At 42.4% G+C, this 288,358-nt stretch overlaps 1 protein-coding gene across 1 annotated transcript; it reads right to left on the bottom strand.

The window, feature by feature from the left end:
* Positions 1-51,797: 51,797 nt before the first annotated feature.
* CABP7 (calcium binding protein 7) lies at positions 51,798-225,803 on the bottom strand. The gene is made up of 5 exons (XM_073630715.1): positions 225,157-225,803; positions 116,920-117,063; positions 59,862-59,974; positions 59,496-59,649; positions 51,798-54,232 (listed from the first exon to the last, which is right to left on the bottom strand). The coding sequence occupies exons 1-5, from the start codon at positions 225,263-225,265 to the stop codon at positions 54,105-54,107; spliced, it is 648 nt and encodes a 215-aa protein (XP_073486816.1). The 5' UTR covers positions 225,266-225,803; the 3' UTR covers positions 51,798-54,104.
* Between the last annotated feature and the right edge of the window lie 62,555 nt (positions 225,804-288,358).

The raw sequence follows: 288,358 nt of genomic DNA, 5'->3' as shown, positions 1-288,358 counted from the left end.
TGGATGTCCGCTTACCAGATGGAGTTGACCAATTTAATTAAAAAAAGGTCAAATAGGCTTTAGCAAGATATTGCTTGCTGCAATGGAGAAAAATATACCAAACTCTTGTCCTCACATCACAGGGTCTCACGCATGGGATATAAAATAGATGGAGAGGAACCGAACATAGTGTAATACCATTTATTAAGAATAAAAGTAAAAACAGAACATAGCCAAATGGCTACTCACATAGAAGGTGCCATCGCCCGGCACTGAGGCTGGAAAGCGTATCTAAGGATGGAGAAATCCGATCTGTGGGAGAAGTTTCCCGGATAATCACGGCAGCAGCGTGCGTTCCACCCTCGACGGACAGACAAACCACGGAGGCCGGAAGTGATGTAATTGCGTGACCAAGTACCGCCTCGACGTACGTTTCGTTTTACACGTCTTCAGGAAGCGTACTTGGTCACTATGGAGACAGTTTAAATAGAGTATAAAATTTGCATAAAGAGGAGGGGTTGAATGCTTCACAGCCTCAGTGCCGTTCATAGAACACTGGTTGTACGGTGTTCTATGAACGGCACTGAGGCTGTGAAGCATTCAACCCCTCCTCTTTATGCAAATTTTATACTCTATTTAAACTGTCTCCATAGTGACCAAGTACGCTTCCTGAAGACGTGTAAAACGAAACGTACGTCGAGGCGGTACTTGGTCACGCAATTACATCACTTCCGGCCTCCGTGGTTTGTTTGTCCGTCGAGGGTGGAACGCACGCTGCTGCCGTGATTATCCGGGAAACTTCTCCCACAGATCGGATTTCTCCATCCTTAGATACGCTTTCCAGCCTCAGTGCCGGGCGATGGCACCTTCTATGTGAGTAGCCATTTGGCTATGTTCTGTTTTTACTTTTATTCTTAATAAATGGTATTACACTATGTTCGGTTCCTCTCCATCTATTTTATATCCCATGCGTGAGACCCTGTGATGTGAGGACAAGAGTTTGGTATATTTTTCTCCATTGCAGCAAGCAATATCTTGCTAAAGCCTATTTGACCTTTTTTTAATTAAATTGGTCAACTCCATCTGGTAAGCGGACATCCATTTCTATGAGCACATTGGTGAATCTTTTTCAGTGATGGTGAAGGGATTTTGCTGCTCACGTTTTTGTTATCAAAGATTTACATCAGGATCTTGCACCAATTCTGGATGGACTTTGTTATTGATGCTAATTTATATTTGATATATAATTATTTTATAATATATTTTTTTGACATCACATGTCACGATTGCACAATTATTATTGTTCACTGGTATTCAGTTTTATGAATTTTGTTCACTCAAGTTTATTTTTATGGGCAGGCTGGTATTTTTTCATTTGAATTTACTCACATTTTAAGGATTCCTTTGGTATATATATATTTAATTTTTTGGTCACTTATTTAGCGCTCCCCAACCCCTCTTGTTTCACATTACGCAGGAGGAAAGTGAAGCTTTATCTCAGCCACTATCGGCCGAAGAATTTGCATTGGCCATTGCGGCCACTCAGCCTGGGAAAGCACCAGGACTGGACAGCTTTACGCTTTCATACTATAGAACATTCCAATCGATACTCACGCCACACTTCTTCGCCTTTAACGCAATCACAGATGGCCATAATACCCCTCACGAGTTACTCAGTGCTAACATCTCTGTCATTCCGAAACCAGGCAAAGATCCACTACACTGCGCCAACTACCGTCCCATTTCGCTTTTGAACTGCGATGGTAAATTATTTACCAAAATCATTGCAACCAGACTAAATGTCATCATGCAGCGTATTGTACCCCTCGATCAGGTAGGGTTCATCCAATCCAGGGAAGCTAGGGACAATACTATTAGAACCCTAGACATCATTGCATCAGCCGAGAAACGTAATTCTCCTCTGTTCCTTCTATCTACGGATGCCGAAAAGGCCTTTGACAGAGTTGACTGGGCCTTTCTTTTTGAAACCCTCAAATGCTTTGAGATGCCCACCCCAATCTTGTCCTGAGTAGCTGCAATTTATGCTAACCCAATGGCCACTATTAGAGTCAACGGCTACAACTCTGACTCCCTCGCGATCTCTAATGGCACCAGACAGGGATGTCCCCTATCCCCACTCCTCTTTATACTCACACTAGAACCATTTCTTCAACACATACATAACAACCAAAATGTGAAGGGAGTACAAACCACGACACCCCACCACAAGGTAGCGGCATATGCCAATGACCTCTTTTTTTATATCACAAGACCCCTAACATCTCTGCCCTCCCTACTACGAGAACTGAGAACCTATGGTGCCTTATCCAACTTCAAGGTAAACCTCCAAACGTCAGAGGCACCTAATGTCTCTCTCCCAGACCCTATACTGAAGAGCCTACAGCCTAACTTCCCCTTTAGATGGGCGACTCACAGTATCCAGTACTTAGGGACGAAAATACCAGCGCATCTAAATTCCATATTTAAACTCAATTTTCAGCCACTATTGTCTTCTTTGTCCACAGACATGGCAAGATGGAATGGTCTAGCCCTATCGTGGTTCGGCCGATGTAACGTACTCAAAATGAATGTGATGCCCAGACTTTTATATTTGTTAGAAGGCCTGCCCATCAAGATACCCCAAGCGTACTGTCACTCAGTAAGAGCTGCCTTTGCTAACTTTGTTTGGCAGGGCAAACCCCCCCCGACTTGCTAGAGCACTTTTGCTCCGGCCTAAACTTAGGGAGGGATAGGGTTCCCAGATCCGGCTCTATACTATACAGCCGTCCATATGAACAGGGTAGTAGACTGGTGTAGGCATAGCGCCACCAAACTGTGGGTCGGTTTGGAACAAGATGCTGCACAGGTACCCACTATGAGCGAATCTGAGAGGTTCTATAAACTTTCTTCGCTCAACAGTTTTCTGTCCCCAATGACACCGTTAATAGGACATCCTGAGTTCGAACTGGGATTGTTAGACCCAGCATTTTCCACACACTCACCACAGAAGATCCTACGTGCATTCTATTTCCTCTGCAATGGCTGGATTCCGGGCAGAACTTTGTTCACAGGCTCGGGATCACAGTTTCTGAACCAATGGCGGGTACACCAATTATCACACTTTCTGAATCATTGCCCAAGCCACACCTCTTTCAGAGGCCCATTCGAGGAACTCTGTTTGGGGGATGGTCTGATACGGAAATCCCTGTCCCTTTCCTACGAAGCTCCCTTTCTTTCCAAATGGGAAAAAGACCTGCAGGTCACTTTTACGAACCAACAAAAAGATAGGATACTCTACTTCACTCATAAATCATCGTTATGTAGTAAGTATCAGGAAACCACTTACAAAATTATGACACGTTGGTATAGAACCCCATCCGTACTAGCCAAACTATTCCCACAATTGAGTGATCAATGCTGGAAATGTGATTCCCACAGGGGCACACTTTTACACATCTTCTGGGAATGCCCCTGCATCCAACCATTGTGGCAGTAAGTCCTCCAACTGATCCACAAATTTACGGATATCTCAGTGTCTGGAGACCCTGCAGCAGTTCTTCTTAACCTGACCCCTCTTTCCCGGAAAAAATAAAACAAATCATTACTTAAACATTTACTCAATGCAGCGAGAGCATGCATACCAGCCATGTGGAAACAACCGTCTCCTCCTACTATCGCCCAATGGTTCGCCAGAGTGAAAGATATAGAAAGAATGGAGCATCTGACCTCTGCTCTTCGGGACAAATCACAAGAACACAAAACCAGATGGTTCTACTGGGATCAGTTCCGCTTCTCTGGTGAATATACTCAATACTTATGTGAACCAATTTTTTTTTTTTTTAACAACAAGGTTGGTCTTTATTTGAAAAAATTAAGTTGCAGTACATTAAAAGACCTGAAAGCATTGCAGTGAACACAACAATGGAACCAAACAGTACATATGCAGTACGCGATGGGGGGGGGGGGGGGGGGGCAGGGGGAAGGGAGCACCAAATAATACAGCGCAGTCAAATACATGAACCAATTTTTTGCCTATAAAGGACGGTATGGTGTGTGGCTGGCAGGACACTGTTCACGTCCTCTCCCCCCCCCTTTTTTTGCTCTCTTCTCTTTCTCTTACCTTCTTCCACCCTTTCCTTCCCTTCTCTTCTCCATTTCTCTCTTTTTTTTAAAAAAAAAACCAAAATTTGATGCACTCTGTTATGGCCGAATTCCGTTTGCGATATAGGCCAACATCATTAGTTGATATTTTCTCATAGGTATCAAACTCCTTATTGTTGGTACAAAACTGCCTTGTTTAAGTCTCATGAGCAGATATTGTCAGATTGTGGTATTTACGCTGAATGTTATTACCCTTACTGTGATATAGCATGGCCGCTTAACTATCTACATGTAATTGTCATCTCGTGTGCTGTCAATAAAAAGATAATTAAAAAGAAAAAAAAAAAAAAGAATAAGTGGAGTGGTAGTTATGAGCCACCCAATGTTTTTTCAGAGCCCAAATCTTGGAGCCCATGAGATGAGTTTCCTGGAGGCACAGGACATATGGTTTATGCTGTTTCAGGGCTTCAAAGACAGAGGCTCTTTTAAATTTGGAATTCAGTCCGCGAACATTCCACGAAGAAATATTTACTGTGGACATAGGGTAGACATTAAAACCCATAGGGCAGGAGGGAAGAGAGGAAGGGGAGAACAAACATAAGCCTCCCAAACTCCAGTCACAGCTACAGAGCATCTAGAGGGTCTCGGTGGCGCACAAGCATACAACCACACATACAACATACACACAACCGCAAAACTATGTACAGTAACATAACAATTACCCAGAAAGGGTAGCAGAACCCCTGCCCAGATCTGAAAAAGGGGAGTGGGCTTATACCTTGAACTTGTACCATGCATGGGGCGCATGGGCGATAACAGAAAATGAAAGTATCAGAAAAACAAAATTGTTAGTGTTCAACAAAAAATAGGGGGTAGATTAGTACGCCCCACAGCAGCTCAGGCCAGCTCAGTAGGTGAAGGCCCGTTGCTCTCCCAGTGGAGAGATGTAGGGTCGACCAGACTTAACGGAGCCCATGGTAAGGAGCAAAGAAGGACAAGGGGAAAGAGCAGAAAAAAGAAAAACAATTCAGCTTTTCCAGCTTAGTGGGTGGACATCCATCAGGCAGGTGGCATAGGTGGGGTGAGGTAGTGATTCCGACCAAGATAAGGCATCCTGGGGGGACTGGAAGAAGTGTACCCTCCCTTGATGAGTAACCCAGAGGGTAGCAGGGAACAGCTTGGAGTATTGGATACCATGCTCCCAAAGTTTCTGCTTGACATGCTGATAACTGGCTCTTCTATTGCAAACTGTTGCAGAATAATCAGGAAACAGAGACACCAGAGGGTTGTTGATCCAGAGCCTTCCTTTCTTCCGGGCTGCCCCCAGGATGAAGTCACGATCCCTGTAGTTGAGGAGACGAATCACCATCGTACGTGGAGGGTGACCCTCAGGGAGAGGATGCCCAGGGACTCAGTGGCCCCTCTCAATCACAAAGCAAGAGAGAGCTGATTGCGGCCAAATTCTTCTTCGAGCCAGCTTTCTAGGAAGGCTACAGGATCAGATCCCTCCACCCGCTTCGGGAGACCAAACAGGCGCAGTTTATTCCTGCGGAGATGGTTCTCTAGGTAATCCACCTTATCCTCTAACGTTGCAATCTTCCCCCATAGGTATTACGTTTGGGAAGGATGGGGGTAATGGTGTCCTCCACGTCGCTCAGTCTCAGTAAACCGGCCACCGATATTTTGCATATCCTGCATGATCGTTAAGTCAATCTTTAGGCCATCCACCTTCCCATAAAGTCTGCGTGGTTTACCTTAATAATGGCGAGGACCTCTGACAGCGTAGGTCCCTTTCCGTCATCCATGCTATCCTCGCCCAGGGCTGCCTGCGAGGACGTGCCCAGGGGGTCCAGGATCTCAGGGGAAGGTGGCGGGCAAGCGTCCTGGCCATCCCCAAAGAGATCAGGAGTGGAGGCTGGCGATGTACTAGGCCCATCTTGGCAGGAGCGGGTGGTGATGCTCATTGTGGCCAGAGGTTGCGTTTTCCGCCGCTTTCCCATCTACCAAAATGACTCCCTAGGGTGTGAAAATCGTCCTTGCCAGGATAGGAGTAGTTAGAGTCGAGTTTAACTCATGGACAACCAGGATGGTGCAGGATTGTAGAAGGAGAGACCAGAGCTGCACAGGAACACGTCTGATCACATCCCGCGATAGGCCACGCCCCATCGCTCCTTTATCTCTAGGAAAAAGGCAGACTCAACATCTCTGGGAAAATACATTTACACAGTGAGTTAACAGAAAATGGCCGCTGTAATACATTACAATAGGAGGCCACGAGAAAATGGCCACCACTACACATATCCCTCTATCCTTATGGCCGCCACTACACATATCCACACTATTTAAGGACATCTTTTATGCCAGTCGTTATCCCCTGATGAAGTCACGTGGGCGTGTCAGGATTGAGTGACAGGCAAACCGGAAGTGAAGCGAAAGTGCAAGCTCGTGGAGTATTTGTTTGTTTTTAAAATGTGAGTAAAACTAGCTGTTTTTATTAATAAATCTTGGTAAAACAATATCACACTATTGTCAACTTTTTCTTTACACACTACCATCACGGAGAATATTGGGAAGGACCCCCATGATCACCATAGAGGAGGCATTACCCACCATAGATTTCCCTCAGCTGGGTTACCCAAACAAGGACCCCTAGAGGCAAGTGGAAACACACGGACCTCCAGAGAAAGCCATCTATTAAATACTGTTACCTTACAGCAGTAAGGTGAGAGGCTTGAGAGCACTGAGGTGTCTTGACAAGAGTAGGCACCATTCAGTTAAAATCACCGCCGAGATTTAGGAAGGGATAGATCACCCAATTGAATATATCACATTAAGCATTACTTGTACCTGGACTTTTATGCATTTATTATTCACACTAGTCACTTATATGTATTCCATTGGCACTGATAGTTGTGTTGTCACATTGTATACAGGAACTGGTTTGTTTTACCAGTTATCACTTATTGTGTGCATTGATCTGTTTACTACTTACTGTGTACATTGATACAGATATTCATACTCACATACTTCATCAATTAATTGTTGATTTATTTAGATTTGGATCTATTGATTTGTAGTGGCACACAGCCACATGTTTTAATTTTTCCAAGGTGCTAGCCCTTGTGCTTGCACTGGTATGCTCACAGAGCATTCTTATTGTGGGATATCTGAAAAATCCCTTATTGAGGGAATAGTCGGTTCCGACCCTGACGGCCATTGTCCAAAGGACTCCTCAGACTGTTCTATTTAAATCATGAACCTTCAGAAGTAAGCACTGTAACCTATGCATCGCTTGGAGTGTTTAAGTCTTTTCCTAGATACTACTCAGTCCAAAGTTTTTCTTTGGCTGAGCAAACTCCTGGATCTTTGTCCCATGCTTGGACTCCTTCAAGGCAATGCCATATGCCAAATTCTGCACCAGACCATTGCAACTCAACATTCTGGCTGCATGAAGGTACAGTATCTGGATTCACTGTTTCACCTGACAACCAGGACCAGGTTATCTCTAGCCTGATGGCTCATGAATCCAGCTCTGGAGCCAGGGGAGTCCTTTCCTTTGGTCTGGAAGATTATTTTGATGGATGCTAGTCTAACCGCCTGGGGTTGAGTCCTGGACACCCTATTGGTGCAGTGGACTTAGTTGCTGGAGGAATCTAATCTCCCATAAGTATACTGGAGCTACTAGTGATTCTGTTGGCTCCTATAATGCCAGACATCTAGACCTCTAAGTCATCCGACCCAGATTCAGTTGGACAATGCCACAACAGTGACATTTATCAATCATCAGGAAGGAAACAGAAATCTCAAACCTCAAGTACCATGAAGGGAACTTGTTAGCATTTTGTTTTCTGCGTTGCCCACCCCTCATCTGGACTGCTTTTGTGCACCTCATATGTCTCAGAAACCGTCTGACCCTGTGTCCCTTAATGAATGATTAAAAAAAGGACTTGCTGTAAAATAATTTTCTTGGCGTTCATTAAGCAATACAGGTCTCTTTACGGTAAGTAAAAAATATGTTTTTTTTTTTAACCCAGTGCACCACCACACAAGGCATGCATCATATGGTATGCTATAGTGTGAGTGTAATGCCACTACTGTATTGGTTCTTTGGAGTACCAATAGTGCGGTAGCAGTTACAGACCAAAAGCTGTATCGTTTGACTGATGTCATAAAGTGTCTGTCAAACCAGGTTTTTTGGATAAAGCAGGGAAGCATTCAGTGGCGGCTGGTGCTCTTTTTTGTTGGGGGGTGTGGCAAACGAACCCCCCCCGCCCACCAGGTCCACATTCACCCCATCCAGGTTGTGGCTTCCCCGGCTTCACCTCCCGGTCAATCCAGTCTTAAGACCCGCTTCCTGCCCTGATTGGCTGGGAGGAGAAGCCGGAAGACAATAGCGAATATTAATTCGGAGTGGGTGGACTCGGGGAGCAAAAAAATGTTTATTTTTGTCTGTGTTGCTGTTGGAGAGTCCTTATCACTTCCTGTCTTGTCAATCTAACCATTCTCCTATGCTATTCAAAGCCAAAAAGTAGTATAGCTTAACATACACTTGAAAGAAAAACTTCCAAACAGATATAAAAGACACAAGTTAACGCAGCTCTCAAATTATTAATGCATCATTTAATGTATTTTTTAAATGCAAGCAGTTTAAGTACCTGAATTTGACCTAGTATCAGCCTTCTGCAGTTCCTGTTCAGCAGGGCTGGAGTTTGAGAGAAAGGAAGGAGCAACATAAGAATCAGTACTGTCAATTAATATTCTACTAGGAGGAGAAATCAGAGGGACAGAGAGATGAGCTCATCACTGTGCTGCGTCTCTTTACACTGACCAGGCCAGTACTGGGCTCAAAAGAAGTGGTTTTAATACTGCTGTTGATCAGAATGAGATCATCTTGTTGGTGGAAAAGAAGTACTGAAGGAGAGAACTTCAAATTGAAAATTAAAATTGCAACTAAAGCTACAGTTTTTTTATTTTTATCTGAAGCATCAGCATGTACCAATCAGAGAAACAGAATATCTGCGTAAAAAGTCTCAGATAAAAGCTTCTGTTTTCTTACTCCGGAGTTGCATGCTAAGTTTAGGAAAATGACATTTCTTGAATTGGAATAGGTTTTGTTTTTCTTAAAAAGGGGGGAATTTGGGACTTCGAGTGAGATGTGTGTTTGGACAAAAATAAATATAATAGATAAATTGCACAATAAGGGGGAAATATAAATGCACATGGGACATGTTACATAGCAGATACGACGAGCTGATGGGCATATAATAGACATAAAATAAAAATTCAATTATTGCACATGATACATGAAATAAAAAAACAGTATGATGTAAACGCATGACTGAATGAAAAAACTGCATTTAAAATCTTGACGTGTTTCGTGGATGAAGTTCAACTTCTTCAGAAGCAAGTGCAGAGTGCGTATCTATAAAAGATATTCAAAAATTACTCAAATTAAATTAAATAGGGATGTTAGGGGAGGAGAACACCAAACACCCCAGAGTTACTTACATATCAGCTCTAAAATTGGTCCTAGAAGGCTAAAACCTGATGGTTGAGGAAAGCTGGGAAATATCCCTGCCGGGAGCTGTGGGGGCAAATAACTGCGGACAGCCAAGGCGGAAAACACCACAATCGAGGGGAGAGATGGGAGGTGTCCATGGTGAGTTGCATAAAGATGCCTGCGAACAGTTCCAATCTGTATGAATGTGAAATTTAGGTGGTCAATGGAAAGTGTAAGGTTTGACTTACACTTTCCATTGACCACCTAAATTTCACATTCACACAGATTGGAACTGTTCGCAGGCATCTTTATCAGGGACGTGTGGTGAGGTCAGTGGCTGGTGAGGCACTGGCTAGTATTGTTAGAACGAGAGCAATAATTCTAGCACTAGACCTTCTCTGTAACTCTAAACATGTAACCTGTAAAAATTTTTAAAGTGTCTCCTATGGAGATTTATAAGTACTGAAGTTTGGCGCCATTCCACAAGTGTGTGCAATTTTAAAGCGCAACATGTTAAGTATCTATTTACTCGGCGTAACATCATCTTTCACATCATACAAAAAAAATCGGGCTAACGTTAGTGTTGTTTTTTTTTATTCACGAAAAAGCTTGTTTTTCAAAAAAAAAGACGCGTTTAAAGAAATTGCTGCGCAAATACCGTGTGACATAAAAAGATGCAACGACCACCATTTTATTCCATAGGGTGTCTGCTAAAACAATATATATATACATATATATGTAGCACTAACTCTCGGTGGAGCTGCTGGTTTAAGCGGGCTTGTTACCTTCACTGTCGACACCCCTGTTTCACTGGCACCGGGTCTAGAGTTCCGTTGAGTTTACCTCTGGACGATAAAAGCGCCAACACTTGAGTACTTTTTCAATGCTTTATTGAACCAAGTAACGAAGGAAGTAGCAGGAAAGAGGCAGGAGGGAAACTGCAGGGAAGCTCAAATACCTTTTTTTAGGATTCTTGAGAACTTCCTTTAAAGTTGAATATTGTAATCAGATGCAATCCCCTTGTGGGACACAATCTTTGCTCGCCTGGATAGGCCTCTCTCACTTGCCTAGCAGCCAGTACGTAGCACGAACAAAAGTCTCTGCCACAGACTTGATTGAAATAAACCCGTATGATCCTCTGCCGTAGGATGTATTGGTTTAGCGGTGAAGGTCAGACACAGTACTTGGACCTCTAAGCCAACCCAGCAGTACTATGCTGTAGAATTACTTTAGGATACGTCCTCCAACCGAGTCACCAGGCCCCTCTCCAGACCAGCACTCTGCATGATCCTTCCATGGCGGGTCCTCCCCTGGGATCTTCTCGGTTGTCCAGCTTCTTTACTCTGGATAGACAGCTCAGGACCATTCCTCGGCTGCTGTGGTAGGCCTCAGACAGACTTCTGGGCCCACCCATGCGCCGCAGCGACACGGGCCCCCGGAACGGAGGACCACGAGGTATCACTCTAATGCATACCTGTCAGCCAGGAGGGCCAGCAGGTGGCTGTAAAACGAACCCCAAAACATGGCGTCTGTCCCATAAATACCCTCTCCCAGAATGCAACTCGGAGGACCACCTCCACCGAGTTGTCTCTGGGACAGAGGAGCACCCATACGCTTCGGCACGTTGCCCTTCCAACACCAGCCAATGGTAACAGCAACACCGACCGGCTCAATGTGGAACCACATGCAACGTCAGCCAAGCTGGAAAAGAGGCAAATCTAACTCCCCTAACGAGAAATTCACTAAATTTACCTATAAGATGGTAGATTACAAATCTACCAGCGCTACATACTCCCCCCACTACAATAGATGTTGTCCCCAACTGTTGTCTGTCCAAAAATAATGATAATAACTCCCAAGCCTGGGAGTAGGTATATGAGCTTAAAACTTGGATTAGATAGAGAAGAAGGAAAGACAGTGGAAAGACATTAGGAGATTAACATCTATAAAACAATATGTTCACGTCTGTAAACAAAACCATCCTATGACTGTACACAACCTCACTATCTATCTAGCTGAAAAGCCTCACAGCTTGATAGGAGATCCAATGGTTCCTGAAAAGGAAAACATATTATACACACATATATCCTGTACAACTTCAGGAGCAAAGCCTCATTTAAAAATGAGACTCTCTTCCCATAATCTATTATCAAAAATAATCTTTAGGAGTCCATCCATGTATACATTTTTTTCACATGAAAGAAATCCGGCTAACAAAAAGAAGTCCTTGAATTTAAAACACTGAGATGAATATCCAGACCTTGACCACGAAGATCTCTTTAAACTGACACTAACTAACTAACTTCAAAGTTCTTTTGTCCATAGTTACCAATAAAACCGGGGATCTGGCAAGGTCAGTGTCTTTCCCAGTTTATCCACTGTGGTAATGAAATATACAGCGTCATCTTTTCCGGGCCTGCAGATGACCACTTTGTCAGCATAGATGTGCCGACCGAAGTTCCAGTGCATAAAACATCCACTAAAACGTTCATCCATTTTAACAGAACATCCAGTCTTTCGGAAAGGCTTAGGCACAGACAAATAGTCCCAAACAGCTTCACTGTACCAAAGTTCCCGGTTAACTTCAATCACTTGCATTACGTCCTGAGGGACATAGGGGAACTCCAAGCCATACTCCACAACTACACGCTTGTTTAACATTCTCTGCAAACGTGCAAGCTTGGGCAAGGATCTGTTCTTTCCCATGCCAGGAGGCACACAGCAATCCAAGGATTTGCTCACCATAGACCCAGCCGGTGTCTGCAGTGAACTAACAACTTTTGACAAAGTCTCATTTACAGTGCTGTGTGGCTCCACACAGGGTGACGTCTTCCCCGAACTCAGGGCTGTCCATTCAGGGAAAGTCATAGCAGAGGCGATGTCTTCGCCTTGTGACCATAACAGCTCTTGTGACAAACAGGTCATCATCACCGGAAAGATCCGACATGGATTCTATTTCCGAATCTCCCAACTCTTCCACTGGCAGATACTTATTTACAGTCCCAGATACAATCCCCACCAGCTGCTTACCCGTTCCTGTCATGGACTTTGCTGGATACGGTTCGGGTAGCCTCGGGGGTAGGCCTCGGCCACGGCCGCGGGAAGCCTCCACATATCCCACTTTCCTCTGTACAGGTACAACAGAGACAGGCGTGGTGGACTCAGAATTCAAAGCAATGTCCGCTGATGAGACGGCAACAGCAGTGTCTCTCTCCGGGAACATTTTCGGCAACAACAGGCGAGGTGATGGCCTACCGTTCTCTCTCCGTAGTAATAGCAGCTTCTACTGTGGCGATACTTGTTGCCCAATCCATCCGATAAGCACGGGGCGACATGGTAGGTTGCTCCACCACAAACAAATACTCTCCACACTGTGGACATCGGCCAAATGGACGGAGATGTACGGCCAGTCCTTCACATTTATGGCAAATCATGCCCAGTCCCTCAATATCTCCTGAGGTATACAGAACAAACCTCCTCTGCGGCTTCAGACAAACACCAGTATCTGTAAGCAGGGTTCCGGTCAGCACAGTATTCAACACGGTGCTTGCAGGGAACATTCTTGGTCCCATAATTGGCTGCATCGCCGGAAAAGACATGGCCACACTCTGATCTTCTCAGCACGATTACGAGGCCTCGCTTCTTCTCTGGCGCCAAACACATACACGCATCCCACGCGGTATCAAGTAGGGTAGACTCCTCCCACTTGTTCTTCTGATCACGTAGCTCCCGGGCTTTCACTGGCGCCCGCCGCCTACGCACTCAGAAATAAAGTCCTGCAACTTTTAACCTCTTCTCTTCCTGAAAAATTTATAAAGTCCAGCTCTCACCGTAAACTCCCGGTAAAACACCTCACTGGGTTGCGAGAATCGTTGGTCAACAAATCCCGGACGACGCCCCCACGTGTAGCACTAACTCTCGGTGGAGCTGCTGGTTTAAGTGGGCTTGTTACCTTCACTCTCGACACCCCTGTTTCACCGGCACCGGGTCTAGGGTTCCGTTGAGTTTACCTCTGGACGATAAAAGCACCAACACTTGAGTACGTTTTCAATGCTTTATTGAACCAAGTAACGAAGGAAGTAACAGGAAAGAGGCAGGAGGGAAACTGCAGGGAAGCTCAAATACCTTTCTTTAGGATTCTTGAGAACGTCCTTTAAGTTGAATATTGTAATCAGATGCAATCCCCTTGTGGGACACAATCTTTGCTCGCCTGGATAGGCCTCTCTTACTTGCCTAGCAGCCAGTACGTAGCACGAACAAAAGTCTCTGCCACAGACTTGATTGAAATAAACCCGTACGATCCTCTGCCACAGGATGTATTGGTTTAGCTTGGACCTTTAAGCCAACCCGGCAGTACAATGCTGTAGAATTACTTTAGGATACGTCCTCCAACCGAGTCACCAGGCCGCTCTCCAGACCAGCACTCTGCATGATCCTTCCATGACGGGTCCTCCCTGGGATCTTCTCGGTTGTCCAGCTTCTTCACTCTGGATAGACAGCTCAGGACCATTCCTCGGCTGCTGTGGTAGGCCCCAGACAGACTTCTGGGTCCACCCATGTGCCGCAGTGACGGGGGCCTCCGGAACGGAGGACCACGAGGTAGCACTCTAACGCATACCTGTCGGCCAGGAAGGCCAGCAGGTGGCTGTAAAATGAACCCCAAAACATGGCGTCTGTTCCATAAATACCCTCTCCCAGAATGCAACTCGGAGGACCACCTCCACCGAGTTGTCTCCGGGACAGAGGAGCACCCATAAGCTTTCCACACGTTGCCCTTCCAACACCAGCCAATGGTAACAGCGACACCCACCAGCTCAATGTGGAACCACACGCAACGTCAGCCAAGCTGGAACAGAGGCAAATCTATCTCCTCTAACGAGCAATTCACTAAATTTACCTATAAGATGGTAGATCACAAATCTACCAGCGCTTTTTTTTTTTTTCAAAATCTGTACTCAAGCAGGTTGCTTAACGGACAAATTACTGAAGATTGAAGTAATAAATTCCAACCAGTAATTTCACAATAAATAGATAAATAATAAATTATGTTAGAACATATAGCATATACATATATGATTTGGGTTGAATATAACAGTACCTTTTCAGCAGGCAGCAGGTTCTCATTCTCCCTTTTAACTGTGTGAGAAAAACATGAGATTGTGAGTAAATCTTATACACATAAACACATTTTTTTCCTTGTAGTTAAGAGGGCTGGGATGGAAGGGAGCATTTGTCTTTTAGACACATGCCCCTTCTATGGCACTGCAGTGAGAGGCGTGCCTCCACTGCAGCATTTTTATTGGACAGCTGGGACCAATGGTACTTTACTATTGGTCCAAGACTCCAAGCTGTTTATTGAGCGCAGCGCCTCTGACAAGAAGTGAGAAGCACTGTGAGCTGAAACTCTCAGTCTGCTGCAAACAGTGTGTGTCAGCTTGTATTTAACTGCTTGCCGACCGCCGCACACAGATGTACGTCGGCAAAATGGCACAGGCAGGCAAATGGGCGTACCTGTACGTCCCTTTGAATTTGCCGCCTATCCGGAGCGCGGGTCCCCGGAGCTTGATGTTCACCGGCGGCCCGTGATTGTGGTGAGGAGAGGCAGAACGGGGAGATGCCTTTGTAAACAAGGCATTTCCCTGTTCTGGCTAGTGACATGACAGAGATCCACTGCTCCCTGTCATCGGGATCAGTGATTGCTGTCATGTCAGTGGTAGCCCATCCCCCCTACAGTTAGAACACCTCCCTAGGACACACTTAACACCTTGATCGCCCCCTTGTTTAACCCCTTCCCTGCCAGTGTCATTTACATAGTAATCAGTGCATTTTTATAGCACGGATATCTGTATAAATGACAATGGTCCCAAAATAGTGTCAAAAGTGTCCGATGTATCCGCCATAATGTTGCATGAAAAAACAAATTGGATGCCTGGATCAACCATACAAAAAGTATTAATAAATAGATTAAAAAATTTGTTATCAATCACTCAATACTAGGAGTTATCCCCCAGAGATGCAGTCCTAGCGACCTTGAAGTCGCATATATCAAAACAGAGAGAAAAAGAGTTCTCCCAAGAGGGCCAATTAGGACACTGGAATTTATTAAGTAATTTATTGAATAGAAAAAACACACAACAACAATTCAAAAAAACAGAGTGTACCGATTGTGTACCTCACAGACATATTAAAAGATACAACGTTGTCAAATTAAAACTGGAGGACGCAGCTGCGCATGCACCATATACATACAAACCCACATACATACGCATAAAATGATCATCAAACAAATCTCCAGTAATGAGTAATACAGGAAGAAACAGTCCTCTGGATAAATTAATCATTCCTTAGCCCAAGCAGCTTCTAACTACTATTTGGGTGTAGATGATCATATGGCGAGGTTGGGTATTTTGTAATGTTTCGGCAAGGTGATGAACACTTGGCCATCCTGAAATCTTAAACAGGGTAAATAAAGGTACAGTCCAGAGTGGAATGATGAAGGCTATAAGTCCTTTTAGTAAAGATTAATGACTGGCCTGGTCAATCAGCTGAGTCACGGAGTGTAGGTTTTGGATACAGGGATAATCAGGGAACACTCTCACACAAAGTCATTCCTTCCTAAGGTCAATGCACATATATTTCTCCATAGTAGAACGAGGGAAAGAGGATGGGGAGGAAAAGCAGGGGTAAGGTGTCACAGCTGATTTAAATAGGTTAAAGGAACTCTCACCGTGTCTTCTGCTTTAGCCACTTTTCTCTGCCTTTACCCATCAATACAGATCAGACCTCGTTCAGATTATATCAGAGTCCAATTGCCAGAAATACAGTATCGCTGCGCAAGTAGTTACTGTTATAGCAATGTGAATGCTGTGCATATAAATGTGCTTGAGTGGAGCAGTCCAGATAAGTTCCCTGTACATTGAATATCTCACCCGTTCAGACTCTGTCACACAGACCTCGCTCCTGCTGCAAGCTAACACCCCCCAGGCGACGTGCTGACGTCACGCCATAATATCACAGTCACGATTAAAATCGCAGATCGCCGCCATTACTAATAAAAAAAAATAAATAATAAAAATGCCATAAATCTATCCCCTATTTTGTAGATGCTATAACTTTTGCGCAAACCAATCAATTTACGCTTATTGCAATTTTTTTTACCAAAAATATGTAAAAGAATACATATCTCTAAACTGAGAAAGAAATTTGTTTTTTTTTATATATTGCTTTTTTTTCAAAATTGTTGCTCTTTTTTGTTTATAGCGCAAAAAATAAAAACCTCAGAGGTGATCAAATGCCAATAAAAGAAAGCTCTATTTGTGGGAAAAAAAGGACGTCAATTTTGTTTGGGTACAATGTGGCACAACCGCGCAATTGTCAGCTAAAGCGATGCAGTGCCGAATCGCAAAAATGCCCTGGTCAGGAAGGGGGTAAAATCTTCCAGGGCTGAAGTGGTTAAAGTGGCCGCTCTGTATTTAGTTTCTGCCAGGCTGCACAAGGAGCCCCAAATCTCTGGAACTGTAGGTCATAGGGGCCCATTTTTACCAGTGGTGGGGTAGCACTTAGGCTACATACCCCCCAAATTTGGGGTCTCTATGACCCCAGGTCACCGAGCTACGACCCTTGAAGCTTGATTTTTTTTAAATATTTTTTTTAAATGTTCGTGGCAGGTGAGGCCCTGCCTCCCCTGACTGCACTTCCCTGATCTTTATGCAACTCACCATGGACACCTCCCATTTCTCCCCTCGATTGTGGTGTTTTCCGCCTTGGCTGTCCGCATTTATACGCTCCCACCGCTCTGGCAGGGATATTTCCCAGCTTTCCTCAACCATCAGGTTTTAGCATTCTAGGACCAACTTTAGAGCTGATATGTAACTCTGGGGTGGTTGCTGTTCTCCTCCCCTTACATCCCTATTTAATTTCATTTGAGTAATTTGGAATATTTTTTATAGATACGCACTCTGCACTTGCTTCTGAAGAAGTGGAACTTCATCCATGAAACAGATGCATTTTTTTCATTCAATCATGTGTTAACATCATACTCTGTTTTTTTATTTTATGTATCATGTGCAATAATGGCAATTTTATTTTATGTCTATTATATGCCCATCAGCTCGTCATATCTGCTATATAACATGTCCCATGTGCATTTATATGAATAAACTTCCTCCTTATTGTGCAATTTATCTATTATATTTATTTTTGTCCAAACACACATCTCACTCAAAGTCCCAAATTCCCCCCTTTTTCTTAACAATGAATAGGGATGGAGGTGTATGCTTGTTTGACCATATACCTTATTTAAAGTCCCAAACAATTCCCCCCCTTTTTATAATAGGTTTTGTTTTTCTATCCTGGAACTAAAGTGTGGACCGAAAAGTCAGAATAGCAGCTTTTTATCTATAGCCTTTCACACAAGTATTTTGCTTTATGCCAGGTTTCCTTTACCGCTACGTTCCGAGGGCTGCCAGTATACTTTGGAAAAAGGTACTGTGTGGAGACTGCAGTGGGAATCAGAACCTGACCATATTGTTGCACTGAGCACAAGCTTTCTACTGGACAATAAAGACCTAAAATATACTTGGCATGGGATCTACTACCTGGGCTACACACCAAGATGTGCTTTCAACAATACATTTATTTACTCAAAAGTATTAACACTTTCAGCTCAATTCACAAATCTAAAACTTTAGGATGCAGCTTGCTTTCAGGTCCATTTAGTCTTAGCTGTCAGCTGTGTACAATGTGATTTGAACAATACAGTCACATGCTAGAAAACAAAGAGCCTTTTTGTTGTGTTAAGCTTTGTGAATTGAGTATTATTTCTTTAATGCCGCGTACACACGGTCGGAATTTCTGACAGAAAAAGTCCGATGGGAGCTTTTGGTCGGATATTCCAATGGTGTGTATGCCCCATTGGACTTTCTCTGTCGGAATTTCCGACGGACTTAGATATAGAACATGTTCTAAATTTTTCCATCGGAAATGCTGATGGAGGTTATCTCGTTGGCAAGTCCGACCGTGTGTACGTGGCATAAGTTGCACCACTACACTACTGCTGCATTTAAAAAAAAAAACAGCAGAGTGATGGACATCTATTTGTGGAAGGCAGTTTATAGCCGTCACTTCAGAAATAGCCCTGGGTAGCTATATTCACAGGCAGTGTGTGCAGAGCTGATTGATCATAGAAAGGCCAATCACAGGGATCAAATTATGTAAACAGTGTGTGTTTATATTTGTGAGCCTGCCTCTTCCTCTTACATCAGAGGAATAGAGCAGAGAAGGAAGTGATGGAGTCACCAGGAGTCAAAATTGTGATAAAAATTTGATCACCTTGCTGTGTCTACTTTCCAGAAAGGCATCATTTTGGGGGTTGTTGTGCTGTCCTGGCTTTTTTTTTCTTTTTTTAACAATAAGTTAGGGAAACAGTTTTTTTTATACAAAATCTTTGTATATTAAAAATAAAAGAACAATGGTTAATAAATACCACCAAAAGAAAAGTCTGTTTAAAAAACAATTAATTTGGGCACAGTTTTGCATGACAGAGTACTACAGCACAGGAAACCGAACAGTGGCAATTAAGGGGTATTAAAGGCTGGCACTTAAGTAATCATTTAAATTGGACAGCAGATATTTCTACCCCTGTAGAGTTACTCCTCCTAGAGTTACTCCTCCACACCACAGCCTGCACCCCCCCTCCCATTGTTATAAAATGCAGGCCTTGGTATGGAGCCTGCGCGCAGTATTCTATACCTAATACAGCAAAGAACTGTGCTTTATAAATGTGCATTTTTTTTAAAAGCAGCTTAATGGCTGCATTACGACCATGCTGATTTATAAATTGTGCCCTAAGTATCCTTTTTGCATTTATACATTATTCCCACTGCTTATTTACTGTCCCTTCAGCTTGCAGTCTCTATACATCTTTGTTTGCAGCAGCTGTTTCACACAGCTGCCACTAGAGGGAGATGATGGGGAGAAGAACAAACTGCTCATTTATTCAATTTTCCAATCACTCTTTATTCTTCTCTTCAGTGCACTTATTCTAAGCCCAATCACTAAAATAACATAAAAAGTTTTAATATGTTAATGTTAGATTTCTAAATTTCAATCTTTTTAAAACTGCAGTTTTCATTAAAATGAAAATAAAATAATACTTGGTGATCCTGCCATGAAGGTTCTTTTTCAGACACTTTCTGCTATAGGGTACAACACCATAGCTGCCAACTGTCCCGGATTTCCCGGGACATTCCCGGGACTTGGACTTCATTCCCGGATTTGTGGTGTCCCGGGAAATGTCCCAAAAAATCCGGTTCCCGTTTTTGAATCCGCTGCCGCCGCTAGAGGTCGTTTAAGAAGACGGCTGGGGGGGGCTAGACGAAGCTTCTGCGTCGCCGCCCACCCCCTGCCCCGCTCCGCCTCGGCCCGCCCCGCTCCGCCTCGCCCTGCTCCGCCTCGGCCCACCCCGCTCCGCCTCGCCCCGCTCCACCTCGGCCCGCCTACCCCCCGCCCCGCTGCCAGTCTGATATGGAAAGGGGCGGGGGTTCTAGGTGGGGGGGAGCGCGCGCACCGCTGTGGGACACCTGAGGTGAGTGGGGGGGGCACTGGGGACACCTGATGTGAGTGGGGGGGGCACTGGGGACACCTGATGTGTGGGGGGGGCACTGGGGACACCTGATGTGAGGTGGGGGGCACTGGGGACACCTGATGTGAGTGGGGGGGGCACTGGGGACACCTGATGTGAGTGGGGGGGCACTGGGGACTCCTGATGTGAGTGGGGGGGCACTGGGGACACCTGATGTGAGTGGGGGGGGCACTGGGGACACCTGATGTGAGTGGGGGGGCACTGGGGACTCCTGATGTGAGTGGGGGGGGCACTGGGGACACCTGATGTGAGGGGGGGGCACTGGGGACACCTGATGTGAGGGGGGGGCACTGGGGTCACCTGATGTGAGGGGGGGGCACTGGGGACACCTGATGTGAGGGGGGGGCACTGGGGACACCTGATGTGAGGGTGGGCACTGGGGACTCCTAATGTGAGGGGGAGCTCCGCCGGGGACACCTGATGTGAGGGGGAGCTCCGCCGGGGACACCTGATGTGAGGGGGGGCTCCGCCGGGGACTCCTGATTGTGAGGGGGGCTCCGCCAGGGACTCCTGATGTGAGGGGGGGCTCCGCCGGGGACTCCTGATGTGAGGGGGGGCTCCGCCGGGGACTCCTGATGTGAGGGGGGCTCCGCCGGGGACTCCTGATGTGAGGGGGGGCTCCGCCGGGGACTCCTGATGTGAGGGGGGGGCTCCGCCGGGGACACCTGATGTGAGGGGGAGCTCCACCGGGGACACCTGATGTGAGGGGGGGCTCCGCCGGGGACACCTGATGTGAGGGGGAGCTCCGCCGGGGACACCTGATGTGAGGGGGAGCTCCGCCGGGGACACCTGATGTGAGGGGGGGGCTCCGCCGGGGACTCCTGATTGTGAGGGGGGGCTCCGCCGGGGACTCCTGATGTGAGGGGGGGCTCCGCCGGGGACTCCTGATGTGAGGGGGGGCTCCGCCGGGGACTCCTGATGTGAGGGGGGGCTCCGCTGGGGACATCTGATGCAAGGACGGACTCTGCTCGGACATCTGAAGCAAGGACGGACGGCTGGTGGCAGGCGACGTGGCTGGTGACACGCTCAGGGATCCCACTGATTCTGCATTATGGTGAGTTGAATGATTTCATTTTATATTACAATATAATAATAGAAATAATGCGCTTCAATCATCCTGACACCATAACAACCATGGTGCCGGGATGATTGAAGTGCTAACACCAGGTGTTTGGAGTATCTTTATCTGCTGATTGTTAAACTTTCTAGAATACACATATTTCTATTGTGTAGGATCTAGGGCTGCTGTCCCGTCATTTCCCTCTCTCTCCCCCTCTCTCCCCCTCTCTCCCCCTCTCCATCCCTCATTCATTTCAGACTCTAACCACACCCTCTAGAGCCACGCCCATTTAAGCCACGCCCACAATTTCACTTAAACCACGCCCATTTTTCGCCGCAGCACGCTTCGCGCGCCGCACTTGTCTGTTTTTGCTAGGCCACGCCTGCTGACGAATGCCCCGCCCCCTAATTATTGGACAGCTCCGCCTACAGCCACAAAAGTGTCCCACATTTTTTTTTTACAATGTTGGCAACTATGCAACACTGTCCTTATCTCCCAAATCCGGCATTGTCAAATGAGCATCCAGCGGAGTCTGTAGATAGCCATGCTGATATTCATTACATGAATGTCCCGTCATTGCGACCATTAGGAAGTCTTCCCCAAGCAATGACATGCAGCTGCTGCTGGAGCACATGCATGCATATGGTAAGTGGCTGCAAAAAGAAGCTGAAGGATATCAGCACATGTACATAAAAAAAAAAAAAACAGTGTGCCTGAGAAAATATTTTTCTTAAAGTGACCCTCTATGCCTTGAAGTGACAGTTTAAAAAAAGCTGAACGAGCAGCAGCTATTGAAAGCAGGCACCCAGAAGTAATCTACAAATTAAACAAAAAAAGGGAAGGTACACCAATCTACTGCAATGAAATTATAAACATTTATTAGTTGTAATACAAATTTATTAAACTAACAAAGGTTGCAAGGTCTTGACCTGGCATATGACAGACTTGAGAAAGAAGAAGGGCCCAAAACCACACTTACCAACTGTCCTATATTTTCCAGGATAGTCACGCTCTTTTTTTCAGTTGTCCCATGACAGCTGTGTCCTAGAATAATAGCGTGAGGCTTGTTGAGCCTGTCTGTTCTTACCTCTGTCCATCAGTTTTGGCCTATTAGATTGTGTCCATAGCTCATTCATATGCAAACCCCATAGTGTGTACCCAAGCAGACACCTGGCACTGGGGATCCTCTGTGGGGGGAGGCAAAGAGGATCTAACATTTAAGGATAGGGGTGGGGGGGGGGGTCTATTACTCCACTTCTTATACCAGTTTGGGGCATATTCTCTCCTACAGTCAGCAGTAATGGTCACAGTATTACTGACCACTGGACTCTGTACACAGTGCTGTACAGTATTGCTGCACTGTATATACTTATACATTACACTCCTTACCCCTGCAGTGTATATGCTATGCTGTATGATATACCCCTGACCCCCACACTGCATGTGCTATGTTGTACATTATACTTCTGACCACTGCACTGTATATGCTATTTTGTATGATTATATTAAGACAGGTGACAGAGTCCTAACTAGTTTGATTACACAGAATTTTTTCCACAAGGTTTTGACAAAAACCTTTGTAGCCCTCTTTTGGGATGAGGGTATGAGAAATGGTCCTCGCCAAACAGGATATTGTGCTAAACCTGTAGATAGAGAACCAGAACCTTTGCTAAGTGGAAGAGAACAGGGCCTCTCTGAACAGAGGGGATTCCTTTTCTAGGAAATTAACCAGTAATCTAATCAAAGTAATTAGGTGCAGAGGAACTAAGGCAACCAGAATATAACATTAACCATAAGTATATAGATGCACACCAGTATGGAAATAATACAGGCTTTATATAAGAAAAGATTAATAAGGTTATTAACAGTTATTATCGGCAAAGGGCACAACAGGGGTTCTGGTGGAAATTTGTACATATTCCCGGGCATATACTAATAATATGAATGTTACAGCAAAGTTTATTTGTAGGAGCCCCTGAGGAAGATCGCAATGTGACATTCATCTTGGTGTCAAGGACCTGAAGACAAGATCTGTCACGATGTGGAGACCCTCCAGCCGTTATCCAACTGGCCTGGAATGTAGCTTCCCACACACATAAACTTTGGTGTGGCACTGGAACTCAGAGTCCACCTATGTATTCTGGGCTTTAGTCCCTAGTAGTTTCTAATCTGTCATGCAACCAGACCTCTAACTATCAAAAGAGGCTGTTGGATGCCTTACATGGCTCTAGCATATGCTAATTATCGAACCCTAAGCTAAAACCAGCTATAGAATCCCAGACCAGAAGGCACCAGGTTAACTAAAATAACCAGAGCTTTATATAAACTCTATTGCAATAAACGAGTTCACCTACTAATATACCAGTTAGTGACCACTACATACATACAGTAGCACAGACCTATCTGGCAGTGTGCCTGTCAGATAATAACAATAGAAAAGAAATTACAGATTAGTCCCTTCTGGTCTGGATTCAGCAGCCACTTCCTATTTCTGGGGTTTCGAATCCAACCTCCTAGAGACATGAAGTGCTAATACATAATTATACATAACACTGTGACATTAGCAGCTGACAGTAGAGAGCAGCAGATCCCTACACATTCAACCCATCAGCAACCACAACAGGTGTTGCAGTACTCAGCAGAACAGTCAGTGCCAAATTATGTTTTCCAAATATTTTATGACAAATTTGTTTTCAGTGTAATATTAAAGGGGGGCACAAATTCGGGGCCCACCTGCATGAGATTGTGGCCAGCACACATGCGTTTATATTCAATTAGGTTAGGTAGTGGTTAAGGTAGGCAGGAATTGGGTTACTGTCTCTTTAAAATTTGTGGTTACAGGTAACAAATGTCCAATTGGATCCATGGGAAGGTTCTGGAAGCCTGGAGGTGTCTATAAAAGGAACCTGCAGTGGGGCTTATTTCCTTTTCCCATTTGGACCGGAGCAGCAGCAGAAGAACGGAAGAACAAGCTGGTCATGCAGTTCATGGAGAGAGCAGGGAGCGAAGTGGGACAAGCATGGATTTGCTGCTGTCTGGCATTGTTTGATGAGAACAATGCTGAAGAAGAGGAGCTGGCGGGCAATGTCTCGGCGCAGTAGGAGCGTCCACAGCAGAGGAGCGCGGGCCAGTGGGTGGATGAGCCTGTCACCAGGGAGAGACAGCGTCGCTGCATGCCACCGGTTTGCTAAAGCAGTAGGGGGAGCCGTGTTGCAAGAATGCAGGAAGGAGGCGGCGGAAGATGGCGGCGGCGGGACGGGTCGCGGCCGCCGCATGAATAAGAAGAGGCGGACTGGGTATCGGTTTCCGGGGACCAGCAGACGGCGGGGCACAGCCACACAGCCTGCAGCACGGAAGACAAGGGGGCGGGCGTCCTCCCCACAGACGCCCCTCATACAGGATGTCAGGCAGGAGCAGCTGCAGCAGGTAGAATGCCTGGAAGAGGAGAGACAGGATAGCATGCTGCATAAGAGAGCACAGGGCTCTGTGCCTGGTATGCTGCTTGAAGGCATGGCTCAGCAGAGAGCAGGGCAGCCCCCAGTGTCTGGTGAGTTTCAACAGTTTCAAACTTTGTCTGTATTAGTTGATTCTCTGTCTTCCTTGATAAAATCTTTCTCTCCTGTGGTTAACCCTGTCCCTGCTGCTACTTCTACTGGTTTACCCAACCCAGCCCCTGCTGCTGTTTCTAGCTGTGTTTCTGTTCCCAATTCTTCTCCAATAGTTTCTCCTCTGGTCAGGACATTGCAGAATAGTGAACACACTTATCACACAGCTCAGGGAGAAAGGGATAGGAATTGTATACCAGAAGCCTGTATGAAAGATGTTATGCCAAAATATGGCGGGGAGATTTTGTGGCTATTTTGTCACTTCTCCCCTTCCATAAAGATTTCATGTTTAAATCAGACAGAAGGGGGTTGGAAAAGCAGGAGGAGGACGGGCGTAGACCTGTACCTAGATCCTTTCACAACTGGCTGCAAGCATATTGCATTTATGCGTATGTGTATTGGCGGAAAAGCGCCCAGAATTGTATGGGGGTCTTTTCCAGCATCTGGACCACATTTTGGAGGCCTACAAAAATTTTGGGGGCTTGGAGTGGTATTTTTATGACAAGCCCTTTCGTCAGAAGCTGGCTATTCACCCGTCGCTCTGGTGGGGCATGAAAGATGTGGGCCTATGGCTGAACCTAATTTTGCCCCAGAAACAGGTTGCTCCGAGAATTAGTGCGGCTACCCCTGCTCAAGCAGCGTATAGAAAAGGCTGTTGCTTTGCATTCATTGAGCATCAGTGCCAGTTTAACACTTCATGCAAGTATAGGCATGAATGCGCCTTTTGTGCCGGAGCGCACCCGGTGACTAAAAGTTTTAGGAAATCCGCTTCCTCAGGTGCGGGCCACACACAGAAAGATATTTTTCCAAAGAGCCTGCACTCCAGTGAGGCTGGAAAAAATGCGATTGTGGCTGGCCAAATATCCAGACAGGGCGAAAGCTTGATTGCTCATTGAGGGATTTTCACAGGGCTTTCCGTTACCCCCCCTTTTTGTGGCTAGGTGTGAGGTGATGGATAACCTGAAGTAGGTTGAAAGTTTTCCGGATGTGGTTAGGGATGAGTTGTGGAAGGAGATTTCCGGAGAGGGCCCTTTCAGGGATCCGCCTTTTCGGAACTTTCGCATCTCCCCGCTGGGGGTGGTTCCCAAGAAATAGCCCCATGAGTTCTGCCTGATTCATCACCTGTCATTCCCGAAGGGTAAATCGTTAAATGATGAAATTAATGAGTCGTTGTGTTCGGGGGAAATATGCAACGTTTGATGAGGCCATCGAGAAAATCAGGGCTTGTGGACAGCGGGCTTTGATGGCCAAAGCCGACATACAATCAGCCTTTCGACTACTGCCAATTTCTCTGGTTGCTTTTAGTTCTCTGGGTATGCATTTTGATGATTGTTATTTTTTCAAAAAATGTCTTCCGATGGGTTGCTCGTTGTCGTGTTCATACTTTGAAGTTTTCTCTACTTTCCTTCATTGGGTGGTCTGTTTTCAGTCAGGTGATGACAGCATAGTGCACTACCTTGATGATTTTTTGTTTGTGGGTCCGGCGGATGGGACGCTTTGTGCGGAGTTGCTGCAGACGTTTCGGTCTCGCAGGATTTTGGAGTTCCGTTGGCGGAGGAGAAGACGTGTCATCAGCCTTGGAGTTCCTGGGGATTCATATTGATACTGTTAGAATGGAATTTAGTTTGCCTGTGGCAAAGTTGGAAAAATTTAGATTTTTGTTGGCCCGTTTTTTGCAGAAGAAAAAAGTTATTTTGAAGGAATTACAGTCCCTCTTGGGGAATTTGACTTTTGCGTGTAGAATCGGGGACGTATTTTTTCTCAGCGGCTTTATCTTGCTTGTCCTGGCCTGAAGTCTCCGTTTGCCCATATCAGGTTGACTAACTCCCTGAAAGAGGATTTGCGAGTTTGGGCAAGGTTTTTTGAGTCATATAACATGCGGTCTTTCTTTCAGCAGGATTTTGTGTTTGCGCCGGATTTTCGTTTATTTACTGATGCAGCTGGCTCAAAAGGTTTTGCGGCTATCTGGGAATCGCATTGGTGTTGTGCGGCTTGGCTGGATTCTTGGATAAGTCGGAATGCCACTAGAAACATTGTGCTTTTGGAATTGTTCCCAGTCTTGGTATCAATTGAACTGTGGGGTGCATATTTTGTGAATAGAAGGATTTTGGTCGAAACGGACAATAAAGGGGTTTTTTTCGCAGTGAATTGCCTTTCTTCCAGCTCATTGGGGGTCATTAAGGTGCTGCATCGTCTAGTTTTCTTGTGTCTTCAATACAATATTTGGTTGAAGGCTGAATATACACTTGGGAAGTTGAATGTGATAGCTGATTCCTTGTCCCGGTTTCAGATGGACCGTTTTCGGCAATTGATGCCAGAGGCAGACGAGGAAGGCAGCAGGTGTCCGGAGCACATGTGGACATTAATTTGACGTTGGCATCTGAGGCTATCCAGGGATCGGTGGCGCCTAGGACTTGGGCTGGCTACTCGGCAGCATGGCGGAATTGGTTATCCTTTGCAAGCTCAGCAGGCGTGAATGGCAACAGGCCGTCGGAAGTAGGGATTCTGGCTTTCGTGTCTTCCCTAATGCAGCAAGGTTTTTCAGGCAGTCATTTGTGGAAGTCCTTAGCCAGGATTTCCTTTTTCTGTCATTTGAAGGGTCTGCCGTCCTGCATGTCATATTTTTTGGTGAAGCAGGCAATTAAAGGGTACAAGAGGAAGTCTTTTGTTTTGGGCAGCAGAAGGCCAATTCCGCTATCCATGCTTAGTGGCCTTTGTGCAGCTACCTCAACAGTCTGCTATTCTGAGTATGAAGCATTGCTTTTCAGAACAGCTTTTGTGTTGGGATTTTTTGATGCTTTTCACATCTCGGAGCTTGTGCCAGGCTTGAAATTTGGCAGCTCGGGCCTCCTTTATGAGCAAGTGCATTTGGAGCAATCAGCGATTCACATATGGCTGCAGCGTTCTAAAACGGATCAATGTGGGAGGGGTACCTGGATTACCTTACGGAAGCATGGTGACAAGTCAGTGTGCCCGGTCTCTGTGGTACGACAATTCGTTGGGGTCAGGCCCCGGGCAGCTAGACATTTCCTCATTCATTGTAACTTAGTACCAATGTCACAATATCAGTTTAATTTTGTGTTTAAAAACTGTTTGGGCATAATGGGTTTCCATGGCTTCAGGTTCTCTTCCCATTGTTTTAGAATAGGCGCAGCCTCAGAAGCTCTCAGAAGGGGTATGGATGAATCGGCCATTAAAGAATTGGGGAGGTGGAAATCTAAGTGTTTCAAACTGTATGTAAGACCTAATTTGTTCATTTGATTTTCCAGACTTACATCGCACAGTATGGATTCTGGGACACTTTTTTGTACACTGGGCGCGGAAAAGAGCGGAACAACGTAAATATTCCACAATCTTGTCATTACCGCCTGAATCCTTTGAGTTGTTTTGGAAGGGTGTGTGAGGCCTTCAATGGCATTAGTTATATTTTCAGTTAACCAGATTATTTCAGGTGTGGCCCCCGCCATCCATTTTAGTGCTTCATGAAGGGGGTAATGATTTAGGTAACGTTCGAACATTAGATTTGTTATTTATGATAAGAAAGGGATCTTCACCGATTTATTATTACTTCTCCAGGCACGACTATCGTGTTTTCAGAAATAATTCCACGTCTTTCTTGCCTGTCTTCGCCTCAGAAGAAAGTGATGGAAGGAATGGGAAAAAGGGTGAACAGAGCCTTGGAAAAATTCATGCCTAGTATTGGCAGTTTGTCATATAGGCATATAGCTTTGGAGGGAGGGATCCCAGGGCCGATAGGGTTCATCTCTCAGATGTGGGTGTTGATTTATTTAATTTAGGCCTGCAGTCTGGGATTGAGATGGCCACGGTGGTGGGGGTGGGCCGGTCTTGATTTCAAGCCCGGCTGGTGGGGATTTTTGTTATATGAAGACTGTTGATTACTTGCTGCTCGAGTTCTGATAAACGGACAATGAATTTTTTTGGTGTGAATTAAAGTTATGATAAGGTTCATTTTTGAATAAAAGAAAGAATTTGATGTTTAATAATTAAACCAATAAATGTGCCGCGGCCAATTATTTGCCAAAATGGTGTATGGTGTCATTGTGTTTAGCAGAACTGGGAGTTGGTTATATTAAAGGGAAGGGTGTGTGGCCTACAATCTCATATAAAAGGGGGGCACAAATTTGGGGCCCACATGCATGAGATTGTGGCCAGTACACATGTGTTTATATTCAATTAGGTTAGGTAGTGGTTAAGGTAGGCAGGAATTGGGTTACTGTCTCTTTAAAATTTGTGGTTACAGGTAACAGGGGTCCAACTGGATCACTGGGAAGGTTTTGGAAGCCTGGAGGTGTCTATAAAAGGAACCTGCAGTGGGGCTTATTTCCTTTTCCCCTTCGGACCAGAGCAGCAGAAGAAGAACTCCCTCCCTCCGCGTGCACCTCTTATGTGGTAGGGTCACCCTGGATCTCAGGGGGGACTTTTTGTTATGGTATTGGTAGGGTCACCCTGGATCTCAGGGGGGACTTTTTGTTATATGAAGACTGTTAATCACTTGCTGCTCGAGTTCTGATAACTGGGCAGTGTATTTATTTGGTGTGAATTAAAGTTATGATAAGGTTCATTTTTGAATAAAAGAAAGAATTTGATGTTTAATAATTAAACCAATAAAGGCGCCGCGGCCAATTATTTGCCAAAATGGTGTATGGTGTCATTGTGTTTAGCAGAACTGGGAGTTGGTTATATTAAAGGGAAGGGTGTGTGGCCTACAATCTCATTTGTGTTTAATTATGTATTTTCTACAAGAGCTATTGTATTGCTGCACTTAAAATTTATGCCCCGTACACACGGTCGGACATTGTTCGGACATTCCGACAACAAAATCCTAGGATTTTTTCCGACGGATGTTGGCTCAAACTTGTCTTGCACACACACGGTCACACAAAGTTGTTGGAAAATCCGATCATTCTGAACGCGGTGATGTAAAACACTTACGTCGGGACTATAAACGGGGCAGTAGCCAATAGCTTTCATCTCTTTATTTATTCTGAGCATGCGTGGCAGTTTGTGCGTCGGATTTGTGTACACACGATCGGAAATTCCAACAACGGATTTTGTTGTCGGAAAATTTTATAGCCTGCTCTCAAACTTTGTGTGTCGGAAAATCCGATGGAAAATGTGTGATGGAGCCTACACACGGTCGGAATTTCCGACAACAAGGTCCTATCACACATTTTCCAATGGAAAATCCGACCGTGTGTACGGGGCATAACAGTTGTAGCTAGCTTAAAGTGTTTCTAAACTCATTTTTTTATTAAAATAATAAATATCTTATATTTACCTGCTCTGTGCAATGGTATTGCACAAAGCTGCCCCAAACCTCCTCTTCTGGGGTCCCCGCCAGTGCTGCCCACTCCTTTACTTCTGTGTCTTCCCCCTTAGCAAACCGCTTGCTACGGGAGCAGACTTATAGGCTCGATCCTGAACTGGTCTGTGTACGTCCATAGGCACACATAGTGTGGGCTCCTGCTGAGCAGAGGCAGAGGGGAAAAGAGAGATGCAGCCAGGCACAGCACTAAATTACTGAGGACTCAGCTAAGTAATAAGGTGGGATGGGGCATACAGCAGGTTTAAAGATTTTTACCTTAATGCTGGAAATGCATTAAGGTAAAAAACATTTTAGCTTTAACAACCACTTTAACAAATACACACATATATAGATTATTGAGCACCTTCTTGGCTGTGTTTTTGTCCTTATGATAATTTTTCCTGTATAAGCAACATTTAAAATTAAATTGTACAATAAGTTAACACATATTAACCTTGTAGAACCATGTCCATTTTAAACGAAAGCCGGTGTTCTGCCGAGAAAGTTCCTCTCGGCGGACAAGGACCCCCCTCCACTGCGCAGGCGCAGCGCCTGCGCAGTAGGAGCCGGCGGAAATAGCCGAAGCAAAATAGACTAGAAATCAGCTGTACATGGCGCCTGTAAGAGGGCCCCTTGCGGGCTTGCTTCGCTCACCACGCTTCGGGCACGGCTTCGCTGCGCTCTGCACTTTTTTATTCTCCCTCTAGGTCCACTTGGATGGTGGGGCTTGAACCTGGACCTAGGGCGCAGGCGCCGTGTAGAGCTGATTGAAGTTTTTCAGCTTCGGCTATTTTCGGCGACTCCTAGTCATTGGTACTGCGCAAGAGCAGCACCTGTGCAGTACAAGGGGGTCCTTATCCGCCGGGGGAACTTTCTCGGCAAGACACCGGGAAACTAGGTAAAGTACATCTCCACCTTCAGTTACTTTCTGGATGTACAGCAAAAAAAAAGGTGTCCTTGTTGACAGCTATACCTAAAACACTTTGTCTAGTTACCACTGAAATCCTGAAACTTCTGATGTTTCTCTGAGCAGCAGGAACGCTGCTCTGTTACCTTCTTGAAGCAGGACTTTTGCTGATTGTTCCACTGCAGCAATTGGACTTTTTGACATCTAGCCCTGCCACTGGCTACGGTGTAGGGGCTACTTAGACCAGGGGTAGACAGCCTCTGCACACCAGCTGTTGTGGAACTGCAAGTCCCATGAGACATTGCAAGGCTGGCAGCCACAAGCATGACTCCCAGAAGCAGAGGCATGACTGGATTTGTAGTTTCACCACAGCTGGCATCCTGCGGTTGTCTATTCCTGTTTTAGACTGTGTTGTGGGCCATTTACAAGACTTTCTTTTGCACAGCTTCCTAAGTGCAATAAGTTTTCATTAACACTAATACATGTATGTAATTTTGAATAAATAGTGATGTTGCGCTGTGAACCTTCTAAAATTACTGTAATAAAGTGCTGGTGCAATAATCGAAACACAAAGGTGTATATCTATACAATCGTAAACTTGCTGAGTGCTAAAGTGCAAAGTGAAACAAATTTTCTACAAACAGTAATCACCAATACCTGATGGTGGCAACTTGGAACCAATCACATAATGATAAAACAGTGAAATATTACTAACGTGCAGTCTTTAAATAGTTGATAGCATTGAGCAATAATGAACATAAATATAAATGAAAAAGTCCAATGCACACTTTAGATTAGAGTATCTTAATCATTAAGCATTAGACTTTTTCATTTATATTTACAGTGCCTTGAATTCCATTTATATTCGCCCCTTGGCTTTTTACCTATTTTGTTACATTATATCCTTTAGTTCAGTGTTTTTTAATCTGAATTATATGTGATGGATCACAACACAATAGTCTAAGTTGGTGAAGTAAAATTAGAAAAATATATACATAAAACTATTTTTCAGAAATAAAAAACTGATAATTGGCATGTGTGTATGTAAAATGATATCCACCCATGTGCAATCTAAGTGTCACATGATCTGTCATTACATATACACCACTTTTTGAAAGGCCCCAGAGGCTGCAACACCTAAGCAGGTAGAGGCACCACTAACCAAACACTGCCTTGAAGACCAAGGAGCTCTCCAAACAAGGGACAATGTTACTGAGAAGTACAAGTCAGGGTTAGGTTATAAAAAAATATCCGAATCTTTGATGATCCCTAGGAGCACCATCAAATCTATCATAACCAAATGGAAAGAACATGGCACACAGCAAACCTGCCAAGAGACGGCCGCACACCAAAACTCACGGACCGGGCAAGGAAGGCATTAATCAGAGAGGCAGCACAGAGACCTAAGGTAACCCTGGAGGAGCTGCAGAGTTCCACAGCAGAGACTGGAGTATCTGTACACTGGAGGACAATAAGCCGTACGCTCCATAGAGTTAAGCTTTATGGCAGAGTGGCCAGAAGAAAGCCATTACTTTCAGCAAAAAACAAAATGGCACATTTTGAGTTTGCAAAAAGGCATGTGGGACTCCCAAAATGTATGGAGGAAGGCGCTCTGGTATGATGAGACTAAAATTGAACTTTTTGGCCAAAGAAAACGCTATGTCTGGCGCAAACCCAACACATCACATCACCCAAAGAACACCATCTCCACAGTGAAACATGGTGGTGGCAGTATCATGCTGCGTGGATGTTTTTCAGCAGTCGGGACTGGGAAACTGGTCAGAGTTGAGGGAAAGATGGATGGTGCTAAATACAGGGATATTCTTGAGCAAAACCTATACCATTCTGTGTGTGATGTGAGGCTAGGACGGAGGTTCACCTTCCAGCAGGACAATGACCCCAAACACACTGCTAAAGCAACACTTGAGTGGTTTAAGGGGAAACAATGTAAATGTGTTGGAATGGCCTAGTCAAAGCCCAGACCTCAATCCAATAGAAAATCTGTGGTCAGACTTAAAGATTGCTGTTCACAAGTGCAAACCATCCAACTTGAAGGAGCTGGAGCAGTTTTGCAAGGAGGAATGGGCAAAAATCCCAGTGGTAAGATGTGGCAAGCTTGTAGAGACTTATCCAAAGCGACTTGGAGCTGTGATAGCCGCAAGAGGTGGCTCTACAAAGTATTGACTTTAGGGGGGTGAATAGTTATGCACATTGACTTTTTCTGTTATTTTGTCCTATTTGTTGTTTGTTTCACAATAAAAAAAAAATCTTCAAAGTTGTGGGCATGTTCTATAAATTAAATGATGCAAATCTTCAAACAATCCATGTTAATTCTAGATTGTGAGGAAACAAAACACGAAAAATGCCAAGGGGGGTGAATACTTTTGCAAGGCGATGTATGTTCATTATTGCTATATGCTATCAACTATTTCAAGACTGCACGTTAGTAATATTTCACTGTTTTACCATTATGTGATTGGTTCCAAGTTGCCACCATCAGGTATTGATGATTACTGTTTGTAGAAAATTTGTTTCACTTTGCACTTTAGCACTCAGCAAGTTTACGATTGTGGTTTGTAGCAAGAGATATACAAATAAATCGCCCCTGAATCTCTCTTACTCCACTGCGCCAAAGAAAAAAGCTGCCACTTAAATAAATACGTAAACTGATCAGCATCCCAAAACTATACCTCTCACACGTGTACAGATAGAGATAGCGGCGCTAATATAAATTGTGTAAAATAATAGGTCAGAGCAGCATAATGCCTATGACCCTCTACTTTTACATAAAAATATTAATAATAATAGTGTCATGAAAAATATTATTTTTATTATAAAAAGAAATTTCTTTAACACCCAGTGAAAAGTGTCACTATAAATAATAAATCACAAGAAATGAATGATCGAGCTTAACAGTTGTTTTTCAATCTTCTTGTGTGAAAAATCTTCTACTCTTCCATCACACCACCGTGATAGTGACACCACTCCATCTGAAGAGCGCACTCACCAGATTGTATAGCCTCCCACTCTCGTGTTCGGCAAAACAGCAATTGAACCACACCTGGGTTGCATGTGATGAACCGTGAATCCAATTAAGCCAGCTCCATATGTGAAAAAATGAATAAAGTGCTCCACATAGCGTGATACCATTTTGACAGATTTATAAAAATCACTTCAAACACACTTCAATGGTTACACTCACTTTTAAACTGAAACATAAAAGCCTTTAAAAAAATCCACAGCAAGCACAGCAAGCAACAGGATCAGTGATCCAACGGTGCACCGTGGTCACAGCGGACCTGAAGTATTAACTGGTGTATCTCTCACCCAACCTTCTAAGGCCCAGCCATCCGATCGGTGTAGTCCTCCTCAGACAGCGGCATCTAATGTCAGTGCGATGGAATGCCGTGTAACCATGCCCAAATTATTTTACACAATTTATATTAGCGCCGCTATCTCTATCTGTACACGTGTGAGAGGTATAGTTTTGGGTTTCTGATAAGTTTACGATTGTATAGATATACACCTTTGTGTTTCGATTATTGCACCAGCACTTTATTATAGTAATTTTAGAAGGTTCACAGCGCAACATCACTATTTATTCATTTACCTCTCTATCTGTCAAGGATCAGCTAATCAGGTGTCTGCTGCAGTGTACCCTTAATTCTTAATTTGACAGCGCGTAAGACCTGTGCTTTGCATTTATCCTGCTCTTTACCAATTTATTTGCTACAGATTCTACGCGGTGTGGACCAGAACAATTCTTGTGAACTCTATATGTAGCACTCCTCCTCCTGTTTTGTTGCGGAATGACCATCTCAGAGACTTATGCCGCGTACACACGAGCGGACTTTACGGCAGACTTGGTCCGGCGTACCGGATTTCGTCGGACAATTCGATCGTGTGTGGGCTCCAGCGGACTTTGTTTTCTCAAAAGTTGGATGGACTTAGATTTGAAACATGTTTCAAATCTATCCGACAGACTCGAGTCCGGTCGAAAAGTCCGCTCGTCTGTATGCTAGTTCGACGGACAAAAAGCCACGCTAGGGCAGCTAATGGCTACTGGCTATGAACTTCCTTATTTAAGTCCGGTCGTACGTCATCACGTACGAATTTGTCGGACTTTGGTTGATTGTGTGTAGGCTAGTCTGTTTATTCAGAAAGTCTGTCGTAAAGTCCGTTGAAAAGTCCGCCGGGCAAAGTCTGCCTAATGCCATGTACACACGAGCGGACTTTCCGGCATATTTGGTCCGGCGGACCAGAGTCTGCCGGACAATCCAATCGTGTGTAGGCTTCGGCTGACTTTTTTTCCCCAAAAGTCCGCCGGACCTAGATTTGAAACATGTTTTAAATCTTTCCGTCGGACTCAGTTCCTGACGGAACGTCCGTTCGTCTGTATGCTGGTCCGACAGAGAGCCCGCTCGTCTGTATGCTGGTCCGATGGACCAGATATGACGCAAGGGCAGGGTATTGCATCTCGCGCTCGCTGCAATAGGAAAAACAAATTTTCCTATTGCGGCGAGCGCGGGGCATACCAGGCCCTTAGGTCTGGTATGGATTTTAAAGGGAACCCCCTACGCCGAAAAAACAGCGTGGGGTCCCCCCTAAAATCCATACCAGACCCCGATCCGAGCACGCAGCCCGGCCGGTCAGGAAAGGGGGTGGGGACGAGCGAGCGCCCCCCCCCCCCCTTCCTGGACCGTACCAGGCCGCATGCCCTCAACATGAGGGGGTTGGGTGCTTTGGGGGACGGGGGCGCCCTGCGGGGCCCCCCCACCCCAAAGCACCTTGTCCCCATGTTGATGAGGACAAGGGCCTCTTCCCGACAACCCTGGCCGTTGGTTGTTGGGGTCTGCGGGCGGGGGGCTTACCGGAATCCGGGAGCCCCCTATAATAAGAGGGCCCCCAGATCCCGGCCCCCCACCCTATGTGAATGAGTATGGGGTACATGGTACCCCTACCCATTCACCTAGGGAAAAAGTGTCAATAATAAAACTCTCTACACAGGTTTTTAAAATAATTTATTGGACAGCTCCGGGGGGGGTCTTCCTCCGGCTTCGGGGGTCTTCCTCCGGCTTCGGGGGTCTTCTTCCGGCTTCGGGGGTCTTCTTCCAGCTTCGGGGGTCCCTCCGGTTCCTCTTCTCCCGGTGTCCGGTTGGTTCTTCTCTGCTCTCTCTGGCCTCTTCTCCCGGTGTTCCAGTTCTTCTGCCGGCTCCACCGCTGTCTTCATGCCGCTCTTTTGCCAGCGGAGGCCCGGACTTCTGGCTTCTTGTCTTCTTCCCTCTTCTCTTCTCCAGATGTTGACACGACGGTCTCTCCGGCTGGACTGCTCTCTGAGCGCTCCGCTGTGACTTATATAGGTGGAGACCCCGCCCCCTTATGCCGTCACAGTCCCTGGGCATGCTGGGACTGTGACGTTTTAGGGGGCATGGTCAACATCACCCAGCCGGGCTGCGTGCTCGAATCGAGGTCTGGTATGGATTTTAGGGGGACCCTACGCCGTTTTTTCAGCATAGGGGGTTCCCTTTATAATCCATACCAGACCTAAGGGCCTGGTATGCCCTGCGACGGGGCTCGCAAGGTGTCAATCTTGCCGATAAAAGCGGAGAGATTGACTTCCTTTTCTAGTCCCGTCGTACCCGAGTCACGCTCAAAATGAACGGACTTGTCCGTGTGTGGGCAAGTCCGTTCATTTGGAAAGTCCGCTGTAACTCCGGCGAAAGTCCGTTGGAAAGACGGGTGGACTTAGCCTGCCGGAAAGTCCGGTCGTGTGTAGGCAAGTCCGTCCGTTCAGGTAGTCCGGCGGAAAGACCGTCGGACCAAGTCTGCTGGAAATTCCGCTCGTGTGTATGCGGCATAATGCTTTATGTGGTGGAGTGATAAATTAGCCACTTTAGTATCTTTACTTTTGATTGTTGAACTCAATTCTAGAAGAAAGGGTTTAGGGGTGCAGGACACCCAAAATTATCACAAAAGCAGGACAAGTATTCTGAAGTTGCAGTAGGCCCTTTATAGGCAGCCTCTTGGTGATTGCTGGCTTTGTGAGAGCAGCCAGACAGATATATGACTGTCCTAAATCTGCAGTAATGTTTTTTGCTCTGACTATCTGCTTACCTCTCAGGTCTGTATCTCAGCTTTAGAGAGCATGCCCCCACACCTGGGTGTTTAAGTATGAACTCTCAGCATGGCTCCACCCCAGCTCGTCAACCGGAAACATTATTTAACCCCGCGCACTTCAAGCCAGCCTTGCCGAACAAAGTTGTGATTAGGCTTCTGGTGTGCCGTCCTGCTGTACGTATATCTCTGACTTCCGTGTACCAACCTTGGCGTCCTTCTGACCATTCCTGTCTGCTAGTGACCCCAACCCTGGCGTGCCTTCCTGACTATCCCTGTTTGCTAGTTGCCCTGACCATGGCTTGTTCTCCGGACTATCCTGTGTTTAACCCTAAACTGCTGCTTCTGCTCTGTCCACCAGAGCCAGTCCATGAGCATGAGTTGAGAGACCCTGGAGTCAGCTGCAGCCAGATCCATCCTCACCATCAGAGGCTCAGGTAAAAACTTGCTGGCTCTTAGATTCCACACACTGGGGAATCTTACGCTCTAGCTTCCTGTTTGGTTTGTGTCGGTGTTCAGGTGGAGCTGCTTTCCTGAACCACCCAGAGCTCCATCCACAGCAGTCAGCCGAAGAGTCCACAACTTTGGCAGTGCACTCCTAACCCCAGCGGTGTGCATCTGTCACCTGGCCTAAGGTGACCTAACAATGACTCTGTAAGAGCATGCACAGTGTTTCTTGAGTTGTAGTGAGTTGTCCCTTGACCCTCAAACAGTCAAGATACCTTGACTGAAGGGCAATCAATTCTTACAATATCCAGAAGTAGCTTCTACCCAGCTTTTCTGTGACTCTCTTGAACAAAGGGAATCTTTCCAGCCTACCTCCAGATCTCTACTCCATTCACTGGGCCTCTGCCACAAGCCCTGAACTGAAGCTAGGCCCAAATGGAAAGACAAGCTAAACATACATCCTCTTCAGGCAAAAGCCCAGGAGGTTGAAAACTCTATAGAAAGGTTACCTAAATGTTTATCATCTCCCACACCATACCCCTGAACAAGGATCTCAGGGATTGGTTGGGTCAGATACATATTTATGGACCAGAATATAGGGCATACTGTAATAGCAGTGCAGACAATCAACAGTCCCTAGCATCCCTTCTATCTCTATTTACCCCCTGGAATATGTCCTCTGTCTCCCTCTCCCCAATGACCATGGCAGGGCGCGATCCTCTATCAATAAGCACTTGTAGCATTGTCTTAAGGTTTTCTAGGACTATCCTCCCATTAATAATGCCAGAGGCCTCACCTTCCAGTAGATATGTGGTTTCAGAACAGCTGGAAGGTCTGGGTCTTCTCAGTTTCTTAGTCAAGGCTCCTATAGTGCAACTGTGCAAGTAGCTGACTATCCCCTGGGTCAAGACAAGAGCCTTTAATCCTTCAATCCCAGATTCAGCTATTTTAGATGTCGTGGATCTCAGGTCAGTCTGTGGCAACAAAGTAAGTTCACAGTTCAGGTTAATCTGCAGCCACAAGGCTGGAGCACAGATCAAACAGAAGCTAAGATGCCAGCTTCAGTGTTTAAATCTGCTTTAACTACCTAACCATAGCCATACTGCCGCTTAAAAAAAGCCGCAACATTATGCTTTACAAATGTAGATAGCAACTTGCTTGTTTCAGGACAAAGTAAACAAAGCTCCTTCATTTTTATAAATATAAACTTTATTAGCTGTACTTTAGCTATCAGTCATGATTGGATCTACACAGACACAGCATGGCTCTTCGTGACTGCCAGTGAATTTAGTGCAAGGTTTGTGCAAACAGCAAATAATTATAGGTGCCTGATTTTTTTAGATCATTTCATTTGTATGCCAGTAGTCTTCTAAGCATTGGAATTTAACACACAAAATGACACAGAATAAATTTCAATTGCCATTAGAAATTATGGGAGCTTTTGTTTAGATTTTTTTAAGCTTTGCATATTTGTTGGGCTGTCAGTATAGATTTTGGAGAGTTATGAATAGGTTGCAAAGCTGGCCAGCCACAAGCCAATCCTGCCAACAGCAGAATGAACATCCTCATTTGTTTGGTCAGATCCAAGATTTGGTGTTAGAAATGATTGGCTGGATAACACAAGGCCCTGTAAATACTGGTGGCAAGTGGCCAAACACACGGGCTAAGTGGCTAGATTCTGAACCATGCACAACAATAATAAGTAGACTTTTAATTGAAATCATTCTGACACTTGCAACATAATGTGCAGCACACGCAAAGATGTTGGCACACATTAAATGAGAACAGGGGTGTTGCTAGGTGGCAAAAAGACCAGGGGCTTCAGCCCAAAGTCCAAGGCCGGCACGGGGGGGGTACGGCGGTAGTGGCGCTGGGTTTGTTGGCTTGGCGGTGGGGTTGTTTGGCAGGGGGTAAGCTCACTTGCTGGTTGCTGCCTGGCTTACCAGTGCCCATCAATGCTGACCACTAAACTCACCTGCCTGACACACTGACCATTACACTGACCTACCTGACATACATACACTGACCTACCAGACACACATATACTGACAGTAGTAACATACACTGACCTACCTGACATACCTACACTGACGGTATTGACACTGACCTACCTGACATACATAAACTGATTGTAGTGACATACACTGACCTACCTGACATACATACACTGACCTACCTACCTGACATACATACACTGACCTACCTGACATACATACACTGACCTACCTACCTGACATACATACACTGACAGTAGTGACATACATACACTGACCTACCTACCTGACATACATACACTGACGGTAGTGGCATACATACATTGAGCTACCTGACATACATACACTGACGGTAGTGACATATATATACTGACCTACCTGACATACATACACTGACCTACCTACCTGACATACATACACTGATGGTAGTGACATACATACACTGACCTACCTGACATACATACACTGACCTACCTGACATACATACACTGACGGTAGAGACATACATACACTGACCTACCTGACATACACTGACCTACCTGACAAACATACACTGACCTACCTACTTGACATACACTGACATACCTACCTGACATACACTGACCTACCTGACATACATACACTGACCTACCTACTTGACATACACTGACCTACCTGACATACACACACTGACGGTAGTGACATACATACACTGACCTACCTGGCCAGGAGACAGACTTCATGTGTCCTGCAGCAGCTCAGCTCAGCCATGGTGTATGGTGTGCGGTGTGCCCACCATCATCACAGCAGGCGGCCAGAGGAGGAGAGGAAAGCCGCCCACCTGAGCTCCGAGCGGGGATCTCACGGTGATGTGGCGCGGCGGCCGCATTGTAATTCCCACCTGCTGGAGCCTGCAGCGCCTATGATGAACGTCACACGTCCCGCGGTCCCCGCATTGGACCAGTGGGACGTCCATCATAGGCGCTGCAGGCTCCAGAAGGCGGGACCTGCTATGTCACTCGGCCGCACTTGGCGGCGCTTGGGATCAGATAGGAATGGTGCATGCGGGGACCCATTCGGGGCTCCAGCCCCCCCCCCCCCCCCGGGGCTCCAGCCCCCCCCCCCCCCCCGACGCCACTGAATGAGAACCTTATTGCTACAGGTGCAAAAGCTAATATTTATCAGTGGGTTAATACCTACTTCTGACAATCATATACTTTTTATTATTTGTAACACCATTTGTTTGATAGTCTGCGAAAGTGGAGCAAAAAAAGAGTTGTAGCCTGTAATCAGTTTCCAGCTGTGATTTCTTAAATGCTCTTCTGTTGCTATTATTATTATTATTATTATAATACGCGATTTAAATAGCACCAACAGTTTACGCAGCCCTTTACAATGTATGGGGGGACAACACAATTACAGTACAGTTCAATACAAAAGGTACAGGAGGGCCCTGCTCGTAGAGCTTACATTCTAAAGGGAGGGGGTGGTGGTACAAAAGGCAATAGCTGCAGAGAATGATTTGATGGGGGTTTTTTGCTATCTTCTAGTGTATAAAATATCCCTGGTTTTAATGTTTTTTTTTTCTGTGAATGAGAGAAAAAATGCCCATGTCTTTAACACAAGCATTATAGAATGGTTACTTTCATATGATCCCCAAAAAATTAAATGATCTTTTAAAATATGTCCTCAACTATGGACCAAATGGTCCAAGTTTATCTAATATTAATAACAAGAATCCAAGAGTTGTCATTCAGTGACATTAACAATATCAATGTTATGGTAATAATTTGAAAATACAGATGTTATGCATATACTATACAGAGTGCATAATATAAATGCATTATATAAATGCATTAGAGAAAACACACATTCATTTCTTATAATGAAATGGACTAATAATGCTGTTTTTCTTGCTTTTTATGGAGATTGTTTAGCCTATTTCTGCTAAGAAAATCAATATAACCAGTCACACTTATTATTGTGAATAATGACTTGCAGTTACTTTGTCCGAGGGAGCAAAGACATCTAGATTACCATGTGATACAATATGTTGAGCAGAAGGAATGCTTATGAAGGACATGTCCCATCTTCAGTTCAGCAGATGGTCAGTAAATGAAGTCCTAATCTGAAGGAACAGTGGACATTAGCTACTTGTGTCTCTGTGGAATTTACGACATAGATGCCATTTTAGAAAGAATCTAATGAAACACAAGATTCACTACAATCATGTATACTTGCTGTAAAGAGGTATCAGGTTCAACACTTTTAAAAAGGGTAAAACATTTCCTATCAGAGTTTACAGTAAAGGAATGACTTTATTCAATATGCTACAAGAGCATTGCTGGTTGGTTTGGAAAGTTTAGTAACCTGTAACAACCAGATTTCACAATTCTGCATATAGACCAATTAGGCAATGATTCATAATTGCGTACTGTGAGTCACTACATTTTCACTGTCTTGCTGAATAAGTCCATTTAGCTATATGATCCAACTAGCAAGAAGAAGAAGCTGTTGAAGTCTGTCAGCCTCATGGTATCAATGAAAAATATATCATTACTAGCAGGAAGTATTTCTCCACAGCTGCCAATCAGATTCTTATTTTCTGGGCATGTCAAAATATGAAGGGCAGCTGTGTGGAAGCAACTTCAGGTCATTCAGGGATTTTCTATTAAACAGCTTATTCACTATCAAAAGTCTGTTGGATCTTTTGCTGTATATTTTAAATGGATTTTAAGGCCAGATTCCTCCACTTTTGCTGGATTGAGTAGCAATCACTACTGTTTACCTAACATCGGGATTTACCATTCTTAAATGGGAAACATAGGTCTAAGTAGCAAATGCTCTATTTATAATTTTTTTTATTTAATCCAAGAACACCAATCAGTGTTTAACGGTCATTGTTTTCAGATGATAAATAATTCATTTTGCCCGTGATTCACCACTAATGAGAAATAACTACCATAGAGCTACTGCATTTTCTGCAACTATGAAGGTCTTTAAATAAGGAAGAATGGGCAATTATACATTTTGGAAAACAGGGGGTTCAAGTTCAGTGCTAATGCACTTCAGGTGTGTTATTTTTCGATTTTATCTCCTGTTTGGTATATCTAATGGCTATAACAAGCTAATTTAATTCTAGCCCTGGTAAATATTGTCCGTTGTCCATTGACTGTGGTTTAAAGGATCATGGGGGTCTTCAGCAGACTTTGAAATCACCATTTGTTTTACCCATAAAACCAGTTGGTTACCATTACTCTGTGCCATAGCCAGGTTTCTAGCAAGATAGAAATGCACCAGCTAAGAAAGTCAGTCCCTAAGTACATGAGTTCTTGTAATCTAGGTTGATACAAAGAGGTTTGCTAATATACACCTCTGGTAATGAGCTTTATTCCGCATACTTTCTATCTCTTTAAATGCATTAAACTTTAGATACACTTTATACCTTCTGTGCAGTAATTTCTTACACATTGGATGAAGTACACTTTATACTGCAGCAATGATATTGCATTTGAAAATGTTTCATTCACATAATTTATGCACTGCAGAAACAGTTATCAAAATATACATATTTCACAATAAAAGTTTTATTTTTTGTTTTAACATGTTTATTTGCAACATATATAAATAACCCAGCATGTGTGGATGGACATCAACAGGACAGACTGAGGAGACATCTTATATAGCCAACATTTGATTTCTGTATATCTTTCTTTCATGGACAGGTCTCATCTGTGCTTCACGTGTATAGACTGCCTACACATAGTAGAAATAGCTATGATGTGTTCCGGAGCAATAATCATGACAATGCACCCTATCAGTTCTCCATGGTAGAGTGCTCAAGAATACTAAGTCATGAGATCACGGCAGCACCTCATGACTGGGTTTTTATTAGACACTGGTGGCCCGTGAACTGATAAGCTGTGCTTTTATGAATGTTGATTACACACACAAAAATCGCTGCCTTTTCTGAATGTATGCATAGTCTATGTGCTACAGGCACTCATCCTAAATGACTATTTGTATAACATAACCTTTAAAATTATATATAAGAAACATATACATATAGTTTGTTGAAGTGCAACCTTAGATTCGGGAATAGCTTCCTGATGAAGAGCATCTTTCATGAGTGGTAGTCCATGACAGACTCTTGTTGGTGTCCTATTCAGTGACTTGTAGATGGGCTGGTTTCAGAATATGGAGCTAGCATGCCTATTTCATCATACATTAGCCCAGGTCAGCCAATATTTCCAACCTGGGGAAAATAAGTACTCAGCCAGGAGGGCATAAACAACTGCTAAGGTCTGAGTAAATTGGTTGGTTTCAAATTGCAGTGTAGCTGGTGAACATTTTAAGTATGTATTAGCCACAGGGGAGGACTAGGAACTTTTGGCCTGGGAGGCAAACACGACCTACTGACATTTTCATAATTAGATCTGTGCCTTTTGGGCTAAGGGCTCATGCACACTTGTCCACTTTGGTGCACTGCATTAATGCATGGGAATTATTGGGCATTATGCTGTAGCATTGCGTTAAGGTAGCCCTTTCATGTTAAGGGGCTGCCAATGCACCAAAACAGACAAAAATATACCTACACCTTTGGGGACATTGTAAAGAATGAAAAAAGGGGTATTCCTACAGCACAAGAAAGAGGAAAAAGAACTCTAAAAGCAAAGTTGCAGCAGTTGAACTGAATTAGGCAAATCCTCCATAAGTAATAAGTAAAAAAAATGTGATCAGTGCTTGCACAAATGCATAAAAGTCACCCACTATCCCAAAAGCATAAGAAATCTAACTTCTATTGCAATAATATATGCAGGTAGATGTTAAAACACTGCAACGACTACAAAAGTATCTGGTAGTGCTGCACAGGAATAAATGTAATAAACTCACTCACTTGCTGCTGTCCATTTCTTGATCAAGTAGCATCCAGTTTTGCAGCTGAGTAGACAATGGTTCTAGTAATCTTCCTTGCAGAGCCAAGTGGGATTCATTTAGGTTGTTGCAGGGTAGAAATCACTGGGGGAAAGAGCACTCCAAACCTACCAGAACCCCATCCGCTGGTGTTCTGACAGGTGGGAGATAAAATTAGGAGATGACTATTGACAATGCAAAGCTGCTCTGAGTGACGTCACAGTGTTCCCCAGCTTCCGTTCTGACTAGTTTTGATTGAACCGTCAACCATTCTCAAGGAAAGATTCATTGAGAAAGATTGGCAGTCCAATTGAAACTAGTCAAAAGTGAAGCTTGGGATCAGATCAGCAGTTCTGATTAGGAAGCAAACAGCTATATTATGCTGAGTATCTGTCACTGACTGCGCCATGCTGATTGAAGTCTCAGTGGAGAGAATCTTCACTTAAAGCCAACAGTCCAACATATATTATTACTAATATATGTTATACTACTAGCCCAAGAGGTAAATATTCTCCTACTCCCCAGCCTAATCCTCTCCTGGTCAGCCACAATCCCAGAGACTGATATGTTTTAGTATACAGGTGAAATGCACATTAAAAAAACATCCACAGTATTAAGGAAAAATAATACATCACCTTTCCAGTTTGCATAGATTATACATATTTTTCAGGGAAAAAAAATCCCATGCATATAGTGGTGAATGCAATGCATCTATGGTTGTAAGCAAAAGGAAAAAAATATTTCAACACAAATAAATATTTCAGCAACAATAATTAAATGCACTGACAAAACATCGATCTAATATTGATTAACATTCAAAGGCGAATTCTTAGACTTGTATAGTTTTCTCAAGAAAACCCATGCAATATTTCAGCAGTAGTCACATAAAGGTTGGTTGCAGTAAAATTGCTAAACCATGGGTAAAATGCATGGACAAATAATATCTAGTGCTTTAAATCATAAATCATTGAAGCATTTAGCAGTGCACATCCAATGTAATCCACACTGAGTGCTTTAAACCAGTTCAATAGTGTTCTACCATTGTGGATTACACCATCATAACACCTCGTGGGTTTCCCTCCCTTCAGATATTACAGTCACCAGATCTCCAATATAATACGTCTTATATTAGACTTCTCCATCCACGATAAGTCACACTATAGATAGGAATCTCCACCAAATGCCATGCATCTCACATAAGGAAAGAAACACACTCCATAGCGTAATCCCATCTTAGATTTACTGATAATAAACCCCCCACATTAAAAACACAATTACAAAGATAATAAAAAGTCAGCATTGATAAAATAGCGAGTAACGAGTCCCCTGAGGAAGCTCACGCACTAGGTGGGTGAAACGTGTTGGTGCAAGGACCCCCGCACACCCAGAGCCTCATCTGCATCTTGAGGATGACCATCCCTTGCTACCTAATCGTCCATCCGTCTTTTGGTCCTGCACTGTGAGGCGACCATTCCAACGATCAGAGCAGCACCATGCCACTCTTGAGTGACACCTAGGAAGCACCAGCGTACCTTGACCGGCAGAGACATTTGCCGGACGTTCATTTATCAAGTGAGCCCTGACAAGCTCTTGACCCAGGCATCCAGCTGAACCGGTGACTGGCGTGACTACACGGCTACCCAGAGTGACGCCAGTACGCCGATTGGTTCGGGAATCACCGCGATCGTGGAGACATCAATGTGTGGTGAGAGAGAGCATGCAGGCTGAATGTTACTCGCTATTTTATCAATGCTGACTTTTATATTATCTTTGTAAGTGTGTTTTTAAAGGGGGGGTTATTATCAATAAATCTAAAACTGAATTAAGCATGGAGTGTGTTTCTTTCCTTGTGTGTGATGCACGGCGCTTGGAGGAAATGCCTATCTATAGTGTGGCTTATAGTGGATGGAGAAGTCTAATGATATAAGGCATGTTATATTGGGGATCTGGTGAGTTTAATATCTGAAGGGAGTCAAACCTACGAGGTGTGGTGATGGTGTTTATGAACTCACAATAGTGGAACACTATTGAACTGTTTTAAAGCACGCAGTATGGATTACACTGGATGAGCACTGCTAAATGCTTCAATAATTTATGATTTACGCACTAGATGTAGAATGATGGACTGAATTTATAGCAGCAACTATTTGTGCAAAGAATTCTGTCTGGAGTATCTGTTTTAGCTGTTTTTACATGTGCACTTGGAGTAGTGATTTATTAGCTTTTTTCCCTGCTTTAAATGGACAAATAACAGTCCATTTTTTCTACAGAGCTTGTTCCCATTACTACGCTCTGTTTCGTCATGTTGGGAAAAAAACAATATGCTGCATTTTCCTATATTGCCCTGCTTGGGCAATCTATTGAATGACACATCCCTGTACAACAAGGGTATTGAGTTTGAAGCTGTCCAAAGGAACATATCATTTGGAATTTCACATTTTTTCATTCAAAATGCAAGGGAGCATCTCAATGGTTATCAGAACCAGTTTTCATAGGCTCTATAGGTAAATGGATTTTTGGGATCTTTTTTTTGACGGTTAAAAAGATGAACAGAAACACTGTTTGCCATTTACTCCATTTTTGGACTGTCTGGTTGCCAGATCTTTCAAAGTTTTTGTCATATAAGGCCTCTAGCATCAGTCTAAATGAGTCTCCCAGAGATTCGTTAAAGTAACTGGAGCATAAAAGTCTCGGACATTCCCACATTCTGGTTCATATGCTGTCAATCCTGATAACTTCATTAACTCTATAAAAAAACATTGCTTATACAATCATTCAAAAATAATTACTTATTTCTCTAACATAATGATAAATTGGCTTGTTTCTGTATTAAAAATAAAGTTGTTTTAAAAACCTTGTACATTTTGTTCCCTATTTTTTGGTGGGTGAGTAGGTAAGGAGTTCCCTGGTAGCAGATTGATATTAGGGGAGGAGCTAGCCCATTTTCCTTGAGCTTTCCTCTTTAAGAACTATTTTACTGATGCATTATGGGCTGGTATGATTTTGCGAAGGGCTACACGCTGAAGGCTCCTTTATTATGCAAATATTAACCTATGTACCTGGTGTGCCAGGCTGGTATAATTTACAGAGGAAAGGATGTACTGGGTCTTAAATAAAGATTTAGAACAACATGCACATACAGGAAAAAATTACAGCAAAAAATAATGGAAGATCTGTGCATATGCATCCATCAAAGTGGATCATATGCAAAGAACCAGCGAAACACCAGCTGGGCAGATTTTAAGATGTTTGCTCATCTGTTAGCAACTGAGTTTTAAAACTTGTTTAGTCAGTCTTTAAAGTGAAACTCTGCTCAAACTATTTTTATTTTTTTCAGAAGAGTGAAACAGAGTTTGATCTGCTGTTTATGACCCTTAAAAGTACATCTCCCTACTCTCTGGCAGGGCTATAACAGTTCAGCTTTGTTTCAAGCTGAAATAGATCCTCTATCAACTGCATTTTACTAATAGGCAAGCAAAATTAGAATCAAACACCCCTAGTAGGTTTTTCATAGGACTCCAGATCCCTGGTTGTCACAGAATGACAGTGGATATCATATACATCACACAATCAGCAGAAGAAACCAGTCTCACTTCACCGAAAACAATAAAACCTTTAGAGAGCTAAACACAACCAGATTAAAAGCAATTTGAGCTTCATTTATGACAGTTGGGCCTCATATGGGTTAACTACCAAGTAATAATGAACACTTGCTAGTATCTCTGTGCTCATTATCATGCACAGATATTTTCCCACATGATGGAAAATCTCTTTGTCACTCAAAGATTGAATAGGTAAATCACCAAACCTAGGAAAAATGGCTCCCAGTATAGGAATTCAAGCAAGGAATGAATAGTACAGAAAATAAATCATACACTAAGTATGCATACATCTATTTTGTACATTGCAGTTACCTACCCACTACCACTGAAAAAACTTATAATAATAGTAATAAAAGTAATAGTAAAGCTTTATTTTTTTTCCGTTAAAATAATAAACATGTTATACTTACCTGCTCTGTGTAATGGTTTTGCACAGAGCAGCCCCGATCCTTCTCTTTGTGGGACCCTCACCTGCGCTTCTGGCTCCTCCCTCTCGCCAAGTGCCCCATAGGAACTTGCTTCCTATGGCCACTTGTGTATGATTGATCCTGAGCCAGGCTGTTTGCATCTATGCAGACACACAGCCCGGCTCGACCCCCCCCCCCTGCTCTCTGCTCACAAGTTTTGATTGATAGCAGCAGGAGCTAATGGCTCCCACTGCTCTCAGCCAAGCCTGTGGAAGCTGCGAGAGGGGAGGAGAGCTACTGTGGACGTATACAGCGCTGGACTGAGATCAGGCTCAGCTGAGTATTCACGGGGGCTGCAGGGGGAGCAGCACTTAAAAGGTTTTTTACCTTAATGCAGAGAATGCATAAAGGTAAAAAAAACTTTTACCTTTACAACCACTTAAAAACCTTGCTTATACTAAAGAAAACAGATCCACCTGTCAGTTTTTTGGACAGACTTGATTGGAAGGTCCATATTGCCCTATGAACAGGCAGGTTTAAATAGGCTTGTGTTCATTTACACCTGCCTACCTCCAGGTCTAGTAGAAAACAAAACAGAAAAGGACTGCATCCTTTTCTGTTTTGGTGAACTGGATTGCAGATAGCCTGATGTAAACAGACGGTGGACTCTGTTTACACCTGTCTGTCCATGGAGCTCAGCGGGGTCCGCCATATATGCATAAACTGCATGGACCAGATGTGACATGCACCCTGCTATTCTTCGATCAGCAGAGGATCTATTCACAGGTCTCCTGTTGACTGAAACAGACTCCACTCCGTGGGGAAGAGCACTTCCCAGATAGCAAGCAATTGTGCTGCAAGTTTGAAATTGATTTGTTAAGCTATTGCTAGACTCACCAGGCTTCACAAGTTTGTTGCACAATTGCAGCAAGTCCACATTGCATGACTCCAGATCAACTTTCTTTGCAAACATTCTGCAAATCTGCAGCAAGTTCTGGTTCAGTTATGTTGTGAAATAGTCATCCCACCAAAGGGGTCACTGTGGCTGAATCTTCAAACTGTAGACTTGCAGAGCTCTTGCTGTAGACACACCACTGCAACTTTGCTCTTGCTAGATACTTGCCAAGCAAATTTGCCACAATTTGGAAAAGTGTCAACCAGAACTTGTGCTTCAAGTGCTCTGCAAGTGTACAAGTGCCAGTGAAAATGTGCAGCAAGTCAACAGACTTTCAATTCAACACTGCAACAAATTTGTTAAAAGTTATCCTTGCTATCTGAGTTACTGAAGATGTCTAGGACATGATTACTCCCAAGCTTCTTGGAAATTAATTATGGTATTACACTAGCACTGATTTACCAACACTGGAGAACAAATGTCTCACTGTGCTAAGGTGTCCATAGATATTAGATGAAAACCTTCCAATCTGGCCATTTTTGTCCAGATGGGAATATGATCTAATGTTTGTGGGGTCCCAAAAGATTCTCGCAGATAAGGCTTGTCAGGGAAGAAGCAGTCAGACAGGTTGGAAACCCAACAGTTGTTTACTGCCTGCTTAGCCAGAACTGGAGGTGTCTGCAGTGAACCTTCTCTCACTCCCTGTAGGCCTAAACACATACAGTTGCACATGGTACACTTTTATTTTCATTTCATTCAGCCCTCTAATGTCTATGGTGCCCTCTGCTCATAGCTTTAGAATTCAGGTGCAGTATTTTAGTATGGTAAATGGAAACCCCAGTGTCTACCATGCCATTTTCTAACAATACAGAAATGCCATGTGTCCTGTATAAGCTATTAAGCAAATGGAGTCATAAGGAAGCACAACATAAATTACATACAAGGGACACATTTGTATTGCTATGTGCTTTTTAAAGCTCATAAGAAAGCTTCTAGGTGAACAAATAACACTTTCCAAAAAAACAACAGACTGAATTTTGCACCTGGGAGATGAAGGTGAGATGCTGAATTGGTTGAGCTTCCCACCTACACCTTTACATGTAAGCACTGCAGGTGGGATCAGCTGCAGGGAGGGTATAGCAGGAGAAGTTACATTCTGCAGAATGTGAAACTTTTATATATTAATCAACTTTGAGTGGTGATTCGATAGATCCACAGGAAAAATAAAATCTCCAGTAACACTTGGGTGGTTACTATAGGTACCAAGCCAGTTCCTTACCCCTTTTTATGCAACATTTAATAAAACAGTGCAAAGAGGAGTGCAGTTATCCACAGCAGCCAATAAGATTCTAATGTTCATTTGCAGGCTCATAAAAAAGGATTTCCAGTTGGTTGTTACTACATTTTGGACACTGCTCTTTGTCTTGCAAATGTGCTACAGGCCAATGTTAACATCTTAAACTAGTACTCAATGTTAGCATTCTCTTTCCGTCTCTTTTAGTACATCCTTAGACATTCCTTTGGTATAATGTCAACAGCTATGGCCAATGCAGCATCGTACTATTACAAATGTAGAAATTGTGTTGCTGTAGAATGAATGTAAAAAGCAAATAAAGGCTGACTATGACAAAAATAAAGACTGCGGAACCAAAAGCAATGAGTGATTCAGAAACTACAACAGAAAAGAAGGTGTTTAAGATATTGAGAGTAAGTGTTGCTGTTTAATATGTGTTCTCTTCATGATGTCTCTTATGACAGACATGAAAATGAGATTTGCATCATCCTGTGACTTTGCTATGGAAATATTTAAGAAAAAAAATGGGAGTGAGAAGGACAAATGGGGAAGCAAGAACTAAGAGGACAGGAGGTGTGGTAATGAAAAAGACAGGTGGTGAGAGCAGAGGTGAGCCAGGGCTGTGGGATGAATGCAACATTAGCTGATTATTGCAGGCTGTCACTCCAAGAGCTCATTATCCCGTCTCTCATTGTGATGATACAATAACTTCCGCCAGGAAGAGAGCGTGAAGGGAGCAGATTAGTCTTATGTGCGGGGAATCAGAATGGCTCATAGCTGCTGGAGAGGCTGGGCAATCTGCAATGTCACATAACATGCAATGAAATATAAACTTTAAACCCCTGAAGTGAGACATAACCACTGAAGTGCCTTGCACAAAAAGGAACATCAAACTGCAATTCTTCAACTAACCAACTGCTTGTCAAGCTGTCATCTCCTGCAGTGCAATATCATTCTGCAGTATGCATATTCATCCTCAAGCATTCCACTCATTTCCTCTGTACTCTTTCACCACACAGTTAGAAGAGTAATACTGGCAAATGATTAGATTTATTAGAAATTGAAATATCCACAAAATGGTATATGAGAATGGAACATCAAATAACTGATATACAAATTACATGAGTTGGGGGGTGCCTAGTAACACAGGGTGTTAGAGAAAGTACAGCCAAAAAGCAAAGGCGGTAAGAGCACAGAATAGATCCGATGGAGAGCTGAAGACACTCCATTGGAAAGGAAGTTCAGCAGACAGAAAAGTGAAGGGGTGGAGCATGCATATTTAGGCGAGTGATGAAACAAGGGAAGTGAAATAGAAGACCCATACTGCATAACATGAAATAATGGTAAAAGTGCCATAAAAAGGGCTGAAAGGAAAGAAACATATTAGGAATAGAATAGCAGCAATATTTCTATTAGTTTGGCTATCTGATCAGACACAAAAGGACAAAAGAGAGTACAGTTAAGGCTGCCTGTCTCTTATTCATGCAGACACATACAGTATGTCAGTCACAGGCAGAAACATCAAAACACTCTGTACTGTCCAGTCTTTCTAACCAGGAAGGTAAGGAGCAAGGTGATAAAGACATGGAGTTCTATAATGGGCCTGCTTAGCCCAGAGGCCCCATAGTGGGCCCACAGTCTGGACTCTGGAAACAAATAATAAGTATAGGACAGGCCACTGTTGCATTAATGAAAACAAAATGATGAAGGAGAAGTGCAGTTGCAAACAAATAATGCCATGCATCAAGAAAAAAACAAGCTAAAAGTAAAGCTCATACAAAAATGGAGTGTCATATATAGCTCTTAATGGCCTGGGCTCATGAACAGCCCAAATATGCCGTCCAATAGATTTATTGCTTGCACAGCCTGGACACCAAAGTGCCATTACAATTATTTAGTACAAGCCATTGCTTGCATTGTAAAGAAATGCTTTAGTAACAAACTCAATTTTTACCAGTGAAAACCCTGTTTGGCAGACATATTTAGCCCCACCCCACCTCAAGCATCTCAGTTTAATGCCTTTGTGTACAAGGTCTAAGAAGACTATCAGATAAAACTAGAGATGCAACATGCATGAATAAGGATGTATGAAATTTGAAGAAGAATTTCCAAAACCCAAAGCTTACCTCCACATTTCTGGGCAATTTCCAGGACAGTGAATTAAAAATCTCTGCAAATAGCATCTATTACATCTTGTTGAATATTATTCCTCCACAGGCTTCTGAAATATCTGCTGTGTCCAATGAGACATGATCAGATTTTACTAGTTGCCTAGGTACATGGCTGTCTACACCTGTCATTAGTTGTCTACAGCATACCTGCCTGGCACCTATTTGAACATTTTCCAGTGGGAATAATGAATATTTCAACAACCTAAAAAAAGGTAAGTAAAGAATTGATACATGCCATTTACAAAGTTTATAATTTTTGCTCTTTTGCCATACAATATGACATTTGCCAGAAAAGTGGAACTAAACTTTAATATATGAAAAACATGCCAATAATTAGTCAATTATTTAAAAAAAAAAAAAAGGACTAGAAAAAATGAACAAGCTAGGAAAATAAGTATGGCAACAATAGGGAAATTGAATGACTATTCTGTATACATACATACATTATTTTAATTAGAGACATTCCTATATTGCAAAAATAACATCAATGTTTTTTCCTGCCAAAATAGACCTTGTACTTTACGGGAAACAGACCACTTTTTCCAGGAAGTGGATGACTATACAATAATCCTCCATATTATAAGTGATAATGTCCAAAAGAGTATGGGCCAATTATACTTCAAACATGTGTTTCAATAGAGAGACAGATAGAAGAAAAAACAGGGAGAGCTACGTTTAACATTAACCTATTCAGCATTTTAGGGGTTAAGGCGAATGAATATCGCGGGAAGGGAAGACAGTTTAACCTTCGAGCTCCCTCTATTCACGCAGTGTAGAAAAGTTCACACCACAGGAGCTCAGTAACCCAATTGACCCTGTGCCCAAAGACCAGAGTTAACCCTTTATCAACCAAAAGTGTTATTGCTCATAAATATAGAGTTGTACATCCGTATACATATATACACCTATTATATATAGAGGGAGAGAGTAAAAGTCCTTTCGTGTCACAGATTTTGAAAGCACAGATGGTCACCTGACAATTTAAATGCCCATGCATTTTCCATGCAAATCCTCCCATGCACATTCAGACACCGGAGGAGGAGACCCATAGTCTTCAAAGTTTTGGGGTCTCCCCCTCTGTATGTTGCAGTCCTTTTAGGATTGGGGAAAAGGCAGGAGGAACTCCTGAAAGTTCTTATAAGTTCATGGCTTCTTATCCCCATGTCATTACTTCATGCCGCTGCGCAAGACCTGATTTGCTGCTATTAGCATCACACTGATGATGAAAGCGATGGCAAAGGCGCAGATTAAACTCTTACGCACGCAAGTCTGGCGGATTTGTTGATTTGGGGAACCTGAAACAAAGATGTATCAAAATAAAACACGGTTATGTTAATAGTCATTCTAACAAGAAAAATGGTTAGAGTTTGTTATGTAGTGTATATATAAATATATACTATATATTGCTAACAGATTCCAATATTAGAAAGCTGCACCTTTGGGTTTTGAACATATCATGCTGTTGAATTCAGCGCTGTTTACTGAAAGGTGCATACTTATTGAACTATACAGGTGAAGATAAAGGAAGTTACTGGCTTTTAGAGAGGGTGCTTATCAAAAGTCCAGCTGACAGCATGTAATGCAGTACCCACAATCTAATTGTACAATCTTGCTTAGATTAATGAACAGCTATGTCATGTGAGGATCTAACTAAAAGGATAAAAAATGAATGGATTATTTAGGTAGACCCCTGCACTATAAAACGGTTGGCAATTCTACCTACTGTTGCATAGAGATTGTGCAATCAATTTGTAATGGGTGCAGCTAGCTTAAAGCCCAATTCCAGCCTAAACATTTTTGTTTTGTAGAGAGGGGTGAAGAGTTAGAACCTCTGTCAGGTTGTACTTGTTATCTGTGTTCTTGATGAGAAGATCTACCCTCTCTTCCTGTCCTGGTGACAGAATATCACTGGGGCAGGATGCAATGGGATATCTCTCTGTTAGAGACAGATGTAACAAACAAGTCTATTTATCTTCTTGATCTTTGCAACCCTCTCATTGTTTTGTCCTGGTGTCATTTAGGCAGTGAAGGGAAACCTTCCCATTAGGGAAGACACAGACAGCAATAAAATAAACCGGACAGAAGTTATGATTCATACTCATACTATCAAAAAGCTAAAAGCAAAGTTTTGGCTGGAGATGGGCTTTAAAACATTTTCAATTCATGGGTAAAAAGATTTGAGCTGGAGTCCCAAAATAATGAATTATTAATAGGTATTAGAGCTAAAGCATGCATAAATGTGTAAATAACAGCATAAAATATCATTTGTATCGGGCATCAGACAGTGTTTGCTAGTACCACATAGCAGCTATAAATGCACATTAGCCCATATATCAACACATTATATGCAGTGGATTAAAATAATCATTATGCAGACCCTCCAAGATGACCCACTCTATGTGATACAAAATACTCCACAACTGAACTTCTCTCAATGATCTCCTGAGTCTATTTAACTGTAGGGTGAATTAATGTCTCTCAATTAAATTTTGCAAAGAGTGTGTATAATTAGCAGATACTATATTTTTTAGAAAGATTAAAGAAAAGCCCAGAAGCAAAGTAATTAGTACCTTATGAAATGGGATATGTTGTCATGGGTCCCTAAAAAATTATTATAATCTTCCAATATAAAACTTATTGTAGTGTCAGCCCCGAACTAAATAAGATAACACACACATCTTTTCCACATATGCTTTGGCCTTATTCAATAAGGAGTTTTTTTTTTCATTAAGACACCCTGCTAGATCTCTAAATGAATCACACTGGTACTCCCTTGCGATGGGTACCCTAGGTAGTATACACATCTCTCCAGTAGCCCGTGCCTCCTCTCTGTTCCAGCACTGCAGTTTTGTCATTCTTTTTTGCATTTAATACTTCTATGAGTGTCAGATATATTATATATTATATTATGAGTGTCATATATATTATTTTCAATTTATATGGTAATTTTCGAGCCTAAACTGCATGTGAGTGAACTTTACATTGAGGGGAAGCTGAGCAGACACTCTTTATAGTTCCATTATCAATCTATGAGTCAAATGTTGGAACAGGCAACAGATTCATGTAATGTATGTATTCCATACTGACCCTGCCCTCAGTGCATCTTCCTCTTGCCGTTGCAGTCACACAGACAGCAAAGCGGCAAGGAATTTTTTATTTGGCTGGGCAGAGCCTGATGGGGATTTATAGACACTGATTACCCATCAGGCCTGCTCCCCTTGTGATTGAATGCAGAGAGTGAGCATATCCTCATCCAACATAGTTACATAGTACGTGAGGTTGAAAAAAGACACAAGTTTATCAAGTCCAACCTATGTGTGATTATGTGTCAGTATTACATTGTATATCCCTGTATGTTGTGGTCAGTCAGGTGCTTATCTAATAGTTTCATGAAGCTACTGATGCTCCCCGCTGAGACCACCGCCTGTGGAAGGGAATTCCACATCCTTGCCGCTCTTACAGTAAAGAACCCTCTACGTAGTTTAAGGTTAAACCTCTTTTCTTCTAATTTTAATGAGTGGCCACGAGTCTTGTTAAACTCTCTTCTGCGAAAAAGTTTTATTTCTATTGTAGGGTCACCAGTACGGTATTTGTATATTGAAATCATATCCCCTCTCAAGCGTCTCTTCTCCAGAGAGAATAAGTTCAGTGCTCGCAACCTATCCTCATAACTAAGATCCTCCAGACCCTTTATTAGCTTTGTTGCCCTTCTTTGTACTCCCTCCATTTCCAGTACATCCTTCCTGAGGACTGATGCCCAGAACTGGACAGCATACTCTAGGTGCGGCAGCTTTCTTTTGGCTATAGAATCTGCCCACTGCTTGCTGTCAATCACAATGAGAGAGGAGAGCTAATGGGGAAGTAGTGTCATAGCTTCCCCCTCAGGTTCTGTCCACTTCAACATCACTGGTTGCTAGGAGGCTGTCGGCTGTGAAGTTGAGAGCATCCTTAACAACCAGTGACAGGTAGGGGTTAGAGGCAGCACTTATGCAGCTCTGCTACACTTAGTACAGGAACAGGCACTCTGTCTCTTTAGGCCAACTTAGAGTTGGTTTTAATTACCTCCAGTTTCATTGTATACAAACCTGGATGTAATTATTTTTTTAATTTGGTACATTAAAAACAAGTAAACCACTTTGTAAACGTGGCCTTAAAAGTGGCCCTAATCAGAACTACCTGAATCTGCTGTACGTGTCAATAAAGTTACCAAAAAATGCAGCAGAGATTTCTGAATCTGGCACAGGCCATTTTAAAGGGTCATAGAGCCAGAAAAGTATTGGTGAGGATTTATTGACTTCACATGACAATGTCTCTACCTTATGCCTTTAAATCCACTTATGTATGTACAACTGCAGATATCTGACTGATGACTGGGCAAGTGTGTGAGCCAGCTACATCTTCTGCAGATTCATGCATAACATAGTGGGTTACCCTATTAAAAATGACTCCTTTATTTCCTAGGGTATCCTTGGCTATGCTGAAATTACCTGTGGCCTTGGGAGGGCTGGCGATGCCGGATCTGAGAGCATATTTTTTTGCCTCCCAGTTGACCTACCTTCATTGGCATTTTTTTCCCCAGAACCCGAATGTGACAATTATGGCGGAGGAGGCGGTTGCTTCGTCATATGAATCTTAACTTAATATGGTATATAGGAGGGAAATTCCAGGAAAGGAGGTGGGAGAAGTTATGTCTTTACCTGGGAAAATCTTTCGTATCTGTTCTCGCAAAGTAGGGGATACACCTCTAATTAACTCCCCGAATAAGCCTATATGATGTAATCAGTCCCCGAGGGAACGTAATAAGCTGGAAAGTGGTATCATATGGGCCCGGTATGGGATTAAGAATGTCCATCAGTTATACCTAGAGGGCCTACTTTGCTCTTTTGAGCAATTATGTAGGACGTATGGGGTTCCTAGGACTTTCAGGTATACCCAGCTGCGCCATGCTGCGTTGGCCCAGTTTGGGGGAAGGGAAGTCCAGATTTCTAATACTAAGTTGGAGGTGGCTGTGATGGACCCGGATTCACTAAATATGGTTAGTAGATACTATGCACTCCTGGGTCCTGGTAACCCGCAGTTAGTTGAGAGGGCTAAAGCCCGATGGGCGGCTATTGCAGCGGAGTTGTCAGATGAGATGTGGAGTGAGGTGCTTGATATGTATTTACTGACGGTCATTGCCTCAACGGACCAGATGATTCAGTTGAGGGAGGTACCTCCATCGGGCATTTTATACCCCTATCCGTCTGTTTCGCATGCATAAGAGGGACTCGGTGCTGTGTCATAAGTGCCAGTTGAGTGAGGCTAACTTTTACCACATGGTATGGAATGCTCTAAAGTAAGACCTTTTTGGTCTCAGGTGATGGGGTTCATAGCTGAAAAACTTTGATCTCTGAAATATATCCAGTCCCTTAGTTTGTCTTCTGGGAGTCATAGAGGATGAGGAGATGGGGACAGCTACAAAATTGTTTCTCAGACACCATTTCTTCTATGCCCGTAAATTAATTGTATGGAGGAGGATTTACATAGAGTGTCTATCTTTGGGAATGTGGATGAGGTTGGTGAATGCTGCATCCTGCTTTACAGAATGACGTACGAGGCTCGTGGGTGCCCCAAAAAATTTATGAAGGTGTGGTTTCGGTGGGTTGACTCCACGGATACACTAGAGGGAGAAGGGGATGTTTGAATTGCAGCAAGGTGAATATAAAGAGATAAGATTGGTGGAGAGCTGGTGGGCTACACACATTTAAAGGGACCAGTACATTTACTTGAGGTTTGTTTAGTTTGTTTTGGTTAATTTGATAACCTATTACCTTGAAACTCTTACTGGACTTAGAGCTCTATAGCTTGTAAAAGTATATAGGCTAGGAGGTGAAGCTGAGGCTGGTCATAATATTTGTAACCTGTACTTTTGTGGTTTGTTATTTTGTGCCCTTGTTATTTTTGAATATCTCACATTGCTTCTTGGTTATACTACTGCATTGTAATTAAAACTCATGTGTCAATATGCTTTGTGTCTGTTTCCTTGAATATCTGGTAATAAAAATTACTTAAAAATAAAATGACTCCTTTTTTAATCTGCAACTATTTAAAATGCCACAGATGTGAAATGTTGCTTCTTTACTACTATTATGGCAACACTTGAAACACACAAAATGGAATATTTTCAGAAATGTAGTTTCTTGCCACTATGCTGAAGTCAGTCTAGTAAACCACAAATAGTGATTAACTGTTATGGGTTAATGCACTTGTAAAATAGAATCTAAGAATAAGAACTCCTTGTTGAAAAAGGCAGTATGTGATAAAACATGATATCTCTCTATCTACTAGAATTACTGAAGGAACAGATATGGTTTTGTCAGTTGATCATAATGGAATCTTACTAAATATAGTTAAGGCCAAAAAATGTGTCATCTTTCTTCTAAAGAGAGTAAGAAAATCAGAATCAGTGTTTGTAATGGTCTTAACGTGTTGATATATATGTCAACTGTGGTTCTTAAAACCCACTGCATTCACTGGTAAACAAAAAAGATAGATGTAAGCAATAAAGATCACACTTACTCTCCATATCGACAGAACAGTCCCCTCTTGTACCTAGATTCCCAGCCTCTTCAGTCAAAATGATGTTCTCGATGTCACGCATGGACAGGTGCTCGCAAAACGTGTCATACAGTAACCTCTTCAGTTCCTCCACTGACAGTGACTGCATGTCACACTGCAGGGACACACCAGGGATATGGGGTTCACTGCTCAGAGGACATCAGACTAATAAATATGACTGATAAAACTGATATAAATCTAACAAGGGCATGCTAAAAACACATCATGAGAAGCACAAGGCTAGGCAGGGGTCACATAAACACATACACACACATACACACGTGCGACTTCCCATCATGCTCTGGCATGAAAATGCATGCACATTACCTTCCAAAACACAGTGTCAAAATCAGCACCATGAAACTTGTCTGGGATCCCAGTAGTTGTGATCTTTGGTCCCAATAACGTTACAAACTCTTCAAAGTCCACCTGACCGTCCCCTGCAAAAAAGATGAAGCGGTTAAGCCATATTTGGCAAAACAATACAGTGTGGGGGAAAATATACAGACACAATGATCAAAATATCAATCACACGTTAAATTTAGTGATAGTTCAAACAAAATTAACAATTAACAACTAAAGCTCAACTTCAGAGAACTCCGCAGGCACTGCAAGGGTTAATTGCTTGCTTAGTCTATGAGGGAGCAAAAGTGCTTTTACTGACCTGATCCTCTGTTGCATCGGCACTCTGTTAGTGGACTGTATCACTGGACCCTGCATTGGTCTTGATGATGTCAGGATCTTAGACTTCTGGAGTGTAGGGGAGAGGACGCTGCTGGGACCAGTCTAGTAGTGAGGAGGAGTGGAGGATCGGGTAAGTAAGGCTACTTTAATAAGTCCCCTAGACCTAAATGAGAAAATAACCTTTGCAGTGTAGGCGCAGCCCCACTGCAAGGGATATATTTTAAGTTTCCCAGAGATGAACTTTAGATAAATATAACTTCCAGGAATCAAAACTGAGAAGCTTGTATGTGCTTCACCCTCTCTATTTGTTTATCACTGAAAGTGAAAGAGAATCCCAAATTTTGGGTTGTCTCCAGAACAGTAATAGAGGGGAAATCTTCTAGTGGGGTTTAGAGCCTTCCCTTGCTCTATTCAAAATGAGAAATGTTTTCCTTTAGTTTACTTTAACAAACAAACCTACAATGGACACCTGTGATTATTTACATTTTGGCAACAAGACAGCAAGGGTGGAGTTGGAGCTCAGCCTTTATGCCTTCTATAAAATATTCTTTGCCTATGCCTCAAATATATGCAGTTACTGAGACCTTTGTAGGCTCTGCTAATACCCTAATTTACTTTAAAGTGGTTGTTAACCCACTCCTACTAAATTGTCTTATCCCTCTGTACCATAATAACATGTGTACCTGTGCCTATGTAATGTAAAAAATCTGCCGATCTGTACCGATATAAGCTCCGCTCCAGGGGGCGCTCAGCTGATTCCTCTCCTCTCTTCTCTCTCCGGCTCACAGTGGGTGGGGCCGAGCTGACAGTGGGTGGGACCGAGCCCTCCAGCTGACACCAACTGGGGTGGAGAGGAAGAGAGGAGTGCAGACAATCAGTTGAGTGCCCGGAGCAGGGCTTATACAGGTACAGATCGGCAGATTGGAGGATTTTTTACATTTCACAGGCACAGGGACACATGTTAATATGGTAAAGAGGGGATAAGACAATTTAATAGCAGATATGAGAGCAGCAGGATGGGGGGGTGTCCGCTGGTATGAGCAGGAAGGGAAGGGGAGGAGGACAGAGGAGACACACACACAGGAGAGCTGCAGATAGCAGGCTGCAGATGGTGGAATCAGGCAAACTGACCACAGTGCCAGGGCTCAGCAGCCATGATTATCGTGGTCAGTTTGCAAAGAGGAGGGTATAGCCAGGCAGGATCAGCCAGGTTTTTTTAGAGTATACAGGGGGCCAAATTATACAGCACAAGCACTGTGCTGTATAAAATGCTTTAAGGGAACAGGATCTGTTTTTTTTGGGTTGACAAACACTTTATCTACTGGTCCCTCTTATTGCATCTGAAAAATTTAGCTGTGCAAAATTAGTGACAGCAAATCACTGCTTCTCTTCTGATTTACACAGAACCCACTCTTGGCTGCATCAACCATGTGGAAGTGACAAAGAAGCAACAAGCTCTGGCAGATCAAGTTGCATAAATAAAACTTTCAGCCTGACCATAATTCCTGCTTAGTCTAGTGTCATTAGGCGAATTAGCAGGATATCTCTTAAGGAAGCCTGCTAATGGCTGTTGTAAAATTGCATTAAAATTTCTAGCAGTATCATATACAATACCCAGCAGTAGTCTGGCAAGCCAGAGCACTGATAACCATCATAAAACATCATTAAGCAGTGACTTTTAATTAAGCACAAGAAATATACTTTTGAGTCTGTCTCTATTTAACCTGAAACTTTCCTTTTCAACCCAGCTATCAAATGCTACACATAATCCATATATCCTGATATGATAACACTACAATAATAACAAGCATCTACCCAAATGTATAAGTAAATTATAATTAACTTGCCACCATATATATCTAAGGCATGTCAGGTTTGTTCTTTTACAAATGGTAATTTCTATTTGTGTAACAATATTTTGGTTGTTGAACTGTAAAATAGGGTCATCAGAAATATGGATACAGTTAAAAAAAAACAGCATGGAGGGAGTGCCTGTTAAACTGTGATAAAATATTGTGACACCTCCTCAGACCACTCTTCAGACCCTTTCTTTGGTTGGTTATGTAATTTCTGTGTCCATCCTCATTAAAGCAGAAATTTTCCCAAAACCTAACTAACTCTAAACCCAGCTCCATTAGGGGTGCAGGAGCCCCCTAATCCATGCGCCCGCCCCCTAATTTACATGCAGGGCGCCGTATGCATGGATTTGAATTTTTTTTTTAAGCACATGATTAGAGCCTGAGGCTCTAATTGACCTTAAAAAAGTTATGTGAGATTAGCAAATTAATATTCACTAATGTCTTCCTGCTTCACTTCCCGGCCAATCAGGAAGCGGGTCCTAAGACCCAATTGCCCAGGGTGTCTTAGGACTCCTGGCCAATCGGGTGTCAAGACCCACTTCCTGCTCGGCCAGGAGGAAAAGCAACGGTCCGGCTCACTTGTGCGGGTGAGGGGGCAGGTTTGTGCCCAAAATATTGAGCACCAGTCGCCACTGTCTAAACCTACTCGCAGCCACATTTTAAAACGAATCTATCTAGCCCTGTAAAGAAATAATCACTATACATACCTTTAATGCAGCCGCTCTGGTCCAATCCCATGCTGAGCTGTTAGCGGCAGCTTTAGTGTGTAGGCGCGTGCAGGAGAGGCAACCGACAGCAAAAGCCCCATAGTAACTTTATGGGTGGCGTTACTTCCCAAGTATTTCGCAGCCATTGTCGGTTCTCTCCTGCACACCAGATCGGTTTTAGAAAAGGTATGTATAGAGATTTCTTCTTTACAGGGATAGAGAGATTAGTTGTGGCTGTGAGTAAGTTTAGAGTTAGAGTTCTTAATTTTCCTAAAACTATGAGAATTTGATATGAGTCGTCTGTGAGGGCCAGTGACTCTGTCAGAATACAACTTATGCTGCAGTGAATTGGACTCTGCCCGAAGCAAAGACCAGATGAACTTTTTTGTTTTTAATCCTATTTATTTTGCTGTTGCTTTCTATTGTAATATTTTCTTTGGTAAATATTTGTTTTGCACCATTTTTTTCTTTTCTTTCATTAAAATGATAATTAAAATCATTAAGCTGAATCTCTAAATGCACTAAATAGGAACTTAAAGAATCATTGCCTCTTTGAAGAATGCTACCACATTTTTAACTGTTATCTTTATGTCTGTGTGATATTGAGCATCACAGCCATTTCTAAAAGTCAAAATTGCTAGGACACATACTGTGCTCAGGGCATGTTTCTGTTAAAATACAAGGTGGCAGCTTCTGTTTGTGTGTGTAAAGGGTAAACTGTGGACGTAACCGACCCCAGAGATGATTGCTCCAGGAGCGTAAGTACAGGGGTCGCTATAGTGACCCGGCCCCACGCTCCAGGGGGGCCCTTGGGGCCCCACGCTCCAGGGGGGCCCTTGGGGCCCCCTGCCAGTACCCCCCAGCATATCATAGTCCTTGTTCCCGGTGCGGCTCCAATTCCCCTAGAGAGATCTTGCTCCTATCTCCGACCATACCATGTGCGGGGAAGGGGTGGGGAAGTTTTCCATCTGCTCTGCGGGGAGCTTTGTACTAGGTACAGACTGTGCACCACCCCCCTCCGCCGAGTGCCGCAATGGAGCATTCCAGAGTGCGATCCTCATTACTGTAGGAGCCCTGCACACAGTGGTGCGGAGACCAGCCGGGCTCACAGGGACCCTCTTGGAGTCCTTGACATGGCTGCTGTCACTGTACAGGGCTGCATCTCTCTGGATGGAGGTATGCAACTTTGTGTTTTGCACCCTCTATGTGGAAACCTGGGGGAGAAGGTGGTGGTGGGAGACCTATCGCAGGGCCATTCTCCATGCAATTAGTATGCAGTGTGGGCTAAAGAGCCAATCAGACAGAGACATCTGCTGAGAGTGGGCACAGCCACAGGGGGTCTATGCCTGCCACCTTCCCTCCTGGACTGAGATGTTTGTATATGGGGAGCTGTGGGCACAAGACTGTGTGTGATGTGTACTGTATGCAGTCTGCATATCATGTGAGCAGAGTGTAAAGTCCATATAGGATGTATATGGTGGGCATAGTAAAGTCTGCATAGTTGTGTTCAGTATAGTCATACCATGCACTGTGTAATCTATAGTGTGAGCATGGCATAACTCTGTTATGGCGGTACCCGTAGACACAAGATATTCTGTACCTTGCACATCTTCTTGCAGCATGCTCTACATCAGTGTTTCTCAACTCCAGTCCTCAAGGCACCTCAACAGTTCATGCTTTCAGGCTTCCCATTATTTTGCACAGGTGATTTGATCAGTTTCACTGCCTTAGTAATTACCGCAGATGTTTCATCTGAGGGAAATCCTGAAAACATGACCTGTTGGGGAGCCTTGAGGGCTGGAGTTGAGAAACACTGCTCTATATCATATATGTCAAACACAAGGCCAAATCCAGCCTGCCAGGCCCTGTCATGTGGCTCTCTTACCCAGTTTTGCAGCCAGAATGTGTCAAAACTCCATTCTGCCACTTCCGACTCTCACCCTCCGCTCCCACTCCCCGCTGTTACTTGTAGGGGGGCAGATTTGCTTTCAGCGGCTTCCAGATGTAACAAGTCCCTGCACACATTCACGGTGGAGACAGCTCTCCAGAATGTGAGATCCGTGAGCATGATCTCCCTGCAAGGCATTGCTGCCTACACAGGGAGGTATAACAGTGTCACCTACACAGGATGGGCCTGGGGCGACCTACATAGGGAGTTACTAAAACCAGGCAAGTTGGGGAGTGGGTGTTGCACACTGTGCAAAAAGCGCCACTAAACCGTGCATTTTGTACACAGCGCACCCCTGAACTCTGCACTCTGTACACAGCGCACCCCTAAACCTTTTACTCTGTACATAGCGCACCCCTGAACTCTGCAATCTGTGCAAAGGACACCCCTGGAACTGCACTCTGTTCATAACGCACACCTGAAATCTGCACTCTGTACATAGGCCTTCCCTGAAACTGCGCTCTATACATAACACACTCCTGAACTCTGCAGTCTGTACGTGACACACTCCTGAATTTTGCACTCTGTACGTAACACACTTCTGAACTCTGCACTTTGTACATAGCGTACCCCTGAACTCTGCACTCTGTGCGAAGCGCACTTGTGAACTCTGCACTCTGTATGTAGTGTACCCCTGAACTCTGCACTCTATATGTAGCATACCCCTGAACTCTGCACTCTGTACTACATAGCTCACCCCTGCACTCTGCACTCTGTATGTGGTGTACTCCTGAACTATGCAGTCTGTGCAAAGCGCACCCCTGAACTCTGCACTCTGTACGTAGTGTACCCCTGAACTCTGCACTTTGTACATAGCGTACCCCTGAACTCTGCACTGTGTATGTAATGTACCCCTGAACTCTGCACTCTGTGCAAAGCGCAGAGTGCACTTGCGACTGGGCCCTGGTGTTCTGCCAGCATGGGGGTCCCCAGCTGGGGGTCAGGGGGGCCCTTTATGGTTTCTTGCATCGGATCCCTGAATGTTCTAGTTACGCCTCTGGATTGCTCCCAGTCTGATAGCACTAAGATTGTTGTCCTGCGGGTTGGAAAATCTCTGGGCAGGGTGAGATATTGCTGGCAGTGGTGGAATCTGATACTGTCATCATCACACTAGACACCTCCCTGCCATTCCCAAACTTTGTTATAACATTTCTCTGGCTTCCCCTCTGAAATTATCATTACTTAGTGTTATGCCATATAAATTCTATTACTATCTGTCATGACTTTGACACACCCCAGTGTTAGACTATTTTGCGCCTTAGGCAAGACAAGCTAAAAAAAAAAAAAAAAACTCACAATTTCAAAATTTTTAAAAACAGTAGAAAATATTAAAACAACACAACATGAAACTGCTCAATTTCTCTGGCTAACATCATCCAATCCTGCAGCATGGAGTGGTATGTGGAACGTCGGTGCAGTGAGTGGGGAACAGCGGTGGTAGTGAGAAGCGGGCCTGGACTGGGACAAAAAAATGGGCTGCTTAATTTAAAATGCCCAGAATTTTTTTTTTTTTTTTTAAACCAAATTACAAATAATGACAACTACCTGTTTCTCAATGTCTTTTAGTTATATTTAGCCTGCTTCTCTCCTTTGGTGTCAATAGTTGTTTATTTTTGTTATTTTTTTTTTAATTATTTTTTTATCATTTTATTTTATTTTGTTTTACAATTTTATTTTTTATTATTTTTTTAGGACCCTCATTGGAGGGCTTTTGGTGAAATATCAGGGGTCTAAACAGACCTCTGATGTTTCACCTTTGAGAAAGGAGATTGAGGAGACAACCCTCAATCTTCATCTCTGGAGCCTCAGCAGCACAGAACGAATGAACAGGAATAACTCTGTACAGAGGCCTCCCATTCATTCATAGACTGAGGCATAGTTAGCACAGTTTACTATACCTCAGTTATGAATAAAAAAAAAAAAAACTGAGTCAGTGATGGGTACCAATCACCATAGGCGTGCGCACAGGGTGTGCCAGGTGTGCCTGGGCACACCCTAATCACCCCGTGTGGTGCATATTTACATTGTTTAGTCCACTGATATTTCATCAAATAAAAAAAAAATCATTTTTTTTGTCCTAAAAATTGTAAAAAATGATTAAAATAATATTGTAACTGCCCTACTGACACCACCAGTATCTACCCTTATGACACCATTCACTGTTCTACTGACATCTTTCGTATATATACACATTCGCACACACATATATGTTTGAGCTTTGGGGTGCACACCCTAATGCAATAGGCTGCGCACACCTATGCCAATCACTAAGGCCTCATGTACACTGCAGTTGATAAATGGATGTTTAGGAGCAGTTGGGTGTTTTATTCAGAAGCTCCTGAACTCTCCTCTATGTTATATTATCAGTACATGTACACAGAGTCATTTATAGTTGTTTTTAGGCAATTGAGAAGAGAGAGAGAGACAGAGAGAGAGAGAGAGAGAGAGAGAGAGATTTTTTAATGTGGGTTAATAGCTGTCAAGTTACAGCCTTCAGAAGAGGTTTTCAAACGTCCAGGGTACATGAAGCCTAACTCTGTCGTTTCAGGTGAGGAAGGGGCCAGTAAATGTGACATTTACAACTGGTATGCTCAGGCCCCCCTAGCTGGAGGCCACGCATCAGACTTTTCCTCGTACCAATAGCTTTACGTGGACGTTTGAGGGACCTTCCTCTAAAACCAGGCTGATGTTCGCATGGTCCGATCAGCAGTGTCCACATACCCTGGTACACTTAACCACTTCCCGCCCGCCCTATAGCGGATTGACGTCCGGGAAGTGGTTCTGTTATCCTGACTGGACGTCATATGACGTCCAGCAGGATAACATGCCGCAGCGCGCCCCCGGGGGCGCGCATCGCGGCGATCGGTGGAGCGGTGTGTCAGTCTGATCTTGGTAAAAAGCCTCCGGCGGAGGCTCTTTACCACGTGATCAGCCGTGTCCAATCACGGCTGATCACTCTGTCAATAGGAAGAGCCGTTGATCGGCTCTTCCTCACTCGCGTCTGACAGACGCAAGTAGAGGAGAGCCGATCGGCGGCTCTCCTGGCAGGGGGGTCTGCGCTGATTGTTTATCAGCGCAGCCCCCCCGCAGATCACCACACTGGACCACCAGGGATCGCCACTAGGACCACCAGGGAAGGGGCAACATGTGGATGGCCAGGTATGTACCCCATGGCCATCCACATGTGCCCAGTGTGCCAAATCTGTGCCAATCAGTGCCCACAAATGGGCACTGATTGGCACAATTATGTTGCAGTGATGCCCAGCAATGCCACCCTTAGGGGCAACACTGCAAACAAGTAATGCCATCAGTGCCACCCATCAGTGTCCATTCATGCCACCTGTCAGTGCCCATCCGTGCCCATCAGAGCCCATCTATATGTGCCCATCCGTGCCCATCTGTGCCAACTATCAGTGCCACCCATAAGTAACCATCAATGCCACCTACGAGTGCCCATCAATGCCACCTATGAGTGCCCATCAGTGCCACCTATAAGTGCCCATTCGTGCCACCTATGAGTGCCCATCAGTGCCGCATACCAGTGCCACCTATCAGTGCCCATCAGTGCCACCTATCAGTGCCCATCAGTGCCGCCTATCAGTGCCCATCATCAGTGCCCGCCAGTGCCACCTCATCAGTGCCACCTCATCGGTGCCACCTCATCGGTGCCCATCAGTGCCGCCGTATCAGTGCCCGTCAGTGCAGCCATATCAGTGCCCGTCATTGAAGAAGAAAACGTACTTATTTACAAAAAGTTTTAACAGAAACAAAGAAAAACTTGTTTTTTTTCAAAATTTTCGGTCTTTTTTTATTTTTTGCGCAAAAAATAAAAACCGCAATGGTGATCAAATACCGCCAAAAGAAAGCTCTATTTGTGGGAACAAAATGATAAAAAATTTGTTTGGGTACAGTGTAGCATGACCGCGCAATTGTCATTCAAATTGCGACAGCGCTGAAAGCTGAAAATTGGTCTGGGCGGGAAGGTGTCTAAGTGCCTGGTATTGAAGTGGTTAATAAATACATTATCAATAGTGCTACCTGTCTGTATATAGTCTTATCTTTTTACTATTGTTTTCAGAGATCTTATTTTTGACAGAATGTAAAAAGCGGGCACACCTATTAGGCCCGTTTTCTTGGGACTGGGACCACCCAGCCCTGTTAGTATATTTTAATGGGTTACTGTTAGGTAGGGTGTTAGGGGGAAGTGGGGGCACTGTCCCTTTAAATATTTCTAAAGAGGGATCTGGGTTATCCAATGGGAAATCCTGGAAGTTTCTGGATTTCCCTGGGAAGGTTATATAAGGGCTGCAGAGGGGTTATGGCTTCCGTTGCAGTGCCCAGGATGAAGAAAAGATGAGCTTCCTCCCTCCTTTCCTATCGCAGCATTTTGTGTGGTTGGGTCTGGGGGGGAAGTATTCATTGTTAATAAAGTTTAAGCTGCCCAAGTTCTGATAACTGGGCAAAGCCTATTTGATAAGGATGAGCTGAACACCCCCCAGTTCGGTTCGCACCAGAACTTGCAAACAGGCAAAAAATTCGGATGACCACACGAACACCGTTAAAGTCTACGGGACACAAACATGAAAAATCAAAAGTGCTCATTTTAAAAGCTTATATGCAAGTTATTGTCATAATGTCATAAAAAGTGTTTGGGGACCCGGGTCATGCCCCAGGGGAGATGTATCAATACAAAACAACGTTTTAAAAACTACCGTTTTTTTTTGGGAGCAGTGATTATAATAATGCTTAAAGTGAAACAATAAAAATGAAATATTCCTTTAAATATTGTGCCTGGTGGGGTGTCTATAATATGCCTGTAAAGTGGCGCAGTTTTCCGTGTTTAGAACAGTACCACAGCACAATGACATTTCTAAAGGAAAAAAAGTAATTTAAAACTGATCGCGGTTGTAATGAATTGTCGGGTCTAGGCAATATAGATAAAACTCATTGAGAAAAATGGCATGGGTTCACCCTCCCCGTTCATTACCAGGTGCTTTGGGACTGGTATGAATATTAAGGGGAACCCCGAACCATTTTTTTTTTTTTTTATTGCGTGGGAATCCATACCAGGCCCTTCAGGTCACGCCCATGCACCTATACACGGACTGGAATATATCACCTTATGCTGATTTTATGCTCTGTGAAGCTACCTTTTATTATATCTGTTGCATACCATTAAATAAAAAAACAAAATTAAAAAAAATGTACACCTTTACCAGACCCTTCTCTGCTCTCCATCCTGACAGATCCCCCGCAGCAGCCGGTGGGAGGGGAGGTAAGCCGGCAGAGCTGTGGGGGGGACGAGGGGGGGCCAGGAGAGAGGAAACAGTGGGGCAAGGAGAGAGGAAACAGCGGGGCCTGGTAGAGAGGACAGTGGGGAGAGAAGAAAAAGTGTGCCTGGGAGAACACATCGGAGCAGCAGGACCTGGATAGGAGGGGTGGCATATAGAAAAACTGATCCCCTCCATTTCCCTCCTGCAGCCGCTGAATGGCTGCAGGAGGGAGAGGAGGAGAAGCCGTAATTCAACAGCTGCAGGGGATCGGTCTTTGTACATGCTGCTGTCTTGTTAGGACATGCCGTGGCTGCACCCTAGGCCATTTATAATGTTGTTTGAAACTGCATCTAATCCTTAAAGTGGATGTTTCAGTATCTTCACATGTCTGTATGAGTAAATTCTTTGTATGTCACAATATACAAAAACATCATCTTTGAACTCCAGTCAAGTGACTTTACCTAGGCTGAGATGATGTCACTAGTATATTGAAGGTAGAAGGAAGCATTTCCTCAGTCTTATTCTCCCCAGTGATCAGACTGCATCATTGCAACTATGTGGTAAGTGGCACACCAGAATTTACAAGGCTGTATCATTTCTGAGCCAGCAACTTAATTCAGGAAGTAGATGCTGACCGAACAACGATGCTTCCACCGTTCTGGAGAGATGGAAAGAGGGGAGTACTGTCATCTGGGAGATGGGATGGAAGATTATAAATAGTTATAAATGTTATACTAAAACATTACTTAAAGGGGTTGTAAAGGTTCGTGTTTTTTCACCTTAATGCATCCTATGCATTAAGGTGAAAAAACACCTGTCAGTGACCGGCCCCCACCCCCCCGTAAACCCTTTTTGATGACTTTTCCCTATAGGTAAGCCTAGAATAAGGTTTACCTATAGGTAGTGGAATTATCTCCTAAACGTGCACCGTTTAGGAGATATTTCACTGGTAGCTCGCCAATGTCATCATCGGCGCATGCGCTGTGAAGAAACGGACCACCGTGCCGTTTCTTCCCCCAGCGTGTGCCGTGACTGACGGCTCCCGTGCGCATGTGCGGGAGTGAGTTTACGCGACTCTGGCCAGTCACAGAGCCGGAGTCCGTGGCCCCGTAAGGAAGAGGGGTGAAGATGGACACGGCCTGCCCAGGGGACAACACGGGGTTCGTTTGCAGGTTAGTGTCGTATAGTTACGATGAATACTAGCCCATTATGCTTTTCATTTGCAGGCCTTGCGGGGAGCAAAAGAGGAAGAAAAACCCATCGGGGTTTACTTCCTCTTTAAGTATAAACATTGTAACGATTTGTCCTTTAGATCAAAGGAATACACTTTAGTGGGTAAATTAGGGAAGTTTAAAGTGGTTGTAAACCCACTTTAAAAAAAAAAAAAAACTAACACCTGGAAGACAAAGGCATAATGAGCTAGTATGCATAGCATACTAGCTCATTATGTAATACTCACCTGAGATCGAAGCCCTCGCTGCGGTGCCCGTACACAGCACCGGCCGGCGACATCACTCCCGGGGGTCACTTCCGGGTATCGCAGCTCGGGCGCTGTGATTGGCCAGAGCCGCGATGACGTCACTCCCGCGCATGTGAGCCGCCGGTAACGACACACTCACTGAAGCAACAGCACATACCTGCCATTGCTTCAGTATGCTTAAGTGCGCATGTGCTGCACATAGAACTTTAAGTTCTATGTGCAGTATCTCACAAAAGTAAGCATACCCTTCATGTTTTGTAAATATTTTATTATACCTTTTTATGTGACAACACTGAAAAAATTACACTTTGCTACAATGTAAAGTAGCGAGGATACAGCTTGTATAACAGTGTAAATTTGCTGCCCCCTCAAAATAACTCAACACAGCCATTAATGTCTAAACCACTGGCAACAAAAGTGAGTACACCCCTGAGTAAAAATGTCCAAATTGGGCCCAAAGTGTCAATATTTTGTGTGACCACCATTATTTTCCAGCACTGCCTTAACCACTTGACCACTGGGCACTTAAACCCCCTTCCTAACCAGACCAATTTTCAGCTTTTGGTGCTCTCACATTTTGAATGACAATTACTCAGTCATGCAACACTGTATCTATATGAAATTTTTGTCCTTTTTTTCACACAAATGGAGCTTTCTTTTGGTGGTATTTAATCACCGCTGGGTTCTTTATTTTTTGCGCCGTAAAAGAAAAAAGACCGAAAAATCTGTAAAAAAATACATTTTTCTTTATTTCTGTTATAATATTTTGCAAATTAGTAATTTTTCTTCATATATTTTGGCCAAAATTTATACCACTACATATCTTTGGTAAAATTAACCCAAATCGGTGGATATTATTTGGTCTTTGTGAAAGTTATAGAGTCCAAAAGCTATGGTGCGAATATCTGAAAATTGATCACACCGGAAGTACTGACGGCCTATCTCATTTCTTGAGACCCTAACATTCCAGAAAAGTACAAATACCCCCCAAATGACCCCTTTTTGGAAAGAAGACATTCCAAGGTATTTAGAAAGATGCATGGTGAGTTTTTTGAAGTTGTCATTTTTTCCCACAATTCTTTGCAAAATCAAGGTTTTTTTTTTACTTTTTTTTTTTCCCACAAAATTGTCATATTAGCAGGTTATTTCTCACACACCGCATATGCATAGCACAAATTACACCCCAAAACACATTTTGCTATTACTCCAGAGTACGGCGATACCACATGTGTGAGACTTTTACACAGCGTGGCCACATACAGAGGCCCAACATGCAGGGGAGCACCTTCAGGCGTTCTGGAGCACCCAGGCCAATTCTGACATTTCTCTCCTACATGTAAAAATCATCATTTATTAACAAGAAAATTACATAGAACCCCAAAACATTATATATGTTTTTTTAGCAAAGACCCTAGAGAATACAATGGCGGTCGTTGCAACTTTTTATCTCGCACGGTATTTGCGCAGCAATTTTTTAAACGCGTTTTTTTTGGAAAAAAAACTGTTTTGTGCTTTACAAAAACCAAAACAGTAAAGTTAGCCTAATGTTTTTGCATAATGTGAAAGATGAAGTTACGCCGAGTAAATAGATACCCAACATGTCACCTTTCAAAATTGCACGCGCTTGTGGAATGGCGCCAAACTTTGCTACTCAAAAATCCCCATAGGCGACGCTTTAAAATTTTTTACTGGTTACATGTTTTGAGTTACAGAGGAGGTCTAGGGCCAAAATTATTGCTCTCGCTCTACCGATCGCAGCAATACCTCACATGTGTGGTTTGAACACCGTTTTCATATGTGGGCGGGACTTACGTATGCGTTCGCTTCTGCATGCGAGCACACAGGGACAGGGGCGCTTTAAAAATTTTTTTTTTTTTTTTTATTGTTCATTTTACTTTATTTATTTTAGTTTGATGCTTTTTTCCAAAAAAAAAAAAATTTTGACCACTTTTATTCCTATTACAAGGAATATAAACATCCTTGTAATAGGAATATGGCATGACAGGTCCTCTTTACAGTGAGATATGGGGTCAATAAGACCCCACATCTCACCTCTAGGCTGGGAAGCCTGAAATAAAAAAAAAAAACAAAAAAAAACGATCCTGGCTTCGATCGTAGCGGTGAGTCGATAGAAGCGTGGGAGGGGGGGACATCCCCTCTCGCCTCCCGTAAGAACGATCAAGCAGTGGAACAGCCGCTATGATCATTCCTATGGTGTAGGGAATCGCCGGCTGAAAAAGCTGATATCTGAATGATGCCTGTAGCTGCACCCATCATTCAGATATCCCCGCACAAAGTCAAGGACATTGTATGACGGCCGGCGGGCGGGAAGTGGTTAAAACGCTTTTTTTTTTTAACACAAAGTTGTCCATTTATACAATATTTCTATACGCTAAACCTTTTTCTGACATTTGTTGGTTTCACGTTAAAATATTTTTTTTTGCTAGAAAATTACTTAGAACCCCAAACATTATATATATATCTATATATATATCTATATATATATCTATATATAGATATATATATAGATATATATATATATATTTTAGTAGAGACCCTAGAGAATAAAATGGTGGTTGTTGCAATATTTTATGTCACACTGTATTTGCGCAGCAGTCGTTCAAATGCAATTTTTTGGGAAAAAATGACACTTTAATCATGAATTAAATAAAACTAACCTGTAAAGTTATCCCAATTCTTTTTGTATAATGTGAATGATTTTACGCTGCGAGAATCGTGATCTTTTTATTCTAAGGACAAAAATTGTGATTCTCATTTTGGCCAGAATCGTGCAGCTCTACTGTACTTAATGTGCACAGAACTCTAATATAAGTAAATAATAAAAAATCTCCATTCATAAAGTACAAAAATGTGAAATAAATACAAATCTATATTTCATAAAAAATACATCACTAAACCCAAATTCAAATATTAGCTACCACAATACATATTAGTGACATATATGTGACAACCAATCCTTCAGCATGGTGGAATAACAACCATATTTGAGAAAAAGAGGGAGGAGTAAACCTCATAGGGTAAAAACAAAGTTCATAGTCAAATAAATGTCCATCAATTTAAACAGCATATTTTCTCCGGTGTCAACAAAGAGAAAGCGTGTGTCGTAGGTGTAACGTGAATCTCATGAGTGGTCTTCATATATTAGGCATCCACAGGTAAAAGTAGGAGCAAATACACTCATATGCCCCAGTAGAAAGACCCTTTGTCTGAAACATGTTGGGTCGCTATTACCCATCTGTCCTCTGATACCACACTGTTTTATTCCATTTGTGATCACTTTTTTAACCATCGCAGTTGCTGTTCATACTTGTATCTGTTTTTTTGGTTTACAATAAACCCATTTTTATTGATTCATGCACTATGTGGAGTCTTCTCCCTTTCTTTTATGTCCCCACACTGGCTTGGTGAAAGCCACACTTTCCAGCCATCCACTTGCTGGGAAGGTGATCATATCTACACCACAAACATCAGAAGTCCCCAGGCTGTCCATGGTCGTTTTAAAGGAACCATTTGAATCTGCCACACACGCTTCTTCGCAAGCACCTATCTGGATCGGTTGATCCACAAGCCTGAATGACACTTAGCCATACGGCGAACGTGTCCACCTTTTCCGGTAAGCGTGTTTGCTCCTTCTACTTTTACCTGTGGATGCCTAATATATGAAGACCACTCATGAGATTCACATTACACCTACGACACACGCTTTCTATTTTTTGACACCGGAGAAAATATGCTGTTTAAATTGATGGACATTTATTTGACTATGAACTTTATTTTTACCCTATGAGGTTTACTCCTCCCTCTTTTTCTCAAATATGGTTGTTATTCCACCATGCTGAAGGATTGGTTGTCACATATATGTCACTAATATGTATTGTGGTAGCTAATATTTGAATTTGGGTTTAGCGCTGCATTCATATATATGTTTATATTCTTTTCACATTGTCACTACACTGTTGATGCTGGCTGCTACTTCAATTATATGTTTTTTATAGTAGTATACAATATTTAGTTAATTTTTGATAAAAAAATACAACAACATGATAAAATTAGTGTGTTGAAAAAACAATATTCAGATCCTATAAACAAATAAGTCCCAATTCATGAATTAAAAACATCTAAAAAATAGGTAATTCATGTGCAACATCCAAAAAAAAATAAAAAAATAAGGTGTATAGTCACATATCATAGTGCAAGTGAACGCTGCTCTTATCCAATAGGTATAAGCAATCCAAGAAATAAAGAGTTGTTATATCCAATGCTGATCACCACAGTGATTTCAAGATAGTGTGGACCATATTAAATGGTCAACAGAGCATTTAAAATAACCAGGATGTCTTCCTGTTACTCCTCATCCTCTTGCTGCTAGCTCTTCCAGCAATGTAATGCAAAGCAAGAAAACGACATCTCAGCGCAATATGTTTAAAAAATCTGTATCTTCAATAATGGAAGTGCACTTACATATTTTCCACAGTAAAATCGCAAAATTGCATTAAAAGATGCAGAGCGGTTTCGCGAGCAGGCAATCTCCAAACACCGGTGTTCCAGCAGTCAGATAGTTTAAAAGGGTCACTTATAGGCATTATAGGCCCTAATCTATAGTTCTATGCACATTAGGTACGGTATATTTTCTATCATGTTACATTAATTTAGCGCCACACTATTTAGTTTATTATTAAATGTGGATTACATGCTGTTCATACTCACTCAGTCACTATGAGATTCGTTTCCTGTATTCTGCAAAAATCTGGTTGATCCTGGTGCTCTATGTCTCCACCTTCGATTCATGTCCCCAATTCAGCTAGGGATTTTGCAGCTGTGGTGGCAACTCTGTACATGTTCAGTTTTCAGTGAGTTTCTATGCTGAACATTTACTCTATATCACATCAGACCAGCCCATGTGACTATAAAGTCATACATGTGGACGTATACACAGTGGTAAATGGCAGCCCACTCCCTCCCTCCTCCTCCATGCCCACTAACCAGCTATTCTTAATGGGGGTGGGATATTACATGTAGAATGGAGGCTTCACCTCCCTCTTATTCACCCCCCCATTGTGTTTAGCTAGTTAGTGGGCATGGAGGAGGAGGGAGGGATTGGGCTGCCATTTACCACTGTGTATATGCCCACATGTGTGACTCTATAACCACATTGGCTGCTCATATGTGATAAGAAGGAATGAACAGCATGTAATACACCATTTATTGACAGTTTTTTATGATGTGGGTTTATTGACACTTTAAAGTGGTTGTAAAGGCAGAAGGTTTTTACCTTAATGCATTCTATGCATTAAGGTAAAACACCTTCAGTGTGCAGCAGCCCCCCTTAGCTCCCCTAATACTTAGTCCCATCTAGATCCAGCGATGTTGCAGCAGTGTCTCGGTAGCCCGGGACTCCCCTCCTCATTGGCTGACACAGCAGCATGGTGCCATCGGCTCCCGCTGTTGTCAATCAAAGTCAACCAGCCAATGAGAAGAGAAAGGGGGCGGGGTCAGGCCACGGCTCTGTGTATGAATGGACATACAGCGCTGTGGCTCGGCTTGGGTGCCCTCATAGCAAGCTGCTTGCTGTGGGGGCACTCAACAGGAGGGAAGGGCCTGGAGCACCGAAGAGGGACCCAAGAAGAGAAGGATCTGGGCTGCTCTGTGCAAAACCATTACACAGGGCAGGTAAGTATGACATATTTGTTATTTTTAACTAAAAAAAATAGACTTTAGTATCACTTTAAGTTCTATGTGCAGTATCTCACAAAAGTAAGCATACCCTTCATGTTTTGTAAATATTTTATTATACCTTTTTATGTGACAACACTGAAAAAATTACACTTTGCTACAATGTAAAGTAGCGAGGATACAGCTTGTATAACAGTGTAAATTTGCTGCCCCCTCAAAATAACTCAACACAGCCATTAATGTCTAAACCACTGGCAACAAAAATGAGTACACCCCTGAGTAAAAATGTCCAAATTGGGCCCAAAGTGTCAATATTTTGTGTGACCACCATTATTTTCCAGCACTGCCTTAACCACTTGACCACTGGGCACTTAAACCCCCTTCCTAACCAGACCAATTTTCAGCTTTTGGTGCTCTCACATTTTGAATGACAATTACTCAGTCATGCAACACTGTATCTATATGAAATTTTTGTCCTTTTTTTCACACAAATGGAGCTTTCTTTTGGTGGTATTTAATCACCGCTGGGTTCTTTATTTTTTGCGCCGTAAAAGAAAAAAGACCGAAAAATCTGTAAAAAAATACATTTTTCTTTATTTCTGTTATAATATTTTGCAAATTAGTAATTTTTCTTCATATATTTTGGCCAAAATTTATACCACTACATATCTTTGGTAAAATTAACCCAAATCGGTGGATATTATTTGGTCTTTGTGAAAGTTATAGAGTCCAAAAGCTATGGTGCGAATATCTGAAAATTGATCACACCTGAAGTACTGACGGCCTATCTCATTTCTTGAGACCCTAACATTCCAGAAAAGTACAAATACCCCCCAAATGACCCCTTTTTGGAAAGAAGACATTCCAAGGTATTTAGAAAGATGTATGGTGAGTTTTTTGAAGTTGTCATTTTTTCCCACAATTCTTTGCAAAATCAAGGTTTTTTTTTTACTTTTTTTTTTTCCCACAAAATTGTCATATTAGCAGGTTATTTCTCACACACCGCATATGCATAGCACAAATTACACCCCAAAACACATTTTGCTATTACTCCCGAGTACGGCGATACCACATGTGTGAGACTTTTACACAGCGTGGCCACATACAGAGGCCCAACATGCAGGGGAGCACCTTCAGGCGTTCTGGAGCACCCAGGCCAATTCTGACATTTCTCTCCTACATGTAAAAATCATCATTTATTAACAAGAAAATTACATAGAACCCCAAAACATTATATATGTTTTTTTAGCAAAGACCCTAGAGAATACAATGGCGGTCGTTGCAACTTTTTATCTCGCACGGTATTTGCGCAGCAGTTTTTTAAACGCGTTTTTTTTGGAAAAAAAACTGTTTTGTGCTTTACAAAAACCAAAACAGTAAAGTTAGCCTAATGTTTTTGCATAATGTGAAAGATGAAGTTACGCCGAGTAAATAGATACCCAACATGTCACCTTTCAAAATTGCACGCGCTTGTGGAATGGCGCCAAACTTTGCTACTCAAAAATCCCCATAGGCGACGCTTTAAAATTTTTTACTGGTTACATGTTTTGAGTTACAGAGGAGGTCTAGGGCCAAAATTATTGCTCTCGCTCTACCGATCGCAGCGATACCTCACATGTGTGGTTTGAACACCGTTTTCATATGTGGGCGGGACTTACGTATGCGTTCGGTTCTGCATGCGAGCACACAGGGACAGGGGCGCTTTAAAAATTTTTTTTTTTTTTTTATTGTTCATTTTACTTTATTTATTTTAGTTTGATGCTTTTTTCCAAAAAAAAAAATTTTTGACCACTTTTATTCCTATTACAAGGAATATAAACATCCTTGTAATAGGAATATGGCATGACAGGTCCTCTTTACAGTGAGATATGGGGTCAATAAGACCCCACATCTCACCTCTAGGCTGGGAAGCCTGAAATAAAAAAAAAAAAAAAAAAAAAACGATCCTGGCTTCGATCGTATCGGTGAGTCGGTAGAAGCGTGGGAGGGGGGGACATCCCCTCTCGCCTCCCGTAAGAACGATCAAGCAGTGGAACAGCCGCTATGATCATTCCTATGGTGTAGGGAATCGCCGGCTGAAAAAGCTGATATCTGAATGATGCCTGTAGCTGCACCCATCATTCAGATATCCCCGCACAAAGTCAAGGACATTGTATGACGGCCGGCGGGCGGGAAGTGGTTAAAACGCTTTTTTTTTTTAACACAAAGTTGTCCATTTATACAATATTTCTACCACATAACATGTACATACCAAAAATGACACCCCAAAATAGATTCTCCTGCTCCTCCTGAGTACGGCGATACCACATGTGTGAGACTTCCATAGCCTGGCCACATACAGAGGGCGAGTACAGCTGAGCATGGCAGGGTATGGCGGGGTATTGCGGAGTATGGCGGGGTATTGTGGGGTATGGCGGGGTATGGCGGGGTATGGCGGGGTATGGCGGAGTATGGTGGGGTATGGCGGAGTATGGCGGGGTATTGCGGAGTATGACGGGGTATTGCGGAGTATGGCGGGGGCATGGCAGAGTATGGCGGGGGCATGGCAGAGTATGGCGGGGGCATGGCAGAGTATGGCGGGGGCATGGCAGAGTATGGCGGGGGCATTGCAGAGTATTGTGGGGGCATTGCAGAGTATTGCACAGCATTGGAGAGTATTATGGGGGTATTGCAGAGTATTGCACAGCATTGCAGAGTATTGTGGGGGCATTGCAGAGTATTGCACAGCATTGCAGAGTATTGTGGGGGCATTGCAGAGTATTGCACAGCATTGCAGAGTATTGTGGGGGCATTGCAGAGTATTGCACAGCATTGCAGAGTATTGTGGGGGTATTGCAGAGTATTGCACAGCATTGCAGAGTATTGTGGGGGTATTGCAGAGTATTGCACAGCATTGCATAGTAGTGAGGGATGGCTGAGCATGGATGGATGGCTGGATGTCTCTGTGCAGCGCTGTGGGCACTACACATCCAGCCCACAGCGCTGCAGACATCCATCCATCCCCCTCCCCGCTCACTGTGTACCGATCGGTACACAGGAGGGGAGGAGAGGAACCGGCGTCATCAGATGACGCCGGTCTGTTTACATGTCGAATGACGGCGCGATCACATGGTAAATGGCCGCGATCAGTGGCCATTTACCGGGATCCGTGATGCGCCGGGTCCTCCGGACCCGGCGGTCACAGATGTGTTCGGGTGCGCGCCCCAGGGGGCGCGCGAGAGGGGAATTCCGGGAGGACGTCATATGACGTCCTCCCAGAGTTATCCAACCGCCCTGCAGCCGTCATTCGGCTATGGGCCGGTTGGTAAGTGGTTAACCTTCTTGGGGAAGGAGTTCACCGGAGCTTCACAGGTTGCCACTGGAGTTCTCTTCCACTCCTCCATGATGACATCAGGGAGCTGGAGATGTTAGAGAACTTGCGCTCCTCCACCTTCCATTTGAGGATGCCACACAGATGCTCAATAGGGTTTAGGTCTGGAGACATGATTGGCCAGTCCATCACCATTACCCTCAGCTTCTTTAGCAAGGCAGTGGTCATCTTGGAGGTGTGTTTGGGGTTGTTATGTTGGAATACTGCCCTGCGGCCCAGTCTCAGAAGGGAGAGGATCATGCTCTGCTTCAGTATGTCACAGTACATGTTGGCATTCATGGTTCCCTTAATGAACTGTAGCTCCCCAGTCCTGGCAGCACTCATGCAGCCCCAGACCATGACACTCCCACCATCATGCTTGACTGTAGGCAAGAGAGACACACTTGTCTTTGTACTCCTCACCTGGTTGCCGCCACACACGCTTGACACCATCTGAACCAAAAAGGTTTATCTTGGTCTCATTAGACCACAGGACATGGTTGCAGTAATCCATGTCCTTAGTCTGCTTGTCTTCAGCAAACTGTTTGCAGGCTTTCTTTTGCATCATCTTTAGAAGAGGCTTCCTTCTGGAACGACAGCCATGCAGACCAATTTGATGCTGACCCCTCATCCTTTTAAAATAGTAAAATAGCAACTCTAATACATAAGAATAATTTATTGGCACGTGTAGGAATACAAAAAAAAAACAGACGTGTTTCGGCTGGAGAGCCTTGGTCACTACATAAAAATAACAGAGCAACACATTCTATATATATTATATGGGGATCTCCACCCACCCAATCGGCATCAAGCTAATCAAGCAAATTGAAAAAGGAAGAGTTGTTGGGTTGGTGGGGGAGTATACCACTATGAAGAAATCTCAGGAGCTGGACATACTATTGGTTAATGACCTATGCACATAAACAGACAAAACAGTAATAAAACACTAGATCTGAAAATACTCATGACCCAAGTGAGATAGGAAAAAAGGAAAGAGGAAAAAAGAAAAAAAGAAAGAATAGGAGACACAAGGAGAAAAAGAAACACAGGAAGAAATCAGGAAGAAAAAAAATGAAGAAAAAAAGGGGGAAGGGGGGGAGAAGGGAAAAGAGAAGAACAATACAGTTGTGCTCATAAGTTTATATACCCTTGCAGAATTTATGATTTCTTGGCCATTTTTCAGAGAATATCATATAATAATAATAATATAAAGATTTATTTCATTCATGGTTAGTGTTTGGCTGAAGTCATTTATTATCAATCGACTGTGTTTACTCTTTTTAAATCATAATGGCAACAGAAACTACCCAAATGACCCTGATCAAAAGTTTACATACCCCAGTTCTTAATACCGTGTAATGCCCCCTTTAACATTAATGACAGCTTGAAGTCTTTTGTGGTTTTTGTGGATGAGGCTCTTTATCTTCTCAGATGGTAAAGCTGCCCATTCCTCTTGGCAAAAAGCCTAAAGTTCCTGTAAATTCTTGGGCTGTCTTGCATGAACTACACGTTTGAGATCTCCCCAGAGTGGCTCAATGATATTGAGGTCAGGAGACTGAGATGGCCACTCCAGAACCTTCACTTTATTCTGCTGTAGACAGTGAGAGGTCGACTTGGCCTTGTGTTTTGGATCATTGTCATGTTGGAATGTCCAAGTACGCCCCATGCGTAGCTTCCTGGCTGATGAATGCAAATGTTCCTCTAGTATTTTTTGATAACATACTGCATTCATCTTGCCATCAATTTTGACCAAATTTCCTATGCCTTTGTAGCTCACACATCCCCAAAACATCAGCGATCCACCTCTGTACCTTTCATCATAGGCCTTCTTGACTCCTCTCCAAATGCAGCCAAAAAAGCTCAATTTTGGTCTCATAACTTGGGCCAGAAAGTTTAAGGCTTGTCTCTGTGTTGTTTGGCGTATTGTAAGTTGGATACTTTGTGGCATTTGCGTAGTAATGGCTTTCTTCTGGCGACTCGACCATGCAGCCCATCTTTCTTCAAGTGCTTCCTTACTGTGCATCTTGAAACAGCCACACCACATGTTTTCAGAGAGTCCTCTATTTCACCTGAAGTTATTTGCAAAAAAAAACCCCTGATTTTCCACTTCTTGATTAGAGATTGAACACTGCTGATTGGCATTCTCAATTCCTTGGATATCTTTTTATATCCCTTTCATATTTTATACAGTTCCACTACCCTTTCCTGCAGATCCTTTGACAATTCTTTTGCTTTCCCCATGACTCATAATCCAGAAATGTCAGTGCAGCACTGGATGAAAGATGCAAGGGTCTGTCAGGAGTCCAGAAACTCATTGACATTTTATACACACACACTAATTACAAGTAAACAGATCACAGGTGAGGATGGTTACCTTTAATAGCCATTCAAACCCCTTTGTGTCAACTTGTGTGCATGTTACCAGGCTATGTAAACTTTTGATCAGGATCATTTGGGTAGTTTCTGTTGCCATTATGATTTAAAAAGAGTAAACACAGTTGACTGATAATAAATGGCATCAGCCAAACACTAACCATGAGTGAAAGAAATGTTTTTGTGTTATCATTCATATTCTCTGAAAAATGGCCAAGAAATCAAAAATTCTGCCAGGGTATGTAAACTCATGAGCACAACTGTATACAGTTATGTTGTCTCGAGACATTTAGCTATCCATACATAACCATATAATATATTGATGCATATGGATAGTTATTGCATAGTTACATGATTATAGTTCAGCAGATTAATGTCTTGAGTAACTATACATGAGATATCATAAGCCACTTGCATGCTAGTATAGTCCGACAGGTAGAAACCATAAGTTGTGAATAATGTGTAGACCATATATTCAATGCATATTATAAAGCAAGCATTGTATTACTTATTTACAAAAAAGGTCTACATCATACCTATAGTTCATACGAGTGGGAATTCTAGTCTGCAAGTTGAAAATCCACCACACTTCTCGTTCAAGCAATTTGCGTTTGACATCACCTCCCCTCCGGGAACCTTTAACCCCCTCCAGGCCACTAAATTGAAAATAACATTGCTATCGTGAATATGTTTGAAATGTTTTGAGACGTTAGACAAACCTTTATCGCTACTATAGGAGGCTCCATGGTAATGCTCACTAATTCTAACCCGTAATGGGCGAGTAGTGCTACCTACATATTGCAATTTACATGTTGTGCATTCAATAAGGTAAACTACATTTGTGGTGCTGCAATTAATGTAGTTTCGAACGTCAAACTTTTTGCCTGTAGTGAGGTATACTACATATATGAGCCCTGGACATGTAACCATGTCCTATTTCGAGCAGTGGATGAAAAGAGGCTAGGCAACAAGATGTTACCCAGAGTTTGGGAGTGTCGACTAGAGAATCTACATCCCGTAGACAGAACGGGGGCCAAACCAGGATCAGCAAGTAGAACTGGTACTGTAGATAATTAGAGACAATCCTTTTCATGGAATTAAATTCCTGTGAAAACATTGTGACGAAAGTCACAGGATTTCGAGTAAAATGAGAGATATTATTCTCCAGTATCTCTCCAGTGCCAGATATCAATGTATCCTTTTTCTTCCTATATTTATTGCCCCTGTTGTTTAACTGTTGTGATCTTTCTTTCTTAGAGGCTATCGCAAAAGGCTCTATTAATGAGCCATTGTTGATATCCCCTTTCCCTAAGTCTTATAGAGATAATCTCACATTCCCTAGAAAAGGATATTTCATCAGAGCAATTGCGTCTAGTGCTGATGAATTCTCCTAGAGGCACTGATTTGATGGTTGTGGATGACAGCTGGTGGCCAGTAACAAAGAATTTCCTGCACATTCTTTCCGAAAAGTGTGGGGCGGGACAGAATGGGTCACAATGTTGCTAGTAAGAGTGACATCCAAAAAATGTATTGTATCCCAGGGAGTCACAAAGCTAAATTCTTGGTTGAGATCATTTTCATTGGTATACATAATGAAAGATGCTATCTCATAGGCTGTCTCATCCCATACTAGGATCAAATCATCTATGTACCTGCCATACCATTTGATCGCCCCTACATGGGGATTATAGTGGAAAAAAGAAATTGCACCCCCCCACCACCCCATGTATAAGTTCGCCAATGACGGCAAAAAATTGGTGCCCATAGATACCCCTTTACACTGTAAATAGTACATCTGCTTAAACATAAAATAATTGTGCTCCAAAACAAAAGCAATGTACATCATGATAAACTCCTGTAGATTCTTATCATACATGCTATATACACTGAGATGAAATGTTAAGGCATGTAATGCCCTATCATGCCGAATACACGAATAGAGGGACTTGACATCCATAGTGACCCAGCAAAAAGACTCCTGCCAGTTCAAATTGTTAATATCAGTTAATACTGTGGAGGTGTCTTTAATGTAGCTGGGTAATCTAGCAACCAAAGGCTGCACGTACTGATCAATCCACTGACCCAGAGTCTCAAACAGAGAACCTATGCCCGCACAATAGGTCGCCCTTGCATTGGTTTAGTGTTTTTATGAAGTTTGGGCATATTGTGAAACACTGGGACAAGTGGATTGTCAACAAAAAGGAATTGTGCAGTCTTGTGTGTAAGGACTCCCATTTCTATACTGCTGTCTAGAAGGCTTGATAATTGAGTCTTATAAAGATCAGTAGGATTGGTATATAAAGTACGATAAGTAGTAGCATCCTCCAAATGTCTTAAAGCCTCCCTATTATAGTCCTCCAAATCTAGGACCACAACAGAACCACCCTTATCCGCTTCTCTAATGACTATGTCACTACGGGAGCTCAATGATTTAAGTGCATCTCTTTAAAGTTTAGTGAGATTGTCCTTAGAATGGGTGGAAGCTGTTGCGTTCCCTGACTTAAGTAGCATCAAATCTTTTTCAACCAGAGATTGGAAAGTTTCAACTGGTCCACTCCTGGTATGGATAGGGTAAAAATATTTGTCACCCTTGTGCATCCTATCCAAATCCACCCCCTCATGCACGGCCACTAGATTCTGAATGCAGTCTAACGTGGATCTTATGAATAAGTCCTGAAAATCAAGTGTATGAACACCGCAACTATCACTATCATTTACATTATCAGCAGAAACATCAATACTATCCTTGCTAATAGCAAAGTGTTTCCTTAATAGTAGGTTGCGTACAAATCTATTGACATCAAGGAGAGTATTAAAAATGTCAAAATGACTTGATGGAGAGAATGAAAGACCTTTAGACAAGAGTACAATTTCTGAAGGACTTAATATAGCTTTAGATAGATTAACAACATTACATTTGTTAATACACTGGGGGTTATTTATGAAAGGCAAATCCACTTTGCACTGCAAGTGCACTTCAAGTGCACTACAAGTGCACTTGGAAGTGCAGTCGCTGTAAATCTGAGGGGTAGATCTGAAATGAGGGGAAGCTCTGCTGATTTTATCATCCAATCATGTGCAAGCTAAAATACTGTTTTTTATTTTCCTTGCATGTCCCCCTCGGATCTACAGTGACTGCACTTCCAAGTACACTTGTAGTGCAAAGTGGATTCGCCTTTCGTAAATAACCCCCACTGTCCAGTCACCTGTGCTAATCCTTATTGTTGCGGGCTTGGCATGGATAGTTCTGTTTTCTTTGTGGAACGTTTCCCTGTCCTTGTTTTTGTTTTTTGTTTCTGCTGTTTCTGGTATCTGGAGTCGGGAGCTGTTTTTTTTTACATGGCTTTGCTCGTGTGTTCTCTTTCAAAGACTGAAGAAATTGAGCATCTGGATGAGGAACGCCCTTCAGTTGTATCAGATTGTTCTGATTGTGAATCGGTCAAATCGGGTGAACTGAAATTAACATGTTTGTGGCTCCTCTGTTTAGAATTTCTCTTTCTCTTTAAGACGGAATGTAAGGAGCTCTGTTAGAAACATAAACTGTACCCTGTGCAATGCATACTCTTGGACATCGTACAGATATTTTTGCCGCTTTACATCCATGATGTCCTGTTCCAGTTTATCTAGAAAAACAATCATTGTTGAGAGTGGTATATAGATCCAGAGATTGGAATGATTTCAAAGATTCTTTAGTAGACTCAATTTCAACATTCATAACCTGTAATAAGCTCTCTTCTTGTTGAATAATCAATTGCATCAGTTCCATAGAGCATTTGGTAAGAACGTTGTTCCATTGTGTGGTAAAATCTTCAGAATAGAGGGTAGAGGGGAATTTTTTGATTCTTAGACCCCTCGGGATCATATCTTCCCCCACATACTGCTTAAAGTGATTGTAAAGGCTCGTTTTTTTTTTTAAATAACAAACATATCATACTTACCTCCACTGTTCAGCTCGTTTTGCACAGAGTGGCCCCATTTCTGGGGTCCCTTGCGGCATAACCCCCAAGGAGAAGCACTCTCCCGGGGGGTTACCTTGTGGGCGCACTCCCGAGTACAGCATTTGCATCCATAGACACGTATGCCGGACTCGGCACCGCCCCCATGTTTTTTCCCCTTAATGCATAGCATGCATTAAGGGGAAAAAACATGAAGGTCTTTAAGGTCATTAAGGCCTGTAAGGTCCCAACAGACTTTGATCCCCTTGGTCATAGTAGTCCGTAAGTATTCAAACACAGTGGTACATTGAGAATCGTCGGACGGAGGTACAGGCTCTTTGGTATAAACCTGTGTGATTTTCGTTTGTCGATTCATCCTGATCGTGTGTGCAATCCCAGTGATATTTACTCAATTAAAAGAAATCTGTAATCCTAACTGTGCCACAATAAACAGAACGTAAAATGGATAGGTGGATTCCAATTGCTGTAAACAAGTCCCACGTAAAAAAATTAAGGAAGTCCCCGGAGCGTACCTGCCACAGAGGTATACGATATACAAACAGCAAAGTGCAGCTCTCTAAACAGGGGGATACCAACAGGCAGGGCGGAGTCCACAGGTGGGTGCTCAGGCTGCGGTGTCCTCCAAACAACACCCAAATAGGTAGACAAAAAAAAAAAATAGCCGGCAACTCCAATCCATAGGAATAATTTACTGGCACATGTAGGAATACAAAAAAGCAGACGCGTTTCAGCTGGAGAGTGTCAGAAACCATGAATCAGACCGAGACAGAAGTACAGTTATCACACTTGTTTAATAATAATAAAAAGGTAAACAGAGTAAGTGTAGTCACTAAATAGCCAGAGTTCAGTAACCAAATCGGGTAGTCAGCCAATGCCAATGTTAGAGAGCCAGAGATCAATGTAGTAGTACAGCAAGCAGGATCAGAGAGCCAGAAGGGACGTCAGCTGAGCAAGTCTTTAACAGGAACGCAGGAGAAAGTCTCTGAGATGTGACCAAAGGCAAAGGCAGAGATGAAGTGAGCTGGACGGCTTTAAGTGGCCAGGACTGATGAGCAGATCATCAACAGCTGAGTCACTGTGGAGAGAAAGGAGCTAGCAATTAGCCGACAGATGAGCAGCCAGCTCAGAGAAGGAAGGGCTGAGCCCAGCCCTGACAGTACCCCCTCCTCAACGACCCCTCCCCCTTGGAGGACCACCGGGCTTGAGGGGAAAACATCCATGGAAAATCACGGAGGAGGACAGGGGCATGTATGTCCGAGGATGAGACCCAAGAGCGTTCCTCTGGACCGTACCCCTTCCAATGCACCAGGTACTGTATGCGCCCACGGAACCTACGGGAGTCAACAATGGATTATACTTCATACTCCTCATGGTTCTCAACCTGTATAGGGTGAGGACGTGGCACCGAGGTGGTAAAGCAGTTGCAGACCAAAGGTTTCCATAAGGAGACATGAAACACATTAGAGATGCGCATACTAGGAGGAAGGTCCAACGCGTAAGCCACTGGGTTAATCCTACGAAGGATACGGAAAGGCCCAATAAACCGAGGTGCGAACTTCAAAGAAGGAACACAAAGTCGAAGGTTGGAAAAAAAAGACAGCCAGACTCTGCCCCCAACCTGGTAGGAAGGCGCAGGCAGGCGTCTGCGGTCAGCATGGAGTCTGTACCTATCGTTAGCATGTCGCAAAGCCTCCTGGACTTGTGCCCAAGTGGAACGAAGGCCACGGAAATGCTCCTCTAATGCAGGAATACTCTGTGAAACAAACAAGGCAGGCAACACGGAAGGTTGGAAACCATAGTTCGCCATAAACGGGGACAAACGGGAAGCTGAATTCAAGGCACTATTTTGAGAAAACTTCACCCACAGTAAGAGGTCTGACCAGTTGTTATGATATTCAGAAATATAGCAACGTAGGTATTGCTCCAAGGACTGATTGGCTCGTTCTGCGGCCCCATTAGACTGCAGGTGATACGCAGAGGAGAAAGCAAGCTGAATACCCAACTGTGCACAAAAGGCTCGCCAGAACCGGGACACAAACTGACTACCCCTGTTTGAGACAATCACCATTAAACACAACCACTAATATACATAATAATTGATCGTAAATTAGACCGTGTGGTGAATAATATAAAAATTGTCGTAAACAACACACCACATCAGAGACAATAAAATCATATATAATATACAGTGAGGGAAAAATGTATTTGATCCCCTGCTGATTTTGTACATTTGCCCACTGACAAAGAAATGATCAGTCTATAATTTTAATGGTAGGTTTATTTTAAAAGTGAGAGACAGAATAACAACAAAAATATCCAGAAAAACACATTTAAAAAAAAGTTATAAATTGATTTGCATTTTAATGAGTGAAATAATATTTGATCCCCTATCAATCAGCAAGATTTCTGGCTCCCAGGTGTCTTCTATACAAGTAACGAGCTGAGATTAGGAGCACTCTCTTAAAGGGAGTGCTCCTAATCACAGCTTGTTACCTGTATACAGTACAATGTGGTACGAAAGTGGTAACTAATCCTCAATTAATCAGCCATCAATAAAGTGAACTATCCATAAAAGATCCATAAACAATGCGTGATTTCAAGGGCAAGTCCTTAAATTTGACTGGTGCAGTATCAAATCCCATTTGGACAAAACTATTAGTGCAAAACACCAGCGATGATTTTTTTTTCTAATATGTTTATGCACATGACATTTTTTTTGTTCATTACACAGCCAGATGGAGGACAGGACAGAGTGGAGCAGCCAGGTGTGTGTGTGTGTGTGTGTGTGTGTGTGGGGGGGAATCAGAGTGGAGCAGCAAGGTGGAGGGGAGGACAGGGTGGAGCAGCCAGGTGAAGGGGAGGACAGAGTAGAGCAGCCAAGTGGAGGGGTTACACAGTCACACCAGTGATAAGGTCCTGTCCCTCTATGGAAGCCGTCATCCCCGGTCCCCCATCCCCATTGCTCCCCCATCCCCATCGCTCCCCCCACCTGGAGGTAAGTTCTTACCTTGGAGGATATATAACAGAATCAGATCACTGTCACTTTCTCTCTGGCTCCCTCCACCCGACAGCCTTGTGGTCCCTCTTCTCCTCTCCCTGTCCTTTCTCCCCTCCTCCTCTTCCCGCTCGGCATGCTGGGGGCTGCAGTCCACTCCCAAGGAATTGTCCAGGGCCTGCTGGTATCCAGGACTACATGTCCCATAATCCTCTAGCTGTTAGATTCCCATTGGCCCTAAATGTGGCCAATAGGAGCGTGCATTGCCGGGCCCGGGTGAATGAGAGCTGCTCGGCTTGAGAAAAAGAAGGGGTGGAAATCCCCCGCAACTACAGCTTTGTCTGCGTCCCTTCACAGAGCCTGTCAGTTTCGGCACCACTACCCTGTGTCCTGTGGCAGCATGAAATGTGCGAGGGGGGTCGGCACCAGCACCCGCTACACAAAAAAAGGCATCTTAATTGGGGGGCACTGTATAATGTTGGTGGGGCCGTGGCCCCCTCTTGCCCCTCTCTGGTGACGCTACTGCCGGTTCCCTACTGTGCATGCGTGAAGTGCGCTGCGCTTTGTGAACAGCCCAGTGGCGGACAAAGGAGGAAGGGAGCCGAACTTCAGTTGGGACCTCGCCGTGGTGAGGTCTCCCGGTAGTGGGGATGGGTACCTGTTAAAAACAGGTGCCCGCTCCCCCCGAAAGGTGACAAATGTGGCAGCGGGGGGGGGAGGAAGCAAACAAGCTGAGCTTCCCCTTTTGGGTGGAGCTCCACTTTAAACTGTCCATACACTAATACAGTACAATCTCTCTCAAAAATTTTCATTTTAAGAATGTTGGTTGCATATTTAAATTTTTTTTGTGGGGTCAAATTATTGTTAGTTTTTGAGTGCAGTGACAAGAAAATTCAAAGGGGCAGGATGGAAAGTTTTTCTTAAATGAATTTCTAACAGTGAATGAATTAAAGTCCATTCATTCCAAAATCAAACGTTAAAAGCAAACGATATTTAGAAGCGCTTTGAAACGACATTGTTCATGTTGGCAAATGTACTGAGAATTTTCTTTCCAATGTTTGTGGAACTGTTTGCTCAAAAATCTACTAGTGTATGGCCAGCTTTAAAAACTTCTAGTAAACATTCGCATTAAGATAAAAATATGTTAACCAAGAATCCTATTTTATGCCAACATTTACTTTAGGTTTAAAAAGGTGTAAAGCAGTGTGCAGAGGATTCATGGAGAGTTAAAAGATCTAACCCTTCCCTATTCTATTCAAGACTGGTCACTAGTATTGTCTGTGGTCTCCCTGAAACTAATCTTTTCCCTTCTGCTGGCTTACCATGTCTTGTTCTGCATTGTGTCTTTGTGTGGAGGACCCCATCTCAATGGAGACAGGACTTAGCTTTCTCTCCTCTCCCCCAAGGAAAACAGTAAGGGTTCTTTCACATGGATGGCGTCCATTCCGATCACCATTGGGTTCATGAACAGAATCCAATTCCCTGCTAAATTGGAGCAAAATAGAATAGATGTCACTTTTGTGACATCCATGTCGGTTCATCATATCATGTAGGAAGAAACATAGGGGGAAAAAACTCCTTCCTGATCCCCCAGGAGCAGATATTCCCTGGATCAACTACTCCTGGTGTTATTAGCTATAAATTTTAGTATCCAGTTATATTTTGTGCATTTAAGAATGAATTCAGCTCTTTTTAAAAACAATCTATTGAGCTGGCTAAAACTAGTTCTTGAGGGAGCCTATTCTACATTTTCAGTTCTTACTGTGAAGAAGCCTTTCTACATAAAAAGTTAACTTGTCTTCTGTAATGACCTGAATGTAAATAACTCAACACCAAGTTCGCTATATTGACCACTTATGTTTTTACACATTGTGATCATATCCCCTCTTAATCGCCTCTTCTCTATAAGAAAATAAATTCAATCCAGCTACTCTTTCCTCATTTCCTCAAGGTGGGAACTTCCAGTGAGGTTACGATCAGCGCTTGGCACGCACGCTACTATGGTGGTTCTGTATTGGCATTACATGCTTTTTGCACAGGAAACTGGTGAGTGGGAAGTTTGTATGTTTTAAATCTTTTTAACAATAAAACGGAAATACACTATGGAGATTTCTCTACGTCTTTATGTGACCATTAACTAACCTGCCATTCTATTGAGAGAAGTAGGAGGAGCTGGAGAAATGCCATCTGAGCATCTATCTATGATAGGTGTATTCACATTCATAATCTGTGGAAGAGCTAGAGAAATGACATCTGAGCATTCATCTGTGACAGGCACATTTACACTCATAATTTGGTGAGTGAGGGTTGGGAAGCACAGAACCTTATCAGACAGAAGATTTGGAGCACTGATTGCACTTTTAAGAAAGCACTATTGCACTTTGTTGGGAGGACTTTGATGATTTTTTGCACAACTGAAATTTTTGAACTAATATTTTTTTATGATTTGTGGTGTATATGTATGAATTGTATAATTTAAGGGGACAGCGCTGGGCATCTGCATATCTATCACACACCTTTTTTTACCAGCAGCAGCCTATGATCTAGTTTGTAGCACTTTATTGTTATTATTTAATAGACACTTTTTTCTACCTTAGCATACAAATATTAGAAGAGAGAAAGGGCACAGGTAAAAGGGGTGGGACTTTACATATGCCTTTGAGAACACATCACACAATGCAAATAGATTAAAAAGGTTCTTTATTAAGTTTATCCAGATAAAAGATGTCTAATAGCATACAACAATGCAAATAATACCATACAGTATAGAGTACATATGGTGAGAGCACAGAGGTATATATTCAATGAAAGCTTGGTCTGGTCGACGTGTTTCGCTGAACTCCCACTTCTTCAGGACCATTCAAGCACGTATGATATGGTCCTGAAGAAGTGGAAGTACTGGGAAACACGTGGACCAGATCAAGCTCTCATTGAATATATACCTCTGTGCTCTCACACTATGTACTCTAAACTGTATGGTATTAACTGCATTGTTATATGCTATTAAGCATCTTTTATTCTCAATAATACTCAATAAAGAACCTTTTTAATCTAGATGCATTGTGTGATGTGTTCGCAAAGGCATATGTAAAGTCCCACCCCCTTTACCTGTTGTCAGACTTCCACGTACCTTACTGACGAACCCGATACAGCAGGGAAAGGTCTCCCTTACGTATCTGGTTCCTGGCCCCTGGTAGTATGAACAGAAGGCACGGAAGCACAGAATGGTATGAGAGCCTTGCGGGTGACTTGCGGAAGTAAGGCCCAGGATCCTGGTGCACGTGGACTGGAGATCCTTGGTAAGCTGGAGCACAGGCAGCAGGTGCAGAGCAGGAGCAGGGTAGGCAGGTCCAGTCACAGGCAGAGTTGGCAACAGGTGGGCAGCACAGTACAAGGGAGCAGGCAGGTTCAAAGTCCAGGTCACAGGCAGGGTTGGCAACTGGTGGGCAGCGTAGTACAAAGCAGCAGCCAGATTCAAGGTCAAAGGCAGGCCGGGGTCAGATGCAGGCAGACAGCAGAGAGTGATCCAATAGACAAGCCGAGTATCAAGGAGTTCAAACGTTCAGAGAGGTTAACAGGAAGCACGGATACTGGGAGCTGCAGATCGAACAGCACCGAGCAAAGTGCACCAACAGTTTAAATAGGGTGATTGGCGCCAAATGCCGTGCGCGTGTGCGCCAACGCGTGCACGCGCACACCCACGCACACATCCCGCGCAAACACCGGTGCACCCCAGGGTACCTGGTACTGAGTCTGTTCCGAGAGCTTCTCTGACACCTGTGCGCTTTCTCTCTTCCATTCAATTTGGGATGATGCCAATGAGAACACGATATAATATGGCATCTCATTCTCAGTCCACACTATATCTTTCTTACATACAAATATTAGATTCTTTCCTCATAGCTGCACTTTCTCCAGTTCTCCATTATCCATTTTGTGAACTGGTGCCAAAAACTGAACTGCATTCCAAATGAGGTTTGACATGGGCAAAATGCTGTCTCTCTATCTGGACTCTTTACCAATTTTAATACAAGAAAGTATTTTGCTAACCTTAGAGACAGCTTGGCATTGAATGCCATTAAGTCTATGATTTACCAGAACACACAGATCCTTCTCAACCAATGACTCCTCCTGCTGTTCTCCTTCTAGAATGTATGATGCATACACGTTTTTAGTCCCCAAATGCATAACTTTACATTTATTAACATTAAACCTCATTTGCCACATAGTTGCCCAATTATATAGTAAGTTGGAGACAGCCTGTAATGGCGTTATTCCACTGCATAGCTTGTTATCACCTGTAAATACTAAAATGGTACTTTCAATAAATCTCAAACTCTATATAATTTATAAATAGGTTAAAAAGTAAGTGTAAGTAACATTGAACCTCGGGGCACACCACTAATAATCTTAGGTCATTCGGAGTATAAATTATTAATCACTACTAGCTGAATACAGTCTTTTAGCCAATTGTCTCTTCATTTCCTAAGAGAAGTATTGGTTTGTGGTTTGTTTTTTTTTATCATACTTACCTAGATAGTTGCAGCATCAAGCCAAACCAAGCTACATCTGTCCCCCCGTCTCTAAGGGTGAGAACTGACCGACCAAATGCCGCTAATTGCTCAGTTCTTACCCGCCGCTCTGAGCAGAGAGCCGTGACTGTCAGTGCAGTGCTGGGCTGTGGAGGGGGATCTTTCCCCAGCCAGGACCAGCTCTGTGAAATCAGTCGACAGCGGGCTTCGTCCCACTGAAGGCTGAAAACAGGTGAGAGCAGTGCAGATCAAACTGCACCCCTGTGATCGCCAGGAGGAGTACAGCCAAATGAGCTTTGGCTGTACTTCTCTTTTTAACATACACATTAGCCATGTGTGGGGAACTATGTCAGATGTTTTTACATAATCCAAGTATACTATATCCAAAGCCACTGTTTTGTCTAAATTTTTGCTTACCTCATAAAAAGAAATGAGATTGGTTTGAAAACTTTGGTCTTTCGTGAATCCATGCTGACTATTTCTTTAAAATATTTTTTTCTAGCAAAAACTATTCTATGTGATCTGTGACTAAATTATTAAGTATCTTCCCAACTACAAAAGTTAAACTAACCGGTCTGTAATTACTTCGTAAAGACTTTTAACTCTTTTTAAATACAGGCACCACATCAGCCTTGCGTCAATCGAGTGGTACTACGCCAACAATAAAAGGATCTTTAAAAACAAGAAACAATTGCTTAGAACGAACAGAGCTCAACTCTTTGGGGATCCGTCGGTGTGAGCCATCTGGTCCAGATGATTTATTTATCTTTATTTAAGTGTTTCTGGACCATATCCATTTTGAGTCATTGTGGATCATTTGGGGCTATGTCAATACTATCCCCATTAAGGCCTTCTCTTTGTCCCCAGTCGCCAATTCAAAATGATCTTGTAAAGGGCCTATTTACTATTAATATAGTTGAAGAATTTTGGGGGGTTTGTCCTACTCTTTTTTGCAACCTGTTTATTTTGAATTTTGGTGGTCCTGATTTCCTTTTTACTTCCAATCCATCATGTTTAGGTCGAAAAATCAGAAAACACCACCAACCTTTTCTGTTTTTTTCATACCTAGATGGACTCAGAGGCAATTGGATGTAAACAGACAGATGTCAATTTACATAAAAATGAAACAAATGCTGTAAATTAAGAATGCTTTCAGAAATATAAATGTTATTAGTATATTTTTATCAATTAACAAAATGGAAAGTACATGAACAGAAGAGAAATCCAAAAAAATTCAATATTTGGTGTGCCTTCAAATCAGCAATTCTTCTAGGTACACTTGCACACAGTTTGAAGTAACTCTGCAGGTAGGTTGTTCCAAACATCTTGGAAAACTAACCGCAGATCTTGTGCAGTTATAGGCTGCCCCAAATCCTCCTGTCTCTTCATGTAGTTCCAGACAGACTTGATAATTTTGACATCTGGGCTCTGTGGTGGCCAAACCATCACTTCCAGGACTCCTTGTTCTTCTTTACTTTGAAGATAGTTCTCAGTGACATTGGCTGTATGTTTGGGGTTGTTTTCCTGCTGCAGAATACATTTGGAGACATGCCTCCCTGATGATATGGCATTATGGATAAGTATCTTCTTGTATTTCTCAGCATTGAGGATACCATTAATCCTTACCAAATCTCCAACTCCATTTGCAGAAATGCAGCACAAAACTTGCAAGGAACCTCGACCATCCTTCACTGTTGCCTGCAGACACTCATTATTGTACCACTCTCCAGCCTTTTGATTAAAAAACTGCAGTCAAATATTTTAAATTTTGACTCATCCATCCAGAGCACCTGCTGCCATTTTTCTGCACCCCAATTCCAAAGTTTTCATGCATAGTTGTGATGCTTAACATTGTTTCCACATCGGAGGTATGGCTTTTTGGCCACAGTTCTTCCATGAAGACCACTTCTGGGCAGACTGCTCCAGATAGTAGATTGGGGTACCTGGGTCCCACTGGTTTTTGCCAGTTCTGTGCGGATGGCACTGTTGGACCTCTTCCAATGTCGAATGAAAGTATGCATGATGTGTCTTTTATCTGCTGCATTAGGTACCCTTGGCCAACCACTGCGTCTACAGTCCTCAACACTGTCAGCTTCTTTGTGCTTCTTTAATAGAGCTTAAACAGAACATGTTGAAACCCTAATCTGCTTTGAAATCTTTGCCTGGGAGAGACCTTGCAGATGCAGGATAATTAGCTTGTTTCTTGTTGCTGTGCTCAGTCTTGCTATGGTGTATGACCTGTTACATGAAACTGACGTGCACAACCTCACCTTAGTAGCAGAGTTTGGCTGTTCCTTAACCAGTTTTAAGCCTCCTACATAGCTGTTTCAGTTAATGACTGTGTTTCAGTCTACAAATGAAATTGATGATCATTAGCACCTGTTTTGTATAATTGGTTAATCATACACTTTACTCCAATCCTAAAAATCCCTGACTTTGTACTAGTGTAAGAATTGATGTTGGTCTTAGGCCAAAGGGGGGTAACATCAAATATTGATTTTTCTTCTGTTTTCTCACTTTGCATTTTGCACTTGTTTTTGATAAAAACAAACAATGAAAATATATATATGTTTGAAAGCATTCTTCTTACTTTACAGCATTTCTTCACACCTACCCAAAACTTTTGCACAGTACTGTATATACTGTAGTAACGTCATAGACAGTTTTTAAATCCTTTAGTCCAAATGTTGGTATAGTGGTTGCACAAACTGCCCTGGTTATCTATTATAAAAAAAGCTGTGTTTGCTGCAATTTTTTAATATGTACTGTACTGGAGACTGCTTTATTTTCTGCCATAAATTCACAAAGTTTATCTGCATTGAAATGCAGAATGTAACCCTAAAGCAAATATATTGCAGACACAAAGGCACAGATTTACACCTGACATCTAGCATCTACCTAAATTACTAGTTCAAACAAATGTATTACTGCTGATGGAAACCTCTGTATATGTTAGTATATCTTCTGCACAGGGATGCTTGGGCATTGACCTAGGATAGATCTGTGTTTCTCACATAAGTACCAGTGGGATGTCATGAACCAGTGCTGTTGTGGGCAACAGACCTTTACCAGCTGCCTTAAATAACTGTAAATATTTCTCCCTTTGGTATCCGTTGCATGTAGCTGTTATGTCAGAGTGCCTGCCAGGCACATCCTTAGAGTTCAAATAACAGTTTAATCCATGAATGCTTCCTAACCTGGAGACCAGCATGACAGGCCAATCACACATTAGCCTGAGCCTGAGCTGCCTGGATGTGCCGCAGGCAATCTAACTTCGAAGCTCTAAGGACTGAGCATGCAATGCAGTAGATTCTACAAGACTCAGCTAACAATGAATGAAACTGCTTTACTGTAATATCTTGTTACTATACTAGATTAGATGATTAGATGTACATGATAACAAGGGAAAGAGAAAGTACATGTCCTGAATTTCTGCAGCATTTGTTAAGGGCAATGCTAATTTAAAAGTGTACCACTAGTAGATATACATATCATAAACTGTCTTTCTACAGTTACATAAGAGCCTAGTTTCAGAGTGGAAATTTGTAGCTTCCTAATTAGGTTTTGTGAAGTAGATTAAAATGTAGGCAGATTGAAACTATGATTTAATTTAAGTTACAAATATTGAAGAAAACGTAAAATATGTTAACATAAAAACACCCATTCACATCAAGAAAGGTCATCCCCTATGTATTTTTCACAATACTTGCCAGGTAACTGACTGTGTATGTGTGTGTAAAAAGAAGATTAGGATAATCAGATAAGAGGTTGACCAGACTAGTTGGAAACATCTGTTTTTTCTAATTAGGACAGCATCTGTACAGGGGAATAGAGGTGGGAGATCAAACCAGAAACTTAATTCATATCTTTTTATTTATTTAGAGTGCATCTGTGCCCAGCCTATATGCATTAAAAGTATTTGCATTTAATCCTCCTATCCTCTCCCCGCAGGGGGAGGTGGCCTGTCCACATGGACCGAACGTCCGGGACAAGGGAGGTAGTCCCCACGTCATAACATCTTGATATATCTTACTGCTAGTATCATTGTTTTCCTTGGACCATGACTGAAGATCCACTTTTTTTGTCTTTCCCCTTTTCCTCTTTTTCCTTATTTATCTTTTTTTGTTGTAATATCAAAAACATTAAACTACATAAATAAAGATTATATGTAAAAAAAAGTATTTGCATTTTCTAAACAAGCAGTGTAGGGCTGGCCACAGACAGTTGTAATCTCAGATGATTCAGCAGGAATCGGCCGAGATTCGAACCATGTATGGGCAGGCTGGATGTACAACTTGGGTACAACCAGCCTGCCGGATCTTACATGCAATTACCTGGTATAGCCGCTATCAAAAATCGATGTCTTTTCCCAGCAGGGTTGGCTTCCCCCGAATACAATGACTCAGCAGGAAGGATTCCTCTGTCAACACTGACCCGTGGTTGCAGAAAATAAATTTGTGCTGTGTATAGTTTGCCTAACAAGGTCTTGTCCATCTTTGTAGTTGCAGGTACTGTGGGGAAATCCCTCTTTAGGCCTTGTGCACATGGAAGTTTGCTGGCATAAATGACGCCAAGCATAAAATTCCAGCCATTTTCCAAGGTGCTGCAGGTGGTTTGTACAATGTGCATGAGCCCAGTTTCTGACTATTTTCTCTGGCAGAAAGAATTTGTCAGTCTTGCATCCTACTAAACAAACAAAGTCCAAGTACTGTAAGCTATTAGAAATTGCCTAAGGCTAATGCTGCATAAACACAAGTGGAATTTCGGACAGAAAGAGTCCGATGGGAGCTTTTCATTGTATATTCCGACCGTGTGTATGCCCCATCAGACTTTTTCTGTCGAAAATTCAGACGGACTTAGATAGAGAACATGTTCTATATTTTTCCAACGGAACAAATTACTATTGGAAAAAACGCTCGTCTGTATGCTGTTCCAACGCACCAAAACCGACGCATGCTCTGAAGCAAGTACGAGACGGAAGCTATTGGCTACTGGATATTGAACTTCAGTTTTCTAGTCCCGTCGTACGTGTTGTACGTCACGGAGTTCTGGACGGTCGGAATTTGGTGTGACCGTGTGTATGCAAGTCAGCTTGAGCGGAATTCCGGCAAAACCGGTCCTGTGTACAAGGCATTAGGCCTAACTGCCTAATGTAAAACATTGCACAAAGCAGGTAAGTATAACGTTTATTATTTTAAGAAAAAAATAAAATAAACCTTTACAATCACTACTGCTATACTTTATGAAAGGTGGAGTGGTGAACTGGTACTTTCTCAAAGCTGTTTATAAACACAGCTGGAGAAATCAACTGCAAGGGACTATTGTGCCCATTAATGGTTCTGACCTGAGCTGTCATTAGACCACCCAGTTCACAAACACAGTGTACAGAGCCAGTTTAACTGGCTCTGTACCATGTGATCATTGTGATGACCAATCCTACGTAGACACAGTACTGTTTACATTGTTGATCCTTCCCCTTCCTCTTTCAATAGGGGTGGGAGAGGAAATAGAGGAAGGGTGAAGGGAGAGGAAATAGTAGTAATCCATTAATGAATGGATCATTAGCAGCTGATTCACGCATTATTTTTTCACTGACTTTGATTTAATTTTTTAACCCTTTCACACCCTCCCCTATACATCTGTCTCAGTTTGTGACCAAAATATTAACCTCCCTTATCCTGCACTAACATCCTCATCTCCATCCTGCCACTGTAAGTGACCTGTACATTAACACTTTGACTTGCTCCTTACACTTTGTATGACCTAGATTTGCTGTATCTAGTGCACCATTACCAAGCTCCATGTTTCAATCACCTTGATACTAGCATGTTTCTTCATTTAAAAAAAAAAGACAAAAATCAGTTATTAAAGTGGATGTAAACCCGAAAAAAATATTTTTTTTTTACATCATACTGTAGAGTATAAGATTTCCTATCATTTGAGCCCAGTCTTGCCACACAGAGTTAATCCATCTCTGAGCAATCGTCTTTTATTGTTCAGTGAGAAAAATCTTGACAAAGTGAGAAAAACTTTGTCAAATACTCCCCCTTGCTGTGAGTGACAGTCTAAGACACAGGCAGTATTTTTTAATTCCCTCCCCCACTCCTTTCTTCAGCAGCTCTGCAAGGATTGGCTGTTCCACACCTCAGCATGATTTGGCATGCTGAAGTCATGTGGTTACTTTCCAGTCTTTTCACTGGATGTTAGAGATCATAGCAGAAGTTCAGTGTTAGAAATACAGAGGGGAGTGTAGAGGTGGGCGGGGAGTCTACTGACATCAGGACTCCACCCACAGAGCTTCAGACAACAGACCCACCCACAGAAAATGCAGTTTTTCGGGTCTCATAACAGACAGAGGGGAGACATTTGACAGGTGAAGATGCATGCAGGAGGCATGTATATCCTTATAGATAACCCCTATGGCAGTAGTTTAGAAAGGATGACATTGGGTTTACATCCACTTTAAACACCACCACCAAAATAATGCTTTTTTCCCCCTCCAAAAATTATATAAAATTAATTTGGGTACATTGTTGCATGAGCTAATTATTGTTAGTCAAACTATCAGACCACTGAAAACTGAAAAAAGGCCTGGTAATGAATGGGTATTACAGGCTGGTACTCAAGTAGTTAATGAAAGGTTAACCCAATAAACAACCAAATTAGCATGATGTCAAAACCACTTGAGATTCAAGACCAAGACTACTATATATACGGTAATATAATTTGTTTTATTGTTCTTGTGCTATATAGGCTTGCCTTTTGTTTCATTGTGTTCACTATATATTTAAAGAGCGGTGCCTCTGCATGTTCTAACCTGGTGCCTCTGCATTTTCTGACCTCAAACCATCACTTTATTAAACTGATACTAAAGGCATTTTTTTTAAATAAAAAAATACCTGCTCTGTGCAACGATATTGCACGGAAAGGTTGCTTATCTCCTCTTCTGGTAGCCCCGGCCAGTATTGTTGGATCCTCCCTCTTTTAGGTGCCTCTTGTAGCAAGCCTGAATGACTTGCTACAGGCAACTTGTGGGGGGTTTGACCCCGATTGGGGGCCAAGCAGGGCTGTAACCATTTCTCACAATAGTTTGACTGAAGGCAGCAGAAGTCTATAGCTCTGCTGCTCTCAATTTTTCAAGTAACAGCAGGAAGTGAGGGGAGTGGTGCTGGAGTTGGTGACAGCACTTGAGGGGTTGACAAGGAGCCAGGTAAGTGTTTAGGAACAGAAGAGGGTATGACGGTTTGTTGGGGCATTTTTTAATTTAATGCACAGAATGCATTAAGGTAAATATAAATGTAGAGTTTAAAACTACTTTAAGTTATTGTGGTACTTGTCATGTTTCTCATTTAGTGCAAACATGGACAAGTGCATGTGTGGACAAATCTACACTATTGAACAGAACCTCCCCACTGTATGCTGACAATACAGGACTGTGGCATACTGATGTTGTGCAAGTTTTCACTGCATTGACTTAGTCTTCTGGTTTCTCTAGAATGTTGAATAAATACGAGAGAATCCCTTAATGCTCTTGTTAATTGGGTACTGTATTTATGTAGTTTGCTGCAATGGCAATGTGTGCTTTGAGAATAACTGGGCACCAGATATGCAAAGCATTTTTTTGCAGGCCAATTTTACTGCAGGAACAAGTTATTATTTCTTGAAAGACTTTTAAGTTGTGCCATTGTTTCTTGTAACAACTTGGTAACTTAACAAAGTAGAAGGCAATAGTACTAATTACAAAAGTGCCAGGAAGAATATTACCTGTATAGTTGGAACTCAAAGCCGGCCATAGACAGGTCGATTCTTCCTGCTGAACCGGCTGAGATTGGAACCATGTATGGGCAGACTGAAAGTATCAAGTTAATCGATCAATCAACTTGGGTACAACTAGCCTGATGGATTTAGAATTTGATTATCACTAGTGGCTGGTATAGCCACTAGCAATAATCACTGTCTCCTCCCAGCTGGGAGAAAACAATGGCTTGGTGGGAGGGATTCCCCTGTCAACACTGTCTGTGTTGAAGGGGTAATCAAGCAAATTTCTTTCCTGCAACCTGAGGTTGCAGGAAAGAAATTCCGTCAGTATAAGGCCTGCATAGGATTTTTTTTTTTTTTTTTAGTGTATGCATAACACACACATTTTTTTTCCGTTTTGTAAAGAGTAGGGAAGGGTTAAACCCTGTGAGGTTTTTTATTGCTGTTTGCTACTGAACATGACAAAATGTGGAAAATTTCAAGGGGTATGAATATTTTTTCAAGGCACTGTATGTTCTTGTAAGGACTTTATCACCTAAATAAAATTTAAAGTATATGTCAAGCCATTTTTTTTTCCAAATTTTTTATTTAAAGAATGAACAAAGACACACGAAATACATCATCTCGAAGTCACACATGGACAAGATATCTCACAGTAAGATGAACTTAGCCTTATACCATGACATAAATGGGAAATACAACTATAAAGATAATACAATAATCTTTGGTATTAGGAACAATTCTATGTCAAGCCATTTTTTTATCTTTTGGGTGGAGTGGGGACCGGTTGGGATCTGCTGGAAAGATGTTATAGCTGTGGAGAGGCTGGGTACTTTAGAACCCAGTACCTAAGAAGGAGACTGCAGAGGAGTCATCAAGGTATTATTGGTGGTACTGCCTGAAGGAGCCAACTGGATGCCCAAGCCCTTCGGAAAAAGGGGAGGTTCAAGTCCTTGAGTCTCACCCTGTATCCCAGAGGGGCAGACAAGACCTCCTCCCTTGGCATTGGGCGGCCAGTATTGGCATACTGGAGGCCTAGGCTAAAATCTCAAATGTCTGAGCTGTAGCTGTATTGCAGAGCTTAATTTCCCTTTCCAGTGTAGAAGGCTGGCATTCTGTAAGTGATTAATAGAAAGGAGGAGCACCAATACGGAATCCAATCCTTGGTAACAAAGTCTTAGTTAACAATATGGTACAATTAGGGTAGCTGTATTTAAAATGTCTGACCATGCTTATGACATTCACTTGAGAACAATAGCAAATTCATACATTTTTCCAATACAGTAGAAATCTCTCTGCCAGCAAACTTTCTTCATTCTTAATATTATGGAGAAAATTAGACTTATACCATGCATGTGATGCATCTACTATACATGTTGGACAAGCTGCAGAGAAGATGGCTGTTAGGATTAAGCTCACTTGCTGGTGGCACTATCCTGCTCTGGGCTGTTTGCTGCAGCTCCAGTGTCCACCAGCAGGTGTCTTCCAGGAGCCAGCAGGCTGGTGTAATAAGGCTAATTAGTGTTTAGCTGCGGGGGGGGGGGGGGGGGGGCTACTTAAGGCTTCTCCTCCCTTCCCCCGGCGTTGCACGATTCTGGTCCCTTTCTTGCTGCCTGTTCTTGATGCCTAGCCTGATCCAGTCTGTACCTCTCTGCCTTGTTCCTGCCTTGCTTCTGTTTGAGTATCCTGTTGAGATCCCCCTTCCTTGCAACCTTGCACTCCCTGTACCCTTGTCCTTTAGATGGTTTTTGTATATAGATAGTAGTTTATGGTTTGCTGTGTTTCACTGTAAATAAATATCACTTTAATATATATATATATATATATATATATATATATATATATATATATATATATATATATATATATATATATATATATATATATCCTTTGTTTGGTCTCAGTTCCCTTGTGTAGCTACGTGTCTGGTCTCCTTAGCCGCTGATCCTGACAATGGCAAACTGTCATGGTGCTCTTTTGATTTCAGTGAGAATGGTTAGAAATATTCACAAGACATATTCACAAGCCTTAGAAAGAAGCAAGGTGTCCAGATCTAAAATGCTTGTGTATTGTGACATCATAGATCAGGATCTTCTTCCTGTAGTGGTTAGCAGTCCACTGATGTAAGACTTGTAAACAATTTTAACGTATGAAAGCACTGTTTAGAGGTTTTCATTGGAGTATTCACCAATTTTAACACTTGTCGAAATAATAAAAAAAGTAGAGTGCCCGGTAAGTCATTTACTGTAAATACCCCTTATAAATGTTTTCATACATGATTTATACAAGTTTCACCCAAGATTCACAATTTATTTCCGATTGAGCCCAATTAGGAAAATTTGCAAATCTTGAGTAAATCTTGTATGAAAACATTTATTACTATATACCCCTTGACATCTTTCAAATGTTACTTTCAGCTCAACTTATCTTTTAACATTCTCCATATTTCCAAAAAAGAAGGGTTCAAAAATATCACACAACAGGCTCTTTTGTAAAACAGAAATATCTTTTTCCAGTAAATCAGGAAAACAATAATGACACTAAAGTCAATTCCTAAAGAAAATACATTTTTCACTAAAGCTTTTAGCACACAGCACAGCTGAATTTTCAGCATTCATATCATATTACCTGTTTTTGCAGTATTTCATATATAGCAGTCGATTCATAAATATTGTTGCATGGTACAGCTAGCCAGGAAGCTCTGAAATTAAGGGAAGCTCTGCAGATTTTATCATCCAATCATGTGCAAGCAAAAATGCTGTTTTTTATATTCCTTGCATATCCCCCTCAGATCTACAGCGACTGCACTTCCAAGTGCACTTGCTGTGCAAAGTAGATTAACCCCCAAAATGTTTTTACTACTTTTGGATAAATTGGGGAAAGGTTAAAAACATCAATCTGCTGTCTACATTGCCCTAATCCCCCCCACTTTTTGTCCCCCGTGTAACTGGAACAGCAATTGAGGGTAAATCTCCCTAATGAAAACAGATAGAAAGTATCTTTTTCATTTAGTAGAGAAGGGTTAGGACCCCTGTTAGGATTTTAAATCTGTGTGCATCTCCCCTGGTTAAATTTACCTTTATTAATAGTCCTGCTAACCAATGGGATAAAAAAATATGGGAAATCCAACATGTATATATTTTTTATTCATTTGTATACAGTTGTCAACAATACTTTAGACGTTTTTAGACCTTTTTTTGTGTAGATCTAACTTTGAGGTAAGATGCCACAGTGAGAGGTGGTGATACACTGTGGTGCAAGATATTGTTTAGAGCACTTTCTTCACGCAAGGTTATTTTTGTATATACAATTTTGAGAACAAAGCACAACGGACACTTATTGGGAGATTGTGTGCTTGTTAAAGCCTTATATGTATGATCTATATTGTTTTTAATTTCTTTACAGGAATACAATTTTTGTTTTGTTTTAATACACGCATGTATTTGTAGACTCATTGTGATTGTGCTTCAGTTTGTTAGAGCTTTGGTGACTGAACACACTTTAGTGAAAGGCTGCACCACCTGTGATTGTTAATTATTATTTCGGAAAGCGTGGAGGTTTTTTCCTGGTTTATATATCTAGTTGGCGTTTTTTATTTTATTGACAGGGTTACCTTAACCCCCCCCCCCCGTAAGTTTTTTTATTTTTTATTGCTTTTTTAATTTTTTTGCTTATTTACTTTAATAATAGGGTTGGTTTAACCATTTAATCCAAAATTAAAAAGCAGGTGTTGGCTATACAGTTGTGCTCAAAAGGTTGCATATTCTGACAGAAATCATAAAATGTTGGCATTAATAATGAAAATATTACTGATCATGCCAAAAAAATCTCTTTAATTTAAGGATAATGATCATGTGAAGCCATTTTTTATCAGACAGTTGTTTGGCTCCTTTTTAAATCATAACGATAACAGAAATCACCCAAATGGCCCTGATCAAAAGTTTACATACCCTGGAATGTTTGACCTTGGTACAGACACACAAGGTGACACGCACACAAGTTAAAATGGCAATTAAAAGTTCATTTCTCACATCTGTGGCTTTTAAAATTGCAATTAGTGTCAGTGATAAATTGTCAATTAATTTGTTAGCTGTCATGTGAATGCACTGAGCAGACTAGATACTGAGCCATGGGGAGCAGAAAAGAACTGTCAAAAGACCTCCATAGCAAGGTAATGAAACTTTATAAAGATGGAAAAGGATATAAAAATATATCAAAAGTCTTACATTTTCCAGTAAACACTGTTCAATCACTTATCAAGAAGTGAAAAATTCAGGGATCTCTTGATACCAAGCCAAGATCAGGTAGACCAAGAAAGACTGAAATCACAACTGCCTGAGGAATTATTCAGGGCTACAAAGAAAAACCCACAGGTAACAGGATAAATACAGTCTGATCTGGAATAATAACAGTGTGGTTGTTTTTAAGGAACAAAATACGACGGTACTTGAACAAAAATGATCTACATGGTCAAGTTGCCAAAAAGAAGCCTTTACTACGCCAATGCAACAAAAAAGCCCAGTTACAATATGCCCAAAAACACCTTGACATGCCTCACCTGGTATTTTTGTGACATTGATGCAATAATGGCTTCTTTCTGGCAACTCAACCATGTAGATCATTTTTGTTCAAGTATTTTCGTATTGTGTTCCTTAAAAACAACCACATCGTCTTTTTCCAGAACAACTTGTGTTTCTCCTGAGGTTACCTGTGGGTCTTTTTTTTTGTTCCCTGAACAATTCTTCTGGCAGTTGTGGCTGCAATCTTTCTTGGTCTACCTGACCTTGGCTTGGTATCAAGAGATCCTCGAATTTTCCATTTCTTAATAAGTGATTGAACAGTACTTACTGGTACATTAAAGGATAACTTTTTATACCCTTTTCCATCTTTCTGAAGTTCCATTACCTTGTTACTCAGGTCTTTTGACAGTTCTTTTCTGCTCCCCATGGCTCAGTATTTAGCCTGCTCAGTGCATCCACATGATAGCTAACAAACTCATTGACTATTTATAAACAGACACTAATTGCAATTTAAAAAGCGACAGATGTGGGGAATTAACCTTTAATTGCCATTTTAACCTGTGTGTGTCACCTTGTGTGTCTGTTACCAAGGCCAAACATACCAGGGTATGTTAACTTTTGTTCAGGGCTATTTGGGTGATTTCTGTTATTGTTTTGATTTAAAAATGAGCCAAACAATTATGTGATAATAAATGGCTTCATGTGATCCCTATTCTTAAATAAAAGAGAGTTTTTTGCATGTGTGACAGACCCAACCACGAGACAGGGTTTTGGAGGGGACTGCAGGGTAGCTGCTTGCCTACTGACTATGGGCCCTGGCCTTTGAGGGGGCTCTAGTCTTGAGAGATGTGTGCCTGGGGGACCCTTGGAGTGGCCTTGCTTTGGATTTGGGTCCATGTCTCCCCGAAACACACAGACTCTGGGAATCTAGGCCCAGGATACATATTTGGGTCCTTTGTGCCCAAAACAGTTATGACTGCTTTAGACTGTGAGACTCAGAATAGATGTTAATCCAATCAGCTCAAACCAACCTGATACTGGGGTCTCCTACTATAGTCTGTTTATTAAGGTGTTATGTGTTTATTTTTAAGTATGTCTCTTCCATTGTGTGTCTCCTAGGTGTGCATTCCCATTGTTAATTGTCACCTATAGTTTCTGTCTGTGTGATTATCTCTTGGAGATGTGAATAATAGTGTGTCCACTTTATCTTGTTATCAATCTATTGTGGCATGTTATGTGTTTGTGCTTATAAAAATGTGTAATGTACTTTGTGTTAATATGTGTGTTGAGTGCGCTACTCCATTTGCAATACACCACTTCGTTTAGCATTGTGTACACACAAACATTCTAAACGCATAACATATACCCTAATTAAATAATGTTTCCATAAGCATCAGTATATAGAACAGCGTAACACAAAATTCAAAATATTCCAGCATACGGAAAAATCCCCACATTCATGTGTAAATGAATTCCAACATGTGAATTTCGTAAAAACAAACAAAATAAAAATATTAAAGAATATCACAAGAAATATCACAAAAAATTATATAGTGTCCAAAGTCCATGTGCAAAGTGCAATGTGCAATGATTTCAAAGGTTACTCTGCAGCCTTCCTTTAAGTTTGCAACATTTGTTATCCGTGATTCATCGTGACATAATCACCACTTCTGTGACAAACCACCACCATATGGATTGGCCACTCACCAGATGTTAAATGAACAATGCGCCTTCAGTTCATTAATAGGGATAACCACTCCACCTGGTTTGTATGTGTGCTCTCCCCAATGCGCTACATAAGAGCCTTAGTTTTCCTCATAGAAACTATATAAACAGCGATCATTGCACAATAAGTTTAAAAAGATGTTTATTTTAGCCAAATAAAAGAATACAAACTCACATTTAAAAGTGCCCTCGAGCCGGCACTAAGCTGTTCCAGCAGTTAAGGATGGGTGTAAAGATGGCGTGGTTACCGGTGTGCGATATGAACTTCGTCCGCACTCGGCTTGTGCTTCACCCCTCGCTCTCACCCAGATCGGATGTAACGTAATCACGTGACAAAAAATCTCCCAGCAGCCTCTACGCATTTCGCATCATAGTGTGCGTCATCAGGAAGCTCTTCCTGATGACGCACACTATGATGCGAAACCCATCTTTACACCCATCCTTAACTGCTGGAACAGCTTAGTGCCGGCTCGAGGGCACTTTTAAATGTGAGTTTGTATTCTTTTATTTGGCTAAAATAAACAGCTTTTTAAACTTATTGCACAATGATCGCTGTTTATATATTTTCTATGAGGAAAACTAAGGCTCTTAAGTAGCGCATTGGGGAGAGCACACATACGAACCAGGTGGAGTGGTTATCCCTATTAATGAACTGAAGGCGCATTGTTCATTAAAGATCTGGTGAGTGGCCAATCCATATGGTGGTGGTTCGTCATGGAAGTGGTGATTATGTCACGATGAATCACGGATAACAAATGTTGCAAACGTAAAGGAAGGCTGCACAGTAACCTTTGAAATCATTGCACATTGCACTTTGCACATGGACTTTGGACACTATATATTTTTTTGTGATAATTTCTTGTGATATTCTTTAATATTTGTATTTTGTTTGTTTTTGCGAAATTCACATGTTGGAATTCATTTACACATGAATGTGGGGCTTTTTCCGTATGCTGGAATATTTTGAATTTTGTATTACGCTGTTCTATATACTGATGCTTATGAAAACATTATTTAATTAGGGGATATGTTATGCATTTAGAATGTTTGTGTGTACACAATGCTAAACGGAGTGGTGTATTGCAAATAGAGTAGCGCACTCAACACACATATTAATAATTTTTTTCACCGAATGTTTTTGTTTTTAATGCAGCAAACTCAAATTTTAAGGGAAATATTATTGTTAAGTGCACAGTTTTTTGAGCCGGTGACACATATACGTTCAATGTACTTTGTGTATTCAGTGTTGTTGGCACCGGACTGTCTGGGTGGCTAGTTATTACTTAGTTCATGTTAATTAGATCATTGTCAGCTATTAGTTGCTAGATGTGGATTAGCATACTGTTTTTGTTGGCTGTTCCTTAGCTATGTTAATTATATTCCTGTTTACAGTTTGTATTGTTAGGGTAATGTTATCAAACTCTTATCTAATCGTGCATGGAATACATTCTGTGTGAATTTACAATAAAGAGTTCCAGTTTGCACCTAAGCTAGTGTTGTCTAGTATCTTGGGTACAATATTCAACTATAATACCTGGTTCCAGACTGGAGGAAGCTATATCTTGAAAGATGCACCCAAGCTGGGTGCTGGACGTTCCATCACAGCACAATCAGTCATATTTTCGATATTAATACCAAAATCTCACAATTTCTGTGAGGGTATGCAAACTTTTGAGCACAACTGTAGATATATGTGTGAGTTTGAGATGTTTAATGGTGAGCAAAAAAAGGTGCAATATAAGGTATGGATAAAGTAATGATTTATAGGAAATCATTGCTTTCAGTGGTTAAAAAATTATGTGCAGTGGAAAATATGGTCAAAACATACTTTCAATCTACAAGTTTATCAAAGAAAAGAAACATAGAAGCATATCATCATAGTGGATTACCTCAATATAGTGTTGCTTCCTGTGTTCAAAATATAAGAGCATGATATTCCATATTTGTTCAACATTATATGGTCTGATTTGTCACAGATTTAACTACTAACTAAAAGGATTTGGAATTACCAAACACTTCACTTTATACAGACACTGTTCCATATTATTAGCAAACGGCTTGTTTTAGCTATCTTTGGTACAGGATCAATTTTTCTTCTATGCATGTAACGTCCCTGAATTGCTGATAAGGAACTTGCCGACAAGCCTAGAGGGAATACATACTGAGAGCGATCTACCACACCGTTCAGTGAAATGCATGGGAAATTCCAAAGTAAAAAACTGTAATATAACAATATACTACTACTATACAAAAAAATCCAAATGTTTGCAGTTCAAAGTCCAAATCCTAATATAATATGGTCAAGTACAATCTAGCTAGCCAATTTATGTTAGCTTGATGTCCCTAAAGGAAAAGTATAATGTTTTTTCAATGAGACAATTTTTATAGCTATTATCACAATTTCACATTCCTAGAGGCTTCCTACATGCTTGCTCTTTCATATTTTTGTTATTGTATTAAATATATAAAAGTTTGTAGATTCACCACAAGGGGGAACAAACATTAAGTTTGTGAATACCACTGAATCATAGTCTTGGATTGTGAAAAGGAAGAGTAATCAGACAAACAGGAAGTTGAATTTTTGTAATAGCAAATATAGCTGGCTGCATCAATTAACATATATATATATATATATATATATATATATATATATATATATATATATATATATATATATTCAAACCTCAGGTGGGTTACTTTCTTTTCTTAGTCCTTTAGTCAGATCACAGCACCGTCAGGGTGGCCTCCCAATCTTCCACCATAAATCAATAAAGAAAAAAGAATGGACCGATGCTAGATGCAAATAATTCCCTTACTTGAAAATTCCAATCATACAAAACTTGAAAGTGCAGACGTGCAAGCTACTGTACAGTATCGAGCGTGAATTGCTCTTCATCAGGCTTCTCTGGCTGTGTGTGGAGAACCCGACATCATCTTCCTCTATTATCCCCACCCAACACATCACCACACATGTATCGAATCAAACCATTACCATTACTGATTGACAAAGCTTAAAAGTTTAACCCTTAGGCCCCTTTCACACTGGAGCGGTTTTCAGGCGGTATTGCGCTAAAAATACCGCCTGAAAACCGCCCCTAAACAGCCTCCGCTGTTTGTTCAGTGTGAAAGCCCGAGGGCTTTCACACTGAAGCGGTGCGCAGGCAGGGCGGTGAAAAAAGTCCTGCAAACCGCTTTTTTGGAGCGGTGAAGGAGCGGTGTATTCACCGCTCCTTCACCGCTCCTGCCCATTGAAATCAATAGGACAGCGCGGCTATACCGCGGTAATACCGCGGCTATAGCCGCGTTGTACGAGCGGATTTAACCCTTTTTCGGCCGCCAGCGGGGGTTAAAACCGAACCGCTAGCGGCCGAATACTGCTGCAAGAACGACGGTACAGCAGCGCTAAAAATAGCGATGTTGTACCGCCGACGCCCCCACCGCCCCAGTGTGAAAGGGGCCTCACTGTGTAAAAACGATAGTACATGACATTACAATTCCACAACCAAAAATATTTACAAAAGATAAATTCATGTATCATACAAAGTATCATCTTAGTTTCAAACATTATCCAGAAATCAATAAAGATCTTGTTTTCTCAAAAAGTATTTTGTCTGTGCCTTAATAAATCAGCAATCATTCCGGTTATATTATTACAGTCTCAGATTTCTTAACCTATCTCAACTGGTAACTCTGTTGATCGATTTCTTAAACGGGAATTCATTCCATTAGATCTAGAGAAGATATAGAACATATATGTCTCACATATCAGATCATTACGTTATTACATTACCCTGCATCCACATCCTATAAAAATAGGTATAGATCATAATCTCTATTCATACCCCCCGGGTATAGAGACTGTAGTCTATGAATCCACCAAACCTCACGTTTCCTCAATCTCAAAATCCTGTCCCCCCCTCTTTTGTCACGAGATATTTCCTCCAAAACCATAAACCGCAAATCGGTATCTCTGTGTCCCATCTCAGAGAAGTGACGTGACACAGGGAGGCCTGACTGTGGATGTCGGATCATACTGCGATGTTGTGCAATACGATCCTTGATTTTCTGGGTAGTCTCACCTACATAGATGAGATTGCACGGACATACGAGAACATAAATCACATAAGATGTCTGACACGTATAGAAGCCATTAAGTATTACTTTGCTTTTAGTTATAGGGTGAATAAAATTGTTTCCTTTCAGCATCAAATTGCATTGAATGCAATTAAGACATGGAAAACAACCCTTTCTTTTCCTATCCAGAAATGTTGGTTTTATTTCATGGGTGTCCGATCTGAATTCAGATCGCACAAGGGAATCACGTAAAGTTTTGTTGCGCCGATAGGCTTTCATAGGAATCAGTTGAAATTCCTCTATCTGCGGGTATGATCGCTTTAAGATTGGCCAATGTTTCCTCACTGGATTAAAGATCTTCTCGCTATAACTGTGAAATTGGAAAGTGAATGGTATCCTAGACTTGGTAGATCTATATTTTTTATGATTCAGGATCTTATTAAGTTCCTGTGTGATCAAACCATCTGGATAGCCCCGCTCTCTAAACTTACAGCACATCTCTTCTAATCTACTATCCCTTATTGTAGTGTTGCTCACGATCCGTGTTACCCTAAGAAGCTGGCTTCTGATAATAGAGCCAAATACATGGGGAGGATGAAAGCTATCAAATCTCAGGAGTTGATTCCTATCGGTGGGCTTAGTATAAAGATCTGTCTCAATCCGTCCCTGTTCAATATATCCGTATATCCAAAAACGGAAGCAAACCGTCGCCTACTTGCATTTTTAATTGAATATTGGAAGAAAAACCATTAATCATTTCATCAAAGGCTTTCAAAGATTCAATGTTGCCCCGCCACACTGCAAAAATGTCATCTATATAGCGCCACCAAGTGGCGCAATACCTTTGAAAGTTTTCATTGTTAAAGATGTATCTTTGCTCAAAATCATGCATGAATGAACATGTGTATGGTGGGGCAACATTGGAGACCATCGCAACTCCAGTCAGCTGTACAAAATATTGATCTTTGAAAAGGAAATAATTATTATGTAGAATGACATTAAATAATTTTTCAAACAGAGAAATCTGGGCTTCCGAGTATTCATGCCACTCTCTGATTAGACTGATTGCTGCTTCAATGCCTGCCTTATGTGGGATCGATGTATAAAGACTTGTTACATCCCAAGTTACAAGAATCAAGTCATCATGAATCTGTGGTAGTTCTCCGATTTTCGATAAGAAGTCACTGGAGTCCTTGATGTATGATCGGGTATTTTTCACTAGAGGTGACAGTACCTTGTCCAGTAATTTAGCTGTGGGAACAAAAATTGACTCTCTTCCTGACACGATCGGGCGTCCTGGTGGGGAATGACTGTCTTTGTGGATCTTTGGTAATACATATAAGACAGGGATCCGTGTATGTGATGGTAACAAAAATTCAAATAAATCCTGTGAGATTAACCCCTCTTTGACTGCTGGTTTCAAAATGCTCTCTAAGATCTTTCTAATGCTCCATGTAGGATCTGAATGTATGCGTTTGTATACAGTATGATCGTCCAATTGACGCTTAATCTCATTCTCATATGCCTGGAGGTCCATGATCACAACTGAACCCCCTTTATCCGCCGGTTTACAGATAATATCATCACGTTTAGTTAACTCACGCAAAGCCAATCTTTCTTGAGGAGATAAATTATTAGGTACATGATCTTTATAATCAACTTGATGTATCAAATCTTTCACATCACGGGTAACCTCCTGCACAAACATTTCAACAGGTGCATAGGTAGTGGGGGGAACCGATTTAGATTTCATTCTTAGCCCCAATGATTTACAGTTCAACCTCCCCTCAGTTGTTTCATCCTGGGTGAAAGGTTTGTGGAGAAAATGGACTTTCCGTCTAATATTGCAAAACAAGCGATATAGATCCTGATCCAATTGAAATGGGTCTAGGTAACTTTTAGGACAAAATTATAAACCATGGTTAAAAAGTCCTACCTCCTCTGTTGACAAGACCCGTCTGGAGATGTTATGCACTAGATCTCCCTTAATTGAATACGATTGCCTCGTGTGCTGCGGTGTCTGTCTTGGCTTCCCATTTCGTCTCTGTTGTAACGTGATCTGGTCTGCATCCGGGTGGTAGTCATCCCTCTCCGATCTGATTGTAAAAAATTAGAGGAGGAATAGGTGTCGGTGTTAGCTGAGGAGTTATCAGACATATCTCTCCTGTGGTTTCCATACTCCATACGACCGCGTCGGTTGTAAGGACGTGGCCATCTATACACTTGGTTCCTTTCATAGTCCTCAATGTCACGATCAAACTTGTTGCGCTTTCTCGCCTCTAATTCCAATCGATATTTGTTTATACTTTCATCGGCCAGCTCTTTACATTTGATGAAATCTTCAGAAGTCATTGCGGTACGCAAATCCAATTCAATTTTAGTAAGCTGCTCAGATAATGAAGCAAGTTCTTTATGTATGAATGAGATCGCCAGAGTCATCAGATCAAACGAGCATTTGTTAAGAATCTGCATGAATGTGGTCTTAAACTCATCATTATCATTAAATAAAGTAGGGGCCAATCTCACCCTTAAACCTCTAGGAATGCGTTGTACTCGATGGTATTCCGCCAGGGTAAGTCCATGTAGTTCCAAAGAAGTATGTTTTCTTCTCAACTTCTCTCATATACGAGAGTTATAAACCAGAGTGTTTCCCGTCAAAAAATTCCTGGATCCTGAAATCTGAGACATAATCTGTGTGGTTTCTTCCTGGGTATATGAGAAAGTGGATCCATTTATATTCATCATATGAAGATAACTTGCTCACTGGGAGTATAATAATATTCAAACTTCAGGTGGGTTACCTTCTTTTCTTAGTCCTTTAGTCAGATCACAGCACCGTCAGGGTGGACTCCCAATCTTCCACCATAAATCAATAAAGAAGAAAGAATGGACCGATGCTAGATGCAAATAATTCCTTTACTTGAAAATTCCAATCATACAAACCTTGAAAGTGCAGACGTGCAAGCTACTGTAAAGTATCGAGCATGAATCGCTCTTCATCAGGCTTCTCTGGCTGTGTGTGGAGAACCCAACATCATCTTCCTCACTTTCTAGCCAAAGTAATACTTAATGGCTTCTATACGTGTCAGACATCTTATGTGATTTATGTTCTCGTATGTCATCTATGTAGGTGAGACTACCCAGAAAATCAAGGATCGTATTGCACAACATCGCAGTACGATCCGATATCCACAGTCAGGCCTCCCTGTGTCACGTCACTTCTCTGAGATGGGAGACAGAGATACCGATTTGCGGTTTATGGTTTTGGAGGAAATATCTTGTGACAAAAGAGGGGGGGACAGGATTTTGAGATTGAGGAAATGTGAGGTTTGGTGGATTCATAGACTACAGTCTCTATCCCCGGGGGGGTATGAATAGAGATTATGATCTATACCTATTTTTATAGGATGTGGATGCAGGGTAATGTAATAACGTAATGATCTGATATGTGAGACATATATGTTCTATATCTTCTCTAGATATAATGGAATGAATTCCTGTTTAAGAAATCGGTCAACAGAGTTACCAGTTGAGGTGAGTTAAGAAATCTGAGACTGTAATAATATAACCGGAATGATTGCTGATTTATTAAGGCACAGAAAAAATACTTTTGGAGAAAACGAGATCTTTATTGATTTCTGGATAATGTTTGAAACTAAGATGATACTTTGTATGATACATGAATTTATCTTTTGTAAATATTTTTGGTTGTGGAATTGTAATGTCATGTACTATCGTTTTTACACAGTGAGGGTTAAACTTTTAGGCTTTGTCAATCAGTAATGGTAATGGTTTGATTCGATACATATGTGGTGATGTGTTGGGTGGGGATAATAGAGAAAGATGATGTCGGGTTCTCCACACACAGCCAGAGAAGCCTGATGACGAGCGATTCACGCTCGATACTGTACAGTAGCTTGCACGCCTGCACTTTCAAGTGTGGTATGATTGGAATTTTCAAGTAAAGGAATTATTTGCATCTAGCATCGGTCCATTCTTTCTTCTTTATATATATCAATATCCCAGAGATATATATATAATCATGCTATACAAACTGTAGACACTTTTTTTTTAAATCAACAGAATTTAAGAATTTAACATATGATTTCTTTTTAGTTGATTTCTTTCATATGCATATATGAATAGACACTGCAATCACCATACATACCCTTTAAATCTAATTTCATGATGAAGAAAAAATTCTTTACATTTATGAATTGGGTTCTACATCATAGTTGTTAATATACAAGCACAGAGTATTTAGAGTTGTCCAGAGCCTAACACAAACACAGGCTACTCCGTTAATTCACAAAGAATGTCCTGTAAATGTAAAACAGCTTAGAAGACTGTACAGAGAATGCTCTCCACTGTAATAAGGATATATGCAAAGAGCAAGCACAGGTTTTGTGGTACCATACTGTATTCCGATAAAGCACAGACAATGCTCCCAGGTCTTACCATCCATATCCAACCTCTGTATAATGACCTCCAGTTCCACTTCATTGGGCATGTACCCCAGCGACCTCATTGCAGTGCCCAGCTCCTGCTTGGAGATGAAACCATTTCCGTCCCGATCAAACACCTTGAAGGCTTCTCGAATTTCTGTGTAGACAGACAAAGAAGATTAACCATCCCCAGGCCATTATATGTGTTCATGAAGAACCTCAGGTTGGAAAGAATTATCTACTTCTTTCAAAACCTAATGCATAATGTTCAAGCAATTAATCTTTGTTTTAAAAATACATTTCACACTGATGCGTTTTTTATTTTATTTTCTATGCAGTTATATAAATACTGAGCATTAATTGTTTTACATTTTAAAAACAGAGAAGCCCTAAAAATTCACATATTTGTGCTGGAAACTACCTGTTCAAGAACAGTGCAGCTATTTATATGCTTATGCTACATATATTTCAATGTAGGTTATTATTATCATTACAATACATTAGAATACAATATTTTTTTTTTTTAAATGTTAGCCTTTCCATGCATTGAAGCCCTCACATTGACCACAATTTGATGAAGGAAATTCTTTGGTCCATTATAAAGTTTTTTTTAAAATAACCCTTGGACTGTTCCATATTGTGAAACATTAGAAACACCATCCCAGTTTCAGACATTGACCAAAACTGGTTGTCCTGAATTTCTTTGTATCTGGCTCCATCTGTATTGTCCACCATCCTGAACAGCACTGCCAGTGAAAAGCTGTCACAATCATGCTTCACTTTTGGGATGGGTTTCTCATGGTGGGGAGAAGCATTGGTATTTTACAACTAGGCAATTACCACTTGTGTGCTGGGTCTACCTTGAGCACTATGGTAAACTCCAAAAAAAAATCTGATACATTTTTTTTCTTCAACATAGTTCCATAGTTAGTCTAGTTGAAAAAAGACACACGTACACCTAGTTCAGCCAAAAAAGTGTAAAAAAAAGTTATACAATCCTTTATACTAGAGCTGCACAATTGCATTTTTTTTTTCCCGTTGCGATTTTGACTAAAGTGTTTCACGATTCTTGCTATGCAAAGAATTCTCTCTGCTCTTCTGAAGCCACAGCCGTCAAAAGAAAGGAAGAAAAAATTCGGGCAGTCTGCCAAGAATCAGAACATTCTTTATCAGTCGAACTTAAGTATAAACATTGTAACAATTTGATAACATAATAGACTTTGTGTGTAAATGAATTAAGTTTAACCACTTAAACACTAAACCTTTTTCTGACGTTTGTTAGTTTCAAGTTGAAATCAATTTTTGTTTTTGCTAGAAAAATACTTAGAACCCCCAAACATTATATATATATATATATATTCTTGGTAGACACCCTAAAGAATAAAATGGTGGTTGTTGCAATATTTTATGTCACACTGTATTTGTGCAGCGGTCTTTCAAATGCATTTTTTTTGGAAAAAATTACTTTAATGAATTTAAAAAAAAAAGTCCAGTAAAGTTAGCCCAATTTTTTTTGTATAATGTGAGAGATTTTGCATTGCGAGAATCATGAGAGAATTGTGATCTTTTTATTCTAATTTTGGCCAGAATCGTGCAGCTCTACTTTATACACACAGTTGATCCAGAGGAAGGCAAAAAAAAACCCAGCAAAGCATGATCCAATTTGCTCCAGCAAGGGAAAAAAGTCCTTCCTGATCCCCCAAGAGGCAATCAAATATTCCCTGGATCAACTTTACCTATAAATGTTAGTATCCAATTATATTATGTACATTTAGGAAAGAATCCAGGCCTTTTTTAAAGCAATCTACTGAGCCAGACAAAATCAGCTCTTGTGGGAGTCTATTTCACATTTTCAGAGCTCTTACTGTGAAGTAACCTTTATGTATTTAGAGAATAAATCTCTTTTCCTCCCGATGTAAAGAGTGACCCCTTGTCCTCTGTGGTGACCTTAAAGTGAATAACTCAACACCAAGTTCACTATATGGACCATTTAACATTGTATCTCCCCTTAATCTCCTCTTCTCAAGAGAGAAAATTCAGTTCCTCTAATCTTTCCTCATAGCTAAGTTCCTCCATGCCTCTTATCAGTTTTGTTGCCTTTCTCTGCACATTCTCCAGTTCCCCAATATCTTTTATGTGAACTGGTGACCAAAACTGAACTGCATATTCCAGATGAGGTCCTACTAATGATTTGTACAGTGGTAAAATGATATCTCTCTCTCTGGAGTCTATACCTCTCTTAATACAAGAAAGGATTTTGCTTATTTTGGAAACCGCTGCTTGGCATTGCATCCCATCATTAAGCTTATGATCTACCAGAACACCCAGATCCTTCTCCACCATTGATTCCCCCAGTTGTACTCCCCCTAGTATATATGATAAATGCATATTCTTAGCCCCCAAGTGCATACATTTACATTTATCAACATTAAACCTCATTTGCCACATAGTTGCCCAGTTAAACAGTGCATTGAGGTTAGCTTGTAAATTGGAGAGGTCCTGTAAGGATGTTATTCAACTAGATAGCTTTGTGTCATCTACAAAGACTGACGTGGTACTTTTAATCCCAGACCAACAATGGGTTTCTTTTTTTTTATTTTTGCACAAAGCCCAACCTTGTGTAGTGACTTATAGCTGTCCCATGGATGGTTTTTACTATCTTCAATGTCAGAATTAGAAGTTACTTCTCTGACTAATGCCTTTGTTTCACCAGTCATTGAGTTTTAGTGGCTGGCCTTCTCTAAAGTCCTGGTTGTAGCATTGTTTTCCATTTATTCTTAGTGGATTTAACAGTACTTTATATTATGTTCAAATTTTTTTTTTTTTTAATAATGCAACCCTTTTGGGTGCATCTCCATAATTTTATTCTGTGGCATTCAACTAGTAGGCATATTTATTCTGAGATTTCTGAATAAAGTAGAGCTGCATTCAACTAACTATAGAAACGTCTGAAGGCAGCTGGTAGCACCAGAACTTATTTAGAGGATTTCACAGCAAAGGTGGATGAACACTTGTAAAAGTGAATACAATAAATACATTTCCGGGTTTTCTATATATAATTTTAAAACTTTATAGATCCTATTTCACTTTATTATGGACTCTTTTTTTTACATAAGTAACATCCAATCTCGTTAAATCTTTTTAATGCTAGATTGTCATGCTACAAAATGTGAAAGGCCCAAGTAGGGTGAATACTTATGCAAACCACTGTATACTGCATTTTCTTTAGGTAATAAAGAACACTGAACTGACCATGATGCCACCTGTCTCTAAGCAATGCTGCCTTTTCTGGAATTATCTCCCTGACATTGTTCTCTCTTCCAAATGCTCCTTCTATTTGCTGGAAATCCATTTCCTATGTTTACCACACTTATATGTTGCAGAGGCATACTCTTCTGCACCCCCTGCAACATGCTGTAAATGGGCCATGACAGAATAAGATATGTTGCCTGACATTTCAAATGCTTTCATCATTAAATCTTCATTATGTTGGCCTTGACTGCTTAAACAGGGTAGTGCAGATACACTGACATGAATACAATATTGTTCCTATGTGTCCACAGGTGTCCTGTCCTGTATATAAAAAAAAGGACCAAAGTAGGATGAATCAAAACAAAACATTAAAGCATATTTAAACCCATAAACAAAAACATATTATATTGCAGCTTACCAATTCTTAGAGGTCATGACTGTATTTGTTTTCTGTTTTTAGATTTTTTAATTTATTTTCACCTGCCGACCCAGCCAGCAACATACCCCTGGTCTTAGGATGGCTCCTCCACCCCTAGACTGCAGCAGTGTCTGGAGAGGGTAGTGTTAGAAGCACTAGTAGATTTAAATGGACTTTAACATAAGTGACTAACCTGGGTATACATTAGTAGATTTTCCAACGAACATCCGTACGAATAATCATAAGAAACATTTGTATGAAAATTCTCAGTACCTTTGACAACTTGGCAAATGTTGTTCAAACGAAGCTGAAAATTTCATGTGCTTTTAACATTTTATTTTGTAGTGAATGGACCCAATGAAAACCACATACACTGTTAGAAATTTGTTTGTTCAAGAAAAAATTTCCCTGCTGTTTCTTCAATTTTCTCATCACTGTGGTCAAAAACTTTGATTTCACCCCACTAACAATTTGAATATCAAAAGAATGTTCTTAAAGAATACCATTTCTAATGAAAATCTACTAGTGTATACCCAGCCTAATAAACTAAAACTTGAGATTTCGATCAGTGTGTGACACTCGACAGAAGTCGCTGGAAAACATTTCTTGTTCAGCCGCTGCAGTCAATTGAATGCAGCTGCTGATCAGTGTATTCTAATAGCTGTGTTTAAAGTCAATGAATAAAATCTGACCACTCTAAGCACCCTTACCTTAGTGGTAAATGGTTCGTCTCAACACCCCTAACTTCCACTTTTGCTGGGCAGCTTGGTCTTTTAAAGGAAACTGAAAAAATGCAACAGGATCAACAAGTAAAAAGCAGGGGGACTCAGAAAAGCAAAGTCTGCTTGGTAATGTCAGTGACAGACTGCATAATGTACAGTATGTCATCTTTTTATTTTGCCTTTAGTACCACTTTAGGGAGCCCAATTATGTAATGCGCTCTGAAAAGAGAAATGGGTTAGAAGTAAATGTATTGGTGGATTTATACTCTTGGAGATCATTAAAACAACTGCCAGAACCCTTACCTTCTGGCAAAATCTGTGATGGATTTTCTGTGTATGACCATATTTAGAACTGGAGTGTCCTAGGTCAAACATAACTGATGATGTTCCATCTGAAAGCTATCTCCCTGGGGTCCAGTGTTTTTGACAATCTTTGATTATCCAGCTATTGTTAGACCACATCATGCCTTTCCATATTATGATACAGTGGCATACCTGGAATTATTCTATGGGAGTTTGACAGTAAAATGTTAGATACCGCAAAGTATAATAGTGTATGGTATTTTGTTCTGTATGATAGCCAATGATTTAGAAAATAATATCCATGCTGGACTTTACAGTAACCTGTACATGGGTCTATATATAAACATGTTATTGAGTAGGGATGAGCCCCCCCTGTTCAGTTTGCACCAGAACATGCGAACAGGCAAAAAATTTGTTTGAACATGCGAACACCGTTAAAGTCTATGGGACGCGAACATGAATAATCAAAAGTGCTAATTGTAAAGGCTTATATGCAAGTTATTGTCATAAAAAGTGTTTGGGGACCCGGGTCCTGCCCCAAGGGACATGTATCAATGCAAAAAAAAGTTTTAAAAACGGCCGTTTTTTCGGGAGCAGTGATTTTAAAAATGCTTAAAGTGAAACAATAAAAGTGTAATATTCCTTTAAATTTTGTACCTGGGGGGTGTCTATAGTATGCCTGTAAAGGGGCGCATGTTTCTCGTGTTTAGAACAGTCTGACAGCAAAATGACATTTCAAAGGAAAAAAAGTCATTTAAAACTACTCGCTATTAATGAATTGTCGGTCCGACAATACATAAAAGTTCATTGATAAAAACGGCATGGGATTTCCCCACAGGGGAACCCCGAACCAAAATTTTTAAAAAATGGCGTGGGGGTCCCCCTAAATTCTATACCAGGTCCTTCAGGTCTGGTATGGATATTAAGGAGAACCCCACGCCAAAATTTAAAAAAAATGGCGTGGGTGTCCCCCTTAAAATTCATGCCAGACCCTTGAGGTCTGGTATGGATTTTAAGGGGAACCCTGCGCCAAAATTTTTTAAAAAATGGTGTGGGGTCCCCCCAAAAATCCATACCAGACCCTTATCCGAGCACGCAACTTGGCAGGCCGCAGGAAAAGAGGGGGGGAAGAGAGAGCAAGACAGGAGATGAGGAAAGAGAAGAGCTGAGATTGTCTTGACGTCAGCCTGCTCCGTGCACTAAAAAGGGAGGGGCCGCAGACGTCAGCGGGAGGAAAGGAGGAAAAAGAAGAGCCGAGATTGCCGCTGACGTTAGTGCACTGAGGACGGAGGGGCCACCGACATCAGGTGGGAGGAGGGGAGGAAAGAAAAGAGCCAAGATCCCAGCTGACGTCAGCCCGCTCCATGCACAGAAGAGGAAGGGGCAGCAGACGTCAGCCAGGAGGAGAGCAGAGGACCTCCGGAAGGTCAACAGTGGGTGTAAACATGTTTTTTTTTAAATAAGAGCAGCAAACGGAGACACTGGCCCATATTTACAAAATGAATTACAGGACTTTTAATGAGATTTACTAGGGCTTACTTTCGGGGTAGGGCGTATTTTCGGGGAAACACGGTAGTGGTAGTATTTTAATGTAAAAAGAAGATTTATAAGCTGTGGGCACTGTGGGGGAGCGGATGAACTATTTTCATATTACTGTGTTTAGTAACACTTTAAGACCCCTTTCACACTGGGGCGCTTTTCTGGCATTTTAGCACTAAAAATAGCGTCTGTAAAGAGCCTCTCAAGCCATCCCAGTGTGAAAGCCCAAGTGCTTTCACACTTGGGACAGTGTGCTTGCAAGACAGGAAAAAAAAGTCCTGCAAGCAGCATCTTTGGGGAGGTGTGGGAGCGGTGTATACACCGCCCCCTAAAATGCCCTGCCCATTCAAATGAATGGGCAGCGCTGCCAAAGCGCCTGCAAAGCGCTAGCGGGGGTTAAAAGTGCCCTAGTCTTCAATTCCATTTCAACCTATGGAAGATTCGTTTTTTTTTAAACTGCAATGTAAAGCGTATCTAAAAAAAAAAAATGTTTTTTGTTTTGTTATGGATAGAGTTGGAAAAGTTAATCATCCCTGTCAGTCTTCTTATTTCTGTCTATGACCCTATTGGGGAGATTCACCCTCTCCATTGGTCCTAGTGACCATTAACTGAAAATCATTTAATGGGGTCTAAGGCTGGCTATACATTATACAATTTTCATAATCAATTTCCTTTAGAATTACCTTCAACTATGTAATGCAAGGGCCTGTCTGATTTCATACAAATTGAAAGTGTTTAGGTTTGATCTCATATTATATGGTTTTGGTAAATCTAAAGGAAAATTGTACAAAAAAATTGTGTTATGTATGGCCAATCATAGAGAAGATTTCTCTCACACTGGAGAAATTTTTTCTCACCCTCTGATGTGTCAATGGGATACGAAATGAAAAAAACCTGTCACCATTCTATCCAAAATAAAAAAAAATAAATAAAATTTGGCTTTAGATACACTTTAAAGCAAAACTAAACCATACATTTTAAAAATAGCTAACAGATAGATATTTATGGTAGAAGAGTATGTACTGTATGCCTGCATTTCTTCTGCCATAAAATCTTTCAGCTTAGTGTACAATATATAAGAAGGTGCAAGGATGAATAAACTCTTTTGCACATGCATGGGTGTTTTGTCATCCCAGAATGGCCAATCAAGATGGCGGAAGACTCCAAAATCTAGAAGAAAACAGAGTGCAGATGAGAGCACCAATGACAGGCAAGAGAGATGTGGATGTTGCAGCACCAGAGGAGGGCATTTTACAAGGTAAAATTGCCATAATGCGCAAATATGTTATGCCTATTTGCACGTTATGATGTAAGCTCCCAGGGAAACCTGAAAATTTTAAAGTGTATGCAAACTCTAACGCCCTGTACACATGGTCAGATTTTCCAACGGAAAAAGTGCGATCGGATTGTGTTGTCGGAAATTCCGATCGTGTGTGGGCTCCATCGGACTTTTTCTGTCGGAATTTCCGACACACAAAGTTTGAGAGCAGGATATAAAATTTTCCGACAACAAAATCTGATCGTTTAAAGTCCGATCGTGTGTACACAAATCCGACGCAAAAAGTGCCACGCATGCTCAGAATAAATTAAGAGATGAAAGCTATTGGCTGCTGCCCAGTTTATAGTTCCGACGTACGTGTTTTACGTCACCGTGTTCAGAACGATCGGATTTTCCGACAACTTTTTGCGACCGTGTGTATGCAAGACAAGTTTGAACCAAAATCCGTCGGATATTTTGTGGTCGGAATGTCTGATCAATGTCTGATCGTGTGTACAGGGCATAACAATACATTTCTCTTATTTGCTCCATTTTGACCTGCTAAATATAACATTTGAAACACTTTATTACATCTGTTTGACAAGTGCAAAAAACATAGTTGTTCATCCAGCCATAAATCTTGTGCGCTGATAACTCCCTGAACTTTCTGCCTGTGGACTATTGGGGCGTACACACGGTCGGACTTTTCAGCTACAAAAGTCCGACAGCCTGTCCGACAGACTTCCGGCGGACTTTCGGGGGACTTGCGGCAGACTTTCTAACGAACGGACTTGCCTACACACGACCACACAAAAGTTCGACAGCCTAGTACGCGGTGACGTACACCAAGTCCGGAGAGACTATAAAACGGAAGTTCAATAGCCCGTACGACACCCTTTGGGCTCCTTCTGCTAATCTCGTGTTTATCTCGTGTTAGTAGAAGTTTGGTGAGAGATGATTCGCGCTTGTGAGACTCGTATTTTTCAGTTCGTTTTAACTGTTGTTCAGTCTGTGCTTGTGAGGTTTGTATCTGCTTTTCAGTGCGTTTGGTCAGTTGGCATTGAGAAATCTTTGTTTTATTGTCCGCTCGTTCCTGATTTTCAGGTCGCTCTTCAAAGGCCTTGCTGTTCTTCAGTGCGTTCTGTTTAGTGCGTTCTGACCAGCCGACCGTTTTGAAACCATGTTACCTGTACGTACTCGTCGTCGAGCTCGTGCATTGTATGTGTTTGGTGCTGTAGTTTATTCTTCAGACCAAGACCAGTCCATGAACAGGGCGAGGAGGAGTTCATGGACCAAGAATTGGTTGCTCCAGCGTGACCAGTTTTGTCACATGCCGTGAACTCCGTGAGAATAATCCTGAGGATTTCAGGAACTTTCTCCGGATGACGGACCCCGTTTTTGACCGTTTGTTGGCTTTGCTGACCCCCTATATCAGCAGGCAGGATACCTGCATGAGGCAAGCCATCACTCCGGAGCAGAGGCTAGTTGCCACGTTGCGGTACTTGGCGACAGGGAGAAGCCTGCAGGACCTCAAGTTCTCGACAGGCATCTCCCCCCAGGCTCTGGGGATCATTACCTGTTCTGCCATCATCCAGGTCCTGCAGAAGGACTATATTAAGGTAAGATATTTTTCTTTTATTAGCATCACATGTTCTTTTATGTAATCTTTGATAATGTAATGTATTTCTTGCCTCAAACACTACTTACCATCATTGCAATATAGTGTGAATGTCCCCTTTTTATCCTCACACATGCAGGATTTTTTTCCTGTTCTTTTTTGTCATGCATGTATATTTTCCTTCAATAACCTCCCCAGCATGCAATGATGGGCACATATCCACCTAGTCTACTCATTTTGAATGTATTTTGTTTGAGTGTATTTAGTGTGCTTATAATTAGCAATTAGCTTGATTTCCCAACCCCCTCCCCCCCACCTAAACTCAATCCAAATAGTGTGCTTATAATTAGCAATTAGCTTGATTTCCCAACCCCCCACCCTCGTAAAAATTTGCTAGAATGTTCTGTGGTGTTGATTTGTATAAAGCAAATATATGTTGCACTTTGCAAAATGCATGTGCACTCTCCAAGTGCATTTGTTCCAGTGCTTTAGTAAATGAGCAGAAGCTCTGCTGATTTCCATCATCAAATCATATGCAAGCCACAAAGTGTTTTCATTAATTGCCCTTGCATGTGATTGTGTACTCCTTGCAACATGACTGCCTTTTTACCTTACCTCATTTACTGTAAGCTGGGTAGCAACTGCACTTGCAGAGTGCGACAACTGCAGTCTTGTAGCCTTTTTAGTCCCTAAATCCCTGCGTGTCCTAAAAGTAATCTTTTTTAGGGATTTCACAACCCCCTAAAATGTAATCAATGTTCCATCAGAGGGGGTGAGCAATCTGATAAGTGTGCCTTTCCATATTAGTTCTTCCCGAAGATTTAAATTATTTAATGTTATACTGATGCTGGGGAATAATGTTTTTAATTGTATAATTTTCTTGCAATGTTATCTTCAAAATTAATGATTTTGGTTTTCTTGTTTGATTCCCCAGTTTCCTTCAACGCCACAGGAATGGCAGACTGTGGCATCCCATTTTGCCACCCGTTGGGACTTTCCCAATTGTGGAGGGGCTATAGATGGGAAACATGTCCACATCGTGCCACCACCCCATTCGGGGTCATACTATTTTAATTATAAGGGGTTCCACAGTATTGTTTTAATGGCGGTGGTGTCGGCACACTATGAATTTTTATATGTGGACGTGGGGAAGAATGGCCGGATGTCGGATGGAGGAGTATTTGCCCAGACGGAGTTCTGCCAGCGTCTCCAGAGTGGTGGCCTGGGATTGCCACCTGATGCGGATAACGTGGAAGGACTCCCCTTTGTCTTCATTGCCGATGAAGCCTTCGCTCTGAGCAAGCACCTCATGAGGCCATTCCCCCAAAGAACCCTCACCCCGGAGAGGAGGGTTTTTAATTTCCGGCTGGCCAGAGCTAGAAGAGTGGTTGAGAATGCGTTTGGGATTCTGGCCAGCCGGTTCCGCCTGTTTCAAACCTCCATTATTTGGCGGAATACAAACTTAATTTTATCATTTTATCGTGCTGCATCCTGCACAACTTTTTACAACAACATTCTCCAAATTATATGGTAACAGTTGGGCCTGAGGCCGGACTTATCGATGACAACCTTACGGGCCTGGATACTGTCCGTACTGGCTTGGCCCCCCAAAGTGCCCGTCAAGTTAGACAGCAATATGTTAATTATTTTATGGGTAGGGGGGCCATTGCAATGGGCCAGGATATCTAAATATTTTAAATAAAAAAAATCTTGATGAAATCGTGAATTATATTTATTGCTTGCCTTTCTTTTGGGCTTTCTCCTAGGTTATGGTCGAGCAGTTGTAGTGCCAACTGTATTTTCCTTTTAAATGTCTAAATAAGCTCCATTGCCACTGTAAACAACTTTTTTAAAATTATAACCAAACTGATACTGAGCATTGAAATAACAAACCACACATTTATTTAATTCCTAAGCAGATGTTTTTATTAATCGTTGTTATGCATTCAGTTATGCATTTAGTATAAAATGTTCCTAGCCAAAAATATAATGATATTTTAATAATTTAGAAAAATATAATTATAGTTAAATATTTTTACATAATCAAAAATACAATTTTTTGGGCATTTTGATTTTAGCAAACATGCTTTTTTTAATTTTTTTTTTTGTTTTTTAAAATCCTTTTTTTTTTTTTTTTTGGTTTTTTAAAATCCATTTATTTTTTTTTTTTTTTTGGTTTTTTAAAATCCATTTTTTTTTTTTTTTTTGGTTTTTTAAAATCCATTTTTTTTTTTTTTTTGGTTTTTTAAAATCCCTTTTTTTTTTTTTTTTTGGATTTTTAAGGTATTTTCTCTAAACAGCCCTCCTTTTTTAAATGCTGTTAAACAGCCATATAATTTGACCAAAAATAATAAAGAGAAGGCCCAGAATGGGGTCAGCAAACCAGGAAATGAAGGACATGATCGATGTTTTGGGGTTTCAAAAAGGGCATTTAGATTCGACCCAAAACATCAATCATGTCCTTCATTTCCTGCTGCATACGATCCAGCCGATTACGCATTTCATCGATCTCCCCATTCCAGGCCATTATTTGACCAATTAGCCGTTGGGCACTGTCTGAGGTGAAATAGTCACTTCTTGTACCTAAAGTGGAATGAAACAAAAAAATGTGTTTAGAAATATGCACACATACATAGTTTACCTTACCATAAAGCTGGTGTCTCAGACACTGACCTGGTGGGGTGCCCATGTCGCATAATTCCTGAACATCCTCGGGGGTGGCGCTGTTGCTTGACTCAAGCACAACCAGATCACCTAAAATAGAGTAGAAAAATTACATAAAAGAAAAGGCAGCCATGCATAGATTACCGTAAGCTGGTGTGTCAGACACTCACCTGGTGGGGTGCCCATGTCGCCCACCTCTCCTTCCTCCACATCCTCAGTGGGGCTTGGGCTGATTTCCCAAGTATGTTCTTTTGACTGGGTTCCTCTTGTTGGCTGAGTGATTTTTCCCCTATGTGAAGCAAAAAATTAATATACTTAGCACACAGATATTTTAGTACATTTTAGTACATACTAATCTTCAAACATTTGTAGTGAAGTGGTGTACAAATTGTCTGTTTGTGTAGAGTTCCTAGTAGACTTCAAGATTTTAATTTCTAAAGACATATCAAGATGGATAGATATCTCGATATCTAGATATCAATATCAAAATATATCAAAAAATCTTTGGATCTCTCTCTCTCTCTATATATCTATAACTAAATATAAATCTTCAATCTCAAACAAAATCTAAATCTAAAAATAGATATTAATTTAATTTAAAAAAAGAAAAAAATTCTATATCTATCTATATATCTACCTATATATCTATATACATACATATATACATACATACATATGTATATATATATATATATATATATATATATATACACACACACATATATATATATATACATATATATATATATATATATATATATATATATATATGTATATATATATATGTATATATATATATACGTATATGTATGTATATATATATATATATATATATATATATATATATATATATATATATATATATATGTTTATATATATATATGTGTATATATATATATATATGTATATGTGTGTATATATATATATATATGTGTGTATATATATATATGTATATGTGTGTATATATATATATATATATGTATATGTGTGTATATATATATATATATATATATATATATATATATATATATATATATATATATATATGTCTATGTGTATATATATAGAGAGAGATATATATGTATATATTATATAAAGATATGTAACGATGTTTATTAAAAGATCGTTTCAAACGATGCAAACAATCGTATAGGAATGAAAAGCACATGGAGCGGTATACGAGGTAATCAACACAAGATGAAAACACAGGTACTTACTTTTTTGCAGCACTTTACGGATCCGTCTGAACTGATCCGGCTCCCTGAGTTTCAGGTCAGACCATCTTTTTCTAATTTGATCCTTGGAGCGCTGTACCCCAAAATAAGCCTGTAAAGTGTCCACCACCTTCGCCATTATTTTGGCCTTGCGCAAATTTGGCCGGGCGTACGGCCCATACTTCCCATCATAGTCCTTTTTTTGAAGAATGGCCACCATCTCCACCATCTCTTCAAAGGACATATTGGAGGCCTTAAATCTAGGCCTCACAGATCTTGACGTTCCGGCCTCCGGGCTTTTTTCGCTACCTGAGGTAGTAAACATGTCATGTGTCTCCGCCATTATTCACCCCACTACGCGCCGTAACTAAAAATGGGCGGAGAACATGAGTTAAAATCGAACGTCAGGGGCGGGCGACGCAGGCGGAGTTTCACACATGCGTAGTGTATAAAGAGGGGCCTTGCGCACGTGTCGTACGTACGTTCTGTGCGTAGAATTAAGGGGCGGAGAACATGAGTTAAAATTGAACGTCAGGGGCGGGCGACGAAGGCGGAGTTTCACACATGCGTAGTGTATAAAGAGGGGCCTTGTGCACGTGTCGTACGTACGTTCTGTGCGTAGAGTCAAGGGCGGGTTATATGCGTAAACAAAAAGAACGTCAGGGGCGGGCCAAATAGGCGTAGTATTACGCATGTGCAGTGTATAAAGCGCTGTTACGTATTGTGTCGTACGTACGTTCTGTGCGTAGGTGATAGTGGACCGGGACGCTACTAAACGAAGGTAATTTAAAATTTATACTTTTGGTCAAGACTTTGTAGCAAGCGGCCTATATGGCTTGACAGATTGATGAGGCCTACATAGGGATAAGATGATGAGGGTTTAGCAGAAACCTAATAAGTGTTTTTTGTCTTGTGACTTTATCTTTTATACAGACATTATGAATCCCCTATTTAAGGATCCAGAGTTCCTTACTGCTTTTATTTCTAAATATAGAGAGATGAGGAATTTGTGGGAGGTGAAACACCCACAGTATTATGCAAAGCATGTGAGGAAGTCAACGCTGGAGAGACTTCTGTCCTTTGTCCAGGCGACCATCCCGGAAGCAACAATGGAGACATTGCTCAAGAAAATTGGGGTCTTGAGGAACATGTATAAGAGGGAACATAAGAAGATCCAGGAATCAATGAGATCAGGAGCATCAGCAGATGATGTTTATGTACCCAGGCTGTGGTACTACAATCAACTCCGTTTTCTTGATGACCAGACTGAAGCCAGGGCATCACTTTCAACCCTTCCCTCCACCCTTCCCTCCACCCCAGCAGAGGCTGATGAGGAGCAAACTGGGTCTTCCATCCTGGATGAACCGGATATGACCATCTGGAGTCAGGTAAATTATTTTAACAAATATTTACTGTACTAATATTAATGATGTTAACTGGATGTTATAATTGTCTAAAATAATTTTGCCCTCAAAATTGTGTATACATATAAATTGACAGTAGTGGCTAAATATGTTTGGCACCTGCTTGAAATAATTAGGGTGTCTGATTAGACTCTTTTATTAAAGAGATGTATTCACATTGAATTTGCTAGTCATGAGAAGCAAACTGTGTGTCATTGATGAACCCAAAAAAATATACTAAAACTATTGTCCTTTTTTTATACACAGGATGAGTCCATCCAGGAGGAATGTGGGGAAAGTGGCAGGCAGGAGGAGACCGGGCCCATGGACAGCCTGGAGGAGGCCGGATTCACCATCATCCTGGAGGAGGCTGGGCCCAGTGTCAGGCAGGAGGTGGCTGCTCCCAGTGAGGTGGCTGCTCCCAGTGAGGTGGCTGGGCCAAGTGAGGTGGCTGGGCCAAGTGAGGTGGCTGGGCCCAGTAGGAGCCTGACTGAATCCCAAGTGCCTCCCCTCCACCTTCCCAAAAAAAGGGCCAGGAAGGGGACGGTCACACAGGAGGCATCCCTGCGCCTCATGCAAGAGGCCACCCGTTTTTTAAAGAGCCCCCCCCGAAGCGGAAGAGTCCTATGGCTGCTACTTAGCCAGCAGGCTTCTTCAAATTGATTGGGAGCAGCGCCTCATTTGTGAGCGACTATTTGGGGAAACAATCCAGAAGGGGCTGCAGGGCACGCTAACACGAAACACCCAACTACATGAGGCAGCCCCCCTCCTCCTCCTCCTCCTCCTCCTCCTCCTGCCACAACTGAAACACCAGAGCCACAGCCTCGAAAGAAGGCTACAGGGAAGGCTGCAGGGCAGCGTGGAGGAAAGGCTGCAGGGAAGAGAAGAAAGTGATGACTTGGGTTCAGTCTGGTCTGACAGAAGACGCAGGCTGTTGTAGTACCACAGTCTGGGGACATCTATATCATCTGCTGGTGCTGTTGATCTCTGGGATTCTTGGACCAGATTGTGCTCCCTCTTATATGGACTCCTCAAGATCCCCATTTTCTTGTACACATACTTTTTCCAGCGTTGACTTCCTCTTTATTTTATTTAGACCATAAATAAATGGATCTTTTTTGAGTTTAGGTTTTTTATTTTAAATCATAGATTTTAGACACAATGTTTTAAATTAACAAGGGACAACAATCTCATTGATTTTGCAAAAACACAACAAAAATAGATTAAAATAATGTTAATAATGTTCGAGTGGTAAGTATTTAAAAAAAAAAAGATACATAACCAAAAACGGTTCTTTGGGTTAACTTTATATAAAAAAAATAACAAATCACTATAAAAACAAAAATTATAAAGGGTTCTTTGTGGTAACTTTACAAACATTAAAAAATTTTTTAAAATATATATAAAAATGGGTTCCCTGTGGTAACTTTACAAAAAAATTTATAGATAAACAGAAAAAAAGTTCCACAACAATCATAAAGTAAATATCTGGATAAAAATTACAAGAAAAGATGACTCCACCAAAAAAAAAAAAAGTTTAAAAAGTATTATTAGTATTGAAACATTGTTTTGAAAAAGCATACCATGTCATTCATGAGATCAAAGAGAAAAAGAATCCAGAAATCTGTTTGGGAGAACTCTGTTTGAATATGAACAGCAAAACATCTTCGTTCTTTATAGCATTCGTAAAGAAGACATTAAATGCGCTGCATTCAACGATCACAGATTTTGCAGCGTGAGGAATGTGCTACCTACAATACGAACACTAGTTTTACTAGACCGAGTGCTTCCGTTTAGTTTTTGCTTATGAGCATGCGTCGTTTTTTTGTCCGTCGGACTAGCATACAGACGAGCGGACTTCGGGGTCCGTCGTAGTTACGACGTAAAGATTTGAAGCATGTTTCAAATCTAAAGTCCGTCGGATTTGAGGCTAAAAAAGTCAGTTGAAAGTCCGGAGAAGCCCACACACGATCGGATTACCAGCCAGCTTTAGTCCGTCAGCGTCCGTTGGACTTTTGTAGACGAAAAGTCCGACCGTGTGTACGTGGCATATCAGTTAGCATTGTTCCCTGCTATTAGACTAAAAAATACCTCCCCCTGTTATGAAGAATAGAGGGAAGTGTTATGTAGTCTTAACACAGTATTAAGTAGTCCTAAAACTCTACTGCATCTCAGTAGAGTTGTCATTCTTGAACAGAAATGAGTTAATGGAAGCATTACCAGGTTAAAACAAAGGAAACATTTATGAAAAAAAGAAAAGTAATGTCGCCACAACATCTAAGGACTGGTAAGCTACGATACTATACATTTTTACTCTTTTGGGCTTAGAAACACTTTAATTCTGCTGTAAATGCAGGATTTTAGTATATAAACAACACATGAAAATGTACTGGCTGAACATGTAAAATGGATAATGATAGGAAAAGAACACTGCAGATTTTGCATAGTTTAGGATGTAGTAAAGTATGCCTAAAGCACAGAAGCGTGAATGGGACCTTAAACCGAATGAAAAGTGTTTGGTTGCTTAGTCAAGCCAGGCTCCAGCGGTGCACTTGGTTAAGCCTCCATTGCGTTTTTCCTCAGACAATTCTAATGGGAACCATGGAATAGAACTATTTTGCAGCAAAATGTATTGAACTGTAACTTTACAATGTGAGCTCACTAGGGATTGTTTAGGACTGCACACACCTATTCCTTGAGTCTCCTGCCTCATAAATCTGCTGCAGTTTAGCTCTGGCAGATCACCCTCACATGTGACAGATATTCATGCTCCAATAGATACCAACAAGCCTACAAAGACTGATACTATGCAGAGATAGGGCAGGCATCACAAAAAAAAGGACATGTGTTTTTAAAGATCAAACTGCAATTTTGTAAGCAGACTTTGCCTCCATCTTTATCATTGCTGCATGTATTATACGAGTATGCATCATCCTCTCCTTCTAAAATTACTCAATAAGAAATCTTAGCAAAAGAAAAAAAATATGCACAAAAATACATATGCATGGATTCGTTTTGTGGGAAGGTCTGCAGATCCTTCAGATAAGTTAAAAAAAAAATAAAATTCTGCATTAAACTAAATAGCGCACATCTAGAATAGGAATCAAACGGAGAAGTGTCATTGCAGAGGTCACATCTCCAGAAGAGCCTTGAATGTCATTGATTATACTTCATAGCATGTTTTTTATGACTGAAATAAAAAAAAAAAAAAAATACAGAAAGAGTGTTATGAAGCAACTGAAATGCAGGCTGAATTATGTAACCATATTGTTGGGGAAAAAAAGTCTGTGAGGGGAGAGGAGGAGGAAAATGTAGCGGGGAATGACAAACCATGGGGTCATGATTATAACCTTCTGTGTTCGCACTGCGCTTCAGACATGTATAAATGTACCGCAGTGTTGCACAATCATAGAAGGAAACCCCATCAAAGCTGTGTGTGAAGAATGAGTGTCAGCACCTGGAGATAAACTGCAGTCACGTGCTACACTGAGGAGAACACATATTACTGTACACAAACAGCCACTATAGTCTCACACATATCTCCATACACAAATCAGTAAACCCCATCGGAGGGTGGCTGCATCTCTGTCACATACACTTTATAAAGCAGCCATGGAATGTAAACATCCCCTCCATTGCAGTCAGGGCAAAGTATGCACATATATACACACTGCAGCCAGTGAAAATACACATGCTGTCTTCACACACTTAATTTACATACACAACATGCACATACAGTATACTTACACACATAAACAGGCAAGCTCTGACTGAGTTTCTTTTATCATCTTCTAGCAGTCATAGTTTGCAATGTCTGCTGTTAAACTGTATCTATTTTTTTTTTTCATGCTTTTGCCACTTACATCTCTGCAGACCATGGATAAACTGTCTAAATGGAGAAAAACACTCGGTCCACACATTGTTACACGCATTGCGCTCACACACATCCAAACACACCGCAGTCTCAGGTCTCCTCATCTCACTCCTTTGTGCCTCATGTTTGAACAAATTGAATTCCTCAATGAAACCTGAGAGGAATTTTAATAGGAGAGACAATGACACCCTGTATGTGTAAACTAGTACCTATCATATTCTGTACATGCGTCGTATGGTGCACTATCGTTTTTCTGTACATTAACTTTGCAAAGCCAATTTTCTTGTACCGTGTATTACCGCCGCACGCCACTGCAGCTATCACATAAGTTTGTAAAACTGAATTCTCTTCGGTAAGATCAGTTTTTCTATTGAGGGCTTCGAAATGACCAGACACATAAAAGACAAATCTCTCAGCTCTGTGAATGAGCTTGTGCAATCACACAATGCCTCAATTTAGGTCCCATCACATTCCATGATTAATTACCTTTGTGTGATTGAATAGAAAAAGCAATTAACGGCTCATTCATGAGATTGTTGGATAGTTTTTTTTTTTCTGTTAAACTACCTCTGCAGAATTATTTTCTTGAAATTAATCTTTCTGCAATCGCCCAATAATTTCCTATAAGATATTATTAATCTAACACCCTGTACACACTAGGGACAAACTGGGGCACCCTGACATACAGGTCTGAAATAGATTATGAAGTCAAATGTCTCAGTACTCAAGGACGTGTAGTGAGGTCAGTGACTGGTGAGGCACTGGCTAGTATCAGAGCCAGATACACACAGGTTACATATGGCGTGCTTGATAGAGTGAGAGCAATAATTCTAGCACTAGACCTCCTCTGTAACTCTAAACATGTATTCTGTAAAAAAAATTGTGTGTGCAATTTTAAAGCGTGACATGTTAGGTATCTATTTACTTGGCGTAATATCATCTTTCACATTATACAAAAATCGGGTAATCTTTCTTGTTTTTTTTTTTTTTTTCTTTTTACATTCATGAAACAGTTTTTTCCCCCCAAAAAACGCGTTTGAAAAATTGCTGTGCAAATACCGTGTAACATAAAAAGTTGCAACAACCACCATTTTATTCCCTAGGGTGTCTGCTAAAACAATATATATAATGTTTGGGGGTTCTGAGTAATTTTCTAGCAAAAAAATTATGATTATTACATGTAGGAGAGAAGTGTCAGAATTGGCCTGGGTGGCAAGGGGTTAATTACCATAAGTAATATATAAATAATTATTATATATTGTTTTTAAGGTAATCTACTATATTTTAAAAAACTGTACTCAAACAGGTGACTTAACGGACAAATGACTGAAGTTATAACTTCAAACCAGTAATTTCACAGTAAATAGGTAAATAATAAAATTATTATCTTATAACATATAGCATAATATAATATATGACTTAGCTTGATCATAACAGTACATTTTCAACAGCAGCAGATTTTCATTCTCCCTCCTAAGGCTCTATGCACACTGGACGTTAAAATAACATTATAAAAACGCCAGTAGCTTTGCAGTGAGTCTTTAAACGGTTTTTAACGTTTTTGCAATAGCGTTTATTAGCGTTTTTCCGCTGTTTTTTTAGTGGTTTTTTTTTGGAAGAAGAAGAAATTTTTTTTTTCAATGGATCAAAAACGTTAAAAAACGCTGGTGAGCCACGCTTTTGAGTGTTTATGAGCGTTTGGCATTTTTTGTGGTCAGAAAAACGACTCCTGAATGCGATTTTATGGCGTTCAGAAAACAGCCCATGAAGTCCACTGCTGATAAAAGTTCAAAAATGTCCATGTGTGCATGGACACATAGGATAACATAGAGTTGAGTTTATGGGCTGTTAAAAAAAACGCCCAAACTCCAAAAAAACATCCGTTTATGAGCTTCAGTGTACATGGAGTGTAACTGTGTGAGAAAAACATGGGATTGTGGGATTGTGGGTAGGATATAACATTTTCCTACAACAAAATCCGTTGTCGGAAATTCCGATCGTGTGTACACAAATCTGACGGACAAAGTGCCACTCATGCTCAGAATAAATAAAGAGATGAAAGCTATTGGCCACTGCCCCGTTTATAGTCCCGACGTACGTGTTTTACATCACCGGGTTCAGAACGATCGGATTTTCTGACAACTTTGTGTGCCCGTGTGTATGCAAGACAAGTTTGAGCCAACATCCGTCGGAAAAATCCTAGGATTTTGTTGTCGGAATGTCCGAACAAAGTCTGACCGTGTGTACGGGGCATTAGTCTGTTGCAAACAGAGTGTGTCAGCTTGTATTTAAACTGGCCGCTCTGTATGTCGCTTCTGACATGCTGCGCAGGGAGCCCCATATTTCCATAACCATAGGTCGTAGGAGCCCCGCATTTTTACCAGTGGTGGAGTAGGCTGCCCACCCCCCAAATTTGGGGTCTCTGTGACCCTCGAAGCTCGATTTATTTATTTTTTTAATGTTCATGGCTCTGCCTCACCTGCCTCCCCTGACTGCCAGTCCCTGCAGTAAATAGGAGCCCTTAGCAACGTTTTCACCTCCCAGAGTGTTGGACAGTATTATAATATACTGCAGCCCCAACTAGCTGTGACAACGCAGCAAGTGTTCACTTCCACAGCTTTGCCTGGCACCTTCCATCCATGGTTAGGAAATCGTGGTGGGAAGTTTTGTAGGATATAGTAGAAAGTCAGTGCAAAAAGGGCCCATAGGTAGTTCGATTGGCGGAGGCACCTGATGTGCTTGTTCAAAGGATAGGCACGCATCATGTGATTTAGTAAAACATCTAATAGCTTTAGAATAGGGCTGTTACTGATTAAAATTTTCGCGTTCGATTAATCGATGTTTTAAAAAATCGACTAATGTCGATTAATTATAAAGCACATACGGATCCAACTACTTTTAGCTGATTTAGCACCGTTGTTATGGCAACGGCCGAAGCCGGAAATAGCGGGGCATGGCTAAGACGTCACACGTCATAAACTCAGCCTCACCGTGCCCATAATCTCAGCCTTACCGTGCCCATAATCGCAGCCTTACCGTGCCCATGATGCAGTCTCACTGTGCCCATAATCTCAGACTTACCGTGCCCATAATCGCAGCCTCACCTTTCCCATAATGCAGTCTCACCGTGCCCATAATCGTAGCCTCACCGTGCCCATAATGCTGTCTCACCGTGCCCATAATCGCAGCCTCACCGTGCCTATAATCGCAGCCTCACCGTGCCCATAATGCTGTCTCGCCGTGCCCATAATGCTGTCTCACCGTGCCCATAATCGCAGCCTCACCGTGCCCATAATCGCAGCCTTACCGTGCCCATGATGCAGTCTCACCGTGCCCATAATCTCAGACTTACCGTGCCCATAATCGCAGCCTCACCTTTCCCATAATGCAGTCTCACCGTGCCCATAATCGCAGCTTCACCGTGCCCATAATGCTGTCTCACCGTGCCCATAATCGCAGCCTTGCCGTGCCTATAATCGCAGCCTCACCGTGCCCATAATGCTGTCTCGCCGTGCCCATAATGCTGCCCATAATGCTGTCTCACCGTGCCATAATCGCAGCCTCGCCGTGCCCATAATGGCAGCCTCACCGTGCCCATAATGCAGTCTCACCATGCCCATAATGCAGTCTCACCGTGCCCATAATCGCAGCCTCACTGTAGTCAGTGCCTGTGCCTGGAAAACTTTGCCTGTGCTGTAGTCTTACCCTCCTCCTAGATCAGGTCGTGTTATAGACAGAACACTGCGTCTATCACACGAGCTGATCTAGGAGGAGGGCGGGACTTTTCTCGCAGCTCGGCCAAAGTTTTCACACTCAGCTCAGAAACACACAGCGGGAGATGCCCGCAGACTGTGTATGACATATAGTGGAGGAGGAGGAGGAGGGAGCGGAGCGCTGCGCTGCAGCCACAGCTTGGCCCAAAGCGACCCCAGGGCAGGCAGCCTACCAAACAAAAAAAAGTTGATCAATCAAAAAAATTAACGATTAATCGAGGAATTCATCTTTCATTTCCACAGCCCTACTTTAGAACAATTGGTAAAGGACAAGCGGGACTTCAAAGGTGCCAAAAAAGTTATATAATAAGTTTATAGAAATATACATTTTATTTGGACGTACGTTTCTTTAAAATGACAATAAATGTTCAATAGCATGATATTCATACAACATGTGCAACCACTTTTTACTCTACATGTTTCGCTCATAAGAGCTTCCTCAGGAGATTTTGAAAGTGTCGCATGAAGTTAAATACTTTTGTAGTATTTAACTTCATATCTGCAAGCAGTCAAAATTTCCCTACTGATTGATTTGGCCTGAATTCCATTCAGATTTGATCAAATTTTGCCAGGGCAAAATATTATTGATCATTCTGGGACATTTGGCATCACTGAGATACAGAATATGATCATATTTCAATCGACCAGAATATGAGATTACAAAACAATTACTATCGTATCTTAACTATCGATCAAAGTCCATTTCTTCCGTGTGTGTCATATTGAGCGAATAGGTTGTTGACTATACGTCGAGTATTCCTATTGGGAAAGATCGATCAGAATGGAAATCAATCATTTCTTAAAGCAAGTATGGCCACAATCAGTAGTTTAGTTTACAGATATTGGGGTTTATTTACCACAGGCAAATCCACTCTGCACTACAATCGCTGTATATCTGAGGGGGACATGCAAGGAAAATAAAATAACAGCATTTTTGCTTGTACATGATTGGATGATAAAATCAGCAGAGCTTCCCGTCAGATCTACAGCGACTGCACTTTCAAGTGCACTTTCAGTGCAGAGTGGATTTGCCTTTAGCAAATCAACCCCATTGTGTTATAAAACAAAGAATAGTTAAATATGCATCATTTTAGATTACTGTTTGCCACTTATTTACTGTCTGTACCCATGTTTTCCTTGAGATTAAAAGTGGTTTGTCACTTGTGATTAGTTTTTTGAAATTCAAATCACTTATGGCTGTGTGGCATGCAAATTGCAACAAGTTAACATCAGAGTGTTTCTGTTGCCAGTTCCGCCAGTTCACAGACCATTGGGCAATCCACAGTAATTGGATTAATTTATACTCTGCAATTAAAACTTCTTCACATTTATCCAAAATACATTTATGTGAATTCTCTGTTCTATGTGAAGTAGAATATCAAAACAGACCTTTACTCATAAAACTAACTTCATCTCTTCTGCTCCCCCACCCCTCCCTTTTTAACAATAGCAGACTGTTTTGTAATATTAGGCATTTTTAATGTGGTGTGGGCCTCTGCTTCCTTATGCCTCACCTAGGCGAGGATGATGTAACAATTCGTCTCTGCTGCCTCCTGGGATATCCACATCACACATCCCAAGAGGCAGTGTTTTACTCTGGGGTGAAGTATCGCAGGACCTGGCAGACCTGCAGTATATCTGCGCATACTTGGGATCTCACGCATGCGCAGACATGCCGCAGGTCTTCCAGGTCCCAAATATCTGGCAAGGACTTGCGGTGTGTTTGCGCATGTGCGAACAGGGGTTTCAAGATGGCAGCATGGAAAGTGCTGCAAGGAGAGCTTCAGCAGCAAGCAAGACAGCGTTGGACTCCATGTAGTTTTTTTTTAATTCTCAGACAGGGACAATTGTTGAAGCCTAAGTTTACCTAAAACAAAAAAATAAAAAATCACCACAAGGGACAATATTTACAGTGGGGACAGAAAGTATTCAGACCCCCTTAAATTTTTCACTCTTTGTTATATTTCAACCATTTGCTAAAATCATTTAAGTTCATTTTTTTCCATCATTAATGTACACACAGCACCCCATATTGAGAGAAAAACACAGAATTGTTGACCTTTTTGCAAATTTACTAAAAAAGAAAAACTGAAATATCACATGGTCCTAAGTATTCAGACCCTTTGCTGTGGCACTCATATATTTAACGCAGGTGCTGTCCATTTCTTCTGATCATCTTTGAGATGGTTCTACACCTTCATTCGAGTCCAGCTGTGTTTGATTATACTGATTGAACTTGATTAGGAAAGCCACACACCTGTCTATATAAGACCTTACAGCTCACAGTGCATGTCAGAGCAAATGAGAATCATGAGGTCAGAGGAACTGCCTGAAGAGCTCAGAGACAGAATTGTGGCAAGGCACAGATCTGGCCAAGGTTACGAAAAAAATTTCTGCTGCACTTAAGGTTCCTAAGAGCACAGTGGCCTCCATAATCCTTAAACGGAAGACGTTTGGGACGACCAGAACCCTTCCTAGAGCTGGCCGTCCAGCCAAATTGAGCTATCGGGGGAGAGGAGCCTTAGTGAGAGAGGAAAAGAAGAAACTAAAGATCACTGTGGCTGAGCTCTAGAGACGCAGTCGGGGATGGGAGAAAGTTGTAGAATGTCAACCATCACTGCAGCCCTCCACCAGTCGGGGTTTTATGGCAGAGTGGCCTGACACAAGCCTCTCCTCAGTGCAAGACACATGAAAGCCCGCATGGAGTTTGCTAAAAAAACTCCTGAAGGACTCCAAGATTGTGAGAAATAAGATTCTCGGGTCTGATGAGACCAAGATAAAACTTTTTGGCCTTAATTCTAAGTGGTATGTGTGAAGAAAACCAGGCACTGCTCATCACCTGTCCAATACAGTCCCAACAGTGAAGCATGGTGGTGGCAGCATCATGCTGTGGGGGTGTTTTTCAGCTGCAGGGACAGGACGACTGGTTGCAATCGAGGGAAAGATGAATGCGACCAAGTACAGGGATATCCTGGACGAAAACCTTCTCCAGAGTGCTCAGGACTTCAGACTGGGCCCAAGGTTTACCTTCCAACAAGACAATGACCCTAAGCACACAGCTAAAATAACGAAGGAGTGGCTTCACAACAACTCCGTGACTGTTCTTGAATGGCCCAGCCAAAGCCCTGACTTAAATCCAATTGAGCATCTCTGGAGAGACCTAAAAATGGCTGTCCACCAACGTTTACCATCCACCCTGACAGAACTGGAGAGGATCTGCAAGGAGGAATGACAGAGGATCCCCAAATCCAGGTGTGAAAAGCTTGTTGCATCTTTCCCAAAAAGACTCATGGCTGTATTAGATCAAAAGGGTGCTTCTACTAAATACTGAGAAAAGGGTCTGAATACTTAGGACCATGTGATATTTCAGTTTTTCTTTTTTAATAAATCTGCAAAAATGTCAACAATTCTGTGTTTTTCTGTCAATATGGAGTGCTGTGTGTACATTAATGAGGAAAAAAATGAACTTAAATGATTTTAGCAAATGGCTGCAATATAACAAAGAGTGAAAAATTTAAGGGGGTCTGAATACTTTCCGTCCCCACTGTACCTTCAGTGGGATGTGTCCCTTGTGCTGCTCTGTCCTCTTTTCGGCAAAATCTTCCTCCTCTAATGCCCCCTCACCCCTGAAATCTTATGGTGGAGCAGGGGTTGCAGAAGCAGGATCTGCCTGGTCCTGGGCATTAATGATGAGCACGTAGATGAGAGGAGAGGTACCCCCCTGCACGTGTGCAAGGGTGGGGTGGCCCCGCACACAAGCTGTATGGGAAGATTACAGCAGAGGCGGGTTAATAGAGTTAAAGGGCTGTCACAGGCTCTTATCAAGAGTGCCTAACTATGCCTGCCTTTCTTCCCAGTTACTCTATTCATAGTAGCCGTTACTACAGCCTCCCATGAATGAAATAGGTTCTATGAATGGAGGATGGGCAGATGACTGACATTTTTCTGTTTCTTCTAAATCTTAAAAGCTGACAACCACTGGTCTATCTTTTTGATCACCAAGCTAGGCAATGCATGATATGTATTTTTTCTTGGCCTGGTGGGTGATTGGGTCTGGAGTTTTCTGTAATAATGATCTTTGCAAACCATAACCATAGTCTTTTCCTTCATGGGTCTTCTTCCAGGTAAGTTTCCTTTGCCAGTCAATCCAAAAGTCTCTTTTCTGCCATTATTCACTTCATTCTTACACTGTAACTGTTGAGGGCTACTTGTGTGCAACCAGGGCATACCACACAGAGGAATTCCTGTCCTGTGTAGTAAAATACTATTGTGTTGGTCAGAGCCAGCGGACTCAAAATTCCATTTGAAGTGCTAGGAATGGATATATGCTTTATTTATTAGATAACTGATGGACATTAAGGATAAGCCATAGAACTCTCACAAAATATACTCCTCTCTAAATTTAAATAACCAACTAACTAATGTTATGTGGCCTCTAGATACTCCTTTTTACAGTTTTGTGCCACTAGGTTCATGTTGTATCTACCCTCCAGGAAAATTGTCTATAGAAGCTTATGCTATGTAGCTTTATCTGTCAGGCAAAGTGGTAAATGTTGCCAGCTCCATTCTTGTGCAAAGCAAGATTGAAATAGTCCATTTTAGGTAAATTATTCCAACATTGAGCCAAATGTAAAAATCACTACCAAGCCTCACGTTACAATTAAACTATTTATAGCTGTACAGTGACTTGATTGGAAGATTCTGTGAGCCCCCTCGGCAGATTATATAAACTTGAGATAACATCACTTAAGGTGGGGCTGATCCAGATACTTTGGAAAGCTTGTGTAGATAGGTAATTGTGGTTGAAACTGAACTTCCCTTTTGCCAACTTCTCACTGATACCTTTTCCTGCCAGAAGACCTCTTCTTAGCCCAGACAAAAAGTATATATTGACTCATTACATCGCCAGTATAAGACTGTCCCTAAAGGTATGCCTGATTCAATACTCCACCGGAAAAAAAGGCAAAAAAGAAAAAAAAGGAGCCGACCTATGAGTATGGGGTTTTCCTGTACAAGACCCCCCACTATTTGTTTAATGTTACTTATCATCGAGATATATATTCCTAATTGACATTTCATTCTGTAGATACACTGCATATATATCTACTCCTGAAGAATCGAGCAGTGACTCGCAAAACGCATTGAGTTGTATGATGTCTGTGTATTATTTTATATCATCAGTTGTAAATTATGTGTATGTTTCCTAGCATTTTTGTTAGCATGTTAATCCCAAGCAGTTTGGCCCCCCTGTCCATGTATTTTACATACGATGAATATTTTAACCTCAATAAATCTATTAACCATATTTATTTTACATACTCTCATTGTCCCCTTCATGCTCACCTCATTTAAAGTCCCACAGGCGAAATTTTGCTTTGCAATACTCCACCGGATGTTATAAATTTGTGATTTGCCTAAAAGAGCACTGACAGGCCTTCACCCAACTCATTTTTTTCCAAAAAAATATAATTCAGCCCTGGCTGAACACCAGGCAAGCTCAATCTAACAATTCTGGCTCAAACACAGACAACACACTGACTGCTAGCAGCAAAACTGAACAACAAACTATACACTACACATCAAAATAACCAATTAAAATGGAACCCCTGCCCTGAGAAGGTAGGTTACACCAGCAGCAGCTGGTGGAGCCTAAAACTAAAATCTACTTGCAGTCACATTCTAAAATGAACATATGTAACCCTGTTAAGCAGAAATCGCTATACATACCTTTTCTGAAGCCGTTCCGGTCCAGTCTCCAGCGGCGAAAGCTCTGTGCAGAAGACTGCAGACAATGACTGGGAAATGCCTGGGAAGTGACGTCACCCATAGAGTTACTATGACACTTGAGAAAGGAGCGTGCATGCTCCATACGAGCTTTGCGCATGCTCTAAAACACGTTGTGATTCTTCCCTCACCCCGGTGACGTCACACGCCTATTGGCGCCGCTATCCTAGCTGATTCCATCAGGCATACCCGGAAGAATACAGGTCTTGCCGGCTTCCTTCCTGCTTCACCGCGTTTACCACGACGGATACTTCTCTTACCTAGGAAACGTTGATGACTGTTGCCCATGGGTTTCAGCCCTAGATGAGCATACCTTCCCTTACTTATATGTAAGTATTTTAAACTACATGTTATTGTACATTAAACATTATTTTTCTTATAGAGTTACTATGGGGCTTCCATTGTTGGCTGCCTATTCTGCACACTCCCACACACAGAAGCCTCTGCTGACAGCTCAGCATTGGACCAGACCGGAGTGGCTTCAGAAAAGATATGTATAGCGATTTTTTGCTTTAGAAGGTTATAGAGGTTCATTTTAGATTGTGGCTGCAAGTAGATTTAGAGATTTTAGTTTTAGGCTGACCATTTATTTTAAAATAATCTGTACAGACCACAGTCTTTGAACTGTAAATAAGCAGACACAAGGCATGTTAACTTGCTGAGGTTGCCTGCTACAGAAAGTGAGTAAAGCTCAATAACCATTCTACCCGTGGCTGCCTGCCACTTAGCACTTAGGGAACATGCCCAAAGTGGGCTCAGAAAATACTCTATTCTGAAATGATGGTATAGGTTGCGTGTCTAGGTGAGATTAAAGTGTGACAGTTCAAAGTCAAATACATATTTAGCTATGACATACTGTTTAATCACTTCAGTCCTGGAAGGATTTATCCCCTACCTGACCAGAGCATTTTTTGCGATTCGGCACTGTGTTGCTTTAGCTGACAATTGCGCGGTCGTGCGATGTTATACCCTAACAAAATTGACGTCCTTTTTTTCCCACAAATATAAAGGAGCGAGGTTGGGACTTTAAATGAGACGTGGGTCTCCATCCCTGTGCATACTAGAAACGGGAAAAGTGGGACTTTAAATGAGGTGTGTAGAAAAGGCCAAAGGATCAATCACCATATAATAAACCATTTATTGATAAACAATAGCCTAGTGGCACAGTATTATTCCAAAATGTGCATCATACAGTCAGGTGTTGTACATATATATACATCCTTATATATACACATGGTAAATAAAAATGACAAAACCCAAATGATGCCAGGCAAGAGATGATTAAAAAGTTGTAACATCCATAAAATGCACACAATTACAGTATTGGTATAAGGGAACCTATAGATGTGTAACCCCGATAAAAAACATGTTGATGTGGTGCATATAGTAAGCCCGACGCGTTTCGTGTAACAAACACTCTTCGGGGGCAATTAAGCACCCACATCTAAAGACAAAAATAAAATAATATAAAAATAAAAAAATCCAATAAGTAAAAATTGATGGTGCATAAGGAAAAAGAGATATGCATATAGGGGAGGCAGAAAGCCATACTTCCCCAATGTATACTCACTTGGCCGAGGAGTGCAAACTCCATGGGTTCCACATTCACAGGCCACCAAATGAGTCAGGTCCGGGAGCTGAGGGAGGAGCACTCAGACAGGGGGAGAGAGAGAGGGCGCCAAGCGCACACAGAGGTTCCCCATAGAGAAGCATGTCCATATTGGTATGTGAGGGGGGGGAAAGCAGGTCTGTAGTAAAAATAAAAAAGGATGTGTGTAAGGTATGCTCCTAGGTTAATCAGAGCCTCCAATCACAAAATAAATGTGGTAGGACGTATAAACATGTAATGCCCCCTTACCTATAGATAGTAAATGCTGGTCATCTGTGTCCTGCCCAGTGATGGACATGCTGCCTGAAGGTGGACTAGCAAGAAATGGGGGCCCCTTATGTGCACCCAGCCACTCCCCCCCCCCCCTCCCCAAGGCCGGGAAACTCCCCCCAGCGTCACTCGGTGCAGACACCAGGTGAACCGAGGCCACCCCCAGCGCAGCGGCACTGGCCGCCCACAGCTGCTGGGGACGCCGCCGTCCACGTGTCCGCACAGAAAGAAAAACACAACGCCGACAGCGGGACCAACGTCACGCGTACGGCGTGGAGGAGTGACGCCGACGCAGGGAGGGGAATCCGCCCCGATCCCCCGTCACCCACAAGGATGACGAGGAGAGGAGGGGAAAGGGGGAGGGACCCCACCATGCGTCGCAGCTCCCGGACGCCGAGACAGGAGGATAACCATGGAAACGTGGACTCCCTGTCGGAGGCGCACTGCAAAACCGCAACAAATGGGGGAAAAAAAAAAAAAAAAAAATATAAATAAAAAGTAAAAAATAATAATAATAATGATATATAAAATAATAATAATAATTTCTTTTTGTGGTATTTGATCACGTCTGCGGTTTTTATTTTTTGCGCTATAAACAAAAAAAAAGCGACAATTTTGAAAAAAAGCAATATTTAATAAAAAAAAAATATATATAAAAAACAAATTTCCTCCACAGTTTAGGCCGATATGTATTCTTCTACATATTTTTGGTAAAAAAAAATTGCAATAAGTGTATATTGATTGGTTTGCGCAAAAGTTATAGCGTCTACAAATAGGGGATAGATTTATGGCATTTTATTATTATTTTTTTTTTTACTAGTAATGGCGGTGATCTGCAATTTTTATTGTGACAGTGACATTGCAGCGGACAGATTGGACACATTTGACACTATTTTGGGACCATTGACATTTATACAGCGATCAGAGCTAAAAATAGCCACTGATTACTGTATAAATGTCACTGGCAGGGAATGGGTTAAACACTAGGGGGCGATCAAGGGGTTAAATGTGTTCCCTCAGTGTGTTCTAACTGTAGGGGGGATGGGCTCACTAGAACAGGACAGAGATCACTGCGAGCAGTAGATCCGTGTCATGTTGCTAGGCAGAACAGGGAAATGCCTTGTTTACATAGGCATCTCCCCGTTCTGCCTCTCCTCCTTGCAATCGTGGGCTGCCGGCGAACACCGAGTTTGCGGGACCCGTGGGCACGCTCCCACCGTGTGTGTGCTGGCAGCAGCGTGCGCACTCCCGCTAGGCTGGAAATACGAAAGGACATACGGGTATGCCCCTTTGAGCACCCGCGCCATTCTGCCAACGTAAATCAGCGTGCGGCAGTCGGGAAGTGGTTAAACATGTATATGGTTTGTCCCAAAACAAACAAATTCTTTGGTTCTTCTGCACATCTCACCACTTCTCTACTGGGATTTCCACACCCCCACCTGCTCTTGGTCATAATGATCACTTTTAAGCTGTAGAAGAATTATAATTAGTTTTTAAACCTAAACATGTAAAGGTCACCTGTTAACTGGTAAATTACCTGCCCTAGCATGGTGCTGCAATCTAACCAAAGGCTTTTTTTGCATACCATTACAGAAGCCAAAGTGGCCATTATGGAGCCTACTGACAAGGAAAATCTCACACAAATCTTCTCTATGAGCCCAGCCACTTTGTGTACCCCACAGAGAGCATACATGTAGAGGCGACCCAGCAGCACTTCCCACCACAGGCTACCTGCAGAAAACTACAGAAGGGGTGGAGACAAGACCAATCACCCTGTACAAGGAGATGGAACAGCACGAACTGGTCTTGATAACATGAAGCTCTTGCACAAAGGAAAAGTTTCACATTGGACTACTGCACAGGTATGGAAAATATACAAAAAGCATATGTATTTAGAAAATATTTGCTTTTCGCAGAGTTCACTTTTAACACTGAACCTCCATCTGCTATATATCTAGATGAACATAAGCCAAGAAAAAAATTATGCAATTAAAATAGTGGGCTAACATGACATTCAGAATTCAAGTTATTAGGACAGTAATTAAAAATTGCGGATATAGAAATGAGCAAAGTGCTGAAATATTTATTAGGTTAAAGATAGAATTTTAGATTGTATTTAGAAGGACAAAGGGAGCTATTCAGAACATCCGCTCCATAGCGATTTGTGTGGTGACTGTGTCTGGTTACAATATTCAGACACCTACATAAAGTCTGAGGACAAGAGTCTTCTGAGTGGAAGGCCAATTAGAAGGAAATTAAAGAGAGAACTGCATTAGGCTCTAAATAACAGCATTTGTGAACTGTTTTTTTTTTTTTTTTTTTTTTTTAAGAAAAAAAACTTTACAAATAAAACAAAATTTGTAGGGGAATGCTAGCTTGTAGAACAGGTAGGTTTACACATACGTAATGCAAGGATCAATGAGGCAAAAAATATCTGCCAAATAGCTGATTAATTTTCTCAGCTAGAATAAAAACTGTAACTTTTTTTAATAGCTTGAATACATCATTGCAGTTAAGACTAGACATACAAAGATACTTTAGTAAGATATTGCTTTTTACTATAAAGAGTTAAGACTATCATTTAATGATTTATGAGCAATCCTGCTTATTTTGGTCGTAGATGCATATGGCCCATAGATCTTGGCCATAGAGCCGTGTGTCTCTATTTAGTGGGGCAAACTTTTGGCCAACTAATATTACTTAGATTCGCAGTTTATTGTGTTTTTCAAATGTTAAGGTAAGAATTGTACCAGTGATATCTATATTGCTTGTCTATGCCCTGCTTTTTTTTAAGAAAAAAAGTTTTCCAGAGACCAGTTTATATAAAACCCACCTGAACACTATCTAAAGTGGATAGAAGAAATACTGTCTGAATGTGATCATATAAACTGTAACAAAAGAACTGTTATATAACCTCATATGTGAATTCTACCATGCGTGAAAGCAGGGAGAGAGAGAGGGTTAGATGGAGGAAAAACGGATAAGTTATGACATGTTAATAAGCGCTGATTCTAATGAATTTTAGCTTTAACAACCTGTGATGAGAAAACCTTTAATAAAGAGAAGTAGATAGACAGAAGTACCTATAACCCAAATAAAATGTGCAATCGATCATACTTGTCTGGCTTTTAATTTCCAGATCACTTCTTGAGTATACTGATTGTACAATCAAATGATCAAAAATTACCCATGAAGAATAACTCTATTATGCCTCTAACCATGCCTTTATTATCAATTATCTTATTTAAGGTTTAGTATATGGTTATTGAAGAGAAGTATTTAACATAGCAAAAAATGCATCATAATAAAAATGAGTGAACAAATTTAAATATATGGAGTGCATGTATACATACTGTAAATCAATAATTATCTGTCTATCCTTACATAAGCACCTAGAGAGTGAGTTACTAAAAGGCAAAGTTTAACCAAGCAATGCCCACATCCATTTTTCCAAACAAACTGAGGTAACTTAGAGACCAGAAACTGAAGACAATCCTTTGAAAATAAAACAGTTTTGAGAGGCTCACCTACATTAATGTTATCATTACAGGGACTGAGTGGTAGACATGGATTGCAGAGGGCCCTATGAAAAAAAGTGTGCATAACACTATGGTGGTTGTTTTGATTGTGTAATTCCTCTTGGAAACTGGCCAGGGTGTATCTCCAAGGGGAATTTATGGAGCACCCACAGTATAGTTCAACTGCAAGTACTGATGAAGAACTCTCCATTTATTCTTTGTTGCGGGGCAACAAAGAATAAATGTGTCATTTTAGGGCCCTTGTAGACATGACTAGTAACGCTAGTATAAATTCATGTGACATTACCAGTAGCATACAGGTCCCAGTTTGGTAAAGTTGGACCACACTTTACCAAGCTGCTTTGATGTAGTAGAGTGAACTAACTGAAACTATTATAGTTAAAATGTCCTTTTCTATGGGATAGTGGAGAAAGTAATATACATTTATAAAGTAAGTCCAATGCATTATATTTCTGATGAACATCTCATAAAGGTTTCACAATATTGTTGAATAAAGCCTCAGAGCCTAGAAATGTGCCATAAATGGATCTGTAGATCTGACCCTGAGAAGGCCCTCAGCTCTACAGGTCTCTATTATACAACTACCTTTTAAATGTTTTTTACTTTTCTTGGTATGTGACTATAGAGGACACCAGGGCTTTTTTTCTGCCGGAATGGAGTTCCGCCACCTTTGACAGCCCTGCCCTCTCCCGCTTGTCACGTAACACAGAAGATGGTAGAGGACTTCGGTGTTACGTGTGTGCTAGTGTCGGCAGGCACATGTTGCTGGATGTTTACAGCCTGGTGGATGTCCCGGAACTCAATGCTGCAAGCGCCCACATTGTTTGTAAATATGGGACTTGGGGAGGAGGCTTCTTTCTCCACCTGCCGCCTGTTACAACTGTGAGTAGCACGGAGTGGAGTGAACTGCAGTGAAACTCCTCCTCTTCTCTGTGCTACATTCCTAATAGGCAGAGCTGCAGGAACGTCACTGTGTTGAGAAAAAAAACTCAGGCACAGCTAACAGAGCCGTGAGGGCTGCATTCTGCAAGAGGTGACAGAGAGCTGTAGGGGAGGAGGACAATCTGTGAAAAGGTGAGAGAGCTTTTTGTGTGGGTATGGGAGGATTTGTGAGAGAGCTGGGGGAGGGGGGGGATTTGTGAAAGGTGAGAGAGCTGGGGGGAGGGGGGATCTATGAAAAGGTGAGAGAGTTGGGTGGAGGGGGGTCTGAGAAAAGGTGAAAGAGCTGGGGGGAGGAGGGGGTGATTTGTGAAAAGGTGAGAGAGCTGAGGGGAGGGGGGATCTGTGAAAAGGTGAGAGAGCATTTTGTGTGGCGGTGGGAGGATTTGTGAGAGAGCTGGGGGGAGGGGGTATCTGTGAAAAGGTGAGAGAGCTGGGGGAAGGGGGGATCTGTGAAAAGGTGAGAGAGCTGGGGGGAGGGGGGATATGTGAAAAGGTGAGAGGGCTGGGGGGAGGGGGATCTGTGAAAAGATGAAGAAGCTGGAGGGAGGGGGGATCTGTGAAAAAGGGTGAAAGAGCTGGGGGGAGGGGTATCTGTGAAAAAGTGAAAGAGCTGGGGGGGGGGGGGATTTGTGAAAAGATGAGATAGCTGGGCGAGGGGGCATCTGTGAAAATGTGAAAGAGCTGGGGGGGGGGGGGGTTTGTGAAAAGGTGAGAGAGCTGTAGGAGGGGGGGATTTGTGAAAAGGTGAGAGAGTTGGGGGGAGGGGGAATTTGTGAAAAGGTGAGAGCTTTGGGGGGGATTTGTGAGAGGTGAGAGAGTTTGAGAGGGAGATTTGTGCAGAGGGGAGAGCTGGGAAAGGGGAATTTGTGCAGGGTTGATAGCAGGGAAGGGGGTGTGTGGATTGTGCAGAGGTAAAAGCTGTGAGGATAAGCTGTAGATGGGGGTTCTGAGGTGAGTTGTGGACTGGGGGTGTAATCTGTAGATGGAGGGGGGCAGAGGTGAGATGTTAATGTGGTACAAAGGTGAGTTGTGAACTGGGGTGCCAAGGTGAACTGTGGAAAAAGTGCAGAGTTGAACTGTGGATGGGGGCAGAAAAGGTAAGTTGTGGATGGGGAGGTGTGTAGGTGAGCTGTGGATGTTGGGCGCAGTGTTGAGCTGGGGATGGGGGCGCAGAGCAAAGCTAAGAGGTGTGCAGAGGCGAGTAACTGATGGTTACTTTAAGGGTTGGGGGATTTTTGCTTGGAGAGAACAAGAGAACTTTACTGCACAATACATACTCCTGAGTCCTGTACTCTGTGTGTTTCGCTTTTCTGAACCTTCTGCAATACCCAGTTCTGAGCCTCAATCACACCCACTATTTGCAAACCGTGTCATTTTCACCTCTAAAGGAAGGCGTGGCTGGGGGTGGGGTTGTGGATGTGGTTGGGGCAGGGCGTTGGCCGGGAAGGGTGAGTTCCAGCACCTATTTTCTGAGAAAAAAAGCCCTGGAGGACACCAACATCGGATTATCTTATTAGGTGCTCCTATTATGTTTCCCATCTCCCCCCACTTCCCTTCCTTTGTACTTCCTAAGTAGTTACTGTATATTGTTGAATGATCAGAGAGTTGTTTGCCACTCTATTTTGTAATGTTAATTTTTATTCTTCAGAAAACTTTAATTAAAAAAGTGAAACAGAAAATGTCCTTTTCTAGTTATAGTATATATTGATTTGAGTGGTTGCCATTTCTGTTAGTATGCCCATAATATTAAAAAATGAACCTGCACCTACACAATGCACAATAAAGTATTAAAATGTTCTGAACAAGCAGTAAAAGCACTTTCAAAGAAGCCCTCATACACCATACTTGCCAACAGTCCCCCAGGACAATCCCGATAATTGGACCCTCATCCCGTTCTATATTCCCGGGATTTTGCTTTTGTCCTGGGCATCTGGACTTTATATGGCACTGGCCGCAGCTTCTGGCTCTGAAAATATGGCCTTGAGAAATGTTTCCGGCTAGCAAGTGTCAGGAACCATGAATCAGACTGCGACAGAAGTGCAGTAAAAATCACACTATTTAATAAAATGGTAAAATGGTATAAACAGAACAAACATAGTCAAAACAGCCAGAGTTCAGTAACCAGGACGGGTAGTCAGAACAAGCCAGAGAAACAGGAGTCCAGAGATCAGCAAAGTCAGGTGCAGCAAATAGGATCAGGAACCAGAAGGGAAGTCAGCCAAGCAAAATCCTTTCACAGGAAAACACAGCAGAGAGAGTCCGGATATGTTGACCAAGGCAAAGGCACAGAAGATCTGATCCAAGGAGTTTATATAACCAGCAGCTCTAGCTGACGAGCAGGAAATGAAGACCAGGTGAATCACTGTGGAAGGAAGAGTCTTTGGCAATTAACCGTCAGCTGAGCACAGAGCTCTGAGAAGGAAGGGCTGACCACAGCCCTGACATTACCCCCTCCTCAATGACCCCTCCCCCTCGGAGGACCACCAGGTTTGAGGGGAAAACATCTATGGAAGGCACGGAGGACAGGAGCATGTACGTCCGAGGATGAGACCCAAGAGCGTTCCTCCAGATGTGTACCCCTACCAATGAACCAGGTACTGTATTCGCCCACGGAAGCTACGTGAATCAATGATAGACTGTATCTCATATTCCTCATGGTCCTCAACCTGAACTGGGTGAGGACGTGGTACCGAAGTGGTGAAATGGTTGCATGCCAAGGTTTTAATAACTAGACATGAAATACATTTGAAATAAACATATTAGAAGGAAGGTCTAAAGAGTAAGCCACTGGGTTGATCCTACAGAGAATACGGAAAGGCCCAACAAACCATTGTGCCAGTTTTAATGAGGGAACACGGAGTCGGAGGTTGCGAGAAGACAGCCAGACCCTGTCCCCAACTTGGTAGGATGGCACAGGTAGGCATCTGCGGTCAGAATGGAGTCTGCAACTATCATTGGCACGTTGCAAGGACTCTTGGACCTGTACCCAAGTGAAATGAAGACCACAGAGATGCTTCTCCAATGCAGGAATGCTCTGAGGAACAAATGAGTCAGGCAACATGGATGGTTAGAAACCATAATTCGCCATAAATGGAGACAATCGAGAAGCTGTATTGATGGCACTATTGTGAGCGAACTCCACCCAAGGAGTTCCTCATTCCGTAGGAGATAATTTCTTGGAAAAGTAGCCACAAGGATGCATAGCGCTCTCAGAGATAGGACGTTGAGACAGCAGAGCACCAACTCCAGTGTCAGATGCATCAACCTCAAGGATGAAAGGTACTGTAGGATCAGGATGCACCAACACAGGAGCAGAAGCAAAGGCAGCCTTGAGACTCTCAAAGGCATTAATGGAGTCTGGAGACCAATTCTGTGGGTTACCGTCCTTTCTGGTCATATCAGTCAGGGGTTTGACCAGAGACGAGAAGTTACGAATAAACATCTGATAACAATTGGCAAAGTCAAGAAAATGCTGCAATAGTCGTAAACCCACGGAACGGGGCCACTGTAGTACTACCAAAAGTTTCTCTGGGTCCATCGAAAAACCAGCAGTGGAGATAATATAACCCAGGAATTTAACCTGTTCACAATGAAACTCGCACTTCTCCAATTTGCAAAACAGGTTATTATCTCTCAACCTCTGCAGCGCATCTGTGTGATGGCTCTCTAGGGACTTGGAAAATATGAGAATATCGTTGAGGTAAACCACCACACATAGCTGCAACAAATCTCGGAGGACATCGTTGATAAATTCCTGGAAAACTGCCAGAGCGTTGCAAAGACCAAACAGCACAACTAATGACCTGTTCTGGTATTAAACACAGTTTTCCATTCATTACCCTCCTTGATGCTCACGAGATTGTATGCCCCTCGCAAATCAAGCTTCGAAAAACCGTTGCTCCCTTGAGGTGGTCAAATAACCCCGTAATCAAAGGAATCGGATATGTGTTCTTAATTGTGAAGCAATTGAGCCCCCTATAATCAATACAAGGTCTCAGTTCACCATTCTTCTTTTTCACAAAGAAGAAACCAGCACCAGCAGGAGACGAGGATCTGCGGATCAATCCTCGAGAAAGTGCATTGGCCACATACTCCTCCATGGCTTTGTCCTCCAAGACAGACAAAGGTAGACCTGGTATGGCACCAGGTTGAAGGTCAATTGAGCAATCATACGACTGGTGCGAAGGCAAACTACCGGCTTGACAAAGAAATCGCAAAATTTGCGGCACTCCTCCGGCAGGGGTGCACAAGACCTTAGCCACTTTCAGAAAACATGTCTCCCTGCATTGGGCGACCAGGAAAGAACCTCAGCACGAAGCCAATCAAAAGAGGGGTTGTGCCTCTGTAACCAAGGATAACCAATAACCACAGGAAAATGAGGTGAGGAAATGACTTGGAATTGGATTATCTCATGGTGAAGAGCCCCTACGGCTATGATCAATGGAACAGTCTCATGAGTCACATGGGCAGGTTGTAGAGGTCCCCCATCAATAGCCTCAATGACAAGTGGAGTGGCATGAAGCTGCAGCGGTATCGAGGTCTTGGACACAAAGGCACCATCTATGAACAGGCCTGCAGCCCCAGAGTCAATTAGAGCCAGTATCTCGATGGACAACTCAGACCAAGAAAGGGTAACTGGTACCAGGGGCTTATCCCTCTGGATAACCAGGGATGAAACAACGCCACCTAAGGTCTGTCCCCTACAGGACCTCGAGGTGTGGGCATTACCCGGACGGGTAGGACAAGACTTCAAAAAGTGACCTGCCTGGCCACAATAAAGGCACAATCTCTCCCTCCTCCTAAAGGCCCTCTCATCTGCAGAGAGATGTGTGAAGCCCAACTGCATGGGTTCTACCTCACTGGCAGACTCCATACCAGGAGGTATGGGAGGTGAGGGAGGCAAGGGTAGGACTGCAAAGCTCGGAGCCAAACATACAGGAGGCTTCCACAAGCGCTCCCTAAAAGAGGGTCTCTCTCGTAGTCTGGAGTCAATGAGGATGGCAAATGTGATCAACTTCTCCAGCTCAGTGGGTATGTCTCAAGCTGCGACCATGAGAAAAAGCAGCCATGAGGGCCTCATTATTCCAGGCAACCACTGCTGTCAGAGTACGGAACTCAACTGCGTAATTGGCAACAGTTCTCATACCCTGTTTGGCGGACATTAGGTCTCTAGCAGCAGACGTGAAGCATGCGGGAACGTCAAATACCCTTTTAAAGGAAGCCACAAACTCTGGGTAACTCTGGAATACCGGAGCAGCAGCAGGGACGGCCTGCAACTCAGGTTGTAGTGGAGCAGTCACAGTGGAGGGTTCCAGGTGAGCAGTACAATTCAGGAGCGTGCATAACGCTATGGCAAACTGATCCATGCAGTGATCCTGCTCATCCAATCTGGAAAACCATCAAGTGGATTACCTGCAACTTCTGAATTCATGGCCTTTGCCTAATGTCAGGAACCATGAATCAGACTGAGATAGAAGTGCAGTAAAAATCACACTATTTAATAAAATGGTAAAATGTTATAAACAGAGCAAACATAGTTAAAACATAACCAGTTCGGTAACCATGACTGGTAGGCAGAACAAGCCAGAGAAACAGGAGTCCAGAGATCAGCAAAGTCGGGTGCGGCAAACAGGATCAGGAACCAGAAGGGAAGTCAGCCAAGCAAGAGTCTTTCACAGGAAAACACAGCAGAGAGAGTCCAGATATGCTGACCAAGGCAAAGACACAGAAGATCTGATCCAAGGAGTTTATATAACCAGCAACTCTAGCTGACGAGCAGGAAATGAAGACCATTTGAGTCACTGTGGAAGGAAGAGTCTTTGGCAATGAACCATCAGCTGAGCACAGAGCTCTGAGAAGGACGTACTGAACCCTGACAGCAAGTCTCTTTTCCCGAATGTTCACTGGAGAGGGGAGGGGCCTCTGATCCGTGCAGCTAATCAGCTTCTCTCTTCAGCGTACAAGTAGACAATTTTGTTGTACACTGAAGCCGGTTAGCTGCATGGATCGGAGGCCCCTGCCCTCTCCACTGAACACACGGGGAAAGAGACTTGCTGTCAGGGCTGGGCTCAGCCCTTCTCAGAGCTCTGTGCTCAGCTGACGGTTAATTGCCAAAGACTCTTCCTTCAACAGTGACTCACCTACATACAAATGACTTGCATAGGGACCTGCATACAAATGGAGCTGCCGCCAACCCTCTGCACTGTGGCCTGCTGCCATGTCCAACGAAGAGGCAGAGTTAAGGGACTCTACTAGGGGCACCTGGTGTAAGGAGGGACTCCACTGCCTGGGGACACCTGAGATGTAAGGAGGGACTCCACTGCCTGGGAACACTTGATGTAAGGAGGGACTCCACTGCCTGGGGACACCTGAGATGTAGGACTCTACTTGGGACACCTGATGTAAGAAGGGGCTTCACTGGGGACACTGATGTAAGGAGGGACTCCACTGGGAACACCTGGTGTACGGAGGGACTCTACTGGGGACACCTGATGTAAGGAGGAACTCCGCTGGGGACACTGATGTAATGAGGGACTCCACTGGGGACACCTGATGTAAGAAGGGACTCTGCTGGGAACACATGATGTAAGAAGGGGTAAAAAGAATAGGCTGCACACCACAATATGAGGGATATCCCAGAGGGACACCACAGGACCAGAATGCCTGGTAGACGCGTTTCACACTATAATAAGTGCTTAGTCATCACACTATAATAAGTGCTTAGTCATGACTCAGCACTTATTATAGTGTGAAACGCATCTACCACGCATTCTGGTCCTGTGGTGTCACTCTGGGATGTCCCAATAAAGGATTTTGGATCACATATTGTGGTGTGCAGCCTATTCTTTTTACCTATTGATTGCGGAGGTGAGCCGAGGCGGGCACCCTCCAGTTCCATCAGGCTTCATTACCTCACCTGGAGCGGCAAGCCTCCTTTGATTTACCTAATGTAAGGAGGGACGCCACTGGGGACACTTGATGTATGAAGGGACTCCACTGGGGACACTAATGTAAGGAGGGACTCCACTGGGGGCACCTGATGTAAGGAGGGACTCTGCTGGGGACACTGATGTAAGGAGGGACTCCGCTGGGGACACTGATGTAAGGAAGGACTTCGCTGGGGACACCTGATGTAAAGAGGGACTCTGCTGGGGACACCTAATGTAAGGAGGGATTCCACTCTGGACACCTGATGTAAGAAGGGACTCTGCTGGGGACACCTGATGTAAGAAGGGACTCTGCTGGGGACACTGCACCTGATGTAAGAAGGGACTCTGCTGGGCACACTGATGTAAGGAGGGACTCCACTGGGGACACTGATGTAAGGAGGGACTCCGCTGGGGACACCTGATGTAAGTAGGGACTCCTCTGGCGACACCTGATGTAAGGAGGGACACTGCTGGGGACACCTGATGTAAGGGGGGACTTTGCTAATGTAAGGAGGGACTCTGCTGGGGGCACCTGATGTAAGGAGGGACTCTGCTGGGAATGCCTGATGAAAGGAGAGAGACGTTACTGGGGGCACCTGATATAAGGAGCGACTCTGCTGGGGACAGCTGATGTAAGGAGAGACTCTGCTGGGAATGCCTGGTGTAAGGAGGGACTCTGCTGGGAATGCCTGGTGTAAGGAAACACTCTGCTGGGGACACCTGATGGCATCTGGTGACAGGCGACGTGGCAAGTGACATGCTCAGGACTCCCACTGATTCTGAATTATGGTGAGTTGAACTATTTTATTTTATATTACAATGTAATAATAGAAATAATGTGCTTCAATCATCCTGACACAACCATGGTGCCGTGATGACTGAAGCTCTAACACCAGGTGTTTAGAGTATCTTTATCTGCTGATTGTTACATTTTCTGGAATACATATATTGCTATTGTGGTGTAGGATCTGGGCCTGATGTTCCTCCATCCCTCCTTCTTTCCTTCTCTCTCCTTCCCAACCTATTTCTTTCTTTCTTTCTTTCTCCCTCCATCCCTCGTTCATCTCAGACTCGAACCACACCCCTTTGAGCCACACCTATTCAAGCCACGCCTAATATTTAGTTTAAACCACGCCCATTTATTGTTGCAGTTTGCTTCACTCGCCACATTTTCCTTTCCCCGCTACACCAAGCCTACAAACGAATGCCCCGCCCCAATTATAATTTGATTCCGCCTACAGACAAAAAAGTGTCCCTATACATTTTTTGACAATGTTGGCAACTATGATACACCTGTTGTAGTTGAAAGCATTGTGAAGAATTTCAACTCTTTTCCCCTTTTACTTTCAGGGGGTAGCCCAATCTTGGCAACCTGCCAGCCCCTGATGTAAATACACAGCAGGTGTTTTTAAAGAGTTTTTGTTGTGATTTTTGAGGATGATGAGAATGAATAACCACATAATTCAATTAGGTAGATAGGTTAGTAAGGCTTGTTAAGACTATGTAAATAACCTAATGTCCAGGGTCAGCGCCAGCATAAGGCACCATAGGCAGCTGCCTTGGGGCGCTGGGCGGAGGGTAAATGCAGAGGAGGGCGGAGTGGTGGGCAGATCCAGGTGAGCTGGGGGTGGTCGCGGACCCTACCTAATGTCAATAGTCTGGGCACAAGTACACTTTAAGTATTCATTTTTGGGTTTGGTCCTGCAGATGGCTTATATGTGAAGAGGTAAGGCCTCTTTTACAAAGTGTAGTGCCCTGCTCCTGTTGATCAGGCGCTTGCATGTAAATTTAGGGGGTTATCTGTTCTGTACACAGTTCAGAATTAATCTGTGGCTAAATTAGCTTCTATTCCAGCATTGGCTGTGTTGCATGTAGTTCCACACTGTTGTCTGTAGGTTTCGTTGTCACCACAGACCAGTGTTGGAAGAGCAACAGGCTGAAGTGTATTGAGTGCTCTTCTTTCTTGGAAACCGCCCAGTGGGGATGGTCCACCGCTGTGTATTCTGGGAGAGGGTACTTAAGGAGCAGACGCCATTTTCTTTAGGCTCTTACCTCCTGGCCCTCCTGGCCTAAGGTATGTGGTGACTTTTCTCCAGCCTTGGGGCCACGTTGGCCTGAGGCTATGTGACTACAAGTAAGCCCAAAAGCCTGTCTGGTGCCTAGCACCGCAGAGGTGGTCCTTAGGCTGTCTTGCCTGTTAGGAAGAAGCCAAGCCAAGCTGAGGCAATCCAAGGGAGGACCCTTGCTGGAGAGAGCCAGGATGAAGGCTGTTCTCTTGGGAGGGCCTGGTATCTTGCTTGGAGGACGCACCTATACCTAGCTAACTTACAGAACAGTATTGCCGGGTCGGCTTAAAGGTTCTGGAACTGTGTTTGCTGTTCATCTAATAATAAATCCTGCGGCAGAGGATCGTTCAACTACTTCTAAATCCTGTGGCAGACTATTGTGGAACCATTTTGTTCTTCTAAAGTCTGTGGCAGAGACTTTTCGTCCGTGCGCCATTCCGGCTGCTAGGTCAGTGAGAGAGGCCTATATCAACATCTGGTGACTGAAGGTGTGTTTGTCTTCAGGATCTTAAATTCCTCAGTGATCTGCATAAGGTATCTGAACCCTCCTGCAACTCCTTTTCTACCTCTTTACTGCTACTTCCTAAAAAGTTTTGCAATAAAGCACTGGAAATATAACTGGTTCGTACATTGGTGGGCGCAAGGCCTAAAATAGACTCTAAGTCCTGTGTCTGGTTTAAATACAGGTAAGGGGGTGATGGCAAAGACCCAAATAAATCAGCCGCTCCTTCGGGGGGTAAGCGCTACATGTGGGGGCGTCGTCCGGGATTATTTGCTGTTACCTCTCGCAACTCTGAGAAGTATTTCACAGAGAGTCTATGCTAAAAGAGGGGTTCCTGGACTTTGTCACTTTCTCCAGGAAAAAGAAGGGTTAAATTGCACGATCACATTTCTGACTGCATAGGCTGCGGGTGGAGAAGTAAAAGCCCGGGAACTACGTGATCAGAGGAGCAAGTGGGAGGAGCTACACCTGCTTGCTGCTGCATGAGACACGTGTGTGTCTGGCGTCAAAGAAGAAGAGAGGCTTCGTGATCATACTGAGAGGATCAGAGTGCGGCCATGTCTTCTTTTTCATTGATACCATCAGCCATGGAGTCTAAGATGTTCTCTACAAGCACCGCTGCGGGTGCTGTGCTAACCGGAACCCTGCTGACGGATACCAGCATCCGCTTATAGCCGCAGGGGCGGTTCGTGTTGTACACTGTTGAAGATATTGCTTCTGCCTTTACTTTCTCAGACTGGATAGCCATGGATTCTGGGAAGACATCACCTAGTGTGGAGCCAAACAACACTACCAAAGAGACATTGTCTAAAGTTTCTAGTTCGTTTGAGTCTGAACCGATGCCCATCGGATCTATGGTGCGCAAATCGTCAAATTCTTGTGTGCCTCCTGGTCTGGGAAAAACCAGAGCTTTACCTAGACTTGCCCGATTGCAAAGAGTGCTCAATAAACGAGTTGCCACAGAGTATGGTCTGGAGTTTCCTTATGTTACTCAAGAAGTTATGCAGGAAATTGAGGCCAATCGAGAACAATGGTATCGTGAAGCTGTCTGGGACTATTTGTGTGTACCAAAGCTTTTCCGGAGAGCTGGTTATTCTGCTATCCTGGATGAACGGTTCAGTGGATGTTTGCTACATTGGAATTACGGTCGGCACATCTATGCTGACAAAGTGGTCATTTGCAGACCTGGAAAAGATGACATTGTTTATTTCATCACCACTTTGGATAAACAGGGGAAGAAACTGACTTTGCCAGATCCCCGGTTCTATTGGTGATTATGCAAAGGGACTGTTATTTTCTACTTTGCCAAAGAAAAGAGAACTCTGGGGTACATAGTTAGATAGCGTCAGGGTTGGTGAGAACTTCATGGTCAAGAGGTTTCATCTACTTCAGCATTCTTATACCCAAAGACTCTTTGCCATGTCAGATTTCTGCCGCTAAGTGGTGGGATTCGCCCAGAGATAGGGATGGATTTTTAAAGTTACATTCAGTTCACTTTGCATTTAAAAATGTGTGGAAGAAAGTTTCATTCTCTCGGGAGTGAGGCTTTGCTCCCAATTGATGAGTAACACTGTTATGTTATTTCTGTATGTGTAACTTTGTTTTTCAGGTAACAAAAGATCTTCTATCAAGCTGCTAGCATGGGGGGCAGTTAGATAGGTAGTGAGGTTCCTGTAACATGACTGATGTGAATATGTTTGAATAATGTTTGAAACTGTAACATTCTTCTTTACTGTCTTTCTTTTTCTCCCATCCAAGTTTTGGTTCAGATACCTACTCTCAGGCTTGAGAGTCATTTTTTTTTCCTAGACGCTGAGGACACCGTCTTTTGTAGTGCGGGGAGTATGTAGCGCCCTGCTCCTGTTGATCAGGCGCTTGCATGTAAATTTAGGGGGTTATCTGTTCTGTACACAGTTCAGATTTAATCTAGGGCTAAATTAGCTTCTATTCCAGCATTGGCTGTGTTGCATGTAGTTCCACACTGTTGTCTGTACATGTCGTTGTCACCACAGACCAGTGTTGAAAGAGCAACAGGCTGACATGTATTGCGTGCTCTTCTTTCTTGGAAACAGCCCAGTGGGGATGGTCCACCGCTGTGCATTCTGGGAGAGGGTACTTAAGGAGCAGATGCCATTTTCTTTAGGCTCTTACCTCCTGGCCCTCCTGGCCTAAGGTATGTGGTGACTTTTCTCTGGCCTCGGGGCCACGTTGGCCTGAGGCTACATGACTACAAGTAGGCCCAGAAGCCTGTCTGGAGCCTACCACTGCAGAGGTGGTCCTTAGGCTGTCTTGCCTGTTAGGAAAAAGCCGAACCAAGCTGAGGAAATCCAGGGAAGGACCCTTGCTGGAGAGAGCCAGGATGAAGGCTGGTCTCTCGGGAGGGCCTGGTAACTTACTTGGAGGACGCACCTATACCTAGCTAACTTACAGAACAGTATTGCCGGGTCGGCTTAAAGGTTCTGGTGCTGTGTTTGCTGTTCATCTAATACTAAATCCTGTGGCAGTGGATCGTTCAACTGCTTCTAAATCCTGTGGCAGAGGATTGTGCACCAGGACTTTTCGTCCGTGCGCCATTCCGGCTGCTAGGTCAGTGAGAGAGGCCTATCCGGGTGGGCAACATCTGGTGACCGAAGGTGTGTTTGTTTTCAGGATCTTAAATTCCTCAGTGATCTGCATAAGGTATCTGAACCCTCCTGCAACTCCTTTTCTACCTCTTTACTGCTACTTCCTAAAAAGTTTTGCAATAAAGCATTGGAAATATAACAAAGTGACTGGTTCGTACATTGGTGGGCGCAAGGCCTAATATAGACTCTAAATCCCGTGTCTGGTGGAAATACAGGTAAGGGGGTGATGGCAAACACCCAAATAAATCAGCCGCTTCTTCGGGGGGTAAGCGCTACAAAAGTATGATGGGAGTTTAAAATAAAGAAGGAATCCAGGTAATTACATAGTAATTAGCACAGTTTAAATTGGTTTATCACTTGCTCAAATAATATAAAGTATGCACATACAAAAAAGTAAAGGGCAAGGGCAAATTTTTGATCAAAACATCTCTTTCCTACCACCTGATACAGTTATATACTATTATAAACAATAAATTATTTTCTGCAATATATGCACAAAATATTAGTGGATACTGATATATATTTATTTATATAAGTACCTGAAATAAATAAAAAATGAAATATATAGGACCCAGTGAGTTATCTGTCTGCTTTTGGGGATTAGGATTTTTATTTTTCCCCCCTGCTTGCAGCATTTCAGTCTATACCTTGTAAGGTGATTTTTGCCATCCTTGGATGTGGGTTTACATTTTTGAAGAAGGAAGGGTACATTTTGGTTGAACTTTATGTATATTTGTCACCTACCAGATACCTATGTATCTATTCAAAGAACAAAATATAACATAAAGGGTTACAGTTCTAAAAATGACATGTCTAAATATTTTCCATGGTTCATGTTTTAAAGCTAGGGTTGATTCATTTTTTAATTCTTTCTGTTTTGGTTGGAGGTAGTAAAAAGTGAAATGTAGCAGCATTTTTAAGGAAAGTGTGCATCTCTGTTTTTAAACAATCAACCATACATTCCTGTGGAATACTATTCCACATATTCAAAGCTTCTAAGGAAATAACTTTTTTTCTCAGTTAAAGATTAAACTTCTATGTTTCAATTGCAAAAAAATGCCTTTGTGTTGTTTTTGGTGGCTGGAGTGAACAGTCATCCAATTGATTTTCAGTATGGAGCACATATACATGGAAAATGGTGGTTGTACCCTAATCACTAATTTTCAAAGCTAGACAATTACATTCACTCTGGCCCCTAATTCCAGTAGAGGTTCTCCATGTCAACTTTTTTGTTTATGATGTATTTATTTATTTTTTAACTAAAGCTATTTATATACCTATTTTCAGTTCCAGGACATCCTATTGGTAAAGTGATACCAAACTGATCAATGCATTTTCAAAATGAGGTAAATTTTTATGGGGAAAAATTTATTTTCTCACTTGTCTAAGCCAGTGTTTCTCAACTCCAGTCCTCAAGGCACCCCAACACGTCATGTTTTCAGGATTTCCCTCAGATGAAACGGCTGTGGTAATTACTAAGGCAGTGAAACTGATCAAATCACCTGTGCAAAATAATTGTAAACCTGAAAACATGACCTGTTGGGGCGCCTTGAGGACTGAAGTTGAGAAACACTGGTCTAAGCCTTTCTAATGCCGCGTACACACGACTGGACTTTCCGTCAGAATAGACTCCGACTGTCTTTCCGACGGAGTTCCGCTGAAACGGACATGCCTACACACAATCACACTAAAGTCCGATCTTTTATAACGCGATGACGTACAACGGGACTAGAAAAAGGAAGTTCAATAGCCAGTAGCTAATAGCTGCCCTTGCGTAATTTTTGATCCGTCGGAATAGCATACAGATGAGCGGTTTTCCCGATAGGAACTGATTCTGTCGGAAAGATTTGAAACATGTTCTATTTCTAGGTCCGTCAGAATTTTAGAAATAAAAAGCCAGAAGAAGCCCACACACGATCGGAATGTCTGATGGAATGAAAGTCCGGTCGTGTGTACGCGGCATAAGACTATAGCCCCATACACACTATCAGATTTTCTGCTGATTTTTTCCTTCAGATTTACCAAAACCATATAATATGAGGTCAAACCTTAGGAGTTTTAATTTGTATGCAGTCAGGCAGGCCCTTGCACTACATGGTTTTGGTAAATCTGAGGACAAAAATCAGTAGAAAATCTGATAGTGTGTATGGGGCTTAAGCCTCTGTTAACGCAAAAGAGTATATTGGAAGCTTTAAAAGCTGAAGACTTGCACCAAGATTTTGGAATCTTTGTGCAAGTCCATGTATAAAGACCAAATACATGTCTTTATATATATACAGTATCTCACAAAAGTGAGTACACCCCTCACATTTTTGTAAATATTTTATTACCGTATATACTCGAGTATAAGCCAAATTTTACAGCAAATTTTTTATGCTGAAAAAGCCCCCCGTCGGCTTATACTCGAGTTAGGGTGATAGACGGAACACTGATTCAGTTTCCCAGCATTGTATCAGTGTTCCGTCTATCACGGATGAGGAGGAGGCGGGGCTTTGTTACAGTGGACGGCCGCCGAACAGACTGCATGACACAGTGGGAGACACCTGTTGTTTTGGTTATTAAAGGTACAGCTGCAGATGGGCACAGTGAGGCTGAAAATGGGCACAGTGAGGCTGCAAATGGGCACAATTAGGTTGCAGATAGGCACAATGAGGCTGCAGGTGGGCACTGATGATACAGGTGGGCACAGTGAGGCTGCAGATGGGCACAGTGAGGCTGCAAATGGGCACAGTGAGACTGCAGATGGGCATTGTTTACCCAGTAGCTGCTGCATTTCCCACCCTAGGCTTATACTTGATTCAATATGTTTTCCCAGTTTTTTGTGGTAAAATTAGGTGGGTCGGCTTATACTTGAGTATATATGTATATCTTTTCATGTGACAACACTGAAGAAATTACACTTTGCTACAATGTAAAGTAGTGAGTGTACAGCTTGTATAACAGTGTAAATGTGCTGTCCCCTCAAAATAACTCAATACACAGCCATTGATGTCTAAACCGCTGGCAACAAAAATGAGTACACCCCTAAGTGAAAATATCCAAATTGGCCCAGTTAGCCATTTTCTCTCCCCGGTGTCATGTGACTCATTAATGTTACAAGGTCTCAGGTGTGAATCGGGAGCAGGTGTGTTAAATTTGGTGTTATCACTCTCACTGTCTCATACTGGTCACTGGCTCTACATAAAGATGGCCTAGGCTATAAGAAGATTGCCAAGACCCTGAAACTGAGCTGCAGCACGGTGGCCAAGACCATACAGCTGTTTAACAGGACAGGTTCCACTCAGAACAGGCCTCACCATGGTCGACAAAAGAAGTTGAGTGCACAGGCTCAGCGTCAAATCCAGGGGTTGTCTTTGGGAAATAGACATATGAGTGCTGGGGTGGGGGGGTCAGCCTGTCAGTGCTCAGACCATATGCCACACACTGCATCAAACTGGTCTGCATGGCTGTCATCTCAAAAGGAAGCCTCTTCTAAATATGATGCACAAGAAAGCCGGCAAACAGTTTGCTGAAGACAAGCAGACTAAGGACATGGATTACTGGAACCATGTCCTGTGGTCTGATGAGACCAAGGTAAACGTATTTGGTTCAGATGGTGTCAAGCATGTGTGGTGGCAACCATGTGAGGAGTACAAAGTGTGTCTTGCCTACAGTCAAGCATGGTGGTAGGAGTGTCATGGTCTGGGGCTGCATTAGTGCTGTCGGCACTGGGGAGCTACAGTTCATTGAGGGAACCATGAATGCCAACATGTACTGTGACATACTGATGCAGAGCATAATGCCTTCCCTTCGGAGACTGGGTCGCAGGGCAGTATTCCAACATGATAACGACCCCAAACACACCTCCAAGATGACCACTGCCTTGCTAAAGAAACTGAGGCTAAAGGTGATGGACTGGCCATGCATGTCTCCAGACCTAAACCCTATTGAGCATCTGTGCGGCATCCTCAAATGGAAGGTGGTGGAGCGCAAGGTCTCTAACATCCAACAGCTCTGTGATGTCATCATGGAGGAGTGGAAGAGGACTCCAGTGGCAACCTGTGAAGCTCTGGTGAACCCCATGCCCAAGAGGGTTAAGGCAGTGCTGGAAAATAATGGTGGCCACACAAAATATTGATACTTTGGGCCCAATTTGGACATTTTCACTTAGGGATGTACTCACTTTTGTTGCCAGCGGTTTAGACATTAACCACTTCAATACAGGGCACTTATAAACCCTTCCTGCCCAGACCAATTTTCACCTTTCAGTGCTCTCGCATTTTGAATGGGAGTTCTGGGAGTATGCTATAGGCCCCCTAACCTGAGGGAGGAGGGGGAGACGGATCTCCTATCACAAGTTGGATTAGCAGCAAGGATAGGAAGTGTTATCATAATGGGGGATTTTAATTATCCAGACATGGACTGGGCGGACGGAACCACGCATTCATCTAAGACTCGCCAGTTTCTAAATGTCTTGTAGGACAATTTCATGGTTCAGATGGTAGATGCACCAACTAGAAATAAAGCGTTACTGGATCTAATGATTACCAGCAATACAGACCTGGTCACAGATGTGGAAATACAGGGCAATTTAGGAAACAGCGATCACAGGTCAATTGGATTCAGTATAAATCACACAAATAGGAAACATAAGGGCAATACAAAGAGGTGAGTTGCAAAGAGGTGAGTTGCCATCTAGATAAAGGAAGGCCAGTAGATGTAGTGAATCTGGATTTTGCAAAAGCATTTGACACAGTTCCCCATAAACGTTTACTGTACAAAACAAGGTCCGTTGGCATGGACCATAAGGTGAGTACATGGATTGAAAACTGGCTACAAGGGCGAGTTCAGAGGGTGGTGATAAATTGGGAGTACTTGGAATGGTCAGAGGTGGATAGTGGGGTCCCCCAAGGTTCTGTGCTGGGACCAATCCTTTTTTTTTTGTTCATAAATGACCTGGAGGATGGGGTAAACAGTTCAATCTCTGTATTTGCGGACGGTACTAAGCTAAGCAGGGCAATAACTTCTCCGCAGGATGTGGAAACCTTGCAAACAGATCTGAACAAATTAATGAGGCGGGCAACTACATGGCAAATGAGGTTTAATGTAGAAAAATGTAAAATAATGTATTTGTGTGGCAAAAATATGAATGCAATCTATACACTGGGGGGAGAATTTCTGGGGGAATCTAGGATGAAAAAGGACCTGGGGGTCCTAGTAGATGATAGGCTCAGCAATGGCATGCAATGCCAAGCTGCTGCTAACAAATTTAACAGATTATTGGCATGCATTAAAAAGAGGATCAACTTCAGAGATAAAACGATAATTCTCCCGCTCTACAAGACTCTGGTCTGGCCGCACCAGCTGCTGTCCAGTTCTGGGCACCAGTCCTCAGGAAGGATGTACTGGAAATGGAGTGAGTACAAAGAAGGGCAACTAAGCTAATAAGGGTCTGGAGGATATTAGATATTTATTTATTTCAGGTACTTATATAGCGCTGTCAATTTATGCAGCGCTTTACATATACATTGTACATTCACATCAGTCCCTACCCTCAAGGAGCTTACAATCTAAGGTCCCTAACTCACATTCATATATACTAGGGACAATTTAGACAGGATCCAATTAACCTACCAGCATGTCTTTGGAGTGTGGGAGGAAACCGGAGTACACGGAGGGAAACCCATGCAGGCACAGGGAGAACATGCAAACTCCAGGCAGGTTATGTTGTGGTTGGGATTCAAACCAGCGACCCTTCTTACTGCTAGGCGAGAGTGCTACCACTACACCACTGTGCCACCCTAGATATGAGGAAAGGTTGCGAGCACTGAACTTATTCTCTCTGGAGAAGGGAAACTTGAGAGGGGATGTGATTTCAATTTATAAATACTGTACTGGTGACCCCACAATAGGGATAAAACTTTTTTGTGGATGGGAGTATAACAAGACATGTGGCCACTCATTAAAATTAGAAGAAAAGAGATTTAACCTAAAACTACGTAGAGGGTTCTTTGCTGTCAGAGCAGCAAGGATCAATGACCGCAACATACAGGGATATACAATGTAATACTGACATATAATCACACACATAGGTTGGACTTGATGGACTTGTGTCTTTTTTCAACTTCACCTACTATGTAACTATGTAATGCCAATTACTCAGTCATGCAACACTGTACCCAAACAAAATTTTTATCATTTTTTTCACACAAATAGAGCTTTCTTTTGGTGGTATTTAATCACCACTGGCTTCTTTTTTGTTTGCTACATAAGTGAAAAAAGAGCGTAAATTTTGAAAAAAAAACCCTTTTCTTAGTTTCTATGATAAAATTTAGCAAATAAGTAATTTTTGTTTATTTGTTTGGGCCAACATTCATAATGCTACATATCTTTGGTAAAAATAACCCAAATAAGTGTATATTATTTGGTCTTTGTGAAAGTTTAAAGCCTCGTACACACGATCAGATTTTTGTTTGGGAATTGTGTGACGACAGACCGTTTGCCTAAAATCCGACCATTAGTATGCTCCATCAGACAATTGTTGGACAACTTTCTGCCAACAAATGTTGGATGGCAGGCTAGTAAATTTTCAGTGGACAACGGTCTGTTGTCAGATTTTCGTCTCGTGTGTACACAAGTCCGTCACACAAAAATCCAAAGTACAAACACGCATGCTCGGAAGCAAGGATGAGCCAGAAGCGATCTGTCTTGTAAACTAGAGTTTGTAATGGAGAATTAACATCCGTGACGTGGCAAATTATGAAATCTCAAAATGTAGAGCACATTCTCTTCTTCTTTAATGGGATAATAATGAAGCTGCTTTGCTGGTAAACCTGATGAAGTTCTGTCAAACGTATTTTAAAAGGCTTTTATTTTCTAGTGATATCAAGAATAACATTATTATGCTTGTTTTATTTTTTGGCGCAAGTTACCACAACACCATTATCCCGTAGTTTTTAAGATCAAAGATACAACTATGTTGGTGTCCCTTGTTAATTTTACATTGTATTTTTTTAAATGTAACTGCCTACTCCCAAACTGTCATTTGAAGTAAAACACATAGCCAAGTATTATTCTACACAATTTTTTTTATTGTGCATTAAAAAAAACAGAAAATTTAAATTAGGCCTGCCTGCGCCTTTCTACCAGGTTGGGGACAGGGTCTGGCTGTCATCTTGCAACCTCTGACTTCGTGTTCCCTCTCTGTTCGCACCTTGGTTTATTGGGCCTTTCCGTATGTTTCGAATGTATTTCATGCCTCCTAATTAAAACCTTTGGTCTGCAACTGCTTTACCTTGGTGCCTCATCCTCACCCTGTACAGGTTGAGAACCATGAGTATGAAGTACAGTCCATTGTTGACTCCCGTAGGTTCCGTGGGTGCATACAGTACCTGGTGCATTGGAAAGGGTACGGGCCGGAGGAATGCTCTTGGGTCTCATCCTCGGACGTACATGCCCCTGTCCTCCTCCATGATTTCCATAGATGTTTTCCCCTCAAGTCTGGTGGTCCTCCGAGGGGGAGGGGTCATTGAGGAGGGGGTACTGTCAGGGCTGGGCTCAGCCCTTCCTTCTCTAAGCTGGCCGCTCAGCTGTTGGCTAATTGCCAGCTCTTATGTCTCCACAGTGACTAACCTGTTGATAATATCCTGCTCGTCAGTCCTGCCTAGTTAAGCCATCCAGTCCAGATGATCTCTGCCTTCACCTTGGTCACATCTCTAGAGACGCTCACCTGTGTTCCTGTTAAAGACTTGCTTGGCTGACATTCCTTCTGGCTCCAGATCCTGCTTGCTGTTCTACTACGCTCATCTCTGGCTCCCTGATGTTTTGGCTTGTCTGACTATCCGTTCCGGTTCCTGAACTCTGGCTATGTTTTGACTACGTTTACTCTGTTTACCTTTTTTATTATTAAACAAGTGTGATTTAACTGTACTTCTGTCTCAGTCTGATTCATGGTTTCTGAAACTCGGGTACTCTGATGGGCTGGTGACAGGTATTAGGGTACTCTAATGGGCTGGTGACAGGCACTTGGGTACTCATATGGGCTGGTGACAGGTACTTGTGTACTCTGATGGGTTGTGACAGGTACTCAGGTACTCTGATGGGCTGGTGACAGGTACTCGGGTACTCAGATGGGCTGGTGACAGGTACTCGGTACTCAGATGGGCTGGTGACTGGTACTCGGGTACTCAGATTGGCTGGCGACAGGTATTAGGGCACTCTGATGGGCTGGTGACAGGTACTCGGGTATTCAGATGGGCTGGTCACAGGTACTCGGGTACTCTGACGGGCTGGTGATAGGTACTCGGGTACTCAGATGGGCTGGTGACAGGTACTCAGGTACTCTGATGGGATGGTGACAGGTACTCAGGTATTCTGATGGGCTGGTGACAGGTACTCGGGCACTCAGATGGGCTGGTGACAGGTACTCGGGTACTCTGACGATCTGGTGACAGGTACTCGGGTACTCTGAGTGCCCGAGTACCTGTCACCAGCACATCTGAGTACCCGAGTACCTGTCACCAGCCCATCTGAGTGCCCGAGTACCTGTCACCAGCACATCTGATGGGCTGGTGACAGGTACTCAGATGGGCTGTGACAGGTACTTTGATGGGTGGTGACAGGTCCTCATTATTAGGGGGGGCAATCATTGTGTTTGGTGTGTACTGAAAGTGGTAACGAGCTGTTACTACAATCTCCTCCTCACGCACAATCGGTCTGTTTTGGCTCTTTATACTGATCTGGGATGGGCTGTGTCCGAGGGACACGCCTCATCCTCGATTGTCGCACTGCAGGCTCCCGGGGGCCCACAGGATCGGCGATAAGCATAGGACATTATATGACACCCGCCCTGGATGGCAGAGTGCTCCTGTGGACATCATATGACAATGGCCCAGTATGGAAGTGGTTAATGGCTGTGAGTTGAGTTATTTTGAGGGGACAGCAAATTTACACTGTTATACAAGCTGTACACTCACGACTTTACATTGTAGCAAAGTGTAATTTCTTCAGTGTTGTCACATGAAAAGACATTATACAATATTTACAAAAACGTGAGGGGTGTACTCACTTTTGTGAGATACTGTGTATATATATATATATACATATAAATATATATATATATATAACCTCATTTGCCATGATATTTTATCATTTAAGCTTTTATATTTAGTTCGAACTTTAGCAGGAATTTTGTAAAATTTGCTGTGTTTATGCTGCTAAAAAATGATTTTAGAAAATTTTAAGCAAATATATTTTTTGATAAACATTTGCGCAAATATTGTGGGGCCTTAAAAATCAGTAGCACCTTCTTTTGATTCTACTGGTCCTATGCTTTCAGAAAATATATGGTTTGGGCGGTCTTTAACAAACTCTGAAAGCTGTAAGGGAACAATGAAAACCTTCAGATTATTAGAGAAATGTGGTTATTTACATTTTTGCGTACTTTCAGTTTTTACCATTTTGCAAAAAGGCATAATTTAAAAATTACAAATATTTGTTATTTATTCACTTAATACAGGTTAAGCTTTTATATTTAGTAGGAATTTAGCAGGAATTTTGTAAAATTTGCTGTGTTTATATCTGCTAAAAATAATTTTAGAAAATTTTTTAACAAATATATTGTTTTGATAAACATTTGCGAAAATATATTGGGGGGCCTTAAAAATCAGTAGCACCATCTTTTTAATCTACCAGAAAATATATGGTTTGGGGGTCTTTAACAAACTATAAGCTTTTATAAGCTTTTATATTTAGTAGGAATTTTGTAAAATGTACTGTGTTTTTATCTGCTAATAATGATTTTAGTGTATTTTTAACGAAAATATTGTTTTGATAAACATTTGCGCAAATATCATTGTGCCCTAAAAATCAGTAGCACCTTATTTGTATTCTACTGGTCATGTGCTTTCAGAAAATATATGGTTTGGGGGTCTTTAACAATCTCTGAAAGCTATAAGGGAAAAATAAAAAAGCAATGGAAAAATTGCAAAAATGGCCTGGCCACCTGAGTATAAAAATGGAGCAAATGGCCTGGCAGCGAAAGGGTTAAAGCTGAACTCCAGATAAGTAGCTAAATACCCAACTATAAAACATATATGGCAACCTGTTTACCTGCCGAAGGATGTAGAAGTCTGCCCATCAAGTTGACCTAGGTATCCCTGCCAGACACCATATCTAGATCTTGGCCTCCACTGCAGCAGGCACAGTTCAGAAAACAATGCAAGACACCCCTAGCCCACTGACTGTAAAGCATGTACAGTTGTGTTCAAAATAAAAGTAGTGTGTTTAAAAAAGCTCAAAATCCTTATAATAGCTTTTATTTCCATACACACAAATGCATTGGGAACACTGCACAGTCTATTCCTAATTTAAAAAAATATCAAATTTTTATCGCTGTAATTACCTTTATATTGTACTTTATTGTGGCACTTCCTGTCTCTCCTCCCATGGGAGTAGGCGTGTTTATTGCCTTTCCCCCGGCGCCGCACTGTCTCCTGGGAGCTTATTGTCAGGCTTCCCATGATTCAGTGCGGAAACAATGATCGTGCGTGTGAACAAGCTGTGAATGAACAGCATTCACCGCATCCAGGAAATCAATGCTTGTGGGCTTCACATGCCCACAAGCAAGATGGAAACAGCCAGCGTCACATTTTTTAAGTTATTCTTCAGTATGAAAACAGACAGAGGCGGAAATATTACACCCAAACTGTGAGTATTATTTTGGGGTTAGCAAAGTGTCTCAGTGACCTAAAAAAAAAAAAAAAAAAATTGGTAGCCGGACTCCCGCTTTAACTTACAGAAAGTGAAGAAAAGGAATATTAGGCTTTTCCAAAAAAATTCAGTGTCTGCATTTTTCTTTACAAACTCAAACATTTACTTTATAAACTGAAAAATGCTTGAAAATTTAGCTTTCCTGTAAAACACTGAACTAATATTTAGTTGTATAACCACTGCTTCTGAGAACTGCTTCACATCTGTGTTGCATGGAGTCAACCAACTTCTGGAACCCGTGAACAGGTATTCCAGCCCAGGATGATTGCACTACATTCCACAATTCCTCTGAATTCTTTGGTTTTACCTCAGAAACAGTACTTTTGATGTCACCCCACAAGTTTTCTATTCGATTAAGGTCCGGGGATTGGGCTGGCCACTCCATAACAGTAATCTTGTTGGTCTGGAACCAAGATGCTGCTCCTTTACTGGTGTGTTTGGGGTTATGTCTTAAAAACACACATTTCAAGGGCTTTCCTCTTCAGCATATAAGGCAACATGACCTCTTTCAAGTACTTTGATGTAGTCAAACTGATCCACGATCCAATAGGCCCAGCACCATAGTATGAGAAACATCCCCATATCATGATGCTTGCACCACCATGCTTCACTACTGTATTGTGCTGTGGCTTGAATTCAGTGTTTGGGGGAGTCATCTGAGAAAATGTTTGCGCCCCCTAGACTCAAAAAGAACAATCTTGCTTTCATCAGTCCACACAGTGTTTGTGGGGGCTTCTTGCTGATAGCTTGGCTTCACATAGACTTCTTCTAATGTTTACAGTACTCACAGGTAACTTTAGACCTTCTTTGATCATCCTGAAGCTGATCATTTTGGCTATTCTTTGATCCATTTGAATGGTAGTTTTCCATTTTCTTCCACATCTTCCTGGTTTTGGTAGCCATTTTAAAGCACTTGAGATCATTTTAGCCAGTCAGTTTCTGCACTTCTTTATATGGTTTCCCCTCTCCAATTAACTTTTTAATAAAAGTACGCTGTTCTTCTGAATAATGTCTGGAACGACACATCTTACTCAGATTTTAAATAAGGGCCACCTGTTTGACACCTCTTTTTTCATAGACTGAATGACCTCACTAATTGAACTCAACACTGCTATTATTTTTAACACGCCCCTTTCAATTAATCATTCAATTACACAGAATCAGCAGCTTGCATGTCATGACTGTTGGGTCTGTTGGTTTTCTATTACTCTACTACACCTGCTAGTGAATTATAATTTATACCAAAAACAGTGATTGATCTGTGTTAGTAATGTTGGACTGCTGTTATTTTGAATGTAACTGTAAGCCACAGCACAGGTAATCTGATATATATGCAAGTGTTTCAGTACCAGATTTACACTGTAAATTAACATAATCATTTTGTTTTGCATACTGTGAGCTAAAAAAGATATTTCATAGGTTTGCCCTCTTCCCGATCTTGGTGTGAACGACTCAGTTTTGTCATGTTTAGGGGGATTAAAGGCGCAAAGCTTATCTGCTTACCGGTACTACTGACACAGGTAATCACTTCAGTACCAGTGCTACTAAGCTCTTTAAAAACTTAAGGCTACTTTCACACTGGGGCGTTGAGTGCGTCGGCGGTAAAACGCCGATATCTTAAGCGGCGCTTTACCGTTGTTTTTGCAGAGGTTTTCGGCCCCTAGCAGGGCGCTTTTAACTCCCGCTAGCAGCCGAAAAAGGGTTAAAATCGCCCACAAAGCGCCGCTGCAGCAACACATTGCCGGCAGGGGTGTTTTGGGAGCGGTGTATACACTGCTCCTACAGCGCTGCAAAGATGCAGCTTGCAGGACTTTTTTTACCGTCCTGCCAGTGCACCGCTCCAGTGTGAAAGCCCTCGGGCTTTCACATTGGAGTGAGAGGAGAGGTTCTTTCAAGGCGCTTTGCGGTCGCTATTTTTAGCGTTATAGTGCCTGCAAAGCAGCTCAGTGTGAAAGTAGCCTAAAATATACCTGTTATTACAGAGCAATTAGAACACAACAATTCTGCCACATGATAGCAGTCTGCTGGCTCAATTAGCTGCAGTTGAGGAATTCCCCCGCAGCCACACCTAACAAATGAGAACGGATGCTAGTGACATCATTGATTTAATATGGCCGCATGGCCATATTAGGCCTATGATGTCATCAACATTCCTAGCCTTTTGTTATGTGCAGTAAAAACAGGCAGTTGAGCCATGGCAGCTGAATGAGAATATACACATGTCATGCCCATGATGCTTTGCATTGCGGTACAGTAAAAATGATCTCCCACCTGCCAACATGACCCATTTAAGTGGGGCTGCGCTGCAAGCTCCTTGGTGCAATGGTGCAAGTTTTTAGGGGTTAAAACAGGCAGTAAGGAAGTAAAATAACATCTCGCCATCTGTCAAAAGCTGTCTGAATAGGGATCCACTTCAGAGGGTGATGCCAATGAGCCCTTTAACTGACAATTGCGCGGTCATGCAATACTGTACCCAAACGAAATTTACGCAATTTTTTCCCCACAAATAGAGCTTTCTTTTGGTGGTATTTGATTCCCTCTTTGGTTTTTATTTTTTGCGCTATAAACAAAAAAAGAGCGACAATTTTGAAAAAAGAACAATATTTTTAACGTTTTGATATAATAAATATCCCCCAATTTTTTTTTTAATAAAAAACTAATTTCTTCATCAGTTTAGGCCAATATATATTCTACATATTTTTGGTAAAAAAAAATTGCAATAAGCGTATATTGATTGGTCTGCGCAAAAGTTATATCGTCTACAAAGTATGGCAAAGATTTATGGCATTTTTATTTTATTAATTTTTTTACTAGTAATGACGGTGATCTGCAATTTTTAGTGGTACTGCAACATTGCGACAGATAAATCAGACAATTGTGACACATTTTTGGGACCACTGACATTTATACAGCGGTCAGTGCTATAAAAATGCACTGATTACTGTATAAATGTCACTGGCAGTGAAGGGGTTAACACTAGGGGCGATCAAGGGGTTAAATGTGTGTTCCCTCAGTGTGTTCTAACTGTATGGGGATAGGACTGACTAGGGGAGGAGACATATCGTTGTTCATACTTAGTAGGAACAAACGACATGTATCCTCTCCCCTGACAGCACAGGGATTTGTGTGTTTACACACACAAATCCCCGTGCTGGCTCTCGTGCACGCGATCGCCCTCTGGTGGCCCCTAAAGGGAAGGAGGTACCCATACGGGATTTCACCCAGGAGAGCCATTATGCTGCAGTAAATCTGCGTGAGCCAGTAGGGAACCGGTTAAATAAGCATTGAACACGGCACCATTTTTGTAGGTAAATATATTTCTAAAAGTGCTATTGACATGACATTTTCACCACATGTTGGTAACAACCCATGAAATCCATACATACAAAAACAAAAAAGTTCAGAAATTAAGTTATGTGTAATAAAATGTAATAACACAGGGAAAAAGTATTGCACACATGAAGAAAGGGAAGTGCAAAAAGGCATGGAAAGCCAAGACACCAGCAGAAATATATCAGTAATTAAAAAGAAATCCTGCCCCTTGTCAGTGCAAATTAATATCAGCTGGTTCAGTCTCAACTGATGGCCTATAAAAAGGTTTCTCATTGCCAAGGTGTCACACAAGAAACATCTCATGATGGGTAAAAGCAAAGAACTCTCAAGACCTTCGCAACCTTATTGTTGCAAAACATACCGATGGCATTGGTTACAGAAGGATTTCTAAACATCTGAATGTTCCAGTGAGCACTGTTGAGGCCATAATCCGGAAGTGGAAAGAACATCATTTCACCATAAACCGGCCATGACTAGGTGCTCCTTGCAAGATTTCGGACAGAGGAGTGAAAAGAATTATCAGAAGGGTTGTCCAAGAGCCAAGGACTACTTGTGGAGAGCTTCAGGTAGACATGGAATTAGCAGGTACAATTGTTTCAAAGAAAACAATAAGTAATGCACTCAACTGCCATGACTTGCATGCACGCTCACCACGCAAGACTCCATTGCTAAAGAAAAAGCATGTTAAAGCCCATTTAAAGTTTTCTGCACAACATTTAGACAAGTCTGTGAAATACTGGGAGAATATAGTCTGGTCAGATTGGAGAATATAGTCTGGTCTGATGAGACCAAAATTGAACTCTGTGGATGCCATAATACACACCATGTTTGGAGGTATAATGGCACTGCACATCACCCCAAAAACACTATACCAACAGTGAAGTTTGAAGGTGGGAACATCATGATTGTGAGGCTGTTTTTCAGCATACGTTACTGGTAAACTTCATATCCCTGAAGGAAGGATGAATGGAAAAATGTACCAAGACATTCTTGATAAAAATGTGCTGCCATCTACCAGGATGATGAAGATGAAATGAGGGTGAACATTTTAGCAGGATAGTGATCCCAGACACAAAATTGGTTTTAAAGAAAAAAAAAAAAATCTGCTAGAATGGCCCAGCCAATCACCTGACTTGAATCCAATAAAAAATCTATGGAAAGAACTAAAGATCAGAGTTTATAGAAGAGGCCCACGGAACCTTCAAAAGATTTAAAGACTGTTTGTGTGGAAGAATGGGCCAAAATCAGACTTGATTAATGCTTGCGACTAATTTCTCCAGCACCTTGAAGCTGTTATTACTAAAGTACAGTATAGTACTAAATAAATTTCAGTTAGCGTGTTCAATACTTTTTCCCTGTGTTATTCCATTTTACTTCACATAACTTAATTTTTGAAATTATTTGTTTTAGTTTCTTTGTATGTATGCTTGCATGGGTTGTTACTGACATGTGGTGCAAATTGTACGTCAATAGCACCTTTAGAAATACATTTACCTAGAAAAATGGTGACATGTTCAATACTTATTTAACCCACTGTATATAATGTTGGCTAGCTCCACTTTAAGTTTCACAACTTTTTTTCAGGATTCATAGATGTGTCAGTCAACCAAAAAACTATGTATCTGAAGTTGATCCAAACATATTATATTATTTTGTAGAGAGAATAGATATAGTTTTAGATTTGTAGTAGACTTGGATCATATATTTTTACTCTATAGAGTTCAACTAGGAAGTATAAGGGAAAAAATCCAGTAATTATTTTTATGTGGCATAAAGGAGTTGTTTAGTTTAAAGTTCACCTTTCATTTAGGATTACACTAAGATCAAACTGGGCTTGTGTAGGAAGTATGATGTTCTAATTTTTCCAGTTTTGTAAATGCCATTGCACACATCTGTGTGAGCTTTTGACACTTAGCCCTGGTTCACACTGGAGCATTTTGACATGTGAAATCGGTGCAACGCCGTATCTGCGGCACTGTACCGATTTCAAAAAGTTGTTTATGCGATTTCTTTTTGCGATTTTGGGCCGCAATTTACATTGACATCTGTGCAGAGACCTGCACAGATGTCTCTGAAATTGCGGCCGAAATCGGGACTGACATGCGGGAGTGAAATAGCGCAAGTTCATTCTCGCAGCTCAGTGTGAACCTGGGCTTACACATATAACTTCCAAATATCACCCTAAACATCCAACTGATTTATTAAGACCTAGAAAATCAATAGGTTCAGTGCATCCGGAAAGTATTCACAGTGCTTTACTTTTTTCACATTTTATGTTATAGCCTCATTCCAAAAATGGATTAAATGTATTATTTTCCTAAAAATTCTACAAACAATACCCCATAATGACAACGTTAAATAAGTTTGCTTGAAACCTTTGGAAATTTATTAAAAATAAAAAACAAAAAAATCACATGTACTCACATGTATTCACAGCCTTTGCTCAATACTTTGTTAAAGCACCTTTGGCACCAATTACAGCCTCTAGTCTTTTTGAGTATGATGCTACAAGCTTGGCACACCTATTTTTGGGCAGTTTCTCCCATTCTTCCTTGCAGGACATCTCAAGCTCCATCAAGTTGGATGGGGAGCATTGGTGCACAGCCATTTTCAGATCTCTCCAGAGATGTGCAATCGGGTTCAAGTCTGGGCTCTGGCTGGGCCACTCAAAGACATTCACAGAGTTGTCCCGTAGCCACTCCTTTGCTATCTTGCCTGTGTGCTTAGGGTCGTTGCCCTGTTGGAAGATGAACCTTCACCCCAGTCTGAGGTCCAGAGCGCCATAGAGCAGGTTTTTATCAAGGATGTCTCTGCACATTGTGGCATTCATCATTCCCTCGATCCTGACTAGTTTCCCCATTCCTGCCTCTAAAAAACATCCCCACAGCATCATGCTGCTGCCCCAATGCTTCACTGTAGGGATGGTATTGGCCAGGTGATGAGCAGTGCCTGGTTTCTTCCAGACATGATGCTTGCAATTCAGCAATCTTTGTTTCATCAGACCAGAGAATTTTTTTCCCACGGTCTGAGAGTCGTTCAGGTGCCTTTTGACAAACTGTAGACGGGCTGTCATGTGCCTTTTACTGAGGAGTGGCTTCTGTCTGGCCACTCTACCATACAGGCCTGGTTGGTGGAGTGCTGCAGAGAAGGTTGTTCTTCTGGAAGGTTCTCCTCTCTACACAGAGAAATGCTGGACCTCTGTCAGAGCGACCATCGGGTTTTTGGTCTCCCTGACTAAGGCCCTTCTTTCCAGATCGCTCAGTTTGGCCTGACGGCCTGCTATAGGAGGAGTCCTGGTGGTTCCAAACTTCTTCCATTTATGGCTGATGGAGGCCACTGTGCTTATTGGGACCTTCAATGCTGCAGAAATGTTAATTTACACTTCCCTGTGCGATAAAATCCTGTCTTGGAGGGCTACAGACAATTCCTTGGACTTCATGGCTTGGTTTGTGCTCTGACATGCACAGTTACCTGTGGGACCTTATATAGACATTATATAGACAGGTGTCTGCCTTTCCAAATCATGTCCAAGCAACTAAATTTACCACAGGTAGACTCCAATAAAATTGTAGAAACATCTCAAGGACGATCAGTGGAAACAGGATGCACTTGAGCTCAATTTTGAGTGTCATTGCAAAGGCTGTGAATACTTATATACATGTGATTTTTTTTTGTTTATATTTTTAATAAATTTGTAAAAATTTCAAACAAACTTCTTTCACGTTATTATTATGGGGTATTGTTTGTAGAATTTTGAGGAAAATATGAATTTAATCCATTTTGGAATAAGGCTGTAACATAAAAAAGGTGTAAAAAGTGAAGCGCTCTGAATACTTTCTGGATGCACTGTAAACTTTGTGCTTTAACTGTACTTAAAGAGGTTGTAACCCTAAAATAAAAGAGATCCTGTTCCCTTATAGCAGGTTAAACAGCACAGTGCTTGTGTTGTCTAATATGTCTTTTTTTAAACTGTAAAAAACCTGGTTGATCCTGCCTGTTCATATGTCCCCCGTATGTAAACTGACTATGGTAATCATGGCTGTTGATCCATGAGACCGTGGACAGTTAACGTGCCTCCGTCACCCCGCTGCTCTCCACTCTCCCCCCCCTTCCCCTCCCTCCCTGCCTGTCAGCTCCGGTGTGTAAGATATCTCGAAACCCACCCCTCCCCTCCCCTCTCCTCCTACTGCTATTAGTAGCTATTAGTAGCTGGCAGTAAAGTTAAAGAAAGATTACTGCCAGCCCCTCTGTTTCATCAAGCCATACTACATAGTGTAAATGTTTGTGTAAAAAGATGCCTCTAAATATCTCATTGCAGATCGTTTCTGGCCAGTCATGTGACCCTTCGGCTTCTCTCCTCCCCTGATCTAAGGGCTACAGCAAGAGGGGCTGAGCGGAAAGCACAGCGACCTCCTGGCTGCCATCAGAGGGGGACCTCGGCCCCTCCCTCTGTAGCCCTTAGATCGGGGAGGAGAGACCCCGATGGCTGTGACCAGCCAGAAACGATCTGCAATAAGGTATTTAGAGACATCATTATACACAAACATTTACACTATGTAGTAGGGCTTGGTGAAACAGAGGGGCTGGCAGCAATCTTTCAGTGACTTAACAACCACTTTAAGCCAGCCATACATGGATTCAACTTCGGCTGGTTCAGCAGGGACCGGCTGAGATTCAATCCATGTATGGGCAGGCTGATTGTACCCAAGCTGATCCATTAATCAACTTGGTTACAGCAAGCCTGTCGGATTTTTCTACATGCAATTACTGCCAGCGGTTATAGATTATGTAGATTACTGCTACAACAACCCATGGTGGAAAGAAAATAAAATCAGACCATCTATGGGCTGCCTTACAACCCAGGAGTATTTTAGATCAGGCCTAGCACTGGACCCACCAGAGCCAACAGCAGCACTCATTTAAAATGGACCAGGGGCTCAAATAATGGATTTGTCTTATTCTGTTTAGCAGTCAGCATCTCATTTTGAACTTTTGCCAAGTAACCCGCATTTTGTTTTGATTTTTTTTTACAATCTGATTTTGCTGCTAATGTATTCTGCAACTCCAGGATGATGAACATGTAAGCTCTTTTTGGCAGCGTACTCATTTTTAAATGTTATAATTTGATAGTCATAGCCCTTGTATGTCCTTTGTACAGTGCTGTAGAATAGGTTAGTGCTACATATGCATTGAATGATAATCTAGGTTTGTCTTGAGTTTTTTTGTAAACTGGCTGCATCTTTGAATCCGAAAACAAATTCACAAGTTTGTGACAAACCTTGGTCCTATTTTAAATCACCCCAATACATCCCTAGAATTGAGATATGACTCTTCACAACATGAAATGATCAAAAATAGCAGGCTTCTGAAGAGTTCAGAGATGCTTGTGTAATCAGCACAGAGATCCATAAGGTTTACTAATCTATGCATATGCAATATTGTGCATACATACAGAGTATACATTATGCAGCAGCGCTTATAATACATTTTCAAAATTCCCACATAGCCACACAGTTGCTAGCACAAGAACTAAATATACTTTTCTGCCTGGGAGAGCCAAGTGATGACCCAGAAAAGACTATTTCTCATACAGTAGAATTCCAAACTAATACCTACTATGTAACATTCATATTACTTCTACCAACTGGCACTTTACACAGTGTGGTCTATTTTACATGCCATACAAGGTTTTTAATGAAGTCACATGGACAATTGTATTATGTTATATGACAGCTACAGAAAACAATATTATATAACCCATTCAGATGTGCAAACATATTTCCAAATAAGCTTCATTATGCCTATCTACCTGGTAGAGACACTGTCTGCAGTCTTGACCATGTCACACAGCAGTTTCGGCTAGCAATGCAACAGATTGGGAAGTGTTAAATCCCTGTAGACAATTCAAGTGGATCTATCATTAAAAATCACACTTTGCGTGAATCAGTAAAACACATGCCAACATTACCAAAGATCATATTTAAAAAAAAAAAAACTCTCTCCTTGCTAGGAACAACATGCTGCCGTCATTGCACATACAGCCTGGGCAACCATGGCTTGATCCTTGGCTATCAGGCACAATGTAGGTGTTTTATCATCTACTGCAGAAACTGTTTTCAATCTGACAAATACTAGACAACCGGGATCAGCAGGAAAGTGCAAACATTACCGCTTCCCATCTACTAGAAAATTACTGACGACACCAGGGGTAGGCAACCTCGGCCCTCCAGCTGTTTTTAAACTAAACGTCCCATGAGACATTGCAAGACCCCGACAATCACAGGCATGACTCCTAGAGGCAGAGGCATGATGGGATTTGTAGTTTCACCACAGCTGGAGGACCAAGGTTGCCTACCCCTCACTACACTGTATATAAAAACAACATTTTAAAATCATTGCCACACTGTGATAATAATATTTACATTTACATGATCTTCATTTAAATAAAAAGTAGATTCAAAAACCTACAGGTCTTCAAGGATTTTTCCCTTTTTTCGTTTAAAGCGTTTTATTGATATTCAAATGATTACAAAGCACTAGGATATGCATATTCATTTTAAGACATAGGGGGTTATTTACTAAAGGCAAATCCACTTTGCACTACAAGTGCACTTGGAAGTGCAGTTGCTGTAGATCTGAGGGGGACATGCAAGGAAAATAAAAAAACAGCATTTTAGCTTGCACATGATTGGATAATAAAATCAGCAGAGCTTCCCCTCAGATCTACAGCGATTTACAGCGACTGCACATCCAAGTGCACTTGTACTGCAGAGTGGATTTGCTTTTAGTAAATCAACTCCATAGACTGGTCCAGAATGGGATAGGCATAGATTGAAATACATATCATAGAGTAGACAAAAGAAGTATTCAAAGAACAACAAGGCACAAATTGGCTGTCCAAACTGTCAATGGAACCAAGAGAAAAGGAACCGGGAGGGAGGGAAAGGCACTACGGTAAGGAGAAGTAAATGACAGTGAGAAAAAAGGATAGGACAAGAAGGAGTGTCCGCATGCAGGTAAAGAGAGGGCCCCTGGTGGATTTTTCTTTTTTCTGATGCTGTGAACAATTCAGTCATAGGGCATTTATCAGGAGACAGCTGCCCAAATTGTGAGAAAAAGGCAGGTCTTAGATTATGCAATTTACTTTCCTTCTAACACAGGTGGAAGAAAATAAAATAGCTCAATTCCCCCAACAACACAGTCAGGGGCGTGCGAGGAGCCTTCCCTGCCAGCAGAACGGAAAAATTATTGTTGCTGAGCGATAGATTGGCTTCTGTACAACCAAGGTCCCAATACATGGATTGAAATTCGTCCAGTTCCTACTGAACCAGCCAAATTTTGATCCATGTATGGCTGGCTTAAAGTGGTTGTAAAGGCAGAAGGTTTTTTTATCTTAATGCATTCTATGCATTAAGATAAAAAGCCTTCTGTGTGCAGCAGCCCCTCTCAGCCCCTCTAATATTTACCTGAGGTCAATCTAGATCCAGCGATATTGCAAAGAGAGACTCGGCTGGCCAGGACTCCCCTCCTCATTGGCTGAGACAGCAGCATGGCACCATTGGCTCCGGCTGCTGTCAGTCAAAATCAGTGAGCCAATGAGGAGAGAAAGGGGGTGGGGCCTGGCCGTGGCTTTGTGTCTGAATGGACACAGGGAGCTGCGGCTGGGCACGGGTGGCCCCATAAAAAACTGCTAACTGTGGGGGCACTCAACAAGAGGAAGGGGCCAGGAGCACCGAGAGTGACCCAAGAAGAGGAGGATCTGGGCTGCTCTGTGCAAAACCATTACACAGAGCAGGTAAATATAACACGTTTGTTATTTTTAATGAAGAAAAGCCGAGACTTTAGTATCACTTTAAGTCTCTTCAGGTTCGGGCACTCACTACTGTTACAATAATAAGCAAATTGCTACTCCTAAACCATAGCAAGTCTGACCTTGCATTCTCAATCAAAAGTTACCCATAGCTATTTCTATCATCATAGTTACACAGTTAGAAAAAACACAGATGTCCAACAAGTTCAACCAAATGTGGAGTGTGTCAGGACAAGTCTGATCATTGGAGGAGAGCAGGCTGAGTTCCCTGCTAGAAAACTGACCATGGTGTGTTCTCCTTCTTAGTGTGGTCAATTTGTAATAGGAAAGCAGGAGGACTGACAGGGACACCAGGGATTTCACACAAAGGAAGCAATACAAAGAGATCAGAATACTTTTTCATGCAAGTACATGGTATAGCAGGCATACATCAGGAATATGAAATGTTGGGTTTACATATTCTTTAAAGCAGAGTCTCACCCAAAAAATTTAACTTCTACTTTAAGTGATGGTGACCCCTGACATGCCACATTTGGCATGTCATGTTTTTGGTGGAGGAGCGGGTACCCTGTTTTTAGAGGCACTCAGCTCCCACTTTCTCCCCTGGCGCCATGACGCCAGAAAGGCAGATCACCCCCTCCCTTCCGGCAATCTTCTGGGACACATCACAGGTCCCAGAAGATTGCCCGGCCATTCACAGCGCGCAATATGGCTCGCGCATGCCCAGTGCGTGCCCGGCTGTGAAGCCACAGTGGAGCGCCCACAGTTAGAATGCCGGTGCCGCAGAGGGGAGGTGGAGAGGAGCGGGGCTTCGTGCGCCTGCATCGCTGGACCATGGGACAGGTAAGTGTCTGATTATTAAAAGTCAGCAGCTGTACTTTGTGTAGCTGCTGACTTTTAAATGGGTGGAACGCTGCTTTAATTGTCTACCTGAGCCTGAGATGGGACTCCTGGGAATCTTATGCCGTGTACACACGGCCGGACTTTTCAACCAAACTTGTCCGACGGAACAAATCCGTCAGACAATTCGACCGTGTGTGGGCTTCATCGGACCTGCAGGGGACCTTTTCTGTCGAAAATGTGACGGACTTTAGATTTGGAACATCCGCTCGTCTGTATGCTAGTCCGACGGACTAAAACCGACGCTAGGGCAGCTATTGGCTACTGGCTATGAACTTCTTTATTTTAGTCCGGTCGTACGTCATCACGTACGAATCCGTTGGACTTTGGTGTGATCGTGTGTAGGCAAGTCCGTTTGTTAGAAAGTCAATCGAAAGGCCGTCATAACTCCGTCGAAAGTCTGTTGGAAAGACCGTCGGACCTTTGATGCTGAAAAGTCTGCCCGTGTGTACACGGCATTAGATTTTCTTTCCGATAACTTTTATCTAGAAATAGTGGTTACTATAATCGTATATCTGACCATAAAATCTATTTCACAACACATCTCCCCAAACCCCTACTACACGCATGTTAATAGAAAAAGTTAATTCTGTTCTGCACTTAGACATTTTAACAATTGTGCATAGAGATAGCCCTCAAAAATGTGCAAAGATCTAGTGCGAATGACCGAGGGACTCTATCCTTGCACCTCCCATGCTAGTCAGGAAACGACTCTTTGGAAATCCTGGTTGTAAGGATAGATAACCAATATGCATCCCCACACACTAAAAGGGGGATTTACTGAAACTGGAGCACACAGAATCTGGCGCAGCTCTGCATAGTAACCAATCAGCTTCCAGGTTTTATTGTCAAAGCTTAATTGAACAAGCTGAAGTTAGAGGCTGATTGGTTACTATGCACAGATGCACCAGATTCAGTGTGCAACAATTTTAGTAAATCACCTCCTACAGTAGGTGTCTTACCTGTGCTGAATGTTCAAACATAAAATACAAAGAGGTAAAGCACAAACCAAGGTTATAATAATTATTACAATTATAATACAACTCTTTTTTGCTACTGTCATTACATATTTACTCAGCGGCCACTTTATTAGGTTGACCACTTGCTAGTACCGGGTTGGACCCCCTTTTGCCTTCAGAACTGCCTTAATTCTTCATGGCATAGATTCAACAAAGTGTTGGAAACATTCCTCAGACATTTTGGTCCATATTGACATGATGGCATCATGTAGTTGCTGCAGATTTGTCGGCTGCACATCCATGATGCGAATCTCCCAGCCCACCACATCCCAAAGGGGCACTATTGGATTGAGATCTGGTGACCGTGGAGGCCATTGAAGTACAGTGAACTCATTGTCATATTCAAGAAACTAGTTTGAGATGATTTGAGCTTTGTGACACGGTGCATTATCCTGCTGGAAGGAGCCATCAGAAGATGGTACACTGTAGTCATAAAGGGATGGACATGGTCAGCAACAATACTCAGGTAGGCTGTGGCATTTAAACCATGCTCAATTGGTACTAAGGGGCCCAAAATGTGCCAAGAAAATATCCCTCACACCGGCCGTTACACCACCACCAGCCTGAACTGTTGATACAAGGCAGGATGGATCCATGTTTTCATGTTGCTTATACCAAATTCTGATCCGAGCATCTGAATGTCGCAGCTGAAATCAAGACTCATCAGACCAGGCAACGTTTTTCCATTCTTCTATTGTCCAATTTTGGTGAGCCTGTGCGAATTGTAGCCTCAGGTTCCTGTTCTTAGCTGACAGGAGTGGCATCCGGAGTGGTTTTCTGCTGCTTTAGCCCATCTGCTTTAAGGTTCGATGTATTGTGGATTCAGAGATGTTATTCTGCATACCTTGGTTGTAATGAGCGGTTATTTGAGTTACTGTTGCCTTTCTGTCATCTTGAACCAGTCTGCCCATTCTTTTCTGACCTCTGACACCAACAAGGCATTTTTGTCCACAAAACTTCCTCTCACTGGATATTTTCTCTTTTTCTGACCATTCCCTGTAAACTCTAGAGATGGTTGTGTAAAAAAGGCCCAGTAGATCAGCAGTTTTTGAAATACTCAGACCATCCCGTCGGGCGCCAACAACCATGCCACGTTCAAAGTCACTTAAAACACCTTTCTTCCCCATTCGGATGCTCAGTTTAAACTTAAGCAAGTCGTCTTCACCACTTCTAGATGCCTAAATGCAGTGAGTTGCTGCTATGTGATTGGCTGATTAGCAGTTTGTGTTTCCAAGCAATTGAACAGGTGTACCTAATTAAGTGACCTGTGAGTGTAAATGTATGTAATAATGTTATATAATCTTACAAATTAATTTGGGATTTGTTGGAGGCCTATCTACTCTAATTTTGTAACCAATAGGTTTAACCTCGCTGACGGTTTTCCCGAGTGTGGCTCGGGGTTAAATTTCAGCACCATTAGCGGTAACCCCGAGCCACACTCAGGATTGCATTGCAGGATCCTGGAGCGGTATACTTACCTTGTCCCCAGGATCCTGCAATGTCCCCCCGCTGTGTCCGTGTGCTGTGTCCTCCACTGAAGCCTCTCTGCGAGCGTCACAACGCACGGGGGCGGAGCCCGGTGACAAATTCAAGTAAGTGAAAAATCATAATACATACAGTACACTGTAATCTTACAGATTAAATTACTGTGTGAAATTATTTCACATCCCTTTTGTCCCCAGTGCTTTGTCCAATGCCCTGCATGCAGTTTTATATTATATATACTGTTCTTTCTGCCTGGAAACTTGAGATTGTCCATAGCAACCAAAAAGTGTCCCTTTATGTCAAAAGTGGCTTTAGACCAGCTAGAAAACAGCAATAGTAAATTAGAACACTTGCAGAATTGAGCAATAGTGAATCGTGGGGAAATTAATTTTATTATTATTTATATTATTATTTTTTATACTTATTTAATTTATTTATTATAGTATAATTTATGATTTTGTGTTTCAAAGTTCATCATACCCGGGATATCTACTAGACTCTTGGTGGACAGATTTAAGTGTGTTATTGCTAAGAATTACAGGCCTACAATATAAAACGCCAAATCTCTATGCAAAATAATTGTACCACTTTGAGACGCAAAAATCTGACATAATCATACCGCCAAGGAGGTTAAGACTGGTCTTATTATCCCTATTGTATTGTAAGCCACACCATATCTGTGACTTTCTATGTTTTTCATTTGCTGTTTAAAACTTCAAAAACCTTTTTTTAAAAAAAAAGATCACTTTGATAAAAAAAAAAAAAAGTTCAACCAGAAGAAAATAAGTAAACACAAAACCTGCATCCCTGAAACCCTAAGCCCACCGTGGAACCAGGGGAAGGTGAAAACCTCTTATAAAGCTAGGAATAATATGCTCCAACAAGAAAATTCCTTCCTGATCCCCAAGGAAATTAGAAACTAGCAGAATAATTTGTCTACAGTGTAATTTCCAATAAACAGTAAAAGCCAGTTATATTTTCTGCATTTAGAAACACAGAGTTGACTAGAACTAACTCATCTAACTCATGTAATAGTCTATTCCACATTTTCACTGTAAAAAAAAGACTTTGTATACAGAGCCTTTAACTCTTCTCCTCCAGAAGCAATCGGTGCCTCTTCTCATTGCCAATGACCTTCAAAGTAAACAACTTTGTGCCATGCTTACTATATGGCTCATGAATGTATTCATACAAGCTGATCATGATCCAAATGCAATTGTGACTGACCCTTTACAGACACAAAACGATCGTAGCAGGCAAACACCCACCATGGGGACATTTATTAGATCAGTAGGAAAATTAAGCAGTTTTTGTTATTCTCTACTGAATTGTCCAGGATTCATCATGCAGTGGGTGTACACTGTATATCAGTTTGAAAAGAGGTCTACTTTCAATTTTTAATGATGGAACATTCCAAAATATGCTGGAAGAGCTTGGAAAAACAAATTGTTTCTTTTCCTGTTTTATAGGAAAAATTGGATCAAATCTTTCCTTATGGTTCTCTTTGTAAGTCAGCTAAAGAAAAGGACATGACTGGTCCCAGAAGAGACATGATTTCTGTAGATATTTATTGCCACCTTAGGTGATATCAGCCTGCACTTTGAAGTGACAGAATGCATTGTTTCAATGCCCCACCGGCTCTAGGACATCTGTTGATCCACTAACTAATTGACTTTGATCTATACTGACTCAGCTGGGCAATAATTATAATTCTTTATAAATATAAATAAAAATCTTTTGTAGTTTTGTGCAGTTTCTAACTATATTTTAACATGTGTCTTGTATATTTGAAACAAAATAATGACTCCATTTAAAAAAACAAAAAACAAAAGGTTATAATAAAGAAGGCTTTCAAGATTTCCACGGAGACAAAAAAGGTTAAGAACTACTGTATCAATGAACTGGCAAGTCTGTAAAACTAAATTCATCCATTTAACCAATTACTGAAAGCAGAGAAGCAGAAGTACATCTATTTAATCACTTAGGTGTGCACACAAAATGAAATGCTTTATGCTTCTGCATAATTTGCTGGTGATCTTTAAAGTCTAACTCCAGATGCAGTTATTTTATACTGTTTGAAATTCCTTTCGTTGCCCGCAGTATACTTGCAGCTTTCAATGCACTACTTACCCACTCTACATTTCTGTGTTGCTCCGAGCATCCTGGTTCTTGACTGGTGCCTCACTTTCTCACCCAGAATCACACAACCTTTTCCTGTGAGCCCAGGCAGTCATGGACATACAACATGGTCTTTCGTAATACATCATGCTGCCTATGTTCACTGCTCAGTAATGCCAAATCCATCGCCTGCTCCCAGCAGCAAGAAACTCAAGTTTTCAGGGCAAAAGGACAGTTGTTTTTAGAGGGCCATTCCTTGTCAAGTTTTGATACTCACCTTGCCAATGCACACTTGCCGCTCTTGCCTTCGTTGTGGCCGGTGACGATATCCAAGGCTTCCAGGTATCAGGAAGCAGATGACCTCCTCCTAAGTGACAGTACTCAGGTCTAGCAGCCAATCTTTTGGCCTAGGTCACATGATTGAGGAAGTGACATCACTGATTGTCTTAGGGGATTTTAGTTCTGGCTGCAATGGCGGCAGAAGTGATAAGTGAGCACTGACAAAGTATCAGGGCTCAGGGGGTGGAGCCTTCACAAAGACACCTTCACTTTGCCCTAAATGTCTTTAAAGCCAATCTAATACCAGAACATATTTTATCTGAATGCATTCTGTGCATTAAGGTAAACAATGTCCCGGGATTTGTATCGCCCCCCTTATACTTACCTGAGTCCCCACTTAATCCAGCGCTGTGCCCATCTCTAGTGGCTCTCTCCTCCCTCCCTGCATTCACAGAACACAGCCATTGGCTCCTGCTGCTGGCAATCAAATCCTGTGAGCAAAGAGCAGGGGGCTTTTTTAAATTACTTTTAATGCCATTGCTTTTTTCTTCTGGTCACATTTGGACATTTGTGGCAAAATTCAGCAAGAGAATTGGAAATGTAAGAGAGCCTGCAAGGTTTGAGAGGAGTCAGAAGAGTCACTGTGATTCAAGAAACTTGAAATCGTCTCTGCTTAATCTGGTGTGATGGCCTGTATAGTTGAAAAGAAGTTGAGAATATAAAGCAGATCCCATGCTGCCTCTAATAGAACATTCTGACCTTTAGTTCTTACTTCATTGCATGACGCAAAGCGCTTAGACATCAAGGAGCTTGTACAAGGACACAAGGAGCCTGTAAAAAAGGGTGTCATCATTCAGCTTTGTTTTGGACATCATGATATCTAAACACAGCCCTGTCCGATGTCTATTACAAATACAGATATACAGACCCATACCTCTCACAAGTAGGAAATGTGACTCTCCTAACTGCTGCACACAGTGAGGTTGCTTGGGAAAAGACAAGCATTCTTGAACCAAGGTGGCAACTACACCAGCAAAGACCATGAGCCCAGCAGACTTCTGTATCATTTTTTCACATGTTGTGATTCTAAATAGATATCGTTTGCACACATAATTAGCATTATGAAGTTAAAGAGGAAGTAAACCCTGATGGGTTTCCCTGCAAATGTAAAGCATAATGGGCTACTATGCATCGCATAGTAGCCCATTATGTGTCACTTACCTGACACAGGAGCCTGCGATGTCACCACTGTCCCCTCTTCCACAAAGCGTCCATCTTCCTTCCGGGTATCGCTGTTCCAGCGCTGTGACTGGCCGGAGCAGCGATGATGTCACTCCGGTGCATGCGTGCGGGAGCCGTCAGTGAGGGCATGATCGCCTTCACTAACGGCACGCTCAGTGCGCCTGCGCTGTTGTCTACGGCGCGCATGCGCCGTAGACATCGGTGCCCGTTTTCAGAAAAATATCTCCTTAACCGTGTAGGTTAAGGGGATATTTCTTGCACTTACAGGTAAGCCTTAATCTAGGTTTACCTGTATGTTAAAGTGGTCTGTAAGGGTTTACAACCACTTTAAAGGAGCATTAAACCCAAAACGAAGAATGTAACATATTTCACCTGGTGATCTGGCCAGTAACACACCTCCTGTATTAGCTTGCCCACATTCTGGGTAATGGAGCAACAGAGGCACCTTTGGACAGCAGCATTTTAAATATGGGGGAAGGTTGTATTAGATGTAGAGGCAGATTTACGGACACTAACGAATTAAAGCCAAACTACAGCTAACACTTTTTAATCAGCCACAGCAGCAGTTGTTTGTCTTTTAGGATAAAGGTTTTACATTAACAAATAAAAGCTGATCATTGTAAGAACCCCTGTTTGTCTCAACCTTCTAACTGCTACATTTGCAGGAGAGCTTGTTCTGTTGAATATAACAGACTTACTGGCTGGATCACCAGATGAAAATAAAGGAAAGAAAGCCGAAAAAAAGAAAACAAATGCAGCTATCACAGCTAATAAATTGGTAAGCTGCAATGCAAAAAATGTTTGCTTTTGGGTTTATTACCATTTTAATTGGGAAAAAGTGATGTGTTTTTTGCTTTTGGCAGTACTACATTAATTGAGGATTTGTTGGTAAAAAACCTGTTTGTATCTTCACACTAGCTTTTGCAATGTGATTTTAAATACCTGCAAGGTAGATTTTCTTTGTTCAATCTGGTAATATTGAAAAATACAGGTAAAGGCGTACATACATAAAGTACAAGCATATGGTTATCATGAATAGCATAAGGTAGAAAAAATATGATCTCTAAATTACAAAATTAGTCACATACATTCGACTACCAGAGAGATTGAGGCAAATGCATAAAAACAGGGAGAAAGGGAACAGAAAAGAGGATGCGCGGGACCAACATTGGAATCAAAGATAACTACGTTCGATAATAAGGCTTTGTAATGTATACTGAAACACTGTAACTTGTGGGAGAAGAATATGCTGAAGGGAACACATACTGCCATATACGAACAATGATATCTTACACATTGGGGGTTATTTACGAAAGGCATATCCACTTTGCACTACAATTGCAAACTACAAGTGCAAACTGCACTTGAAATTGCACTGAAAGTGCATTTGGAAGTGCAGTCGTTATAAATCTGAGGGGTAGATCTGAAATGAGGGGAAGCTCTGCTGATTTTATTATCCAATCATGTGCAAGCTAAAATGCTGTTTTTTATTCTCCTTGAATGTCCCCCTCGGATCTACAGCAACTGCACTTCCAAGTGCACTTTCAGTGCAATTTCAAGTGCAATTTGCACTTGTAGTTTGCACTTGTAGTGCAAAGTGAATTTGCCTTTAGTAAATAACCCCCATTGAGTGGAAAAAGGCCCCTAAAAAAGTACTTAGACTAAGAAAGCAATAGAAGGCGGAAAGAGGAAAAGTAGCAATAGTCAACATGGCTATGAATGGGTAAAATCGGGGTCACCTGCAACCCACAAAACAAATTCCAATGAGTAACAGAACATGGACCATGCAGTCCAGGTGATAGAGAATTGATCTTGCTTTCCAGCTTCCTGAGCCAACAGACGTTCCAGGTGTCTTATAGTGTCCACCTCATTTGCCCAGTCCCCCAGGGAAGACATGGCGCAAGCTAGATTTTGAGTTATGTCCTCACTAGATAAAAAGCACCTGAAGATTCAGAAGAAATACTAGCAGAAAAATAGAAAAAAAGGAAATTTAGGATGGGAAAATCTTTCCATGACACCCCAGCTCTGCTTCCTGCTCCCTACAGTCTCCTCACTTTATGTCAATCAATGTGATCAGAACTTAGACGACATTCTCAATCATTCACTATCGTTTGTGATCACAACACAAGGCATAATGGTGAGTTGCAGTGGCGGGAGAGTTCCCCACTTCGAAATATTACAAACATTAAAAGAAGTCAGGGAATAATGGGCTCTATAAGTACATTTGTATGCTGCCACTGACACTATACTCTGGTTTAAAAAAAATTATATTTAAATATATATTCTTAACTCTTAATTTAAAAAAAGAATCTTCTATTTCTCTCAGCCTCATCCAAGTCTCCAAATCCTTTTTTTTTGCTGCTGTAATTCGACTTCCTGCTGGAGGGTGTCTACGTTCGTTCGCCATGATCCCACTATATGTAGCTACGTAGCCACCCTCTCTTTCTCTCTCGAGAGAGATGAACTATGGACTATAGACTATGGGATGTGTAGTGTGTGTACAGCAGTGCATATGACTACAACTAATGTTTACTGCTCATTCCAAACAAATGGAAAATGAAAGAAAAAGGGGAGTTTTGGCAGCACACAGGAAGTTGAAGGAGGCCCAAAAACAAAGCAAACAACAATTTTGTGAAAAATTGATTACATCGCTATTAACTACTTGCCAACCAGCCGCCGTCGTTATACAGTGGCCGGTTGGCTCCCCTGCGCGAATCGCCATAGCTGTACGGCAGCCGCTTTAAGGGGTATAGGAGGCACCCGCCACGTGACATAGGAGCCGATGCGCGTGGCCGGTGTCTGCTGGCGACCTGCGATTGCTCCTGAGAGAGACAGAACGGGGATCTGTCAATGTAAACAGACAGATCCTCGTTCTGTCAGAGAAGAAGAGAGATCTGCTGTTCCTAGTGATCCAGAACAGAGATCTCTCTCTACTCCCTGTCAGTACACTGCCCCCACAGTTAGAAACACCTCCCTAGGGAACACTTAACCCCTTGATTGCCCCCTAGTATTAACCCCTTCCCTGCCAGTGACATTTATACAGTAATCAGTGGCTATTTTTAGCTCTGATCGCTGTATAAATGTCAATGGTCCCAAAAAAGTGTCAAAAGTGTCCGATCTTTCCGCCACCATGTTACAGTCCCACTAAAAATCGCAGATCACCGCCATTACTAGTAAAAAAAAAAAAATAAATAAAAATTGCCATAGATCTATTCCCTATTTTGTAGACGCTATAACTTTTGCCAATCAATATACACTTATTTGCGATTTTTTTTTACCAAAAATATGTAGAAGAATACATATTAGCCTAAACTGATGAAGAAATTTGTTTTTTACAATTTTTTTTATTTTTATTATAGCAAAAAAGTAAAAAATATAGTTTTTGTTTTCAAAATTGTCAGTCTTTTTTTGTTTACATCGCAAAAAATAAAAACCTCAGAGGTGATCAAATACCACCAAAAGAAAGCTCTATTTGTGGGAAAAAAGGGACGTAAATTTTGTTTGGGTAAGCGTCACATGACCGCGCAATTGTCAGTTAAAGCGACGCAGTGCCGTATCGCAAAAAATGGCCTGGTCATTAAGGGAGCAAATCTTCAAGGTTTTAAGTGGTTAAATAGTAGAAATGTATGGATTATTTTTGAAGAATAAAGATATAATTTAGGGGTCACTTTAGACTGTAAAAGTACATGTAGCCATTTTCAAATACCGTAATTCAAAGTGTTAACAGCCCACCCACAATTTGCAGACTGATGGTTTACAGGCAATCACTGGGCTTTCCCACTGGATAAGCCTGTTGTTTCCCTATGCAAAATGTAGTGTTTGAGGAATTCTTCTTCTCTCTAAATTTTTTATTATTAAAAAGTGTACACTGCAATGTATTCAGCTTTGGTTTTCAAGTTTTTATAAAATACAGCTGATAGTGAGCAGTTGCAGCATTGTTGTGTGCCGCTGAAGTCTGAAAACATTTTTCGTTTTATGTCTTTCAAATATGCGTTAAGTCCTTCAGTAAAAGAGGTAGCTTCAAACTGCAGTGCCAGTGCCTCCTCTTACCCTCTCAGATTAGAATTCACTTACTCCAAAGACCTTGCAAATGCAATACTGAGATGTACAAACAGTCTTTAAAGTAAGATAAGAACACGATAAGAAATGCTGTCAAAGTGGTAAAATCTACCAGTAAAAGGAAATGGGTCTGTGAATAACCAGAAAAGTCTAATTCTGTTTATTAGAATGGGCATTGCCACCGAAGGAAGAATGTGACTGATAGGCATGGAACTGTCTCAAGATATACAGAATCTAGAACAGGTAAGCATTTTGCACATAGAAACTGGGCTTGGTGACAACCAGTCACCATAGTGTCCAGCGTTCAAAGCAACATTCAAATCATTTTGCAAGGGATACAGTAACAGGAATACTATGGTAAAACACTTGCAGGAAATACACTGTCTAACTGTTTAAAAGCAATCACAAGGCTGTACAGAAAATCATGTGATGCTTGGTATGCACATGTAATTACTGGAAATATATATATTTTTTTCAAGTAATAAAAATGAGCAGAGATTGATGGTACCATTTGATTCACTGCTTACTGCTGTAAAAATCAAGGTTACTACTGCACTTTAAGTATGGTGGTAGGAAGCTGATTTCTAAATGTTGTATAAGATTATTATTTAAAGTGGTTGTAAACCCGACAAAAAAATAAAAAAAAACAAACCCTGTAAGACAAAGGCATAATGAGCTAGTATGCACTGCATACTAGCTCATTATGAAATACTTACCTTAAATCGAAGCTGTTGCAGTGGCCCCGCACACTGCTGTGACCGGCGACATATCTCTCTGAGTTATTTCCGGGTTCGCGGGCTCTGGCGCTGTGACTGCCTGGAGCCATGATGACGTCACTCATGACACATGCGCTTAGGAGCCGAAGGTCAGGGCACACTGCTGAAGAAACAGCACGAGCAAACCGTTTCTTCAGTGCGCATGCGCTGATGACATCAGTGCAAGTGCATATGGTAAATATCTCCTAAACTGTGCAGGTTTAGGAGATATTTACATTACCTTCAGGTAAGCCTTATTATAGGCTTAACTGTAGGTACAAGTGGTGTAACAGGGTTTACAACCACTTTTTAATGGTAAAGCCCTACAAATGATGGTAAATGGCTAAACAGCTCCCTGTTTGATAATAAATTGCTAACACAGGAAAGAATTGTTACACCTATTCAAATACCCTGATGGGTTTTACTTCCCTTGTCTCCCCCTGCAAAGTAAAAGCATAATGTGCTAGTATTCATCGCATACTAGAACATTATGCGACACTTACCTGCAAATGAAGCCAGCGCTGTCCCCACTGCAGGTCGCATCCACGTTCGCCTCTCTTCCTTCCGGGGCCATAGACTCCAGCTTTGTGACTGGCCGGAGTCGCGTGACGTTACTCCCGCACATGCGCGCTGGAGCCGCCGGTCACGGCACTCTCTACTTAAAAACCGGCACGGGTGACCTCATTAGAGCCCTGCAGATGCAGCAGCTAGTCAATAATTATAAAACCACTAACATTTAGATTCACTTACCACATGGACACAGACACACATAACTTAATTTCTGAACTTATTTGTTTTGCTTTCTTTGTATGTATGATTTGAATGGGTTGTTACCGACATTCGGTGAAATTTTCATGTCAATAGCACCCTTAGAAATATATTTACCTAGAAAAATGGTGACGTGTTCAATACTTATTTTACCTGCTGTACATACACTGAGCAAAATTATAAACGCAACACTTTTGTGTTTGCCCCTATTTATCATGAGCTGAACGAAAAGATCTACGACTTTTTCTATGTACACAAAAGGCCTATTTCTCTCAAATATTGTTCACAAATCTGTCTAAATCTGTGTTAGTAAAAAACTTCTCCTTTGCCGAGATAATCCATCCACCTCACAGGTGTGGCATATCAAGATGCTGATTAGACAGCATGATTATTGCACAGGTGTGCCTTAGGCTGATGACAATAAAAGGCCACTCTAAAATGTGCAGTTTTATCACACAGCACAATGCCACAGATGTCGCAAGTTTTAAGGGAGCGTGCAATTGGTATGCTGACTGCAGGAATGTCCACCAGAGCTGTTGCACTTGAACTGAATGTTCATTTCTCTACCATAAGCCATATCCAAAGACGTTTCAGAGAATTTGGCAGTACATCCAACTGGCCTCACAATCGCAGACCACATGTAACCACAACAGCCCAGGACCTCCACATCCAGCATCTTTACTTACAAGATCGTCTGAGACCAGCCACCCGGACAGCTGCTGCAACAATCGGTTTACATAACCAAAGAATTTCTGCGCAAACTGTCAGAAACCGTCTCAGGGAAGCTCATCTGCATGCCCATCGTCGTAACCGAGTTGGCAAATGCTCACATTCAATGGCGTCTGGCACTTTGGAGAGGTGTTCGCTTCATGAATGAATCCCGTTTTTTTACTGTACAGGGCAGATGGCAGACAGCGTGTATGGTTTAATGTGGGTAAGCGGTTTTCTGATGTCAACGATGTGGACCAAGTGGCCCATGGTGACGGTGGGGTTATGGTATGGGCAGGCTTATGCTATGGACAACAAACACAGGTGCGTTTTATTGATGACATTTTGAATGCAAAGAGATGCCGTGATGAGATCCTGAGGCCCATTGTTGTGCCATTCATCCACAACCATCACCTTATGTTGCACCACGATAATGTACGGCCCCATGTTGCAAGGATCTGTACACAATTCCTGGAACCTGGAAACATCCCAGTTCTTGCATGGTCAGCATACTCACCAGACATGTCACTCACTGAGCATGTTTGGGATGTTCTGGATTGGCGTATATGACAGCGTGCTCCAGTTCCTTCCAATATCCAGCAACTTTGCACAGCCATTGAAGTGGAATGGACCAACATTCCACAGGCCACAATCAACAACCTGATCAACTCTATGCCAAGGAGATGTGCTGCACTGCATTAGGCAAATGATGGTCACACCAGATGCTGACTGGTTTTCGGACCCCCCCCCCCGACCCCCCAATACAGTAAAACTGCACATTTTAGAGTGGCCTTTTATTGTGGCCAGCCTAAGGCACACCTGTGCAATAATCATGCTGTCTAATCAGCATCTGGATATGCCACACCTGTGAGGTGGATGGATTATCTTGGCAAAGGAGAAGTGCTCACTAACATAGATTTAGACAGATTTGTGAACAATATTTGAGAGAAAAAGGCATTTTGTGTACATAGAAAAAGTCGTAGATCTTTAAGTTCAGATCATGATAAATAGGGGCAAACACAAAAGTGTTGCGTTTATAAATTTGCTCAGTGCATATTACATTTTAAATATATATGTTCTATTAACCCTCCTGGGTATGTCCATTAAAATGAGTTTTCAGACACCTGAATGAGAAGGATGACTACGAGAATAACATTGCAGATGACCAGTTATCACTCCTTTTATCACAACCTAGGGATAGATTCACCTTGATTTGGATACTATATAAAATAAAATTTACAAGTGAAGTATTTCAAAAATTAGCAATTGAAGGGATCCACATAACAGATGATGACATGATGATGATAAAGATAGTTTCTGCTAATTTATGAACAAAGCCAAAAAAGTTAAATCATAAGTTCAGCAAAGAGATCATGTTTGGTGCAATACACACATGTTATACATCAGGAAACATAATAACTGAAAGAGTGTAATAACTGATGGTAACAAAATGATAACTGAGGGTCGAAAACGTTTGCTAAATGCCCATTGGACAAAAAAGTCCTGACACAGCAAAGAATTCCATTGTTAATGTGAACAAAGCAGTATGAAACCGGGAAAATACTGAAAGCTAATCTAAGTAAAGCACTTTTTTCAGTTTTAATAATTTATTTATTCTATTAACCTAAAAAATATAAGCAGAAGCAGACTTGCATTATGGCTTTCACAAGAAGTAAAACCACCTTTTTATTATTTATGAGTATTATATCAAAATTATACAAAACAGAAAAAAAAACTGCTAGCGATTTTGTACAAAACAAAGAAATTATGATGAATGCATCTGTGGAGTGTAAAGATGCAGGCAGACCATAAACTACTGCAAGCCCCTCTGTCAAGCTCCACCACTCAAGCTTCACCATGGCTTCAAAGAATGTTACAGAAATATGACTTGACTATGATTCTGTGATATACCACTGAACAACTGATGGCTATGACAAACACACAAAGGGCAAAGTGAAAACTTTTTTTTATTTATTAGAAAGAGATTTACTCTATCCAGCCTAGAAATCCTGTAAGTCCAAAAAAGAATGAAAAATCTGAAAGTGACTATCACTTGAAGTGACTTATCACTTAAACCTTAAAATGACTCTTATCTACCCCTGTCATGGTGTGTTGGATGCAGAGGATTCTTTGACAGTAGTAGAGAGTGAGGATTGATCGTGCGGCAGCAGGACAGGTAGGAAAGTGCAACTAAACCAATCTGTTTAACTGTTTCCCAAAACAGTTAAATCCAAGGCATGCTGTGAATAATAACTGTCACAGTTGCTTTTGCTCTCAACCGAACTGTCAAGCCATCAAATAGCTGAGGTCATAACTGAACACATATGCAGTACCATGGCAACTAGGGATCAAACATAGGCTAAGATGACAGTTTCTTTGACTGTAAAAGATAGGAGGGTTTAGTTCTGCTTTAACTGTGATTTTACATGCACTGCTTTAATTTTTTTTTTTCGGAAGCAATAGAGTCCCTTTAAAAAAAGAAACAAAATGATACAATTCTGACAACTGTTACAGAACATGGGAAATAATGTAATAAAGATGTAACCCTCTTGTGTTGAATTGCATTGTTGCTGAATTGTCTCCCCTTATATTGTAAAGCGCTGGACAATATGTTGGCGATATAAATCCTGTATAATAATAATAATGTGTCTCTTGACTGGACTTTAACTACTGTGCTATTTATTCCCGATTGTCAGTTACATATTTATATGAAGCTCCATTCACATCTTAGCTAGCGCAGTTACAGCTGCTGCACCAGGTTTTTTTTAGCTTTTTTGTGGCACCATTCATTTGAATGGGCCTCCCTCCACTCCAAAATGGCTCCAAAGAAGCTCATGTACCAAACCTTGGTACAGAGCCAGGAGCGTTTAGCGTTGCAATTTGCGCATTTTTCGTTTGCTGGGGTTTTTTTTTTCATTAGCACGTTTTTTCGCTCGACAATTGTGGCAAAATCTCACCGTATTTGGGGTGTCATCAAGAAGTAATGGCATTGCAAATGGGTCCCGCGTTTTGTCGCGATTCTGGAATCACAGGCAGAATTGCCAATTACCAATTCCAGTATGCTCAGATGTGAACGAAGCCTTAGGGGGCAGAACTGTAAACCCAAAAAGGCCGTACACCTAAAGGACAGGTATTTACAGAAAGTTCACCTACAAACAGCTCTCCAAAGAAAAGGGAATAATGATTATGTGTTTGCATAATATTTCAAATAATGCAAGAAATTATGAAAATGCAGAAATGATGGAAACGTGCAAAGCTCATCAAAAACACATCAGCCAACCAAAAAAGAAATGTTGTTACAGGATATATCTGAACTATTGTGGCACAAGGTAGCTGTAGATATTTTTTATTTCAGAGGACATTCATTCTTACTGAAATTAAATTTCTCAAACATTCACTATTCTTCACACTACTACAAAAAATGTATTACACGATTGATGCCAGGCTCACTTTTGTATTTGCAGTACACTATACTCCAAGGGAAAACAAGCATTTCATTAGAAATAAGATTTGTATAGGTTGTTTTACTAAAGACAAACAGAGGAATTTTCCCTTAGCTTAGTGAATCAAGTGAAGATCTGCTTCCGTCATCCAATCATGTGTAAGCAAAAATACTGTTTTTCCTTTTACTTTTCCTTGCATGTGATTTGGGTGTTCTATGCAAATTGAATTTTCATCACATTTACTAAGCTAAGAGAAAATACTCTTGAAAAGTGAACAGCATATTTGCATTCAGTAAATTCCTCCATAATTGTGCATCCCAGTGTAAAATTAATTCACTCTAGTCATGAACACCTTTATTTCAACAGCAGAAATATTAATTGAGACCCTAAATCTCTTTTTTAAAGGTAACCCTTCCTGAAAGAAACATGATGGATACTATCGCTGACATCTGATTCTGAATGTGCTAGTTGCTTTGCTGCCACACTGACCTTTTGGCACATGCGTGGATATCTGTTTACATATTAACCTTTGTACTTCTAACATTGTAGCAGGCCAAGTCAAATCTACTTTATCCATTACTTATATAACATAATGAGCTTTCTCATACACTTGGTACAGTTTCAGAATAGAAAAGTCACAAGGTCATGTGTGAAAGATACAATGGAATTCAACTGCCTATATATACCAGCCTTGGTATACTTTATACAGTATATATATATATATATATATATATATATATATATATATATATATATATACATATATATACTATTTAAGCCAGGGGTCTCAAACTGGTGGCCCTCCATGTGATGGATTTTTACTTTTTTTTAAATTGAAACTTGCACTGGGCTATTTAACCCCTTCATCCCACCACTTTACAGCCTATGTAAAACTGCCTGCTCATGCACTCAGCACTATATTATGAAAGGCAGGGTAAGTGTCAAGTGTTCCCGATACCTTGAAGTAAGGTATATTTTTACCAGGCCCCAGTAGCAGGGGAGAATTGGAAAACTAAGTAGGATATGCTCATACTGCATTGATAGAAAGTAAACCACTTTACTTCCTTTGGGCACAGTACAGTTATTTTAATTGAAACATTTTCTATTGTAATTTACACATTTTAAATACATGCAATAACTTGTCTTCTACAGGTCTGTTTCTCTAATTATAAAGGGTTTGTACCCAGTCAAGTTAGAGAATATATTAGACATGTCAATAAAGCTTTGTCCAAGAAATAGTCTGATGTCTATACAGAATACCATAACATTGATATAATAATACCTATTAATATCAGTCTAGGTCAGGGGTCTCCAAACTGGGGGGGTCGGATGTGGCCATTTGATTGCATTTATCTGGCCCTTTGCCACCAACTGACACCAATGATGGGGCACCATTCCCCCTACTGACACCATCAATGGGACACTATTCTTCTCATTAACCACTTACCGACCGGCTCCTGTACATATACGTCAGCACTTTGAAGGTGGATATCTCGGTAACGGCAGCAGCTGCTGCCACAGACGAGGTATCCACCTTTACAGGAGCCGGTCGTTTTTCCGATAATGGTGGTCTCTGCGGTGGGTTTGCGGCAAGATCACCGTTATCGGTGGCGGGAGAGGTGCCACCCCCCTCCTGCTGCTGCTCTCCCGCGCCCTCCGCCGCTTACCGGAGCCGTCTGTAGCGGCGGAGGCGATCGGGACCTGTCACTTCCTTGGTATGGAGACGAGTGAGGCCAAGATGGCCCCCACCCGTCTCCATACCATAGGAGGGCGGAAGCGACGTCATAACGTCAGCTCTGCCCATTTGCCTTAAAGGCATATTTTTTTGTTGTCATTTTTTTTTTTTTTTTTTTTTTTTTGCATCTAAGTCCAAATATGAGATCTGAGGACTTTTTGACCCCAGATCTCATATTTAAGAGGACCTGTCATGCTTTTTTCTATTACAAGGGATGTTTACGTTGTAATAGGAATAGGAAACAGTGAAAACATAAATAAAATAAAGTAAAATAAATAAGAAAAAAAAAATGTTTTAAATCGCCCTGTCCCGATGAGCTCGCGCGCAGAAGCGAACGCATACGTGAGTAGCACCCGCATGTGAAAACGGTGATCAAACCACGCATGTGAGGTATCACCGCGACCGGTAGAGCAAGAGCAATAATTCTAGTCCTAGACCTCCTCTGTAACACAAAACATGCAACCTGTAGAATTTTTTAAACATCACCTATGGAGATTTTTAAGGGTAAAAGTTTGACGCCATTCCATGAGCGGGTGCAATTTTGAAGCGTTACATGTTGGGTATAAATTTACTTGGCATAACATTCTATTTCACAATATAAAAAAATGGGCTAACTTTACTGTTGTCTTATTTTTTTATTCAAAAAAGTGATTTTTTTCCAAAAAAAGTGCGCTTATAAGACCGCTGCGTAAATACGGTGCGAAAAAAAGTATTGCATTGACCGCCATTTTATTCTCTAGGGTGTTAGAAAAAAACAATATATAATGTTTGGGGGTTCTAAGTAATTTTCTAGCAAAAAAAACTGTTTTAAACATGTAAACACCAAAAATCCAAAACGAGGCTAGTCCCTAAGTGGTTAATATCAACAATGGGGCATTATTCCTCTTATTATAAACCAACAATGGGTCATGGATGCTGGTGCATTTTCTACTCCCACTGCCCATAGTCCAGCCTTCCCTAAAGCCTGAAGGACAGTAAACTGGTCAATCTAACTTTGATTAGAAAGTTTGGAGACCCCTGGTCTAGGTTAATTAGCTTTGTCAGCTTTGGCTACAATTATTAACGATAAAACTGTTACTCAAACAAAGCAAACACCAACTACTTCAGTCAGCTTCCACTCAAAAGTGTATATACAGCGGGTAAAATAAGTATTGAACACGTCACCATTTCTCTAGGTAAATATATTTCTAAAGGTGCTATTGACATGAAATTTTCCCCACATGTTGGTAACAACTCATGCAATCCATACATACAAAGAAACCAAAACAAATAAGTTCAGAAATTAAGTTATGTCTAATAAAATGTAATGACACAAGAAAAAAGTTTTGAACCAGCTAACTGAAGTTTATTACACCGTACAAAATCCTTTGTTGTAATGACAGCCTCAAGACGCCTCCTGTATGAAGAAACTAGTCGCATGCATTGCTCAGGTGTGATTTTGGCCCATTCTTGCACACAAAACTTCAAATATTGAAGGTTCCGTGGGTCTCTTCTATGAACTCTAATCTTTAGTTCTTTTCATAGATTTTCCATTGGATTCAAGTCAGGTGGTTGGCTGGGCCATTCTAGCAGATTTATTTTCTTTCTTTGAAACCAATTAAGAGTTTCCTTGGCTTTGTGTTTGGGATCATTGTCTTACTGAAATGTCCAACCTCATTTCATCTTCATCATCCTGGTAGATGGTGGCAGATTTTTATCAAGAATGTCTTGGTACATTTTTCTATTCATCCTTCCTTCACTGAAATGAAATTTGCCAGTACCATATGTTGAAAAACAGCCCCACACCATGATGTACCCACCTCCAAACTTCACTGTTGGTATGTTGTTTTTGGGGTGGTGTGCAGTGACATCTTACCTCCAAATATGGTGTGTAATTTTGGTCTCATCTGACCAGGCTATATTCTCCCAGTATTTCGCAGGCTTGTCTAATTGTTGTGCAGCAAATTTTAAACGAGCTTCAACATGCTTTTTCTTTAGCAATGGAGTCTTGCGTGGGGAGCGTGCGTACAGGCCATGGCAGTTGAGTGCATTACTTATTGTTTTCTTTGAAACAATTGTACCTGCTAATTCCAGGTCTTCCTGAAGTTCTCCACAAGTGATCCACAAGAGTTTGAACAACTCTTCTGATAAGTCTTTTTACTCGACAGAAATCAGGCAAGGAACACCTGGTCATGGTCGGTTAATGGTGAACAGATGGTATTTCCACTTCCAAATTATGGCCTCAACAGTGCTCACTGGGACATTCAGAAGCTTAGAAATCCTTCTGTAACCAATGCCATCTGCAGGGCCGTCTTTAATATTAATTGGACTCTGGGCAAACATTTTCTTGCCCCCCCCATGCAATTTTGCTCTCCACCTGCCTGCATTCCATGGACTGGGGTGATGAGAGGACTCATCAATAGACAGAGAACTCCTAGGGATCCTAGAACTCCTGGGATCAGTGGCAGTGCTGGGGGGAGGGGAGGGTGTGATCAATGGCAATGCTGATTTTTTTTACTGATTACCAATAAAAGAGGAGTCTCAACACTGGCCACTAATGTAATAGGGGTTTACACTGACCACTAATGTAATAGAAGCATTCACAGTAACCACCAATGTAAGGAGGGGGACCGTCACACTGGCCACTAGTGTGAATAAAAGGATTGTACGCCAAGCTCAAATGTAATGAGAAGATTTACACTGATCACCAATGTAAAGGGGATTTATACGGATCACTAATGTAATAGAAGCATTCACAGTAACCATCAATGTAAGAAACGATTTACACTGACCACCAATGTAAGGGGGGGCCTTCACACTGGCCACTAGTGTGAATGAAAGGATTCTACACCAAGCCCCATTGTAATGAGATTTACACTGACCACCAGTGTAACTGAGACATTTAGCCTGCTTTCAAATTTGTATGTGTCGGGAACGCACGCAAAATCACTTTCCTGACACCACAGAAATGTGCTGCCCTTTAGCAGATACACAGCAGTGCCATTAACTGTTAATGACACTCTCACACATCTGCTGACATGTGCCTTGGCACCGTGTGATTTTGAAAAAGTGTTAGGGACTGCATTTATAGCACATAGAGCAGCCCATTGAAATAATTAGGCTTCCCTACATATGACCTACATCTTTATCCACCCTGTCAGTACACCTTTGCATCCTAAAACCCCTGCTAACCTCTACACCCCAAACCTCCCCCATCCTCTCCACTCCAACCATCCACCCAACTCTACCTGCCTCTTCTGCTCATCTTTACACCCACCTTCCTTACCTCTATATATTCCCTCCTTGCTCAACTGTGCACTCCAAACTGTAATTCCTTCTCTGGCTACCTCTGCACACCCCCACTACCTTCCCCCCACCAATTTGCTTACCTTTGCAGAACAGTCTGATGGTAGGCTGAATGACCACAGTTGTAGGCAGGACTTTCAAGCATGCCCCTTTATCTCCCAAGTGAGCAGCATTCAGTATAGGTGATAGTAGATATGACCTCAGGGAGGCATGATATACATTTAAATGCTGCCTCTATTTACATAACAATGCAGCTGGTCCATGGCTATTTACATATGAATGCAGCCGCTATTTACATATCGATAAGGGTATTTCCATGTAAACATGGGGTCTGCAGGTGAGTCATCTGTACAGAACAATAGGGCAGAGCTAGGCAGCATTAGTAGCAGCACTTCACACTGAGATATCGGGACACTAAAACTTCAAGGGACAGGGAAATTTAAACCAAGATAGTTAGCAAGCATGAGGTAGCTGCTTTGGGCCGCACAACAATGGCAGGGCCCAGGGCAGCTGCCCCTTTTGCCCTGCCTTAAAGACGGCCCTGGCCATCTGTATGTTTTGCAACAATAAGGTTGCAAAGGTCTTGAGAGAGTTCTTTGCTTTTACCCATCATGAGGTGTTTCTTGTGTGACACATTGGTAGTAAGACATCTTTTTATAGGCCATCAGTTGAGACTGAACTAGCTGATATTATTTTGCACTGACAAGGAGCTTTCTAATTACTGATAGATTTCAGCTGGTATCTTGGCTTTCCATGCTTTTTTGCACCTTCCTTTCTTCATTTGTTCAATACTTTTTCCCTGTGTCATTCCATTTTATTACACATAACTTAATTTCTGAACGTATTTTTTTTGGTTACTTTGTATTAATTGATTGCATTTGTTGTTACCGACATGTGGTGAAAATGTCACGTCAATAGCACCTTTAGAAATATATTTACCTAGAAAAATGGTGACGCGACGATCAAAACATATTTTACCCACTGTATGTGTGCATAGGCACTCTGTATTTGATGCGCAGGTGCTCACCCACAAACAAATCCAAACTGGTATAGAGGCACTCATGGGTCTCACTTTTATTGTCATTGTTTCGATGAAGCTCAGTCCATCTTTCTCAAGACACTATAACATGGAGGTGAACAGAGCACTAAACCCAACAACACCCCCTAGTGATAACATCACACAGTGCAGGGGTAAAAAGACACTTACAGGGCATATGTTTTTTTACCCTTTTTACTATATTGTATACAGTTTACTGTAATGTACAACCATGTCATATGTTGAGGTTTATAAAAAAAAAAAAACTGGAAGATTTCTTGGGGTCATACACGTTCCAGACCCTTTTCCATTTTGCATGAAACATACAGCTGAATTTATGTAAGTAAAGACACCCAAGTACAGAGACCAAAAACCAAACTATGAGAACTGCATAGCTAGCAAGTATCCTACTTCACAGGCAACATGTTTCAACCACCTCTTAATATGAACCACGGTAGCACCACTTCTTACAGACTAACCTTATACACATAGAGCTACAGGCCAGTCACCAGCTAATACATGCCACTACTGACTTCCCACCTCTGCAGTTTTCTTGAATTCACCAGACAAAGCTACATCTTCCTGTAAAAATCTCCCCCCTGAACATCAAGACTGTGTTCTGGCTTGAGCACTGCTGTAAACTATTTATAATTGTCATGTTATAGTACAATATAGTACTCACAGTTTGCTTATTGTAAAAAAAATTGATACTATACCGCACTGCCACTTTACAAAATGAAACTAAACCCTCCAATCATTTTTCAGCTAAGGAAGGCACCATCTTAGCCTCTTAGTTTGATCTGCATTTACCATGGGGCTGCATATGTGACAAGCTATGACACTAGTGATTTGAGGGCTTAAAAAGTCTGGTTGAGAGCTGGCATTAGCACACCTGCTAACAGTTAAGTTGGTGGGTTTAGTAACACATGCAATGTCTCCTCTGCAATAAAAGAAACCTGCCTGCCTGCTTGCAGTCTGCTTTTGAATGTACACTGAGCTGTTCATGCGCAGTTCAGTTTACATTCCGCCACGGTGCCTCTGTGCCAGGACGACTGCACTCCTGAGCAGGAGTGACACCATACCCCGCCAGCCAATGAAGAGGGCTGCAGCCGGCACCCAGTAAAAAATGACGGTGCAAGTGAGGGACGTTGGACCATTGAGACGGAAAAGTATTGCAGAGTTTAGCTCCGCTTTGAGTTTTGGCAGCACAATCACATGGTATGTAGCTGCAGCATCGATACATCTGACATATGAAAATGGTGTTTATTATCTTAGGAATGACAAGTCTACATGTTTGTTTCGGGTCCCAGGAAATAGATACCATCTCATAAATGCTGGTTCAGCCCACAAAATGGATAATTCCTCTGTGTATGTGGTATAGTTACACTTTAGAAAGCTACAGTATATCTGAATAATTGTACGGGAAGCTACAGCCATGCACTCTGTGCTCCTGATCAACAGTAGAATGTTTTAATTTATTTTCTGCAATCAGTAAATCCAGACTTAGATTAGCTAAAATCACACACTGTAGCTGCCACCGTGGACTCCTGTTTTACTGTCTGCATTTTAACACATTATTACAATAATGTACATGTAAGAAAAGGCTAACAAGCAGTACTGCACCCAGTGTAATTCAGTTTTTGAGATTTTAAAATGAATCATCCCTGCATTCCCATAATGACTTAGAAAAATACTGCAAGAGAGCAGCATTACATTTAGTAGTACACTGCACTCAGACACCCATATATACAGACAGACACAAATAAATGAGAGACTGTCTGAATTGTGCATGATCTACATATTAAAGCCAGTAATGTGCACTGTAATAAATCCAGCCTAGAAGGGACAACTCAGGGAAGATACAATATTTCATGTATTGTTTGTAATGCCTCTGCTCCTAATTTAATGTGTCATGTTAAGTTATTCCCTCTGCCTTTCGTGTTCATCTGTGCCTTTCAGAACAGTTCCCCTGCAAGATGGTGAATTACATAAGTATCTGAGCATGTACCATCACAACGCTACACTTTGCTTAAAGCTTAATCAGTCTGTGGATATATCAGCGTTTGTGCCGTTTGCCAAAGAGCCTTCACTTCTACTGAACTGATAGGTTGAATAGTCATTTAACCCTGAGAATGGCTTTTTCAAATAGTGACATAGGAAAGGTGGCTGCAGTGACTGCAGATGGAACTGAGTGAGCTCTATAAAGGGATGGGATATGGCCCCCCACTACACATATGCTATTACAAGGAAAAAGCCCCCATTTTCCACAGCTAGCTTTTCTAAGCTCCACATGTCTTACTCTATAAACCTATCCAAGTCTCTGTCAATTAAGACACTCACAGCATTGTGAATCTCTGCAATCACATATAGCACTTATTGAGGTATAGCGTAATGTGCAAAATTAATACCCATTCAGAATTCATCATCTTGAAACTATAACTTGAGAAAACAAATCTGATCAATGGTTATTGTAAGTACAATATGCTTTGTATGTCATCAATGCTCTTTGCACTGCTTTACTGCAATAGCGCTTCTTTGGTGCAAGACAGTCAAAGGGTCATGGACGTGGAGACATCACAACACAAAGGGGGTTAATTCTGAACTAACACTAAATCAATAATAGACAGGAACAATTTTTGGAGATAAGTAATCAGGTTGGACGTTTAACATTAATTATTCCTCTAATGCTTTGTTATCCATACGTAAACATACCTCCAACAACAATGTTCATTTTACGTCCAATTTGTATTAGTCCACCTAGAAGCTCTGAAGGTAATGAGTTTTCAGTTGCAAATACTCCTGACAATTAAGAAGGAAGCATTACACCATGCTAATCCAGGGTTCATCTTGGGTTTCAGCTGAATGCTACAAGTTGCAGAATTACATTTTAATTTTTAATATGATTTTTAATACTTACAAGTTGCAGCAATAAAACAGATACAATCAAAAGTTAAACAAGAAATTACTTTTTATCGCCCTTTAATTTAAAAGGAATCTGTCACCTCAACACTAACTGGGCTTCAGTGATCCTCTCTGGCGCTCTGGGCTTTGCGCTTGTTCCAGGCAGTGTAATCATTTTTAGTTTCTAAAAATTGGCTTAGCTGTTTTTAGCACTTGCGTCCAAAATCAGAAAGTTTTGACACGCACCTTTTCTGAATAATGACTTTTATCTGAATTAATGACTTTTTAAGTGCTATATACTACCTACACCTGTAATAGTCACTTAGGAGGGGATTTACTAAAACTGGTGCACACAGAGTCTGGTGCCGCTGTTCATAGTAACCAATCAACTTCTAACTTCTAAGCTTGTTCAATTAAGCTTTGTCAATAAAACCTGGAAGCTGACTGGTTACTATACACAGCTGCACCAGATTCTGTGTGCACCAGTTTTAGTAGATATCCCCCTTAGGGTCTATTCACACCAGCCACTGCCTTACAATGCAGTGGCTAATGTGAGGTGCAATATGGCTGGGTAACTGCAGTGCTGATATGCCGATCAACTTTTTTTAATAAACAAATGTTATTGAAATATCACATAATGACATTTCTTTAAAGTGTAAGTTCCCCTTAGGGCCCTTTCACGTGGGCTGTCCGATCAGGTCCGCCTGTCAGTTTTTCAGGCGGACCGGATTGGACAACCATTCATCCCTATGGAGCAGTGTATGTAAGCGGTGACATGTCCGCTGACATACGCCGCTATTCCATCTGATCCTGTCTGCTAAATCTAGACGTATGGTGGTCCTATTTTCCATCTGTCTGGTGGATCGTATAGGATCAGGTTAAAATGGATAGGCGGTCCGTTTTCACCCGATTTCCTCATAGAGGAGAGTGGGACTGTGCCCGTTTCCACTCTGCACAGTGAGTAGAGACAGACTTGTCATCCACCTGCTCAGCTGGGATCAGCAGAGCGATCCCCTGCTAAGCAAGGGAAGTCTGTCAAGTGGAGGCGCCTGTGTGAAAGGAGCCTTAAGGGCCAGTTCACACCACAGAAACATAGTCTAGATGCGTTCCAGTTACTTTTCTGCACGTGCGTTTTTGATGCGTTCTGGTGCATTTTTTTCCACCTCTTTTTTCTTCACCTTAAATTAGGACATTTGTGTTCCAGTGCATTTTTTGGTGCGTTTGAGTGTATTTCGGTGAGTTTTTGATGCATTTTACCACGTTCCACTGCAGTTCAGTGCAGAAAAAAATGCAGCATGTTCTACTTTTTTTTCTGGAACTGGAATGCACTGGAATGGACTGCACTGGTGTGAACTATGCCATTCAAAACCATATAACCTATTATCCATGAGTTTTTGATGCAGAAAAAAAACACACTGGACTGCATGTGGTGTGAACTGGCCCATACAAAAAATGTGTAAGTTGGCCTTACACTGGACCCCCTCTCCTCAGTCCTGCTGTACTGAAGTCCTGCGATCCTGCTCTGCCAGGGACTGGAACGTTACTTCACCGGTCTAGGGATTTGAAATCCTCTGGCTTTCTCTCCTCGCAGTGCTGACAGGACAGGCTAGATGGATTCTGATTGGTCTAGGTTTACTGTTATAGTACACCTTTTTTTCCTTATTCATTCCCTCAATTTACGGATGTGGCTATGTAAGTGTGTTCCTTTTCTGTTTATTATTACTATTTAGGGTGGCAAACACCATTTTCCTTGTTTATGCACTCTGGGTGAATCAAACTTTAATTTTATTAATCCACCCGATTATCTGTCTTATATGTGTTTTATATGCACATTATTTGTTGTATCAATTTATTGATTTGTCTTTTGTTTTCTTTTTGATAGTATTGTTATATATTTTGACAATGGCGGACTTCATAGGAAACAACTGGGAAGGTTTCATGCTGGGTATTAAGCAGACATGTTCTGTGACCAAGGGTAAGGATGTAGAAATGGAAATTGTATATCAGAAACTTTTACAAACTTTTGAACGAAAAGCTAGTCTTTTCTGGCATATAAAATGCTTTGAGCAATATCTTGCCGAGGATTTAAACCCGAAGGGTCTGAGAGTACAGGTGTTCTCGAACATTTGGGCACTTGATCTTGACCTCAAGACCTGATGGGAACTTAACCTTCAGCAGTGTTCCATAAAATGATGGATTTAATGATAGAATATTACACGAAGAAACTTAAACTAGTAGACTGTGAAATAATACGAATCTACGATGAAAATTCCTCAATATTAAATAATCCTAATTTTGGCACTTTTGACACACGCCTTAAGAAACATATTCAAGCTTTTACTAGAGAATTGCTCCAAAAAAAAGAGGATAAACTATCACAAGACAAATTAGCCTTTGCGGGCAAGTATGCCTATAATTGGTTGCAAAACAATGGCAAACGGGGTGGCCGCAAGTATGCAGGCCCCCAAAGGAGCCATGTATCTAAAAAATCTATAGAGAAAGCTAATGATTCAGATTCCTCCACTAATTCCCATGTCTCACAGAACTCGCGGACCTCAGATCGAGGATGACAAAGGAGCCGAAACTCAAAAAAACGACCACAGACCGGGGGTGGGTATCAAACAGGTACTGACAAAAAATGATTAGTGGATGACCCTACTTTGCCAACAGGTAACAATTATACAGACTGTTCAACTAGGGATGCCACCTCATCGGCGAATAAAGGTATCTCCATGTTTTCAGATACACGTAAATACGGGGTATGTCCACCAACACATCTATTACTGCAACTTCTATGACCCCAAGAACTGAATTAGATACTCTGTCCCAAATTATTGATGCTGCACAATCCGTCGCCCTATCACGACCTCCGACTGTGGCAACAGCGGGGGGCAATAAGGAAAGACTCCCAAAAGTGACGTATTGACCAATTTTTCCCAATTGTTAAAATCACAAGGCCGGACATCAGTTCGGTCGGGTGTTCCCCCTCCTCTCCTTCTTTATCTCCCTGCGTCCGTGGAATATGCTGTTTCTGATTCAAACTTGGAGGTTATTAACCTGTCCACATACCCTTTGAATACTACTGAGATTGAGCTATTGCAACTTGGTCTCAGTTTTTGTCCCAGCTCCCCTCCGAATAGATTTGATGTGGTCAAGGACCTGTATCTGTTCGCCAGGAAGTTGACCTATAAATATATGTTTGATAAGGATAGACGAGAGAAACAGACTGAGGTTGCCAATCAAGAGATATGGAAGGATTTCACAGTGGCCGAATTTAGAGCACTGAGAAATCTGGTCCTCCTATTGGAGGAAAATGAGTATGGGTTAACACAAGTAGCCCAACAGGAGTCTGATGAAGCTAGGGGTCTTCGGGTCCAATTGACCCTTTACCAGAATGAAATCTATTCAGTGGGGAATGCGGTAAAAAAAAAGTCTACTCAATTTCCCTCCTTACACACAACCCCAATATTTGGACTTTTCTTACTCAAACAACTAAGGGAATTGAACCACTTACCTTTCCCAAAAGGGCGGGCCACATCCTTAGTCGTGCACATAGGACTGCACTTCAGAACCTTAGTAAGAACTCCGGTTTGGTGATCAAGCCCTCGGACAAGGATGGAAACGTGGTAGTAATGGGTTGCAATGAGTTACAATATAAAAATATCTTTTGGGACATCCTGAAAAACCGATCTTGGTATAAACCAATATCGGAAGATGTCATTACTAGATTTAATCAACAGTATGATGACACCATTGCTTCCGCCTTTGCCGATGGCTTGATCGCCAAACAGATTTTTGAGGGCTTGCAGGTTCCACATCCCAAGATCCCTACCTTTTATTCGCTCCCTAAAACACATAAAAATCTTCTACACCCCCTAGGACGCCCGATCGTTTCGGGAATAGGTTCCAAGACCGAGAGAGCTAGCAAATTTGTTTACCGAATATCTTCGTCCTCATGTAATCACATTGCCCTCATACATTAAGAACACTTCAGATCTCCTTTGGAATCTGGATGGTCTGATGGTACCCGTTGGATGTTCTCTTGTAGCTATCGATATTGAGGCCCTTTATTCACCCATTCCCCATAATTACAGCATTGAGGTCATCTCTAGATTTTTGGGGGAAAGAGGTCCTAAGTCACAGGGTCTCAACAACTTTGTATTACAACTGTTATCTCATATCCTGACCAAGAATATATATTCCTTCGACGAGTCCCACTTCCTCCAGGTGCAGGGTGTCGCTATGGGCACATGCTGTGCGCCCTCCTATGCGAACCTGTACCTGAGGGGTGGGAAAGTGATCTGTTTTAAATTTAGGAGTCTTTGGAGTTTTTGGCCAACGTTTTGTGCTGGTTCCGCTACATAGATAATGTTCTCATGCTGTGGGCGGGGCCAGTGGAGGCGCTGGATAAATTTATGAAAATGCTTAGTACCAATGGGTACAACCTTAAGTTTACAATGCAATCGAGTACAACTACAATTGCCTATCTTGTTATTACCATCAACATTGGAATGGATGGTACTATTAGTACATCACTTTATTGCAAGCCCACTGCTGGGAACACGATATTACACGCATCAAGTGCACACCCACACTCTCTGGTCCAAAGTATCCCCTTTGGCCAGTACTTACGCCTGAGTCGGAACTGTTCCAATGAGGCATATTTTAAGCAGGAAGCTGACCATCTTTATGAACATTTATTGACTAGAGAATACAGCAGGACATCTTTAAAAAAGGCTTTTAATGAAGCCCTAGGTCGTCCTAGGAATGTGGTTTTGCTCCCCAAACCTAAAAAGACTGATTCCAATGTAGTAAGGCTAATCACAATGTACTCTGAGCAACATCAATGAATACAATCTATTATTCAAAAACACTGGCACATATTATCAACAGACTCCACACTTGACAATTATTTGGGACCTAGACCTGAGATCACTTTTCGCCGCGCAGGGTCGATCAGAGGTCGCCTGGTACACAGTCATTACCACAAATCAGAAACCAACAGGCACCAAGCAGGGCTGTTCCGATGTGGCACGTGCAATTTTTGATGTTGATCTGTTGATGGAGGGGGCTTCTATCCCCCTTCCTAATGGCCATACTCATACCCTAAGGCACCATATTATCTGTCAAACGAGGGGTGTGATTTATATTGTCTTTTGCCTACTACGTTGGCAAGACGATTAGATTGTTTTGGAAACGGATGAAGGACCATGTGTTTTTAATGCCACCAATGGCCTTTTGAATACCATCATGGGCCACCATGCGGCTTTCAAACACAAATAAGATCCCGGGGTTTTCAAATTTGCCGTCTTCGATGTGACGTGTCTACGAGGACCCTCGAGGGGGCAACTTTGATAAGAGGGTGCTCCAAAGGGAGACCCAATGGGTATATGACTTACGAGCAACTCTGTACTCTGAATGATATGCTAAGTTTTAAATCTTTTCTATAGATATCATCTGATGCCAATAATATTTGTACAATATTCTCCTGATATTGGCCGCTTGATTCTCTATGCTTTAAGTACTTAGAGCAATGTATTCCTACCCGGTTGACCCTTTCCGCATGGTGTTTTATATATTATCACTTTCTGATAATTTATATAAATTAGGTATAGCTTAATTTTTTTTTTTATTATTATTTATCTTGTTAGGAATCATATGGAGGTTTATTAAGACATTGTTAGATTATTATAATCATCTATGTTGCTAGAATATAAACATATAATGAATGAATCATACCTATAGAAACAACACTGCTGTAACTGTTTAAAAACTCCTTGTATGGACAATGAATGAACATGCACTGGATTTTTATATATGTTGGTCTACTCATGGGATTAGCTGAATGTATCATGGATCTTATGCAAATTTTTTTAATTAATTTTTTTTTCGCCCTCTTATGATGTCATCCTTTTGGTGCCGTTTTTCCCACGATTTTGGCGCAAATTTGGTCTTTAAATGGCTGCCACACACAGGGACATGTTGTGACTAGCACAAGGCTGTCCCCTAGGGGCCATACACCATTGTCTAAATATTAAAGTAAGTACTTTTGCTTTGTAGCTATAGATGGATACTTTTAGTGCATCACTTGGTTACTTAACCTCTTGCTTACTATGTTTCTTGGTTTTGTTTTTTGTTCTATAGATATTGCTACACATTGTGGACAATCTCTCAGTCTCAATTTTGGACTATTTTTCCCGGTGGGTGTCCTCATTGCTTGATGGACTTTGAAGCCCATAGTTGGCTCCCCTCCCTCTTTGGTACTGAGTCCACTCTTAGTGCATTATTTTGCCCCTGTCCCTGGAACCGAAGCCTAACGGTGAAACACGTAGATACAAAAGGGCTCACTGCACATTATGTATCAGTATACATGATTTTTAATTTTTCTGTATTGTTCTATTCATGTTGTGTATTTTTCAATAAATAGTGTTTGTTCTCATACTTCTTCATTGTTTCCTATGCCTTTAAAGTCTGACCTAGGTTTACTGTTATAGTACACCTTTTTTTTCCTTATTCATTCCCTCAATTTACAGATGTGGCTATGTGAGTGCGTTCCTTTCCGTTTATGATTCTGATTGGTCAGCGCCACAGGGATTTCAAAACCCCGGATTGGTGAAGCGGCGTTTCCGGTCCCTGACAGAGCAGGATCACGGAACTAAAGTACAGTGAGACTGGGAGGGATGGGGAGGGGGTCCAGTGTAAGGTCACCTTACAGGTTTTCGGTAAACTTACACTTTAAGTTCTATTTGACTGCTGCACTGTGCAAGGCAATGGATTGCTTCGCACTGTGCTTCAAAAAAAGCAGCATACTGTACTTTTTTCAATGCATGACACCAGCACACCACCACAACATGGAGGTGTGAGTCAGGAAGATAGGAGACAAGGTATTTTGCCTTGCTTGCAGTGGGACTGTGTTGGAATAGCCGACCAATGCAGTCCCACTGCACCTGGTGTGAATAGGCCCTTATTGGCCCTTCAGATCAGCCTAACCCCTAACCTTAATACTAACCCTAAACCTTAAACTCAATTTAAATGATAAATCCAGCCAATAACCTCAACTTAAAGCAGTAATAAACCCAAAAGCAAACATTTGTTATATTGCAGTTTACCAATTCTTAGATGTGATGCCTATATTAGTTTTCTTTTTTAGGCTTTCTGGTGTCCGTTTATGAAGCAGTGAAATCTATTCACTGCTTCATTCTCTGGCATTCACAGTGAAGATCTTTCTCCTCTGTGTGCCTGTTTATGAAGCTTTGTAGATCGCTTCACCTTCTGAGGAGTGAAGCGATCTACAAACTCTTCCAACGGTGGAGAACGGCCCCTGATACTGGAATCTCGTGAGACTTTACGAGATTACAGTACCAGAAATTCACCGAAACACAAAGATGTCAGTTTATTAAGCAGTGATAAATCATCACCGCTCAATACACTGACAGACGGTGTGGATTAATGTTAATAAAATAATGAGCCCCTATACATTATATACATATGTATACACACACACACACATTATATATATATACATGTATATACACACACATTATATATATATATATACATATACACTTTATATGTATATGTATATATATATATATGTATACACATAAATATGACAGGGGGACATGGTTACAGTGTTGGGGGATCTGAACGAGGCATAAGGAAGTTAAAAATCTTCCTCCTTCCCCCTCAGATCCCCCGGGATTCTCTCTTCACTCCCCGATTCACCACCTCTGAGCTGGTGAACCTGGGAGTGTGAATTCTGACTCAGATCGCCAGTGAAGCGGTGGGATCACCGCTTCATAAACTGGCCTTACTGTGTCATTCATGAGGATTCTCTGTGTGTAGAGATAATCGGCGGGAGAATAAGTCCAAACACTTCTCCCCCTGATTATCTCTGTTTCATAAACTGTTTATGGACTGTGATCAGCGGCGATCCTCGGGATCACCGCTGATCACTGCTTCATAAACGGACACCTCTTTCCTTTATTTTCACATGGTGTTCTAGCCAGTAAGTCCGTTGTTTTTCAGCAGAACAAGCTGTCCTACAGGTGTAGCAGTTATGGGGTTGAGATAAACCATTTAAAACTAAAAGGGGTGCTTACAATGGTCAGCTTTTATTTTCTTATGTAAAACCATCCTTTTCCAAAAGGAAAAAAAAAGGAAAAAAAAAAACAGTTGCTGTAACTGCTTAAAAAGTATTAGCGGGAGTTTGGCTCCAGTTTGTTAGTGTACCTAAATCTGCTGGTACATCTAACACCCCCCCCCCCCATAATGACAATGCTGCTGCCTGCTGTTCCCCCTGTGCTCGTTCATCCAGACTGGGGGCACTCTGATTCAGGAGGTGTTTCCAGACCACCTAGTGAAAACTGAGGGAAAAAAAAAACTACAAAAAGAAAACAAATGCAACCACCACATTTAATCAGTGCCGAGACAAGGTCATCCAGCGCCCAGGGCAAAGATTCCAAATTGCGCCCCCCTCACCCGCTCATGATGTGCGAACTTAGGGGATCCTAAGTTGTCAAAATCACTGCTGCTGTTACTTCTCCTGCCAGCCTTGCAACAGAAGGAAGGCGCCCCCAGTAAACCATTGCGCCCAGGGCAGCCGCTCCTCCCTCCCACCCCTTGTCCCGGTGTCTTGTCGAATACAGTCCCCTATCCAGAAGTGTCCGCCCTGTACTGCGCAGGCGCAGTACGGAGGACAAACGAGACGCCGAAAGTCTCCGAAGTTCAACAGCTGATCGTCAGCTGTACACGGCGCCTGCGCATTTATTCTTACCCTATGTCCAGGATCATTCCCCACTATCCAAGTGGACATAGAGTTAGAATAAATAGTTGCCGAGCGCAGCGAGGCTGTGCCCGAAGCGTGGCGAGTGAAGCGAGCCCGCGAGGGGCCCTCTTACACAGCCATCGCTAACAGGTGCCCGAGCGCCGTGTACAGCTGATGGTCAGCTGATCAACTTCGGACATTTTCGGCATCTCCTGCTGCTCCGTACTGCGCAGTACGGGGCGGACACTATCTGATAGGAGGACACTATATGTCAGAACACCGGCCCTGCATCTAATGATTGGTAAATTGCAACGTATTACATTTTTGGTTTGTGGTTTAGTACTGCTTATATCCCTAAGATTAAATGTAAATATCAGCTGTAATTCTTACTATTATGACAAAATACTGTGAAGGCAATGCCAGCAATGACAATATTATTGTGTTAAAATTATTATGCAGCAAAAGCTTAAGCACCCACATAAAATTGTTGGCATCTAAAAACCCATGCTGAAATCCGTATTCAAAAATGAACCCAATGAAATCCATAGTACCATGGCAATCACATCTGACCAGGTGTTTCATTGCTGCAAGCCTAGCATCCACTGGAGACAGAAGAATGGTTGCTCTTTTTAGAGGTCTGTCACTAATTTAAAGAGCAATCCCAGGGAACAAGTGAAATCAACATAACAATGCTGTTATACGTATTCCACTACAGCCAGATTCCATAGCTCCTCACATATGGGGTGGGTGGGCCTGCATCCTGACAACAATGTCACCTCTCTCTGCTTCATTTATCAAAGCATCAGTACTAGGAAGAGGAATTGGTTCCACCAATCAGATTTACACTTTCAATGTGGACTTTTATCTGATTGGTGGCAGTGAGGAAGTAAGTCCATGTCTGAGTTTTAAATCTTAGCAACATCACACTTTCTATGTATAAGGGACAGCAGGGAGCCTACAATGGATGCAGCTAAAAATTGCTCCCTGGTATTTCAAAAAGGTGAGCAAAGATCACCAGATTAAAGACAGAAGGGACTGGGCTGGACTAGTACACTACAGCTATGTCTGGTTGGGAAACAGAAAACCTGAACGTGTGTAGGCTATGCCTCCTATCAATTTCAAGGTTTTTCAAGGTAATTTTTTATTATTATTATTAGTTTGAATTGGAGGGAATCTGAAATAAATAAATAAATAAATAAATAAACCCAGCATAATGCTGTAAGAGCAGGCAATTCAAAGATCACTGCATGTGTTTGTTGTTGCTTATCAGGCTGTCAATGGTCTCATATTTATGGTTGCTTTGATTTTAGTGATCAATTTGTGATTGGATCAGAACGATCAAATCGGTGAACAACTGAATAGGCATAGCTTCCCTTCCTATCCATTTAGATTGGATTTGATCAAACATAGTCAATCAGCTGGGGTGGAAAATTATTGATCGTGTTGCATCAAACGACAGCACTGAGATCCTTTGTTCATGAGTTTGATTGTATTTTAGTTGATCAAATTGTGAGATTACAAGGTAAACACAGAAATGTGATTGTAGACCTATGATTGTATCTCCCTACTATTGATCAAAATGTGCTTCCTTGTGTGTCATATTGTTTTAAAAGGTTTTCGATAATAAATGGATTATTCCTATTAGGTAAGGTTGATCAGAAAAGCAAACGATCTTTTATCAAAGTTTGTATGGCCACCAATACAGTAAGGAAGGCATCTGCCTGTTCTCAAAAAGACCTGATATATGAGCCTCTATGGGCCTGATATATGAGCCTCTATGGGCCTGATATATGAGCTTCTATGATCCAGATATACAGTATGAGCCTCTATGGGCATGATATACAAGCCTCTATGATCCTGATATACAGTATGAGCCTCTATGGGCCTGGTATATGAGCCTCTATGATCTTGATATATAGTATTAGCCTCTATGGGCCTGATATATGAGCCTCTATGGGCCTGATATATGCGCCTCTATGGGCCTGATATATGAGCCTCTATGATCCTGATATACAGTATGAGCCTTTATGGGCCTGACATATGCGCCTCTATGGGCCTGTTATATGCGCCTCTATTGACCTGATATATGAGCCTCTGTGGGCCCGATATATGAGCTTCTTTCAGCCACCAACCACATTCAGACTATCAGGGCAGGATGGCACTTGATGACTAATGCCCTGTACACACGACCGGTTTTGCCATCGGAATAAACTCTGAAGGTTTTTCCGACGGATTTCCGATGGAATTCCGCTAAAGCTGTCTTGCATACACACGATCACACCAAAGTCCGATTGTCCAGAACGCGGTGACGTACAACACGTATGACGGGACTAGAAAACAGAAGTTCAATAGCCAGTAGCCAATAGCTTCTGCCTCGTACTTGCTTCAGAGCATGCGTCGTTTTTGGTGCGTCGGAACAGCATACAGACGATCGTTTTTTCCGATGGTAATTTGTTTCCGTCGGAAAAATATAGAACATGTTCTCTATCTAAGTCCGTCTGAATTTTCGACAAAAAAAGTCCGATTGGGCATACACATGGTCGGAATATATGATGAAAAGCTCCCATCAGACTCTTTCTGTCAGAAATTCTGCTCGTGTGTACGCGGCATAAGAGATTCTGAGGACATGCAGAAGCAACAACCACGTGGCCAGTTATTTAAAGCATATCTATGGTCAAAAATGTAAAATCATATATTTTTTTTGTAAAGCATATTTCAGTTATTTCTAGCCTACTCCTTTTACTTATGATCTTGAAGTTTGTAATCTTACTCATTTACTTCCATGGATTTTGTGACACATGTTCACCATACACTATGAGTAGGCACTGCTGAGTCACACATTTTACAGAGCCTGACTTCTAAACTACACAGGTGCTGAGGGGAGGAGTTTCAGGAGGCGGAGTCAGTACAGGAGTCACTGCTTGCAGGCAATAAGGTACCATGGGATATATAGTCCTTAGAAATTAAATATCAAACAGCAGAGGATAAGCTGCAAAGCATGCGAGGGTATCCAGGAAATTGTGGAAAGAGATGGCAGCCAAAACGTAGATCTTACAACATAAAAGGACATTTTTCAAGTACGTCTATATTGTATCGTCAAATAGCACTATTGTTTGTATTGCAAGGAAGTGCTGGACTGGCATAAGCCAGATCCTGCCTAGGTAACCGGACTTTGCAGGCTCAGTATAGGGGACCAAACATAGTTATAATAAAATATAATATCTTTATTCACAAACATTAAAATTGACTTATAAAAGCATAGGCCTAAAAGTCTTCAGATAATCCACATAACAATGTTACAAAAATGCTCTACTTGTGGTACCGGAAGTCTAGTAGATGTATGGTTTAAAGCAGTGGTTCTCAACCTAAGTCTTCAAGTACCCCCCAACAGGCAGTGGGGGAGATTTACTAAAACTGGTACACTCAGAATCTGGTGCAGCTGTACATGGTAGTCAATCTGCTTCTAATTTCAGCTTGTTCAATTAATCTTTGGCAATAAAACCTGGAAGCTGATTGGTTTCTATGCAGAGTTGCACTTGATTTTGCACTATCCAACTATAGTAAACAACCCCCCTGTTTGCAGGTTTTCCTTTATCTTGCACAAGTGCTTTAAAACAGAGTCAATGGCTTGGTAATTTGGACAGCTATTTTATCTAAGAGAAATTCCCAAAACATGGCCTGTTTGGGGTACTTGAGGACTGAGGTTGAGAACCACAGGTTTAAAGAAATATAGCAGGTGTGAGAACTGTATGCTTCGTGTAAACCAGGTCTACCAGGTCAAATTGTTTGTATTTTTATTACAACACTGATATTATAAAAATAAAAGTGTACAATGTGAACATAGATCTCCTTTAATTGCCCCTGAGAAGGACAGGCCTTTCCAGGCAAAAATTTTCAAAAAATGTGTGTGATAACGATCACCCCCGATTAACACTCTCTAAAGTCTTGTACACAAGATCAGATTTTCCTGATGAACGTTTGTCCATTTTTTTGTTGCATGCGAGTCTCAATTCAAAAGTGAAGAGGTTACTCACCATATGAAAATTTTCGTACGACAGAATACAACTTCAGAAGTGACGTAATGTGTTGAATAGTTTTGTATGTATTCTTTCGTTTCTGAACATGCATAGTCTTGCTCTTGCGATTTTTTTCCGAACAAAAACTGTACTAATTAAACGAAAATTGTACGTTGAGTTCACGTACGAGAAAAATTTTATAGTTTGCACATCCAGCTTTTTTCGGACAAAAAATCGGAATCGGTTGTCGAAAGCCGATCCGAAAATCGGCAGATCGGATAAAATTTTACTTCCGATTTTCGTATCGTGTGTATTTGCCTTAAGGTTGTATGGTGAATTGCATACCATTTGAACTGTTTGTAACACTTGGAATGTTCGTCTATTAAATAAGAATTTTGATGGATCTTGGAGTGCAGCCATTTCTTCAGTGTTGTATAGTGAATTGGAAGGGGTATTAATTATTCAGTCATAGTCAGACGTGCTGATATCTCATATATTCCAAATTTATACTCTTTTTTTTAGTTTTTTAAAGGACCTTACTTATAGATCACATTAGCAATGAAATAAAAAATAGTGCAGCGCTAAAAATAAAAAATATATATATTTCTAAAAACTCATATATGTAATGTCTGACAGTTCTGTGATATATGGACAGTCCCAGTTCATATAGTTTAAAAGCCAAGGATGACGTAGAAAAAGCGAATTTTGTCAAATAAATAAAAAACATTTTTTAAATGATGTCCTAAGTTTGCCCTAAATGATCATTGGGCCACTGAATCAGGATGACATTGGGCCCTTTACTGCTGTCCTTGTACCATCACTATAATTAAAGATTTCTATTGCCAATGCTCATTATTTTTTGCATTTTCATTTCTTTCTGATCTCCAAAACCTAAGAACTGTTGTGATAACCTGAAACAAAATAAAATCTAGTGAGACCTGTAAAGGGCTGTTAGTGGGTAAAGTTTCCTTGAAATAGGATCAGTTTATATAGTAATCTTCCAGGCACTCAGTAAAACAAAGAGAAGTGTTGTGTAGTAAAGTAGTTGTCCAAAGTGCAGTGTAGAGAAGGGTGTTGTGCCTGTGGTCACTTCCCTGCTCCCTACTCCCTGCTCCCTACCATCCTCCTCTCATCACATTGGATGACACCTGCTTTACACCAATTACGATCTACTCAATACTCAGAGTCTATGAATGAAAGACAGGAACTGCCTCCTTCTATGTCAGCCACAATGCAGCCTTCATCAGCATCACACACCGACACCATCACCTTCAATGGCTATTGGAACAGCGCTATTGACATGATGGGGTCACCTGCTGAACTGGGGGGGCAATCTGAGCGATCGGATGAATGGACAGACACACTGACATGGAGACCCCTCCATTAGCAGAATGCCAGGCTGGCTGTGGGGTACCCTCTTCACCTCTAGGATAACAAACCCCAGGCACCTGTTGAAGCCCCCCCCCCCCAGCCCAATGCAGACCCCAATAAACCAGGCAGATGTGCACCCCCCCCCCCCCCAAAGTCAGGATCACTTACCTTCGATCTCGTCTTCGGGGAGCTGAGTGGGGGGGTGCTCTCTCAGTAATTCGGGGATGGTATACACCCCCCGGTACATCAACGCCGCCGTTACCGGGTGAAAAGGCATCGTTGCGGGCGAGGGGACACCCGGGGGCAGATAACACTCGAAGGGGCAGCATACGGAGGGACTGTCACCGAGAGACGGTCACCAATACAGGCTCCTCCGCTCCGCTCTCTGCTAATGGGCGAGTGGTACAGGTGAGCTGCATGCGGACAGCCTGCCGTCCTCACATCCACACACACTCTTGTTGCACATACAGAGAGAAAGAGAGAGGGAGAGAGGGAGAGAGAGAGAGAGAGAGAGAGGGGGAATGTCAGTCAGACGGGGGAATGTCACAGCCAGAGACAGAGAATGTCACAGCCAGAGACACAGGGATATCAGAGAGAGGGACTGTGACTGGAGAGACACAGGGATACCAGAGAGAGGGAAGAAAAGAGGGAATGTCACAGGAGAGAGAGGGAAGGAGAGATAAAGAGAGAGGGAATGTGACTGGAGAGACACAGGGATACCATAGAGAGAGGGAAGAAAAGAGGGAATGTCACAGGAGAGAGAGGGAATTAGAGATAAAGAGAGAGGGAATGTGACTGGAGAGACACAGGGATACCATAGAGAGAGGGAAGAAAAGAGGGAATGTCACAGGAGAGAGAGGGAATTAGAGATAAAGAGAGAGGGAATGTGACTGGAGAGACACAGGGATACCATAGAGAGAGGGAAGAAAAGAGGGAATGTCACAGGAGAGAGAGGGAATTAGAGATAAAGAGAGAGGGAATGTGACTGGAGAGACACAGGGATACCATAGAGAGAGGGAAGAAAAGAGGGAATGTCACAGGAGAGAGAGGGAATTAGAGATAAAGAGAGAGGGAATGTGACTGGAGAGACACAGGGATACCATAGAGAGAGGGAAGAAAAGAGAGAATGTCACAGGAGAGAGAGGGAAGGAGAGATAGAGAGAGAGTGAATGTGACTGGACAGACACAGGGATACCATAGAGAGAGGGAAGAAAAGAGGGAATGTCACAGGAGAGAGAGGGAATTAGAGATAAAGAGAGAGGGAATGTGACTGGAGAGACACAGGGATACCATAGAGAGAGGGAAGAAAAGAGGGAATGTCACAGGAGAGAGAGGGAATTAGAGATAAAGAGAGAGGGAATGTGACTGGAGAGACACAGGGATACCATAGAGAGAGGGAAGAAAAGAGGGAATGTCACAGGAGAGAGAGGGAATTAGAGATAAAGAGAGAGGGAATGTGACTGGAGAGACACAGGGATACCATAGAGAGAGGGAAGAAAAGAGGGAATGTCACAGGAGAGAGAGGGAATTAGAGATAAAGAGAGAGGGAATGTGACTGGAGAGACACAGGGATACCATAGAGAGAGGGAAGAAAAGAGGGAATGTCACAGGAGAGAGAGGGAATTAGAGATAAAGAGAGAGGGAATGTGACTGGAGAGACACAGGGATACCATAGAGAGAGGGAAGAAAAGAGGGAATGTCACAGGAGAGAGAGGGAATTAGAGATAAAGAGAGAGGGAATGTGACTGGAGAGACACAGGGATACCATAGAGAGAGGGAAGAAAAGAGAGAATGTCACAGGAGAGAGAGGGAAGGAGAGATAAAGAGAGAGGGAATGTGACTGGAGAGACACAGGGATACCAGAGAGAGGGAAGAAAAGAGGGAATGTCACAGGAGAGAGAGGGAAGGAGAGATAAAGAGAGAGGGAATGTGACTGGAGAGACACAGGGATACCAGAGAGATGGAAGAAAAGAGGGAATGTCACACCAGAGATGGAGGGATAGCGCAAGGAGAGAAAGAAAGAGAGAAAGAGAGTGGGAATGTCACAGCCAGCGATAGAGAGAGGAATGAAGAGAGCAAGGGAGAGAGGGAATGTGACTGGAGAGACAGAAGGATATCATAGAGAGAGAAGAGAGAGAGGGGGGATAGACAGAATGTCACAGCCAGAGACAGAGGAATATCAGTGAAAGGAAGGAAAGAGAGAGAAAGAAAGAAAAGGGGAATGTCACTGGAGTGACAGAGGAATATCACGTAAAGAGAGAAAGAGAGAGAGGAAAGGAATAGAGGGAGAGGAAATGCCACAAGCAGAGACAGAGGAATATCAGAGGGAGATGGAGGGAAGAAAAGATAGAGAGAGAGGGAGAGAGGGAATGTCTCAGGAGAGACAGCGGAATATCAGAGGGAGAGGATGGGAGAGAAAGACACAGACAGAGGAATATTAGAGAGGGGATCTCATGGGAGAGAGAGAAAGGAATATCACAGGGAGAGAGGAGGAATGTCACAGGGGAGGCAGAGGAATATCAGAGAGAGAGGGTGGGAGAGAAAGACACAGAAAGAGGAATATTAGAGAGGGAATGTCACAGGAGAGACAGGAAAATCAGAGAGAGAGAGAGAGAGAGAGAGAATGTTACAGAAGAGACAAAGCAAAATCAGAGAGAGAGAGAGAATGTTACAGATGAGACAGCAAAACAAGAGAGAGAGACAGAATGTTACAGAAGAGACAGAGGAAAATCAGAGAGAGAGAGAGAGAATGTTACAGAAGAGACAGAGCAAAATTAGAGAGAGAGACAAAATTTTACAGAAGAGACAGAGGAAAATCAGAAAGAGAGAGGGGGATGTCACAAAGGAGACAGTAATATCAGAGAGATAGAGAGGGAATGTCACAGGAGGGAGAGGAATATCAGAGAGAGACAGAGAGAGAGAGTGAATGTCACAAGAAACAAAATCAGAGAGAGAGAATGTCACAAGAAAGACAGGAACGTCAGAGAGAGGAAATGTCACAGGTGAGACAGAGGAAAATCAGACAGAGAGAGAAAGAGAGCGAGAGAATGTCACAAGAAAGACAGGAACATCAGAGAGAGAGAAAGAGAGAGAGGAAATGTCACAGGAGGGACAGAGGAAAAACAGAGAGAGAGAGAAAAATAATGTCACAGGGGAGACAGAGGAAAATCAGAGAGAGAGAGAATATCACAGGAGAGACAGAGGAAAATTAAGGAGAGAGGGAATGCCACAGGAGAGACAGAGGAATATCAGAGAGTGAGAGGGAATGTCACAGGAGGGACATAGGAAAATCAGAGATAAAAAGAGGAAATGTCACAGGAGAGACAGAGGAAAATCAGACAGAAAGAGGAAATGTCACAGGAGAGACAGAGGAAAATCAGAGAGAGAATGTCACAGGAGAGACAGAGGAAAATCAGAGAGAGAAAGAGGAAATGTCACAGGAGAGACAGAGGAAAATCAGAGAGAGAAAGAGGAAATTTCACAGGAGAGACAGAGGAAAATCAGAGAGAGAGAGAATGTCACAGGAGAGACAGAGGAAAATCAGAGAGAGAGAGAATGTCACAGGAGAGACAGAGGAAAATTAAGGAGAGAGGTAATGCCACAGGAGAGACAGAGGAATTTTACAGAGTGAGTGTCACAGGCAGAGACAAAGGAAAATCAAGGAGAGAGGGAATGCCACAGGAGAGACAGAGGAATTTTACAGAGTGAGTGTCACAGGCAGAGACAGCATGCAGCAAGACTCATGTAGAGAATAAGGGGGAAGGCTATGCACTACACTGATCACTGATGATGGAGAAAAGGGGGAGAGAGAAAGACGGAAAGGAGAATGTTAGCCACTGGAAGAGACAAAAAGACTGTGACAGAGAAGAGATGGTGACTAGGAGAAGAAGGCAGGGGATAGCAGCTACAAGGAACTGAAGAAAGGGAAGAAACAAGGGGGAATGAAAGATAGAAAGGGAAGAAAAGAAGGGTGGGGGGTAATGGAGGAGAAAGAAAAAGAAAATTGGAAGAAAGAAGAGAGGGAGCTTAGGAAATGATAAGGATACAAAACTGCACATATAAGAACAGCAGATTAAATAGGGGACATGTTCTTACAAACCTACTGTACCTGCAGCCTTTTCTTATAACCTAACTACACATCAGTGTGCCAAGCCTTCTCTCCATATTACAATTGCCCATGCCTGGGACTTGCTGCTAATTCTTCCCACATCAGGAGGGAATCTGCATATGAATGAAGAAAGATTAGAATATTTACTACAAGCCTGGGTTTTTACTACAGGCCACTATCTGGCAATTTCTATTAACAAACAGGTACCCCAAGTAGACAGACACATGGAGCTGAAATCATCAATCAGTCTTAGCAGCTGCTCGGTCAAAATTAAATGATAAATCATAGTAACAGGTAATAATACACATTAGGAGGTGCCAGTCACAGGAACATTATTTCTGCTGCATAGCAGTTTGACAAGAACAGTTTTGCTTTATGACATCAGTTTATTTTTCCCAAAAAATTGCTTTGCATGTGTCTGAAAGAATGCAATTATTGAGAATAGATTGATAACATTTCTTTCACAATCAGAAAGAATAATATATATATATGCACATCACAATTGTATGCCTAAATATACACACATACAGTAGTTATATATGCCAGGCTGGGAAGACTTTCTCTACACCAATCTTTCCATTTTTGATCTTGCTGTGGTTGTATAATAGTGGCACATACGTGCTTTTGATTTTATCATCTGATCAATCAAAAGCGATAGAATCTGTAAGCAATTAAACAGGCGTAACTTTCCTTCCGGTCAGTTTAGTTTGGATTTGATCAAACTGAGTCGATCCGCCAGGGTGTAAAATTATTGATCTTGTCACGGTCACCATCAATTGGTAGAACTGAGATGCTTTGTTAAAGAATTCAATCACATTTTGATCGACTGAATTATGAAATTGCATGGTGAATTGTATCTTACGACTATTGAACAAAATCCACTTCCCTGTGTGTATCATATCAATCAAATGGGTTGTTGATTATAGATCAACAATTATAGGCAATTATAGCTTATCGATCAAGTATTTCAATCGAAAAAGTAATCAATCATTTATGGAAGCATGGCCACCTGCATCAATTTACAACATACCATTTCCCAGTAGCAGTAACCAGTTAGAGTAAAGCTTTGAGAAAGCCCATTATGTTCATTATGTGTGGAGCCTTTCTTTGTATTTACCCAAGAGTGTCTTTGCAGCCTTATGCTGGCTATATGAGATGTACAGTATTTTTATTCTGCAGCAAAAAAAAGTGTACATTAGCTCCATGAACATATCCAATCAAATGATGCAGGCGTAATAATATTTTACCCTTTCTCTTTCTTTTTTTACTCCTTCTAGAGCTGTCATCAATGATCCAGCCAATTCAGATATCCTTTTCATCCCTTTTTGTCACTTTTTCCTTGTACAATAACAGGGTATAGTAGTATAACTTGTCCTGATACTACATACAGAGCAAACAGCTTACAAAAGAGTAATGCCCTGTACACATGATAGGATGGAAAATGTGTGATAGGACTTTGTTGTCGGAAATTCCGACCGTGTGTGGGCTCCATCACACATTTTCCATATGAATTTCCGACACACAAAGTTTGAGAGCTTGCTATAAAATTTTCCAACAACAAAATCCGTTGTCGGAAATTCCGATCGTGTGTACACAAATCCGACGCACAAAGTGCCACGCATGCTCAGAATAAATTAAGAAACGAAAGCTATTGGCTACTGCCCCATTTATAGTCCCGATGTACGTGTTTTACGTCACCGCATTCAGAACGATCGGATTTTCCGACAACTTTGTGTGACCGTGTGTATGTAAGACAAGTTTGAGCCAACATCCATCGGAAAAAATCCATGGATTTTGTTGTCGGAATGTTTGATCAATGTCCGACCGTGTGTAGACGGCATAAGAAACGAACAAAATAAAAGAACAAAGCATCCACCCAATACTGATCATTTCCCCCATATGAGCCACTTGGTGCAAAAAGATGTACATGAATCCCTTGCAAGCCATGAGTCCTTTATACAGTAGGTCTCTGAAGTAGTGAAATGTATCCACCCTGCCCAAATTGCATAAAAGGCATCATATTGATCCCATAATTATTCTCCATGATCTCATTTACCACTCTAAACCAGTTTTTTGGGCACCTGACAAGTTCTCCATCTGCAACGTAAAAGGCTCTTGGCCACGCATTAAGACTTCATGCACACTGGGCATTTCACCCCTCTGCATGATATCCGGGTGGTTTTCTGCAGCCAGAAGGCACAGGTGCACTGTTCAGCTCCAATGACAGCAGCTTGTTAGACTCTATGAGAGGCTGAAAGCTGCTGAGGCTGATCAGGGCTAGATGAGCACTGAGTGATACTAACATTTAGGGCTGCATGCGCAGAAGGATGAATGCCTGGTACGCAGTGCTATGGCCATTTGCCCCTGGGTGCCTACTGCCCTAACCTTTAGTACGACTAGGAGCAACGTCTAGCCCCAGTAGCTTTCAGCATCTCAAAGAGTTTTACTGGCTGCCACCAGTAAGTCTGGACGGTGCGACTGTGTCTTTCGCCCACACAAAAACACAGGAGCCTCATGCACAGGGGCTAAACACCCAGTGCATGAGGCCTAAGAAGATAAGGTTATATGTTTTTTTGTACTTCTTAATGGACATAGGAGACACATGAAAGAGCATAGCCAGCAGGTAGTTTGGGACCAACATTTGTAAATTTTGGGATATAAGCCCTCGTATTTTTGACCAGAATGGTTAGATGAGAGTGCACTCCCACCAAAGGCGGAGAAATGTACCCAATGTGTTGCATCACCTCCATCAAACAAAGGGTACCGGAGGGCTAATCTGGTGGGAAATCCAGAGTACAGCTTGTAACCAGTCCCAGGTTTTGACCTTGGTGGAGCCCTGGGCACTTCAAGTTTGGGGGCCCCACAACATAGAAAATAAAATATATGACAAATAAGAAAGTGAACTGAAATAAATGATAAACCACATCTGTTCTAAAAACAATAATCATTTATGGTGGAAGGATAGCCACAGGCCAGCCTGAATTTGTGGGAGGAGTCTGGGGCTATATAGCCCTCCTCCCCTGCCGGGTCCAGCATCAGCTCATTCTTCTGGTTTCCCGGGTTACAGCCGACGAGCGTCACTTCCTATGCGACCGATGGATGTCACTTCCAGTTTTCCGTCCAGCTGGAGAAATCCTCGTGGGGCATCGCATCTCCTGCATGCATCATGGGCTACAGGTATCGTCCAGGGGTGGTAAACGAGGGGGGCCACTCGCATCTAGGTAGGCTCGCAGAGGCATCGTGTCCACCAGTTAGGTTATCGCCGGGTAAATGGCCAGGGGGGTGAGAGTAAGTCAGGCTTTTGCAGCCAGTCGGGCTTTTGCAGTCAGTCGGGCATGCAAGGAGGGTGGGAGGGTGAGACACTGCCAGGCTGTCAGTACATATGTCTGATCATAGTCTAGGGAAGTATGGGGGGGGGGATGGGGTGGCTGCAGCAGAGTTAGTTGCCTATCATTAGGCTATCCAAATTATCTCAGGGGGATGGTTAGCCTGCTTTTATAAGCTGGTGCTCTAGCCTTTCTTTTTTGTGGGTCTCATCATCTGCATATCATTCAAGCTACCATGTGTGGGGGGGGTTTCCATGGCTGTCATACGGTGCTCAGGTGGGGGGGGGTTATCTACAAAGAAGAGGGGGGGGCTGGTTGGGGACGCAGCTCTGCTGATGAAATCAATACATGCAATTTTTGTCAATTATTTGCATTTCGGTCATTGCATTTCGGTCATTGCATTTCGTTTGTTGCATTTCACTCATAGCTTTTCCGTTTGGTATCTTTGTTTCTGTTTGTCTCATCACTATGGGGTCTGCATGGGTGGTTCATGCATCCATTTCACAATGGGCGTTTTTATTTTTCAGTCCATGTGGGTTTTCCATGTTATGCATACGTCAGTGTCCATTTTTATGTTCGTTTTCTTTGTCTGTCATATTTTGCCTTAAGGTTCATCGCTTATTTAGGTGTTTTGTTCACTTGGATCTCAGCATTTACGCATTAGTGCCAGGTGCGTCTAGGTCTCTTGTATCACGGGTAGGCAGTCGGCTGTCTCGTAGTGGGCGCTGGCACAAGGGGAGAGTAATTCCACCTTTCGGACTTGGGTTTTTAAGGGTAGGTGTGGGTTGGATCGACCATCCATTTCACATGGGCATTTTTTCATTACCAAATGTCGTGCTTTAGGTGGGTTTTTCCCTACTATCATTGCACGGTAATGCCCCGTACACACGAGCGGAAATTCCGTCATCAAAAGTCCGATGAGAGCTTTTGGTCCGAAAATGCGACCGTGTGTATGCTCCATCAGAATTTTGCTGGTGGAATTCCAGCCAGCAAAAGATTGAGAGCATGTTCCCAATTTTTCGGTCGGAAAAAGTTCCGATCGGAAATTCCGATCGTCTGTACGAATTCCGATGCGCAAAATTCCTACGCATGCTCGGAAACAATTCGATGCATGCTCGGAAGCATTGAACTTCATTTTCTCGGTTTGTCGTAGTGTTGTACATCACCGCGTTCTTGACGGTCGAAAGTTCAGCGAACTTTTGTGTGACCATGTGTGTATGCAAGCCAAGCTTGAGCGGAATTCCGTCGGAAAAACCATCCAAGATTTTTCAGACGGAAATTCCGCTCGTGTGTACGCGGCATAAGTGTTTCATTCGGTTTTTTGGTTTTTTGTCTGTCTTACCTTTTTTAGGTCCATCACCTCGTGGGTGATTTGTTCACTTTTTTCCCGGCATTTACACAGGGGCAACAGGTGTGTGCTTGTTTGGTTTCATGGGGGTTTGCTAGTCAGGTCTCACTTGTCAGGATCTATCACGTCTATGAATCCATACGGGTCGGCATTCATTTGTAAAGCCCCATACACACTATCAGATTTTCTTCTGATGTTTTCCTTCAGATTTACCAAAACCATATAATATGAAGTCAAACCTTAGGAGTTTCAATTTGTATGCAATCAGGCAGGCCCTTGCACTACATGGTTTTGGTGAATCTGAAGACAAAAATCAGCAGAAAATCTGATAGTGTGTATGGGGCTTAAGTGTCAATACAAGTTTTAGGCAGTATATTCATGCGTCATACGTTGCACGATCATTTCTTACTCCAATTTCGTTACCCACCACGCTCTGTGGGTATCTGAGCCCTGAGTGTTCGTTGTTAATTGCCTGTCTTAGCGATACAGAATGCTCAGGCTCACTTATTGCATACAAGTAGAATTGGTGGGTCATTAGGTTCATTCACGCGCTCTTGTTAGCACATTACTGCACCTACGTCTTTAGTGTTAGGTTGAAGAGAAGGGGTGCTGTGGTTTTGTATGAGTGATTCTTTAAGGTTTCTTGTCGTCTTTTCATCTTAGGCACGATCATGTCGCATATGTCAGAAGGCGACTAATTCGCGTTCATTCCACCATCCCCGTCTGAGGGTTCGGAGCATGGCAGCACCCCGTCTTTAAGGAGTTGGATTGTTTCCAGGCTCACTGCAGAGCTACGTCGCAGGGGCATTGCTTTTCCGGCCACAGCTAGGTAAGCTGAGTTATTTAGGTTATTGTTCCCTAGTCCTTCTAAGCCGCTCCCTTCTACCAGTTCTGGACAGGTGTCTGTACATAATTTGCTTTCATAGATTCATACCCTGTTAAACACTCTTTCTACGTCCATGCAGATGCAGGATAGGATGGAGGCGATTGAAGCCCATGCGGCCAGAGCTCAGGTTTCTCCAGCACCCCCAGCTCCAGTTCATCCCTGTGCTCCCGCAGGTAATGTTGCTATTTCTTTGCCCATGGCAGCTCCATCCCCGCTAGCGGCATTTCCATCGGTATCTCCAGCTCATTTTATTCCTGCCAATATCAAAAAAGATATTCTGAAAGGGAAAGATGTGAATCTGGCCTCTCTTCTTATAGCATCTCAGGATGTCACAGAAAACAAGTCTTTCGCTTGCGGGGAGATTTCGGTTGTACTAACCAAGACCAAAGACCCCAGGCTCAACCGCAAGCTCAGTGTGGCGGAATTCGTGCTGGCTTTTGGCATCTTCTGGGACATTATCTGTGCAGTTAGTCCTGACAGGAGGGTTGAATTGGACTAATATTTACACAAAGTGGTGGATCAAGTGCACAAATACGGGGGGGGGGGGGGAGGTGCATATTCTACAATTATCATTGTTCTTCCTCAGCTAAGGTGGCGGCCACTTGGGCGCAGTTTCAGGTAGTGGAGTGTTGGAGTAATGTGGACATGGAACTTTTTTGCAGGCATTTCGCCAATCAAAAGTCCCTGGTGTGTAGCAATTGCCAGTCCTCAGCATATACTTCTGCATGGTGTCCTATATTTAAGGCCCCTGGTCAGTCAAGGATCAACAAGAAGGTGGCTGGTGTGTCCTCCACAGGACCTTCTGGGCAGGTGGATAAATTGGGCAGGCCCATCCATTATTTGGGTAAGGCGCAGTTGTGTAACAATTTCAACTATTCGGGGTGCAATTACAACCAGTGCATTCTCCTGCATGTTTGCTCCAATTGTTTCAGGGCTCATCCCAAATCCTCCTGTCTGGTCAAGCCCTTTAGTTCTTTGTGACTAAGCCAAGTCAACATATCCGTACTAGGGGAGTATTTAGAAGGTCACCCATCCTCGAGTTTCAGACAATTCCTGTTGAATGGTTTCTCAGTTGGGTTTCATACAGGCTTAATTACACTGCCAACGGAGTCTTTTGAATGTAAGAATCTTTTTTCTGCAGACAAACATGCTTCGATCGTGGATGAGTTACTGGAGGCAGAAGTGTCCAAAGGATTTGTAATTGGTCCTTTTAGTGCATCACCATTTGGCATGTGGAGGGTCAACCCCATTGGGGTAGTTTGTGGAAAATTTTCTAATAAATACTGATTAATATATGACTTGTCTGCACCTCTTTTTTCGCACAATCCTAGTCTAAATTCACTGATTCCCTTGGAAGAATTTTCTTTAAAGTATTCATTGGTGGATTCAGCCATACAGCATATTCTGCAATTGGGCAGGGGGACTTGGTTGTCTAAAGCAGACATTGCCAGTGCCTTCAAACTGCTTCCCATTAGTCCTGCTCTTTGGCAATGGCACGGCATTAGATGGCGTGATCGTTACTACTTCGCCACTAAATGAACCTTCGGGTCAAAGAGCAATCCTTGTTGTTTGATATTTTTTCCCAGGCACTCCATTGGGTTTCGGGTAACTGCAAGGGTTGTCAGGGGATTGTGCATTACCTTGATGATTTCCTGCTCTTGGAGGACCCTGGTCGGCCACCTAAAGATTTGCAGTCTCTTACTGAACTTTTTGCAGAGTTAAATGTGCCACTGGCTGCTCGCAAGGTGGAAGGTCTGGCCACCATCATTCATTTTTTGGGTATCACGCTCGATTCGGATCGTATGATTGCAAGTCTGCCCAGGGAGAAGTTGGTTAGGATACGTCAGAGGATTCATTTGTTTGTCCAGTCCCCAGTCTGCTCGAAGAGGGATTTACAGTCACTCTTGGTCATGTTGAACCATGCGATGAGGATTATTCCACAGGGGAGGTCTTTTGTTTCTAGATTGTTGGCCCTTTTACCCCTGTATCAGGACGGTGATTCGGTCATTGGCCTACAAGCTAAAGCACGAGTCGATCTTGTCATGTGGGATCAGTTCCTGCGTGACTGGAAGGGCATTTCTTTGCTCATTCCTCAGCCAACGAGTGAATCACCCAGGGTATTTTCAAATGCAGTTTTTGGTGCAGAATGGCTGGCCAGTCGTTGGCCCTCTGAGGTTTTCCGCATGCCCAAGTTTCCGCAGACTTCAACATTGTTTGAAGTCTACCTAATTTTGGAGGTGGCTGTCACTTGGGGTCCTGGTTGGTCAGATAGTTTGGTCATTTTCTTCGCTGATAATCTGGCTACCGCCAAGATTATCAACCAGGGCAGGTCTGGGTCACTAATCATCATGTCCTTCATGCGTAGGTTGACTTGGCTGGGGTTGACATACAAATTCCATTTTCAGGGTGAATTCATTAGTGGGAGCCATAATGGTGCGGCCGACGCGTTATCTTGTTTCAAATTCGATCAATATTTTTTACAGCACCCAGAAGCAGATCGGGTGGGCAAGCCGGTTCCTCCGTATTACCTGCTGATGGACTAACCAGGCTCTGGACACAGGCGATCGTTTTGGCCAACAATTCTCTATCCAGCAATACATTCAAGGCATATACCATGGGGTGGAAGACATTCCACAAATTCTTGACTCAACATCCTTGTAGTTGTCCGTGGGACACTAATTATGTGATGGCTTTTGCGGCATATTGCCACAGTGAGTTGGCATTATCCGCCAATACCAAAAAAATGCAAGACAGTCTGTAATAGTGTCATTGTCTGCTTCAAACCAATCTACACTTAACTACGCAGACTCCTTGGCTCCACATAGCCAAGCAGTGATCTTCATATTAACCCAAGGCCTCTTTTGTCATCTAACGACCGTACGGCATCAGCCGTCACGTTGTTTGGAGGTGTATACACTATCAAGTTCATCTAATCGGTAGGTGATCTCCCAATCCTGGTCTCAACGATGCTCCTGCCTCTTGCCCTCTGCCCATGATATATTTAGTATTTAGTGTGTGTGTTCCCCTTTTTTTTTTTTTCATTACTACTATTTTTCTACTTTTCTATTTTTCTGTTTTACATTTTTAGAATACGCTATGGTAATTCTGCCTCGCCTTGAACGCCCCTGAGGAAGGGACCCCAAGTGTCCTGAAACGCGTCGGGCTGAATGTCTACAATTACCACGCATTAATGATCTAGTTTTTGTATACTTGTTGTTGTTTTTAACCTACTTTATTTTCGGTGGTGTTTGCACCTGAATAATTTTATATTTTCTTCTACATATCAATAAAATGTAACTTTTATTTAATTTTTGCTTAGATCCCCTTTTTCTTGTTGCCTGAAAAGTCCTATCATTTATCTGGGGGACATTTGCTCCTTTACATACCAAAAAAATAATACCTATCAGGCATTCAGCATTTCAGGGCCCTACAAAACCCTGTTAGTCAGTCCATTTTTGCTGCTCACCCTCTCAAGGCCATGTTAAGGGGTATTCAAATGGTCACAGGGGCAGGCTCAGGTATCACGACTGCCATTTACTGGCCAGATGGTCCGTGACATTGCAGATATCTTGTCATCTTCCCCTTTTAGCATAGGCCCCAGTTTGGTGCTCAAGGCAGCTGTTTATTTGTGGCTTCCTCAGGCCTGGAGAAGTTTCGCAGGTTTCGCACCATGCTCCTTTCCTGGTTAAAGGCAGTCTCAACAGGTTCACTGATCATTACGCACTACAGCTCAATAACAATAAGAATAGACAGGTGGGTCAGGGTTTCATGGTGAAATGTTATAGTACCAACAGCAAGTGGTGTCCACTTGAGGTACTTGACTCACTTTCTAATTTATTCGCACCATCCCCGCTGGAAAGCCCTTTGTTGCCTTTTCCCACATATCCTCTTACCTCAAAACAGTTTGTGTCACATGTCAGAATCTTAATGGCAAAGTTAAACTTAAATCCAAAACAGTTTACCGGACATTCGTTGAGGATCGGGGCAGCATCCACAGCTTCTAAGCAGGGAGTTCCTTCTTTCATCATTAAATACATGGGACGGTGGAGGTCCTTCTGTTTCAGCAGGTACATACCAGAATCCCATACTGAAGTTATCCAGGCATTCGCTTCTTTGTTAGATTGATCATTGTTACCAATTTTCATTAAAGCTTTTCATTTTCCAAACCTTCTCATGTGTCTGTGGCCAGCCTGAATTTGTGGGAGGAGTCTGGGGCTATATAGCCATCCTCCCTTGCCGGGTCCAGCCTTGGCTCGTTCTTCTGGTTCTCACGCACCCGATTCTCACGGTAATTTTCATTTTACTTTTCATATATTCAGGGTATGCCCTCTTTTCAGCTATACTGACCAGCCAGGCCAAGGCACACCGCAGGTCTTGGTGAGTTATGCCGCGTACACACGGCTGGGCTTCCCGACAGAAAAAGTCCGATGGGAGCTTTTGGTCGGACATTCCGACCGTGTGTATGCCCCATCTGACTTTTTCTCAGATATAGAACATGTTCTAAATCTTTCCGTCGGAAATGCCGTTGGCAAGTCCGCTCGTGTGTACGTGGCATTAGGGGTTTTCGTTTCTATATGAAGACTCTGACGACAAATATAGGGAAAAAAGTATTTGATTCCCTGCTGATTTTGTACATTTGCCCACTGACAAAACAAATGATCAGTCTATAATTTTATAGGTAGGTTTATTTTAACAGTGAGAGACAGAATAACAACAAAAAAAATCCAGAAAAACGCATTTCAAAAAAGTTATAAATTGATTTGCATTTTAATGAGTTAAGTTAAGTATTTGACCCCTTTGCAAAACATGACTTAGTACTTGGTGGCAAAACCCTTGGTGGCAATCACAGAGGTCAGACGTTTCTTGTAGTTGGCCAACACGTTTGCACACATCTCAGTAGGGATTTTGTCCCACTCCTCTTTGCAGATCCTCTCCAAGTCATTAATGTTTTGAGGCTGATGTTTGGTAACTCGAACCTTCAGCTCCCTCCACAAACTTTCTATGAGATTAAGGTCTGGAGACTGGCTAGGCCACTCCGGACCTTAATGTGCTTCTTCTTGAGCCACTTCTTTGTTGCCTTGGCCATGTGTTTTGGGTCATTGTCATGCTGGAAGACCCATCCACGACCCATTTTCAATGCCCTGGCTAAGCAAAGGAGGTTCTCACCCAAGATTTGACAATACATGACCCCGCCCATCGTCCCTTTGATGCAGTGAAGTTGTCCTGTCCCCTTAGCAGAAAAACACCCTCAACGCATAATGTTTCTACCTCCATGTTTGACAGTGGGAATGGTGTTATTGGGGTCATAGGCAGCATTCCTCCTCCTTCAAACACGGCGAGTTGAGTTGATGCCAAAGAGCTCGATTTTGGTCTCGCCTGACCACATCACTTTCACCCAGTTCTTTTCTGAATCATTTAGATGTTCATTAGCAAACGTCAGACAGGCCTGTACATGTGCTTTCTTAAGCAGGATTTCAGTCCTTCACGGCGTAGTGTGTTACCAATTGTTATCTTGGTGACTATGGTCTCAGCTGCCTTGAGATCATTGACAAGATTCTTCCATATAGTTCTGGGCTGATTCCTCACCATTCTCATGATCATTGAAACTCCAAGAGGTGAGATCTTGCATGGAGCCCCAGACCGAGGGAGATTGGCAATTATTTTGTGTTTCTTCCATTTGCGAATAATTGCACCAACTGTTGTCACCCTCTCACCAAGCTGCTTTGTGATGGTCTTGTAGCCCATTGCAGCCTTGTGTAGGTCTACGATCTTGTCCCTGATATCCTTGGACAGCTCTCTGGTCTTGGCCATTGTGGAGAAATTGGAATCTGATTGATTGCTTCTGTGGACAGGTGTCCTTTATACATGTAACAAGCTGAGATTAGGAGCAATCCCTTTAGGAGAGTGCTCTTAATCTCAGCTTGTTACCTGTATAGAAGACAGCTGGGAGCCAGAAATCTTGCTGATTGATAGGGGATCAAATACTTATTTCACTCATTAAAATGCAAATAAATTTATAACTTTTTTTAAAATGCGTTTTTCTGGATTTTTTTTGTTGTTTTGTCTCTCAATGTTAAAATAAACCCACCATTAAAATTATAGACTGATCATTTCTTTGTCAGTGGGCAAACGTACAAAATCAGCAGGGGTTCAAATACCTTTATTCCTCATGTATATATATAAAAGTTATGTTCCAAGGAAGACACTTGTCTTTTTTTCTCAATTTTATTGGCTGTAAGAATACACATTACACAGGTAATTGGAACTGGCAAGTCATATATCACAGATATGCATCACACTACAATATTTGTATCTGAAAAGTCTTTCTTCCTACACTTATCATTTGCAAAATCTTTAACTAACTCATCAAACTGTATTGTCTTGAGGACACTGCTCTCGATAGCCAGTAGGCATAGAGCACAGTCTTTCATGAATCATTGTGGTCCTCAGATAATCAGTGGCAATTTGCTGAACGACTTTTCTCCTGAACAACTAGTGACCATCATACTGGTTGTTAGAATAAACACGAGAATACAAAGGCAAGCTTGTAAATTGCCCACGTATGGGCTAGATAATGGGTAGACATTACAATTTGAGCAATAAAGAGTCTGAAATTTTGGGATGAATACTGAAATATATTCTAAAGCCTCGTTTTGTCTGAAGGTGTGTGCCTGGATTTTGTCTTGCATACAAACGGCAAGTGACGTACTATGTGGTTTTTCAGCTCTTTAGCCCCATCCTTTGGGCTCCTTCTGCTAATTTTTTGTTAGTAGAAGTTTGGTGAGTGTTGATTCGCGCTTTTCATTTCGTACTTTTCATTTCGTTTCTGAACGGCCATTCGTCAACCAGACATGTTGCAGAATCGGAGGAGATAATGTGTTATTTATTATTGGCCTTGGAGTTATTGCTTTGACCCAAGTCCAGTCCAGGAACAGGAGGAGTTCTTGAACGAAAAATTGGTTGCTTTATTAATCGTGATCAATTAAGTCATATGCCTTTGTTGCAGGAGCTCCAGGAGAATAATCCAGGTGTTTTTCGGAATTATCTCCGGATGATGGACCCCTGCTTTCACCAACTTTTGGCATTGTTGACCCCCTATATTATGAAACAGGACACATGCATGAGGCTTTTATTTTATTTTTTGGTTGAATAATAATGATTTGATTTGTTATATTTTCTATATTTTTGGATACATGGAATGCACTTTTTGGTTAAGTTCTATTGGCAGATAGCATGTCTAATTTTATTTGTTTTCTTTTTTTTTAATGCACAATAAAAAAATTGTGGAGAATAATACTTGACTTTGTGTTTTACTTCAAATGACAGTTTGGGAGTAGGCAGTTACATTTAAAAAAATGTAAAATTGACAAGGGACCAACATTGTTGTATCTTTGATCTTAAAAAATATGGGATAATGGTGTTGTGGTAACTTGCCCAAAAAAAAAAAAAAAAAGCATAATAATATTATTCTTGATATCACTAGAAAAAAAAGCCATGGAAAATGAGTTTGCAATAACTCCATCAGTATTACCAGCAAAGCAGCTTCATTATTATCCCATTAAAGAAGAAGAGAATTGTGCGCTGCATTTGGAGATTTCATAATTTGCCACTTCACGAATGTTAATTACGAATGCTTGTTTACAAGACCAACCGCTTCTGCCTTGTCCTTGCTTCCGAGCATGCGTGTTTGTACTTTGGACTTTTGTCCGATGGACTTGTGTACACAGAGAAAAAAGAAGGCTTCCATCATGACAGATATGGAGTGCGGTGGTCCCATCCCTGACGTATTGAACCACAGAAAAAGATATCCTCCTTGAACTGGGACTTTAATAGACCACCAACTCTTGAAATAAAATTTGTAAATTTTATTAATATACCTAAAAACAGACGTAGCACCACGAGCGGAGGGCACCCCCCATTGGACCCGGACACACCAAGGGTCTATCCCAGGAACCACTGTGGGCCTCCTCTGGATATTTATCCATCCGGGATACAGCTGGTATAAGACAGCCCCTAGTGAAGGCTTACCTTACTCTGGCTCATCTAATGAACCCGGACTATGGCAATCCAATGAGTACATAATGCATTTAGGCTCTGGGTCTGACATCCATGAAAAATACATTATTGAACTTTGGGGGTCATAGGTGCTGCCTGAACACAAGGTCATTCCACCGGAATCCATACATTTGTAAATGCTTGCAGCTCCCAAGCCCCTGATGAAGCTATCAGAATACCGGAAACACGTTGGGTATTGGGGTACATCAACCCCAGGAGCGTACATCTAATATCACATTTGTATAATTCCTGTTTTGATCTCATATTTATTCTGTATGGAATGCACGTTCTTTTTTGTATGTCATAGACGTTTTTACGTCTGTTTTTAGGTATATTAATAAAATTTACAAATTTTATTTCAAGAGTTGGTGGTCTATTAAAGTCCCAGTTCAAGGGGGATATCTTTTTCTGTGGTTCAACTTGTGTACACACACTTGGAAAATCCGACAACAGACATTTGTCCGCTGAAAATTTTAAAGCCTGCATTTCAACATTTGTCCGTGGAAAACCGCCAACAATTGTGCGATGGAGCGTACAAACGGTTGGATTTTCCGCCAACAGCCTGTCATCACACATTTCCCGTCAGAAAATCCAATCGTTTGTACGAGGCTTAAGAGTTACAATAACACCTGGAAAGATGTCAGCAAGCCCTCCATCACATAATAAAATTGTCTGTTGGGATGGAGTGAGACATGACTGGAGCTTGGCAAAGGCTGCAAACTGGACAATTTTGTCAACAAACTCACAACTAAAGTCTTGAGGAAAAATACCTTTTATTTTTTTTTATTATAAAGAAAGTTTGATTCTTTTGCCCTCTTATAAATCCGGCATTGCTTGTAACATGTCTCTTACAGTGGCGGCTGGTGGGTTTTTCTTTTGGGCGGCGGCAAAAAACAACCACCCACCCGGGCGGTCACTGTTCATAGAATGAAAGATCCCACTTCTTAACCATGGGAGAAATACACTCCTCTTTATGGGAGAACTAAAAGGACTCCTCCTACGGTATAACTCAGGTGGACACTGAGTAGAAGTACTGGTGGGAGATGATGGGGTGCTTCACCCCAAGGGGTCTGGTCAAGACTTATATAACAGACAAACAAAGACTTGGGGGGCACACCCTAAATATGTATCACATTAACCACTTCCATACCGGGCCTATTCTGGCACTCCTCTCCTACATGTAAAAATAATCATTTTATTGCTAGAAAATTACTCAGAACCCCCAAACATTGTATATGGTTTTTTAGCAAACACGCTTGGGCAGTGATGGCGAACCCTAGCACCCCAGATGTTTTGGAACTACATTTCCCATGATGCTCATGCACTCTGCGGTGTAGTTGAGCATCATGGGAAATGTAGTTGCAAAAAATCTGGGGTGCCAAGGTTCGCCATCACTGCCCTAGGGAATAAAATGGCGGTCTTTGCAACTTTTTATGTCACATGGTATTTGCGCGACAATTTTTCAACCGTGTTTTTTCATGAATTAAAAAATAACAAAACAGTAAAGTTAGCCCATTGTTTTTCTATAATGTGAAAGATGTTACGCCAAGTAAATAGATACCCAGCATGTCACGCTTTAAAATTGCGCACACTCGTGGAATGGCACCAAACTTAGGTACTTAAAAATTTCCATAGGCGAGGCTTTAAATCTAACTAATGCACGTGGCGATACCTCACATGTGTGGTTTGAACGGCGTTCACATATGTGGGCGGGACTTACATGTGCGTTCACTAATGTGAGTGAGCACACCGGGTGACGGAAGCCTATTAGAGCCTCCTGGCTCTATCTAATCATGTGCTTAAAAAAAAAAACACCCACCCCCGCATTTAAATCCATAGTCCCACGCCATGATGTAGATAAGGGGGCTGGACGCAAAGATAGGGGGGCGGCGCCCATACGCCCTCTATGGATGGGCCACCAATGGTCTCTTGCAACCTTTTGTTCACTTAAAAGCCTATTTAAACCCCAAACCCGTTTTCTTTTTGTTATGTCTTGAGTATAGAAATGTTTAAACCCTTGTCAGATTAATTGCTGTTTTCCAGCCAATGTGGTTACTCCTGTCTATTTGTCCTGGTGAGCACTATCTCTGGTAAAAAAAAAATACAGAAATCCTAAATTTTTGAGTTGTCACCATACCAGGAGGTGAGGGAAAATATTTGATTAGGGGCATCTTTTGCAGTGACAGCTGTTTAAATCATATCTAAACCCAAAACACAAATATTGCAGCTTGCCAGCCTTTGGATATGGTGGCTGCATTTTTTTTCCCTTTTCACCTGGTGATCCTGTCAGTAACGCATTACCTGTCTTAGGAAGACAAGGATCACTCACTGTACTGTATCTATGGAGGAACAGCGTTGTCAGCCAGGCTGCTCTCCTGATTTCACTTCAAACATCTCTCCGTCTTTTCACCTGCATTACATGGGGCACTGGGAAATTTGTAGTTTACAGAATAGCTTGAAAAGAAAAATAACAGGGTTTATGCCTTTAGTTTATCTCATAGGAAGTTATATGGACACTTGATTTCTGACATTAACAACTGACATTTTCTTACTTACTTGCTAAAAAACGCTTTTAGCCTGAAAAAAGGAAATTCATGCAGTGACCACATCTATGGACTAAGCTGCAATATATTACATTTTTGTTCTTGGGTTTAGATATACTTTAAATAGTTCAGCTCTTTGGGCATACTACGTGCTTCCAAAGAGTGAAGGGTTAAGCGCAAACTGATGGCTGCAGTAGCAGTAGCAGCCATCAGCACATGTCCATTTTCCTCATCTGGCTCCTTGCTGTAAAGTGAAAGCGATCGACAGCCTTTTGATCCAGGAACCCCGCGAGGTAGTGAATTTAGGTTGGTCACCTTTTTTTTTCACCGCAGTATGGGGAAGTATAGAATGTTATATGCCCTTTTAATGTTTATTGGCAACCAGTAGTATACTTGGCAAACATTTTCCTTCAAGCCATATTAAAAGTGTGAAAACCATAGTTAGATTTAATAAGTTAACAGAAACAGAAATGTTTTTTTTTGTGTATACTGTGTACTCACATCCTACCTCATCTGAAATCCAATTTCTTTCATTATAATAGAGAAATAGACAGACTCTGGAAAGAAAACTGTGTTTGTTTGTTGTAAAGACAATGTTGGATAATAAGCAAATAAGCAAATATGGGGACTTGGTTACACCATATGGCCATACAGTGCTTAAAGTGGATGTAAACCCAATGTCATCCTTTCTAAATTACTGCCATAGGGGTTATCTATAAGGATATCCATGCCTCCTGCATGTATCTTTACCTGTCAAATGTCTCCCCTCTGTCTGTTATGAGACCCGAAAAACTGCGATTCTGTGGGTGGGTCTGTTGTCTGGAGCTCGGTGGGTGGGGTCATGATGTCAGTAGACTCCCCGCCCACCTCTACACTCCCCTTGTCAATATGCATTTTCTTCTGTGTATATTTCTTACACTGAACTTCTGCTATGATCTCTAACATCCAGTGAAAAGACAGGAAAGTAACCACATAACTTCAGCATGCCAAATCATGCGGAGGTGTGGAACATCCAATCATTGCAGAGCTGCTGAAGAAAGGAGTGGGGGAGGGAATTAAAAAATGACGCCTGTGTCTTAGGCTAGTGCACGAGATGTAAATCACCTGTCACTCACAGCAAGGGGGAGTATTTGACAAAGTTTTTGTCAGTTTGTCAAGATTTTTCTCACTGAACAATAAAAGAGGATTGCTCAGAGATGGATTAACTCTGTGTGGCAAGACTGGGCTCAAATGATAGGAAATCTTATACTCTACAGTATGATATAAAAAAAAAAAAAAAAAAAAAAAAATTCGGGTTTATATCCACTTTAAAGCGGGGGTCCACCCATCTATCGTTTTTTTTTTTTGGAGTTCATTCACAAACTTTTCTTCTCATGATTATCTACTCACATGTTCTGTGTAATAAGTCCGCCTGTGTCCGATTTCGTTGTAAAGAATAACTTATAAAATTCACTGAAGGCGGTTTCCATCTTCATTGTGGGCATTTGAAGCCCACAAGCATGTATTTCCTGGATGCGGTGAATGCTGTGCTCCCAGCATTCACCGAGATGTTGTGATGACGCTGTTGCACAATGCATGCTGGGAAGCCTGAGACTAGCTCCCAGGGGACTGTGGGAGGTCTGAGAGAGGCTAGAAACACGCCTACTCCCATGGGAGGAAAACCAGGAAGTGCTAAGAAGATTAGAAAAAAAAAGGTAATTACGGCAATTTAAATTTTTTTACACAGCATGTCAGCATCTAGGCAAGGAAGAGAATGCATAGAGATAATGTTCAAAATTTGGGTGGAACCCCGTTTTAAGCCCACTACTGCGTCAAAGTACCCCATCACATTAAAGATGGTGCTGCCATAAGACCATACAAACAGAACAAACGATGATAGCGCACACATACAAAAATGTTTTTAACCACTTCCCTCCCACAGTACTGTATGTCATATGACGTCCTTGACTTTCAGTGGGGATATCTGAATGATGCCTGCAGCTGTAAAACATCACGTCCGCGGATGTCAACAAAGCGGCAATCTCGGCTGGAAAGCATCAGATCTGAAATTTTTTTTTCGATCTGATGCTTTCCAGCCTGGAGGAGAGATGTGGGGTCTTATAGACCCCACATCTCTTCATAAAGAGGACCTGTCATACACCATTCCTATTACAAGGAATGTTTTCATTCCTTGTAATAGGAAATAAAAGTGATTAAAAAAATGTAAAAAGAAAGTGTAAAAATAAAAAAAATTACAATAAAATTTTTTTTTTTAAAGCTCCCCCGTCCCTGTGTGCTCACGCACAGAAGCAAATGCATCGCCACGTGCGTTAGAGTGAGAGCAACAATTCTAGCACTAGACCCCCTCTGTAACTCCAAACATGTAACCTGTAAAAAATGTTAAAGCGTCGCCTATGGAGATTTTTAAGTACCGAAGTTTGGCACCTGTGCCGCCCCAACGGGGCATAGAATTGATATTTTCCCTAACCATTTTCTATGGGTGTTTATATTTAGTTCACATGCTGCCATCTAGTGACCTTTTGTGGTAATGCATTTGTTTTCCCATGTTCCTTTTCCCTTATGTTATGACACACTTCCTTTGTATGTAATGCTCCACCCTTCTTCCTGAGATTGTACTTCTTGTGTCATGGATGCAGCTAAAAGGCCACATGTAGCAGGACACATGTATTCTGCATAGTAAGCTACAGACAATATCATCATTAAATAAAATACCACAACCTATTCATCTGTTGTATCCTGTCATTTGCTGTAACCTGAAGGTATTTGGTGAGTTCAAGCTATCTGATGAGGATTGTCCTCAGTGATTATATTTTATACAGGCCAGGCATAGAGGTCTCACAAGGGATAAATCGCTTCACAACAATCGGAGTCAGAATAGTCAAAAGATGTATAGAATTCCCACAGCCTGCTGTGTATATGTGTGCGCCTGATCTGCAATCAAGCTCAGTGCCATCCGCCATCTTGTAAAGCACATGGTCGCACAAGTTTACTGCACCTCATGTGAATGTTAAAAACTGTTTCTCTACATTGAACTGCGTTACCCCACCTGCTGTTCGTCTACTTAAAGAGACAGTACCATTTCTTGCAAAAACGTGAAAAATGTCTGGCTGAACCGATGCAGATTCATCATGCCTCTGAACCTGCAGATGTACAGGGAGCAGATTCAGCAGATATTGCCGAACAGAGTGTAACACCCAAACGTACAAAAAAAACTATACAGAAACTCAGAGAAAACTATGAAACCAATAGAGATGAGTTCTCCAGAAATCTGTCAGACTTATGGGACAGAACCTCACACTGCATGTCCGTTTTGTCACACTTTAATGATCAACCAGATGAACTAAGAGACTCTATAGATCACTTATCTGCCGTGTATGAACGCTACCAGCGGCTGTTTGCAAAATACGCAGCTTTCTTGCAGGACTGTAATATAGAGGACTCTTCAGCAGAACTGACCAGGACTGATGCACTAAACCAACAAACGGATCTCTTATTACAAAATGCACAGTGTAAGGCAGAACTCCACATTGCTCAACTGCAGGAGACCAGATCTCACAGATCCACATCAACCAAGCACACTGCACATTCTTCTAGATCCTCTCGCTCCAGAAGTTCAACATTAAGCGATAAGATAATAGAGGCCCGCGCTGATGCAGAATCAAAAAAAGTGCAAAACTCCTTTACCAGAAGGGAAGCAGAGATAGAAACACAAAAGGCAAAAGTGCAAATCTCCTTTACTAGAAAGGAAGCAGAAATAGAAACACAAAAGGCAAAGATGAAAGCTCAACAAACAGAGGCAGATTCCCAATTAGATTCCCAATTAAAGATTCTGCAAATGAAAAGGGAGGAAGCAGCTGCCCTAGAAAGGCTGAGAGTCCTCGAACAAGCGATGGGAGAAAGTACTAACTCAGACTGGTCCATCCCAGCAGAACTGCAAGACCCAGTTGAACACATCAGTGAATATGTACTAAAGCATAATGTTTGCAATGATACAGAGTTATCTCCTGTACGTCTTACTAATAACACTGTTCTGACTCTCAACACAGAGACCTCTCAGTTCCAAATGCCTGAGCCTCTTCAAGTCTACAACACAAGTGCATCTATGCAGCAAACCGCATCACCTTTTGCTGACAACAAGGTGACTTCCAGTGACAAGCCACAGCTCAAGCCACAGCCAGCACAAGCTTAGGGACTACACTACAGTTAAACGCTCTTGCAACATCATTTCATCCTGGTAAACCTCACCCTACTTCACCAGAGAACTTTCACACCCGAGGGGTTTCACAAGTTACTTTGGCACCGAAGAGTGAGAGATCAGACTTGAATTACTTATCCAGATATATGGTACGCCCTGAGCTCATTAACACTACCCTCTCAAGGTTTGACAACTGTCTGGAGAGCTACAGGGCCTGGAGATCAACCTTCAAAGCTGCCATTGCTGATCTCAACCTTACTACCAAGGAGCAACTTGATTTGCTCATAAAGTGGCTGGGGCCAGAATTGGCAGATCATTTTAAAAGACTGAGAACAGTGCATGTTGACCACCCAGATGCAGGTCTTGTTGCTGCATGGGCAAGACTTAAGCAAGCCTGTGGTAGCTCCGAAGCCATAGAAAGCGCTCTATTCAATTTCCCAAAAATAGGGAACAAAGACTATCGCAAGCTCCAAGATCTTAGTGATCTTTTCATGGAGCTGAAGTTGGCAAAGACAGACCCATGTCTACCTGGACTAAGCTTCCTGGACACTGCTCATGGTGTCAATTCAGTGGTGTCCAAACTGCCATACAGCCTGCAAGAGAAATGGGCACAACAGGGCTCAAGGTACAAAAGAGACTATAACGTATCTTTTCCTCCATTTGCATATTTTTGCAGGTTCATCAGTGATCAAGCCTGGACGAGAAACAATCCCAGCTTCAGAGAACTCAACTTGCCTGCTTCATCATCATCATCTTCATCAAGGTATGATAACATAGCAGCTAAACGTAGAGACATTAATAGAGCAATATCTGTTAAGGATAAACATCTCACCACCAGTATCCTCTCCTGCTCACCTGAGCGATTCGGGTGACAGAGATAAAGACCCTAATCATCAGTGCCCTATTTACAAGAAGCCTCACCCCCTAAAGAAATGTCGTGGACTTAGGGCAAAGACGTTACACGAGCGCAGGGAGATTCTTCAGAAACTTGGAATATGCTACAGGTGCTGTGCTTGTTAAGGACATTTTGCTAAAGACTGTAAAGTTGTCATCAAGTGCACAGAATGCAGTAGCGACAGACATGTTACAGCTATGCATCCGGGCCCACCCTCAGACAATTCACAGCAGCCTCCTACCTCCAGCCCTGTCTCAAGCCATGGCGGGGAGCAACAAGGTCATGCTCCAGCCACAGCTAACGTTTCTTCTTCATGCACAGAAGTCTGTGGAGAAGACTTAGATCACAAATGCTGTGCTAAGATATGCCTAGTCAAGATATACCCAAAAGATCAATCTAAAGAAGCTACTAGGATGTATGCCATAATAGATGAACAGAGCAACAGATCCCTGGTTAAGCCTAAATTCTTTGAGATCCTTGGTATAGAGGGACATGCATCACTGTATACTCTCAGAACCTGTTCTGGTTGTGAAGAGACCTTCGACAGAAGGGCCGATGGGTTCATGCTCTCTCATATCAATAAGGGAGAGGGCATACCCCTACCAACATTAGTTGAGTGTGACCAGATACCAGACAAAAGGGAAGAAATTCCTAATCCAGAGGCTGCATATCACCAACCTCACTTGAGGCACCTTGTTAATGAAATTCCTGCAATGGACATGAATGCTGAAAATTTGATCTTGCTAGGAAGAGACATTCTCAGAGTACACAAAGTACGCAAGCAGTGCAATGGACCTGATGATGCCCCTTACGCACAAACACTTGACCTAGACTGGGTAATCATGGGCGACGTATGCTTAGATAGAATGTACGTCATCCGAGATCCACTCCTTCAAAACTTACATGTTGGGAAACGGACGTGCATCCCACTTCAAACAGCGCCCTCGCCATTATGAAGTAAAAGAGAAGCCTCTTGACATCATCCAAGTACCTGATGTCACTCCTAACCTTTGTGATAACAACCTAGGTACCACAGTGTTTTGTTCTACAAGCGATGACAACAAAATAGCCTTGTCAGTCGAAGCTAGAGTTCATCAAAATAATGGACAAAGAATTCTTCCAGGATGAGTCTAACAGCTGGGTTGCACCATTACCTCTTCGTGCTGCAAGGGTTAAATTCCCAACCAATCGTGGACAGGCTCTATCCAGATTCAACCAAAGCAAATCAGGGTAGTATTTGACTTCAGTGCCAAGCATCAAGGCGTGTTCCTAACGATGTTCTTCTCAATGGTCCAAACCTAACCAACAACCTTGTAGGTGTACTTATGAGGTTTAGAAGAGAGTCAGTTGCCATAACTGCTGACATTGAACAAATGTTTCATTGCTTCATTGTGCATGAAGACCATAGGAACCTCCTAAGATTTTTGTGGCACCGTGACAACAACATGGACAATGAGATGATTGAATACCGCATGAAGGTATATTTTTTTGGAAATAGTCCCTCACCCGCTGTTGCAACATATGGTTTACTAAGAACTGCTCTTGATGGTGAAAAGGAGTATGGCATGGATGCTCGACACTTTGTTGAGAGAGTTTTATATGTGAACAATGGATTTGAATCTTTACCTACAGACAAAGAAGCCATGGACCCGCTCCAAAGGACACAAGGTATGCTTTCTGAGGCTAACCTCAGACTACACAAGATTGCCTCAAATAGTGTTGCTGTTATGAAAGCCTTTCAACCTGGCGATCATGCTACAGGGTTTAAAGACTTGAATTTGGGAATGGACATACCACCTGTACAGAGAAGTCTGGGCCTATGGTGGGACTTATTAAAAGACACCTTCGGTTTTCAAGTCTGCTCTGCAGACAAGCCATTTACCAAATGTGGTGTTCTGTCAGTGGTGAACAGCTTATACAATCCAGTGGAATTCGTAGCTCCCATCACCATACAAGGTAAATCCTTACTTAGACAGTTCTCAGAGACTATTAAAGATTGGGATGCTCCACTACCAATAGACGAGCTTTCAAAGTGGGAGTCCTGGAAACAATCTCTACATGCCTTAGATGGAATCTGTATACCATGCTGCTATACTTCTGCCTCCCTTGCCACAAGTCAGAGGAAAGAGCTTCACATCTTCTCAGATGCATCTACTGAGGCCATAGCAGCTGTCTCTTACCTCAAGGTAAGAGATTCTTCTAATCAAGCCCACATAGGGGTTCTGTTTGGGAAAGCTAAGTTAGCACCTAAGCCTGAACACATAATTCCCAGGCTTGAACTTTGAGGGACTGTGCTAGCTGTAGAAATAACAGATTTCATACTGCATGAGCTAAACATTCAGATAAATGACGTCAGATTCTACACAGACAGCAAAGTTGTTCTGGGCTACATATACAACCAGACTAAACGTTTCTATGTCTATGTCAGCAACTGTGTAGAGAGAATCAGGAAATCATCTAAACCTGAACAATGGCATTATGTTCCATCTGAAATTAACCCTGCAGATCATGCCACCAGGCCAGTGTCTGCAAGTGTTTTTGCAAATTCTTCTTGGTTAACAGGTCCTGAATTCCTGCTGGATCATCCAGAAGAAACCACAGCTGATGTCTTGAGTCTTTTAGAAACTGACAAAGATTCAGAGATTCGTCCTGAAGTTAAAACCCTCGTCACCAGAACTGAACAAAGACTCGTCTTGGGCTGTCAACGCTTTGAATGTTGCTCCAAGTGGAGAAGGCTTGTACGCACCACCACAAGGTTAGTTCATAATGCAGATTGCTTCCACACAAAGCCCGCAGATGCTCACTGTCAAGGTTGGCACGTGTGCCAAAAGCTTCTTTCTGCAAAAGACATTGCTGAAGGTGAATTGATCATAATACGCAGAGTACAACAGAGTGCCTTTGGCTCAGAAATTAAATGTATCTGTGACAAGAGGGACATTGCAAAAAACGGTCCAATTGCCAATCTGAATCCATTCATTGACAATGATGGTATGTTAAGGGTTGATGGATGTTTAAACAAGGCTGAGTTGAGTCAGCAAGAATAGAATCCTCTCATTATACCTGCTCGCCATCACATCACCACTTTGCTCATACGGCACTACCATGAAGGGGTTAAGCATCAAGGTAGACACTTCACAGAGGGTGCCATAAGAGCTGCAGGCCTTTGGATTATAGGAGCAAAAAGACAGATCACAGCTACACTGCACAGCTGTGTTCAGTGCCTCAAACTGAGAGGGAAACGTCAGCAACAACGAATGTCAGATTTGCCAGCTGACAGGTTAAGTACTGACCCACCTTTCACTCATGTTGGTTTGGATGTGTTTGGGCCATGTATGGTAACAGCCCGCAGAACTCGAGGTGGCCAAGAAAATAGCAAACGATGAGCAGTGCTGTTTACTTGCATGAGTGTGCGTGCAGTACACATTGAAGTAATAGAATCTATGGATGCCTCAAGTTTCATCAGTGCTCTAAGATGATTTCTAGCCATCAGAGGACTAGTCAAGACACTAAGATCTGACTGTGGAACTACTTTCGTTGGAGCCTGTTGAGAGTAACAGCTCAACTCTTGACCAATCCAAGACTTTTTAGCTGAAAAAGGCTGTACATGGATTTTCAATCCTCCTCATTCTTCCCACATGGGTGGCTCATGGGAGAGAATGATAGGCATCACACGTAAAATATTGGACTCTATGCTTATGGACTTTTACTCCAAAAGACTTACCCACAAGGTTTTAACCACCTTCCTGGCAGAGGCATCTGCCATAATTAATTCAAGACCACTTGTTCCAGTGTCCAAAGATCCAGAGACCCCAACTATCCTTACCCCAGCTACTCTTTTCACCCAGATTAGGTCTGTTCCTGTTCCACCTGGAAACTTTAAAGCAGGAAATCTGTGCTATGACCAGTGGAAGTGAGTACAACACCTCGCCAACTGCTTCTGGAATCGTTGGAAGATGGAGTATCTTTCTACTCTGCAAGGACACAGGAAATGGCAACGGCTGAACCCTAACACACAAGTTGGAGATCTCATTCGGCTTAAGGACCAGCAAGCTGAAAGAATTGAATGGCCCATGGGACTTATTGTAAAGAGCGTTCCTAGTGATCATAGTAAGGTACGTAAGGTGGAGGTGAAGGTTTCAAGACAAGGAACTGTAAAGAATTTCCTCAGACCTATCACGGAACTTATTCTGCTCTTGCCCTTTGGAGAATGAACTTGTTTGCGTACGCTGCTGAATCCTACCTGTGACTTGTAGAAGAAAGTGTCTTGAACTTTAGTTGATATAACTTGAAGCCTTAAATTAAGAGTTATTGTTATTGCATTATATGCATGTTCTTTTTATGTCTTTCAGGTCGTTAAGACATCCAGCAAATTGCACTGTTTGTTATTTGCAGTTGCATAACTAAAGTTCTGATACATATAGTGACATTTACCATGCCAGACGGGGAGTGTGCCGCCCCAACGGGGCATAGAATTTATATAGATTGTTTCCCTAACCATTTTCTATGGACGTTTATATTTAGTTCACATGCTGCCATCTAGTGACCTTTTGTGGTAATGCACTTGTTTTCCCATGTTCCTTTTCCCTTATGTTATGACACACTTCCTTTGTATGTAATGCTCCACCCTTCTTCCTGAGATTGTACTTCTTGTGTCATGGATGCAGCTAACAGGCCACATGTAGCAGGACACATGTATTCTGCATAGTAAGCTACAGACAATATCATCTTTTGACTGCATAAATACCACAACCTATTCATCTGTTGTATCCTGTCATCTGCTGTAACCTGATGTTCAGAATATAAGCACCTTTGCGGATGGAATCAATGTTTGGTGAGTTCAAGCTATCTGATGAGGATTGTCCTCAGTGATTATATCTTATACAGGCCGGGCATAGAGGTCTCACAAGGGATAAATCGCTTCACAACAATCAGAGTCAGAATAGCGCCATTCCACGAGTGTGCGCAATTTTAAAGCGTGACATGTTGGGTATCTGTTTACTCAGCGTAACATCATTTTTCATATCATACAAAAAAAATGGGCTAACTTTACTGTTTTGTTATTTTTTTTTCATGTTTGAAAAACAACCACCATTTTATTCCCTAGGGTAAAAAAACATATATAATGTTTGGGGGTTCTGAGTAACTTTCTAGCAACAAAATTTGGATTTTTACATGTAGGAGAGGAGTGCCAGAATAGGACCCCCAAGTCTTTGTTTGTTATATAGGTCCTGACCAGACCCCTTGGGGTGAAGCACCCCATCATCCCCCACCAGTACTTCTACTCAGTGTCCACCTGAGTTACAGGAGGAATCCTTTCAGTTCTCCCATAAAGAGGAGTGTATTTCTCCCATGGTTAAGAAGTGGGATTTTTCATTCTATGAATAGTGTAGGACCCACTGAAATGGGGTACTTTGATGCAGTAGTAGGCTTAAGCACTCTATGGCCATATGGTGTAACCAAATCCCCATATTTGCTTATTATGTTCAGGTGTTTTAACCACTTGCTTACTGGGCACTTAAACCCCCCTCCTGTCCAGACAAATTTTCAGCTTTTAGCGCTGTCGCACTTAGAATGATGATTGCGGGTCATACAACACTGTACCCAAATGAAATTTTTATCATTTTTTTCCCACAAATAGAGCTTTCTTTTGATGGTATTTGATCACCTCTGCGGTTTTTAGTTTTTGTTAAAAAAATTGAAAAAGACAGAATTAAAAAAAAAAAAAATAATTTTTTTTTATATTTTGTTATAAAATTTTGCAAACAGGTAATTTTTCTCCTTCGTTGATGTACGCTGATGAGGCGGCACTGATGGGTGGCAGTGATGGGCACTGATGGGTGGCAGTGATGGGCACTGATTGGACACTGATTGATGGCAGCACTGCTAGGTGGCACTGATTGGCATCACTGGTGGGCGTTGATAGGTGGCACTTGTGGGCATTGAAAGGTGGCACTTGTGGGCATTGATAGGTGGCACTTGTGGGCATTGATAGGTGGCACTGTGGGCACTGGCAGGTGGCAATGACAGATGGCACTTGCAGGCACAGATGAGGCATATGTGTCTCCTTCCTCTTCGGGACCGATGCCCCTTTGACATAATTTGACAATGCGTCAGAAACATTTAGATGTAAATCTGTCTATACTGCAGAAAGGGACTTTTGAAAGGGTTCTGGCCAAACCTTTTCGGAACCAAACAAATGACGTTAAAATTATAAGGCAGGTGTTTAGATGGGCAAACATGCTAAATCTCTCTTGTATTGCTGGAGTGCTGAAAATCAACACAGCATCTTCCCCAGGACAACAACCAGTCATCATCGCTTCCTTCCTCAGCACACCTGCCAGACCCTTTGATGTCATTTCTGTAAACTGCCTCATTAGGGCCCAGAAAAGATGGCTGCATCCATCAACTCTTGTTTTCCGCCAGGACTATAAAACATGTGATGGCAGCTTCTGTGTGTAAGAGTGTGTAAGAGTTAAATGAAGAGTTAACCGACCCCAGTGACATTCACTCTTAGGGGGTTATTTACTAAAGGCAAATCCACTTTGCACTACAAGTGCACTTGAAAGTGCACTTGGAAGTACAGTCACTGTAGATCTGAGGGGGAGATCTGAAATGAAGGGGAAGCACTGCTGATTTTATCATCCAATCATGTGTAGTGCTGGTAGATTTGCAATCTACCATATGTTAGGTAAATTTAGTAACTTGTTCGTTAAATAGGTTAAGTTTGCCTCAGTTTCAGCTTGGCTGACGTGTGTGTTTCCATACTGACCAGTGGGTGTCGCTGTTATCACTGGCCAGTGTTGAAAGGTAACGTGTCAAAGAGTATGGATGCTCTTCTGTCCCGGAGACAACTCGGTGGAGGTGGTCCTCCGAGTTGCATTCTGGGTGAGGGTATTTATGGGTCAGACGCCATATTGTGGGGTTCGTTTTCAGCCACCTGCTGGCCCTCCGTTCTGGAGGCCCACACCGATACGGCTCAGGGGTGGCCCCACAAGCTTGTCTGGGGCCTACCACAGCAGCCGAGGAATGGTCCTGAGCTGTCTATCCAGAAGGGAAGAAGCTGGACAACCGAGGAGATCCCAGGGGAGGACCCGTCATGGAAGGATCATGCAGCGTGCTGGTCTGGAGAGGGGCCTGGTGACTCGGTTGGAGGACGTATCCTAAAAAGTAACTATACAGCATAGTGTTGCCGGGTTGGCTTAAAGGTTCAAACACTGTGACTGACGTTCATTGCAGAAAACCCATACATCCTGTGGCAGAGGATCGTGCGGGTTTGTCCCGGATAGGTCTGTGGCAGAGACTTTTGTTTGTGCTACGTACTGGCTGCTAGGCAAGTGAGAGAGGCCTATCCAGGCGAGCAAAGAGTGTGTCCCACGAGGGGAGCGCATCCTATTGTAATATCCAAATTCTACCAGGACATTTATCAAGAATCTTATAAGAAGATATTTGAGTTTCTTCTGTGGTTTCCCTTCTGCCTCTTTCCTGCTACTTCCTTAGTAAATCGTTTAATAAAGCATTGAAAACCTATTCAAGTGTTGGTGCGTGTCTCGTCCAGAGGTAAACTCAACAGAACCCTAGACCCGGTGCCGGTAAAACAGAGGGAAGGAGAGTGAAGGTAACAAGCCCGCTTAAACCAGCAGCTCCACCGAGAGTTAGTGCTACACATGTGCATGCTAAAATGCTGTTTTTTATTTTCCTTGCATGTCCCCCTCAGATCTACAGTGACTGCACTTCCAAGTGCACTTTCAGTGTACTTTCAGGTGCACTTGCAGTACAAAGTGGATTTGCCTTTAGTAAATAACCCCCATAGTCTGCTTTCAATAAGATTGTTGTTCTGTGAGCTTAAGAGTATCTGCACAGAATCTGGGACTGCTGCTGTCACATTTTAGTGGTATCGGTGAGATTTAACACTGCCTTCTAGGTGCTTTTGACAGAGTGAGACCCTGTCACTTTGAAAATGGAGGAGAATATGACACAGGATTCGCATTAAAGGTTAATGCGAGGTTCTGGACTATCGCTTCTGAGCAGAGAAAGCTGTGTTTTTGGTTTTCTCCGGATTCTCTAGTTCTGGATCAAAACCGTCACTCCTGTGTCTGGATTTTGACAGGTGCCTGCAGCCTGTCTGAGTACACAGGTGTGCAGGGTCGTTTTATACTCAGTTTGGAGACAGCTCCCAGATTGGAGACAGCCCCCAGCATGGGAGACAGAAGGTCTCACCAAGGGGCCAAAGGATCCCCAGCCAGGAACCAAGAGACAGGAGATTTCAACCAGGTGTCAGAGGTGACCCAGTCAGGAGTCAAGAGACAGGAGGTCTCACCCAGGGGTAGGAGGTGCCCCATTCAGGAGACAGGAGGTCACACCCAGGAGTCAGAGGTGTCCCAGCCAGTCACCAGGAGACAGGAGGTCCTATTCCAGGAGTCAGGTGGGCTCCTATCGGGGTGTCAGGAGAACCCCTCTCCAGAGGCCAGGAGTGGGCAGTGCAGCAGGGTGCTGTGACTAAAGTCTAAGAGAGCCAAGTGAACCAGTAGAGCTGGACATCACAATCAGAGGGATGGGTAAGAAGAGCAGTGGGACAAGGGACAACAAGGGAGACAGGTGGCTCTTAAAATACAGTTTGGACTGGCACAGATGTTTGCAGCTTATCTTTTCCTTTTAAGATTTTATATACTTTTTGCATCAATCCTGTCCTGTTTTGGGATTTGAGCCCATCCTCTCTCACATATCAGAAGTATTAGGAATCAAAGCAATGATGTTAAAATTTTTAGATGAGTTTTAGAAAGGCAAACATATGCTAAATCTCTTTTGCATTGCTGGAGTGAGGAAACCCAACACAGCATCTTCCCCAGGATGACCAACAGTGGTGGACGCTTCCTTCACTTTCTGTACAGAAAAGAGAATTGATTGGTGTTGAGCAATACTCAAACTTTTCAAGATGTTGAGAAATCTTTGTGTGTGATGATGAATATCGTTAAAGCGGAGTTCCAGGCTTTTTTCCATTTATTAAAAGTCAGCAGCTACAAAAAGTGTAGCTGCTGACTTTTAACAAACAGATACTTACCTGTCCCACAGTCCAGTGGTGCGGGCGCCCGAAGTCCCGCTCCTCTCCCCCTTCTCCGCGGCGCTGTCATTGGAACTGTGGGCACATGGCCGTGACAGCTTGTGGCTTCACAGCCAGGCATGCACTGCACATGCGCGAGTCGTGCTGCGCTTTCCAAGTGGACAGGCAATCTTCTGGGACCTGTGACGTGTTTCAGAAGATTGCCTAGAGGGAGGAGCCGCCTAGGGGGAGTGGAGGAGTCGTCTAGGCGGCCAAGAAACAGAAGAAGGAACCCACTCCCCCCCCCAAAAAAAAAAATACATGCCAAATGTGTCATGTATGGGGACGAGGAGTGCTTAAAGCGGAAGTTTCACTTTTGGGTGGAACTCCTCTTTAAGAAACATTTGTCATGATAGCATTTTTTGTGAACTGAACAAAATAATGTGTTTAGAAAAATAAGCAAATCGTCCATGGGAATAAAAATGCCTTATTCGTTATACATTTGTGAATTGAGCTTCATGGCCTCTATTTAACATGTATAGAGCAGTAAAAACTTTTCATTGTTCTAGCTAACATGTCTTTTGAAACAGTTGTGAATTCTCAGCTATGAACAAGTATTATGGTGTACTGCTTGAAAGGTTCCTTACCAATAATGAGAAGGTCCATCCATTTAACTTTATGAAGAGATCAAAAGCAATGGAGGTTCAAATTTCCTTCAACTCTTTAAAGTTTTTTCTAAAAGTATTTTTTTTTTAAGTTTAATAGATTAAACGAGTATATGGGGTGAAAAGCTTTTTAGTTGTGTATTCTTTGGGTTTTTTTTATACACCATTTAGAAAAAAACAATAAATAGTGTGATACAAATTTGGGGGAGTGTAGCATATATTACTTTCCTGCATTCTATACCCTAAGCAGATGCACACAACGAAACTCCATCAATCTCAGTGACCGATCTCCCCCGCATCAAATCACTTGATAAAAAAAAAAAAAAATTCTTACCTGCAAAAAAGTTATTTTCAACCTTCAGTGCAACTACAATAAAAAAAATGTAACTATAACATGGTGTCATCACCAGTTTATTGTTGATGTTTATCCTCACTGTAGATATTTTGTCACTGAGCTATTATGTTTCCAGTAAAAAGATATAAAAAACAATACTGTGCCTATATTTTGCAAAGCAAACATTTTCTTACCTGTAGAAAAAGCAAAACAAACATTTCAGTTTGTTCTCTATTTATATCTTAGATCTCCTGGTTATACCTAATGAGCCCTGTGTAATATGTCGGACAAGTTGACTTACTAGGATGCACGCTTGAATTTGTTTACCTCCTAACCTAATTGAATTAGGAGAAAAGTTCTGAATTTTCCACTGCTACAAGCAATGAAGCAAGTTTGCTTCTGTTCCTGAATAACAAACTACTGCAGTCGCCGGATGAAGCAAAGGTTTTCAAAACAAATACTTGATTTCTCAGTAAATGGATTGTAAACAGTCCAAGATTTATATAATTGGACCCTGTAGGCATACAGACTTTGGCTTTTCTAGACCTTGCCCCATCTATTAACTACATCTCACTGATTTTCTGTTTCTTCTACCAAGAAGGCTATAACAACAATTCCCTACATTTACAGTTCAGGTAAACCTTTCTTGTAACTAGACTATTTAATCGGATTATTCCTATTAATACGGCCTTGCCAATGCAGGAAACACCCTGGACTTGTGCAGTCCAGTGTCATTTACACAGGGGCACTGTAGGCATGGTGATAGGGGCACTGCCATATGTGCTATAGCCAGGCATGTTAGCATGTGTTTTAAACTTTAAAGTATAACTAAAGGCAAATCTTTTTTTTTTTTTCTAGTTTTGGATAGAGTGGAGAGGGTTAGAACCCCTGCAAGTTTTTATTTCTGTTTGTGCCCCAGTAAGGAGATTCATCCTCTCTATTTGTTCTGTTTATCATTAAAAGTGAAAGTAGGAAAAAAAATAAAAAATTTGTTGTCCCCAGAAAAGTAATAGAGGAGAAATCTTTCTATGGCGTCACTGGCTCTGCTGATCTGGGGGTCCTCAAGGAATTCCCTTAAAAGGGTTGTAAAGGTAATTTAAAAAAAAAAAATAACAAACATGTTATACTTACCTCCACTGTGCAGTTCGTTTTGCACAGAGTTGCCCTGAACCTGGTCTTCTGGGGTCCCTTGGCGGCTGTCTCAGCTCTTCCCCGCAAGAACTAAACACCTTCATGCGAGCTCTCTCGCATGGTGTTTGGTTCTTGCAGGCGCACTCCCGTGATACAGCCGGCGGCTATAGCCGCTGACTGTATCACTCGGCCCCGCCTCCCGACAAGCCGCGTCATTGGATGTGATTGACAGCAGCGCGAGCCAATGGCTGCGCTGCTTTCAATCCATCCACTCTAGCCAATCAACGGCCAGGGTGAGCGGTGAAGAGGAAATCGGGGGCGAGCGCAGCAGGTGAACGGGGTCAGGTAAGTAAAATGGGGGGGCTGGGAGGGCCTGTATTGTCAGATGTGTTTTCACCTTAATGCATAGGATGCATTAACATAAAAAAAGTGAACCTTTACAACCCCTTTAACCACTTTAAGAGCGGGCCTCTTTTTTAGATGTGGTGTTTACAAGTTAAAAAAACAGTTTTTTTGCTAGAAAATTACTTAGAACCCCCGAACATTATACATTTTTTTTCTAACATCCTAGAGAATAAAATGGCGGTCATTGCAATACTTTCTGTCACACCGTATTTACGCAGTGGTCTTACAAGCGCACTTTTTTTTTTTAAAATACACTTTTTTGGATAAAAAAATAAGACAACAGTAAAGTTAGCCCATTTTTTTTATTTTGTGAAAGATAATGTTACGCCGAGTAAATTGATACAGAACATGTCATGCTTCAAAAGTGCGCCCGCTTGTGGAATGGTAGCAAACTTTTACCCTTAAAAATATCCATAGGAGACATTTAAAAAATTCTACCAGTTGCATGTTTTGTGTTACAGAGGAGGTCTAGGGCTAGAATGATTGCTCTCACTCTACCGATCATGGCGATACCTCACATGTGTGGTTTGAACATCGTTTTCTTATGCGGGCGCTACTCACGTATGCGTTCGCTTCTGCACACGAGCTCGGCGGGACGGGGCACGTTTTAATTTTTTTTTCTTATTTATTTTACCTTTTACTTTTTATTTTTACACTGTTTTAAAAAAAATGTGTCACTTTTATTCCTATTACAAAGAATGTAAACATCCATTGTAATAGAAAAAAAGCATGACAGGACCTCTTAAATATGAGATCTGGGGTTCAAAAGACCTCAGATCTCATATTTACACTAAAAGGCAATAAAAAAAAATTGTCATTTAAAAAAAAAAAAAAAAAATTAAATTGGCCCTTTAAGAGCGTTTTGAAGTTGCTTCCGCCCTGCAGTGTCATGGAGAGGGGTGGGAGCCATCTTTCCCTCACTCGTCTCCATGTCACCCCAGGGGACAGACGCGATCACCTCCGCCGCTGCCGAAGGCCTCTGGTAAACGGCGGAGGGCACCAGATCGCGGTGGGAGGGGGTGCCCCTCTCCCGCTGCCAATAAAAGTGATCTTGTGGTGAATCTGCCGCAGAGACCACTATTATCTTGTACCGGACCGCCGGCCGAACACGGAGATACTGGGGTTATGGCATTTAGCTGCTGCTATAACAACGATATCCATCCCCAAAGTAGGGACGTACATCGGCGTGCGGCGATCCGGAAGTGGTTAATTTGCAGAGATTTCCTCTCACGTTCCTGTGTGGCTATGGGACAGGAAGTAAAGGGAAATCTCTGCAATAGGACACAGATGGCAGAAAAAAAATCTGATTGGGTTATAACCCTCCCTTTCTCTATCCAAAATGAAAAAAAACGTTTTACCTATAGTTCCACTTTAACCTGCCTGTCTTGGTGTCCCTTTAAAAGGTTCAGAACATTCAGGGTGGCTGGATGGATTGCCAATTACGTGACCTCTGTAAATGGCTGTCACAGTGGTCACCTGATGATATGTGCTACATGTGAGCATTAAAGTCCACCTTTTTGCTGCGGCATATATATGTGTTATGCGGGTGGCAACAGGTTAAAGTGGTTGTAAAGGAGCTGATGATATTAGTAGAAAAGTGCACAAGGGTTCCCTCTTTACTGGCTTCTTCCCCCTCCTCCTTCCCACCCTTCCCCATTTCCCTTTACCCCCCCCCCCTCCTTTGTTCTTTATGCCATATTTATTTTTCCCTGTGATATAGTTATTCCTAATATTACATGTCAAAGAGCTTGATGGAACAATACGCAACCAGGCCCTACTCGATCGGAGATATATTTCTTGACTCTACAGCACATCTTATGTTGAGATTTCTCTGTTTAATTCAAGGGTCTTGTGTTTATGAACATTTTGAAGGAAAGGCACTCTGTGTTGGTGCGCAATTTCATCTCTGTTTACATTATGTTTACATTATCGTACTTTGATTGTGCCTTACATGACATTGTTACTGTTACTTTCAATAAAAGTATTGAAAAGTAAAGTGGTTGTAAAGGCTCAAGATTTTTCTTGATTTCTCGATTTTCCAATGCATGTAGGTAAAATAACCTTGTGTGTGCAGCAGTCCCCCAGCCCACCCAATACTTACCTGAGCCCATCTTGATCCAGCGATGTGCAGGAGAGCAGTGGCTCTCCCGGATCTCTTCCTTCTCATTGACTGAGACAGAAATGGGAGACATTTGCGCTCACTACTGTCAATCACATATAGGGAGCCAATGAGGAGAGAGCGGGGCGGGGCCGAGCCACGCTCCTTGTGTTAATGGATACACAGAGTAGTGGCTCGGGGGCAATCCTGCTTGGGTACCGCCATAGGCAGGAGGGAGGGGCCAGGAGCACCAGCGGGGGACCCGAGAAGAGGAGGATTGGGGCTGCTCTGTGCAAAACCACTGCACAGAGCAGGTAAGTATAACATTCTTTTTTCTTTTCTTTTTTTTTAAATCTGCCTTTAATATTACTTTAATGGTGGTCTTCAGCCATAGCTACGATATTCTGAAAATTGCAATTCCATACTGAATGGTGGGAGCATCCTAAAAGGTAGATCTGGAGTCCACATTTACAGTGCACCTGACTGACACCTACCTACCCTCAACCATTTTGGTGACACTGCTTGTGTATTTAGCTGATGCTAGGTAAGTGACCCATTTTCATGCCCTCCATCTCCAGCCTAGACTCTCCACTTGCCCACTATATTACCATTGCCTGGGCTAAAGACAGGCACCTCTGCTGGGACAGTGGTGTCACTATGGGGGGTGCGAGGGGTGCGGATCGCACCCGAGTGACACCCGTCAGAGAAGTGACACCATCAAGTAGGAAGTGATATCCGGCTGCGATGATGTTATCCCATCCATGACAGTGCACGGGTTGGCCGCATCAATTATAGGGTGGGTTTTGGGTGCGCACCATGACCATGCACTGCCGGCCAGAAACTAGCCTGCCCAGCGTCCTCCAGGGCACTGTGGTAGGCTAGACAAGGGAGAGCCCGATGCGCTAGCCTGCCTAGTGTCTACTGCTCTGTCCTGCTCCTGCTGTCACTCTGCACATATTTCTTTAAAATTTTCAACTTTGAGTTCTATTATTTTCATGTGATATTGTTGTTAAAATTTGCTAGTTGCTTGCAAGAGGCGTAACTAGAACCTTCAGGGCCCCGGTGCAAGAAACCATGATGGGCCCCCCTTCCATCCGAGCCCCAGGCTTCCAATTTTGGGAGAGTGTCCATGGACATCCTCCCAAAACCGTGCTTCCTGCATGACCCCTGGGATGTGCATCCAGCGCAATCAGATCAGCCGATCACATGTAAACAGACTTGCTGGTTATCCACAGCCCTTTCCTCACACGCTGTGTCTGTGTGAGGAAAGGACTGCTGTTAACTGTCAAGAATGTCAGTAAATTGTTTACACTGATAATCAGTGCCCCAATCATCAGTGCCATCTATCAGTGCCCATCAGTGCTGCCTATCAGTGCCCATCAGTGCCTTCTATCAGTGCTCATCAGTGCCTTCTATCAGTGCTCATTAGTGCCTTCTATCAGTGCTCATCAGTGCCCATCAGTGCCTTCTATCAGTGCCCATCAGTGCTTTCTATCCGTGCTCATCAGTGCCCATCAGTGCCTTCTATCAGTGCTCATCAGTGTCCATCAGTGCCTTCTATCAGTGCTCATCATTGCCGTCTATCAGTGCTCATCAGTGCCTTCTATCAGTGCCCATCAGTGCATTCTATCAGTGCTCATCAGTGCCCATCAGTGCCTTCTATCAGTGCTCATCAGTGCCGTCTATCAGTGCCCATCAGTGGCTTCTATCAGTGCCTTCTATCAGTGCTCATCAGTGCCCATCAGTGCCTTCTATCAGTGCCCATCAGTGAATGCTATCAGTGCCCATCACAGTGAATGCTATTAGATCCCATCAGTGCCGGACAGCACGGCTCTGAGCGGAGATCTTGTGTCATATAACAATAGCACAGAGAGACACCGGCGGCGGCATTAATGTTCTATTTGTCGGTCCTCTCTGGCACGGATGAGAGAGGATACACAGCTGATCTCCTTCTCCCCCCTCCCCTCTCCTGTGTGCTCCGCGGGAAATGTGAGCTCTTTAGCTTCACACTAGACTGCCCACGGAGCACACAGGAGAGGGGAGAGGGGAGAAGGGGGAGCCGTGAGATCAGCTGTGTGTCCTCTCTCATCCGTGCCAGAGAGGACTGACAAATAGAACATTAATGCCGCCGCCGGTGTCTCTCTGTGCTATTGTTATATGACACACGATCTCCGCTCAGAGCGTGTGTGAAGAGCAACCCCGCTAAGCCCCCCCCACAGTGGCGGAATGCCGGGCCCCGTCGCAACTGCAACTGTTGCGACCCCAGTAATTCCGCCACTGATTGCTTGATAGTTGTTAATGGAACTACTATTGCCATTATATGCAGTGTTCTATAGGAAAAAAAAATATTGGAGGAGGGAGACACCATGTTTTACTGCACCAGGTGACACCAACCCTAGTTACGCCACTGTGCTGGCAGTGTCCTTTGCTCACCCTGTTCAGTAAGGGCTGTTGGTGGCCACATTCCAGAGCATTCAAATTTACCTCCTCTCATTTACTTCTGCTCCTGCACAGCACCCCTCCCCCTACTTCTCCTCTCTAGGCATCCAATGAGTGCAGACTACAGTGTGCATGACTCATGAACTTTTACAGACTGTGCAGGCTGGTCCGCCTTGAAGAATTGCCGGACCCAGAAACCAGCTTTTTTAATGTGACAATCCCTAGCCCAAGGATATGCAATTAGCATACCTCCAGCTGTTGCAAAACTACAAGTCCCATCATGCCTCTGCCTATGGGTGTCATGCATGTGGCTGTCAGAGTCCTGCTTTGCCTCATGGGACTTGTAGATCTGCAACAGCTGGAGGTTCGCTAATTACATATCCCTGCTCTAGGCTCACAGGAGCTTGTCAGGACTCAACAGAGGCATGTCTCACCAATTTCTGCTTCTGATTAGCCGACAGCATGGATGATATTGATTTTATGAGAAGGTGTAGTCTAGGAACAGGAAGAACTGCCCAGGATAGCTTGCAACTTTACTGATATGGTGGCTGCCCCACACTGCGGAGTTAATAAGAAAATTGGCTTAGGCAGAAGAGCAGCTGAAAAATGCCTACCGTTGGTGCATTATTATTCACAATTAACTTGTCTCACACTTTTTCAAGGTTGTCTGCATCTTAGGCCACTTTAAAGGTCTAGCCCAGGATTCACCAAAGTGATCAATATTAACACCCAAAAATCGATGGGACTATCCAAAGGATTTTTTTTTTTTAATTCCTTTATTTCGTAATGAAGAAGGCATGGATACATAAACCAGTACATGTCCAGTCATACATTTTCCTACATTAACAAATTGTGATTCTGTTAAATTGAGACTGGTAGCCAGTATCAAGTATGTACAAACTTATAGGATATTACAGGTATGTTCCAGCCAATATTATATCTTTTACATACAGAGTGAATCAAGGTGACCTACAAAGGGGGCCTCCTTGTATAAACATCAAACTGGTCATAAACAATATTGTTATGTATTAAGGTGTTTAAATGTTTTAAGACAGATATATCACATGATATATTAATAAACATTTCCGGCTCGCCATATATTAAATATTCACAGAATTCCCATTAACGCCGTCACCACGGCTACGTTAGCGAGCATAATAGTACAGAGGACATAAAGAAGAAAACAAGATAGAGATTAAAACAGATATCTAGATGGGAAAGGAACAAAAGAAGGCATAGAGGAGGGGAAAAGAGGGGAGGACCAAAAGGGGTGGTGGGAAAGAATGGCTGCGACACTGCTCCCCCACTGACACCCCCCTCAACGCTTCTAAAGGATGCGTATAGGTACTTATGTAGATAATAGATACAAAGTTGTCATCTCAGGTAGCTTGGTTTTGTGTCTGTGCTATCTCATGTAGGTATGTGCTAGTGCTTACATAATATCTCCAGGGCCTCCATTTGTCATTAAATTGTTCCTCCTTATTTTGCAAAGTTGCAATTAGTTCCTCCATACGGAGGATACAATTTACTTTAGAATACCACAGGACCCTGGTTGGTGGAAGGGGTTCACGCCACAATGCAGGAATGCAAGCTGTCGCTGCATTTAGGAGTTGCATTGTCAGTGTTTTCTTATACTTTCGGGTCGGTCTCGAGGTCAAATGCAGAAGACATGCAGCTGGATTGTCTTTAAGGTCGACCGAGGTCAAACTTTGAATGGTCGATGTCACCCCCTCCCAGAAAGGCCTCAGCACTGGACATGCCCAAAAGACATGTAACATACCCCCAACCTCTGTGTTGCACCTCCAACTTCTATCTGATAACGAGGGGTTCATTTTGTGTAGCACATATGGGACTCTATACCATCTGGTCATAATTTTATACCCCGATTCCTGATAGTGATTCGCAATCGAGGATTTGTGGGCTAATAATACTTTCTCTATTTGTTGTGTAGAGAACTGGATCCCCAAGTCCCTTTCCCATTTTGATAGAAACTGGGATTTTCCCTCTGGTTAGTAAGGAGACTGTATATAAATGAGAGCGTGTGCCTCGTTGGTTCACCAGATTTGCAAAGAGATTCCAAAGGAGTGAGATCACGAGGGACATAGGATGATTTCTGAAGTCTTCAGAAAGTGTCTGAGCTGCAGGATGCTGAGATTGTCTAGCGGTGGCTCCGTAAGTCTATAGATGGTAGAGGCAGAAGGAAGCTCTCCCTGGGGCCAAACCTCGCCCAGGGATTGTCTCCCAAATGTGGTCAGTTGTCTTAATCTACGGCTAGTTAGACCGGGAATGAAATCAGAGTTTCCTATGACAGGTGTCATGGGGGAGGGTAGCGATGATATGTTCGTATTGCGGAATATTCTCCTCACTACCATGAGAGTGGCCCCTATCAAAGGGTGAGCTTTCAAATCCGTCGGGGGCAGGGACGTAAGCCACAGAGACGAGAGCAAAGGGATGGAGGCATCTTCAACTTCCATTCTTACCCATTGTTTTGAGTCTTTGTGACAATGCCAATCAACTATCCTGGCAAGGTGTACTGCTTTGTAATATCGGAGAATGTCCGGAAGACCGATGCCCCCTCTCTCCTTGGGTCTGGTCAGTGTTTGCATTTTCATTCTGGGAGACTTATGAGCCCAAATAAAGTCCCGTACTATAGTCTGGATTTGCTTAAAAAAAGTCCCTGGTACCTTTATCGGCAGTGTTTGGAGTACATATAAAACCCGTGGTAGAGCCGTCATTTTCAGGGCATTACACCGCCCAAACCAGGTCAGAGTCAGATTATGCCAAGTCTGGAGGTCTATTTTAAGTCTTTGTAGTAGAGGTAGATAATTGTGTGTATACAAATGTGCCAGGTCCGGAGTGATATCTATTCCCAGGTAGCGTATAGATTTTTCTGCCCACCGGAACGGGAAGGATTTGCACATGGTCAGTGCTTCTGAAACTGGTATTGTAACATTTAACACTGCGGACTTGGCACAGTTGACCTTAAAATTTGATACGTCGCCATACGACCGTAGGGCAGCTAAAATGTTAGGCAATGATATCTGCGGGTTGGAAACGCAAAAAATCAGGTCGTCAGCAAAGGCCGCAATTTTGTGATGTCTTGAGGGCTTCGAAATCCTGGTGATATTGGGATTTCCTCGGACACTGCAAAGGAACAGCTCCTGCGTCAAAATGAAGATGAGTGGAGAAAGGGGACACCCCTGTCTTGTCCCGTTAGAGATGTTGAAGAAGTCCGAGCGCCACTCATTGACCCGCACCACCGCCGAGGGAGCAGAGTAAAGAGATGAGATCCAACCCAGCATATTTGGTCCCACGCCAATATGTACCAGGGTGGCCCGCATAAAATGCCAGGCCACCCTATCAAAAGCCTTCTCTGCGTCCGTTGAGAGCAGCAGAAAAGGCTTTTTAATACACGAGCTTCGTGTATAAGGTTGATGACCCTTATGGTATTGTCTCTCGACACCCTCAACGGCACGAACCCTGCTTGGTCAAAGTGGATTAGTTGTGGGATATGCGGTAGTATTCTGTTTGCGAGAGTTTTGGAGAATAATTTTAGGTCTACGTTTAGTAGCGCAATCGGACGGTAATTGCTACAGTGATTAGGGTCCTTCCCTTCTTTTGGTATTAGAGAGATAAAGGCCCGTAGCGAGTCTGCCATGTTAGTACTGCCCCCCTTTAACGTGTTGTATGCTTTCAGGAAGTGAGATGATAAATTAGTCACGAAGGTCTGGTAGTAGGTCAGGGTAAAGCCATCCGGCCCAGGTGCCTTCCTCGGTTTCGTTTGTGCCAAGGCTGTCAAGAGTTCCTCAGATGTGATATCAGTCTCCAGAGAGTCTCCAATATCATCTGGTAGGGTAGGCATACCTGAGGCCCTGATGTATTCCCCTGCTGCCGCAGCCTTTTCAGTTATGGACTCTGTGGATTCTCCCCTGTGTAGATTATACAATTGTTGATAATAGACAGCGAATTTGTTTGCTATGTCTTTGGAGGAATGTACTTTGGTCTCCTGTGAAGTCACTATTGAGGGTATATAGGTGCGTTGTCTCAGGCCACGTAATAATCTGGCCAGCATTGTACCTGGCTTATTCGAGAATTCAAACAAGGTCCTTCTCGCCCAGGCCAGACTTTGTATCGTTTTTTGGTACAAAAGGTCTTTCAGTTCTCCTCTGACCTTGAGATGCGTTTCGGCCAATGACTTCTTGTGTAGCAGCTCGAGAGACCGCACCTGGGAAATCAATCTGTTTGGTTTTTTCCCGTTTCCTTGCAGCCCCAATCCTGATCAACTCCCCCCTTATCACACATTTATGTGCCTCCCAAACCATCATTGGAGACAGCAACGGATCTATGTTTTCTGAAAAATAATTGGTAAGTGCCTTACTTATCTCATTGCGTACCTCTGGGATTTGTAACAGCGATTCGTTTAATTTCCAGGTTGGGGGGGATTTGAGTTCCGTGTCCCAGCATAGGGTCACATGGGTGGGTGCATGGTCAGAGAGGGAGATATAGTCAATCTGAGAGGAGGTGACAAACGGCAGATCTTTATGCTGGATCTGAAAGAAATCTATCCTGGAGTATGTACGGTGTACGGAAGAGTAGTAGGTATAATCCCTATCTTCTGGGTGCATGATCCTCCACGGGTCTACTAACTGCAGGTTGACCAGTTCTGCCTTAAGTTTTTTCAGGTAAGGGAAAGATAGATGCAACGCCCCTCTCGAGACATCTAGTAGCGGCTCTTGTGCAAAATTAAAGTCCCCACCCATCAGAAAGAGACCCTCCCGAAAATCCAAAATTAAGGGAATGAGGGACCTCATGAAGGACAGGTGGTCCGAATTAGGGAAGTAAACATTAACCAGGGTCACTGTGGTATTTCTGATTTTGCCTTTTATGAGCAAGTATCGGCCCAGTGGGTCTGCTCTCTCCTCTAATAGAGTCCACAGCAGCGATTTAGCTATCAGTATGCTGACACCTTTGGACTTTGACAGAGGGGAGGGAGCATGGTAGACAGTAGGGAAGTCCCTATTACATAGTCTGGGAACTGCCAAATGTTTAAAATGTGTCTCCTGGATTAACGCCACCTGGGTGTGTGATTTTTTAAGATCAGAAAGCAGCCTGGAGCATTTCCCCGGCGTAGCCAGGCCCCGAGCATTTAAGGAGGTAAATTTTATCACCCTACGGGGACGTGAAGACGGGGGCCATGTCGCACACCAGTGTAAATTAGGATAGGGTAGGGTAAATCGGGGGTGGATAAAGGAGAGAGGGAAGGGAAGAGGGGGGAGAAAGGGAGGGGAGAAAGGAAGGCGAGACGCGAAGGAGAAGACAGTAAGCGGAGAAAAGAGTAAAAGCGGAGTTGAAAAAGATGAAAGAAGAGACCAGAAAAGATATAGGTTATCCAACTGTTGCTATATTAAGCCTCGCGCAGGTATGCGCTTCCTATTGGTGGGGGTGGAAGACTAGACTCCGTGACACAGAGGGAGACGTGTCGTCCGGAGAGAACCGGCATCGTGTAAGACACCAGACTGTTACCTCGAAATACATCTCAAATTAGATCTATTAACAACTTAAATTTTAAATGCAAAACCCTCAAACTGAGGACGTGGTTTCACTTACGATATAATTACTCATAATCGTGCTGATAATCACTCATTACGCTCATATTAAAACATAGGCATCACAAATACACAACTTGTCTTAAACATTAGGGTGGTATACTAAATGTATCCCTTTGCCTTTTAGATAAGGGCCACCCCAGCACCCCATCTCGTATCTGGAAAAAGAAAACATATCGAAGGATAACAAAATTCCTTCTAAAAAACTGTAAAACAACGAAGGGGAGGTGCGGTGGGATGACACCTGCTCTGCTCAGTATCAAACATAAACTCTAAGGCACCCCATCCCTCCACCGAGGGGTAGGGTATTACCTCAATACACTCTCAGTAAAAAACCCCCAATAACTGTGTGAACCGCTCACGGAACTGTGCGGACCTAATGTGAGCACAAAAAGGATACCAGTTTGATCTAGATCTCTAGGACCCCTAAAAGTCCCCACCATCACTCAGCCAATGCTACTCTTTACTGTTGAGCCCGATCAAGACTCCGGGGAGGTAGGGTTGTCTCTTGAAGCTAATCTGGATCTTGAACGCCACTGTCATCTGCTCGCTCTTTGGGGTCGTGGTGATGTGGATCTCGAGTTGGTGAATGTGGTCGGGAAGTCCAGCCAGTTAGGTACAGAAAGCCCTGGAATTTCCAGAAACATAAACAGCTCCGGAAGTTGGTCCGGCCATCGCAACACAAAAGAGTTGTTACCTCTCAGCACGATCAAGTGGAAGGGATGGCCCCATCTGTAGGTGGCTCCTGCTGTTCTGATCGCTTCTAGAAGTGGTCGCAACTGTCCTCTCATCCTCAGGGTTAGCCGTAGGTCAGGGAATAGTTGCACCGATGCGCCATCAAAGTTCACTGGGCCCTGAGTCCATACCCTTCCTAATATGTCCTCCTTGATCGTGTAGTAATGTACTCTCGCTAGGACATCTCTCGGTGCAGAATCATCCCCTCCTCTAGGACCCTGAACACGGTGCACGCGGTCTAATTCCAATTCCGCCGTCGGGGGCTTGTCTAGTAGGCGGTTAAATATGGCCACAATCATAGCCCTGAGATCTCCTCCCGAAGTGGCTTCCGGCAGGCCACGCACTCTGATATTGTTTCTCCGATTTTCACCGTCATCTACTGAAAGTTGCATCAGGATCAGGCGCCTTTTATATTCTGTTTGTGCCTTTTCCATAGCTGTCATTCTGGATTCTAACAAGGAAGCAGATGTTTCCACCTCAGTGACCCTAGAGTCCACAGTATCTATCCTTTGCTTGAGGTCATGGATTTCTTTAGATAGGGTATTCACTATTGAGGCTGCAGATTCAGTTATGTTCTTTTTAGTGGGGAGGAGGGCGATTATCTCTTTCCAGCATTCTGGGAATGGCTGTTCCTGGGTATTAGCAATCTGTGGAAACGAGCAACCATCCACCCCCAGGATTTCAGGGGATACGATCGGAGAGTCCGGTCTGTTGGGGAGAGATACAGTCCCTTGTGAGGTCTTAGGGAGCCCTTTGCCAGCCTTCTTAAGCGATGCTGCACCAGCGGTATTGGTACGTGGTGACGCCATCTTGAGATCCGGGGCCTGCGACGGAGTGGCTGTATTCCGCAGGAAATAAGCGGTAATGTCCGTGTTTCTGTCCGCTGCGGGTGATCCCGGTGGTCTGTCCGTCATGGACATGTAAAAAACTTCAAGGTACGTGCTCTAAATCTGGTTCCGTACCCGAACGGTGCACGGAGCTCCCGGGTAAAGCAGCCTCACAGCGCCATTGCCAAGCCACGCCCCTCCTATCCAAGGGATTTATAACATAGCTGCAGGTCAAACGGGGGTCAGTAAATGGCTGCATGATAAATGATAGAAGGTCAATTGGGGTAAATTAAAGTTTATCTAAACTCAAAACCAAAAAATTTTACATATCACAGCTATCCTTTGCAAGCTTCTTTTGCTATATTTTCACCTGGTAATCCTACAAATAACACACTTCCTAACCCTGGGTGGCTATGTCACTTGACCATTGTATCTTTGGAAGGAGCCTAAGCTATTCCCCTAGCAAGGAGTACAAATGTGTTCATCAAAAAACAACGATAATTGCTAGCTCACTTACCAGCCAGCCTGCAACAAACCGAATTGACCCTGTTTAGCAGTTCACGTTAAAACCAAGGGGTTTAGTTTGCACACATTTGCAAATACATGCACATGTTGCAGCAGCCACATCATGGCACCCCAGTGTACTGCAACTTTATAATTTTGAGAGTCTCCTGAGTTGAAGCACATATATAATAATGGATAGATTAAGGGCAGGTATGCCTGGAGGGAGCACCAACAAAAACGACAGCAATTATCTCCTGCGCATGAGTGAAATAGGAAGTATAATTCTGTTGTATGATTGGATAATATTCTTGAAGTCTTCCTACCCTCTAGGGCTGGGGTTGTCCTCAAACCACAGAAAAAACTAATGAAAAAAAGAGGGCACACTAGCCTACTGCATTACCACACAAAATTTTACTAAAAAGTATAATAAATAAGCACTACTCACAAGCATAGGTAGTAATAGTACACATCAGGCCACTCTTTGCGGCTAAACATTCCCAGACTATCTGATGACTCAAGCATAGGGGGAACCTCACCAGGGTTCCCACAGGCTGACGTGTTTCAAAGGTATGTCCTTCTTTATCAGAGCCAACTGCCTGGAGGGAGCCTTTCCTTCCTTAAAGGTATAGGGACATACTAGACTCCCATCAACCTATAACTGGCCTTTGCATGCAAGGAGCACACGGAAGGGCGCAATAATAAACAAAAATTCCCAGCTTGCTTACCAGCCAGCCTAAAATAAATTAAATTTGCCTTGTTAAACAGTTCACGTTAAAAACAAGGGGTTTCGTTTGCACACATTTGCAAACACATGAGTAAGCTGCAGTGGCCACATCATGGCACCTCAGTGTACTGCAGTCCTAAATCTATAATTTTGACAGTCTCCTGAATTGGAGCACCTATATATAATAATGCATAGATTAAGAGCAGGTATGCCTAGAGAGAGCCCACTGCTCCTTAAATTTATAGGGACAAACTAGACACCCAGCATTAGCACAATGGCAGCATAAGTATCCAGTGCGTCCCCTCACCAATTTACCAACAGCACAAACAAACCAGCCTAACCTACAGTATAACTGGCCTTTGCAGCAAGAAGCACATGGAAGGGCTCCTTGCTGCAAAGTTATAGAATGGGGTGGTTTCCATTTGTGTGTACAAATGTGTTCATGTCTCCTTATCCACACTACATGGGGTAGGATCATCAAGTATTTTCTGAAAATGCAGAGACTCACCCAAGGTCTACCGCAAGATGAAATAGGTACTGAGTGTCGGTTCTCAGGCTAAAATGTCCATAACACTTCCAAATGTCAAAGAAAAGTCGGCACATGAATGCTTCGGAAGTACTGGAATAAAATTGCATAAAGAAGAAGCATTCGTGTGCCGGCTTTTCTTTAAAAATTGGAAATTTTCTGAAAATTTTCTTGGATTAAAAGAAGAAAACTAACTCAGCCAGTGCATCTAAGGACTGTAAGCTACAAAATTTTGCATTTTTTTGTTTTTGGGTTTAGTTATCCTTTAATTAATCAAGTCCATGTAGGGCTTCACACCATTCATATGAATGTAAGGTGGCTAGCAGCAAGACAGTGATACCTAGGGTTGGATGGTGTCATGGTTATGCAATAGAGTTTTGTCTGTCAGCTTACCTGTCTCCATGTGTTCGTCTCTAAAGACCGGCTGACTCTCACCTGACTGCTTTTATTAACTCTCCTCTAGCATGGCTCCACCCCAGCTCCTATCAGAGAACTCTATATTAACCTCTGCACTGCAGGCCAGCCCTGCTGATCAACCTTTGTGTGTTTTGGCTTCCTGTTCCTGCCTGCCCTGTGCTCTTCGTTTGTTTCTGTTACCGACTTTGGCGTGTTCTCAACTATTCCTGTCTGCTTGTGACCCTGACCTTTGGCGTGTCCCCGACTATCCCTGTTTGCCAGTGACCCTGAACCTTGGGGTGAACTCTGTTGTCCTTGTCTGCTTGTGGCCCTGACCTTGGCTTATTCCTTTACTATCCCTATCCTCCTGTTGCCTACTGTGGGTGTCAGCTGGAGGACCCTGGGGGTCACGACCTGGAGCTAGTTGCAGCCCAGTCCATCCTCACCACTAGAGGCTCTGGTGAACACCTGCTGGCTCTTAGACTCCGCGCCCCAGGGAATCCTACGCTCTAACCCCGGTGGGATCCAGCGGCCCTGCCTTCCACCTGAACTCCCATCCACAGCAGTCAGCCGTAGGGTCCACTGCCTTGCGGTGCACTCCTGATCCCAATGGTGTGCATCTGTCACCTAGCCTCAAGGTGACCTGACAGATGGTCAGCTGCAAGCTAGAGCCACCTGGAATTCACTCTAGTAACTGTGCGCTGTTACTGACCTTGTTTACTAGTGTGCTTTGTGTTCGGTTTCTAGGACCTTCCACCCCACTCTCTCTTCCAGGGTGGATACCTTTGGGGGCGGGGACTGATGTGAATGTACAATATATATGTAAATATATGTATATATGTAAAGCACTGCGTAAATTAATGGCGCTATATACAGTATCTCAGAAAAGTGAGTACCCCCCCTTCACATTTTTGTAAATATTTTATTATATCTTTTCATGTAACAACACTGAAGAAATGACACACTGCTACAATGTAAAGTAGTGAATGTACAGCTTGTATAACAGTGTAAATTTGCTGCCCCCTCAAAATAACTCAACACACAGCCATTAATGTCTAAACTGCTGGCAACAAAAGTGAGTACACCCCTAAGTAAAAATGTCCAAATTGGGCCCAAAGTGTCAATATTTTGTGTGGCCACCATTATTTTCCAGCACTGCCTTAACCCTCTTGGGCATGGAGTTCACCAGAGCGTCACAGGTTGCCACTGGAGTCCTTTTCCACTCCTCCATGACGACATCACAGAGCTGGTGGATGTTAGAAACCTTGCACTCCTCCACCTTCCATTTGAGGATGCCCCACAGATGCTCAATAGGGTTTAGGTCTGGAGACATGCTTGGCCAGTCCATCACCTTTACCCTCAGCTTCTTTAACAAGGCAGTGGTTGTCTTTGAGATTTGTCTGGGGTCATTATCATGTTGAAATACTGCCCTCCGGCCCAGTCTCTGAAGGGAGGGGATCATGCTCTGCTTTAGTATGTCACAGTACATGTTGGCATTCATGGTTCCCTCAGTGAACTGTAGGTCCCCAGTGCCGACAGCACCAGTCCATCAAACAACTGAGCCGCCTAAGGAGCCGGGACTTGCTTCGCTACGAGGACTCGAATTTGTGGAGCAAAAACCAGCCCCCACTAATATTAGACCATTATTGCTGTCGGCGTGCGAATGGCAACGTCCGCACTCCAAGCTGGAGTGCAGCGCGATGGACGCCCAATAGGGCCTACTGTGATGGTGGGCATCCCAAACCGCCCTGCCCCAGGAGGTGGAGGGAACAGTTAGTCCCGCCCGAGCTTGGCGCAAGATGGGCGGAAGAATAACATGCCAAAAACGATCTCTGAGCAAAAATGCATAATTAGGGGACACGCATTGACTAGTTGAAATGTATTAGCCTATATAAAACAAAACATATGGAGGCATACAGGGTAAATGAGCCCCAGAACAATACAAAGAATATTACAGATTCAGCATCGCAAAACAGGTTACAGACAATAACATCCACAGATCTTGCAAATACTAGTCATGTCCCTAGAACAAATTACTTATGCAGAACAGCAAAAAGGACAGTAACCACTGATGCACAACAATGAAATCTATAGTTAAGATTACTAAGTAAGAAAGGCCCTGTATAAAGCATATCTATACTGATGAAAAATTAGATAGTTCCCATTGGTAAACATTACAGAAATGGATAATTACTGAGAATAGGGATTAGTATGACGTACTGCCCTACATATCCAATTCACAGACTCCAGACTCAAATCCTAGAAGGTAGGGCCTAAAGTTAAAGTCTTGGAGCTGTGGTGGCCTTCAAATGGAAAATCCATCTGAGTTCAGTCTGCAGTAATAGTTTGTTGTAATCACCTCCCCGCGGTGTGGGACCAATATGATCAAGAAAGTGCAAGAGAGTGCAAGAAATGTAATTTGTGAACATTTATCACCATGTATAAGGGCACTATGCCTACCTAAGGGTAGAGCTGGATCATGCTTACTACATGTTGATAAATGCGGCGCCCAAATTCTAGTTTGGTCTTACCGAGGTAAAAACTGCCACATTCACAGGTGATCAAATATACCGCACCTGTGGTACAGCAGTTGGTTTAATGTTTAAAATGGTTTAAAATATTCCCCATTCAGTAGAATGATATTTTTCAGTGTGTCCATATATTTACAGTATCCGCAGTGACCGCATGGAAATGTGGCACAATATTTTTTGATGTTTTGTTTTATGGTGAGTTCACTATGTACTAGTTTGTCACAAAGTGAGGGAGCCCGTCCGAATGTAATTAAAGGCCGTTCCCCGAATAATGGTGCCAAAGTATCAGTATGAATTGAGTTGTCAATCTCAAATTTTTTCTGTGAAAATAATAAGTCTGATCGTATTTTATATTTTGCCTTATGATAGGCCTTTTTAGGACTGAATTAGAAAAGCCCCGGGCTCGTGATCTCACTCTTAAGTTAGCTGCTTCCTGTTCAAAAAGCGTATCAGTGGAACAATTCCGTTTTGCACATATAAATTAGACGTATGGAATAGAGTTAAGCAGGGGTGTATGATGGAAGCTAGAAACTTCTAAGATCATATTTCCTGCAGTAGGTTTGCGATACAGACTACTAAGCAAGTGTCCATCTTGATGTTTGGTTATCTCAAGATCTAAGAATGTTATTGTCTCCATGCTGAGACTCATGGCAAATTTTTAATTAAATTCGTTCTTGGAATTAATGTAAGTTAAGTTGATTGAGAAGTGTTTCTGAGCTGTCCCAAATGACAAAGATGTTGTCAATGTAATGGTACCATGCGGTAACATGGTCAGTAAACATTGATGCGGTATCATCCATGAATAGATAACGTTCCCACTTCCCCAGGTACAGATTGGCATAGGATGGAGCACACAAGGTGCCCATAGCCACGCCCTGTACCTGGAGGAAGCGGGAATCAAGAAAAGAGAAAAAAAATTGTGTTTTAATACAAAGTCCAAGGATGACAACATAAACTGAACCCTGACAGGCTCAAATTGGCTCTGACGCCTGAGTATATCACTTAAGGCGACAAGGCCTCTCTCGTGGGGTATCGAGCTATACAGGGGCTCAACGTCAATGGCCACCAAGATGGTCTGGCCATTGACGTGGAGGTCGTCAAGTATTTGTAAAAAATGAATAGTATCCTTAACCACTTGCCGCCCGCCCTATCACCAAATGACGGCGGCAAAGTGGTTTGATATCCCTGACCGGACGTCATATGACGTGATCAGGATATCGAACCGCTGTGCGCCCCCGGGGGCGCGCATCACGGTGATCGTTGTTGCGGGGTGTCAGTCTGACACCCTGCAACACCAATCTAGGTAAAGAGTCTCTGACGGAGACTCTTTACCACATGATCAGCCGTGTCCAATCACGGCTGATCAAGATGTAAGTAGGAAGAGCCGGTGATCGGCTTTTCCTCACTCGTGTCTGACAGACGCGAGTAGAGGAGAGCCGATCGGCTGCTCTCCTGACAGGGGGGGTCTGTGCTGATTGTTTATCGGCACAGCCCCCCCTCGGATCCCGCCCAGGACCACCAGGGAAGCCGCCCAGGACCACCAGGGAAGCCATCCACACTGGACCACCAGGTATGCCCCTAGACCCCCAGGGAAATACCACTATGTGCCCAGGCAGCTGCCAACCTGTGCCCAGGCAGCTGCCAATCAGTGCCCACTCCAATGCCTACCACTGCCAGTGCCACCAGGGATGCCTATCAGTGCCTCATATCAGTGCCCATCAGTGCCACATATCAGTGCCCATCAGTGCCCAGCAGTGCCACCTATCAGTGCCCATCAGTGCCCATCAGTGCCGCCTATCAGTGCCGCCTATCAGTGCCCATCAGTGCCCATCAGTGCCGCCTATCAGTGCCACCCTATCAGTGCCCAACAGTGCTGCCTTTTAGTGCCCATCAGTGCCAACCAGTGCCACCCATGAGTGCCCATCAGTGCCGCCTATCAATGCCCATCAGTGCTGCATATCAGTGCCACCCATCAGTGCCGCCTACCAGTGCCCATCGTCAGTGCCCACTCATTGGTGCCACCTCATTGGTGCCGCCGTATTAGTGCCTGTCAGTGCCGCCTTATCAGTGTCCATCAGTGAAAGAGAAAACTTACTTATTTACAAATTTTTTTAACAGAAACAAAAGCAAAACTTTTATTTTTTTCAAAATTTTCGGTCTTTTTTTATTTGTTTAGCAAAAAATAAAAACCGCAGAGGTGATCAAATACCACCAAAAGAAAGCTCTATTTGTGGGAACAAAATGATAAAAATTTAGTTTGGGTACAGTGTTGGATGACCGCACAATTGTCATTCAAACTGCAACAGCGCTGAAAGCTGAAAATTGGTCTGGGCAGGAAGGTGTCTAAGTGCCCTGTATTGAAGTGATTAATATGAGAAGGTAACTCCCCAACCAGTGGCCTAAGCTGATTACCAATGAATTTGCTGAGATTATCAGTAAGATTGCCTCTTCCCAAGACATTCGGTCTGTCTGGGGGTTTAATTGCGTTCTTATGCACCCTTGGGAGGGCATAAAAAGTAGCCACTCTCGGGTGCTTAATCCTAACAAATTCCCAGGTGTTTTTGTCCAATATTCCACAATTAAACGCCTCATCTACCAGGTTGTAAAGTTGGTCGACAAAACTGTTAATTGAGGTCTTGGATATTGGGCAATACCACTCTCGATTATCCAAGTGTCAGGGCTGGCTCAGACCTTCCTTCTCTGAGATGGCCGCTCAGTCGGCTAATTGCCAGCTCTCATCTCTCTCCACAGTTAACCAGCTGTTGTGGATCTGCTCGTCAGTCCCGCCTACTTAAAGATCTCCAGCTCACTTCATTCCTGCCTTCGCCTTGGTCACATCACAAGAAACCATCTCCTGCGTTCCTGTTTAAAGACTGGCTTTGCTGACATCCCTTCTGGCTCCTTATCCTGCTTGCTGTTCCTCTACTTGGATCCCTGACTTCTGGCCTGGCTGATTACCCGATCTGGTTACTGAACTTTGGCCTGGCTGACTACCCAATCCAGTTACTGGACTCTGGCTATGCTTTGACTATGCTTACTCTACCTTTTTATTTTTATTAATAAACAAGTATGATTTTACTGTACTTCTGTCTCAGTCTGGTTCATGGTTTCTGACACCAAGATATCTATATGTAGTCAATGTTGTCCTGGATAATAATGTTTCCGCCTTTGTCGGCTGGTTTGATAGTGATGTTAGAATTTGCCATCAATGTTTTTAGAGCTTGTGATTCAGTCTCAGTCAGATTGCCAGCCGAATGGGATGCAACCTTAATCTCTTGAATGTCCTTAGAGGCAGATACCAATTAGATTTTTTCTTTAGATTGGTGGAGGAAGAAGTTGGAAGAGGGGAGATAGCTCCACCCTCCTCCATGTCAGCTAAGATTGTCTCCAGATCAATGAGATTTGGTGAGTTCTCAGGATCATTTTCTTCAAGTAAATCTGTAAGTTGTTCTATTGCTTCAAGTTCTTGATGAGTATATGTCTGATCTCCACAAGATTGTTTTTCATAAACATACTTTTGACCAACAAGTTTTGCACAAAAAGATGAATATCTTTAATTGTATTAAACTTGTTGATTTGGAAAGTTGGACGTTTTTTTTTTCTTTTTGGGCACACTCCAATAGTATTTGATTTTGATACCAACTTTCTATACAATTTACAGCAATAATGGTTCAGTATTAGTGGGGGCTGGTTTTTGCCCCACTAATTCGAGTCTTCATAGCGAAGGAAGTCCCGGCTCCTTAGGCGGCTCGGTTGTTTGATGGACCGGTTAGCTGCATGCCTCTATGATCCATGAGCAATTCTGACCAAGTCATTCCCTTCAGACATGTGCTTAATGTGAATTGTTTGCCATGTAAGTAAATCAGCTTATGTTTATCATCACATGTCCTGTTTATTTACTGGATAGGTTGTTGTTTAGCTGAAAAATTATGGATTATTACTACCTTTCATTAATGTATAATTTATTTGAATACTTTCTCTTGTAGAAACTCTATACCCATCTGAATAAACCTCTGAAGAAGGACCTCTAGTCTGTAACATTTAAGGTGTTATATACACTGTATTGACTGCCACTAGTCCTTCCTGCACCAGGATGGTGACAATTTCATACAATTGTATTATTCAGGGTATTAGATATGGCTTTTACGCTTCATATGCTTTGTTCTTATATGTATATTATTGACAATTTGTAATAAAATTTATAACTTTTTACCCTCTGGTTTGATCTGTCTATTAACGACCCTAAGGGGTCCTTCACCGTACCTTTGGTACCAGGTGTTTTTTTCTATTTCCTCAATGAACTTTAGCTCCCCAGTGTCGGCAGCTCTAATGCAGTCCCAGACCATGACACTCCCACCACCATGCTTGACTGTAGGCAAGACACACTTGTCTTTGTACTCCTCACCTGGTTGCTGCCACACACGCTTGACACCATCTGAACCAAATAAGTTTATCTTGGTCTCATCAGACCACAGGACATGGTTCTAGTAATCCATGTCCTTTGTCTGCTTATTTTCAGCAAACTGTTTGCGGGCCTTCTTGTGAATCATCTTTAGAAGAGGCTTCCTTCTGGGACGACAGCCATGCAGTGTGCAGCGTGTGGTCTGAGCACTGAAAGGCTGACCCCCCACCCCTTCATCCTCTACAGCAATGCTGGCAGCACTCATACGTCTATTTCCCAAAGACAACCTCTGGATATGACACTTAACACGTGCACTAAACTTCTTTGGTCGACCATGGTGAGGCCTGTTCTGAGTGGAACCTGTCCTGTTAAACCGCTGTATGTTCTTGGCCGCCCCAGAACCAGTGTGCATTCCACCAACCTGAAGTGACATCAAGGGACATGATATCAGCATCCATGTACCCTCCTCAACGTGATTCACCCCTCAGGGGAGTCAGGGGATTGTATATCTTATGAAATGCCTATGTGGATCATTCTACATAGGCAAAACTGAGCAGGCTTTTCCAAGGCGTTTGAGATCATGTGGCACTTATTTAAAAAAAAGCACCTTGAAACTCCTATTAGTCATCATGTAGGACTGTATCATAACTTTGATCTTTCTAAAATTATTTTTTTTTTCTTTGAAACTTGTACCCCTCCACAAGCTGGGTGGCGACATAAAAATAAAATATTGCTACAACAAGAAATATTGCCACAAAACGTCACAAATGCCACAAAATCCCCTGGCCTTAATGAAGCATTTAACTTCAAACCATTTTTTCAATAGTGTTTTTGTAGGCAAATTGCCTGTGTTGTTCCCCCTATAAAATTCAGCCATTTTATTGTTATATTGAATATTGTACTGATTTGCTGAAGCGCATCCACTTTTGGATTTTTGCTAATATAAGCATGCTTTGGTATATTATGTTTGTTGTGTGTAATTTTTAAAAAAATAATGTTTTGCGGTGTTTCCTGTGGCTTGCCTACTTCCCATGCGTCTTGAGTCTTAATGGGTTAATAGGTGACCATACGGGCGGCCAAAGCGTATGTGGTGTGGGCCGTGGCACCAGAGGGGGATTTCATTATTCCCCTTGGCCTCGCTTTTACCTATATACGCCCTGCTACAGACGTTTCTGGTTTGCATTTGAATCCATCTTCCTCAGCTTTTTGCTCCACCTCGTTGACCAATCCCTTTTTATTGGGCCAGGTTCAATGTGGAGGATTTCTGGAGCTTTTGTCTCCTTCCTCCCCTGATTCCCGGTAGTTTCCCTCCATCTGCCTACTCTCCACTGGGTGGCGCAGTTTCTCCCCTAGACTTCCAGTCTTTGCACCCCTTAGTCTCAGCTTGGTTTTCCGTCCTGGGAGTAGGTGGAGGACAAAGATGGAACCCATTTGTCATGCATGTGCAGTCATTTGCGTCCGCATCCCTCCAGTGACGTCGCGCACTGGCAGGGGCAGGAGGAGTATATAAGGAAGAGATGATAACACCTAGCAACATATGGCTATACAAATTTGATAAAGACCATATGATTGATGAGACTAGCGTGATTTTTAATGCATTGTGATGTTTCATGGAATTTTTGGAATAAAAATTATGTGTTTTATTGTAAGCCCTGATTCACATTGGAGCGACTTGTCATGTGATTTGAAAGGTCAAATTGCATGATAAGTCGCACCCTATTGTTGGTAAGTCATGTTCAAAACGTTGTGACGTCGACTTTGTGGTGCCACATCAATTTGAAAAAATTGTTCCTGCACTACTTTGGGCAAATTAACTTTGTGTGCGACTTGAATAGACATCTGTGCATGAAGCCGCACAAATGTCTTCAAAGTTGCACCTGAAGTCGCACTGACATGCGGATTGAAATCGAGCAATTTCAGATGAAGTCGCATGATTTCAAAGCCACATTCAATGTGAAAGAGGGCTAATCATTGGATCTTGGTTGGCACCTTAAAAGTACCATTTTGTATATAGTTTAATATCTGACTAAAGGGATGTGGTGCCATTGATTTCCCTTCTATCCAGTGGCGGCCTCCCCCCATCCAGCCCCCTAATCTACATGTGGGATGTCGGAAGCATGGATTCCAATGGGTTGGTTTTTTTTATGCACGTGATTACAGCCAGAGGCTCTAATAGGCTTCAAAAAAGGGTGGGCTCAGGGCGCAGAGCATTTGTATGACAAGTTGAATATTCACTATTGTTTTCCTCATTCTCCCCCCGCCCAAACAGTAATCGCAGCGGGGAGGGTGGGTGTTGAGTAACCTTCGACGTCCGTCTCCCGTGCGCGCGGGGGGGCATTGGTGTTAGTTTGTGCCGCCCCCCCAAAATAGTGAGCACCAGCCGCCACTGCTTTTGGCCCATACATACTCTAGTGCATTGATTAATATTTATTGAAGAACTTATGTTAAAGAAGAAGTACAGCCAAAGCTCATTTGGCTGTACTTCTCTTATGGATCATAGGAGATTTTGCACTCCTGTGACCCGTTTTCAGCGGGCTCTCTGCTGACGACACTGAAGTCTGTCCTGGTCCCACATCATCATCACCACGGATTCTGGATCCGCCAAATCCCTGGAACGCGCTGAGAGCCTGAGCCAGCCTCCCCCGCCCCCTCCACAGCTCAGCGCTCCAGTGAGTGAGGAGGGGGCAGAGCAGAGAGCTGTGACTTTTTCGATCGCTCGGTTCTCAGTGTAGAGGCGCCAGGGGACAGATGCAGCATCAGACCGATGCTGCATCCACCTAGGTAAAAAAAGACACACCAATACTTCTCTTTTAAGAATATTGATTTATTTTTTTATGTACAGTATATCTTATTGATTATTTAGCAGCAGTATAGATAGTGAATCTAGTAGGTAGGATACTGTGCATAGTAGCGCGGGAGTTTTTTAAGATTATAATTTATGGTCAAAAACTATTGTCAATTGGAGCCCATTATGTTTTAGAAAATTGAACAGATGTTAAAAAAACAAACATTTTCAAACAAAACTCTTCTGATGTATGGCCACTTATGAAAGATGGGCTTCTCCACTGTATGGTAATGAGAGGGAGCTCATCCTGTTCTAAGGCATTTTTGGGGCAGATCACACTGAACTTGTTGAGTAATGCTTGCAAACAGCTATGACATCTTCTCTCTCAAGAAACATCTAAAAGGTAAGACATATTTAAAAAAAAAAAAAAGTGTGCTGTGTGAATGGGAACACATAAACTTATAGAAGGGTTTTCTCAAATTCGACTGCAAAAGTGCAAATACACTTTGGGGTGGATTTACTAAAGGCAAATAGACTGTGCACTTTGCAAGTGCAGTTGCTCCAGAGCTTATTAAATGAGATAAAGCTTCACTTTGCAAAAAATACCCAATCACATGCACGGAAAAAATAAAATGAAATAAAAAAGCATTTTTGCTTGTACATGATTGGACAAGGAAAATCAATAGACCTTTCCCTCATTTACTAGCTGTGGAGCAACTGCACATGCAAAGTGTTCAGTCCGTTTGCCTTTAATTTAAAGCCCGTAGGATTCTGTGCCTTTAAAGGAATATGGTTAGTATTAGGTCTATATATTATAAAAAATGTTGTTAGATTCAGAGATCTGCATAAATTATTTGGCTGCCTTTAAAAAAATCCCAGTTGCTGGTTGTTATAGTCTATAATACTTGAGCAAAACAAAAATGCGCATCAGGAGTTGTGAAGGGGTGTGCCTGCAGATAATCCCAGTGCAAACCTTATAATTTTATCATTGGTACTAAGTGCACAAGGCGTTCTGTGCTCACGGGATACAATTATGTAAATCTAAACTTACTCTTGAGACAAGGCTCACACCTCATTTGATGGAAAGAGCAGGTTTTTGAGGCTATGCTGGAAGGCATGTGAGAATAAGAATATGCAACAGTGAAAACTGATAGATGCTGTTGTTTTAAATCCTTCAAAGAGAATATAAAACAATCTCTTTAATACACACGTTGTTTGAGATGCTATGCAAATTAAAACATTTGCATATGATTTCCCCTGAGATTAAAGAAAAGAAAGTTTTCACCTTCAATAAAATGTGCTTTGTAGTAAGGGCGAAATGTAAAAATCGCAAATAAGATAATAGGTAAAGGGAGATATAGTATGTAAGGGTAAGATAATAGACAAAGGGATTATATATAACTCAGGTAGAGTGGTTTTATCAAGCAAATTATGCATAGGAGTATCTAATGCAAATCCGATGGTTTCTCATACAGAAGAGCATTTGCAATAGCTTTTGTATGTAACCTGCATCCACAATCCTGAAATGCTCACTGCAGCAGTTTTACAGATTTACTATCCTTAAGAATGTTTGTTACTTAAAACATAAGCACACTTTAAAGATGAGCAGAGCCTGTTTTAAATTGTCGCAATGCCACTTTTAATCTGCAGCGTTAGAAGTTTATGACTCAAGCTGTAATTTTATAGCTCTCTTGTAATCTGCTTCTCTGCTCCTGTTTTCAAACAAATCGCCATCGGCAGGATCACTAAGGCCAGCGTCAGAATCGCTAAGTTCCTGCCTGTTTGTCCCTATGGAACTAGCTGAGGCAACGGGATGTCGCTCCCATTGCTAGCAATCAAGGTTACCAGTGTTTAGGGTCAGAGAGATTTCATAGCGACAGATAGGCAGTCTCTAAGCGATTCTGACACTGGCAATTTTGTCATTATCGACAAAATCGCCCATGTGTCATCTGCCCAAATGTGCATCAGCATTGCTAATCTTCCCTTGAGTTCTTGTTTATAAATGCAACACTTTTCTTCTCTTCTACAAGTACAGCAGTTGTACAACTGAATGCTATTGCTTCTAAAAAAACGTAAAAACAAGGGCGCACCAGCCTTGTGCATTAACTTTTTAAAAAATATTTAATATAAAAAGGTAAAATGAAAGAACTCACAAGCAATAGATGGAGGAGGCACAGCATAAAGTGTACCGACAGCCAGCATGCAACTAAGGATCTGGTGCGCCCTTGTTTTTCTTTTATTTCGGTTTGCACTAGGATTCCCCATCCTTGAGGGCAGCAAGGCCTGTGTTGACGCATCTTTTATATGGTGATCCACCTGTGCGCAGGAGTCGTTGTTTCTTGTTTGCTAATGTGCTATTGCTTCTACACTGCCTTAGTGAAAAAAAAAGTAGGACATCCAAAAGATAACTTAAGAAATACAACTGTACAGGACAAAACAAAAATTGAGCTTTGTTTTATACATATGTTTCATCTAACTTAAAAATTTAGTCCACCTCTTTCCAAAACATTAGTAAATGCAGCAACAATAATCTTATGCTCAATGTACATGCACTAATTGTTGGCATTAAAGCCTGTAGAACGCCTGCCATTAGTGCATCACTTGTGTAATGCACAGGCTCTTTTCGCAGCCTCAGGTCCATATAGAGATACTGTAAAGACCTGGCTGGAGGTAGAACTAATAAACTATCCGAGTGATCAGGGAGGAGGGATCACCGTCACTCTCTTTGCATGTTCCATCTGGGACATGTAGGAGTTGATCTTAGACCCGAATGAGTTCAAATTCAAACAATCACAATCACTAGATTCTGGTGAAAAGTGCACCCTATTATTTAGGTAAAGGGGAAAGGTAACGGGGAGGGGTGGTTTGG

This window comes from Aquarana catesbeiana, linkage group LG01, assembly GCF_042186555.1.
Source record: "Aquarana catesbeiana isolate 2022-GZ linkage group LG01, ASM4218655v1, whole genome shotgun sequence".
In the NCBI taxonomy this organism is placed as follows: domain Eukaryota; kingdom Metazoa; phylum Chordata; class Amphibia; order Anura; family Ranidae; genus Aquarana; species Aquarana catesbeiana.
The sequence above is the reverse complement of the archived record's forward strand: the minus strand, read 5'-3'. Positions and strand labels throughout refer to the sequence as shown.

Bases quoted from the DNA above. Each gene is read 5' to 3' on its own strand.
- CABP7 (XM_073630715.1), bottom strand. From the start codon at position 225,265: ATGCCTTTTCACCCGGTAACGGCGGCGTTGATGTACCGGGGGGTGTAT. The intron at 59,975-116,919 runs GTAAGACCTGGG...TCTTTTTTGCAG, and splicing joins ACAGAGGTTGGATATGGATG to GGGACGGTCAGGTGGACTTT. The intron at 59,650-59,861 runs GTAATGTGCATG...GTGTCCCTGCAG, and splicing joins TTGACACTGTGTTTTGGAAG to TGTGACATGCAGTCACTGTC.